Source organism: Ascaphus truei, chromosome 3 (assembly GCF_040206685.1).
Source record: "Ascaphus truei isolate aAscTru1 chromosome 3, aAscTru1.hap1, whole genome shotgun sequence".
Lineage (NCBI taxonomy): Eukaryota > Metazoa > Chordata > Amphibia > Anura > Ascaphidae > Ascaphus > Ascaphus truei.
The window spans coordinates 320636576-320887983 of NC_134485.1; the positions used below are offsets into that span (position 1 = coordinate 320636576).

The following is a 251408-nucleotide window of genomic DNA, read 5'->3' on the forward strand; positions in this document are numbered from 1 at the left end:
CTGCCTTTCTGCCATTTCCACCTGGATGTCCTCCCACTTCCTACAAATTAACCCAGTTAAGACTGAAGTCCTCTACTTTCCTGTTTCCTCCTCCCTTCCATTTTCCCCAATCCCCGCCATCTCCTCCCCCCCCCCTCCCACCTCTCACCATCTCTCCGTCCCCTTCTGCTTGCAACCATGGAGTTACATTTAACCTTTCCCTCCTCTTCACCACATAACACATAACCTCCACCACTACCTGTTGCTAACACCTATACAACATAAGAAAAAGTTGTCCACTCATTTCTCTCTCCTCGGCCAAATGTCTCATCCACTCCCTCATCTTCACCCGTCTCAACTACTGTAACTTCCTTCTACTCAATCTCCCCCTCTACTCCATACACCTCCAGCAAATCCAAAACACTGCAGCCGTACACTTCTCAATCTCCTCACCCTGGTCTACAAATATCTCCATGGTATGGCCCCCCACTCCCTCTTTCCTTTCACCATTCATCTTTTGCTACACCCCTTCCCATTCTCTTCACTCCCTTACTGCCACGACGCTCACTCCTCCACCTCCTCTTGACTCAGATCATTTGCCTTACTCGCCCCCATCCATTGGAACATGCTCCCCCACCACATCCAATCTGCCCCCTCCCTAACTATATTCAGAAGCCAATACAAAACTAATTTCTTCTCCATCACATGTCATTATCCCCAGTTAACCTCCTATCCCATCCTTTCCCTCCCCCACCCTCCCCAATGCTCATGATCTCCCCTACCCTCAACCCTTAAAGTCTCTCCAAAACCCACCCAAGTCACCCACCTTACCGATCCAATTGCCTCCACTGTCACTACTGTGAGACGCATCACCATGCCACTGATGAGACTAAATCCAGAGACCTGAACCCATCCCCTGCCCACCAACTGTAAGGGCTCCAGTCCAGGTTTGGCTGGAACCCGCCCTTACCTGGCTACTGTGGGCATTTTGATTACTGGCAGCCTGCTATATTGGCTGCACCTGGTCAAGTGCTTAAATAGCAGCCAGAGACATTCAGCCCTTGCCTGAGCATTGTATACTTTTCGTTGTGTTCTTTGCCACCCTTGACTAGTTCCTGAGCCTTCCCCGTGGCTTGCCTATCCCTTTGGCTTCCCTGTTCCAGGGGCTAGCCAACCTCTGTGGCTTCCCTGTTCCAGAGACTAGCCTGTTGCTGTGGCTTGTCTATCTCTGTGGCTTCCCTGTTCATTTGGAATTCTTGTTGCTTACCCCAGACCGTGACCCCGACCTCACTGCCTTCCACCTGCCCTGACCTTTTGCCTGTCGCCTGGATTCAGCACCACTGCCGCCTTCCCTGACCCTTTACCTGCTTACTGTCCACGGATACTCTAACTGGACTCTGTCCATGGGCTCTGGTCGGTTAATTGGCATCCCTACCTCAGCCCTGCGTGTCCACTTCCTGATCGGAGACGAGCATCTTTACACCAACCAAGGAAGCTCTCGATGCACCCAACCCATAAGCCGACATAATGTTCCCACCCCTGCCCACCACAAAGACATCTTAATTACTCTATATAATCTAATCTATATGCAATACACATACATTTCTTTCACTTGGTCACAAGGTTGGAGAAACTAAAATGGTTTCTAATCCCATTGGAGATCCCCATTGCACCACCTATTATCACACGTCTTCCAAGCTCTGCTTCTTGCATGTGTATTTGAGATCACTTGCTGCTATATTACAACTTCAACTCTTCCTTGTGCTCTGGCACCTTTAGTATGGCTATTACATTCTGTAATCATGTCTGTAGATGTTGTTGCAAAACTTTACTGGGGATTTTTCCAACGAAGGGGCTGTTGCCTGAAAACATTATTTTGCTTTCTGCCACTAAGATGTATTCATAAAACGTGTAATGCTTCTATTTAAATTGTTTTTCACTGCTAAGTCTGGCGGCACCCGACTTTAACTGTACTTCTAGCATTTGCAACCATGTGATCGCCTTATTACAAACAGATGCCAACCAACAACAGAAGTGGAGGGGGGGGTCACTTCCATTTCGATCGTGCCATTCATTCTGATGGAGTGGTCAGCAAACATGCTTGGTTTCTTAGGTATGATTGGGCTATGACGTGATGTACCATGTACATTTATTGGACAAGGAAATGGTTAATTCTCACTGTATGCTGCCCATATTAACCCTATTCTTCTGGCACATTTGCTTTTTCTTTCAACTACTTGTATTTAAAAATATCACTGATCCTCCTGTTTGTCTTACCAATTATAGTACTACAGTATATCTCCTGCCTTCTGTTCACACAGATGTGGCTAGGCTCTACTCATTTTTGTCTGCTTCACTGTCCACTACCTCTAATACTGTGCCTACAACCACCTTCCATCCCCATATAAAGGTGCCACTTGAAAATTCTGTTTTCAATTACACATTTTAAGAGCTTTTTGGCCATGTACTAAAATTAGAAAATATATATATTATCTGATAATGTAACTCTCCAAACACACCTAGGGGTATCACACCCATAGAATCTGTCACCTACAGAACACCTGTGAGTATGTGACATATATGTGACAAGGGTTAATACATACAGCCATCTAGCTGACCCACATTTCTCCCCGTAGGGTCCCTAAAATTAGTAATATCTCCCCTCAATCCATCACAAATCTAACCATAAATTGCTAGCATCAACAAAAATATTATCAAGTTCTACTTGTAGAGTCTTTGGTCCCTGTTTACTAAAAAAAGATATGTAATTAAAACACAACAACCTATTGCAGAGAAATGTCCGAAATATGCAGTTACTCTTTTCAAAATGTGCAAAGTTCAATTGGAACCCAAAGCAATACTTATTCAATTTTAGATTTAATATACTAAACTAGTACAGTGCGCAGTTACAGAAAAGTAATATTACAAGAAACACTACAATATATCCATTTCATAAAAATTATGGGAAACAAACAGAAAATGTAACATACGTTACCACATAATCAGATTCCTCCAAGAGGTCGTGGAGATTGGAATATGAGAATTCACGTCTTGTTGGCATTAGACACCTCTGAATTCCAAATTCACATCCCAAATGCATGGTTTTTATCCTAAGGACCACTACATTGGGAACGGAATAAACCCACCGTCTAGGACGTGTCCTCTCCATCAATCTCTTGATATTTATGATGGGATGGCAGGTTCTTTAAAACTCAAAAGGCTCAGAGTAAAAATTACATCATAACTTTCATTATGTACCTCATAGAATAATTGGACCCGGTAAAAGAGCCCTGTCCAAAGCAATTCTCCAGAAAGTGGAGATAGGCAGGAAAGCCCCTATTATGTGCACTCAGTTACCCGTAAATATTCACCAAATTGTGATCCTGTGGAGACTTACCCTTTGAGAAAGCTACATGCGAAACGTAAGACAGCATTAGCGACATGCACGCCAATCAGTCTAGCTGCATGGCTAACAGCCGAATGGAGGCTGAACAGAGGTCTCACTGCAGACCCTCAGCTCCTGCTGCAGTCTTCAGCAGTAACTGTGCAGTGTCACAACCTTACTCAGGGTCATCTCAATCCTCATATTGGGTTATGTAGATAGGGCAAAGACTATATTTACAAGTCGTTCAGTGTCATCTGACCAGAAATAATAGTTATACCGGTACCGGTACTCAGAGGATCTATTTGAGTGGACCGCATGCCTTGGCAGGTACTTTCCTACAGGACATTGTACACCACCCACAGACAGCCCACCTAGTGTTGTGGACTTTCTTGGAAGGTGCACCGCTGCAAGTATTACTTTGATACCGCCAGCCACACGTTGCACAAATTCCAGTCACTCTCTTTGTAATTAAGCGACTATCAGACATGCTGCTCCGGCTGTATTGGCACTCTGCTACTAACACTTGTCATTAATTTACTGGGCCAGACGAGTAACGAAGTGGTATTTTTTAGACTGTACCGAGTCCATTTTTTTCTGCCGTTACGTTCTATAGTCTTCCACAGAATACTGGTCCGTCACTCTGCTACTGCATATTGCAGCCATATTTTGCTTAGTAGCAGCTTTGCAGTGACCTATTCCCAGTGACCCTGTTTATGACGGAGTGCACATTCACTCATAAGTAACACTGTAAATGACTATTCATTGTCTGTGTTGTATTTAACCAATTTTACAAATATTTTTAATACATTTCATTATACTCATTAGCCACTAGGAGGGGACCTTATGGTTTTACTTTGCAGTGTTACACTGCTCAAGATACTGTATACTCAGATTGTATGCATGTATGCTGCTCAGCCTGATCGCCACAGAATTACTATTTTGTGACTATTTACTATATTTACGAGTAACGGAGTGCCTGCAATAGGGGCTTTCCTGCCTATCTCTCCACTTTGTGGAGAATTGCTTGGGACATGGGGCCTTTTTCTCGATTCAATATTCTCTTTCCCTAGTGCACCTACCCTATTCTTACTTGTTATTGAGAGGTAGAGTGGGTATCATGCCTCTAATTGATTTAATAATGGGACCCACTTTATTGAGTTCAGGTGAGTTTGCCCCACGTGTGTAGATTAATTTTGGAAGTGCTACTCTTAATTTTGTGGGGCGAACAAATATCTAACCTTTGCAACCTCACAATCATTTGTTTAGCATAATTTAATTTGACTGATTGCAAATGTTACAAAGATCTATTTGTTATTCTCGTGGCTCATACCAGATCCAGGATATCTATTATTTTTAGTAAAGACCCACCTCTCTCTGCTACTCATAGGGGGGAATGACACCCAGGGCCTCGGGTAGATCTGGTTATGGTCACCAGACCTCCATAATATACACATATAATTTTAGTGGGCCATCAGTCATAACCCAGGTTAAGCTCTGGGTATTCTGGGTACTGTTACCTCCAGCCCTCATCTAAACGTCTTTGTTATATGGGCCAATAAATAGCTAGGCTTGTTTGATTTGACATACAAGACGAATAGGTCTTTTAAAAATGCGCGTTAAACCTTAGTGCAGGGGTATGCAAACTATAGGTGCTGCGCCCCTCTCCCCCCCCCCTACCTGCTCTCCCCCAGTGCTCTCGCCCCACTTACCTTTGTGCCGGCGTCAATGATGTCACCCTGCAGCGTCATGACCATGGTGAAGGGCGTCGACGCCGCAGGGTCATGTGACAATGACACCGCTTTGCCATGGTGACGCTAAGCCGGAGACAAGGTAAGTAAGTTATAGAGGCCTCGCGCATTCCCCGGCATGTACTTTAAATCCTTTGGGGAAGAACGTGGGGGCCTCTGAAACCACTGCACTCCCCCCCCCCAAAAAAAATATTGTAAACACGCTGACGTGAGATTTTACCAAGCTTGGCACAGAAATATTATATAAACACAAAACGGCATACAGTATAATCTTTGATGCACATTTATTTATAAAATGCTTTGCCGTGTTCATTGGATTACTTACAGGCCACCCCTGATCACAGGAGCACCCCTATCTGTATTGTTATATTTATTTATGGTGTGCAGCATACATCACTATTTTACCAGGAAGTAATACAATGAGCGTTACCTCCCGTTTCGAAGTATGTCCCGGGCACAGAGTTATGATGACAAATACATGGTTACAAATACATACTTATATTAAATGAACAGGGTCAAACATTACATATAAAGACATTGCATGCACAGTTAAGAGATAATATATGTTATAGGCGTATGTAACAGTTACAGACCAGATTAACCACATGTGGGTTAGTATGAGACCGTGCAAATGATTTGATTCATGCATTCTTGAAGTGGTCCACGAGGCATCCACCAAGGAATCATGACTTTAGCAGTGAACCAAATAACCCTTTAACATTCACTCCAAGCAGCTCCAAACCTGCAGTCTCTGCGCCTTTTAGGTCATTGCCAGTGTATGTGCTGAATCATGGAGTATTATAAACATTATGGACACAGTAATATTGGGAACTCGTGATCCAGTGCCTTTTTTTTTTTTCTCCATGCAGCAGTTCTAAGTCAGGCGTAGTCAATAGTCGGACAGCGAGCCATATCTGGACTGCCAGACGCTTTTGAATGGACCACAACAATCTTTAATATTAGTGGTCGTGGTTTCCCACTCCTGGCACAATCTTTTTAGGCTCGTTGGTACCTTAGCACTCTGGTCTTCCAAAATGGCCGCTGCAAGGAAAGGTTGTGGCTGCTGCTGTAAGCCGTGTAGGTTTGTCATGCAAATCGCCTGCTGCCCTGAGCCCTTCCCTCACCCATTTAACATTCAATGGCCGATGAATACCATAGGGTGAGGGAGGTCAAGTGCCTACTTAGGACTGCAGGCAAAGCGGTAGAAGCCATCTTGAGAAAAGGAATGTGCAAAGGTAACAACAACCTAAAAAGATCTTGTGCCGAGGGTGGCTGCGACTGAACTTCCCACAATACACCTGTTCCAGTGAGCTGCACCTGCCTGCAGCATCGGTGCTCTCTGCTGCTCCAGAGCAGAGTGCCCGGCTAGCAACTTGTTTGAGAAGAAGCATCAATATATAAGCAACACGAGAAATTACTAAGGCACAGTATTGCTTGATGGACAGGGCACTTGCACTGTGAAAAATGGATTCTGAACCTTGATTTAAAAAAATAAATTAAATAACAATGTATTGACTACCCCTATTCTAAGTTATTGCTCTTACACTATCCTGAGTAAACAAAAAAGGACCAATTCGGGCTTCAGTGCGTGTTGTGAGAACATTAGGCATTTTTAAGTTTTTTCTCTCTGAAACCAGAGATTTAGTGAAATGTCACCAACATGTAAAACTGGATTGCATAAATATATAATGTAGTGTGATAAAACATGGTGATACACACTGACCAACTGATTTAGGGCATGAAACATGGTAATGCTGAAACTGGAGAGGCTTGAAAGTCCAAACTTGACTGTCTTACTGGGCAGGTGTAATAAACCACGTGTTGTACTTATATCTTTATTACAACACCCCAGATAAAGGGAATGTTAGCAGAGGAAATAGTAAGTGAAATACAGGCCTTTTCCCTAGTGTTGACAATGACCAAGTAGTCTCAATTTGCTTAATGTAAATTAGTTTAAACGTACCTAAGCTTGGGGAGGAGGGAGTCTGCAGTATAGATCAAGCAGTACCACAGGTAAGGTAATGGAAATGCTTCTTTAACCTCACTGTAAAGGAGTGAATAATTGCAAATCACTGTGCCACTTGTCAAATGTTTTTGTAGTTGAAATCAAAAGAAAGCACTTAACCATGCAGGAGTGATTGTGTGTGTGGGACAGCCACGAGTCCAGGCTATTTGGATGTTTCATTTAAAACTTGCTTCTTTAGGTTGGCCGATATTAAATTAGATGGGTTAACACCATTAGCAGGAACGGCGTGGGTGAGAGCAGGTGTGTATATGGCTGGATCCAGGATTAGGAGAGATGATCACCAGCAGCAAGAATGACTAGTAGAGAGAAAGAAAAGCTGAGAAGAGTTGTGGGGGTGCTTTTTATTGAGGGGTGTAAAGTTATTGGTGTGTAAATAGTCACGTAGTGTATGGGCATAGGTACGGCCCCGGTGTCGGCGCTACACGCGTGCAGCTTTGTTCCCCGGTGTGTTCAGAGCTGCAGGGTAAAAGATGGGGGGGCTGTGACGGGGGCGCGGCCATGATGTCACCCAGCAGGTTCGCCCTCATTGGCTGAACCCCCGCGGGGTGTGGCCAGCGCTCAGTCACCAGTTCAGAAACATCTGGCCGTGCAGCGTGGCAGCCAAGGTAGGTAGCGGGCCCGGCCCTATTTATGGGCAGTTCTTGTCCCTGCAGCGCACACCATGGCGCGCTCTGCACCAGGCAGCGGGGACCTAGCCATAGGTGGAGGGAAGGAGATGAAGAAATGTGTATGAGGAGGAGAGGGGGGGGGGGGAGTTGGAGAGAACAGAAACGTTTACAAAGGAGTGAGGAAACAGCAAACCAGAAAAGCAATAGGGAGGGTATAATGAGATGCAGGGAGAGAGGTAGGAGGAGAGAGTTCCTAGGTATTGGAAGATATGAGGAGGAGTATTTAATCTGGTAGTTCACCGGCCAATCAGATCAATAGGTAACGCACTGGTCCGAAGGACGCAGTGAGAAAAAAATACCAGACTAACAAAAATATAACATAAACTGGTATCAAGTGCAACAGTAAATTAAAATAATGTGCACTAAAATAGGAGAGTTAATGTAAAAAAAAATCCAAATGGGGGGATATCGAGCAGAGAACCCCGCCTGATGCCCACTGGGAGGCAAACTCTGAAACCGTCCCAGTGGACTCAGCGTACGTGTATTCTGCCCGGATACAGGAGCGCACCAGCGCCCGGAACATGGCCACAATGTTTGTTGGGACCTCCCTCTCCAGACACTGCTTGAGGAGGAGGAGGTGAAAGAGCAGGTAATTTGTAGATTAGTAAAGATTCTCAGAACATTTTGAAAGCCACGTGTATATATATATATGTTTATATAGCGTCAATATACATAGAGCTTCACAGCAGTAATAAACGCGATTAAACAACAAGATGTAATACAAACTGGGAAGAAGTGCTGTAAACATTAGGAAGAGTTTACAATGTAAGGGGTATATAATTGATAACTCAGAGGCAGCGCGGGAAGGAGTTATGGTATGTGGGTATGCATGGGGGGGGAGTTACGTTGGAGCTACTGAAATGCTTTGTTCAAGAGGTGAGTTTTGAGGCAGGCCATGAAGGTAGAGAAGGTGCTTGGTCGATATTGAGGGCATTCCGGAGGTGCGGGCAATAAGCGAGTTTTAGGTTTACCCCTTTGTATATAAAAGATTCAACACAAATCAATAGGCGATCAGGGGTATAATGAGAAATTAGGGCTGCTATGAGGGGCAGAGGAGTGTATAGCCTTGAAAGAGAAGATAACTAAGTAATACAGGATGTAATGGGAAGCAGAGAAAGGTATTTGAGCAGGTGAAAATTAGGTAAATCAAGCTGCAATGTTTAGGATAGATTGTAGAGGAGGAAGGGGAGAGATAGGATGATTACAATAATAGCCGGGAGAGAATGAGAGTATGCGTTAGTTTTAGTAGAAAAGCCTGTATTTTAGCAGTTGTGGAGGAAAAGGCCCTATGTTTTAGCGCCAGCATGAATGTGAAGAAAACGAGGGAAAGAAGTCAAATGTGACACCTATGCAGCGTGCTTGTGTTACTGGCTTTATGGTAATGATGGTCCAAGTAATGGTGAAGGCATCAATAGGTCCAGGCTTGGGAGGAATATATAAGGAGCTTTGTTTGCCATGCATGGGCTCTTGGCCAAGAGCCATCCAGAATGATACTGCAGAGAGACTTTCAGAGACTTGGTCTGTACAGCAGGTGTAAGGTCTGGAGTTGAAAAGTAAATCTGCGTGTCAGCATGGAGTTGAGAAGAGGTCCCAGGACAGAACCATGGGTACACCAACAGGTTGCTAGAAGAAGAGGTTCTGTTAGTAAGAGAGACACAAAGTATGATGGGAGCGTTAAGAGGTTTGTCACAGATACCAGCAGTATAGCAAATGTGCAGGAAAAGAACAATCCACAGTATCAAAACACAGCACAGATTATCTTTGACAGCATGAAGGTTATTAGCTACTGTGGTTAGGTTTGTTTCAGTGGAGTGAACAGTGCAGAAACCAATTTATAGAGGGCATAAGAGATAAGAAAATGAAGCAAGGAAGAGAAACAAGGGGGTCGAATGGAAAAGGCAGAAGAGAGACAGGGTGAAGGTTGTTAGATCTGGTGCTTTACAGGAGGTAGGAAGAATGGTTAAAACCTGCTTAATGTAGTTTCCAGCTCCAGTTTAGAACAACGTTTTAAAAGACTGCACCTTATAGATACTGGATGATAAGGATAAAATTAAGGACAGTTATTCCCAGTGAGAATACAAAATACTGTACATACTGTACAATTCAAAGAGACCGTAAACCATTTTTCAATTCGTATCCCACCACATCAACGAGATTATAATCTGCAAAACATGTTGACACTGTATACGAATATATAATGCAACAATATGACATTTAGGTTGATTGATGTATTAACCCTTTAATTGCTAGAATGTCCAGACAGAGTACAAAAGGCTTTCCGGCACCAAGAACACATGATTGTTTATGGATCACTAGCAACAATCTATATACTGTACTATGCATTCCAAGTGGCAAGGCAGCCATGTGAAACAGGTATTTTATAGGAGTGAATAGAAAAACTGCACCAAGAATATTAATTATTTATTGTATCAAATGCAAAATAACCTTTGCCATTAATGACTAGGGCCTGGTTCCCAATTATTCTCAGAGCTGGAGAAAACCTAGAAAATAAAGTCCTTAGTCTGCTATTTTATCATGAAGTTGTTTATTGATTACAAACATAGCACAGTAACCAGTTTGCATTTTAAAACCAGAAAGGTAAAGGCCACAATAGTCCAACTACATTTCTTACAATCCACACCTTCCATGCATTCTCAAGTTAAAAAAAAAAAAATATTCAAAAGCATATTTTTGCTATTTCTCAATTCCAGTTAAAAATGCAATTTATTATAACATCCCCAAATCCCCTGGTTTAAAAAGTGCCATGTAACACTGTGCAGTCATGCACCACGGTTTGCTCTCTCCCCAAATTGTAAAAAAGTGATCAGGTAGCATTCTGACAAACTGTTTAACATATTGTTTTTTTTTGTTTTTAATTACCTTTTACTATCTTTGATTAACATATTACAATGGCTCTTACAACGGTCAAGGAACTTATTATCCTTTTGAAAACAGTCTGTATAGATTAAACACGAGTTCGCTAAAATCTATATTAAATAGTGTAAATAAAATGGAAAAGGTGTATTTACTGTTTATTCGAAGGTAACTATTCTAATAAATCATTTTCTTACCTTTCTAGCACTGTCCAATGAAATTATTTTTATAAAACAAAATCTCCCATTATTATTACAACAATAATTTGTACATTCCTGCGAGTTACAAAAAGTGGTCAACCCCCATGGTTCCCTCTTCCACCCAGAAACTCTACACCCACCTCATGCAAGTCTAATACGCAAGAGAGAAAAAACACGAGTGGAAAAGGCTTTGGGATGAGAGTAGGGAAGAGGGTCATTTTCGTACAGCCCGGACTGCTGCCATGCATAAGGCTAGAATAAGGACCAGGAATTACTTTGAAAACAACCTACATAATTGTGAAAGAATAAAATGATTCGATTTTACATTTCTTTTATAAGCGCAAATCTGTCTACCTTGTTTTTGACCAATGCGTAAATACACCTACAAGTCCTTTATGATTCAAGATTCGGTCTGATGAAGAGGGAAATTTCCCTGGGAAAAGAATGCCCCCATCTCCTTCAGTTCTTAAATGCTCCCGCTCTGCTTGCTTTATTGATAAAGTTCTTCAGAAGATCACAGTCCATCTCAGTGAAGGCGTCTGTCTGTGTAACTAAGGTCATGTGGTTTACACAAAATCTGAAGCAAAACTCTTCTAGATCCTAGAAACAAAAGTCTGGTTACAGATAAATTAATTACTAACTGGAAACCAAGATATCAATAACAATAATGGGGGGATTCAAAGAGGCTCCGATAACTGGTGTCTGAGCTTTATCAGCATGAATAGCCATTGGACTTGAATAGCAGTTAACACCAGCTGAGCGTCAATATCTGTTATTAGAGCTTTGTGAATTACCACCCCCCCCCCCCCACCCCCAAGAGCCTTGTTCATGAAGCAGCCAAATCTGTACCACAAGCACCAACAAAATGTACTAAGTTCTCCAAATACCATTGGGAACCCCCAGTTCAGAAAACATTCAACTCTGATAGCTCAAAATATTCTAAAAAGCAAGTGTAGTCCAGCTACGGCCACCTGATAATGCAGGGACATTGGAGACGTAGACGCATGGGGTGTTGCTGCTTTCAACTGATTGAAAGTGTGTTCATACAGTATTGCTGAACATGCCCAAGTGTAAATACATCAGTCTATGTTTTTGAGGCAACTGTTACGGGATATCTTTTACACACAAACACTGCTCTTCTAGGTTTTCCAAATGGGCCAAATCATGAAAAAAAATGAATGCGGTAGAATGACGAAGAGTATAATAATATAATGAATATGCACACACATAAATTAAAAATGACCAGCATTTTGCAAGCATCAACAACTTCTGTACTATATATATATATATATATATATATATATATATGGATTACCGTTACTTATCTTTATAGGAGTTCCTCCATGATAAGGTTTATGACCCTCCAACTGTGTGTGGTAGGACTGCCTTTGCCAGAGCAATTAAAAAGGTCCCCAGTCATACATTTAGCCACGCTGTATAGGCTTTCCTCAAACTCTATTACATCATAGAGCAAAAATAATATTAATAAATAACTCTTTGGGATGGGCAAAGTCTGTGTACTGTCATGGAGGGACTCAGAGAAAGATAGAGAAAGGTATAACTGTCTTACCATTATTTGAGTCCCTCCATGACAGTACAAACGATTGGGATGTACCAAAGCAATCCCAATTAAGGGTTGGAAGTCTGGAATGATGGCTTGTAAAACCTTTCTTCCAAATCTAGCCTCTTCAGAGGGTGACACATAGAACGTATGCCTAATTAATGTATTTTGCAAAGACCATGTACAGTAGCAGCTTTACATACGTCTTCTGATGACGAAAGGGCCCCTGTTGGCCAATGACGTAGCTATGGCTGCAGTCGAATGAGCCTTAATTACTAATGGACAATCCAGATGTCTACGTTGATATGTCTCATGGATTCATAGTTTAAATCTTCCATCGCAGATGGATCAGAGCCAGAAAAACCTCTCCTGTTTCCTGAAAGCAAATAAATCGGTCTGATTTTCTAGAACGCTGTGACTTAACATAATGAGAAAACGCACTGTTTTTAAGCAATGCAAATGCTCTTCTTTTTTACCCTTGGGTTTTGGACAAAATGAAGGAACAATTATGTCCTGATTCAATTATGTCCAAGATTACTTAAGGAATGAACGGAGGAACTGGCCGCATAATCTTAGCTTGGTGGACCCTAAAATACCGTATGGTGCTTTACAAGATAGTCTGCAACTCACCAATTCTTCTGTCTGAAGTAATAGTTGTAAGGAATACTGATTTAAGAGTAAGCATTAATCTGAAAGTTGAAGCAACTGTCCAAAAAGGGGCATAAGATAATGTTTCTAAAACAATATTTAAATCTCAAGATGGAATAGTGGACAAATTCTAGGCCTAAGCTTCTCCACTGCTTTAAGAAACCGAGATACATCACTTTCGTTAGCTAAAGAGGTTGCAAAGAACATTCCTAAGGCTGTAACTTTGAATTTAAGATAATTAAAAAGTGAAGGTCTTTATTATATCCACTCAGCAAAAATATAAGGAGATCCGGCTTCCATCGGATCCAAGTCTTGTGCAATTCACCACTTGGAAAATACATCCTATACCCTATGGCAGCGGTGCACAAACTGGGGGGGGGGGGGGGGCGCAGACGGTTGCAGAGGCCTGTGATCTTCCCCAAGCCATTTAAATTAAATGCCGGGGGATCGCGTGAGGCCCCTGCAACACTCCACTTACCTTTCTTCAGCCGGCTGTGTGACGGGTTGCCATGGCAACGCAGCATCAAATGACGCTGTGGGGCCATGTGACGTCCCACGCGTCAAATGACGCCGTGGGTCATGTGACATAACCCCGCAGCGTCATTTGACGCGGATGCAAGGTGGGGGGGGGGGGGGGAGGCACGAGGACTGGGGCAAGGGAGACAAACGTTTGCGCTCTTCTGCCCTATAGTATATTTTGGATGTGAACCACTCGGTCCGACAGATCCCTGCTCTTAAAATACTGCCTATCAATCTCCATGCCATTCAGGAAAGCTAGACTTGCATGCCCTATTGGGCCCTCTGTGAGAAGAGGCGGTAGGAGCGCAGCTTCTAGGGAATCTCTATGGATATCTTTAGTAGGTCCTCAAACCATGGCCTTCTTGGCCAGAATGGGGCTAAAATACTCCCTCTTTACTAATTTTTGTCAGCGCTCTGTGAACCATAGGCAGAGAAGGAAATATGTACACTAGCAGGAAGAAGTTCCATCGTACTGACAATGCTTCTGTAAAGGTCGCCTTTGGGTTGAGATTTCGGGAATGAAAAAAAAAATAGAGGTTTGGATTTTTCGTGTAGCCATAAGGTCTATTGCTGGAATTCCCCACCTGGAGGTCACTTGGTCGAAAACCTCTGCATTTAGAGACCATTCTCCTGGGTGGATCCTGTGACAACTTAAGAAGTCCGCAGAGGTATTTTGTTTCCCTGTGATAGGTGGACAGAATTTTCTGCACAAGACAGAATCCTTGAAACCTCTTTTAATGATTGCAAACGTTTGTGCCTCCTGGTTTGTTCAGGTAAGCCACTGTTGTAACGCTGTCTGAAATGACTCAGCTGTTCCTTGAAAATTATGATTATTGCCCTGAAGACTCCTCTGATCTCAAGAACATTTATCGGGGCGAGCTGTCTATGACAGACCATTTCCCTTGAGAGGTTGGGGTGCCCTTCTAGAGAAATCCTTCTGTTAGGCTGGCATCGGTAAAGAGGGTGTGCAAAGTTCCTCGATGTCCATAGCTCGTCTCATACCTTTAATGAGCTTATTCACAATGTCTACGTTGACATTTTCTGGGATATCTGCAGCCTCTTCTTTAGATGAATATTGTTGCCAGTCAGAGCAATAGGTGTCTTGCATATCAGAGTCTGCATGAGGGGATCTTGATCCCTTATGAGATACTGTATGTTCTTAGCTTGCAGTCTGACAGCCTCACAGGTCTCCAAGACAAGATTTTATCCATGAGAAAAACTCATTAATCGGAGCTAGAGATTTCTCATCTGAGGGAGGCTAAATGTAGGTGGCTCAAGCTATCTTAGCATAATTATTAGGTAATTTGGCTTCACATAAGGCACATGGAGCCGATTTGGCTGCAGCCTCCTTAGGCCTAGTAGCCACCTGTTCAGGAGCCCCTGACTACATTATAAGTTCAGGAGAAGCATTAGGAGCTGACATAATACAGCTCATGAAGCAGCAATAATAAGGAATCAAAGGCACGTAAAAGGGCCGCCATTGTACCTTATATACTCCTTCCAGGAATGCAGCTGCAAGATATTACCTCTTGGGACTGTTGACACCCAAATCAGGAGTCAGAGCTTAATTCCGGTTGCACAGAATGGTCGGAGGCCCGACTGGAAACTGGCTGCAGAGGTATATCAGACCTCCCTCCTCTAGTCAGAGATTCAGGATAATTCATCAATGCAGACAAGGGTCTGCATTAGAGGATCAGACATTGATAAGCCGCTCCAGGCGGTTTGTGCGGCATCAGAACCGGCAGGCACCTGGCTGCCAGAGGTAGCTCAGACCTCGATCAGCGGGAAAATGGGGTAGGGGAAGCCCGTAATCAGTACATTATATCAACAGTAGCTTAACAATAATAATAATGTATATTCGGAATCATAGTTTTTGACAGAAATCGTATAGATCAACGAACTGGAGAGGGAGGAAGGGAACAACGATGGGGACTTGAACAGAACCGTTTACAAGGGGGGCAACATAAGAAAAAGAACCTACACACCAAATAATATTACGGTGGGGAGGGTATAGGGAAAAATATTGCATTGTTCAAAAACTTCACGTCTACAAGAAATCGTATTTCTATCCCAGAGATCATCTCTCCTTTGATCTTATTGTTTCACCCTGTACCATTTTTACAAGAGCGCTAACTCTGGGTTCAGGCCAACATCACCTTCCTGTTTCAGCCAGGGTCCCACACCCAAGCAAATTGATATGATTTTTCTCGCAAGTACTGTATGCTGTAATCCTCTCCATTTTCAGGATATGCCATATCCTACGCTGGATAGATAGTCCTGGGAAGTCTGTTCATTCCAACAAGCAGCAATAGAGCATCTTGGGGCTAGTAAAATATGTAGCATTAGTTTATAATGGTGTTTGGGTATGTTGGGCGGAAGTTTGCCCAGCAGGGCCAGCCATGGATCTGGGGTCACCGTCATTTCTCCGAAAGAATTAATATGTTCAAAAGCTTGCCCCCAGAGAGGGGCAACAATTGAACAAGTCCATTATATATGCCAAAGAGATCCTCTTTGTCCACAACCTCAAAAACATAGGGGAGATATATTGCTATTGATAGCATGCAATCGTATTGGTGTAAGATACCAGCGAAACAACATCTTATATTTATTTTCCTTTATGGTCGTACATATCGAGCTGGATGCCGCTGCCTCACATATATCAGACCAAACCTCAATCTCTAGGCTTTCCCCTATCTCCTCTTCCCACTTTCAAATATATATGGTCTTCAGATTAAAATCTACATCTAACAGGGAGTTGATAGAACCTTTGTCCAGATACCTTGAGTTATAGAGCGGTTTAAAATAGATTGTAACCGCCGGAGAAACACTTGTATGCTTCGTCGTAATAAAACATTTTAATTGGAGAGATCTAAACACCTCTCCCGGCCATAGATCAGCCCTCTCTTGAAGCTCAAGAAAACCCTTAATCTCGTTATCGGATGATCCACCCGGTTATGCGCGGCATCAGAGCCGGACCAGGCTTCAGAGGCTGCATCAGACCTCGATCCGGAAATCCAGCTGGTTTGCACGGCCAGGACCTGGTTCCAGGATGATGCATTTCAACCCTCTATCAGAAAATGTGTATATGAGTGGGACCGGCACGCTGGGAGCCCCCCGGTTAACGCCAATCTTTTCTTCTTGTTGGAGCTTCTGAGAGAACATTTACACCCGCAGGTAGGAAAACATGACTGTGGATCGGAGGTGGAGCGTATTTAATCGCTTTGGCAAAGGCGGTCCTACCACACAGAAGGAGGGACATAAACCCCATTGTGTGCACTGTCATGGGAGAAGAGATAGCTCGTTAAATTACTTTAACTCAGAAATGAATTTCAGGAACAAAAATTGCATTCAGTGCTCTGAACAACTGCAAAGAAATTAGCAGGAGCAGACAGAACAAGGGCCCCTAATGCACTTCATGTGGACCAGATTTGACTCGCATGCTGCACATTTTAGTTAGCATACTAAAATAATTACTATCTGTATGGGCACACCAAATATTACTAGTAAAAGCCTCAAGTTGTCATTCAATACCTGCTGCATTAAAGCTTTTTCATGGTGCAGGCCCACTGTGCGTGCATTCACTTTTTTTTTTGTATTATGTTCCCCTGCACCAATCTATTGCACCAATATATAGGTGGTACAATAGACAAGCTCAACAGTTTACTGCTCCACATTACTTGTTTTCCTGTTCTAACCATTAAAGACCAGCAAATTACCACCACTTCATTACATATAATACATGGAGAGGATTAATGTACTGTAAGCAACATTGTTTTCATTTGTATTTTAGTTGTCAAACCCCTCATGAGCGTCAAAGTCCAAAACATGCCTGGCTTTCTCAGCATTATGTATAGAGAAGCAGGGTGGGTGTTCATGACAAGTAAATAGCAGAGGAAAAGATTTCATATTTCACCTGAGCATCATACTTGACGGCGGCTGACAGCAGTGTAACAGCGTTCCCTTCACAGATGCCTTGTTTTATGGTTTGTTGGCAAAGCTGTTTCAATCTATTTTCTCTATATAATGTTGCCAGCTCCAAAAGCCCTGTTAGAAAATAAAATATTACTTTGCAAGGATCTACTTTTTTTTCAATGCAACACACACACTTTTCATTTATCTAAAAAAGCACCCATTGTATCCCCAGAAACAAACCTCTCGAAACTAATAAAGACTATTACTACATAGTCCATGTATGTTAACAAGATCTCAGGGCATAGTACACACGTAAAACATTAAACCTGCAGCAGATGTTCACTTATCCGATACAAATAGGGCTAGACCTAAACTGCTGCTCTGCACACAAAAAAACAAGTTAACATTTATGCTTATCCATGAAAAAGGAACCAAAATAACATGGAACTGATGCTTTTCCAACCTTCACTGGTCCAGCATCTTACGATGGGGAAATGGTCGGCTTTTGCCTGGTTATCTTTTGAGATGATCGGGAGGCTGATTCATACATCATTATCTGCAGTGGCTCAGTCTAAGCTTCTATATATCTAAAGTTCCTGAAATTATATTGCTACAACATTCCTCAACAGAAAGTTGCTAGATGAGAAAATAACCGCATAATAACAGTCTTGCATACTTGTTTATTTCACAGGAAAGCCTCAGTGATTTCAATACAAAAGCAAGTGTTCTACTTGCTGTACTTACTGTCCCTGTAACATGTCTTAATTTAACAGTGCAGTAGGTACTCCTTTAACAATTACACACAGCTCCCGCAACCTCAGAACTAAAACCCACCACATATATACACATACATATATATACACATATATATACACACACACACACACACACACACACACACACACACCAAAAGGCGTGTGACCAGCAAAATACAAAAATCCCCAATGCTACATCCTTCCTGTACTGTTCAATATTGTAAAAAAAAAAAATAACCTCTGCAAATAACTTATCCACGTTCACATAGGTTTTTGTATGTTAACACTTGCCTATTGCATCCTCAGGAGGGATGCTTATGTTATCTGTGTACAGATATTCCAGGAAGGCGTGAAATACCGGATAGGAAAACTGGTTCATTTCGATTGTTTCTTCCTCACTTTCATGCAGTAATGAACAAAGATGCTCACACCTCAAGGAGAAAAAAAAAAGGCAAGAAAACGTGAACATCCAAAAAAGCAGAAAAAAAAACACTTTAAAACAGCAATCCTCTCTGCTTCCGGAAAACAAATACACAGATACGCTCATACATATACACTCAATCGCGAATGGTGAACCTATTGCACACATGCTCAATGCGGCACTCAAGACAAATTTGCTTGGCACGTCATGGTTGCATGACCCAAGTATCTCCAATCTCCTAATGGCAGACGCACAAATTGCATGACCAGGCCACCACGGGCAACATGCTTTACATCAGGGTTTAAGGCCGCTCGAAAGGTCAAGATTTCTGCCTGCACTGCTGCTGTGCGCTCCATATCACGCAAGCAGTTCCCGTGTACGGTATTACAGATTTACTGCCCTGGTTACTGCCATCAGAGGACAACTTACTCGGCACACTTATTGCATTATACTTTTTACTTCGATGGCACTTGAGCTCAAAAAAGGTTCACCTTCCCTGCACTAAATAAATAATCCCTTTTTGTTGCCTTTAATGATACAAACCATTATAAATTTTATAACTGCACACTGGAGATCTATATATTTTTTTTTTTTTATTCCACTTTCAGAAAGTCATCATCATACGCGCAACTGAAAACAGGTGTGTAAACACAGTAAAAGGAAAAACCTCATCACAATAAACACGGTCCTTGTAAATTAGTACAATGTACAGTATGACATGGGAGAATTGCGGCTTTTGGAGTGTGTCTTTGACTACTAGCTGTAAAAAAAACCTCAGATTCTTCCATGTCCAAACGGGCAAAACTATTTTTATCTGCCATAAAATCCTAAAAAAATGACAGAAAAACAAAAGCGCTATTGAGAAACAGTTCAACACAACTGTAAATATTTGACAAGTAGTTACAAAACAATTATCTTGAGAATAGATATACATTAGGTTCCAACGGGGCCGTCTGTGAATTTGGATGTTACTGTTTCTAACAAATATAACATGCTTTTATGACCGCTTTATATAATTTCAGAGACACTATGCACCATCTCCACTAAAAATAAACTAACTTAATATTAATTTGAACTGGTTCCCCACAGCCGATCTGTGGCCCCTGGTTCCTGAGTGACGAGAATACTTGCCTGGTGGACACAAAATTGCCACGGGTTCGGGGCTCACTATTGCAGCGTCATCAGAAGAGGATGTCACAGCTTTCTACTGGTGACCTACTGGCCATGTTTGTAGTTCTCAAACTACTGTACATGGGATTAAAATGCACTTTTATAACACCCAACCAGCTGTTACTCATATAAATATAATCTACAAAATTCCTTCAAATGCAATTCAGCACCTACAAGGATATAGTATTAAATCTGTTCCATTTACCTATGAACAAAATCATTACGGCATGCAATATACTGAAGAGAATCAGATGTTATATTCTATGTATGCTCCAGATCAGCGTTTCCCAAATGGTGGGTTGCGACCCGGCACCGGGCCACGGCACCAAAATTGCCGGGTCGCAGCGAGGCTGGCCGCGCGGTGTCTCCCGTCCCCCCTGCTCAATTTTAAAAAATGGCGGCGATTCCCCCCCGCGGTCCCGCGCGCTTGCGCAGGGCAAACAAGGCCCGCTCCCTTCCTCCCCACGCTCTCTTCCTCCCCCCCGCTCCCCTTCCTCCCCCCCCCCCCTCCCGCTCCCAACGTGGGACGGAGGAGGAAGTACCAGCTCCTCTGCGGCCCGCACGTTATGTGGGGCGGAGGGGGACATTCAAGCTCCTACTGCGGCCTGCTTCCCCCCGCGGCCAGCTTCCCGAGCTCACCTCCCATGGCACCCCCCTCCCGAGCCCACCTACCGTGCCCCCGAGCCCACCTCCCGTCCCGGGGCAGCAGGGGATATCGGGGCGGCAGCAGGGGAAAGCGTCCGGCGGATAGGTAAGTTACCCACCACCCAGTCACTGCCTCCCACACCCAAGTGCCCCGGGCCTCCTCCCTCCCTCCCCACCCAAGTGCCCCCTGGTCCCCTCCCTCCCACCCAAGTGCCCCCTGGTTCCCTCCCTCCCACCCCAAGTGCCCCATGTCCCCCCCTCCCTCTCCCACCCAAGTGCCCCCATGTCCCCCCTCCCCTCTCCCACCCAAGTGCCCCCTGGTCCCCCCTCCCTCCCACCCAAGTGCCCCTGGTCCCCCTCCCTCCCACCCCAAGTGCCCCTGGTCCCCTCCCCTCCCTCCCACCACCCAAGTGCCCCTGGTTCCCCCCTCCCTCCCACCCAAGTGCCCCTGGGTCCCCTCCCTCCCTCCCACCCAAGTGCCTCTGGTCCCCCCCTCCCTCCCAAGTGCTCCTGGTCCCCCTCCCTCCCACCCAAGGTCCCCTGGTCCCCCCTCCCTCCCTCACCACCCAAAGGTCCCCCTGGTCCCCCCTCCCTCCCTCCCACCCCAAGTGCCCCCTGGTCCCCCCTCCCTCCCACCCAAGTGCCCCATGCCCCCTCCCACCACCAAGTGCCCTCCTGGCCCCCCTCCCTCCCATCCAAGTGCCCCTGGCCCCCCTCCCCTCCCATCCAAGTGCCCCTGGCCCCCCTCCCACCCAAGTGCCCCTGGCCCCCTCCCTCCCACCCAAGTGCCCCTGGCCCCCCTCCCTCCCACCCAAGTGCCCCTGGCCCCTCCTCCCTCCCACCCAAGTGCCCCTGGCCCCCTCCCTCCCACCCAAGTGAAGTGCCCCTGGTCTCCTCCCTCCCACCCAAGTGCCCCTGGCCCCCTCCCTCCCTCCCTCCCACCCAAGTGCCCCTGGCCCCCTCCCTCCCTCCCACCCAAGTGCCCCTGGCCCCCTCCCTCCCTCCCACCCAAGTGTCCCTGGCCCCCTCTCCAGTCACTCACATCCGTCATTGCCTGTAATTCACTGTTTGTGTCTGTGTGCGTATAGGGGAGAGCGAGCGTGTGTGTGTGTGTGTATCAGTGTGTGTGTATCTGTATCAGTGTGTGTGTGTGTATCAGTGTGTGTGTGTGTATCAGTGTGTGTGTAGCAGTGTCTCTGTGTGGCTGCGTGTGTGTCAGTGGCTGCGTGTGTGTGTCAATGGCTGCGTGTGTGTATATCAGAGGCTGTGTGTATGTGTCAGTGGCTGTGTGTGTGTGTGTGTGTATCAGTGGCTGTGTGTGTGTGTGTATCAGTGGCTGTGTGTGTGTGTGTGTGTCAGTGGCTGTGTGTGTGTGTATCAGTGGCTGTGTGTGTGTGTGTATCAGTGTGTGTGTGTGTGTGTGTGTGTGTGTGTGTGTGTGTGTATCAGTGGCTGTGTGTGTGTGTGTGTCAGTGGCTGTGTGTGTGTGTATCAGTGGCTGTGTGTGTGTGTGTATCAGTGTGTGTGTGTGTGTGTGTGTGTGTGTGTGTGTGTGTGTGTGTGTGTGTGTGTGTGTGTGTGTGTGTGTGTGTGTGTGTGTGTGTGTGTGTGTGTGTGCATGTGCCTATAGGCGATAACATTTTTAGTGGGTCACGAAGGAGAAGTTCAAAAATAACCGGGTCATGGAAAAAAAAGTTTGGGAAACCCTGCTCCAGATAAAATGGCAAAGAAAGTGTTACTATTCCTGCAAAGTGGCCCTTCTCTAAAACATTACATATTTAAGCTTGTTAAATTGCACTTCGTGTATTATTTTAAAACGATAGATATATGGAACGTCTATTTACAGGTGTATCAAAGTATGTAGAACTATACTTGCATATCATGGGAGAAGGAGTGGCTCAGTGAGTAAAGACACTGAGTGGCACCAAGAGTTTGAAGCAGGGGAACCTGGATCAATTCCCGGTGTCGGCTCCTTGTGACCTTGGGCAAGTCACTTTATCTCCCTGTGCCTCAGGCACCAAAAACACAGGGACCTGTGTCTGCAAAATGTCTCTGTAAAGCGCTGCGTAAAACTAGCAGTGCTATACAAGAACATGCTATTATTATCTTTAGCTATTTTCCCCTCCTAGCCACACCCACGCTACGTGGGACTTCACATACAAGAGGCGTAATATAACCAAAGCTGCTTCTTACCTAATTCGGAGAAGAACTTTGTGCACATAGATATATTTGTCATCCACTAAAAATTTCAAGTCTGCAGTGTCAGGATTATCAAATTCCTTCTTCAGCGACTCTGCCACTGTTAGGTGATCGTCTGGTTCTACAAAAAGAAAAGAAGGGTAGGGTTGTTGAAGGAATTGAGTACATTTATGGTTTTATTCTATGATCTTTGTATACCTCCGTCCCTTCACCCAAAATCCTTTTTTAAAATACAGTTTATTTTTTATAGAAATGCTACTGAATTCCATTTATTACAAACTTTTTGTGTTAAGATTCCTGATGCAGTAGAACACTTGCTCAACCCCAAAAGGAGAAGCAGATAGGTGCACTAAGGAGGGGAAAAAAAATCATATATTTGAACAAAGACAGAAAAGCCCCTATTTACATGCACACTAAATCTCTAACAGAACGCTAGAGTAAAATATGAAACGACTTACTTTTTGTCCAAAAACTACAAAATGAAAAACCACAGCCGACACCAGTCTAAATTCTTTCAAAACTAAAGCCGTCTCTCATTTTAATCTGGTCTGTAACTGTTACATACGCCTATAATATATATATTATCTCTAACTGTGCATGCAATGTCTTGTATATAATGTATATCACTGTTCACTTAATGTAACTATGTATTTGTAACCATGTATTTGTCATCACAACTCTGTGCCCAGGACATACTTGAAAACGAGAGGTAACGCTCAATGTATTACTTCCTGGTAAAACATTGTATAAATAAATAACATAACACCACGCAAATTGGTATCATGAATATTTTAAAAGAGAGAGACAGAGAGAACACCTATTTGTACTGGAAGTATGTCAGAGAGGAGAAGTATTCAATCTACAGGGTAAATTTAATAGATAAACGCTAGTAGCATAAGATAATTCCTCTCAATGGGCTTAGCAATAGTAGATAGTTGGTTACCTTTGGTAAAGGTAAGGATGCCCTAAAACGGAGCTACCAAAATATCAGTTTCTGTGATATTATGAAAGGAAAAATATAACTGAATTAGCCAGATTCAGTCAAAAGAGAAGTTTCAAACACGATCTTGAGGCAATAGAAAGTTGCAGAGTGCTTCCATGTCTGCAGTGTTAGAGCGGAGTGCTATTAATGCACCGTTGTCATTTCTATCAAATCAATCCGAGGTCATCCTACTGCCGCTATGAAGGTGGCCAGGTCTATTGATACATTCTTATGTGTGCCCTCCTCACAGCTGTGCGACCCAACCAGCGTTTCGCTTAGCAACCCTTTCTCAAGGCTGGGACTGCCCACAGCTGCAACAGTGCTTTTATCCCCTGAAGCTCAGAGACTAAAGAATGTGGCTAACCCTTAGTGGTGCCGGTGAAAGGAAGGTACCATCAGTGTGAAAAGATGACATTTGTAAAACTAATCACAGATGATCATGTTCTGAAAAGCATCTGAAATTGAAGATAGGGTCACAAAAGGCAATAACATCTATTGGCCTCACAATTCTTGCTTATTTTGAATGTATCTGGGGGACGATAGTCCTACATTGCATAAAGAGAGGGGGATGTAAGAAACATACCTCTGTTGTGTATTGCCTATTTCACCTTTTGGATATAAATATATGTGGATATTATAGTTTTTATTCATACACCAAAGATATTCTCCAGATATACGATGTCACAAACGTGGCTGAGTACCACAAAAATGACAAGCTTGTCAGTAATCGTATCAGTACACTTAGTCACATTGTTGGTTATTCAAAAAGAAGAGGGGGGGGGGGGGAGAAACAGGACCACCACACTCCCTTACATGCAGAGGGTATAAGTGATACTCCCTCTTGTTAAGGGTGAAGTTAAGCAATAAACACCGGAAGATCTTATGTGGGGGACGAAATGAAGCAGTGCACTGCCTTGCAGCAAAAAAAAAAAAAAAAAAATGATTGGAGCCGGATCGCAATAAAATATTTGTTTGGCTGTCAGCAACATGCTAAAATAGATATGCTGGAACCGCTAACGCATTTCGCGCAGTTGTGCACTCTGATAAAGCGGACAAATGCGCGAAACGCGTTAGGGGTTCCTGCATCTCTATTTTAGCATGCTGCCAACAGCCAAATAAATATTTTATTGCGGTCCGGCTCCCATCATTCTTTTTTTGCACGGCAGTACACTGCTTCATTTCGTCCCCCATGGGAGATCTTCAGGTACTCTACACGCAAGCAGGGAGCACGCCGTACCCGACACTTCTACCAGTAGTATTTTGGCCCAGTCACCTTTAATTAAGCGGTAAAATAAATTGATACCACAGAATTAGGGCTTGGGCATTTCACTCTACTATTTACCACAATCCATGCTTACCTATATCTTATTTTATCCCATCACAAATGTCTATTTACAGGTGTAAAAGTATGAGCAGATACATTGTTGGGGTTCAAAATTCAGTTTCTTTGAAGTTTCCATTTTAGGGTTACTTTTCCATGTTCTGTAAAACTGCTGAGAAAGTTTTCACAGTGAGAGAAGTCTGTGAGCGTACACCAGTGAGAGACGTCTATGTCTGGTGCACAGACAGCAGATAAACAACCTTCGACAATGAATATAAGTTTTTTCTTTGTTCTAGCAGCTGTCTCTTCATACTAACAAGTTATTAAAAGGTGAAATTGTAGTTCGGAAAAAAAATACACGACATCACGCCTGTTATGAGGAATAGAAGCCTCAGAACAGAATAGAAACACCTAACAAAAAGCACGGGTCCCATTTGTAACCTGCATCTTACAGTACCTATAATATCTGAAGCTAGGTATTGTTGTAACGGCCTCTAGAATAAATCAATTGGAACTGCAAGAAACTGGTGTTGGACCAATTCAGTGGAAACTATATGCAAAGAATTGGTATTTTCAGTATGTAGAACTATACTTACAATTTTTCCCTCTTGGCTTTACTTATTTCCTATTCGTATAAATCTAAAAAGGAGTCTTGTACTTGTTTCTGTTATGATGCCTCATTCAGTATAGTCTACATTGTAGAACCATGTGTGCAAACAGTGGTATCTGTGCCGGAGGAGGGGAACGAAAGATTCAAATCTATAGATAATGTGGCTCAATGATGTACCTGGTACGGCATAAGCCCTGGCACGGCAGCGGCTCTTATTACGTAACTGGTACATCATGGGCACTTGCTCATTTTCTTGAGGAAGATTGGGCCGATTCCTCCAATGGAGCAGTCAGCCCAATCAAAACCAAATTGGAGCTCCCTCTAATTCCATCTACGGCATCCGGGCACAAGTTGCATCCTGTAAAAGTTAATATAAAAGTACCTTTAACATTAATATATTACAATAGAACGACATATTTGTACTGTTGTGTGTGTGCATATACACATTTATATATATATATTAAGCTCATCTTGTCTTATACATGGTCTTGACATCTCGACATACAATGTTATTGTCCTCCCTCCCACATTTCACTGCGCTGCGGAATATGTCCGTGCCATACAAATTAAAGATAATGGATAAATGACTACATTGTTTAGTAAAGCCTATTGCAAACATGAGACTTGAGCAACCATTCGTTTTTCCTCTTCCACTTACCTACAGACAGGAGGCGCCACATGCTAGCAGCGGCGGAGAAGCAGGCAAACACATCGTCAGTGGAGATAAAGTGGGTGAGGTGTGGAAGGATGACAGACTGTCCCCGGCACTGGCCCCACATGTACACCTGACCACTCTGGGATTTAGCAGCAGACGTCTGTGACAAGTGGCAGGCTGCAATCTCTACTATTCTGTTCACAAACAAGACATAAACAAAAAAAACATGCATTAAACATTGATAATTACATTTCAGCCTTCGACTACAGGAGGATACAAATAAAAAAGCCAATAGTTTATAGAACGCATCCAATTTGACTTTCTATTATAACAGCATAGAATTAAAATGTGAGTTAAATTAACTTGTATATGGTACAATGTATTTTCATTGTAAACTGCATCTTACAATACAGTCTGCATAGCCATACTGGCTCCAGAGAAAATATTCTTCTACTGGTATTGGTAAACTTGCTAGAGTTGTGAGCTCACCTACAAACTGCGTGTATACAGAACTCTGTTAGCCATCAAAAAACTGTGTCATTATTAATTGCAAAGAATATATATATGTCTTACCTTACATGCCCTACTGTTATGTCTACAATCCATAACATTTCTTAAAAGCCCTTCATTAAAGAGCTCAATAGGGACTGAAATATTAATGGTGAGGCTAAATACTGTAAATATATGCACATTAAATACATCATCTAACTGTAACCTTGCTTGAAAATAGAATTAGTTATGGGTTGTAATGGTGCATAGTGATTCTAAGATATAGTAATCCTAAGCATCAGATTTCCTTTGTGAGCAGAAGTGCTACATTACATGCCACCCATCATAATGACTTGGGTCAGGTGAACTTTTAGTAATCTCTCTGATAAAACTACAAAAATAATGCGATGTTGCTCTTATTTTGTCAATACCTTCTATCTCTCTTGATCGCTTCTGGTTGTAAGTTGCTGTACTATGTCTTGTGTCTCTGTAAAGATATGTAGATTGTTGCAACTACATGCACATAAAATACAATAACAGGTGATCAGTCTCATTTTACATGGCTGGAGGGAAGTAAACAACCAGTGTGCCTGATTTCAGAGAGCCGGGTACATAGGCAACATTTTTTTTTCCCATAAAAAGCCCCCAAAACGAAATTGTAATAATTGACAGGGCTGCCACCAGGGGGCATAGCCAGTACAACTGCCCCCAGTCCAGCAGCTCCAGGGGGCCTGCCCAAGTGATACTATCAGTTGGGACCAATCAGAATCCGGGCACAACTTCCATGATTGTCCGCCCGGCTGGGCACTTCCCCACCGCCTGACTGGGCCCTTCTCTGCCGCGGGGGCGTGCTCCCTAAACAACTCTTCCCTGCACAACAATCCTTCAGCACCCACCTTTCCCTGCACAACAATCCTTCAGCACCCACCTTTCCCTGCACAACAATCCTTCAGCACCCACCTTTACCTGCACAACAATCCTTCAGCACCCACCTTTCCCTGCACAACAATCCTTCAGCACCCACCTTTCCCTGCACAACAATCCTTCAGCACCCACCTTTCCCTGCACAACAATCCTTCAGCACCCACCTTTCCCTGCACAACAATCCTTCAGCACCCACCTTTCCCTGCACAACAATCCTTCAGCACCCACCTTTCCCTGCACAACAATCCTTCAGCACCCACCTTTCCCTGCACAACAATCCTTCAGCACCCACCTTTCCCTGCACAACAATCCTTCAGCACCCACCTTTCCCTGCACAACAATCCTTCAGCACCCACCTTTCCCTGCACAACATCCTTCAGCACCCACCTTTCCGTGCACAACAATCCTTCAGCACCCACCTTTCCCTGCACAATAATCCTTCAGCACCCACCTTTCCCTGCACAACAATCCTTCAGCACCCACCTTTCCCTGCACAACAATCCTTCAGCACCCACCTTTCCCTGCACAACAATCCTTCAGATGTTACGCTTGTTGCTGACAAAATGGTACAAAAATAATGAAAATATAAATTATGCAATTGGCAAGTGATGATGTAGATGGCAATGGTGGTGGACACTAGTGTGAATGGTTGTGGTGGCATACTGGTGATATTTGCCATGGCACTAGTGGCAGCTCAGTCAGTCAACACCGCACACAGCCTGACAATTAGAAATGTGTCATTTAATTTGGAAACAATTGATTAAAGCAGCGGTGCACAAAGTGGGGGGGTGGGGGGCGCGAGACTGGCTGCGGGGGGGCGTGGGGTTTACAGAGGCCCCGCCCGCTTCCCGGGGGCACTTAAATTAAGTGCCTGGTGAGCTGCAGGGCCTCTGAAAACCTGACTTACCTTGGCGCCGGCGGCTTCTTAGACACGTCGCCATGGCAACGCGGCGTCAAATGGTGCCGTGAGGTCATGTGACGTCACGTTGCTATGGCAACGTGATGTCATGATGCTGGAGCCGAGGTAAGGGGGGTGGGGGCGCGGAGAGAGGGGAACCGCCGGCAGGGAGCGCAGGGAAAAAAAGTTTGCGCCCCCCCCCGGATTAAAGAATAAAATAATTGTACATAATCTGTACTCTGCGATTTAAATCGGCTTCCTCCTCAGGAGCTGGTGACACGGAGACCGGCACAACAATCTGAACACTCGTTCAGATAACACGCTGGCTGACAGACAGCTGAGGCATTCGGATGCCACGCGTGCCACCCCATGCCACCTCAGAGTGGGCAGCAAAGTAAGTTATGTCATTGATGTATGCCTCCACCATATTAGCCATGCTTGCTCTACTATCAGGGGCACCTCTATGCCTATTATTCCCCAGTAATGGTTCTGCTTTTTTAGCGGTCACTGATTTATATGAGTGAGTGTCGGTCTCCCCCTGCCTGTGGCAAGTCTGACTATAGCACTTCACTTTTCTCCTCTGCCTTTCCTCCTCAATCAACACTTGCCCGCTAAAACAGGGGTGCGCAAACTTTTCCCCCAGCGCACCCCTGTCTGCTCTACTCACCGGCTCGCGCCCCTCTCCTTCCTTGTCTTCGGCGTCAAATGATGTCTGGGGGTCGCCGAAGACAAGGTAGGAGACATTGCAGACGCCTCACGCGATCCCCCGGCATTTAATTGAAATGCTGTGGGGAAGAGCGCAGAGCCTCTGCAACCGCCACACCCCCCCTGAAAAATCTTGTGCTCCCCCCCCCACTTTGCACACCCCTGCGCTAGACTTTAGTTTATCCCTGCACTGTGACACGGTGTTATTCTCCCTAGGCACAACATAGTTTATTTTCTCCTTAAAAGGAAGATATAGAAGATATCCTTCCTTACTTTTCACAGATACTACACAGGGATCATTTCTCAGACAGTTGAGGGTGGCATCCACCAGCTTCAAAAATTCAGCATTACCATTAATCACACACTCATGCTACATGCAAACAAGGGTCCAATATAGTAGGATTATAAGTGGAATGTCTTGGCTGTCAGCAATGTCACTGCTGACCAGAACTGCAGACTCCTCACATGGGTCAACAGCTTGTAGAGCTGCTCAAGCATGTACAGGGTTGAATTTCATTGAGTGGGTACCTCTGCTTTGAGCTTGTGGTGTGGCAGGTTGCTAGACTGCTACAGGCTAGAAAAGGGAATTATGAGCTCTGTAAAAGCATCTAAAACAGGCACAGATTCTTCGAGATGCTGATAATATTTCCTGCACTTCTTCACACTGGTCTAAGACACCGTTAACGATCAAGTTGAGTACATGAGAAAAGCAGGGAACATTAATCAGGTTGCCCTGATGTAATGCTGCCACCAAGTTGCTTCTATTATCCTTGCCAAACCTCCAGACCTCTATTAGAAGCCACTGCTCAATAACCCCCTCTAAATTTCAAAAGAACAGGTCACTTTATGGGCCATCTGATTAAAACCCTACATACATAGAGTAGTATGCCATCATTAAGTACTACTACTAACTCTCTGAATCTCAGCGTGACTACCATCTCCAACACACCATTCCCTTTCGCAAGAGGGAGGGAAGCTCACCTAGTGCGCGGTAACCACCATGTAGACCCCTCCGTCATGTCCATGTCTGTTGTGAGGTGCACCACCAAGAGCCTGGTCTACTACTCAACAACCTTAGTACATGTGTGGAACAGCCTTGGCTGAAAAATATATTTTTTCAGCCATGCTCAGGGTATTTGAGGAGCTCCCTAAAGTGCTTCCCTTCTACAAAGCTAATGGACAGCATAACAACTACAAGCATTTTGGTAAATGTGCCATTTCAGCAAATGGGCCCGATTGTGTGAGCGATGATAAATTCGCACTATTGAAATCTTTGATAACAGTTGGTTGCAGAGACAAAAAGTGATTCATTACGTTTTTGGCTGCTCATGCCAGAGGTCCCCTGTGCTGCCCACTCCTAGCAGCAGCATGTGCTGGAGCCTCATCACTATTACAAGCGAGTACATCTTTGTGATGGGGACCTTCATCCACTACCACCAAACTCTCTGATCTACCAAATACAATTATTGTCAAAAAAAAGCAAGGTGCATCAGGTAAATAATCGTATAACTACAAATTGTGATCCAGGGGGGAAATCAAAAAGGTCCCCAAATATAGCGCTCTATGCAAATAATGAGAATTAGTAGGACTGTATCAGTCCATGAGATACATGATCTCTCAGGCAGTATTAATAACCTAATGATCAGCTCTACTCAAGAACTCGTCCAATAGGCCGCAAAAATAATAAAATGTTATTACATCCACAAAATATACAAGGTGAATAATATTTACCGTGAATATTTAAAATCCCTGTGGCGGTGCGGTGACTAGGTAGTGTACTAAAACAAACTATGGGTTATAGTTAGGCATTCACTGTCCCATAATTCCACATAGTCAAGTACCTTAAAATAATTCCTAGTTAACATAATAGTTGGCTCCTACCTTAAAATGTTGCTCCTGCTAATGTGTACCAATCCAGAAATGGTTTACACCCCCTGTCCTGCCAGCAGAAAGCAGCTGTATTTTACCACTAAATATACCCTAGTATATTTTCTTCCGATTTCCTTAATCCATAACAATAAATCAAATTAGGGTAGGCCACCCGACTTCTATAAAAGAAATAATCAGCCATAAAAAAAATTACTTAAAAAAGTAGGTTATACTGTACATACTAAGAGCAGAAAACTCTCTCTCTCGCCTGGATCTGAAACCTACACTAAACAAACAGAGGTCTATGTTTTAAGGCTGAATTGGAGCAACTCTCGGGTAAAAAACTGCAAATGTGTAGCAAATAAAAATACCACTTGTGAGCACATTCACATGTCTCAGACAGGTCTGCGACCTGCTTTTCCCCATTACCTCCTAGCCTACAACGCTTCCCCTGCAGCCAGGGATTCTGGGTAATGACATGCAAATGAGCACATTGCGTCACTTTTTGCTTCTTATCAATTTTAACACGGACCTGTATAAGCTTATGCCCGCCACATTGCATCGCCTTTTCAGCACAGCATGGGTTAAAGAAGTACATAGCCAGTAAACCTCCTTACAGACAGCTATTTCGACCTTTTGGGTCTCCGTGTGAGGCTGGTTATATTCGTTATACGTTTTTGTTTTTTTTTTAAGTTACAATTTCTCTTAATAAATCTTTTTTTTTAATTTTTTTTAAGAGACTACATTTTGTAATTCCCACTTTAAAGGGGCTTATTCTACATCAGCCATAGGGGCGATCAGGCTGTCTTTGACTGAAATTCCCCACTGAAGTCTCACAGCAGAACACTACGATCGGCAGCTTAGATAATTGCATTGCCATAAAGGCAAACAACAGCTGCATTTATTTAAAACAAACAAAAAAAAATGCTCCTTTAATTACAGGCCACATGCATTTTCTTGACAGGTGGCATTGGTTTGATATCATGGCGCAGATTACATTTTAATATTTATTTTTGAAACTTCCCGGTGCTCTTGCATTTATGGAATGATTCACACTTCCACTGAAAACGGATTTTATTACTACTTAAAATCGTACTGATCTGATGTATTTTATGATCTTCAATGGCTTTTATTATCCCTACAAAGTAAAAATGCACCTGTCAAATGTAAATCATTAAAAAAAAAAGGAAGGGGAGCCACAAGTCGTTAGTCTTTATTTGCACAAGACTGCCGTAAACCAGAGAGGGAAAGGGAATGGATGTGAATGTATGCTCCTCTTATCATATGCTCTACTTTCATGCATTGGCTGCACAGAGCCCACAGGCTCCCTCCTAGCTTTTCTCTCACTAATAAATTACACAAGACAAAGCTGCCAACAAATACTCAGTTTCTCTTTTATTCTCTCCTGCGCAACCTCAAAATTCAAGATCTCACATGTACTGTACCATGCGTGGTGCTTTCAGTCATCAGCTCTACTGATCTCTCCATGGGGGTTATTCATTAAAGTGCCATCGTACCGATCCACCACTACCACACAGAAACTTCCATTGTAGTCAATGTGAGTTTGTGTGGCAGTGCCGGAGCAGCATTATTGTACTTTGGCATGAAAGGCACCACTGTGAGTGGAATCGGAAATTGGGGTTGCAACCATTTTGCCCCGATCATGTCGGTGCCGGCGTGTGGCCACTGTGCCGTCTCAGCTGAAACCTCAGCCGTGTCGCCAATAAGGCAAGTTAATTTAAGGGGTTTTAGCGGTTATGGGCTTAAGGATAGGGGTTTTAGGGTAAGGGGTTAGGTTTTTAGGGTAGGGTATTAGGGTAAGGGCTATGGGTAAGGGGTTAAGGTTTTTAGCGTAGGGGGTAGCCTTAGTATTGGGTGGTTAAGATTAGGTTTTTTTTAGAGTAAGGGGCTTACCTAGTGGTGAAACGGCCGGCAGAGAGATGTCCCTACAGCAAGGAAAGTTACGGCTAAACGGCCACGACCACCTGTCCTAAGCAGCCTGTGAACATGTGACTTGTATATGTTAAAAAGGTTACATATATAGTAGACTACCTGATATACCCGGCGTTGCCCGGGCGTGGAAGGGCAGGGGGCATGGAGTGGAAGGGCGGTGGGGGGGGGCCAAGGGGCGTCGAAGGGTGGGGAGGGCAAAGGGCAGGGGGGCAAAGGGCAGGGAGGGCAAAGGGCAGGGGGAGGGAGGGCAGGGGGCAAAGGGCAGGGAGGGCAGGGGGCAAAGGGCAGGGGGGCAGGGGGCAGGGAGGGAAGGGGGGGCAGGGAGGGTAGGGGGGGTAGGGGAGGCAGGGAGGGTAGGGGGGACAGGGAGGGGGCAAAGGGCAGGGGGAGTCAGGGACGCGTTTAATAACCCATTCCTCTGCGTTTACTGACCTTGCACACGGCCGCGCTCCTCTTCCTCTGGGTACCGGCCGCCCTCCTCCTCCACCTCGGGCTCCTCCGCGGAGAGACTGAGACGCTCCGGTGAGGAGGTGCTGCGCCTTTCGCGGGGAGAGGCGGAGACAGCCGGAGGAGCGCCCTCTGGGACGGGGAGCGGCCTGTGTGAGGGGAGAGCCGCAGAGAGCGTGCTCTGTGTGTGTGGGGGGGGAATAAGCGGGGCAGGGGGTGAGCGGGGGGTGTGCAGGGGGGAGAGCGGGGGGGGAGAGGGGGGTGAGCGGGCGGGGGGGGGGAGAGGGGGGTGAGCGGGCGGGGGGGGGAGAGCGGGTGGGGGGGTGAGGGAGAGCGCCGGGTGAGGGAGTGGCCTATGGGTGATGAGCCGTGGGGAGCGCTCTCGGGGATGGTCAGCTGGGGGAGCGGCCTATGTGAGGGAAGAGCCGCAGAGAGCATGGGGGAGGGGGGAGGTGGGGGGGTGGTGTGTGTGTCTCTCCGTCTCTGCTTTGGCCTGTCACTCCGCCTCAGGCCAATGAGAGGTGTGCGGGGGCGGGCGGGCCAAGGGAGCAATCTCATTGGCCTGGCCCAAGGTCCAATGGGATTGCCGCTAGGGACACAGGGAGGGACACAGGGAGACACATACAGACACGGAAACATATGACGCTTTCAGAAATATATAGTAAGATTAAGTTGAAAAAAGACATGCATCCATCAAGTTCAACCTATGCTAAATTTATACGACCAATACTTTATCCTATATCTGTACTTACAGTATATTGATCCAGAGGAAGGCAAACAAAAAAACCCCAATTAAATATCATTCAATGATATCTCATAAGGGGAAAAATAAATGAATTCCTGACTCCAAGAATTGGCAATCGGATTATCCCTGGATCAACATCCTTCCCATGTTTACTTATTTGGTATATCCCTGTATACCTTTTCTTTCTAAAAAAGATGTCCAACCTTTTTTAAACAAATCTATTGTATCTGCCATCACAGTCTCCATGGGTAATGAATTCCACATTTTAACTGCCCTTACTGTAAAGCAGGACTGCACAACTCCAGTACTCGAGGGCCGCAAACAGGCCAGGTTTTCAGGGTATCCCTACTTCAGGACAGCTGGAACAATTAGTGGCTCAGTATGACTGAGCAAGTAATTGAGCCAGCTGTGCTGAAGTAGGGATATCCTGAAAACCTGGCTTGTTTGCGGCCCTCGAGGACTGGAGTTGTGCAGGCCTGCTGTACAGAAACCTTTCCTTTGTTGCTGGTGAAATCTCTTTTCCTCCAAACGTAAGGGATGACCCTGTGTCCTTTGTACTGCCCCTGGGATGAATAGTTCTGTTGAAAGCTCCTTGTACTGTCCCCGAATAGATTTGTATATAGTTATCATATCCCCTCTTAGATTTATTTACATTAGAAAAGAGGCATCTAATTTAGCTAGCCTCTCCTCATAAGTTAGATTGTCCATCCTCTTTATTAATTTGGTGGCTCTTCTCTGCATTCTCTCTAGTTCCATAATGTCTTTTCTAAGAAGTGGTACCCAAAATAGTACTCCATATTCAAGGTGTGGTTTTACTAATGATTTATAAAGGGGCATCATTATGTTTACTTCCCTTCCATCCATTGCCCGTTTAATGCAAAATAAGATCTTGTTTGCCTTTGCAGCTACTGCATGACGTTGGGCGCGATTGCTAAGCCTGCTGTCTCCAAGCACTCCTAAATCCTTCTCCATCAAGGATTCCCCTAATTTATCCCCATTTCATTTGTAAGTCGACTGTTTATTCTTGTTTCCCAAATGCATAACCTTACATTTATCTGTATTAAACCACATCTGCCATTTACCTGACCAAGTTTACAGTCTCTCCAAGTCCTTCTGGAAATAAATTACATCCTGCTCCGATTCTGCTACCTTACACAATTTAGTATCACCAGCAAAGATGGAGACTTTGCTCTCTATGCCAACCTCAAGGTCATTAATAAACAAGTTAAAAAGCAGGGGTCTCAGTACCGATCCCTGAGGTACTCCACTCACGACTTTAGCCCAACCTGAAAAAGTTCCATTTATGACAACCCTCTGTTGTCTGTCCTTTAACCAGTTTTCAATCCAGGTGCATATATTATTACTGAGTCCAATTTTCTTTATTTTGTACACCAACCTCTTGTGTGAAACCGTATCAAAAGCCTTTGCAAAATCTAAGTAGACCACATCAACTGCATTACCCTGGTCTAAATTCCTACTTACCTCCTCAAAGAAACAAATAAGGTTAGTTTGGCAAGATCTATCCTTCATAAATCCATTACCATACTATTACTAATAATTTTGTTTTCCATGAGGTATTCATGAATATTATCCTGTATTAAACCTTCAAGTAGATTCCCCACTATTGAAGTCAGGCTTACAGGTCTGTAATTCCCCGGTTGTGATCTAGCTCCCTTTTTAAATATAGGCACCACATCTGCGTTACGCCAATCTTGTGGTACTGAGCCTTTGGAAATGGAGTTTTGAATATTAAATGTAATGGTTTGGCTATTACTGAACTTAACTCCTTGAGAACTCTTAGATGTATGCCATCGGGGCCAGGTGCCTTATTTACTTTAATTTTATCAATACGCCTATGAACTTCTTTCTCTGTTAACCAATTGTTCGTTAATATATAAAGATTGTGGCTTCCTCCTGCGGCACTACTATTGAAATTGATTCTTGGCTGGTAAACACAGAGGCAAATAATTTGTTTAGTACCTCTGCTTTTTCCTGATCTCCAATAATCTGCCTGTCCATCTAGCTGACTCGCTTATCTCCCAGACGGGTGCCTAAAATTAGTAATATCTCCCCTCAATCCGTCACATAATACCTTAATTAGCTGCCACCACCAAAAATAGTTTCAAGCTTTACTTGCAGAGTTTGGGGCCAGTTTACCAATAAAAAATATGTAATTAACACAAAAACCTATTGTTGCAAAATAGGTCTGAAAAGTGTGCAAAGTTCAATTAGGGCCCAAAAAGACAATACTTATTCAATCTAAAATGTAAAATACAAAAATAGTACTGTGCTGTGCTTAGTAACAGAAAATAATGTTACTATAAACAGTATAATATACAGGCAGTTTCATAAAAAATAATGGGATAAAAAACACACACATTTCTAACATACATTACCACATACTGTATTAGGCTTCTCACAGGGTCTCGGGTGGAAATATGAGAATTCACGTGTCATGGCGTTAACACTCCCTTTGTTAAATTATAAATCTATATCCCATATCTGTCACAAAGATGAGCCCCACCTTTTGTGGGTGTGTCCTTAATGCCCCTCATCCATCTCCTTTGACATTTATGACGGCAAACATGGTTTTAGACTTAGAAAGTCATGGATTATTGAAACTCTGAAATATTCTTTCTATAGCCCCTAGAATGATGGGACCTGTATCAATGTGTACATTTACATACTTACCTTGATAGACCTAGTTCCATCTTTGATGTAAAAATGGATGTTTTACATATGCAGTCAACTAGTCCAGCATCTTTGGACTCAATTGAAACAGCTGAGGGTGCTGATATATATATATATATATATTTTTATCTTTGTGTATATCAGATCCAAGATATCTTTTCTTTTTAGTAAAGACCTGGAGACTGAATGGTGATCCTTTTATCACATTTCCCTGCTACCAAAAAGGGGTGGGGGGTGGGGGAAGGTTCAGCAATATATAGTCCCCTTTGAAGATGACACCCAGGGCCTCTGGTAATGTAGATCTGCGTACGGTCACCAGAAATCAGTAATATAAACATATAATGTTAGTGGGCATTCAATGACAAACCTGGGTTAAGCTCTGGTTGACAATTTACTATAAATAGCTGTGTTTGGGTTATGGCTTAATCACCCCACAATCCCAGATCAGAACGCTCAGAGATAACCGTTCCTGGTGGGGGTTATCTGAACACTTGCTTTACTGACCAATAAATATCTAGACCAGGTTGACTTGATTATTAAAATACTGAATATTTTAATGGTATTATCATGAAATACTTGAATGAATAACCCTACCCCACCAATGCCATCAAATATCAGCTAGCTCTAATTACGTATTTGTCTGTAGGTTATAAAAAATAAATACAAAATAAACCTTACACGTGCTAACCTGTCATATTCGACTTTAAGAATGCTAAATATTTTCTTCACAAAAATATATCAAAAAAATAAACTGGTAGAAGGGCCACAGTGTATGAAGCTCATTAGTCCTTGCATAGAAATAAAGTAATTACATCTCCAGTCTGACCACCATTATAAATTCAGAAGAATGTATTGGGAGTATTGTATTACTAAAGGAAGCCTAATTTTCCAAGATCACTTCCCATAATCCAGTGCAAACCCCAACCTTCTTATTTACACGGTAAACTGCGGACAGGAACAGAATATCTCCCTCTCCTGGGACAGAATATCTCCCTCTCCTGGGACAGAATATCTCCCTCTCCTGGGACAGAATATCTCCCTCTCCTGGGACAGAATATCTCCCTCTCCTGGGACAGAATATCTCCCTCTCCTGGGCTGGTCAGAGGATTACTGCAGAATCGAACTATAAAAACTATTGAAAAAAGAGCCACATTTTCATTAAGTTTTGTTCAGTGGAGGCTGAGCCCTACCATACCGTATATTACACTTGGTAGCTCCACATATATATTTTTTATGCATGCAAAAGAAATTGACCATCGCGTACTCCAGAAATAAGTCGGGTAAACTGCATGTAAATATAGATATTCTCCTTTTTTAGGCAACTGCAAAGCATTCTTTTAACAAACATTGGCAGTTGAAAAGGCAACTTAAAAAAGGAGGAAACAATGGGCATAAAACCACTCGGTATAATTACTATTGATCTGACAGGCAGTATTAAATCTGACAGAGGGGCATAACTTCGGAAATGTTATGCCATTGTTCCAAGACATAGTATTATCGGTATCTTCCACATGCTTCAAATCATTCTCCCCAATGCCTCCATCCCCTGCTTCCTTTTTATATGCCTTGGTGTTTTTTGTTCCTGGTGCAGTATACGGTTACTTCCATAAATAAGTTAAACTTCAGTGATTTCCGTTCATTTGAACAACATTTATTCAAGCTATTTGGGCATATCTATTATGCTCTCATTGCCAACTAGCACTAACATGCTGATTTAATTTAGGTTTTAGACAACAATCTTGGTTTAAGATGGTAAGACTGCAACTTAATTGAAGGGCTTCCACAAGTGTTCTTCTGGTTTTCTAAACAAGGAACATCACTTAGGCTAAGTCCCCGTTAGCGCTGAGCGTGCGGCGGGGACTTATATCGATATATGTAAGTCCCCGCTCACGCGGTATGCGCGGCGCTTGTGCACGGGCACACACGCTCACCCGCGCTCAGGTAAACAAAAAAACTATTCTTACCCGCACGCTCAACTACCCGCAATGCACCTACCCCTCCGCGTGTACAAGCAGGACACCCGGCGCTCATACTTGGAGCGCTCTCCAAGCATGAGCGCGCTCAGCGCCAGCAGGGACTCAGCCTTAAGCTATACATTATGCACGCTCTCAATGCTTGTGTCCTTGTCCGTTAGATGTGCTTCACTTGAGCTTCTGTTGACAGAAGGCTTGTAAACAAGTTAAAGAAGAAGGTTTCTGTGGTTCCCTTTTTTTAATTGAAACGTTACACACTTAAAGAATGGATAGGAACCAAGCATGGATGGTGTGTTAAACAGATGTTGGGCAACGGGAGAAAAATTACACCATTTTGGCCACTTAAATAAAAACAAAATGCTGTCAACAGATGTACTGCACTTGTTTTAGGTGTATTTTAAATTCTAGTTCCAGTGCTTCTGACAATTTAATGGATTAACATGTGTCAACAATAAAAATGACACAAATAAAAGTTTAAAACCGAATGATTGTGGTACGATAGTAAATAAAACAAAAAAGTCTATTTAGTGAAAACACCACTTTCAGCCTGATCCATGCGAAACATGTGTGCACTTGTAACAAATACAACGGGTTGAAACCAAACAGATAAATGTACAACAGCATGCTGACTTGTATGAGCAACAATCACTAAGTTAAGGCAAATGAGTCCATGATATTAATTCAAACGGAATGTAAACGTAATAAAAAAAGTTACCTTTCCTTGTCCACACAGACTTGAACAGGATAGGACTGATTACTTTTATTTCCAGTACCCAACTGGCCATAGGAGTTCGCTCCCCAAGCATACATCCCACCTTCATCTGTTAATGCCAATGTATGTGCGTAGCCACACACAACCTGGAAATTATTGGTGTTGGGGAACAAAAAAAAAAATCCCTGAATTGCAGTTTATGTTTTAGTACATCACTCAACTTCATCCTCCTACGACAATTGAATATAGATATAACAACTAAAGAAGCCAACAAGATGCTTTTGCCCTTTGAATAGATTTTTGCGTCATAGGGGCCTATTCTATAAGCCTCGATAACCCACTTATCAAAGCCTTTTCGGCTAAAAAGCCTACTGCTATTCTGTAAGCCCCGATAAGTGAGTGATAAAAGCATAAATTGCCAATTTTTTTAGCTGTCAAAAAAAAAAAAACCCCCGCAGATTGAGCGGCGATAAGCCAATTATCGGCAGGTTCTGAAACTCTTGCAATTCTAATAGCCTTGATTAGCTTATTGAGGCTAATCGCGGCTCTAGAATGGCTGGGGAGAACCTGCTTAGAAGGCGGCGAGAGAGGACTTAGGGGGAAAAAAATGCTTTTTTCCTGCATCGGATTGATGCCGGGAGTCTCCGGAGCTGATACCCATTAATATCAGCACCGGAGACCCCTGGCAGGAATCCCATGCAATAAAAATGCATTTATAGGCAACTTCATTAACTTAGCGGCTAACCGCAAAGGCAATGAAGGGGTTAATCACCAGTGCCATGTTTAATTGTGGGTAGCGGGGGTGGGTGAAGGTGGTATTTGGCCCTTGGTGGGCGTTTAGGCCTTGGAGGGGTTGCGGGTCGAGTTAACCCCTTCATGATCTTAGCTGTTAATACTTAGGTAGGCCTAAACATCCATCCTAGGGGCTACTACCCCCTTCACCCAATTCCTCATCCCACAATAAACAACATACACAGAACAACCCTACTACCCACCTCCTCTACCCCCAACATCCCCCCACAATACATACAGTACATTAATGGTCAAAATTACTATTACCCAGATATGGATAATAGCTAATTTGCCCATTATAAAATCAAACATTAGCCAGCCAGCAAAAAGTAAATTAAAAAAACGTTCTACTTACCCCTGCCATCATGAAGGGTGTCCTCATCAGCATACTGCAGGTCCATGTCCTCCGTAGACAGCAAGAGTACATTAAAAAAACTACAATATACTGGCCCCTAACCCCTTAAATTGCCATAGCGATTAATTAAGGGGTTAACCCGTGCTACCCACCCGGGGCGGACTAACCACCCGTCCCCACTATACCCACCCTGTACCCATTGATTGGCAAAGTGGTATAGCATACCCATATAATATGGGCATGATAAGCCACTATAGCAGTCAATGGTTAACATAATAAAAACCATTAAGATCAAAAATACACAATAATAAAATAAATACACAAGCACCTATACACCCCAACAATAAAAGAATTAAAAAGCCTAACAGTACACATGAATAACATTTATCTATCACCAAAACAGCAAAACAATAAAAATTATGTTATTTCAAAACATAAGAATTAAATTAAATAAACACCTATCCAACCATTTCAATAAATAAAACCACTAGCCAACAAATCAATTCAATAAATAAAAGCACTAGCCAACCAATTAATTCAATAAATAAAAGCACTAGCAAACAAAACAATTCATTATTTTTAAAACGCTTACCAATCCTAAAATGTACTAAAAACAAGTCCGCCAAATTAAAAACAATTTTATCAAAACAATAAACAGAAATCGAAAAAATATCAATTCAAAACAAGCATTTGCCAAAAAATGCATTGGCTGTCACTGTATGTATCTGTACCCAAGGGGCACAGATTAATACATTATCAGTCAATGGGCAATCACAAACATAAAAATAAATAAATACAATGAAAAAACCCTCCGAATCCCGGCATATCTGGAAGCTCTCGACCCGCGAAGTCATCACCGGCAATCCATCTCCATTCTCCTTAAAGATCAGCACCAGGTACCAAAATCTTCTTTCTTTTATCTTCTCTCACTGTCTTCTATCTTCTTCTGTAATTATTTTCTTCTTTTACTCCATCTATCTTCTTTCAATTCAATAGAGCCCAATGGTAAATCCACAACGGAAGTTGTCTTGTCGTCTTCTTGAGCTTAAATGAGACGGAACCGGCCTTATATAGGACCTGTGACGTCACATTTTAGGGTCAGATGGTACAGCTCCAATCCAATTGGGCGCTGTACCATGTGCACGCCTCTTTTAAAAAAAATTTTTTTTAAAGGATGTGACGTACATCACATCCTTAAAACCACATGTCTCATATCACATGGTATTTACATCCAATGGGATTGAAGACAATCCTATTGGTTCATGTACCATGTTAAATTAGTTGAAAGGATGTGACATCATCCCTTAAAGCTCACAAAGACAACGATACAACTTCCTTTGTGGATTTACCATGGGGATCTAATGGATTGAAAGAAAGGAGATGGAGGAAAAGAAGAAAATAATTACAGATGAAGATAGAAGACGGTGAGAGAAGATAAAAGAAATAAGATTTTGGTACCTGATGCTGATCTTCAAGGAGGATGGAGATGGATTGCGGGTGATGATGTCCGGGTCGAGAGCTTCCAGATACGCCGGATTCGGAGGGTGAAGACTTCTAAAGGTAAGATAAATATTGCATCTATGTAATTGTATTTTTTCAGGTTTTTTTTCATTTTATTTATTTATTTTTATGTTTGTGATTGTCCATTGACTGATACAGGCATACCCCGGTTTAAGGACACTCACTTTAAGTACACTCGCGAGTAAGGACATATTTTCAATTGCCCCATACCCCTTTGTCCGTACGCTTGCTTCACGAGTACGGACACTTATTCTGCCCTACAGACCACAGTAGTAGTGACGCGCTGATTCCCCTCGCCCAATAGGCAAACGGCAGCTCTCGTGTGCGCCTATCAGCATATCCTGAACAGCAATACCGGCTCCCTACCTGTACTGATGCATTGATAAGTGGGAAAAAGGTAGTGCTTCACTTTAAGTACATTTCCGCTTTACATACATGCTCCGCTCCCATTGCGTACGTTAATGCGGGGTATGCCTATAATGTATGTGCCCAGGGTACAGATAAATACAGTGACAGCCAATGCATTTTTTAGCAAATTCTTGTTTTGAATTGATTGTTATTTTTTCGATTTCTGTGTATTGTTTAGATAAAATTGTTTTGAATTTGTCTGACTTGTTTTTAGTACATTTTAGGATTGGTTAGGGTTTTTAATTAATTAATTGTTTTGATGAGTGCTTTTATTTATTGAATTGATTGGTTGGCTAGTGGTTTTATTTATTGAAGTGGTTAGATAGGGGTTTATTTAATTTAATTCTTATGCTTTGAAATAATGTCATATTATGTGATAAAATCTATAACGTGTTTTAGTTATACATGCTATTTGACATATGGTCTTCTCTAATATTTAGTTATTCACCCATGGTTGCTCTGATCAGAAGGTGAATGTACCTGTTCCACACGAATACCTTGTAGAGCAGCTATTCTACATGGTGTTGGCTGGTTGCCACTGCTGCCTAATCCCAGTTGTCCATTTCCATTGTAACCCCACGCATACACCTTCACAAATAGAAAAGACAATGCAATAAATATTCACCATGAAGAAGTCCTTACGAATAGCTAGTGCGATTTATAATATTTTAATCAGCATGTAGGCCCGTACTCAAAAGCAACAGTAGTGAAGAAAAAGGGCAGTATTAATGTAAAGTAGCCACCCAAAAATATACACGGGTTTAGTAAAAATAAGTTTAGTAACGCCTCCAATCTTGTTTAACCAGCAGCATACTCCACACACAGCCCTCGTCACCCATGTTTGTGGCACCAGCCAAAGCCCAGTGACAAAGTATAACCAGCAGAAAAGTACACCTTACTTGCGTTGTAATGACAAGAGAATAGCAGTAAGTATTGGGAGCAAACAACTATGGATCCTATTTAACATAAAATGTAGAGGTCTTCCCAGTGCTGGAGAAGAGTTCAGCTTCATTCAAATGAATGAGACTAAAATCTTCTCCAGCACTGGGAAGCGGTTTCACAGCACATGGACTAAAAGGCCTAGAACTGCAAATTTCATGCTTTTTGGTCTAATGGATCTTACCTTTAGCCTTAACCCAGGGCGGCTTTCACAATGAATCCAAAATTAAATCTTTTATTTGCAGTTTGGGGTTAAAATTATTTATATACATAAAACCTACAAATGCATTGAGCAGGTTTAAAAATGCATCTCAAAAACAGAACAATATAATACAAAGCAAATTCTAAATATAGTTAGTCCCCAAACCACTGTAAAAGCCTAATACAGTATTTGCACAGGCGCTGAAAAACTGGCAACCTTATTTTACAGCAGCTAAATATTTATATTCCCCAGCCCCATTTACCCTATATTCATAAAATGAAGGGCGGAAATGAAGAAACCCAAAACGCAAACCCCCAAAAATGCACAACTTACCTCTCCATTGTCCACTACTGCCATGGAGCACATCTGTCCACAAGCAATGCTAACCACGACCTTATTTTGTAAACAACTGGTTACTTTCCTGGGTATTGGTTGATTGGCAGTGGAGCCTGAACCAACCTGTCCGGAATTGTTGTAACCCCAAGCATACAACTGCCAAATAAAAAAACAGATTGATTACACAGAATACAATCCATTGTGCTTCTCTTAAACACCCAAGATGTCATCCTGTAAATGGTTGTTGTGACTGCGTAATATAACAAACCCTTTAATGAAATAACTGCAACTAATCCTTTTGAGAACATACAGTATGCAATCTACTTCATGGGAAATAACAATTTGGGTGCCCCATGACATTGAGGCAATGTCATTTTGAGTGGGACCTTGGTGGCCTTATGATATTGCCCCAGTCTTGGCTCATTTTCTAAAGGGGATTGCGACTTCAGTTCACTTCAGCCGAGATCACAATTGGATTTCCTCTTCCGAAGTCAGGGGGAGACCAGGGCCATCTGATCACTATACTACCTTCTGGCACACAACGAGTTAATAGAACCTGCATATTGATGCAAAGGCAATCTTTCTCAATTCAGTGCGTCCCCCCAAATAGCTTAAATCAGCGAGAAAGTGCTTATAATAATGCTATAATGTTAGGGATGAGAAGGAAATAATATTCTTACCTCTCCATCGGCTGTTGATACCATTGAATGGTGTGAACCACAAGCCACATTAACAACCTTCTTGTTTACCAAGTTAGTGGAGACTTGGCAAGGAGTCAATGCTTGGTTGGTTGACCCATTGCCTAACTGGCTGTAAGCATTGTGGCCCCAGCTATATACTTCCCCTTCTGTAGAAATATAAACGTTGCATCACGATTACCTTTAGCTGTTTATAATAGGACACTTCGCTAAAACGAAAAAACGTTGCTAGATTCACACAATAAATGTAGTTAGGTATTCTCCTAACCAGGATATCCTTGGTACTCTGCTCCTCTTTCTGTTTGCTACGCAACCTTCAGGAATTTATTGGTGTTTTACAAGTTCTGTATGTACCTTTTTCTTTTCCCCGCTCTCCCATGGCCCCGTGAAACTCCATAAATAGTATGCATATGTTGCATGTGTACAGATCAGGCCATCAGGGCTGCGTGATGGGCAGGACTCTAACGTGTGGCCAAACCTAACCCGTGAAGAGCCTTAGACTATCTGCTCCTGCTAATATCATTGCAGGAGCAGTACAGGAAGCAAAGTGCAATTTTTGTACACAAATGCACTTTGAAGTTACCAAATATTTATGTTACGAAATCTTTCAAAATGTTGAGGCCTGTAATAATGTAAGTATTTTTAACCCTTTGTAACCTCCAGTGTCGAAGATCTGCTTGGAGGAGTATTGGACGCTAAAGTGTCCAAGTAATGATAAACAACCCCAACAAATGATATATTTTTATGTCAGAGCCTGCATGTTGCATTAATACTACCTGTGGTTTATTGTTTTCAGGCTACACATTTCATAAATATTTCTCCAAATGTTGAGAAATAATGCAATTGGATGTAAAATTAACTAAAATAAATTAAATATGAACTTCTGTTTCTCTTATTTTATGTATCAACTATACACATATACCAGTATGTTCACCATCCCGTATGCTATACAAAACAGCTTAAAAACATTTGTAAATAAGATTATTTTTTTTTACCAGTATATACAAGTTACAAATAGGCATATATACAACTTGAAAAACCGTAAAATGCTTCCCAGAATTCAATATGTTATATTCAGCCAAAGGGGAATACCTTGGACTGCATTCAGTGAGATCTGGGGATTTTGAGGGTGGTGTAAACCACCAAGATTGCAAATATTTATTAAAGTGTGATAAAACTGGGGTGGGTGTGCGCGCTTTCAAGTGGATTTCTTAAATACATACCAGAAGTAACAATGACAATGTGTGGGCCGGTTCCATAACTTAGACCGACTATCCTCTTCCCACAGAGAGAGTCTAGACGTCTTGGTTCAATAATGCTTTGGGCATCTCCAGTTCCTAAACATCCGCTGCAGTTTGTACCCATCACAAATACCTGAGGGAAAATAATTATTGTAAAATAATATACAGAGTGTGTGTGAACACACACACACACACACACACTTTAAGTTATGGTGGGTGAAAGGCGACAGAAACCTCCACCGTTAGCATATAGCCAATAAAGAATATCACTTGTGAGCTTATTCACATATCTTACACAGGTCTGCACCCCTGCATTTCAACCATTATTGTATTGTATGTCTTTATTTATATAGCGCCATTAATGTACATAGCGCTTCACAGTAGTAATACACGTGATAATCAAATAAATAATAGATAATATAAATAACAGCTCATGTGAATAAGTGCATCAGACATAAAAGTAACATTAAGGAAAAGGAGTCCCTGCTCCGAGGAGCTTACAGTCTAATTGGTAGGTAGGGAGAACGTACAGAGACAGAAGGAGGGACTTCAGGTAAGTGCGTCTGCAGGGGGCCAAGCTATATGTATCATGTGTCCAGTATAATCTACAGTGCTATTCATATGCTTCTTTAAGCAAGTGTGTCTTAAAGGTGTCACCTAGCATACAGTGCTTCCACTGCAGCAAGGGAATCTGGGAAATTACATGCAAATGAGCACACAATGTGTCACCTTTTGCCTGAAATCCATTTACATGGAACCCATATAAGCAAATGCTCTGCTGTTCATAAAGCTTTTAAGTACAGCATGGGATTAGATGCAAAGCCAGTCAAACCACTCACAGACATGTTTCAACCTTAATGGGCATCATCAGTGTGAGGTTGGTTGTAATGGCTTTGCAATTTTCAAGGCTGGGTAGGTTTACCATCACATATTAAGTTATGGTGGGTGTAAAAGGCAACAAAAAACCTCCACCGTTAGCATATAGCCAATAAAGAATATCACTTGAGCACATTTACATGTCCTAGACAGGTCTGCAACCCTGCCTTTCAATCATTATCACCTCGCATACAGTGCTCCCACTGCAGCAAGGGATTCTAGTATTTTTGTCGCCTTTTTCACCCGCCAGAACTTAAAATATGTATGATAACGATGCATGGAACACACGTTAAAATCAACTGCTCTACAAGCAGATCACCAACACTGGGGATATCTTACTGTTTCAGAAACGCACCCTCAGAACAAAATATTAGATTATTACACTTTTCAAGCACATCTTCCTACTGTTACCAAATGGTCCCTGTCAGAGGCAGAGCCATCAATAATAAAACAAGAAGTGACAGTTAAACCCCATAAAGATGCACAGTGCTGAACTTGGAAGCCCACAGTAAAAAACCAGGAAGTCATTACGTTTTTTGATTTTTACATTTATTGCTATATTAAATGCAGAAATTTAGGACATTATATGAAAAGCAAAAAAAAAAAAAAATGTAGATTAACGTTTTTCTTAATTAGGGTGTAGTCTTTCTAGTACAAACTGATGCAGCGCCAGTCAAAATCTTCCTTCAATGCTATCATTTAAGATAATTACATAAATAAGCTTCTTTCAAAACGTTATAGAAAATATATTTATGTAGAAGGTTTTATGGCGACATGCTCCAACAGGATTGCACTAGTGGCATTTACCTCATCATCTTTTGTGATATATAAAACCTCGTTTCCAGAAGCAAACACACAGGCTTGCTGAATGAACTTCAGATCCTCTTGAGGGCAAAGAGCGAAGATTGGCCATTTCCCAACGTCTACCATCGTCAGTGAAGATGAGAAGCGGAGCTGCGCAATCTGAAAACATTGCAAAGATTTGATCTTAAAAAAGGTAAATATACCAAAAAGAGACCTTTACTAAGCAAATTACTTCAAGTTAATAATAAAATAAAAAATGTAAATAAAGTTTGAAACCATTGTATTTAATTATCATTATTTTTTAAGGTATCCAACACAGTCAGAATAGCTGGACTTCCAAGAAAAGACAGAGGTTAATAACATTAACACACTCTAACACACACACACTCACACACTAACACACACACTAACACACACTTCATTCCAGCTTTGGATAAAGATAGAACTTTACGTGTAGCAGATTAAACTACAATAGTCTACAGAGCTGCTTTAGAACCCTCACAGGTTTCCTTCTTCGAGTGCACGTGAACTACACACTATACTTGAACTTTCAACTACATACTTTAAGAAACAAACACTTCCAAAAAAAAAAAAGGAAACACGGCAGCAGAAATATTCGTCTGGATTCATGAAAAAAAGACCCCAGTGGAATGCAAAAGCACCTATAATAGTTAAAACAGGGCAAGGAGTCACGCCGTCTAGGAAGCAGCCCCACCAAAGAATAACAAATAAGATATGAATAACAATAGCTGGAAATATTTATGCAAATTCTTTACTTGTTGAATTGTTAATATTACAAATATAAAATAAGAAAAACTAAAAGCAAACAGTGCCTAGTACCACAATGTTGATGCGGTGATTTACAAATATCAGCTGTACGATTTCAGAAGGTGTTCTCATCGAGTATACCCAAAGGTATATAAATCTGTGCTGATGACACGTGGCAGATGGGAAGGTGTAGGGCTTTATTCTACATCTACCAAAGCAGCCATTAGGGCTGTTTTCAGCTGAAAATCCCCATGGAAGTCTATGAAGATTGTCGGACAAAAAAAAGCAGCACGAAGTCCGCTTAAGAAATAATGGCATTAGTATCAGTGCTCGTGTCTCTGCCTTGTGCTGATAACAGCCCGTATTCAACTTTGCAGCTTGTGTGCTACTGTACAGAAGTGTTCTTTGGTGGTTTGGGGTGTTCTGTAGGAAGGACAAATGCTGTGCAAAGATGAAGAATTTAATACACCCTATGACAGTAGGGGCAATGCGGCTATATAACAAAAAGGTTAAGCCCGGCCATTGCCCCTGTCTAGATGGATACTCAAGGGTTAACCCAGTATGCCTCTTAATAATGTGGTTTGTCATAGGTATTCAACTGCTTAGACTAGGATGATTGTATTTTCGGTCGTCTGTGTGCAGGGCTAATTTACCCCGCCAGCCTGCACACAAAGAGAGAGGGCCCTGATATCCAAAATGTGGGAGGTGAAGTGCTTCAGACATTGTTAGGAATTGTTTGGGGGGGGGGGTTGTTGACTCAGGTCTGGGGAACAAAGCCTCTCCTAGAGGATCCATGGTTCAGCCCAAACTCTGGAGGTGTCTATCTCTATAAGAGGTATCACAGGCTGACTATGGGAACTCTTGCTGGGTATGAACCCTGTAGGCATGATTTCCATTGGCCAGATCGAGTTTCCCACTCCTCTTAAAGCCCATCTGTGGGCTGTGCTAGAGGCATGGTCACCTCCCACATCCCAGATTGGCCCATCACAGGCAAGCCCTCGCTCGGTGATTGGTCCACATGCAGCATCTGTGCACTGATTGGTCAGTATAACGTCCTCCATGCTTTCCTATGGCGACAGGGAACCTATATAAAGTGCTGCCGACTTCAGCTCCAGAGACTATTCTGGTCGTAGCGGAGTAAGGGTCATCAGAGGTTGTGCCAGAGACACTAAAGTGAGGCTCGTAGTGGAAGCCAGCGGGCTATTTGAATGTGCTATAGCTCAAATAGCATCCCTGGACTACTGCGGTACCCAAAGCTGACGGAGAGTGGAAGTTGCCCTGGTAAACCATTGAAGATTTCCCCCCCCCATATTCCGTTCTTGGTGAGTATGTGCCAAACTGTGTGTAGTGTTGTACCCGTCGAGCTAGTTAGAAATAAACTTGTTTTATTTAACCTCTTGCACTGTCTGGTTTATACGATCCCCGGGGTGAAGTGTCCTGGTCTCCCGGGACACACCTCTTTTCAATCCCTTGCTGCAAGAAGAGTCAGCCATGCATTGTTTCCGACACACTATATACGCTTCTTAACTCCTCCCCAACTCCTCTTATTGATCACCCCTAAACAGCACGCTGACGCACACAAAAATAAAAAAAGTGCAAAAGTTATTTCTTGGCAGGATGAAAATGCCTCCTTTTGCGTCGATGTAGCTAAAAAAAAAACTCCCACAATGTAGACCTGTGTCTTCTTTTTAAAGAAGCTATACTATGTACTCCACTCTTAAAGACCTACCTGTGTTTTAAATATTATCCACAGAACTTGCAGGCCAGGATCAGCAAATACTGAAGTTCCAGTTTCCTGAGTCCAATAACCAGAAGAACGTATCCTCAGAGGCATGAATCTGTAAAAAGAAACAATAGTCTCTTGAGTTATACTGTATATGACTGCTTGGGAGCAGGAACATTTGATTCTCCAAGCTGTACCCATGAACTAACCCTATAAGATAAATGATATTTTTCCCCTTTGGAGGACTGTTTCACCTGGCAGAGGACAAAAAGCAAACCTGTTTAAGTAGTTACAGTATTTGTTCTTATGCGAATGTACGAATGTAATCTTGGAAGAGTGTAAATAGTTTACAGTTGCACTTCCTTTTTTGATTAATTAAAGAATATATATACGCCCCCTCCCCCCGAATAACTGTCATGTGCAACAGACTTTGCTTATTTCATTTTAGCCCCCTCCAGTAGAGGAGATAAATATATTAAACTATTCATTTGATAAATCTATATTAACAAATAAGACAGCCCACACCACATAGAATATAGAAAAAAATATTTATGATAAAGAAAAACATTATAAATATATATATATATATAAATATATATATATATATATATATATATATATATATATATAATCAATATACAAGATAAATGTCACAGAAAAAAAAAAGACCATGACAGTCACATCATCATAAACTTCTTGCAAGACAGAATTCTAAAGCAATCTCAATTCTGCTTTTTGCTCAGTAAAAATATAATTGTTAGGCTATTCAACTATTACTCAATTCCCACATATACCAGTCTACAAATGTACAAAAGTACTAGTTCCCGTGAACTAAGCCTATAAGATAAATGATATTTTTCCCCATTGAGGACTAGTTCAATCCTTTTATCTGGAATTATTACTTACATACGTTAATACAGATGGTTGAGCAATGTTGGACATTTTCATTGGGAGAGTTCCTCCAAATGGAATCAAACGTAACAAAACAAAAAAAAAAAAAACTACCCCGGAGAGAAACACTTTAGAATGATTGATAAAGAATTAACCTTTGGTTTTTAAACAAGCGAACAAAGGCCGTGCTGTAGTAGTGATAGAGAACAATACATTGGAGAGGCTATTTAACAATGGACTATGATTGAGCACTATTCTCCCCTTGAAAGAGAAAGTACAGTTCCCTTGCAAGGCGAGCATAGACGCCGTCTTGAGGAGTGCCCTAGACTCTAATCAAAACTGTATTTGATTTTCTTTGTGTACCATTTCCCATTACACCTGTATTTTATCATATGCCTGATGTCCATAAGAACTTCCCTTTTCCTTTTGTTGATAAGTATTTACAACCACTGATGTCCAACATTCCTACATATTTACGTAACACTACTGACTACTTAGGATAAATCTTGTATAATTATACATTTTTCTCCCATGTAAAAAGGACGTGTGTAGTTTATACATGTCCATCCCACACGAGGAAGGCCTTATGGCAGTGGATAGACTATTTGAGTCTATTGACAAGGATATGGCAATGCGATAGTTTGTCCTGGACCTCCTTAGATTTGTTTTAACAAAGAATTTTAAGAATTCTTATTTGTTTTTGTTTTTTACAGGTGCAAGGAACAGCAATGGGGGGCCAATATGGCCCAATGCTATTTGAATCTTTTTATGTTTGTCTTCCCTTTTGCAGAAGTTTTTTTTTTCTTTTCATTACATTGATGAGATTTTCTTTATTTGGCGAGGTTCAGAACAAACTCTTCTTGATTTCTTGACCGAAATAAATGGTTGTCATCAGACCATTAAGTGCACGTTGGAATCGGACAAAGTACATATCCATTTTTGGGGATGTATGGCATCTAAAACTGCACGGCAGCTAGAAACCGATTAATAAATTAAACCCACGGATTGTAATAGTTTGTTACAAGTTGACAGCTTTCATCCAAGACATGCTAAAATGGGATTAGCCTATAGTCCGTTTTCATGCTTAAAACGTATGACCAGGTCAGGAGCAAGTATTCCTTCAGAGAGCTGAACAGTTGATCATTAAGTTTAGAAATAGGAGCTATGATGAATCCATGCTTAGAGCCAACCTCGAAGAAGTAATAAAACAAGAAAATACTCTACAGTTACAAGAGAAAGACGATCAATAAAATACTTTGTGTGTATTTTGTAGGTATAACTGCAGATATGAACTCTTTAATAATTTACCTTTGCTTTCATTTAAAAGAGCCCAAAGTTTTCGTGACAAATGTTTAAATTGTTCTTGTTGCACAATGTCATCAAGAGGGCATCCTCAAGCCACCCAAGGAGTGGGAAGGCAATCCCCGTAAGGCTACGGCCCCGCTGCCTGAGCTGCACGTGCGCCTACGAGGCTGGCAGCGCGTGCAGCCGAGTTCCTCGGTCTGCAGTGAGCTGCAGGGGGAAAGACAGGGGGGCGTGACGGGGGCGCGGCCGTGACATCACCCGGCAGGTTCGCCCTCATTGGCTGAATCGCCGGGGGGCGTGGTCTAGTGCTCCGTCGCGAGTCCTGATCTCAATTCTCTTGAAAGCAGGAGTTTCTGTCGGCGCAGCACGGTGACCCACCCCTCGCAGCGAGGACCTGGCCTTAGAGATTTCTTTTCATGTGATTCCAAGAATGTGGCATATATTCTAGAGTGCCTATGCAGCCTTCTATATGTGGAAGAGACCACACGGAAATTCAAAACTCGCTTTACGGAACATAAAAGTGCCATTAGACGGAAAGACGAGGTCACCGATGGCAAGACATTTTATGACTCTTGGACACTATACATATCAATTAAGATTGCAGATTGTTGAACAGATGGGAAATCTACCCCAAGGAGGTGATAGACCCAGGAGACCGAGACAAAGAGGCATTTTGGATAGATATATTACAAACCGTGTTCCCACAGGGGATGAATGAGGATCTCAAACTTCGTTATTTTCTATAATCCAAGTTACTCTCTAAAAGCGATGGGCAAGAAGAAGGCCTTTTCCTTCGCTGTTTGGTTGAGTGGAGATCTGGGACGGAGGTGGCATGTCCAGTGCTGCACCATACTTTGCCTTCTACTTACTGGGTACTCATTTAATGGGTGGCTACTCAGCAATCTTTTTATTGGGTGCCGTGGAACTATATCACAGCATAGGAGGTTGCAGTGGGTAGACTTGATGTCAACATTGTATTTTGAGCAACAGGTGGGATTTACATTTGAAAACATGCCTACCAATTCAAGTTATTAAAGAGGACTTTGCCTCACATCTGTTCAATAGAATATTTCATTGTGGTTTATTTTCCTATATTAGATAAAGGTTATCCCTTTCCTGGGAGCTTTGGCATGTTTCTCCTGACGTGGGTCCATAGGGATCTGTAATTGTTCTTTATATAAATGTGTCATCTAAATTTCACATTCGAATGCATTACAAATGGATTATTTTTTTTTTTTTTAAACTCACTATTATAATTCCCTTTTTCCCCTTTTGGGTATGTAGATCTTTTACATGTTTCCAGTTATTGCTGGGACACACAGGTGTTGCTTGCAACATCGTTGACAGGCATTTGGGAGTGAGCATCTTAGCGACGTGCAGCATGGTGCTCTGTGAGAATGGGGAGGGCTGGTCTTGTGTCTCCTGGTGCTCATCCGCAAGGTTGAAATTGCCACCATCATGTGGGCAGCGTTGGGGACGCTTGCCAGGGGAAGGGAAAATGGAGGTGTTTGCTTCCGCGCTGGCCCTTATTTAAACAATGATTGTTGCAGGTAAAATTGTGGGTAGCATCGTACAACAGGGATCGGTTCCCTGAAACTTTATGCCTACACCTCCCCCCTTTGGTATGTTGCAACTCATGATATATTTAAAAAAATATATGGATTAATTATTTTGTATTATGATTAATGTTTATTTTGTGCAACAACAAAATCTATTATAATTAGTGAGTACTGTCTTAAAATATTTTAGGTGGTTCAGGATTTTTATACCTGGAGACGTAGCTTGATTATTCATTACTTTTAATTGTCTGGATATTCCTTTTTCCTAAAATATATTACTTGTGGCTGTTTACTGCTAACATTTTCATGGGAAAACTATTTGAGTTTGACAGTTTCCTTTGGGTCCTTTCCAAAAACCAAGGCACTGCTTGTGTTCTATATTTATAGCATCCCCACCTATAATGTTGACTGAAAGAGAACAGGATGAGGTCTGTGACATGAAGGGAAAGGGGCAGGATAAAAAGTCAATATATTTCCCTACCACTGAGAATATTGGGATAAATGTCAAATTCAACCTAACTTCTAAAGATACTGTGTCTTTTTGCACCTCTAGATATTAAAATGCTATTAAGTGAGCAGGAACATCAGCCTTGCAAAACAACTTTTTTATTTAATAATTTCAACCAATGAGTCAAATCAGCTTGAACACACGAAGTCTCAGGTCTCTGATGCCGTGCCGGTTCTCGAGTGGAAGATGGGCCCAGCTTCTAGAGCGCACCAACACGAGAGGCCCAGCGGTGAAGAGGGGCCCACAGCAATGGAGAAGAGCTGGTACCAAGTGGAAATGAGAGGCCCAGAAACCGGACAGAGAAGCCCCAATGTCCACGACAGTTATCCTGGCTCTTTTCTCCTCCCCTCCCACATTTCATTCCTCCATGTAGAGACTGCTGCTTTCTTGCTTGTAAGTCTCTAATTCACTTTATTCACTCATGTACACAAGTTATGAACATGGAAATCTTCATTATGACTTAAGCTCAGCTTAGAAGAATTTAGGTTGCCACTAACTCGAACATGGCATCTGAAAGTGAACACACCATAGCAGAGTTTGTGGGTTTTTTTAAAATTTTATTTTTATTTAAATCATTGCATCTTTGTTGATGACAATGATATATTAATGTCAGTATTTTACATGACAATGCTGGGAAAAGACCTCAATTACAAAAAAATTAAAATACATAAATGTTTAGCAACCAACAGAAGAAAAATATCTATTTTTCATTTTCAACAATACTGTTCAGAAAGTCCTTCCAACTACTCCTTTACATAATATTTGTAATTGTCAGAAATGCTTTGTGCAATAGCATCCTTCACCACAATTATTTTAGCATTGAACCTGAAAGATCTGCTGCGGTTGGTATTTTCTCTAAACAAATAAAAAATATATATATTTATTACAGCACAAGCCAGTGTACAGCATGCATTACAGAACATAATACAGTACATGGTAGTATCATACAAAAATACATAATACAAAAGTAAACATTAGCAGAAAGGAACCCTGCAATCTAACAAAAATGTAATTAAAGCAATGTGGTAATTTCACAAGACAATGGAAAGGCTCAGGGCTAGAAAACGTTTACCAATCCAACATGGAAAGTCACTTGTACACCAAGGAGCAGTCCAAAAAGATGGCGGAGGCTGCAGTACGTCTTTGGGAGGGGAGCAATCAATGACCACTCTGCTTCCCGAAGTCATGCTCCGAACGATGCCATGCATAGCGCCATGACATTTAGCAGCAACCACGGGTGCTTCGGCTCCTTAGAAATCCTCCAATTTTCTATTCATCACAGACAAGATTTTTCAGCCCTGGAAATGTATTTCAGATAGGGCTGAGGAGTAGAGATGCGTGGGACAGAGAAGAAGGCATTAAAGAGGCAATCCTAGGTGTCTCTCTTTCCTCCCCACCCCACAATTATTCTTCTTTTCATTTTTTTAATACATGATTGAATCCTGTACAGGAAGAAACTGCAAAAAACCCATAACAATGTAAATATGAGCAGGGAAGGAGAGGTGGGTGCCAAACATAACACTCATGCGTTGTGTTTGGGGGACAAGATGGATGGTAATGCTATTAACAGTGATAGAGAATATGTGCATAGGACCAGACTTGGGTTGAATGATGAAGAGCTTAGTTTTGGAAATTAAGTTTTAGGCAGCAGTCATTAAAACCAACAGTGTGGCTCGTCCTCGATAACACCAAGTGAGTGGAGAAGGTTGAAGCAGAGAGTGGTTGACAGTATAAAAACGCAGCAGCTCGAGCAGGTAATTGGTGTTGTACCGGGTCGTATATTTTTCTAAAACCGGGTAACAGGTACCCGGGCAAAATGAAACATTTTACCCGGACGGGTACCTGGTTACCTGGTTGGCACTTACCTGCAGGGTGAGTAAGACCGCGGTGACAGTGTCCTTATTCAGCCGGGGAACCATGTGACCGGAGCAGGAGCTTTCCTATTGGACAGCTGGGGAGGAGCCAACTTCCCACATCGCAGCTGTGACGTCACTGCGTCGCGCAGCAGCTCCTCTCCCTACTTCTGCCGTCAGCTTCAGTACTGTACTCAACTGCTTTTCTACGTGTTACATTCATGTTTTAAAATTTACTATGAGGCTATAATTCTGAAGAAAAGCAAAAACAGTGTAATGCACTCAGCGTTCATTCAACTACTACGGAAAGCATGCATTAACAAACAAACAAACGTTAAAGTGCTTCATTTAAAAAAAATTTTTAAAAATTGAGGGTTGACTGCTTCAGTGCATCTCTGCTTCTTTTTAACGATTGCAATCAAGCGTTTTAACTGTAAAACTGAAATGGAATCTACCTTTCCCTTTTCAAGAAATTTAAGTCCAGTTTGCAAACCTGCAAGCACCTCTGATCTTAGGTGGCGGCTCTGGTTCCTCGTCCTCAGTTGCATCCAAATCATGATTTTCGCTAGTAACGTTTTCGATTATTTCTGAGTCAGTCATATGCTCCTGTAGGAAAGCTGTTGTTCCGATCTACCCAAGATTCTATCATGTCCCCACTTTCCCTATCAGCAAACGGTTCCAGTACTCTTTGTGCATTGGCCATGTCATTTTCTGCAAGGCCTTCATTAATGTATCTTTCAAAGAACAGATTGGCAGCGGCGACTTCCTCTGTAAAACCTTCAAAGTAATTCTCTTCATCACGGTCACTGGCTACCTGGAAGTTACCCGGGACAAGACTTGCACCAGTTATATTTCTCCAACGTTTAGAAATGCACGGTTTTGTGATTGCTTCCCATGCTTCACCACCAATGTAATAAAATAAAATAAAAACTTTAGGTTAAGCTTCTTTAAAAATGCAGTAACAGAATCCTCACTCGTGATTATTTGTTGTCTCAGCGTCTTTCGGAAGTTCATCTTTAACGTTGATATAAGTCCTTGATCCGGCGGCTGTATTTCTGATGTGGTGTTTTTTGGCAAGTAGCAGACTTGTATTTTGCCATCTCTGCTTATTAGGCTATCAGCAGACAGATGGGCAGGGCAGTTATCTAGCAACAGCAAAGCTTTGGTATCCGACCTTTGTTGCCGTAAATGTTTACGTACCTCGTGTACGAACTGCTGATGAAACAGTTTTCGAAAATGCTGGAAGTCATCCATGCATTTTTACTAAAGTCGTAAGAAAAAGGCATAGAGGCCATATTCACAGGGTGGAAGCATAGTGGCGATTTAAACTTGTCTATACAAAGAGACTTCAGTTTGTGATTTCCTGTTTGGTTAACACAAAAAAAGTACGGTCACTATCATTTGTTTAAAGCCTTGTGTTCGCCGATAGTCATTCTTACAAGCCAGAGTGGTATTCGGTAACATTTTGTAACACAGTCCGGTCTCATCGCAGTTATACACCTGTTCTGTGGTATAGCCACCATCTTCAAATTATCTTCTGAAGCTGGGCAGTGTACAAGCATGCAGCTTCGTCAGTAGAACGTCTCTCCTGATATAGCGTTGTGGGTATTCCATGTCGCCTTTTAAAATGATTTAGCCACCCACTACTAGCCGTGAATGACATTGACTCATTTCCGTGAAGTTCGTTGTGCAACTTTTTGGCTTGCGTTTGCAGAATGTGTCCAGAGAGGCGTGCCTTTGGATCTTTCTTGGATAAACCACTGAAACACAGCATTATCCAACAGGCTGTTTTGAGGTTGCCGCAAAACTATTCAGTTTCAGTCCATCGTCTGTTTCTATGGACAGATCTGCATCACAAATTTTTTCTCCTTTTTCTATCCATCAACTGTAGACTCATTCACTCCTAGGTCTCTAGACACTTGGGGTTGCTAGACTCCAAGATTTGATTCCATCAAGCACAACAATTTTTTTTTTTTTTCATTAAAAAAACCTGAGGCGGGGGGTAAAAACGGAACTGGAGGGGTTAAAAACCTGAGGCTTTTCCTGGCTCTGACACCAGAGTGGGTGGTAGGATCAGACTGACAGATCCCCCTGAACAGAGCGCGTCAGATCGACGCGTCGCAAGGGTAACCGGAGTCAAATTATGACGCGGGGTCACGTGACATCTCGTTGCCATGGCAACCTGCCGTCACATGACCTGCGACGTCATTTGGAGCCGGGGGGGGGGCGCAGGCAGCCAGCTCCCTGCCACCTGGGGACATGACAAGCCCTGGTCACCCCAGACGTGCACAGTAGAGGCTAGAAAACGGGATGGTAGGAGATCTGCATCATGGTACTGCATATTATTGGGAGCCACGCCCACAGCGCGTTATAAGCAGATTCGCGTTGTAAAGGAAAGTGCTATAACGGGCTTGAGCTGTATTCCTCAACCAGTGCAGTCTAAACCAAAACATCCATCGTCACTTTAGATAAAATCAAGAACTACATTGGTGCCTAGTGACAGAGAAACAACCGCTGGATTAGCATTCCTCACCATGACTTCTACTGCTGGACATCACTTCCGGTAAAACAGCGGTAGCCTAATAACGAAATAAACAGATATAAATACATTCAAATGGTATGCAAAAATTATTTTGTTACCAAAGCTAAACCTAAAACAGAACCAGAGAGTGTAGATTATACGAATTATCAAAATACATGTATCCAGAGAGATAGTACATATAGGTGTATTCCCATAAAACATTGTCATGATCTAGAACAGCACTGCGCAAAGTCGGGGGTGCTCGATTTGTTTGGGGGGGCGCAGGCGGTTGCAGAGGCCCCGCGCTCTTCCCCGAGGCATTTAAATTAAATGCCGGGGGGTGGGAGAAATCATGTGAGTCCTCTGCAACTCACTTACAAGGATGCAGAGCTGGTATATAGCAATGCGGCATGTGGAGCGACGCGGCATGTGGAGCGACGTCACATTGCAGTCTCTATGGCAATGGGTTCATGTGACCACGCGGCCTCATTTGACGTCAACAAACAAGGCGAGGGGGGCGCAGCTCAAAACCACCACTAACGGAATAAACGCTTAAGAAAACACTAGTTCTAGATCATTGTTCAAGCCATGTGGGACCAAAGAATTTAAGGTAAAGATCCAATACAGATGCTGCGGCTGTTATTCGAACATTTCACGCGTTGTATACCTCGGAATACTCATGTCACAGCGCGGGATTTCTTCCAACCTTACCGCTTTAAGACGAGTGTTGACTTGAGTTTTTATCGAGTGCAGAAAATGGCATTTTAATGTTGTCTGCAATACCGTCGAAACTCAAGTGCGCGATCGTGAGTTGTCGTAAAAATCTAATAGCAATTACAGTAAACCTGTCTTTTAATTGTAATATTAACGTTACGAGTTCATACTGTATAGTGTACATGGGAAAGAAGTACTTTCTGAGACCACTGTGGTACTTAGACTTGTTTTAATCTGGTTTTTAAACACCTGCAAATTGACACAGTAGCACAGTACAATTCATTCATTTCTGTCACCTGGCGGATAGGCGAACAATTACACCCAAAGAAATCAGAATCCATGAAATTCAAACAAATCAACCGCGGTAAACACAGGTGTGCCTGGTGTGATTGGTGGCGTGAATGCCAGTGGAATACAGCAGAGCACACGAAAACGGCTCCGTGAAATGTTCAAATAACGGCCGCTGCATCTGCAACTCTCCCTTTGCAATATTTATCACGATCTACACCCGGTTGATTTCATTTAACCACCTCAATGGGAGGGTGAGGGGGGGGGGGGGAGAACCATAAAATAAAAGTCTGACGGAGGGATGAAACGGGGTGTTTGTATATACACAGAATACAATGTGTATAACAAAGGGTAGTGTTCTCTTGGCCAGTTTCTGCTCGTGCTCAATGAAACAGGGTTTAAATTCTAATTTTGTTTTCCCCACAAAGACTCAGGGATAGAGATATAGATATCTATAGCTCACATGGTCCCTACAACATGCAATGTCATTTTAAAATGGTCACCTTGTCCAGGTGGTGTTAAAAAAAAAAAAAAAAAAAAGTGTAAAATTACATATAGAACTACCACATGAATTAACAAAAATCCCCCAAAATACAGTCACATTGTAAAATTGACCAGTACTGGCAAAAATTACGTGCTAGAGAAGGTCTAGTGGTATTATTATAGGTAGTCCAAGAAAAGAAAAAAAAAAAGTCTTGATGCATTTGATTTCTTAGGAGATTTGTCTATCAATACGTACAGTAGTTTAGCCTCCGTTTAATTTCTCACCATAACCTCTAGCTAGAAAACAGATATGTATACAAGAGGTGGCCAGATCATTTAATTCCGCATCTTTATCCTTCCTCTACTCTTGAAAACAGAGAATAGGGTAAACAATCAAGGATGGTGGGTAAAAGGAATCTGCACATAAGGTAGTATGATTGGTGTCTTTATGATAGATATTAGTAAACCTATTTGATCTGATGCTCACCACCACATCCACAGTTTAGATCATTCACAAACGTCACCAATGTCTCCCTAACAAATAAGAAAGGGGTCACCACTATAGCAAAACCACCAAAGCTAAGAGTGGTTAAAAAAAAACAAAAAAAAAAACACACAATTATTCTCATATTTAGAGATATCCTATACATAAAATATATCCATCTTTAGGCATAGGATGGCACCACACTGCTGCCCATAGTGCATTAAAAATAAAAAATTGTCGCTCAAATTTAAAATAGTTTTTGTGAAATATAACATAATAAAAGAGCACCAAATAATCCATTGCGGGGTTGCCTTTATGCTTGTGTCCCAAAGCCTCCCACACCGCCTTCATACGGGGAATATTGGTGTATAAACTCTCCACAGAGGGTACATCATCTGAAACATAACCATTTTATTTCCTCCAAAAAGTTAGTATTGTAAATAAAAAGGATTTGGAAGAATTTTTTTTTTGTTTGTTATATTTTTTTACAGTCCAAAAACAATCGGCAATGGCCGACACAGGGTTGCATTAATAATTGGTCGACTGGAACTGGAGAATTGGAAAATGAATAAGACATTTATGAACCTTAGGGAGTACAGATGGAACAACAACTAGGGAACTCATTAAAAATAAAAAGCAGGCCCCTCTAATCCAACTACACTGTCATGATAATGTCATGAGATATTGGGTATTTTTAATCTCTTTGGTGCTTGAGGGGTTAATGAGCTACACTTGTGTACGAAATACCAAATGCTGGGTTTGAAACTGGGCAGGACTGTTTTCTGTCTGCTCTGAATTTCAAAGTATTCTGTAGAAAGGGGTGGGCTTATGATGGTGCCTTAAGAAAATATTGTATCTAAGTCTGGAGGAGATTGTTACTGGGTAGATCTGACTAGGGGCATGCTTGGATAGCATAGCAGACCTCATCTTCTGAACCAGTGCCTCTCTGGGGAAAATCCATGCATGTGGTAATGTACTGTATAGGATTTTCTGTTTTACCCCTTTTATTTTAAGAAGCTGTTCTGCCTTATATTGTAATTGTATGTTTATTTCTTAATACCTTTTCTGTAATTCAAGCACTGTATTGTTATATATATTAAACCATTTAATAAGTAATGCTTTGGGCTCTGAATTAACTTTGTGCACGCTGGAGAGAATAACTTGCTAAACTCAGGCACATGTTACTACAGCTGACTTTGTGTTAAAGTGCATAGTTTTCCTATAATAAACAGGGACCTGAGGCCCTGGCGGATATTTTAGTCTAAGATCTTTTATCATATCTGCATAACCTCAGGTGGTGGCAGTGGATGGTTATGATGTGCAATTGAGTAGGGGTTAATACTAACTCGCTGGTTCCTTGCAGAGGAGAAAGGGGGGTTGCTAGAGAAGCCTTTGTGTATTAACCCGGGTTGCATATCTAAAGTCACGTGCTCACTGGTGTGCTGTTCGTGGCGGTGGTATATTGGGACGGCTTGGGGGAGAGATACAACTCATTTGACGGACCTTTGCGGAGGTGAAGAGTGGGTGCGCTTGCAAGCGTCGGTATTAACCCTTGTTCCGTATACAGGTCGGGTGCTAGCAGGGGGTCGTACGTTGTCATTCACCAATCTAGATAATGGTTTTCATTTCTCTAGAAATGTCGAAAGCGGAATTATGAAATGGGTAGTAGCGTTCGTCAGAAAGTGGTTTAATCATTTCAGTATTTGCTGTAATCCATTACTAACCACCGAACCACATTTGTCAGTGGTTTGATAATAATGGTATTATTGCCAGCTAAAGATTTAATCGCTTGGTGTTAGGCATATGTAAAATTGGTCTTGCCAAATATCTACATAAATATCAACATAGATCTAAATGTGGCAAGATCATTTCTGACCAGACACATATGCAGTAACAGCTGTATGCTTGGTTGCTGGAATAAGACTATTTTACAACGCATGTCGTCAGTATTTTTACCAACCGTTGCAGTAGAAACCTATGAAGATTGTTTGTTTTGCTACTGCTGTTTTACCAGAAATGATGTCCAACAGCAGAAGTCATAGCGAGGAATGGTAATCTAGCGGTTGTTTCCATCCGTCGCTAGGCACCAATGTGATCCTTGATTTTAATTGCAAGCAACGTTGATGGATGTTTGTTTTGATTTAGACCGTACTGGATGAGGAATACTTAACGATAGTTTGTAGCTGTTGCTGGGCACCATTATGGTCTACTAGAAGTGACGCCCTTTAACGTATTAACAACTCTACGTAAGTACCAGCACTCACTGTCTAATAGCTAAATGATGAAAACAGTTGTAATGCAGAATAAACATTTAATAATAAAACGAACCAGAAATAAATCAAATGTGTTTGCAGAAACCAGTATCACAAATGGGCATGTCACAAAGTGAGGGGTGGGGGGAGGGGGGGGAGAAAGGAAAAGGGGAAAAAACATGAAACACAGGGAATATACACAAAAAAACGGAGAACGGCAAGTATGCAAGGGGGGCGACGTTTCGAGGGACTACCTCTTCATCTGGCCCATTCCCCCTGGTCCAAAAGGTCCCAGAGGTACTTCCCTAAGCCTCCCTTCCCCTATAACTGGTCAAATCAGACACCCCTGAAGATAGATAGCAAACATACAGTGTAGGCTAAATACAGCTAAACAGCTAATAGCAGGGCAGCAAGAATCCACTCAAGTCAATGCCAGTAGTTCAAGTACCACAAGAAACTGTGGGCAATGGTACAGTAAAGGCTGAACACAGCTTGCAAGAAAGCAGCTTGAAAAGAAAAACCAGGAGTCCACAACAGTCAATGAAAGGTTAATGGCAATAGCAAATGAAGACAGTAATCAAACCCTGTATGAAGACAGTAACCAAACCCTGTGGCTCTGCGCCTTATGCTCGTGTGGAGTGCCACACCTCCTCGGCACTGTTTAGCTGTATTTAGCCTACACTGTATGTTTGCTATCTTCAGGGGTGTCTGATTTTTACCAGTTATAGGGGAAGGGAGGCTTAGGGAAGTACCTCTGGGACCTTTTGGACCAGGGGGAATGGGCTAGATGAAGAGGTAGTCCCTCGAAACGTCGCCCCCCTAGCATACTTGCCGTTCTCCGTTTTTTGTGTATATTCCTTGTGTTTCATGTTTTTTCCCCTTTTCCTTTTTTTCCCCCCCACCCCTCACTTTGTGACATGCCCATTTGTGATACTGGTTTCTGCAAACATTTGATTTATTTCTGGTTCGTTTTATTATTAAATGTTTATTCTGCATTACAACTGTTTTCATCATTTAGCTATTAGACAGTGAGTGCTGGTACTTACGTAGATTTGTTAGTACTATACAGGGGAATAAGGGTCCCCTTTGGTTCCGTGCACCCTGCAATTGCATTAATTTAACACTATCAGAGTGCTGTCTATCGTCCCCTTTTGCCCTTTAACGTATGTTCCGGCTTATGCCATACGGATGTGAATTATTGGCGCCAAAATCGGTCCTATAAATATTGGTATGTTTGTGTAATGCTTTATACTGTAGATCCTTTGTCACGTCCTTATGAAGGTCCTTCTAGACCGAAACGTTTATTTTGTGATTTATTTAAAATGCAAGTGCACATATTTCTCATTTTTGGTGTGCTTTTAACCATTTTGCATTTTTGGGCCATCTTGTGTATCAGGCTAAATTCACAGTCTACAGCACCCATTATTTGCCTTTCCTTTTCGGATTTTGAGATATACAGACGAGCCAACGAGTATTCTAAAACTTGCCTTAAACTAACTAGTTTACATGCTGGGTACATTTCAATGACATTTCTGCAGAGGCTAATGGCCCATCGGATTAACACAGCAGGGGTTCCTGGCAGTCCCATTCAGTTTGAATGGGACTGGCAAGGACCCCTGCTGTTAATCCAATGGGCCATTAGTCTGTCTGCAGAAATGTCACTGAAATGTTGCAGCATGTACCCGAGTCTTTTTGGAGATTGCCCCAGGTTTGTTTTAGAATAATCGTCGGCACTACAGTAGATAGTTTAAGCAAGCAAGATTTCTTATTTTCTTTATTGTTCAGCCAGAAAGGGTATGAGCACCATAACAGGTGCCAATGTTTACCAATTTTAAAGGAAGCACCTGTAGTGTTTCAATGGTTAAATGACTGGGCCACCTACTGTATGTCACCGTGGTTACCCATAAAAAGGGAGACCCTTGCATAGATACGAGTGGGTTTTATGTAAAGCACCTCCCTCAATGGACAAACCACTGAAATACTATAGGTGGCCCAAAGTCATTAAAACCTTGGAATACTACAGCTCCCTGTTCAAATTGTTAATAGGGACCTGTGCCCAGTTGGACACATGTTTTGATAAAACCCGTTTTTGGGCCATGCAAAGTGCAACTGGGTGTTACGTAGGGGTTCCCCTTCTGTGGGTAACCATTGTGAAATAGATGGCCCAGTCATTAAACTCTTTAAATACGGCAATTAAATTACAACTAGGTTTAACATGGGGGGGGGGGGGGAGGGGGAGAATCCCCTTCTGCTGAGAACCCCTGTGAAATCGGTGGCCCCAATCATTAACCTTTTTGGGGGAAAGGCTTAATACAAAAATTTTATGTAAGGGACCACACTATGGATAACTTCTGTTAAACAGGTGGCTCAAAGTTGTTTAAACCTTTAACTACTGGATCCACTTCAAATTGCAAAACCTGAGCACCAATGCCCAAATAATTTTTGGGCCGGGCCAAATACAAGTGGGTTTTATGTAAGGGATCCATTCTGTGGATAGTCATTGTGAAATAGGAGGGCCAAAGTCATGAACCCTTGAAACACTAGAGCTACGCTTTTAAATTGTTAAATAGGCATCCATGTCGTGTGTTACCGGTTTTGATACCCACACCTTTTTTGGGACGGGCAAAGTTTCAACTAGATTTTACATAGGGGATTCCCTTCAGTGGATAAACAGGACATTCAAATTGGCAACTATGGGCTCCATGCCCAATTTAGCACCTGTTTTGCTGCATGAAATCCTTTTTGAGCCAGACCAAAACCGTGGTTTTTATGCAAAAGGCCCTCTTTTTAGATAGCCATCATGCAATAAGTAAAGTAGCCCAAAGTCATTTAACCCATAAAACACAAATTACTTATTGAAATGGTTATGATTAGTCACCCGTGCCCAGTCTGGGACCGGTTTTGATGCACGCTACCATTATGGCCAGGTTAAATATAAATGGGTTTTATGTAAGTGACATTTACGTGGTAAACTGAAATAAAGTCATGTAAAGTCATGTAACCCTTGAGATACTGCAGCAGCCTATTCAAAATTGGCAAATAGTGGTGCCTATGCCCAGTTTGACACCCAAATACCCTTTGAGCCAGGGTTAATACCAAAGGGTTTCAAGGAAGGGACTTCCACCCAGAGGCAAAAACACTGCAAAATTAATGGCTCAATGTTATTTAAACCAGTGGGAAAAAACAAACAAACACACTTTCATAAATAAGCTAGAGCCCGAAGAAGCCAACGCCAGCCTTTAACGGGCATCAAAATAAGAGACTTTGTTCAGCTTTGTTCAGCTTAACCCCTACTCTCACCTGAATCCCAATATGTGTAATAATCTGGTAGAAAATAAATTGTTTGCTAAATAAGGGCGAGGGAGGAGGTTATAGAGCCAGCTGACAGCCAAGAAGACACTTCCTTATGCAATGCACACGACTGAACCCTTTCGCTGCCACAAGTCCAAGCAACAGATCCCCCTGGCAGCAAAATGGAAAAGGTATTAAATTACAAAACCATATGAAATAGTGAGGTAAAGTTTTGAAACGTTACGGTCATCGTTATTCTGTTGCGGCATTTAAATTATAACACCAGTCTACACTAAACTTAAAATCGCACACGTCATTACCGTTCTATTTTACAATGCGAAGACTCATCCGCACTGTGCAGGAAGACACTTTTGCTCATGGGGTCTGGAAGTAGTGGTGCAGGGGCTGCCCAAGCCCATCTGGGTTTATACATGTATTACATGATAAACACACAATCCTTTCAAGCTCTATCCCCAGAACCCACCACACAAAAATATATTATAACATACATAAATCAAAAAGGAGTGCTACTGAGCGTGGCGAAATGTATACAACAAAAGACAAACATACCCAATGCGACAAAATACATGGTACAGTAGGGCCTCGCTTTACAGCGTTCCGCTCACACGGCGTTTCCCAATGTATACCCATATTCATTAGCTTTGGCGTTTGTTCCGCTTTTCCGCATGACGTGCACAGCAGCAAAGTATCCGTCTGTCACTAAACAACAATTTTAGCGCGTGCGCAACTCCTTGTCAGATGCCATTTGTCAGCGAAACAGTTAGTTTGCAGCTCTGCATCTCTGTTTTCAAAGGGTACAATCCAGTACAGTAGGGCCCCGCTTTACAGCGATTTCCGCTTTACGGCAGCGGCCTGGAACCCGCCTTACTCACTCACATGAGTACGGGTCATTTAGTTAAACCCTTTAGCCAAAGCATTATAAGACTGCAGCCACTTCAAGGCATGACCAGTATGCAGGTCCTAACACTACCTGTGAACATTCTCATTTACCCCTGCTGGGGGGAGAATGGTCTTAGTGCACCTGTCCTGCACAGGTAAATGGAAAAACCTGCTACTTAAAAAAAAGTGGGGTGGGGTGAGCTTAAACCCCAGGAGGAGGGGCCACTAACCTCCAACCAACTTAAACCAGTAGAAAATTAATTTGTCTTTTGATGTATTACATTATACCGCAGTAATAGATGTTACTGAATTTGTATGGACGGCACCCGCCATCCTAAAACATTGTTCCAGCACTCCTGCTTTAAGCTATATTTAAAAAATTACTACAATGTTAGTTTCCCTACGTGAGTCAATAGAATATGAAGGCACCTTGGTGACCTCACTAAATTGCAATCCCAAACCTTACCTTGTTAACAAGATAACCTCTTGATAGTTAGCTAGTAAACTGTTGTATTTCCCTACTTCCTCCATGGACCCCATGTACGGCAGGCAACTCACTGCCCCCTAGCAGGTTCCTCTCCATTGGACATGTGACTGATGAGCCAGCAGAGAGGGTGGTGAAGGGGGACTAAAAAGGGGAAATAGTTTTTAACAGGGGGGCAGATCTGCGCAAACCTAGGAGATTGAGGATCAATCCAGAGCCCCCTGTGTAACAAGACCTGCATGTGTCCCATGTGGAGACTGGAGGGCTAATCGGATGGATGGAGAGTCCGGTTGGAGAGATCCAGAAGTAAGAGAGAGACGGTCGGTGGAGGAGGTCCCCCCCGACGGGTCATTGGATTTAATGGTACAAAGACAAACCTTTGCAAAGTACAGGCTTGCCACACAGTTACAATACATGAGTTCTAACTGCGTACCGGTAATTCTAATATAGTCCTAGCCACTGAGGATTGAGAGGCCTATCAAGTGACCAACATATACACAGCATTTGTGAATTATACAAGAACCTGTACTGTGAATGCTATGTGGTGATTTTATCCCCAAGGATCACAAGTTTAACGGTATCTGTGGATAGATATACCCCATACTTAAATCAGTTATACCAAATGCTGTGTACCCTTTCTTGCTCCATCCACATGGGGTATCTAACACAGGCATAAGGATTCAGGCCCCCACTTCAGCACAAAGATTATAATCTGAGGTATAGTAAAATAGAGGGGTTACATCCATAATACAACCAGAGTGCTTATGATCTATTTTTTTGCGCCTGGGGCACAAGATAAAGTGACTTGCCCAAGGAGCAGACAAAAGTTCCCTCACCCTCAATGCAAGTGTATGGAGGAAGAGCTCTTCCCAGCACCCCCACCCCTCTAACGGGAGCCTGGAAGAGCCCTCCATAGTTGACATTACAATAAAATGTTGTCCTTTGTGCCACAATTCATTACACAACAAGATGCACATGGCTCCCACCTGGCGGTCGCGTCACCTCCCGACCTACACCAGGCGCATTCCGGAACCCACCCAATCAATAGATTCCACGACCTACCCACCTGGCCTGGAGGAAAGAGTCTGCACCGACTGTGACTATGACAATCACCACAATTCCCAACCGCCGCTCATGATGCACCATCGTTCATGTGGGCAATTCTCCAATGAGGAACGGATTTTGATTACCCCCCTCATTTAGGTTAATTTATATTTACGCTGATCCTATGTTCACATTTATTGACTAAAATTTTCATTTTGTTTTCAACCATATAGAATATTAACACCACCAGGTGCAGAGTGCTATTTTTAACCACCATATGTGCAAGTGTACAAGCCTAGAAGATATAAAAACACATGGGATTACAAAATGTTACAAATACAACAGAAAAAAGTTATAGTAATGAGAAAAAACAGAAAATAAATTATAGTAATTATAGACTTATAAATACCAAGGTCCAAAGAGCTGCCAATATAAAAAAAAGTCCACAGATTTTTCTTCAAAATCAGAAACTATGTCCACAGCAGACTTCTTAGGCACTAGTGGCCACTTGAATTAATATACACATAAATATGACCCAGACATCATGAATCAAATTATAACTAGATAGATATCTCCAGGAGGGGCTCCTACCAGCTGTGTCACGTGTGGAAAAAATGTACAACACAGTACTTCCGACAGCAAAGTGAAAGAATACCCCCTCATTCCTTTAAGAGAATCCGATAACTGACAAGGAATGACACTCTACAAAGTACTGGGTGTACTCTACAAATACTAAAATTGCTCCACAAATCCCCCCTCTGAAACATAAGGCATCTTACAATTTGGCACACAACGTGTTTCATTCTGTTGATCTCTGCTTGGCATGTCAAGGTAACATTGGAATCCTACTCACAAGATTACCCCAGTTGGAAGCGCACAGTGAATGTGCACGTTCTGTTTGCCGATTGGAAGTCCCAGTTAATATGCTGCAGGTGCTGTGTGCAAACAGCTCAGCTTCCCAGTCCTTCCTTGTTCTAGCATCCAGGGCTCTGCCCCTTCAGTGATGTCACTTTTTTTTTTTTGCTAGGCAGCTTGGGACTTCTCCACTCTGTTATTCTGCCTTTACACCTACGTGATTCACGACAGAGGCCTCTATGGTGTGGAGGACCATGGCTCCTCTTTAAATAGTCAACTAAATTAACCCTATATATTTGTGGGATATTTTGTTGTTGTTGCAGGATTGATATTCCTAGGGTGGTCATGTATGGAACTGCAAGTGATCTGATTACAAATAAAATACATACACATAATACTTAAGTAATAATCCCTGAAGAACAGGACATTACTGGCCAATAATGCCCTGGCTGGAATAGCTGAAGGCCCGATGCCCAGGCCAGTAATGCCCTGTTCTGAGGGGATTATTACTATTATAGGCTAAATGTAGTTTTTTCCATAAATAAGACACTTTTGTGAAGTTATTTGTTTTTTTTAATGAAAATAAAATGTTAAATACATTAAACCACCTCTATATACACTTACACTGCAGCTATCTATATCCACACACTGCCGTCCCCTCTGTGTACACCACACACACCCTGGAGCTCCACACACACACACACCCTGCAGCTCTACACACACACACATCAGCTCCACACAAAACACAGCAGCCCTACACACACACACAGACACACACAAATTGCTGCTACACACAAACTCTGCTGCTACTGCACACACACACTAGACAGAAAGACAGAAACTGCAGCCAGAAACAAACTGCAGACAGCCACTCATTAGGGCTGGGAACCGCTGAGCCCGGCGGCGCGGGCGGCCGCGTGAGCGTTCCCCACCAGCAGCGAATCCTTCTGAGCAGGTCCCAGTCCCCCCTCGCTGCATGGCTCACTACGCGCTGTGACGAGTCAGCCGCCAGGGGATGCAAGAAAATTGTGATCCCGAGCAGTGACGCGTCACGTGGTGCACTGATGAGCCTATCAGCGGCGGGAGCGGGATCTGTCAGACAGCTTCCTACACAAGGTAGGGGTGTGTGTGTGTGTGTGTGTCTTACCTTGCAGCAGCTCCCTCCTGCAGCCCGGGAGCCCGAGCCCGTGGAGGGAGGGGGGGGGGGGAGTAGCGGGTCCCTCCGCTCAAACCATGCCCGCCCTCCCGCTCCCGGCTCCCTACAGACCGCATATCGCGGTCTGTGCCTGTCAGCGCGCCGCCTGTCTGCAGTGCGGGCGCGCTGACTGAGGGAGCGGGGCCTCAGCCTAACTTTGCAGCTACAAATACACTCTCTCCCTCCCCAATTCAACTGAATCTGTCAGCTCTGTTCACGGAGGGAGGGGGAGGAGTCACTGCCTGGCTGCTGCTTCCTGACCAATCCCCTGCCCTGTCTCAGAGCTATTCTGGCAAAAGTAAAAGCTGATTGGCTGGAAATAAACACATTGCAAGTTGCAAAAATTCCGGGCATTATTCATTCAGTAATTTTAACCAATCAGAGAGCAGGGATTTCAATAATGCCTGGAATTTTACTGCTTTAGCCTCTAATAATGTTTATCTATAGAAACAGTGAGTGCAAATAGAAACTATTTATCAAAAACATGATCAGTAGGTAAATGAGACAGTGATACTATATATATATATATATATATGTGTGTGTAGCCATGCCATGTCTGGCTACTATTCTGCCATGTCAGTCCTGGTAACAGCAGGCAGTGTTAGGACCAATCATGGTTTTTCCCCATTCGGGCAGTACCCTTGAGTGACAGGGGAGGAGGTGGGATCAGGTCTGTGTTTTACCCAATCCTGGGTTCAGACCGGGTACCTTCCCCCCTACTGTACTTAAGGGGGTTGCATCTCTAAATTGTTAGCTGGGTCTCTACCGTGATAGAGACAAGGTATCACACCGGGCTGCTGTGCCCTGGCAGGCCCTGGTTCTCTTCCCTTCGGGGGAGAGTGAGTGATTACCTATTCCCCTGGTTCTGCTAGAGGATCAGGGAAGAGCAGGGACTGCTGAGGGGGCCCGTGACCCGCAGCACAGTCTGAAGTTTGAGAGATCGGAGCTGTGACTGCATTGGGCAGAATTTTCTAGAGACTGTGTGGAGCAGAAGAATAAACTGGTTCCTGGTGTACATATATGTAACAAATATTGTACCCCCCCGCCCCCCAATCGCAGATGTGGGTGGTGCAAAGAATTAGGTGTTACCAGGTGTGGTGCGTATACCTGCAGGTTCACAGGAGGCCTGAGCCTCCGCTACTGGGAACCTGGGGTGCTTCTCTGGAACGTTCTCTCGTCGGTCAGCGCCTCCACCTATGCAGGATTCTATAGGAATGTAGAATGCCCTAGCATAGGAACCCACCCAGAAACCACATACACCAGGGTTATGGCTAAAATGTTTACTGGACAAGTAACACAACACACAGTATATGATATAACAGTGCAACAACATCAGCATACACAACAATATATAGGCCACCTTCTGCCTTTAGCTGGTGGCTATAACCTAGCTCCTAACTGAGCTATACCCTTACACCCCCTTCCCAACCCCCAGTCCATAGAGTCCAAACCCACCAAAATGTGTGAACAGGCCAGTATGCCTGTCACGTGTGAGGAGCCAGGTAACGTTGGTGCACATGTAGAAGGGTGTAAATATCTGCCCAGGTGCCCCGGCACCTGGGTGTCTTCATAAAGGGTCTACCGGATCTGCTTCGTCCAGCGCTGATCTGTACCTCCACGTGGGATGGGGTCCAGCCCGGGGTACTTCTGGCCTAGGGCAGAAGCTCGCAGCTCTCTGCCCCCCTTCCTTCCCCCACTGTCTCCTCAGTCTGACTGACTCATGTGCTCCACTGTCTGCTTCCTCACTCAGCACACAACAATGTATCCACATGCAGCATGAGAATCTGTAAACCTTAGTGGCTATCTGGCTGCATGTGATCTGGGTGAAAGGGCAGTCCCCAGAGGCTGCTGGGAGATGTAGCCCACTCAGGACCTCTTTATCATTGGGGCCGCGTGTGCAATCTGTACTGCGCATGCGCGATCGTGAAATGGCCGCCGCTACTCTTAACTGCGCAGAGGTGACCTTGGGGAGTCCCTGCGCTAAGGGTAATGGCCGCTGCAACTCTAAATACACACAACGCATGCGCGAACGCACGCAAGATGGCAGCGCCCTGTCACTGATGTCGCCGGGAGCCCCCGGCGACGCGATCGGCCCTGCAACTGCCTGACATACCGCGGGGGTCCCCACTACTCTGCGCAGGTGAGAGGGGCCAGGGGAGACCCTGCTACACTCTCCCCCTGGTGAAATCCCCATGGCCTCACTTGGGACAGTGTCATACAGCAGAGAGTTATATAATAAAAATGCATTGCATAGTATATACAACGGATCACATGCACTTTATCATCAATGGTACATAACTCAATAATAGCTTTGATAAACGAGACCAGCTGAGACTCATAGTGGGGTACCCCTACCTGATCGAGTGAGGGCTCCTCACTTTGGCTTCTGTGAGTCTCTTGGAGATTATGATCGGGCACTACAGTCTCTAGTTCCAAACCACCTCCTCCCCCTGGTGGAAGGAATAGTACGGGGTCTCAGTGCCAGACCCTTACCCGGCCATCCACAGCATGGATACGGTGGGCCAGGAGGTCTTTTCCTCTGTCCACCACATGGTGAATAGAGCGCTCCTTTTTGCGCTTAAGGTAGGCCAATTGCAATGGGGCATTCACAACACAGTCTTTGCCCATAAGCACTTGAGAGGCTTCCACTGGGAAGCGAGCGATTAGAAAAGTCTCTGTTACATCCTGCAGGGGGTAAAGGGTTGATATCTTACCACTGCATTGCTTCACGGTGGCCAGCAGGTCATCGGGGACGCTGTCAGTTCCCACCTCAGCTGTCTTGGGACCTGTCCCCGGCACTTCTGGGGCAATCCACTCACTTTCTGGAAACTCTGGAGCGTTGGATCCCATTCCTGGTACCATTTAGGTTGGAGCGCACGGGCTCACACTCAGTTTGGTTATGACAGCACACGGGCCCACCGTCAGGTCATGAACAGTCTCACCTCGGGCACACAGGCCCACCGCAGAGCACGCGGCAGCGTCTGGATACACCTCATCTAGGGTACACGGACCCACAGCAGGCTCTGTATCAGCGGAGATAGTTGGCTCTTGGTCTTTGCAGGAGTGGTCCCCTGATGGGCGCCCCACCAGTAAGCAGTCTTGCTCCGGTGCCACTAGCGGAAGTGCACCCAACTGTTCCTGGACAGTCACCCCACCCGGCAGTTCTGGCATCTGAGGTTCCTGCTCAGGAACCGGGTCCGGAACCAACATCTGGGGTTCCGACATCTGTGACTCTGCCTTCGGTGGCTCTGGGCCCGAGTCTAGAATGTCCATTTGTGCACACGGGCCCTCTGAAACCTCTGGGATTAGGACAGGCTGATTAGCAGCGTAACGCACTTTAGTAGAGATGTCAGGCTCCTCCTCTTCTGTCGGTTCTGTGGGCTGCGGCAGTCTGGGTTTCAGGAACTGCGCCTCGCAGTCGGTACACTTGGGCCCCCGGGTCAATTCACAGACTGGGCAATCCCAACCGACCAGGCAGCAGTGCAGGCATCCTTCCCCATCTACCACTGTCGTCGTGAGCGCTATTGGTAACGTAGATAAATCGGCTGTCCAGCCACAGGACACCTTCCAGTCTTCCAATACACAGGGGCATACCACCATGGGCGAGCCTAACTTTGGGGCCCATATAATTCTATACAGTCGAGGGTGAAGGTCAGACCAGTTGGTACCCTTCTCTGTATGGACAGAATTGGCAAAGTCAGGCTCATGGTGATCCCTCCCTTGGTGGAGAGGCCAATCACATCTTTCTCAGCGGGTTCCGGAGTCCGCAGCGGCACTGGCTCCAGGAACTGTGCGCCGCAGCAGAAATAGTAATGTCCCCAGATCAATTCGCAACTTGGGAAATCACATTTGGAACATGGATATTTGAGACACTCCTGCCCTTCCACCTGTGCTACCAAAATCCCGGGTGGTAGCCGATAGGGATCACAGTACACACTACTAGACATATTTAAGTCTCTTTGTAAGCATGGACACAAAAGAACGATTACGTTCACTCTTCTTATTCGCCACGCTCTATACAACTGAGGGTGGGTTTCGATGCATACTGCACCTCCTTCATGGCAAACAGCAGTCACTGGTTGAGGCTCACTGTGCTTGCTCCCCCTGGTGGAATTTAAAGGAGGGGTGGTACAATCTTTCAATGAGTGTTTCTGGTTCTGTGCTGAGCCACTCCCATTGCGGGGGGTGGGGCTCTGATTTTCCCGCCAGACCCGGAAAATTTCTGCAACATATTTTGGTGCAGGCTAGCAGTCAGCAGCACGTGTGCCATTTTGACTTGGCGGGAGACTCCATTTTAGGTGTGCATCCCAGTTTACATTCACAAAGGAGGGAGCCTCCTGGCTTGATACATCTGGGGCTAGTGGCCTCCCCATCCCCGATGCACGGAGCGGGGTGGCAGGGAGCCGACGCCTTGGAGATACATTGTGCGCCAAGGTGCAGTCGTGGACCGCCTGCCTTGAGGGCACAAACATGGTGGAAATTTAGATGAACAATTTGACACAAAAAATATATAGGGCACCCCAGGTCTGAGATCTCAGCAGCGCCTCCAAATGTAACACATATTGTAACCCCCCCCAATCGCAGATGTGGGTGGTGCAAAGAATTATGTGTTACCAGGTGTGGTGCGTATACATGCAGGTTCACAGGAGGCCTGAGCCTCCGCTACTGGGAACCTGGGGTGCTTCTCTGGAACGTTCTCTCGTCGGTCAGCGCCTCCACCTATGCAGGATTCTATAGGAATGTAGAATGCCCTAGCATAGGAACCCACCCAGAAACCACATACACCAGGGTTATGGCTAAAAGGTTTACTGGACGAGTAACACATCACACAGATATAACAGTGCAACAACATCAGCATACACAACAATATATAGGCCACCTTCTGCCTTTAGCTGGTGGCTATAACCTTGCCCCTAACTGGGCTATACCCTTACACCCCCTTCCCAACCCCCTGTCCAGAGAGTCCAAACCCACCCAAATGTGTGAACAGGCCAGTATGCCTGTCACATGTGAGGAGCCAGGTAACGTTGGTGCACGTGTAGAAGGGTGTAAACACCTGCCCAGGTGCCCTGGCACCTGGGTGTCTTCGCAAAGGGTCTACCGGATCTGCTTGGTCCAGCGCTGATCTGTACCTCTGTTTGGGATGGGGTGAAGCCGGACGTCCCACCATAAGGACAGTCTCTGGATCAGCAACACAGCATACAGGAACATGCAGCAAACACTATCACTGTGTCCCTGCGCTAAAGAACTGTAGCAGGGCCTCTCTCTCCTTCCCTGCACTAGGGAACTACAGCAGACTAGGTCACTAGGTCCCTGCCTAGCACACAGCTGAAGGGGCACAGGGTTCTTACCTAAGGGCCTGTCCCTATGAACACCCACCCTCACTAGTGGGGAGTCAGGGCCTCAAGTCAAGCCCGGGGTACTTCTGGCTTAGGGCAGAAGCTCGCAGCTCTCTGCCCCCCTTCCTTCCCTCACTGTCTCCTGAGTCTGACTGACTCATGTGCTCCACTGTCTGCTTCCTCACTCAGCACACAACAATGTATCCACATGCAGCATGAGAATCTGTAAGCCTTAGTGGCTGTCTGGCTGCATGTGATCTGGGTGAAAGGGCAGTCCCCAGAGGCTGCTGGGAGATGTAGTCCACTCAGTACCTCTTTATCCTTGGAGCCGCGTGTGCGATCTGTACTGAGCATGCGCGATCGTGAAATGGCGCCGCTACTCTTAACTGCGCAGAGGTGACCTTGGGGTGTCCCTGCGCTAAGGGTAATGGCCTCCGCAACTCTAAATACGCACTGGGCATGCGCGAACGCACGCAAGATGGCAGCGCCCTGTCATTGATGTCGCAGGGAGCCCCCGGCAACACGATCGCCCCTGCAACTGCCTGACATACTGTAGGGGTCTCCGCTACTCCGCGCAGGTGAGGGGGGCCAGGGGAGACCCTGCTACATATACCTCTCGCCTGGTGTTTAATCTTTCTGGTGAGAGAGAAGTTTGTTCTACTGTGGGAGATTACCTTCATACGTCTGAAGCCTATAGTGTACCATGGAGTAAATGTCGTGTATGTACCCCAGAAGCCTTTTCTGCAGTCCCCACAAACATCGGCGGACACCTCAGCCTCTTGTGAACCAACAGGTAGCATGCACCATACACGATGCACCATACACCTGGTGACAGGGGAATCTCCAAAGGCGTGTGGGAAACACTGTTACATATGATATCTATGCCATGATAATTTACACCATAAAATATTAAAACAATAATGTAGCCAACATAGCCTTTCTAAAAAAACTATGGAACATAGGAACATCAGTAAAGTGCTGAAAATATAGTATTACCTAGACATATGTAGCAGGATACCCTCCCTTGCCTCCTCCCTGACAGTGGTCCCGTTGTGTGGTAGGGTTTAGTGAGCTGTGGCAGTCATGTTTTGGCTGGCACAGCCACATACATATGGACTGTGTGTAAGGCAGCGGCCATTCTGAGGTTGACGCTGCAGGAAGAGGAGGTCCTGTCGTTCAGGATTTCCTCCGCAGACTGGACGCGGCGTGTCGCTACCGTCCAGAATGGAGGTCCAGCAAGGGGCCGTGGCAGAGCCGGAACATCCCAGCCGCGTGGTAGCTGTTGGCCATGTGCCAAAACTGACTATCTCTTATGATATACGTATGCCTGGCCTTAATGCAATATCCAGCGTTCTCCTTCTGAGAAATCTGGGAGTGCCAGGAAAACACACTGGCTGACCGATGGAGAGATAGCCCATTTGAGGTGGATTCACAGTGACCTGGGATTCAGGTGTACCGAATAAAGGTCTACAAGTTTGGCACCGGAACCATTTACTGCCTAGTCCTCAAGTTGGTGAGCCTGATCAATCAGATTCTTATCCTAATGAGCGGGAGGTAAATGAAGACAAACCTATCGTTGGTCCTAGATGTCCCCTGTCTACTTCGTCTGGTAGTGCTACTCTGACTCTAAACCCTGAAAGCCCAGCATTCACCCCAAAGGATGACAATAACAATGACATTCACTCTATGTGAGGGCCTAGGTCTCAAGCCGCTGGAAACCTCTCCGACCAAGAAAATGAAGAAGAGCTTTCATGGTTACCAAACGTACCCCGAATACGGCTCCCGAATTGAGGAGTGAAAGAACAATGCGCCCCACCCCCCCCCCCAATTAGATTGGCCTATGATTCAAAAAGGCAACCCCACTATGGGTCTCAGCAGACATCTATGGACAGATTTGCATCTATTATGTCTGTCTTGACGGAAGTATATCATGCCATTTAAGTTATGCTTTATAAAATGTTAATTATATTATTCACGCAAGTGTATTTTTGTTATATAAAAGTGTGTGACTATGGTTTCTCATGCGGGGACAATGAGGTCTTTGCCAGGGGGAGAGTCTAGCAGGGTACACTACATTGCCTCCTCCCTGACAGTGGTCCCATCGTGTGGGAGAATTTAGTGAGCTGTGACGGCCATGTTGTGGTTGGCACGGCCACATACATTTGGACTGTGTGTAGGGCAGCGGCCATGCTGAGGTTGGTGCTGCAGGAAGAGGAGGTCCTGCCATTCAGGATTTCCTTCACGAACTGGAGGTGGCATGCTCAGTCCTGACGGAGCCGGCAAAGGGAGAAGTAGTGTCCGGGGAGCTAGTCAAGCCCCAGGGACTAGGCCAGACCTGTTCCCCCTAGGCTCCAGGTAGTTTCACCTACATGGTAGTGGATGTATTGTAGGGCCGACTCATAGTAAGGGATTTACCCCCACAGTATACGGACGACTCAGCGGAGCAGACAGAACCGCAGCGAAGGATTCCCCAGGCCTGGCGGAATCGACCCCGCGGTACTACCGGACGTAAGGTAGAAGGGGATTGTGTTGGAGGCCACACATCGTGGTATCATGCTTGCAGTCTCTCTACAAATCCCCTGGTGTACTCGAGTAGCCAGGAAGGTACCACCACATGCACCAACACTTCATGGGAGGGTAGCGCTGCCCTCACATATATTTGGGTGGGACTGTTCTGTGGACATGTGGTTCTAGGTGCCCAGGGCACCCTCAGTACTTTGGGGAATACTGTTACTGTATTGTCATAATCTATATTGTGTATGTTGTGTTATCAGGAGACTATGGGACTATAGTAAATCCGTGGTACATACTTCTTGTGACTGTGGTTATTGGAGGCATACCAAATAGGTATACCGGTTCCCGTGAGGGGCTATCCCGCCAATGCAGGGCTCCTCACGGGTGGAGGCACTGCACCAGCCACCCCAGGCTCCCCAAGCGCAGAGGCTTAGGCCCCCTGTGAGCCTAACAGGTAGCACCATAACACCCATAACACTCATATCTCCCTGAGGAGGGAAAGGGTGTTACACATATATGCTATAAAATACAATATATACTGAGAGAAGCAGCTCGCACATTAAGAAATCTGCACACATTACCACCACCAGGTGCTGAGCACTATTCTTAACCTCTTCACTCCCTCACTTATACATGTGGTGGTTAACTCCCTCACTGTTCCAGGCATAGGAGACCACATCCTAGCTTTCAGGTCTGCTAGGATGTTCCAATCAACTCTTGTGTGGAACCAGGGTTGCCACCTTCAATCGAAAGATAACCCAGAGACTTTTTGCAATAAAAAATGTTTCACATTTATTTCTCTTATGTATATATTTATTTCTCTTACCTGCGGCATCACCCGTCATAATCTCCCCCTCCAAGATCCAGTCAATAGGACTCCGGCGCTGTCAAATGGCGCGTTGTCATGACAATGTTATGTCACGGTGTCATGTTGCCATGAAAATGCGACACCATATGGCACCAAGGCGTCACTTGATGCCCCGTTGTCATGGCAATGGGCACCATTTGACGTCACGCAGTCATGGCAACGGGATTTGCAGGGAGAGATGCCGCCACCTGGAGATTTTCCAGGTAAATCCGTAGCCTGGAGATACGAGGCCGAAACCTGTAGTCTCCGGGTCAAACCCGGAGTGGTGGCAACCCTGATGGGAACTAAAGGTCTATAAAACACTGCAGCCTCCATATCTCATTGTTCTCTCAGAAGCCTGCTGGGAAGCAGGCCTCAGAGCCGCCGCTAGGGGGGGATAGCCGGGTTACTGTCCCAGGCCTGCCCAGTCAAGGGGCCTGGCCTCCCTGTTGGCAACACTACCACTCTATGCAGGCAAGCCGTGACCTCACCTTTCCTGGCTTCCGCCACCTCCCCTCCCTCCTGCAGGACTGCAGGGCCCTCCCCTTTCCTGGGCCCCTCCCATCTGTCACTCCCTCCCAGGCCCTGCTGGTCTCTGCCTTGTACTGGTCATGCTGCTTCAGCAGGCCCATCCAAGGGCCAGAGGTAAGCTCACATGCCCCAGGCCCCCTTTATACCACCCTCCCAGGCACCTTACCAACCCTAAGGGGGGGAGAGGGCTTATTTTTATGGGTGTGTTTTGCGGAAGTGGATTTATTGTGTGTGTCTGTAAGTGTGTCACTGTGAGTGTCACCGGCCTGCCCACCCACCCCCCGCAACCACAGGCCTCCCCCCCGCAGCCACCGGCCTCTTCCCATTTGCAGCCACCGGTTTCTCCCACTGGCCTCACCCCTCCCGCAGCAACCGGCCACCCCCCCCCCCCCCCCACACAACCACCGGCCTACCACCCCTTCCCGCAGCCACAGACCTCCCCCCTGCAGCCACTGACCTTCCCGCCCCGCAACCACCGGCCTCCCCCCCGCAGCCGCCGGCCTCTTCCCCTTCGCAGCCACCGGCTTCTCCCACTAGCCTCACCCATCCTTCAGCCACGGCCTTCCCCCCTGCAGCTACCGGCCTCCCCCCGCAGCCCCCAACCTCCCTCCCACTCCCCGCAGCCACCAATTAAGAGATAACGGGGAAAGGCAGGATTGCAGACCTGTCTGAGATGGGAATGGGCTCACAAGTGATATTTGTATTTACTGAACGGTGGAAGGTTTTTGTCACTTTTTTACCCACCACAACTTATATAATGTGTGGTTGAAACCTATCTCAGCTTCACATTGCAAAGCCAGTTTTACCATCCTCCTCACACTGATGAGACCCAAAAGGTTGAAACAGCCGGCTATGAGTAGGTTTACTGGCTATGCAATTCTTTAACCCAGCTGTGCTGAAAAGCTGTGTAATACAACAGGCATGTGTTTTTAGGGGGCCATGTTAAAATGGCCATGAAGCAAAAGGTGTGCTCATTTGATATGTTTATTTACTATGAGTTTAAACCCAGATGTAAATAAGCAAGATAACTATCTAAGGCAGAATATGCGGAGAATTCATGGTCAATAAACAGACAGGGCAATAAATGGTTGAAAGGGGTAGTGAGAAATGTGGAGAGAATGTAGGACCATATATCCATTAGCAGTGTTTAGTGGGGGGAGAGTGCGGGGGGGGGGAGAGAATGGTTTTAAATTAAAATTAACAAAGTGCCAGGGAGAAAAATTAGAAAAAATGATGATAGTCTGTAAAGAGGTTTAAAACCCTCTGCGTCATACAATGGGAAGCTGCAAAAAATGGCATTCCAGCTTCCAACTGGCCCGCGTCACGCAGGAGATTTACATCTCCATGCTGTTTTCCCTCTGGGGAGCACTGTACTGGCGGCTTCTTCCCCAGCACGTATATTGGGAACTGGGTTATTCCCGGAGCTAACATTAATGTGGTTCAGCTCCGGAGACCCCCTGCTTCCCATCTATGAAAATAACAATGGGTACAGAAAACAAAAGGCTAAATGGGACTTATCCTTTAAGATAATTTATTTCATGGAAATACCAATGAATACCCCTCTCTTTCAAAAAAATTCAATCACATTCTGTATCAGGCATTGAGATGCCTGGTGCACTTATAGTTATTACTTCTATAATGTATGTTATTACTTTGTTTCCCATCACATCATAAACTGTGCGCCATTTGGGGCAGGGATTTCTTTTTCTTTATGTTTAGATTCATGTTTAATGTTTCTCTCTGATTTATATACTGTATGTAATTCCCTGTATTTGAAGTGGCCTCTCTGCTTCTACTTCAAAGCACTGCAGAAATGATTGGATCTGTAGAACAATACATTCTACAGTAAATCTAGTTCAGGTCTTCCTTGTGGCTGCAACAATAAAAGCCACCACAAGATGGGGCCCTAGATAAAAACTTGTCTTTCAGTCCCAAAGCCTGACTGTGAAAGCACTGTAGCCAGGACTGGTTCTTGGCTACCAATCTGCCCTCACTGGCAGTAAGCCCTGGTAAGAGCAAGCCTGACAGTACTTATCATGGGTTTTCCCCACTCCCAGCAGAGCCCATGAGTGACAGGGGGGGAGGTGGAACCAGGCCTGGGTTCACCCTGCTGTGACTGCATTGGACTGAACAGAATAAAGCCGTTCCTGTTTCATATACATCCTGCCTGGGGTGTGGTCTTACTGGGGAAGGAGAGGGATTGTTTCTACCGTAGGTGATCGCCTCCATACATCTGGAGCCTGTGGCAGATAGAGGCGCTGCACTGCTAGAGAACCATGTGGGGTATGTGCCCCAGAAACCTGATATATGCCCCCACAACCTATAATGGCAGAATATCCCATCGGGTGGGGGAAACACTGTTACACACCATAAGGACTTTGTTCCAAACGTGTGGAGCTAAAATCTTCCCTGACAAGGACAAGACGGCTTGACAGAATATTGAGTAGGGACCAATGTGTACTGCTTTTTGTTAGGGCCGCGTACCTTATTTTAAAAAAAAGTATGCTGTGACAATTCCACCGTTTCCTGGATTTCTCTACCACAGCCTGTTCCTGATCTCTGATTCTGTATTTGTTCGGTCTTTGCTAATAAAGGTCCTTGCCTTTAATTAGGCTTGTCCCAGTCTGTGCCTTGCCCTGTCCCTGCCATAGCCCCTGTCCCTGTGGATTCCCTGCTGCTGACCTCTGCCTTTGACCCCGAGTACGACTATTGCCACTTGCCCTGGACCCCTGCCTGTGACCCCAACTACGATTATTGCTGCCTGCCCTGGACCCCTGCCTGTGACCCCGTCTAACCCTTGCCTGCTTAGTTGGTAACCTGTCCCAACCACACCTGAAGGTCCAAGCCACACCTGAAGTTCTGACATAACAATTGTTTTAGAAGCTTCCACTAAATTAATGTTTTTTTAGCAATATGTTTCAGATATAGGAAACTGCTGGAGTTTTTTTTTTTTTACAATTGTAATATGTGACCAGGATTAAAATAGGAAAGTAAGAGCAATTTGTATTACAAATATATATATATGTATCCCAATAACACAAGAAGCAGTTGCAATTGGCCTGTTAAACAATATATATATTGTTTAACAGGCCAATTGCAACTGCTTCTTGTGTTATTGGGATACATATATATATTTGTAATATATCACAAATAAAATAAATATATCACAAATATATTTGTGATACAGTGGTGGATTCGGCGCAACTGCGCATGCCTGAGTCAGAAAGGCTCCTGGAAGTTCTTCAATAAACTTTATTGTCACAAACACACAAGGGCTAACACCGCATTCTCCCCCTCTACGCGTTTCACCCTTACAGATAGGGCTTCGTCTCGGAGTGGGGAGAAGCGGAAGCTGCCTGATTAAATACAAAAAAAGCCTGCGAAAACGGTATAAAACATTAAAACATTAACCCCCTCAATGCCTAAGCCTGTTAACATATAGGTTGATCCTATATATAAACTATTACTGGAATACCATGTCTATTATTCTTAGAATTTCCAAGCATTCATAATCAACCTTATATTGAGATAGGCTCAGGCTATTCATTGAGAGTATATAAAGAAAATTAAAAAACTGCTGAAAACACTTCAAGTGTCTAGTTGGGTCCCTTAAATCAATGTTTCAAGTTAATTATTAGCTTCATACTTGTGTAATGTGTATATGCATTTCATTACAACAAAACCATATACTGCACATTTGTTAAGTCATAAACATTGTATTTTGCTGCTACAGCATTGGATAATAAGGGCAATCAGGTAGATGAAGGAAGAAAAGAACAGGAAGGGGAAGGCCCTCATTCTGTAAAGTGTGAATAGAGCTGGTCCAGCGCTATTACTCCCCCTAATTCACTGGCCTCTGGAAGACTCCCTCTGCTCCCTCCACAAACTTCCCCGCTCGCTACAGAGCTGCCACACCTCTCCTCCCTTTCCACGGCCACCCTGGCAGTTCACCACTTGCTCCTCATTCCGCCCACTCCACAAGTCTCACCCTGCTCCACATTCTCCCCACCCACTCTACATGCCTCACGCCTAGGATTTGAGGCATGTGGGGATCTGCCTGTAGAGCTGATCCTATGGCACCCAGGGACCCTGCTCATGTAGACACCTGTGGCATGCCTATCTTCTCTGAACTGCTGGATTCACTTTAGCCATATCTCGGGACTCTCCCTATCTTGAAAATAATAAATGGGACGGGTCTGTCCTATAAACGCAGGAACACACTTTTTAACGACTTCTTAACACTGAGGCTCCTCCACACTTACTCTCCAGGAAACTCCCCTCTATAACCTTCTCCTCACTATATATATCCCCTGTGACGTCCTTGTCTCCAGGCAACAATGGGTGTGGCTTAACATGTGCTGACTCATCCCCCTATCCTGTGTAATGGAGAAAGTATCACTCTCTATGTTGGTCCATGGTAATCCCATAGGGGGTTACAAAGGTTATTATAATAAGGAGTCATGTGCGGACCCTGCGGTGGACAGTTCTGTGTCATCACCTGGCTTCTCCACGGCCTATAAAAGACCCCTGTTCTCAAACATCCATTGCTTCACAACTTTCTGACTATACTGCATGAAGGCTGCGTTGCTTCTTTGCTGCAGTTCTGTTCCTCAATCACTTACTAGGTCTGCTCTCAGCTGTTATCAAAATCTGGTTCCAACTCCAACTCGCTGATTACTGCTCCTGACCCCTGGTTCTGACTCCGGCTTGTTGACTACTGGTCTTGATCCCTGGTTCCGACTCCGGCTCACTAACTTCTGTATTTGTCATCTGCCAAGCTCGACCTTTGCTTGCCCGATGATTCTACCTGCCTGTTGTGTCCTGGGTTCCCAAGCCAGTCTACTCCTCGGCCTTGCTGGATCCTTGGTTCCGGTTCTGACTCTCACCCAGAACTTAGGTACTCACTCAGACTCTCCCTGTGGATTTCCCTGTGGTGGCTGATGAGATTGTGTAGCCATAGAAGAAATATTTTATCCACCTGGAGAGGAAATGGTTTACATGCACAAAATCCGAAATATACTGGAGTTTCTACAAAGTGAAGTTGTCACTTGACAGGAGGAAAATGCCATTCTCAAGGATACCATCTGCACTCTGCAACAAGTGGCTCAAGGGGCGATGGCAGCACATCCCGCTAATCCATTTCTGATGTTACCCCTGCCTGATCCTGAACCTGACAAGTGAGGACCTGCTGAGGGCTGCACTACTGCTCGCCCTGAACAGCCCGCTCTTGGGGGTCTATACAGACTTTAAGGCCGAATTCAAGAAGAAAGGTTTTGGCCTCACAGCATCCAGCCAGACCGCAGAATATTCTCTTCTTGAGATTTGGGAAAATGCTCTAACTATTTATTAACTTTAAAAAAACACTGGGTTTTTAAAATGGCCACCAAGCTGAAGTCAAATACGCACTCTGCAAGAATGGGGAAGAAAATGTGTTCCTGGTGTAAAGAGCCCAGCCACATGGAGCAGTGTCCCTTAAGGCCTTATTTGGATGATGAGGATGAACCCGATGTGGCCCCAGAAAAAGGGCAGCAGCCAGAGGAATATATTTTTCAATGAGCCAAGGAATTGCAGCAGCAAACAATGCGCTGTGGTCACAAGGAAGGTACAGAGGTTTTTCTTAGCAAGTGCACATCCAGTATCGCCTATGAGAAAGAATGTGTGCACAATACTGCTGATGTTTCAGAACCTATCAAAGTAAAGAAGAAAAAGTCTACAGAGACTCCTGTGAGAGCTACAAATTCTGCAAGCAAAGTCTGCTCATCTGTAGGACAACCAGCTGGGGTTCTAGCAAATACAGTGAAAACAGTTGGAATAGCGCCTCCCGAGGTCAGGAAGAAAAATAAACCTGATACCACCAAAATGGATGACAAGATGTGGCATTTCTGTAATGAACTCTACCCCTCGGAAGAGTGGCCCTTCCAGTCCTATGAGGATACGAATAAGGATGAAGATATCTCTTATGTGGAACCCGAACCAAGTCACACCCACAAAACACCCCATGGATGGTGGAGGTGCCTGAACTCGGTACACACCCCAAAGTCCGGTCTCTATAATGACGAGTGTGCTCGGCAAGAGCGGGAGCAGTAGATCACTGAATATTTACGCCAGCTAAAGCAACTGCAAGATAAACCGAATACAGTGAAACCGCTGAAGTTTCAAATAAAGCAGGAGACCCCAGTTTCCCTTATGGGACAGAGTCGTCCAAAACAAAAAGGCGGAAAAAGAAAAGCAGTTCTTCACTTACAATGGAAGAAACAGACACGTCCGCAGATCCCGCGAAGGAAAAGAGGAGCCGAGATGCCCTGCAGCCTAGAGAAAATGGAGGATTCGTCACGCGGATGACAGAATATCCAGAGGGCCCAAGGCAGAAGTCGTGTAACCCAAAGAAGTGTCTGTCCGGTGCTAACAGCGAGGAACCTTCACTGAGGAACCATACCAGGGAAGAGGAGCCGAAACCAGCGAGTGACGATCCCTTGACCAGCCCTGAAGATGCACTGCAAGCTGTCAGGCATAACTGTGATCTGCTCCGTGAAGAATTGAAACTGGAGAGAGAAAATAATGCTGAGCTAAAGAAGACTGTGCTCGCAATTAACTCTGAGGCCAAGACCGAATTGGAGGATCTAAGGACGGATATAAATACTGCGAACATTACTATTAGCGCCATGGATGAAAAGCAAAGCAAGTCTAACCAAATGATTGCTTTTCTGAAACAGAAGTATGAGGAGGCACTGAAAGAGATTACAGTCTCATACCAGGAGGTCAACAGCACCTGGACAGAGTTGGATATATTGCAGAATTAGGTTCATACTCTCCGCATAGAGCTGGATGACTCACACCAAGAGATCAGCAGTTGCCGCACAGAACTGGAAGTCTCTAAAAAGGAACTTCAGTCTCGCTGAGGAGCTGGACATCTCTCAAAAAGCTGTCCTCCATCTTAGTATGGATCTTAAAGTCTCTCAAAAGGAGCTTCACACCTTCAGCCTAGAGATGGAAGTCTCACGCCAGGATACCAGGAGTCTCAACTCAGAAGTGTGTAAATGGAAGGAGGAGGCCCTGAATATGATAGAGACTGTAAAAAGAGAAACTACAAAACTAGAAGATGAAAAGTTAGAAGCATTGGAGCAACGCACACAAGCAGAGCACCTACTGCAGAGCACCTACTGCAGAGCAAACTGCAAGGTCTGCGTACGCACCTCTAGAATGCCGAAGAGAAGCAGCGATCTCTGCAGGAAGAAAATCTGCAGGCTGCTAAAGAAGTACAAGTGCGGCAGGAACAACTAAGAACAAAATATGTCCCTGCAGAGCAGCATGAGGAACTGAAGGCTACCCTGAGCACTACTAGAGCATTGCTGGAGGCCAAGCTTAGGGCCAGGTGACTCAGTATGAGAGGGAGCACAAGCATGTCCAGAAACTGAAGCAAGAGCTAAACTTGTTGACAAAGGAGAGAAGCAGCAGAGTAATTCAGAAGTATTACAAAGCTCTTGTCCAAGCAAGGTTGGAAAGAGAAAGGTATCTGCGCAAACGCTCTGAAGCGCTCACCATAAAGGCTGCCTACAGAAGAATGAAAACTCGTCAGCTAAATCGCCAGAATAAAGAAGCCTGCCTTCTCCAATCCATATGGACAATGAGACGACAAAGAGAGAACTATGAACATTTGAAGCAATCTGTCATTCTTCTCCAGTCAAATGTTAGGAAGTGTCTGCAGCAAAGATGCTACAAAAAAACGAAGGAAGCTGCTGGGGTGATTCAATCCAGATACAGGTCCTACATAACAACCAAGCAATCTGTGCGTTGCTATAAGCACACCTGCAATGCCATCTCAGTACTGCGATCGGCTTTCCACACAATTCCAGAAAGAAGAACCGAATTACCACTGAGAAGCACAATACCAATACAGTCATGCTACTGTGGCCCCATGGCCCAAGCCAGAGTCCTCACAATGGAAATAGCCACTATAAAGATACAATCTTTGGCTAGATTGAGGCAGAACTGTTTCAGTGTTCACACCTCTACAGGTACAACACTAGGTAACTACCAAACTGAGATGCCATGGGAGTCAAGTGATATGGATGAAAACTCTGCCCAGCTTGAACCACCCGTGAATATGGCTATAGAACCCGATGCAGGTGGTCACTCTAAATTCAGGGAAGAAAGGATTGCCTGACGCACGGAAAAATATGTGACCAAGCAGTCAGAAGAAAGACTGTGCTTGGAAAAAGTCGTCCTCGAGCGACTGAGGAGTGCTGATATCAAGCACCTTCTGAAGGAGACACTATTAACCTGGAGACAGGGCTCCAATCCCAGGGGACTCAGGGTTTTCATCCTCCATCCACTCTCATTCGAGCTACAGGGATATCCCGAGTGAGAGTGGAAGGATGGGCTTTAGCCATGGTAAGCCCCAGCTTCCTATAAGCAGGGGAGTTATATAACAGGGACTTATTCCCTAGTCTAGCAGGGAGCTGGTTAATTGGAGCCACTCAATTGGCCAGTCTCCACCTGGTAATCAGACAGGTTTAAAACTCCTGCTCAAACAGACCCAGAGGGATCCTTGAGCATACAGCATTATTGCGTGCTGATTGCAAGACACAGGAGAGCAGAGAAGCCTAAACACAGATACTGTCTTGTGCACAAAGGCTGTACTGAGATGAAGATACCCAGATACCTATATTCCTGGTCACAAGGGACCCAGGAACCTGCCAGTGACTGACATGAAGGACCACCTGCTTTAAGGCACTGTAATGATGCTCGTCTCAAGCAGGAAACGGACCCACAGGGTTGAGTTAGGAATATGAAATAACCGACCTGAGCGAGGGACAGAGTACTGATAGAGTAGTGAGTCGTAAGCCGAAGGTCAGGGCTGGCAGCAGAGTTGCGAAGTTGGTGAGAATGCAGAGATCGAGGCAGGCAGAAGACGGGTGGTCAAGGTACGTAGCCGGGTCTGGTAACGAGGAAGACAAAAGATAAGTGCGTTGCATGAACTGAACCTTTGCTCGGCAACTTCCTGCTTACTGGGCTGTCCTTTTAAAGGATGCTGGCAGGAGCAAAAATGGAGGATCCAGCCAGAGGGCGTGCTAGAGCAAAAATTGGATTTCAGTGGGGACTATAATTTGGTATGTATACGGGCCGGTGACCAATAGAATATTGCTTTCTGAACTTGATTTAGCCACTTCGAATATTGGATCATGCCCTTTGGTCTATGCAATGCTACTGCCACTTTCCAACATTTTGTGAATGATGTATTTCGGGACATTTTAGACCAGTTTCTTGTGGTATATTTAGATAACATACTCATCTTCTCAAGTGACCTTCAGCAACATGAAGGCCATGTCAAGGAGGTATTGGGTCGTCTACAACAAACTGGGGCGCTAGATTTTTGGGGGGTCGGGGTGGGCACGGCAGTTATAGAGGTCCTGTGCTCTCCCCCCAGGCATTTAAACGAAATGTCGTAGGACCGCGCGAGGTGTCGTCCTGGTAACCCAGCGTCAAATTATATTTATCCTGTTTTCGATTCAATGTAACTTACAAACCAGGAAAGAGCAATGGTAAAACTACCTTCTGCCCATGTACGAGCAGCAACTCAAATATGTGACTCATTTCTGCACCCAGTGAGACAGGCTACAGTAAGGGACAGCTTTTCTCTGAAGATATGGCCACATAACTTCAGTATTCTGAGAAAATGTTTATGGTATAAGAATAGACTTTATACTCCAACTAAGACATTATGTCTGTGAGTTCTCCAATGGTACCATAATCTCCCGGCAGCAGTTCATAACTGTCAAGATAGGCTTGCCAGGCGTGTAATAAAGGGGTCAACCCCCAGTTGGCAGCCCCTACAATCGTGCAGGATGCGAGGGGTTAATGGAATCGTATACATGAATTTCTGCAGTCCCCTGCTTCAGCACAAAATGTATTCCCCCTTGTTTTATGTGTTCCCGCCCTGTGACGTGATTGCACCAAACATCTACACTGGGATCAGGCCAGGAGGGAAGGGGTGTTTGAATGCCCTTTGTTCCCCTTCCCGCCTTTTTGGCCACCATTTGCAGTGGCATACAGAATGCCATGTATTCCTATGCAGAGTTTACAGGGCTGTTGCAATTACTGCTGTTTTTGAAATGAGGTTTCAGACCTAAATACATTATCTCTGATATCACAATACCTGGAGGGCTGAAATTTGGCCACAAGGCAGAGACCCCTGAGTCAGGATTGCATGGCAGGTTTCAGCCCTCTCAGATTAACCGCACAGAGTATTTTTGATATATATAAATTGTGATATATTTCTGTATAGTCAGGGCTACCCAATTAGCCCACGAAAGTTGCTGGCCATTTGGAATTGTAATGAGCCATCAGGCGCCGGTGTGTCTACGTGCTTTGTCCAGATCAAAGCTTCACCTCCCAGATAAAGTATGCAGTGGGGAGAGATAGCAGGCTCTGGTTGTTTATGTTCAAGGGCCACAAATCACATCTCCAGTCAGCGTTTCCTCTGTCAAGAAATACAGATGGTTGACTCATAGGCACCAGGCTCAAGAGTGGGGTGCACTAAATGGGACTCTGACTGACAGTGTGCGCATGTCCCACCTACCTGGGGGCATGTACCAGCTTGCTCCCACGTGAGCTGGCAAGAGTTAATTGGGTCCAGATAATTGTTCTCCAATACCTGGGTCCCAATGTTAAGGAGTAGAGGCTAAAATCTATTTAAGTGACTGTAAGCCCTCTACCCAGTTATTTTCGTTTGTATCCTGTGTAACCCTGCTTCCCCCCCTCCCCCAGACTCTACGGTGATGTCTAGGGTGCATGGGGACAGATTACATGCGGTGTGGTGCGTACCTGGGAGGAACAGGAACGCCTGAGCTTCCCGCGATGTTGTGGGGGAGCCAGGACCGGGCTTCTGGGGTGGTAGCCTCCATGGTCTCTTAGTGATGCAGCGCCTCCATCTTCTATACTCCCAGGAATATGGGACAGGACCGGTATACAAGAACCCCTTGGGTCCCAGGGTAGTACTTTCCAAGTCACACACAGTCTTTACGGATGAAGAATAGTCTCTTTATTTGACAGAGCAACAATATCCCAACGATAGTGGCTTCCAACAGCGCAACACAATAGCCAGGACGGGTTATACTTCACTTGCCGTCGCCCAGCTATAATCCTCCTCTCCTCCCCTCCAAGTACTCCTCCGGCAGGATGGTCTGAGTTAGGGCTTTAATACCCCGTGGCCCACCCCCGAGGGTAGCCTCGCGGTGGGTCTTTGATTCTCCCCATCACCCCCGGCAGTGGGGTGAGGGCATTGGTCCACCAAGTCTATAATTCTATCAGCTCTAATACCAGACGCTGACTCTTACTGCTCTTCCCTCTCTTGCACTCTGCGCAGGGGGAACCGTAGTCTCCTCCAAATCCTCGGGCCTATCCGCAGGATTTCGGGACTCATACCCTAGTAGCGGCTCTGCATTCGCCCGGCATAACCAACCGGCAGTTCCAGATGCTTGGTATCACGCTCAACTCTCTCGGACTAAACACTAACGAACAACAACTACTCTCCGGAGTTGGCTGCTAAATATAGAGCTAGCCCCGCCCCTTGTGATGTCAACAGGACCTCCCCTCTTGCTCATGCCTGCAGCAGAGTCCAGGCCTGCGTCTATCATTCAGGATAGGGCTATGAAGGGGGGAAACCCATGATGATTACTGGTGCCTGATCTTAACAGGGCTTACCACAGCAGAAGGAAGATAGGTATAGCCTGTGCTGTTTACAGGGGGCTACACTCTCCCTATGGTGGAATCCAATGGTCCCCACTTGGACCTATCTTTAGCAGAACCATCCTGCGGCGAACCACCTGAGAAACAGCACACATAACATTATCATAATACATGGCATAATGAGGAAGTTTAATACAGTACACCCGGGTACTCCCGACATGGAGAACCCTACAGATAATGCCTTGGATCAGGCTTTCTTACCCGTCGTCCATTATGGTCAGTGACGGTCACAGCGAACGACTGAACCGGCCCATGCTCAGGCCTGTATGTAACACCGTGCATGTAAATACACCTACCGATGCTCCATATGCGTACTAGCTCACTAATCTTATCCTCATTGTGATACCCCGCCCGACCGTACTTGGTCCGAAGGTACTCTTGGACTGCCTCCCTAAGCCAACTGTCTCAGCTCTCTTCAACCTCTCTCATGATGGGCTCCGGCACGTAGGGATATTCATACCTGTGTGACTGCCGGTATCTAGCGACTATGGCCCGGTCAGCTCGACTTAGCTTAGCTTAGCTTGTACGATGCCCTGCTCTGCTCGGCAGTACCCAAAATACAGGCTCCTCTGGAGCTACCTCGTCATACATGTAACGGGTTTCCCCCCCCCCCAATCGCAGATTATACTGTGTGGGTGCAGGAATATATATTGTTACTCAGGTGTGGTGCGTTACCTGTTGGCTCACAGGAGGGCTGAGCTTCCGCCGCAGGGAACCTGGGGCAATTATACTATGGGTATTCTCTTACGATGCAGCGCCTCCACCTGCGATGGCTCCCACCATAAGGGGGAGTGGTTCCTCGCAGGACAAACAATAATGATCACATAGACAGCAAGGTATAATAACTAATGATTTTACTCACATGTATGAATAACCTGTGTCCCTCTCACGAGGAGACACTAACCGTGACGTCTCGCAGGACGATTCCCCAACACCAAGTGATCCCACCCAGTGTCCAAAGAACCCCACCCAATGTCCCGTACTCCTACAGAGAGTCAATGGGTGACTGCGCAGTCACTAATTACGCTAAGGGCCCGGTGGTGCACTTATGTATTAGATACCTGCCGAGCACTCCGGTGCTCGGGTCAGCAATCTTCACAAAGGGTCAGACGTGTGATGAATCCGTCTGATCCTCCAACCGAACTCCGGCACGTGCGGCCCGCCAGGGCGGTCCCACTCTGGAATCGTCTCTGTGGACCCCAACGTGGGTCCAACCGCTTCCACAGGAACAGCAGCAGCCGCTGTGTCCCTATCTATCTAAGTGGTACTAACGTGACAGGAACCCTAACCTAGGGCCTGTCCCTGTAGTACAGCAACCTGTAGTGGCTTGGGCAACTCCTCGGGGCCTACAGGGGTTAATGAACTATCCCACTCCCCTAACTATCCAAGTCCCTTACAGCTTCTCTAAATGCTGCCAGCCAACGTGCTGCGCAACAAGGTGCCTGCCTGTCAGACCTCACAGCACTGACCGCCGTGACTCTGACAAGGCAGCACTCTAACGCTAAGGGCAGCGTCCCTATCTTGGGCCTCCCTCAGCAATTAACCCACTACCCTAGTGGGGGGTTGGGGCCTACCTGGGGTGTGGGTACCTATAGGGCCGCAGGAGCTGCACTCGCTCCCCGCGCCCTTCCTTCCCTCACAGTTCCCCTGCTCCAACTGCAACTCCTGAGTGACAGGGTCCCTCTCTCTAGAGCAGTCCCTGGCAACACTCTCTCTGGGGTGATTAGCTACCTCAGACCCTGGGGGTGCTGGCCTAGTACAGGGAGCCTCTCTCTCCTGTACCCTACCTCCTTCCCTCGGCTGCTCCAGTCTCTCACTACTCTGCGTGCTCCAAGCCCGCCAAATGTATCTCTTTGCCTGCCTGTGGATCTTCAGCCCTATTGGCTCCCTGGTGTCACATGGGGCATACAGAGGCTCATAGGACTCGTAGTCCCTGCTCAGAGCCTTCCCTGGTAGGCTAGGGGTTTGCGGGCTTTCTCCTCCCTCTCCTGTGCCTGCACAAGCTTTATGGGGCTGCCTCAACATCTCCCTGCCTAACCTAGCCCTCGCGCAACTCCGTCCTGACTCTGGCGGCTGTACTGCGCATGCGCGACCCTGCGCATGCGCAACCTAAGGGGCAATGGCGGCGCCCTATCCGCCAGCCGCCGGGACCTTAGAGACGCGATCGCGGCCTTAGCAATGGCCCGATCGCGTCCCCGGCAACCGGCCGCATGTGGGGTAAGCCGCGCTGCTCCCTGCTCCAGCCCCCACCCTTGGAAGCAGCCGTCGGGCCCGACGGCACCCGTGACCGCGCTGCACAAGGGGAGGGGGGTCTCTAGGAGCCACGGGAGCTCCAGGCTACATATAATATACTGGGGCCTTGAGGTACAATACGTTTCTGTTCTATCTCCCTAAACCGGTGATCTAACTCATCCTCCATCTCCTGCGGAGTGAAAGAACCAGCCGCCCACCAATGATCTACCACGTCGTTCTTAATTAACAAGAACCGCGTACGGTCCATCCCTTCGTGGTATCCGGTGAACAATGGCGCCCACCATTTGTCGCGGTGTTCGTACTCTGTGGCCTGACTACTGCGTTCTACATCAGAATCTACCTGTGACGATACACCGGACGTACCCGCATCAGTAGATCGCGAGCAATCCCTCCTTCCCTTGGCATTATAATACCTAGTGGGATTCATTTTGTGCACCACTTTACTAGAGGACCCATCCTCTACTGGAGTGTGAGAACCACGGTCCCTCCCTCTAGCTGCAGGAGAGAACGGCACAGGGTTAGATACAGGTATAACACTTAAATACGGTATTTCCCCCTCCGAGCCTTCTTCGCTCAACTCTCAGTCCCGCAAGTCCTTGGAGTATTTGGGGTTTTTACATAACTTATCCCTGGTAGGTCCCGGTGGCACCACTCGTGACAGGGCAGGGGCAGTGGCCGGGGCAGGGGGGCTAGGGGCCGGGGCTGGGGGAACGTCCAGGGCATTGTCCAGCAAACGGGTGACACCCCGCCCAATGAACTTTTTCTTAGAGGCACTCCCCCCCATACGTTGGGTCTCTCGGGAAGGGCCTCGACTCCGTAGCATAGCCAGGGCAATGGCACCATCTATGCTTTAAGAGGAGAACACTCCTCCCGGGCTTTTCTTTCCCCCAGTGAAACGGGAACTGCGGTCGTCAGGATCGCTTGCAGAATCTCCATCCGCCCCGGGGTCACGCACCGGTGGTGCGCCGTGGACCGGCGGGGGCACCTCCGGTACACAGTCGAACAAGTAGGCCTCAAACCTCTCTTTCTCGTTCACCGTGAGTGCGGTCGGTGCCTGGCAGGAGTAAGGGGTGTGGTGGGGTCTCCTTACCACTCCGCGGCTTTTTGATGACATCGGGCTCCTCTAGGATGGTCTCCGTCTCCGTTGCACTGGTAGTCACCACGGCGGTGGGACTCATACGGGCCTCCGGCCATATCAGCGATCGCCGTCGGATGGTCTCCTGACTTGTCTGTTCTCTTTTGATGCCTTTGGGGTGGTTTGCCGGTAGGCGCATCGCCACCGATGTTACACCAATCTCCTCCTCCGAAGAAATCATGATCGGTTCCTCCGCTGGGGAGTCACCTGGTTCTTCAGCGATACAACCAATGGGTATAGGTACAAAATGTTCTCGCTTGTGCACCTCCACTGCGGTCGCGCTTGTCTTGGTTGCCAGCTTGCTTAGTTCAATAGCTAGCTTAGCCTTGGTTCCTCCCGATATGGTATAACGGGGACCCAGGGCAGTCTTTTCTTTGTCATCACCACCTCCGTCAAAGTTCCTGGAGAGGCACCCCGTGGGGTTCCGAACAAATCCCGCGGCTCGGTTGGCCAAAGGTAAAACGTGCCAGATTTAGGGCATTGGGCCTCGGTGCTTGGTACCGCGCCCGGTATCCCGCAGTGTACACACAAACACCGAACGTATTCGTGCTCCGCCACCTCCACTACCAGTAGGCCTCCTGGTACTTGGTGAATGGAAGTACTCATCTCGGAATGGAAGTACTCATCTGGTTCGCTCAGAGTGAAGACAGCTCAGTGTTCCAGCTCCTTGCTCCTCGAATGCCAGATAAAAGTGACAGGTTTCCGGTCCCTCCCTTCGCGGGGGAGGACTCTCCTGATTGGCTCTCCTTGGGCCCCCTCCCTCTGGTGGACTCCTGAGGCGGGATCTTTTCCTTGTCAGCGTGACGTGGCCGGACTTTTCGACCACTCACTACACAGGTGGGTGGGCTTTCGGCTTTCGCGCCGCTCCGCTCCCCCGGCCAAAAATCCGGGTTTGGCGCCAATTGGTTACACATGTCCCGCCACATTCTCCTGATTGTCTCTGTGCACAACGCACATGCTTGCTCCAGGCTTGGCGGGAACCACCATTTTAGGTCACTGTCCTTACTCCGCTGAGCGCATGTGGGAATGGCCGCCATTTTGGCCGAGTCCCCCAAATGTCCATGTGCCCTATCCTCAATGTCTAACGGGTATCTCGTACCTACAATACACTGACGGACTGTCAACTGTGTGCTCTGCATTCTGTTCTCACTAACTTTAGGTGGCTTGTACCCCAGGCTCAGCGGAACTCCTCTCCTCATTGCACTATACTCGATGTCTCCATGCAAGTGTTCTGTGGTGCGCGTATGTGGGTGATAGCTATGGTACCTCTTTTCTAGGTGCGGGCATCTCCTGCTTTTGGCCACTCATAGCGCGGGCCCTGGGCCATGGTCCCTGGACTGGTTAACAGGCTGACCCCCCCAGTTGCCTCACGCTACCTGCCTCAAGGGACTTGGTCAGCTCTAACTATTCACCCTTTCTACGCCCTCTCCTATGGGCGCCCAAGGCGTACTGTGCGAGAGTCTACGCTCCTCCTGACTACCCTCGGTATATGCAATTGCGCCCATCCTTCTCCAACAAGTGCATGGAAAGTGCATCTCCTCTGCCTGTTCCGCCTTGCTATAAGCCGGTCCTGTTCTGACATATCTCAGCAGCGCCTCCAAATGTAACCCTGCTTTCCCTCCTCCCCCAGACTCTACGGTGATGTCTAGTGTGCATGGGGGCAGATTACATGCGGTGTGGTGCGTACCTGGGAGGAACAGGAGGGCCTGAGCTGCCCGCGATGTTGTGGGGGAGCCAGGACCGGGCTTCTGGGGTGGTAGCCTCCATGGTCTCTTAGTGATGCAGCGCCTCCATCTTCTATACTCCCAGGAATATGGGACAGGACCGGTATACAAGAACCCCTTGGGTCCCAGGGTAGTACTTTCCAAGTCACACACAGTCTTTACGGATGAAGAATAGTCTCTTTATTTGACAGAGCAACAATATCCCAACGATAGGGGCTTCCAACAGCGCAACACAATAGCCAGGACGGGTTATACTTCACTTGCCGTCGCCCAGCTATAATCCTCCTCTCCTCCCCTCCAAATACTCCTCCGGCAGGATGGTCTGAGTTAGGGCTTCAATACCCCGTGGCCCACCCCCGAGGGTAGCCTCGCGGTGGGTCTTTGATTCTCCCCATCACCCCCGGCAGTGGGGTGAGGGCATTGGTCCACCAAGTCTATAATTCTATCAGCTCTAATACCAGACGCTGACTCTTACTGCTCTTCCCTCTCTTGCACTCTGTGCAAGGGGAACCGTAGTCTCCTCCAAATCCTCGGGCCTATCCGCAGGATTTCGGGACTCATAGCCTAGTAGCGGCTCTGCATTCGCCCGGCATAACCAACCGGCAGCTCCAGATGCTTGGTATCACGCTCAACTCTCTCGGACTAAACTCTAACGAACAACAACTACTCTCCGGAGTTGGCTGCTAAATATAGAGCTAGCCCCGCCCCTTGTGATGTCAACAGGACCTCCCCTCTTGCTCATGCCTGCAGCAGAGTCCAGGCCTGCGTCTATCATTCAGGATAGGGCTATGCAGGGGGAAAACCCAGGATGATTACTGGTGCCTGATCTTAACAGGGCTTACCACAGCAGAAGGCAGATAGGTATAGCCTGTGCTGTTTAAAGGGGGCTACACCTGTATTGCTGAATGAATTGCTGGCCTGAATCCTGGCTACTTCATGGTCCCCATCCCAAGTAAGTGTAAATATTCCGTTTGTTATTTGTCCAACATTGTGTTTCCACCTTATTTAAAGGAATAAAATCTCTTTATCATATCACAGTCGTATTCAATTCAACCCAGTAATTTGGTGTATATTATAACCCTGTAAATTATCGTGACAATAACGTGTCACAAAGACAGTGGAATTGCTCTGAAAATGTTTTTTGTGCCGCAACTCCCACAAGACGTGCCTCGTAGCTCATTTTATGTGAAACCTGTGCGTGAATGAAGCAAATGTGACAGTGTCCGGCCTGATTATTACAACCGATCGACAGTCCTGCTCAACCATGGACCAATATCTCAATGGACTTCATTGTTGAATTACCCCCCTCAGAGGGGTCTACTGTAATTTTAACTATCATCGATTCCTTCTCGAAATGTACTCATTTTCTACCACTTCCTCGATTACCTCAAGGATTGGCCACAATTTTCCGGAAAGAGGTTAACCGGTTGCATGGTATTCCCAGTCAGATAATTACGAATAGAGGTTATCAATTTATATCCCATTTTTTGTCCGAAATGTGTCTTCTGGCTACCACCCGCAGTATAATGGACAGACCGAGCTTCTAAACCAGACCTTGGAGCAATATCTGCAATGCTTTACCAATGCACACTAGTCAGATTGGACTATGTTAATACATACCGCCGAATTTGCAACTGACCATACTCCGTTTTTTGCTACGTATGCATTTCACCCTAAAATGCTCCCTTCAGAACATGAGTGGTCTCCAGTCCTGAAAAAGCTAAAAAAAAAAAAAAGCTAGAAACCTGAAGGGGATGATAGCACCAAGTGCAATCAAAATGGTTGAATCAAATATAAATAAAAATGGATGGCTTCAAAAATTAGAAGGATTCTATGGGTGTAGTTCATGCACCGCCTGTAGATATAAAAACCAAGAAAAAAAGAAATTTAAGAGTAATAACAGAAATGAGGAATATAAAATAAAACAATACATGAATTGTAATTCAAACCACATCATTTACCTTCTTGAATGCCCATGTGGGCTACAATATGTGGGTAAAACGACACGAGCAATTAAGACACGTATCATAGAGCATTTGAGTAATATTAGACGAAGTGTTCAGACCCATAATGTATCTAAACATTTCTCCATATTCCACAACTCCAATGTAGCAGGATTAAAATTTACTGCTATAGAACATGTGGCACAACATTGGAGAGGTAGAGACAGAAATTTAGACCTAAGCAAAAGGGAAATGTACTGGGTACATAAACTCAACACTTTGACGCCAAATGGTCTTAATGTGGATTTTGAGATTGCACCTTTCCTCTAATTATTGCACTTTATTTATTGCACTTTATTTATTGCACTATGCACTTTGGCTATTCTGATATAATTCACATATTTAATCTGTATTTTTTATTCTTTTATATTAACTCATGCTGGTCTACTTTATACCTATGTCCCTTTAACTAATCAATGTCCTTTCTCTCTTTTTTCCCCCCTGTGTATGCATATGGATCCTCTCCATTTAATTACTATCAACTTGAGTTTTATTATGATCTTAGTTTTTTAAATCATAGTTTTTAATTATGTTTTTATCTCTAGTACCTCTTAATATAGAGTGATTAAAATTTATTATATGTATTTTATGCGTCGATATTTTTGGCCACAGAATTGTGTACCCTTGTGGGAGAATCTGTGTGTAAATTAATTAAATGTGTTTTCAATTAGTATCTCAATTGATGATGCTACTTAAGTAACACCCATTAGGGGACATGATTATTGCTCCTGAGGAAGCTGCTGATGCAGTGAAACGCGTTGAGCCAAGCTAAGGAAGGAGACAGAGTACAGCTGCATCATACACTGACGGTCTGATAGCCTGCTCCAACCCCAGAGGCACTGCTGCTGCGGCTCGGCGAGTCTTCCATACCCCCTGATCTTCCCGTCCTTACCGGAAAAGGCGTCACTCCGAGGCCAGGAAGTGACGTCAGACGCCATCTATCCGGACGAGGGGGCACCCTCGAGGAGGGGATTTCTGAGTGGAGCGGAGGACATTTCCAACTGCCAAGCCGTGTATGTAGCTGCCTGATATCCAAGAAACCTTTATGTGAATGTGCTCACACGTTGCATTGTGAGTACACATTTCTATGCTTCTTCTAAAAATTTTTTAGTGTTACCTGGTACACACTATGTTTCCCTCTTCTCTCTGTATGAATGCGGTTGCTGGTTTGTGAGAGCGAAAGCCCCGGCGATCACACTATCCAGCTTACAATCATCAGTGACTGCTGTATGCTGCTATCTTAGGCGGAGGAATATATTATCCAACTTTACATATAAAAACGCTGTTTTTTATCCTGCTTCTTGTAAGTAGGCGATCCATAAGAGCCAAGTTTCTTCTTGAATTCTGACCCATAATTGTCCATAAGTACTACACTATGATTTGTTATTGTATGTTTTTTTCTGGGTGTTCCTGATGATCCTGCTCCCTTCCTGTCCTGGATTCATATGGTCTCCAGTCCTGGCATTTTTTCTCCTGGGTGTCTACTCTTCAAAAGATTCACCAAGGATTATTAGGGCGATTGCATCAAGCACAGACCAAGTATAAGGCATTCACGGAGCATCACCATAAGCCCACTCCTAAGTCCCAACTGGGTGATAGGTTATGTTATCCACTCGAGATTTACCTCTGAAAAATATCCCAAAGAAGTTTGCTCCCAAATACTTAGGACCTTTGCATCATCAGGAAGATTAACCCGTTGGTATATCGGCTTCAGTTACCCGCATCCTGGAGGATTCACTCAGTCTTTAATAAAACACTTCTGAAACCTGCTCGGGTGAATCCTTATCCTGGCAGAATTGTGAGAACCCCCAGCCTCTGTTTGTAGTCCATGAACACCAGGAGTTTGAGGTGAAGGCTATTTGCAATTCTAAATGGGTCGGCAGGAGGCTCTTTGACCTGATAGATTGGAAGGGATAAGGTCCCAGGGAGCGATCATGGGAACCAGCAGTTCAGGTCCATGCCCCCTGGTTGATCTAAGAGTTCCATATCCGGTACCCACGAAAACCAGTCGTCTTCTCCCTTAGAGGCGGGTAATATATGGACTCACGTGCGGGCCCTGCGGTGGACAGTTCTGTGATGTCATCACCTGGCTTCTCCACGGCCTATAAAAGGCCCCTGTTCTCAAATATCCATTGCTTCACAACTTTCTGACTATACTGCATGAAGGCTCTGTTGCTTCTTTGTGCAGTTCTTTTCCTCAACCACTTCCGGCTTGTGCTCTCAGCTGTTACCAAAACCTGGTTCCGACTCCAACTCGCTGATTACTCTACTGCTCCTGATACCTGGTTCTGACTTCGACTCGCTGGCTAGGGCTCCTGATTCCGACTCGCTATCTACTCTACTGGCTATCTGTCTGCCTCACCCCTTGCTTGCCCGATGGTCCTACAGTGACAATCAGTGACAATCGCCATTTCTACAATGTTGGATCAGTCATAGCTCTACAAGAACATGCAGTAAGAATGGTTTCCATGTCTGGAGACAACAGCACTGAGATCGGTCTCAGAGGGGCTGCGCTGGTTGCGGTCTGAACATACTCTCCCACAATTTGTATTTCAAAAGTTGTAAAGATCTTTTAAAATTCGAGTGTTCACTTTTTAGTTTTGGATATATATTCTTTATAAAGTCAAAACAATCTACACTATTGTGTGTTATCTTATTTCCTTGGGAGGGTTGGAGTTCCGTCCTATAAATACCTGATCACCTACAGTAAGAGTTGGAAGAGGCAGATAAGAGGGAGCTACGTTTTGGAAAGATCCCTGCCTGATATTCTTTGGGCTAATCTGGGGGTGGGGGAAGGGAAGGGGACAGGGGAAGGGGAAGCTCCCGCGTCAGCAAAATGAGGATAGTATATGAAATCAAATAACACACAAACTGGTGCAATAGAGGATAAACTATAATAACAACATAAACAGACAGACAAGTTCCTCCTTGAATGCACTCAGAAAGGTAAGTCAGAGCGATATGGTTGATAACATTAAAAACCTTTTAATCACCAAATAGTAAGAACATATTGTATAGAGGGAAATGGTAGAAGTAGTCCACGGCCAGTCCCTTAAAACAAACCAAGAAAAGATCTTCCTAAATAGGTGTATGGAAGATAGTGGGGACAATACACCACCTAGGTGTGGGCTACCGAAAACTGCAAAGTCTCGCCACAAAATAACTTCAGACTTGAGAACCTGTCCTGTTGGCAGGAATTCTATTATCAAAAACCAGCACACCTATAGAAAAAAGTATGCTGATACTAGATCTGAAGAAGGTGTGGGCTACAGAAAACTGCAAAGTCTCGCCACAAGGTAACTTCAGACTTGAGAACCTGTCCTGTTGGCAGGAATTCTAATATCAAAAAACCGGCACACCTATAGAAAAAAGTATGCTGATACTAGATCTGAAGAGGCGGTTCATATACAGTTCGTGAGTCATAAAGCCCTTACATCCGTATACATAGACCACAAAGAATGGGGGTGTATGTCAACTCCAAAACACAAATGAAGTCAACAGATGATGTGGAGAGTAATACATATAACATAAATAAAACCACATACAAAGCTACGTAGCTAGTAAGTAGTAACCTCTGCGTAGGGCAAGCACAAAGCGTGCTCTGCTAGTGCCCAGAGGCACGGTTCAGTGACCGTATCCAGTTATGGCCTCAGAATAATATAACACAGTTAATGCAGAGGTCACTGAATAGGGTCTCTGCTAGATGGAAATACAGAGGTTCACTGAGTGGAGTCTCCCAGATAGCAGGCAACAGAGGCACTGTACTTAATCAGAGTGCTCCTGGCAGTATAAATCAGTGCATAAGATGTTGTCCATAATGAGTGTTGCACAGAGTGATGTTGCCCTAAGTGTGTGTGGGTTACCCCTAATAATGCTAACAATATGGACCGCCCAGATAACACTCGGTTTAAGGAGAATGTCTGTCAGAGGAGCGGCTATAGTATATGCTGCTATCAGGTACAGTGACCTCAAAAAATACCTTCTGACTGACCACCCATAGTATAACTTAGCTTTATGGGGACTGGGGTTGTCCGTTGCAGCAGCTCACGATCCTACAGTGTAGGCAGAGGGGGCGGGGTGCCGAGTTGATGGGTTGTAGCCTGCTAAGTCAGCAGCTGCAGCCGCAGCAGTCTCATCCCACTGCTAGGAGGCGTCCGCTCGGTGTGATGACGTCATCACGTTCTGGTCACCTGACGTACGTTTCTCGCATGATCGCGCTTTCTCAAAGGGAAAGCGCGATCATGCGCGAAACGTACGTCAGGTGACCAGAACGTGATGACGTCATCACACCGAGCGGACGCCTCCTAGCAGTGGGATGAGACTGCTGCGGCTGCAGCTGCTGACTTAGCAGGCTACAACCCTTCAACTCGGCACCCCGCCCCCTCTGCCTACACTGTAGGATCGTGAGCTGCTGCAACGGACAACCCCAGTCCCCATAAAGCTAAGTTATACTATGGGTGGTCAGTCAGAAGGTATTTTTTGAGGTCACTGTACCTGATAGCAGCATATACTATAGCCGCTCCTCTGACAGACATTCTCCTTAAACCGAGTGTTATCTGGGCGGTCCATATTGTTAGCATTATTAGGGGTAACCCACACACACTTAGGGCAACATCACTCTGTGCAACACTCATTATGGACAACATCTTATGCACTGATTTATACTGCCAGGAGCACTCTGATTAAGTACAGTGCCTCTGTTGCCTGCTATCTGGGAGACTCCACTCAGTGAACCTCTGTATTTCCATCTAGCAGAGACCCTATTCAGTGACCTCTGCATTAACTGTGTTATATTATTCTGAGGCCATAACTGGATACCTACGCAGAGGTTACTACTCACTAGCCACGTAGTTAATAGCTATGTATGTGGTTTAATTTATGTTATATGTATTACTCTCCACATCATTCGTTGACTTCATTTGTGTTCTGGAGTTGACATACACCCCCATTCCTTGTGGTCTATGTATACGGATGTAAGGGCTTTATTACTCACGAACTGTATATGAACCGCCTCTTCAGATCTAGTATCAGCATACTTTTTTCTATAGGTGTGCCGGTTTTTTGATAATAGAATTCCTGCCAACAGGACAGGTTTTCAAGTCTGAAGTTACTTTGTGGCGAGACTTTGCAGTTTTCTGTAGCCCACACCTTCTTCAGATCTGGTATCAGCATACTTTTTTCTATAGGTGTGCTGGTTTTTGATAATAGAATTCCTGCCAACAGGACAGGTTCTCAAGTCTGAAGTTATTTTGTGGCGAGACTTTGCAGTTTTCGGTAGCCCACACCTAGGTGGTGTATTGTCCCCACTATCTTCCATACACCTATTTAGGAAGATCTTTTCTTGGTTTGTTTTAAGGGACTGGCCGTGGACTACTTCTACCATTTCCCTCTATACAATATGTTCTTACTATTTGGTGATTAAAAGGTTTTTAATGTTATCAACCATATCGCTCTGACTTACCTTTCTGAGTGCATTCAAGGAGGAACTTGTCTGTCTGTTTATGTTGATATTCTTTGTGCCATGTGAGTTTTGGCATCATTAGACTACAGAAAAGCCCATTTTTTAGTTTGGCTGTACTTCGCTATGTTTGCTTTTTCTTTTACATCTTTGCTGTGATTTCTGCTCTCCCCACAATACGAAGAATTCTTTGCATGTATAATGTCATTGTATCATTCTATATGTATAATGGTCACACTAGTAGATAATTAAAACCTTTAGTGAGAAAGGTTTTAATTATGAGCTGAAACCAAAACAGTCTGTGGTCCTAGAGAGTAGTTCCTCCAATCAATAAAATTATAACTAGCCCAGAAAATATATGTGGGTGTATGTCTTGCTAATGGTGCAAGGCTAATGTACATCTCTGTGTCCACAGCAGGGTTGCCACCTTCTGGTGAATGATAACCGGAGATTTATTTATTTAAAAAAAAATATTTATTTATATATTTAACTGTCTTACCTTCTCCGGCGGCGGCATCATCCTCGGTAGCATCTCCCCCTGCATGCTCCTGTCAAAATGGCTCTGCAGCGTCAAATGGCGTCGCGTTGCCATGACAATGGGACGTCACGGTGCCATGAGATCACCCGTTGACATGGCAACGTGACGCTGCAAACACACTCCTGACGAAGCCATTGACAGCTTGCTGAGCTGGGCGAAACGCGTAGAGTGGTGTTTTGGTCTAGTGAGGGATCCGTAGCTGTACCTTCCACTGAGCAGTGACGTCACACGCACCGGAGGAGAAACGGAGCTGAGTGTTCCAGGCTGCAGACGGCTGACATCCAGAGCCAGAGAGGAGGCGGTGAGATCGGAAAAAAAACCCTAGAATCACTGTGATTGTGATAAATGCATTTTTAATTCTGGCACATTGTAAGTGCACATTTTATATGCTTATATTCATTTTATAAAGTTTTTGGAAAGACAGATCGCGCTATGTAGCTTTGTTTCCTCCCCTATGTACACAATGGTAACCCTGACGAGATAAGCCTGGAGGGATATCCACAATACACAGCTACTACCTGGGGTGGCAGCCCAATCTGCCAACTGCATACTTACCACTTACATCTTGTGAGTAGATAGACCGACAGAGCCAAGATATTGTCATTATATTTTCATCATAGTCTCAACGTCTGCACTTAAATTTGCACTGTTTTCTGTTTTTTATTTCCCTATATATTGCTCCTCCTGGATTGTTTGAAATACATCTTTCTACTTGGAACCCTGGAAACAGGTTCTACCAGAGGGTTTGAGCAGGGTTTATTATTTGAGCACCTATATTAATTTATATTACACTTGCACGTATCACTATTGTATGTATTTAAGTTGTTAGCGCCTTATATTCACTTATTCACAATATGGTGCCATAACGTCACATTACTTTCCGTTGTCATGGCAGCACAACGCGGCAAATGCAAATGGGGGCGGACATTTTTGCTGCCCCAAAATGTTGCCACCCTTAGGTTTGGTATGTCCTCTCCATTTGGCCGTTTAGATTGTGGGTGGTAGGATGAGGAAAAATGGAGGTTAATCCACCAATCATCGGCAGAAAGTCTTCCAGAATCTGGAGATGTACTGTGAACCCCTGTCGTAGACAATCTGCGGCAGTAGACCATGAAGGCAAAACACCTCCCTGGTGCAAATGTCCGCCATCTCAGGAGCAGAAGGAAGCTTTTTAAGAGAAATTAAATTTGCCTGAGAAGAAGTCCACCATGATGAGGATTACCGTCATGCCCCGAGAAGGGGTAGCTCCACAATGAAATCTATGGACAGGTGTGTCCATGAATGGGATGGAATGGGAAGAGGATGAAATAGCCGACAAGGCAGAGTTTGTGGCACCTTGATTCATGCACAGACAAAGCAGGCTGAGACAAAGTCCCTGACTTCGTTCCGTGATCTCCGGCAACCAGAAATTCCACTCGAGAAACTTGGTGGGAGACCCACATATCTAGCGTGATGATCCCACTGAAGGACTTGTAGATGAAAAAGGGAGGGGTGAAGAGCCAACAAGGAGGTACAGAGAGGGCAATGATTAGCTGATTGGGGCAATGTGGTCTATGACAGTAGGAGTTACTGTAGCCACAATCCTAAAATCAGGGATCTCTCATTCCACTTAGAGTCCGTAGGAAGAGACCTGAATCGTCCACTGGGTGATTCCCTTGCTCTATCCGTAAAAGGGTGGCTTCAGCAGTGGCCGCTCACTCAGTGTAATGCTTGCGCTGCCCACGAGCAAGGCAGGAGGTGGGGAAGTACTGACATTACTGAGGTGGGGAAGTAGCAAACCACGCACCCACAGCAGCAGAAGCGTGCTTGGCAGGCGGATTGTCAACCGTAGCCGGGTCTGGGTTGGAGAGAGTGGGTTAATTGATACTTGCCAAGGTCTTGGAATGGAGAGTTCAGAATAGTCAAGTCCGTTAGCAGTGGTCTGGGGCTGGAGAGGTCAGAATTGTGGAAGTCCGTATAGCCGTGGTCTGGGGTTGGAGAGGTTAGAATCATGGTGGTCCGTATGGCCGTGGTCTGGGTTGGAGATATCCGCAGAGTCGAGGGTAAGCCGGGGTTAGTATCCAGAGGGGTTTCAAAGTCAAGCCGGTTCGGTACACAAAGAGTTAACTGAAAGAGAACACAGGACAGGGAGCAAGCCACAACGGACGCAGGAGCTCAAGGCTACAACAAGTTATGCTCAGCAATGACTGGGAGTGAGAGCAGGAAATATGGGAAACAGGAACCAGTAGCAAGGGAGGCGGAGCGGAGGCGCGGCCTCCACGGAGGCAAGAATTGGCTGCATTGGGCTAAAAGTACATGCCACGCAGCTGGGGAGCGGTGCACGTCGTCACGTGTGTGCGAGCGGCGGGTCCGAGGGGGCGGACTTAAGCTCCGTGGCACACTATAAGAGCTGTGCGTGCGCACGCGCTGGTGCCAGAGCAGAGGTCTGAGCTAAGACAGGTAAGGAGAAAACACGTCGCAAAGGATGTGTTCCTCGCTTCCTTACACTCAGGAGTGACGAACAACCCCCGGAAAGCCTGAATGAAGGCTGTTGAGTCTTCTAGGAGGGGAAATCTCCTCATATACATGCCAGGGCTTTACTGGCCAGGAAGAACATGATAAATGCCACACGAGAGCGATGGGAAATGAAGGAGGAAGTCTGCAAATTAAAGTGGTTCTAGCACTGGTTAAGGAACCCCCTGCAGCCAAAGGAGGAGCTAGCATAACGTTCAGTGTTGGGGTTAGTCGGTTCCTTGAGATCTACCGGGATTGGTGCAGCCTCCAATGCCAGAGGTGTGGGTGTCAAAGATGAACCAGCAGGGGATGCAGAGGTCAAATGAGCACAGGGGTCTACAAGGTGGATGAGTTGGAGTCCAGTCTTTGATCCAATGTAGCCACGCGGTTGCAAAGTGAGCCCCCAGGAGTTGACCCTGAAAGGACCCGGCCTTCTCTACCTATGCAGGGTCCATTGCATGGCCTGTGCAATGTTTTATGTTTGTGTATGTTGCTACTTGCTGTCCATGAGACAGATGCGCAGGGCTGATGTGGGGAGTATAGACTGACCCGTACTTGGGATCTGTATCCAAGACGAGTATGAATAGTTGAGTCTGGTTCCGGATTCAGGGCAGGTGCGGCAGCGTAGTCGAGGTCACAGTTCTATGCTCTGTGCAGGGTGCGGTTGAAAGATCTCATGGGGTTGGCACAGGTGCAGCAAGTGCTTGTTTTTAAGCCCACTCAGCAGAACAAGATGTTTCCTGGTCCGGCCCGTACACGGTCATTAGGTGGGTGAATGAGACAAATTACATGGTAAGTCTGAACAAAGATCAGACTATGCAGCGGATCTACTAAATAAATATGCTCAAGGCATATATTGCGAGTGAGCCTGTGGCGATGGCTGTGTGTATCTGGGCTTATCCCTACTCTGACTCTGGGGTTAATTTCCCCTGAGGAAGCTAGACGGAGCGAAATGCATAGGGTGAAGCTACATAGACATTTTGAGGACTACCAATTTGCTGGTGGACGTTCTGGAGGCATTTTCAGCCGAAATTTGGTGCCTTTGTCCCTGTTATCACCAACTTCCCCTGTGAACGGCCATCGCAGCTAGAACACTGGTGAGAGAGGGGGTGTTGGACCTCTTCCAGGTTCTGACCCTGGGTGGTCTCAACGCCTGTTAACACAGTTTGCTTGTGTGAGTAATACTTTTTTATCGTTTTTAATCTATAAAGCAATCTGCACTATCAGTGTTTTCTTTATTTTTCTATGTGGGATTCCCCCGCCCCCCCCCCCCTTCACCCCCCCATTTATCCCCTAACTTTCTTCATCTGGCTTTGATGGACTCCACAACGAGAGTGCTTGGAAGCACACACAAGTTGGTTACTCTGAACAACCGCACTGCCTATACCACTCATTGACCATGCGAGTGAGTTATTCATCTATTATTTCACCCATTTCATTCATCACAAAATTGTATTGCACTATATTTACATAGTTACATAGTAGATGAGGTTGAAAAAAGACATGCGTCCATCAACCTGTGCTATATTTGTTCTTTCTTTTTCACATATACCTGGATCTATTTGTGCTCCTGAATCTCTGTTTTTGCCATTCGTTTATGGACTTGGGTTGAGTCAATTTCGGGAGCAGCACTACTGTACCTTCAGGGATTGTATACATTTATTATCAGTTTCATCACACAAGTGTATTCACATTTATCACCTGTAATGATATTTGAGCTCGATTCTTTTCTGTTTATGTAACAAAAGAGCATTTCAATTTCCTTTTTGTTTCATTTTTTAGCAGTTTAAGTTAACACATTTTAATGTATGTTTTCTAATTCCACCACCTGTTTAGTCAGCTCTCCAATTTCGTGTTCCCTTTTCTCGTTATGTAGGAGGCTAGACTAATTAACTTTCCCTGTATTACTGCTTTATGAGCCAACTGTAATGTTAATCTGTCCTTTCCTGGAGAATTATTAAACACAAAATATACTGCCGGAGCTGTCAACGTTTGACTGTCTATACTCAGATTACCCAAAAAACGTTCATTTCATTTCCACTCTTCTGGCGAATGATTCGACCATGTCATAGGGCCTATATTTGCTTTTGATAATAAAAGAATAACGTTTTAGTCTACAAAAATATAAACTAATCTGGAGTACATGATGTGTGGGGGAGAGAAAAAGTGTACCTTCTTTCTGATGAGCGAAACTGTCTCCAAATGTCTGACTGTGTCCAAAAAATCAACTTTCTAAAATCAGTTCTCCTCCCCAGGATCTGATGTACAGTATCTATTAGTGGTTATATCACCAAGTTGAAATCCCTCCCAAGTATAACTGCCCCCTCCCCAGGGGCGTAGCTACAGCCCGGGTGTGCCTTGCTATACGCCATTGCCCCTCCCTAATTGAATTTAATTGATTTATGAGTTTTTTTCAATACAAATTTCTTGGTCCTCATTAGGTGCATAAACCGTGAGTAGTGTGCATAAATTCCCCAAAATAGCACCTTTACGGAAAAGAAAACTTGTGCACTTCAAGATTAAAAGGGGTATCTCTGCTACATATGTATCCAGGTCCCCCTTTCCCTCCCTTACCTCCGATGTGGGAGCGGAGCAGGGGGAGGCTAAAGCTGGCTGCTGTGGGTGCCGGGCTCCGCCGGAGTGATGGGCGGGTCCGGCATGGATGCGGGAGTGCTGCGGTGGGGAGCCGGAGTGGCGACCGGGTCGCCAGAGCTCCGCAGCACACACGGCTAGCAGGTGCCGCCATTTTGGAAGTCGCACATGCGCAGTGTGAGGCTCAGGCTCGCGCATGCGCAATGGCCTAATAATTGCGGCGGCCATTACTCAGGCTTCGCAAGGGGGAACTACAATTCCCTGTAGCCTCAGGGGCTGCACCTCAAGTGATGGGACACAGCCAATAGGGCTTTAGTATCCCCGGCGTGAAGATAGATACAATTGGCGCACTTCAGGGGGAGCACACCAGTCGGGAGCAGGACAGAGAAGGGTGAAGTAGTGTCTCAGGTGACAGTTGCCCTGAGACTAGGCCCAGAGTCCCCCCAGGTCCCAGCTAGGCCCCGACTCACCAAAGATTGTGGTTGCTTCAGGGAAGGCCCCTAGATAGGGACGCTTCCCCCATTACTGTATAGTGTCAGGGACACCGTGAAGATGCCACGCAGTGACTTCTGGCCTGTCGTCTAGGACCAGACCACCATCTATACTGACTCTTAAAGGTGAGACACTCCAACAGGAGTTCACCCCACGCAGAGGCGGACGTCTGCGTTGGATCAGACGGATCCTTTCATCAGATGGCGGTACCCGGATGCTGGAGCGCCCGGGCAGGTATCACCCTCTACAAGTGCACCAACTGCCACACACACCTGTGGGTAGCGCTACTCCACACATTTTGGGGTGGGCTTGGTTCTGTGGACTCCCGGTTGTTAGGTGCCCAAGGCACCTCAGTACTTTGGAAAACCTCACCAAGGTGTGGATAAGGTGGTGGTTGGACAGTGGGGCACTGTGTGGGGTATGGCCGTGCGAGGCCTGTATGGTTTTTGTTATTAGTTATGTGTTACCAGTAAAGATCAGTTGTTATATCACCATGTGTATAATTTTTCTTTACTGGGTGTTCTTGGGAAAGGGGTTATCCAACTGCGCTTGGATACCTCCCATGTGGAGGCCCTGTCATCAGATTGACTCTAATCACCTCAGGCTCCCTGTGGCAGAGGATCAGGTCTCCTGTGAGCCTCTCAGGTAACGCACCATGAACAGTTTCCCTTAGACACGGGGGAAAGGGGGCTACACATATAATATCCACTCTTCTTCTTGTCGCCCTTGCTGCGGATAAATAACATTGATTATAGGCTAAAGCTGTTAAATTCTGGGGATTATTGAAATCTCTGCTCTCTGATTGGATAATGCCCAGAATTTTAACCAATCGGTAATGGCCTGGCATTTTTGGCACCCTGTCAAGTTTTCAGCCAATCAGCTTTCAGTTCTCATTCACAAAGAGTGAGATCAGCACTCAGACAGGCACTGACTCCTCCCCCAGCGTGCCTGCAACCAGGCACTTACTCCTCCCCCTCCCTGCAGAGAGCTCCACAGGAGAGTGAGGGGAAAGGTTTGTGTGTCTGCTGGTATGTGTTGTGGGTTTAAAATGGTGAAGCAGAGTGTTTTATTGGTGTGTGTGTCTTCTGTTGGTGTGTATTTTGTGGGTGTGGGGGGGCAACAGAGTGTTTTGTTGGTGTGTTTCTGCTGTGTGTGTTTTGTTGGTGTAGAGGGGGAGCTGCAGTGTGTGTTTTGTGGCTGGAGTAGGGTTGCAGAGTGTTTTCTTTGTGTGTGTGTGTGTGTGTCTGCAGTGTGTGTGTTTACAGGGGGCTGCAGTGGGTGTAAAGGTGGGCTGCTGGTGTGTGCTTTGTGGATGTAGAAGGGGCAGCAGTCTGTTTTGTTGGTGTATGTGTCTGCGGTGCGTTTTGTGGGTGTAGAATGGGGCTGCAGGGTGTGTGTGTGTGTGTGTGTGTGTGTGTGTGTGTGTGTGTGTGTGTGTGTGTGTGTGTGTGTGTGTGTGTCAGTGGTTGTAGAGGAGGATTGCAGTGTGTTTTGGTGTGTGTGTGTGTCTGCAGTTTTGTGGGTGTAGAGGGGGAGCTGCTGTGTGTGTTTTGTGAGTGTTGAGGGTGGAGGAGGGCTGCAGTGTGTTTTTTGGGTGTAGAGGAAGGGGACTGCAGAGTGTGTTTGTGTATATAGAGGGGGCCCTGCAGTGTGTGTGTGTGTGTGTGTGTGTGTGTGTGTGTGTGTGTGTGTGTGTGTGTGTGTGTGTGTATGTATAGAGGGGGCTGTGTTTATGTACAATTTTTAATAAACACATGGAGTAAAAGAATGTAGACGATCATGCTGATAAAAATCAATAAGAATACAAAAGTGTCTATCTTTTTGATGAAAAATGTAAAAAATAAAAAAACCTACATTTAGCCTATAATAGTAATAATCCCCTCAGAACAGGGCATTACTGGCCAATAATGCCCTGGCTGGGTTAAAGTCCCTTGGCTTTGCCTCGGGCCTTCAACTCTTCCAGCCAGGGCATTATTGGCCAGAAATGCCCTGTTCTGAGGGGATTATTACTTAATTATAAAAGGTATCATATCATTTTGTGTTGCCTTAAAATGCATTTCCTGGAACATATTACCTCCTATTTTTTTAAGAGGTGAATGTGATATTTCCTTTTCTTTTCGTGTATCAAACTTTTTCATTATGTTTTTTGTCATACCATTACAGACATTGTCACAATTACTGCACAAAATTAATGATATGCAAACCTTGCTGATAACCCTTTTTACTTTCTTCTTTCCCACAGACGTTCATCCTACTCAGTGTCCCCGACGTCAGAGTGACGTGACTGGTTACCAGTAACCATAACTAATAATGAGTGTGGACCCTTTTGGGTGGGAAAGCCGCCACCCCTCCCCCCCCCCCCCACCCCCTTCTTGTTCGTTCTAGCACCTCTTTTTCTTTCAAATATATTTTCCACCTGTAGCTTGTTGATCCCGTTGATGTATTTGAAAGTTTCTGTCATACTGCCCCTTTCCCATCACTTGTCTAAGCTGTACAAGTTGAGGTCCTTTATAGAAGCACAGACATTGATGGTAGATAAGAACCACTTTTCCCCCTTTCCTCCTCTGGACCAGAACGTCACAAATATTTCCCACAGTGGAGGGATGAGTTTGCGTGAATTTCTCTAAAGTATTATTGTGAAGAGGTATGAAATGGAACAGAGCCGCAGGCACACAAGATGGCCAAGTTAATCATCGTGTTTATAAATGGCAGCTCCCAGGACCTCTTTGTCACTTTTCATTAATCCATTTACTTTGAGCTTTCACATCAGTGGCTGTATTCTGAAAAGGGAACTGTGTCATGTGTGCATCCTGTATTTAACACAAAAAAAAAAAAGACCAACAGGAAGTGGGATTGGTAGCCAGAAAAAAAAGGCTGTTTTTAGAGAGAGGAAACTAAAGACATTAAATGACGTGACTGTGCACAGCCCTGTTATAATCAAAACCAAGAGCAGAGGGAGTCAAAGAAACATCCAACTGAACGAAGGGGCAGATGTGAAGAGATCAGAGACGAGAGCTTTGGAAGACAACCTGGACGGATGAGTAAGGCTTTTTGATGAATTGTGTCTCAGCAGCAGCTGGCTCTGTCTCACCTGAAGCCCTGTCCAGGTAAAGTTCAAACAAGATATTCTCAGTTCTGCTTGTCAGTTTACAGTATGTCTGGAGTCTGACTCTGATCTTAAATTGTGTGCAGAGCAAAGCAGATCTCTGTGTTTACTCTTACGTTCTTGCTTCCACACTGAGTGGTAACTAATTTGACGGACATGATAATAGAGTACACTGCCAGCATCCGTCTGTCCTTCCACTCTGTATCTAAACATCTGGTTAAAACCTCAAACTATGAGTTATTACTGAAACAAAACACACGTTGGTTTTTTTTTACTAATGCAGCGCAATGTTTGCTTAAATGTGATGTTTTGAATATGATCGTGTTGTTTCTGACCGTAGCTAACTTAGTACTCCTTTTGTGATTTATTCACTAGGCATGAGTACAGCACTCCAATACAATGAAAGGTGAAATAAAGTGGCGTATAATCTGAAAAAATGACTTTCATTCTTCCATTCTGTTGACCATGTACACATCACTTTGCAGCTCAACAGTCCACATTACCAAATTACTGAATACGATAAGAAACATGGAGATAAAGTATATGATCTTTTTATTGATAAAATACAAACCCTGCATACAAAATATTATAAGTATAAGTGTGGACTAAAATAACAACATTGTATCATTGCATAGAGAGATTACTTGCAATAGAGAGATTACTTGCAACCTAGTAGAATAAAAAGAGTAGAACAATTGAGAATCATTTATGTTAAGGAATCATTGATTATAGTAATAATTAATTATTCTGCAAGGAACAGTAAAACATAACCCTCTTTTCTCAGGTCAAATCAGTTTCACTTAGGACCAAGTAACATTCCAATTATCTTGACAAATGTTTACAGCGTTGTATCATGTCACACATATTCAGAAACAAATATTGTAATCAGTAGAGATTAGCTAATACATTTAACTGTGTGACCGCCAGCGGGTCCAATTGCACATTACTAAACCTAATATATTCCTGGAAAGCTCAACCAGGACATGTTTACATAAGCCACCATTATCTTGGAGACAGATGTAGGGAACGGTGGTCCAACTTTAATCTGTAATACCTTAGAAAACATCAAAAGTATTTTATGTCTGTACAGTTGTTCCTGAACGATTCGGGGGAGATGCACAAATCTCTAATAAGGGGGTATTCATTCAGGCAGCAATCCCATTATATTTATATATAGTCGGGGCACACAATAACTGTAATAATCCAAAAGATTGGAGCGGGTGATGCTGCTAACATACAAAACTGTACAGGAGGCAAAAAAGCAGGCACCAAACGGTACAATAAAGTGTCTTTGCTACTGTAGCTCAACATTTCTTCTTCCCAAAGAGCTAGTAAAGACACATTTCTTGTACTATTTGGTGTTCCTGCTTTTTTGACCCATATATATATACATATATATATATATATATATATATATAATTTGTTTTTTAGAGGGTGGAAGCTGCTGAAAAGAATGCAAGTCTTCTAGAGTGATCCCTGGGTTCCCGAGATACATAACTGTGAAGTTACTGGCACTATTTCCTCACAGGGATCTAAATGTCCGTCCAATAGACAGCAGCAACGGATGACGTTGTGGCTTCCTATTGGCTTGCGGAACATGCAAGCTTTGAACGGCCATTTTGTTTCCCCTGGAGATACAACTAAGACATCAGTAACTTCACTGGTATATCAGAAATGGGGACGTTCCCTGAGCTGAAAATAGCACACTTCAGCTCCGGGGAACTCCCTGGTTCCAATCCCGTAACAAGATGGGGAGACTACTGCTTTAACATGGGCTCCAGCTCCGATTACTCCTTTTCAAAGCTTAGTGAATCCTGAACTTTGGGCTTTTTTACAGACCTGTGTAACCCAAGTAGTCTGGTAGCTTTAGGCTGAGTCCCCAGTGGCCACAGCTGCATGTGAGTCAGAGCGCCTGGCGGCGCATGCACAGGTAAAAGCCGTGATCTGCGGTCTAGGGGTAGTGATGGGATGCGCGGGGTGTGTGGCCATGACAGACGAGGCGTGGCCATGACAGACGGGCGTGGCCATGGCGGTTTACACTAGCTGCACTTCCATTGGTTGCCCGCCAACCATGTGATCGCGTCACCGCACGGGAAGACAAACTTCTTGTCTTCCCTTCCAGCGGTCGCGCCATCGCGCTTTGTGCTCAATCGCACACACACCTACTGGGGCCTGCCCCATAGAGGCCTGTGCTTGGTGTGCGGCGCGCACGCAATGGCATGTGCAGCCGCTTACACCGGGGACTCAGCCTTAGACATTGTCACAGAATTCGGTTCATTTTCTTCAACTTGACGTTACTGCTTTGCTTTTTCCTTTTCTTATAATCGTGTGGCAGTAATGACATTTGTCCCGGGCATCCTACGAACTGGGGGCAAATAAAGGCAGATTTTGCGATGAATTGTCGTGGCAAAAAAAGGCTCCCTGAATTACTGGTTCTTCTTCCGTAGAAACTCACTGTTCTGTCTTGTTTAAACATGGGAGACACCAGACTAGCACACAAACAATTGTAGTCATTAACATCAAGATTAGGAACTGTCGTTTGATCTGCCTCCCTTTTAAACTGGAGATAATGGTATTATTTTGCTTCGTTTGTTTGTGTTTAACAGGAAGCTTCCGAGTGCTTTGCAACTTCTAGAAGTAGCAGCTCTGAGATTCTAAACTCATCTAAACTCTTAGCAATAATGATAAGAATTATTAGTGCTACTATGTTACCATCATATTTCATAATGCAGTCCAATTTGGGATACAAAAGGAATCATATACATATTTACTAATAAACATTATTAAAAGTAGATAATCACAAAGACTCTGATAGGTCGCTGCTTAGAGCTTTCAATTTTTACCTTTTGTCTAGGGCATGTAATAATTTGTTGTTATATTTATATTAACGTACTGCACTAATGAATTCACAGCTTTTTAGTCAGTGATAATAAAAATGAGCCTCTTAGAAATAAATGGTATTTTAATAAATAAGGCAATGACTACCAAATAGATTTTTAATATAGGAAAACAAAACCCCTTTAAAAATCTCCAACTCTTTTTTTAATTCTTGTTTCAAAGTAAACTTTTCAGATTCGCCAATAAACGATATATTTATGGGACACTGCTGATTAAGGGGCTAGACTTATCAGTACATGATGTATCAAGTCTCAATTTGATCGAGTCTCAATCACTGACTCCATCATTCAGGGGATCCAGGTCTTGTTGGCTTCAGAAGAGTCTCGCTCTCTATCATAATTATTGGGGTCCTTGCCAGCTAGATCCCTAACAGCCCAAAACACCCATGCACCCTACGTTTTATCATCTGAGATGGCTGTTATAGGGGACATCACTGCCTGAAGCCTCCCTGGTAATAATCATTAAAAGCAACTGCTAATGAAACATTGAGTTAGAACAGGAGTGGGCAACTCCAGTCCTCAAGGGCCACCGACAGGTCAGGTTTTCAGGATATCCCTGCTTCAGCATAGGTGGCTCAGTCTTTGCCTGCCTCTGTGCTGAAGCAGGAATATCCTGAAAACCTGACCTGTTGGTGACCCTTGAGGGCTGGAGTTGCCCACCCCTGAGTTAGAAGGTTAAAACAAGCTTCTCTGCACACACTTAAAAGCAGTTCAGAGTGCGTGACTGTAGTTCTCCATCATTGCCAAAATCTAAACAATCTTGATTCCTGAACTGGCTTCCACAGAGACAGCTGGCTGCCTTAATTCAATGCCAGGAAGCTATGGACATCCATATATATATATATTTCTTTTTTTACGTCTTAAACAACACTGACGGAATTATGAGTGTAAGAATCTCGGGGCTTTGGCATTCTTTTATTCCAGCAATTGTGTTAGATTCAAAACAACAGGGTGTGGCAGTCTGCACTGAGTTTACTTTGGTAAGAAAAGAAGAAGAAAAAAAACGGCACAAATAATGCATATTTCCCTGCCCCCCTGAGACATTTTTGCAGACTGGAACTCTTATAGTTGTTTATAGATAGAAATGATAAGAAACCCCAGCAGACTAAGCATATGAGGCAATAGCCCTGGCAGGCTGGGCCCCCAGCTGTTGACAGTAAATGTGAAACGTTTTTGTTCTGATAACTCCTGCAAGTTTTCTGTGATTTATTTTTTAAAAGGCCATCGCAGCTGATAAAACGAGTTGAAGGAATATTACATCCAGCTGAACCACTGCCTATGTGTAGCTGAGTGTGAACACACAAAAAAAGAATTGTAGCCATTCTGGTCCCTTATTTCATGTTAAAAAAAAAGAATATGTTGATACGATTTAGTGGACCTTTTAGTGGATATGTTGGACGTTTCAGTGAACTTCATACGGTTCCTGCAAAAAAAGCCCCATAAGTTTCTAAAGCCTGTATACTGTAAATCAGTGGTCGCATCGCCAACTCCAGCCCTCAACATGTCAGGTTTTCAGGATGTCCCTGCTTCAGCACAGGTGACTCAATCGGTGGCTCAGATGACTGAGCCACTGATTGAGCCACCTGTGCTGACGTTACTAGTATTCTTTTTTGATTGTAAACCTAGTCTCCTCTGAGGGTCCCTTGGACTATCTACTCCTGCTAATTCCATTGCTGCTCATTGTTCCAGTATCTCTGGGCAATATGTCACTTTTACGCTAAGGTCATGAAAATATATGCTCGGAAAGAGAAATCAGACGAGGAGCAGCAGCCAAAAGGTATCGGGGAACTCGAAATAGGAAAATAGAAAAAAATACTTTATTTAGATCATTAACATAGATACAAAAATCCTCCTACGAGTTTCACACCGCTATGGCGCGTTCTCAAGGGGAAAATACATGGTGCAGATGTTATGAATACGTGTAAACTGTTCACACCGTTATTCTTTTATTGAATTCTAATCATATTTGCCGTTAAAATGTATCTAACATTTCTGCTTCTACTTCTCAATATTTTCTAATCTGGATGCTTCAGAAATCCGGTTGATGAGAACACAGGAGCATGGATCTTTTTTTGCATGCTATATTGTGTAATTGTCTTGTTTCATATCTTCCTTCTCCTAGCAGCAAAACAGATCATTATAAAGCGGCAGTTCACACACATCGCCATTGTATTGTACTACTTACTTTAAGAGATCTTTTCTTGCCATAGCCAACGCTGTTTTTATATTTCAAATCCGACACTGCGTTCAGGAGATTTAAGAGTTTGAAATATTAATGTATGCATGTATGTCTTTATTTATATAGCGCCATAAGTGTACATAGCGCTTCACAGTAGTAATACACGTGACAATCATATAAATAACAAATAATACAAAAAACAGATCATGGGAATAAGTGCTTCAGACATAAAAGTAACATTTCGGAAGAGGAGTCCCTGCTCCGGGGAGCTTACAATCTAATTGGTGGGGAGAACAGTAGGAGGGCGTCATATCGTTTATAATAGCCATACTGTGAAAATTATATTTTTTTGTAACCTATATTATGAGACATCCATGTTGCGTCAAATACATTTTAGGATTAATCCATAGCAACTTCATTCAATCTTTTCTGGGTTTATATCGGGGACGATGTTGACGCACTGTCTACTTCTTTTGTGACAGAAACACTCTAGCATGCTCCATTTCTGTATGGCAATTCTGTTTTTGTCTTTTAAACAACACGTGTGGCGCTGATTGAGACATGTCAGGATAGTAGATAGGTGCACACACGCAGTTTTAAATGAGATTCCTGTGCGACAATTTTGCACCAAAACGTTGCCTGCGACGTTTAGTATATCGGCCTCTTTAAGGCCACGATTATAGTGGCAGCGACGGCGCGGAGAACAGACATCTTCTATATGAGGCCGCCCATAGAGCGCGCGATTCTCGAGAAGACAAAACATTTTGTGTTTACCATGCGACGGTCGGGTCACGTGCACGGTTCAACCAATGAAGACGAACCCCTCACGTGACGTCACGTGCCCCGTTTTTGCCACGCCTCGGAGCGCAGTGCAGGTTTCGTGTGAACGACAAACCCCCGCTCTCCGCCGTGCGCGCCCGGCCTCTATAATCGCGGCCTAAGAGGTTGAGAGGAAGCATACAGATGTAAATACAACTGTACAGATCTGTGAGAGGAAGCGGTGTTACTGCTGCTGTGTGCCACACATGTTTTTGTGCTGGCTCTGTAAAACCCTTGGTAAAGTTCAGGATTTGGGCTGCCCTGAGTAATGTCCATAGCACTATTTACTTGGCCACTTGTCTCGGCGATCACGCAAGTGATAGTGACGCACTAGAAACTAGCGAAATGAGACCTTTCGCCACAGCCGCTCAGCCACCGCCGCTCAGCCACCTAGGACAGTCAGCCGCCGGCCGTTTAACCCCTAAGATAAGGGGTTAGCATTAGGGGTTTTATGGTAAGGGGTTAAGCCTTTTAGGGTATGGTTAGGGTAAGGAGTTAAGGTTAGTGGTTTTAGGGTAAGGGGTTTGAGGGTAAGGGGTTAAGGTTAGTGGTTTTAGGGTAAGGGGTTAATGTTAGTAGTTAGGGGTTTTAAGGTAAGGAGTTATGGTTTTTAGGGTAGAGATTAGCATTAGGGGTTAAGGTTAATGGTTTTGGGAAAGGGTTTAACTGGTAAGGGTAAAGAGTTAAGTTTAGGGTTTTTTAGGGGGTGGTAAGGTTATGGGGTTATGATATACATTACCTTGGGGGCAAAACGTCCGGCGTTTAAATGTCCCGGTGGCTAAATCGCAGTGGTGGGGGATGAATGGTCCTAGACACGAAACTAGTACTGTAGGTGTATTTATCAACCACAAAAAGGCCATTTCCTTTCAGGCCTGTGGAAAGGACAGGGAAGCCTGAAACACTAGTGCTGCTTTGGAGATCCATGTGGTGACTATGTACCTCTTATTATTAACCTTGCTATTAGACTTTCTCTATTTGCCTGATTATATTGATTTTTGTAAATTATTTATTTTTAATAAATCAATTTTTTTTGACTGAGGTAGCAAGTTTAGCAAGTGCTGGTTTGATGTGAATATTTCTATGTATGTGTACTGTACCGGATGGTGACGGGACTGGACCCTAGCACCAGTTACAATTATTAGCACAGGCTCAGTGCAAGTTCTGCTTTTTGTATTTTAGACTCTACAGTAACAGTCGTGAGACACTTTCATCATTGCGGACAGAATTGGCTTAGCATTCATTTATCAACAAAGTTCAAATATAAACACTGAAAGATACAATCCAAGCAGCACTTTAATATATGCAGCCTTTGATTACCTTTATTGAAAACCAATTACCTAAGCTGCCAATCGATTAGTTCTCCCTTAATCGATCAGCAAAGATCCTGCGTCGCAGGGTTCACTAAATGGCTGCCTTTCAGTTTATATAAATCCTTCAGTCAGCAGCTACAATGTATTCTTATATTACTATGGTAACATTATCTATTGTTACAGTTTGCAGCTCAATATATAATACCTAATACTACAGAACTATTTTTTTGTTTAAACATACATGATTTTTCACGTTTTGCTGCTTTAAAGTATATTGAATAGGGGCTATTGAAGGGACAAGGTTAAATCATAAATAAATATGAATAGAAGGCAGGGTTCAGTGGTATAAACCGGATTTCCTTTTGCTCGCCATGCACACGGAGATGGGAGTTAACGCTATAAGGACGTGAAGAAGGCGCGCAGATAGTTCTGGGCTCATCAAGGTAATTGGGATATACTTCCTATTACAACTGGTTTGATGCCAAATATATTGTCCTCCTCACTATGATCACTTCAACAATAAATATTTATATTTATAAGACATTATTGATTGTTAAAAGAAAGCAAAGTGCGGCATGACCAAAAGGCCCAGCCTCTCCCCACCCCCACCTTTTCCTCCTGCCCCCTCCCTCCCCTCTTGGTCACCGGTGACACCACAGAGGGGAGAAAGGGCCGGCTGGAGGAATTAAAGGCAGGCAGTGAGGGGCGGGGAGATCATGCCTCTCTTTTCTCAGTGTCTGTCTGTTACCGGCGGGCTGTTGCTGCGGCGGCGGCAGCGGCAGCTGCCCTGCATTGTGGGGGGAGAGTGGGGTGGAAGCGAGGCTCCGTCGAAGCCCTCCAGGAGAGCAGTGTGCACACTGACTAATCAGGCGATCGATGATCTGCGGGGGTAAGGTTGAGAGCCCAGTCATTAGGCCCCCTTCCCCACCCTTGATATCCCTTGTACCCTGTAAGGCCAAGGGCATGGTCAGCACTTACCCGCTGACCGGTGCTGAGCCACACTCACGCTTGTCAGTGAGCCCCTGCAGCTTCAATGAGAGTAGCTTTAGCAGGGGCTCGCGCACACTTCCACAGGCGACAGTCAGATTTAAATTTGCGCGCTGAGGGGAGCGGAGGGCTGGTCACGTGAGCGGTTCGCCCAATGAGGGCGAACCAGCTCTGTGACGTCACAGGCCCCCACCGACACGCCCCCAGATGGCGCGTGGTCTAAGGCCAGGGAAAGCACCCGCTTTCCCTCAGCCTCAGCACGCCTCCGCCCGGCTCCATTCACCCTGGACGCAGCCTAAAACTGAGAAGAAAAGTCTCTTACCAGCCTATCACCCCAAAGTATCGAGGTACCTCAAAGCGGGTGGCCCTTCCTGTCCGTTTCTGGTTCTGGGTCCAGATCGGTGTTTGTTGAGGGTCCAGCCTCTGGTAGGTTCCTGGGTTAGCTACACCCAGGAAGGGAGGTCTGTTCCTTTGGTGCCTTGTTATCAGCACACAGCCATCCTGTGTGCTCAAGAATCTTTGGGTTGAATCCCAGCAGGAGGTGTTTACCCTGTCTGATTAGCCAGGTGGAGACTGGTTAATTGACTAGCTGCAATTAACCAGCTCCCTGCTGGATTCCTCAGACCACTACATTATATTGCAGCCCTATTCAAACAGGGCTAAGACCTTGTTACATACCCCCTCCTCTGTGTGGCCCGGTCGGATGAGGGGGGAGGGATGAGCTCTATGGGACCACTCCTTTTATAGGCAGGGATGCACATTCCGGTGGGTCTGTTCAGTGGAGGGAGCAGCTGGCGAGCAAGCCATAGCAGGGGGGTGTGGCAGCTAGGCTAGTACCCTGTTTGCCACCATAGGGGAACCAGGTGACGGCACGACATGCATGTTAGGCCCCTAGAGGGGGCTGTCCCCAGCATGCCTGCCTTGACCATGGTAAGAAGACTTCTGCACCAGGGTGTTAGAGAATTGGTGCAGTGGTAACAGTGCATAGGGCCTCTGCATAAGAGCTCAGCAGGTTAAAAGGGCAGAAGCACAGTTTAACCCCTTCAGAGACACCACCTTGGACTGAAAAGCAACAACAAATGCATTGTAATACATCTGGCTGTGAAGAGGTATAATAATCAACAATTATGCCCCTGAATTGGGGGTGAGGGGGAAGGGGGGTGGGGGGTCTATTTGTTCACATATTCTGAACTGGGAGGGGTCTCCGGGCAGTAATGACAGTGCACATCAATTTCCAATTCGGGGTAAATGGGAGAACAAGAAGAAGCTGGTGACCACTTCAGGTTATGATGCTGTCGGTTACGAGACAATACACAAGTTATTACTCTACACCAGACTTTAGTGTTCAGGACATGTTACAAACAAGGGGGGAGGTTAATCAGGGGTGCAACGTTTCAGGGGGATACCCCTTCCTCAGGCCCGTTCCCTCAGGACTAAGGAGACCATAAGGTACTTCCCTTAACCCTGACACCCCAACAACCAGAGCAGCACTCAAAGAGCAACAAAATGCACATAGAAAGCTTAAACAGGCAAGCAAAGTACTGAGTACACCAGAGAAAATGTACTAAGCAGAGTTAATCAAACCATCTTGTTAAATGTCCACAAGTCTCTCTTTCTCTCTCTCTCTCTCCTTTCACTGGCGCGCTGCTGCTTTTTAATTGTGGATACAATTAATGAAAGTGCAGGGTGCTAACGGAACCAGGAGGACCCAAATTCCCCCACAACTAATAGTCAAAATATAGAGTTCCAGCACTCACTGACTCAGAAACAATGCGGTATTGTGGGTTATGCCAAAATGATACGTGGTTTAATATTAGCACAAGATAACATTTGGAGTGATGCGGCGCAAATGCACAAACACATAATACAAATATGGTGATGGGGTGAACAATACAGGGATAGGGAGTGGGACAACACTGGGTAAGGAGAGTGTGCATCCTTTGTGCTCAAGAATCTCTGGGTTAAATAGACAAATGTAACAAAAATACAAATTTAGAAAACAGGACAGTAAAATGTGTCGGAAAATGAGTACAGTCTCTTCCCAAGTAAACGGGTCCAATTATTGCTCAAACACCAGTCATTCCATTTTTGATTATTATAATAATAAACAAAGTCAGTTTAAAATAAAAGGGAATACAACAGAAACCTATACTTCACGAATACTCGGGGGAGGGACTAAGGTGGTGATTAACCCCTTATATGTCATAGCGGTTGTACCTCTATGCCATACAATGGGTATTAAGGTAGTTATAGTGTTTTTATTAACCCCTTGGCTACCTTAGTGACAATGAAGGCATGCATCATGGCCACTGTGGTTTCTAAGGGGATAATACATGAGTCTTAGCTAATTTTTATGGCCTAGTCCCTGTTATTCACTTTGACTTTTTTACTTGCTAAGGCAATATAGGAAACCAAAGTGGGCCACTTCAGTACCCTGGACAAATCCCAAAAATTAGCGGTGAACCAGCATTAGGCCTCGGGCATGGTGCCTCGGGCCGCGCTGATCCGCGCTCCTGCTCTGCCTCGCCTGCTCAAACTGGAGCTTTTTTGTGTCCTGGCAGGTGAGGCAGTGGGCGGGGCGGGGCGGGGGCGGAGGCGGAACGGAGGCGGGGCGGGGGCGGGGCTAGTCCCTCGCTCCCATTGGATGTGAGCGGTCACGTGACCGCTCCTCCACTTCCCTGAGCGTCGAATGTAAAATTTGCCTGTCTGCTCAGAATTTCTCAGCCTTCCTGCATACGGAAGCAGCTGCTAAAGCCGCGCTGATGACAGATGCAGGGGGTAAGTGCATCTGCTCAGCACGGCTCAGCACAGCCCTATCTACTATGTCCCAGGCCTTAGGTGAACAAGGTTTAACTATGACCTAAAGACAATTGCGTTATTTGCCGCGTTAACATTATTGGCCAACTGTGGATATGCATTTTCCACACTCCTTTTGCATATAATTAACTCTAACAGCCGTTACAATTAAGAGAAGGCCGTCTTAGTAATAAAGCAAGCCTTGACAAACATTTGGGGAGCTTTGAAGATCCCTTTTAGCAGTTAATGATGCTTTAACTTCAGTTAGTGCATCGTTAAGTAAATAATGGAGTTCTGTGGATCTGGGACTTCCTTTATGCCCTGTAGGGATGTGTCCTGACAGTCACTTCTCCCCAGCTGCACACGGTTTTATACTGTAGGGGTGTGTCCTGACAGTCACTTCTCCCCAGCTGCACATAGTTTTATACTGTAGGGGTGTGTCCTGACAGACACTTCTCCCCAGCTGCACACAGTTTTATACTGTAGGGGTGTGTCCTGACAGACACTTCTCCCCAGCTGCACACAGTTTTATACTGTAGGGGCGTGTCCTGCCAGTCACTTCTCCCCAGCTGCACACAGTTTTATACTGTAGGGGCGTGTCCTGACAGTCACTTCTCCCCAGCTGCACACAGTTTTATACTGTAGGGGTGTGTCCTGACAGTCACTTCTCCCCAGCTGCACACAGTTTTATACTGTAGGGGTGTGTCCTGACAGTCACTTCTCCCCAGCTGCACACAGTTTTATACTGTAGGGGTGTGTCCTGACAGTCACTTCTCCCCAGCTGCACACAGTTTTATACTGTAGGGGCGTGTCCTGCCAGTCACTTCTCCCCAGCTGCACACAGTTTTATACTGTAGGGGCGTGTCCTGACAGTCACTTCTCCCCAGCTGCACACAGTTTTATACTGTAGGGGTGTGTCCTGACAGTCACTTCTCCCCAGCTGCACACAGTTTTATACTGCAGGGGTGTGTCCTGCCAGTCACTTCTCCCCAGTTACACACTGTTTTATACTGTAGCCCTTGTTCTTGGAAGAAAACTATTTTTATATTTCAATCAGAAAGTATCAACCACACATTACTGTATGCTAAGCGATAATGGGGAAAAGCAGGATGCAGACCCGTCTGAGACATGTGAATGTGCTCCCAAGGGGTATTTTTATTTTCTGGAATCAGAAAGTATAAAACATTCAATAACTGTCCCCCAATTGTTATCAGAGTCATTGTAACAATGTCAACATACTTAGGATAACCTCCTGGACATACACATATGCAATATGTCAAGTTCCTTTTTAACCCTGAGGGTGAAATTAATTATCAGCCAGTTGTCACAGTGGTGGTATATTAATGTCTATCCTATGACATCTGATTCTGCTCAAGTTATACTGTAATGAAAAGGGACGCTGCTGCAGGTTATATCACAATAGGTTATCCACAATATATACCAGCCTCCTAACCATCAACAACCAAGTAATGTCACTAAGGGGGATATTACTCTGACAAACCCCACTGACATTGCAAATGCATTGAATGATTACTTTGTGGGGTGTGGTACTAACTTATTAGCGAAACGCAGCCCAAACCACAAATATGAACCTCATTCTGAGAGTACCCCTACAGCCCCACCATCTGCCCACAATTTTCAATTTGTCCCAGTATCTGAAGAGGAGATTACACAAGCTCTCCTCAAATTAAAACTAAGCAGCCAATGTGGACCTAATTTACTGCAATCTAAGTTCCTAAGACTTGGTGCCCCAGCCATTGCCAAACCAATTGCTTTCATAGTCAACTCTATTCTGTCTGCAGGCCATACCCCTAAGACCTCGAAAACTGCCAGAGTTGTCCCAATCAGGGCCGCTTTATACTTTAGAACGACTAGGCACAGTGCCTAGGGCCTACGAACCTTTTAGGGCCTACAATATTTCACTTGAAAAAATACCTAAACAAAAAAAATCACAAAATAAGAGAAAACAGTACATTTTAATTTAAAATTCCTTCGACGTATCGATACCTTTAAATATCGAAACAAAAGTATCAATGCCAAATATCGCTAGTATCGAAAGAAACAAGCAAACTAATTAGCATATCGGACACACAGGCCTCTAGAAATAAAAGTGCCTAAGGCCTACGAAGGTCTTAAAACGGCCCTGGTCCCAATCTTCAAAATTGGGGACAAAAACACTGTCTCAAACTACAGGCCAATCTCTCTTCTCCCAATTCTATCCAAAGTCATGGAAAAATGTGTTCACTCCCAATTAAGCGATTACTATACCGAGACAAATTTCCCTAGCCAATTCCAATCTGGCTTTCACCCCAAACATTCCATGGTAACTACCCTGCTAAAAGTTTGCAATGAGATCCAGTGGGGAATGGAACTGGGACAACTCACTGGTGCAATATTCCTAGATTTTGCTAAGGCTTTTGATAGTTGATCATGTTATCTTGCTAAACAAACTCCAGTGCTCTGGAATAGGGAAGCATGCTTTAAATTGGTTTCAGTCCTACCTATCAGATAGATCCCAACATGTGTCCATCTCAGGCTCTAACTCCAACCCTTTGGATATCACCTGTGGTGTCACGCAAGGCTCTGTTCTGGGGCCCCTACTCTTCTCAGTGTTCATCAAGAATCTTCCTACAGATTGTAAGGGAGCTTCAATACACATGCATGCAGATGACACAATCTTATACACACAACCCTAGCCTCTCTAACCTTGAACAAATACTTCAATCTGACTTTTTGAGACTTGAAAATTTGATTTCCCAAAACAAACTGTTTTTAAACACTGACAAGACTGTAACAATGGTATTTGGGACCAAGGCAAAATACCACCCTAACTCCTGTTACTAGTTTTAAATACTTGGGCATATGGTTTGACTCCCATTTAACATTTGGGATGCACATTGATACCCTGACATCCAAAACCTATGCCAAACTAGCTGTACTTTATATGAACAAATCCTCCCTAAGTCTGCTGGTCAGAAAGCGTATCGCACAGCAGATGCTAATGCCAATTTTCGACTATGGGGACATAATATATGGCTCAGCACCCCAAACCTACCTTAGCAAACTTGACACCCTCTACAATTCAATATGCCGTTTTGTTCTTCAATGCAACTACAACACACATCACTGTGAAATGCTCAAAAGAACTAGATTGGTCATCACTTGAGTCTATGCGCAAAGTTAATCTCTTCTGTCTTGCCTTCAAATACTTTCTGGGCAAGCTACCCATCTACCTGAAAAAACGCCTCACCTCTACCACATGCAGCACTTATCATCTGAGATCTGACTCCAAAAGACTGTTCATGGTCCCAAGGTTCAGCAAAGTATCCGGCCGCTCCTCCTTTTCTTACCGTGCACCCCAAAACTGGAAAAATCTACCGGAGACTCTCACAGCCGCCACCAGTCTAAGTCCTTTCAAAACTAAAGCTGTCTCACATTTTAATCTGGTCTGTAACTGTTACATACGCCTATAATATATTTTATCTCAAACTGTGCATGCAATGTCTTGTATATAATGTATACCCTGTTCACTTATATAACTACATATTTGTAACAACGCATTATTTGTCATCATAACTCTATGCCTGGGACATACTTGAAAACGAGAGGTAACTCTCAATGTATTACTTCCTGGTAAAACTTTTTTTAAATAAATATAGGACTCAAATTATTTTAATTCACCTTAGCCTGTAATAATAACATATATACAGTACCGTCCTTTATATAATGTTTAGAGTCTAGTATCAGTGAAGATTCTATAACCCTTTGAAGTTACCCAAAACCAGATAAGCATTACTCACATTAACACATTTGGGTACCTGGAATAACTCACCCCGTCCCAGTTGTTATCTAATTATGGTTGTAAAACGGTTGTCTTGCGTCCTCTTGGGAAGACAGACTGTCTCCTAATCGTTTCATTACTAGTAACTTAAAAGGACATACCAAACCAGAAAACGTTTACCCCTTCTCTGCTGGAGCAGGGCAGCTTGGTTATTGTTGGTTAACCCCATTGTTGCCATACTGCATACAAAAAGTAATATTTACATGGCTATATCGTCACAGGTGGTCATTTTACGCAGGGCCAGCCTTAGGCTTTGCGCGGCCCAAGGCAGCACGCTGGCAGCCCACCCCTCCCCCACCCCTCACCCGTAAAACAGAGTTAAGGGGACTTACCTTGAAGAGCTGCCCTCCTGGAGTGGAGGGAGCACAAGGCCCACGAAGGCGCGGGGCCCAAGGCAGCACGCTGGCAGCGCACTCCCCCCCCGCCCCCGCGTAAAAAAGAGTTAGCGGGACTTACCTTGAGTGGAGGGAGCACAAGGCCCCCGAAGGCGCGGGCCCAAGGCGGCCATCTTGCTCACCTTGTCCTAATTATTGTCTGTTCTGTATTAATATCTACAAGGTGCAAAACATTTCCAACATGCTACTGTCGTCAATGATCACAAGAAATCAGAATAATATATTTAAATGGTGTGGTTTTTTTTTAGATATACAGGAGTAAACCAGTTTCCTCTCTGAAACGAATTACTGTCCAAGCAACTCAAGCAAATTCTCTCCAGAGAAAATGTCACAAAAAGACATCTGGCTATTTTCACTGGCAGTACTCACTTCTCCATTCAGCTCTGCAACTGGTAAGTCATGTAAACACGTGTGTGTGTGTGTGTGTGTGTGTGTGTGTGTGTGTGTGTGTGTGTGTGTGTGTGTGTGTGTGTGTGTGTGTGTGTGTGGCTTATTGTATAGGTGTGTATATATGTATATGTGTGTGTGCAGGTTATTGTATAGGTATATATAATGTGTGTGTGTATATGTATATGTGTGTGTATGTATGTGTGTATATATAATGTAGAGGTATCTGTACCGTGTTAGCCGAGCTTAATAATCAAACACGAACAGACGATACCGTTCTGTGACTAACGAAATGCTTTTATTTGTGCGAGCTTTCGAGATACACTGATCTCTTCTTCCGGCGGTGTTACAATGGATAAACATAAAATGGTGTTTTACCCTTTGTAACACCACCAGAGGAAGAGATCAGTGTATCTGGAAAGCTCACACAAATAAAAACATTTTGTTAGCCACAGAACGGTATCGTCTATTCGTGTTTGATATATATATAATATATATATATATATATTATTATTATTATATAAGTTTATTGTGTGTGCACGCTACTTTATATACATTATATATATTCAAAAACATTGCCATCTCTTCAGTTGCAGTGCCTTTTTTTAAGGATCAACTAGAAAGGCCATATAATTATAATTATTATGATTGTCCCTTTCTTAGGGTTCTGGCCCTTTTTTTTTTTTTTTTGCTATAAAAATATCACTGCCTGTACTCTAAGGGTCCATAAACTGACAGTTTTGCCATGAAAAATTGCCCGAAACCCCATACAAATCAGGAGTTTTTGCCTCCACCTCTCATTATTTACCAGAAAATTACTTATCCTGTTAAACTCGGGGTGAGATGTTTTCAAAGAACAATTACAGATACAAAAATCTGCACGGTATACGCAGAAATGTGTATTAGATGTGCAAAATTATACAACTATTTCAAGCTCATGCTCAGTATAAATTGGACACGGTAGGAAAGGACAGAGAGAGATTACTCTCTATCCCTTTCTCCCTCTAAGACCCTTAATAAGAAGTGCGAACGAATCACTTGTGGTATAGCACATCAATATCTCATTTTATCAAATATCTTCATTTGCATAAACAATATGCACACAGCACTGATTTGCACAGCTTGAACAAACTCGCAACCAAAAGGCGAAAACGGTTTAATGAATACGGCGAGATGTGTTTCTGTGGTGTAAATGTGCACGGAAACGCCACTCTCGCAGTTTAATAAATAGACCCCCGAAAACCCACAGCGAAGTAAATTAGAGCAGATAATACCTATCCTAGGCTATTTTCTTTTTTTTACATATTGTGCTTTTTCAAATTGAATTTACATTCCATGTTACACATTAATCAAATACTTCAATGTCAAACCGCACAGCTGTTTTCAATAATAAGTTGTAAAGATTGCAATAATGTCAAATAGCGCAGTAACCCTAACTGAAGCAAAGGGTATATTTAGTAACAATCACTTTACTGTTTTTTTTTTTTAAAGGGGCAATCTAAGCGGAACTAAAAAAAATAAATATATATATATATATATATATATATATTGTTTTAATATATGCAGCCTTTGATTACCTTTATTGAAAAAGTATTATGTATGCTGCCGATCGATACGTTCTCCCGCAATCGATCAGCAAAGATCCCACTTCCCAGGGTTCACTAAATGGCTGCCTTGCAGTTTCAATCAGTCCTTCAGTCAGTGTAACTCAGCAACTACAAAGTATCCTTATATTGCTAAGTTAACATTATATATTGTTACAGTTTGCAGCTGAAAATGCTGGGAATATTGGCAACAAATTATCACAGACAGGAAAGTTTTGCAAAAATCTTGCACTGCTGGGGAAGTGTGTTAAAACCTGCTACAGAAATTAAAGGAAGCTCATTGTATTAAGTATTATATTATAACTCATTAAAAATGGCATTGGGTTGAATAAAAAAATTAATAAAAATGTAGTATTATTTAATACTACAACTGATGTCTTTAAAAAATACACACATTTTTAAATAACAATGGTTTCAAATACGTTCTACTACACATGTTTATAATTATAGATAACAGTATGTCAATCTGAAATGTGAATCATTCCAAGCGAGAGAAAGACAAATAATACATGTAAAATATTACATTCAAAGGAGTAGATTGAAAGGTTAGAAGTAAGAGGAGAAGAGAAAAGAAACATGAAAATAAAAACATAATTGAAATACAAACACAAACTGGTAATAACTTCTGTTACATGCAGCATAGAAGAGAATGGTCTATAAATCTTACATGACTATCTCCTAAATACTAATAACTGCAATTTTTAATGGACAACCTTTTTAACGATGGCTGGTCCAGAACCTCTGAAGGGATCTGTTCAATTTGGGGTTCTTATGCATGGGGGCGAGTGGGTGTGGATTTAAGAACAGAAAAGGGCACCAGGGATTTTTAAAATACAAAAATAAAGTTATTTATTGTGAGAAATAACTATGCTCAAGCAGGACTCAAATGTTATAAGAACATTCCAACAATACAATAGCAATTCTCCAATAAGTAAAATCTCGGTAAACAAGAATATATTTCACCCGTTCAGGGGCATCTGATCCCGACCTGGGATAGGAGATACGGGCCTAGGAGGGGGAAGGAGGTATAGGCATAGTGGGGAGGGGGGGGAGGTACGGGCATAGTGGGGAGGGGGGGAGAAGGCGGTACAGGCCTAGTGGGGAGGGGGGAAAAGGAGGTATGGGTCTAGTGGGGAGGGGGAAGGAGGTATGGGCCTAGTGGGGAAAAGTAGAAGGGGAAGGAGGTATGGGCCTTGTGGGGAGGGGTGGAATGGATGTGCTGATCTCAGAGAGAGGTGGGGGAGAAGACGGTATGGGCCTAGTGGGGAGGGGGGAAAAGGAGGTATGGGTCTAGTGGGGAGGGGGAAGGAGGTACGGGCCTAGTGGGGAAAAGTAGAAGGGGTGGGAAGGAGGTATGGGCCTTGTGGGGAGGGGTGGAATGGATGTGCGGATCTCAGGGAGAGGTGGGGGAGAAGACGGTATGGGCCTCGTGGGGAGGGGGGGGGTGAATTAGGTACAGCCTGGTGGGGGTAGAAGGGCTTGGTGGGGAGAAGGGGGAGGGAGAGGTAAGGGCCAGGTGAGGAGGTACGGGCCTGATGGGGAGGGAGGAGGAAGGAGGTATGAGCCTGGTGTGAGGTGGGAGGAGGTACGGGCCTCGTGGGGGGAGGAGGTACGGGAATAGTGGGTGGGAGAGGAGTTATGGGCCTGGTAGGGAAAGGGGGAAAAGGAGGTACGAGCTTGGGAAGGGGGTTGCAAGGGGTGGGAAGGAGGTATGGGCCAGGTGGGGAGGGAAGGAGGTACGGGCCTGGGGGAGAGGGAGAAAGTAGTACGGGCTTGGGAGGGGGAGGAGGGATGGGTCTGGCAGGGGAGGAGTTACGGGCTTGGGAAGAGGAGGATGTACGGGCCTGGTGGGGAGGGAGGTGGATGAAGGTATAGACCTGGTGGGGACAGCGGGGAGAAGGAGGTACATGCTTGGTGGGGAGGGGTGGGGGAGAAGGAGGTACAGACCTGGTGGGGAGGACTGTGACGGAGGTACAGGCCTGGGTGGGGCAGAAGGCGGTATGAGCCTGGTGGGGAGGAGGGGAGAAACAGATATGGGCCTGGTAGGAGAGATGGGGGAGGGGAGGTTGATGGGGATAAGGGAGAGAGAACGGGGAAGGGGGGGTAGAGAGAATGCGGGAAGGGGGAGACAGAATGGGGAGAAATGGGAGGAGAGAGAATGGTGGAAGGAGGGAGAAATAATGGGGGGTGGGGGGGAGAGAATGGGGGCAAGGGGGGAGACAGAATGGTGGGAGAAGAGAGAGAGAGAATGGTGGGGGGAGAGAATGGCAGGTAGAGAGAGAAAGAATGACGCGCAGAAGGGAGAGAAAGAATAGTGGGGGAGAGAGAAAATGGCAGGGAGAAGGGACAGAGAGAATGGTGGGGAGAAGTGTGAGAGAATGGTGGGAAGAAGGAAGAGAGAGAATGGCAGGGGAGTGAGAGAGAATGGCGGGGAAAAGGGAGAGTGAGAATGGCGGGGAAAAGGGAGAGTGAGAATGGCGGGGAAAAGGGGGAGTGAGAATGGCGGGTAAAAGGGAGAGTGAGAATGGCGGGGAAAAGGGAGAGTGAGAATGGCGGGGAAAAGGGAGAGTGAGAATGGCGGGGAAAAGGGAGAGTGAGAATGGCGGGGAAAAGGGGGAGTGAGAATGTCCGGGTGGGAGACAGTGAGAATGGGAGAGAATGGGGGGAAGGGAAGGGAGAGAATGGGGAGGGAGAATTAATAATACAGCATACATGGGTATGCTACCAGACAAATACCATTATAATATTTATTTTTTAATTATGCTATTTGTTGTATATTAATATTATGTGTCCCAGTTTTTCCATTTTTAAAATCTGGTCACCCTAAGTAGAAAGCCACAACGGCTTCCTATTGGCTCACGTGACGGGGGCATTTAGACAACCAGGAAGTAACTGGCGACAGCTTCCCGCGTTTGTACCCCGGGAGACTTGGGGTCCCCAGGGGTAAAATAAACCCAGTTCAGCTCCAGAGACCCCCGGGTTCCCACAATCTGCGGGGTTAAAAGGGAGTTCTCTACGGAGCCCAATGCAGTATAAAAGCTCTCATAGTAACCACAGAATCTAGAGATTAATCAGGATTTTTTTTTTAAATTCTTTATTTATTATCCACATTTTTATAACAGTGAACATACAACACAATATAATACACTACAAAACTGTGCATTATAGTACAATACAATATAAAAATTATATTATACATATATAGATTATATAGATTATTCAATGATAAATACAAACAAACACGAGACAAAAAAGCCAAAATTCGATTAAAATGAAATCTGAAAACAAGTCAACCCCGTGTTTAATAAACCCATTTATCCCTATTATTCCCATTTTGGCAGATGATTCCTCTCTCACATCTTTTCATAATATTCTATTACCAGTGAACTCTTACCATAGCCGCCAGAGAAGCTCAAATTTTAACCTTCTATCAGTGGTTATATATGAGAGTTGCTCCATCCTCATAACCTCCCATACTCTGGATTCCCATTGTCCCATAGTGGGTGCATCCAGTTTTTTCCAGTTGGCAGGGATAGTACATCTTGCTGCATTCAGCATATGTATTAATAGAGATTTCCTAATTCTGTGCCCCTTGACCCCTTCTCTATTTAGCAATAAAATACTCAGATCTTTTGGGATTCTAATCTCGGTAATGTTAAAAATCTGCTCCACTATCCCATGCCCAAAACACTTTATTTCTTTACACTTCCACCTGACATTGAACCCACCTCCCCACACCCTCTCCAGCACTTATCAGACGTTCCTGGAAAGCATTCGTTCAATTTTTGTGGTGTATAATACCACCTGTACATTATCTTATATGCATTTTCCAATATATTCGTCGACATCCAGGAAGAGCTGGCATTACACCACATTTGTGTCCATTCGAGTGCAGAGTATTCCCTACCCAATTAATCATGATTGTTTTTTTTTTTTACATTAAAAAAATATATATTTTTTAATTTATTTTTTTAAAGAGCAGGACAAACTCAGGGGGAGGATACTAATGTTATATCAGTTCAAATAACACTGACTTCTGGAGACGAATACTTGAAAACAAGAAGTAACTTTCAATGTATTATTTCCTGGTGAAACATTTAAAGAAAATAATAAAGAAATGATGGGCTAAGCAACACAATTGTTACACCTAACTTTTCTGAAATGCGGAACCCCAAAGTCTCGCTATATGTCAGTTTCCTATTTTGTTCAAATTCTTAATTTCAATCCCATGCAGTACAAAGGAACTTTCTACAGAGGAAATGCTACACAAAAAACATCTGTGTGTTACGGTTTTTGTTGTTGTTGTCAACACTGACTTTTCGAATAACTTACTGTATCTCCAAACACAAATATTCAGATATGACATAAGTAGACATAACAAATATATATATTTGGGAGTTGACAGAGAGGGGTCTACAACAGGATGTTTCTGAGACATCTCCAGCAGCAAAGGGAAACATCACTGAAAACATGTCTGCCGTGCCTTCTGTTTCTCCGCAGTGGCTACTGAATGGACTTGTGTCTGCGATGTGCCTTCCTGCAAGGAAGAGACCTGTGTTGGAAAGAAATGCTTTGTGACTGAGATTGTAGAGTCTGATGGCCACAGGAGAAGAACAAGGGGCTGTTTTAATACCAATGTGATGGAGCATTGCTCTTCCAGGGTGAACGGAAACATGAACGTGGTTGTGGAGTGCTGTGCCTCCGACTTTTGTAACAAGAACCTCACCACCCATCTGTCTGGTACAGTTTCTCTGGTAGTATTTAAAGTGTTGATATTCCCCGCTGTACATACAGATGTTTCTGATTCATGTTTGATTCGGTTATTGGGAGTTGGGGGGGGCTGAGATTGTCAAAAAAAATCTTTACATTGGTGAAATATGCCTTTACAATAAAGGGAATCTGTTTAACGCCCCTAATGCTATACATTTTCTAATATCTGTTGATAAAGGTTCCCACAATCTAATCTACGACGTCAATGGCATATTAAGTCATCTCGTGTGCCTCAACAATCTCCTTTATAGGAGGGGACTCTAATCTATGTACCTCTTCAAACACATGAATATAAGAACCAGCACTGAAACAGAATATTAAAGCTGAAAACAAAAGGGGTTTTTTTTACCTTTAACTTCTTTTTAGATATTTTGGACACCATAATAAAAGAGGCTTTTTGTTATTACACCCAGATTTTTTTTCTGGTTTGCAGCTAAAGGAATGATCTGTTTTCATCCCATCAGGATCAGCATACTATAATGGGGTTGTATGTTTGGGGTACTTTATTCTATAGAAGGGGTTGCAATCCATTTTACATTTACTGGATATTAAATATCTATATGTTGTTCTTTATTTTTTATTATAACTATTATTTTAGTCCTATGTTGTCATTTAGCGTGGTACACAAAAAGAGCCTTAGAATAACTGTCATGTTGGTCCATTACAACCTATAACAGCCTACAACAAACCAACAGTTCTCCAGGTCCAATACAACTACTAGACCTACACATACTATAGTGAAAAGAGAGCCACAAGCTTGGTACCTGCATCAAAGCTATGAATTAATATGGAAACACACATCCACTATTATTCTGTATCCAGCACTAGTCCAAAAATTTCGATTTCTGGTGCAGAAGGCGTGGGGTCGTTGGTTCAGGGCTTTTCCGCGCTCCCTCCAGTCAACTTGTTGTTGACAGTGCATTCATGAATACTGTCCCGCTCCTGTGCTCAAGTCAATATTACTTCCGTGGGTTCCGAGGAGCGAGGCTGTAATATTCATGAGCATGTCGGCATAAAGTAGTTGAGCAGTTGGAGGCGGTAGCAATGTTGTGAGAGCCCAGGTTCTGCCCCCCCACCACCAAGTCACTCTCTCTTCGTCATCTCCCACTCTCTCCCTCTGTATCACTGTATTATTCCAAAGTTACCAAAAGACCAGCAGATGGAAATACAAAACCATGACTGGATCATATGTTGACCAGTTCGCAGGCTGCATATAAAAAATATACTATCATATTTATTATTAGCAGATAAAAGTTCAGTTGTCCCAGTACATGTAAATGGTAGTTTTTTAATTTCTCTCGATAGTAGAGGAGAAAGGTCCTGATGCCTCAGTGACGAGCCTCGTTCTGATGACGGTCCTCCCCTCACTGCTCATCCTGCTCCTTCTATTTACAATCTTGTTCTGGAAAGTGAGGCAGTGCAACAGGAAAAGGTCCTTGGCCAGAGTCAATGACTTTGGTGATACAGAATTTCTAAAGGCATCAATTGTTGGCGACAGCACATTGGGGGTGAGTACTTTGAAAGTTGGGGCAGGCTATATCCCAGGGGAATAATAAATATTATGTACAGGTGTAGCCCAACTCACCTTCCTCAGAGCGGCAGAAGAAAAAGCAGCAGAAGCCTCATGTTTGTAAACGGGCTACTTTTCCCACAGCCGGGATTGTGCCGTCTGTTTCCTCCCGGGCAATTATTTTAGCGCACACAATATGTTTAGTTATTGCCCTGCTCTCCAGTGATAAAGTCATTTGTTTTCTGAACAGCACTTCCATGTCTGACTGAGAGCCAATTATCAAAGGGCACATTGATAAGATGGAAACAAGGCGGCACCAACCACGATAAATCCCACCCTAAACTTCAAGATGTAACCTCCGATAAACTTCCCAAACATGAAGTCCTTAATCGGCAAGCATTAACTTGTTCAACATATCAGTGCCATGAAATAAATTCAGCCTTACTATATGTGGAACGCCAGTTAAGAAAGTGAAGCGCAAATTACTTCATGCCCTCATATCTCTCAAAAATCATGAACATCATCAAATATATACTTTCCAGCTACTCGATTAGACGCAGCTCCAAAAGATCGGACGGTCCAAAAAGTCCAAGTAGAAATTATTTGGGCACGAAAATCTCTCTGGGATGTAATTACAGGTGGATCAAAGCCTTCTCTGTGGGGGATGACGTTCTTAATTCACAGTAGATTAGAAGATGGGTCCTCGGCATACTGTATATTGGAAGAAAAGAGAAGAAGAAAAATACATTGTGTAAAACCATTTACTGTATATAAAAAGGATAAAACTCATACATCCAACTCACAAACGAAGGTGAGTAAACCGCCTTTAGGACGTATAAAGGTCGCCCGAGCCCCCGTTGGTTGAGGTGTCGGTGTTCTCCCAGTGCTCCGCTCTGCGCTTCTATAACAACCTCTTACAGCTCCCCGGTCGTCACTCAAACGGTCTCCCGACGATGTTGCAAGGATTCCTCAGTGCTTCATGTATATCTGTCTCTCCAATCACCCTACGCGTTTCACTGCTTACTTGCAGCTTCCTCAGGCACTCCTAAATTGTTCTGTCTCCTGTCCTCACTTTTAAAGAGACATGCAGTGAAACGCTCTTGCACTGACTTTTTGGACAGTCCGATCTTTTGGAGCTGCGTCTAATCGAGTAGCTGGAAAGTATATATTTAATGATGTTTCATGATTTTTGTGAGATGGACATGAAGTCATTTGTGCTTCATTTTCTTCACTGCCGTTCCACATATATTAAGACTGAATTTATTTCATGGCAATGATATGTTGAACAAGTTAAAGCTTGCCGATTAAGGACTTCATGTTGGGGAAGTTTATCGGAGGTTACATCTTGAAGTTTAGGGTGGGATTTATCGTGGTTGGCGCTGCCTTGTTTCCATCTTATCAATGTGTCCTTTGATAATTGGCTCTCAGTCAGACATGGAAGTGCTGTTCAGAAAACAAATTACTTTATCACTGGAGAGTAGCGCAATAAATATTGATCATTTGCCTCCCCCCAATTAATAATGTTAATTGCAACTAAAAGTAAAGTAACATTTTGACTTTCAAAAGTTAATTTAAAATATGTGTTACAGTATCTGATATAAAAAAAATTAACAGGTGTCAATCACCTAGTATTAAAGGGTCAGACCCACATAAAGTGGCAGGCAAGCATGTTTTGTAACAACTTATCCATGTAAGATGCAATGAAACGTAAAGTAAAGTTGTCACTTGCTTCCTAAGTAAAAATGGCTACATTTCTATTCTCTTCGGGTCCATGTAATTCAAAACTACATATGGTAATTGTTTTTCCACATTCTCTCTTCGGCTAGTGATGTCTGGAAGGCGTTAAGGTGTATTATGGCATAGCACTGATTTTACAAAAACTGGAAATAATTATAAAAAGTTTTACAAATATTAAACAATATATAAACATTTGACTGCTATTAGTTCACTTTGGTGACGCCCTACACAGATAAATTAAAGATATAAAATCAATATCGGTCAGACAACTCCAGTCCTGTTTTTTAAACTCCTTTCCCTTAGCTTTCTTGCCCTTTAATCTAACTCTTCATATTTATTGAAGGACGACTGGAAAAATCTGAGTTAGATGACAGGTCTGACAATTTTAATTTCACATTACAGAAAAATACCCCTTGTGAGCACAAAATCTGCAACCTGCTTTTCCCCATTATCTCTTAGCATACAATGCTTCCACTGCACAGCCAAGGATTCTGGGAAATGACATGCAAATGAGCACACATTGTCACCCTTTACTTCATGTACATTTCACATTACAAATGGTTTCATTTTTTGAGATGGTACAATACATATTGGTCTATTTAAAATAAAATAAAACATATTTGTCTCTATGTGTCTGACTCTATCCTCTCTTTTAATGATGTATCACTCAGAAATATCTGCTTGTAATTGTAAAATTGTGGGGGTCAGGTGAATATTTCCTCCATTTGAAATAATAGGTCTGAATCAATTAGTGTAATAGGAATTGTAAGAACAAAGTGGATATTTTGCTTTCTGTCAGCGTAACCCCCCACCATCATTTGTTATGTGTGACAGGACCTGCTGGATGAATACTGCACCACGGGCAGCGGCTCTGGGCTCCCTTTCCTGGTACAGAGAACGGTGGCGCGGCAGATTACACTGGTTGAATGCGTAGGTAAGAACGAAAGAGATACCTCTCATTCTAAATCAATGTATTACAAGGGTTTAAATAAGTATCACGGAACTACAAGGCATCACTGAACTGCAAAAGGAGTAAAATAATAGAGTGGAGCTGAGTGTTACCCTGGTGGGCTAATTTTGTTTTTATTTAAATGTTTTAGCTGTTACTGGTTCGAATTGCTGTGCATTTTTAGGCCATTAAAGATGAAGACCAAGCAATATCCTACACGTGAGGTTTTTTTTTTAATTTAAATAAATCAGTTCTGTGCTATGAGAAAATAATTGTAGCATTTAAAAAAAAAAAACAACAACCCTGAATTATATTTTTTATGTATTATAACATGCATTTTTTGTTTCCATAGCAACCATTCACAAAGTCACACCCCCTTCCTCTTCTGAAACAGGCTCTGGCACACCCCTTTTTGAGCCCTGCTTTCTCTCTAGCAGTGCACCAATTGTATCTAGTGACGGCCTGGTCACATGATCTTCCCCACAGAACTTTGCATCTTTGGTCCCCTTCTGCTGCACTGACAGCCATTTAGTGAACCCCCGAGCCGAATCTTTGCCAATCGATCACAGGAGAATAGATCGATCGACAACTTGGCTAATTACTTATCATTCTGTGGATTGTATTGATGCACATATTAAAGGGGGAAATAATTTAGATACAAAAAAACAATAGGTTGGGCTATAGATGTTCTAAAATGTTCACCACAATACATAGTAACTGTCTGTTACTCCGTTTTTTTACCATAGTATAATAACAAAAACTCCCACACCGATAATTTCAGTTTTATATGACAATAAGAAAGTTATTTAGAACGTATCTCTTTTTCAGTTTACCAGGGTCAATATGGAGCAATAGAAAGCAATGAGGCAGGAGCCTCTTAGTGTTTCTAACACAATGTCATGTACTCATTTTATACCACATCTTCTCATGAGAAAAGGCACAGACTGAAGATAATGGCACTGACATTAGGGGGGGGGTCTTTAGATTTATGTGGGTGAACACATTTTGACACTGACCTTTTTTGAAGAACACATTATTTTCACATTTTACACAAGATATTTGTGTGGGGTATTGAGGGGGTTTTGTTTTGAAGAAGGGGAACCTCGTTGAAATCCTGGTGTCAGCTTTGTGTGACCTTGGGCAAGTCACTTTATCCCCCTGTGCCTCCGGCATTAGATCATTTGTACGTTCTTTGTTCTAATCTTTTTTTCGGCATAATTGTTCTTTTTCCCTTGATCTCTTTGGTGAATGATGGCAACAATATTAGTTTAAACAAAGCAACAAAAAGGAAAAAATCTGGATCAACAATTTGCTTGTACCGTGCAACAGTTTACAAAACACCTTACCACCAAAGATGTTAAGCAAAGCCTGTAAAAACATTGTAACGTATCTGATTACTACTGTATATAGATATTCCAAGTTTTTTTTAAATGATTTATAAATACTTATAACCATCTGATTTTATTTGCGTAGATTGAGTTAGTCAACTTTTATTTAACCCATTAAACATGCCACTGCCATTAGTTCACTTTGGTGCTGGGAGAGACTGCACCTTCAACAGTTTCCTTAAGGATAATAATGTATCATTCATTCTCTCCAGGGCACCTATTTTTATTTTATTTCTAGCTGCCCACACCGTCTGCTCTCACTGGGTCCACTTCAACAGGCAGCACAGAGCTGTTCTCTTCACAGCCTTCAAAGAGACTGATCAGAGAAACTGTCTTCTCCTGAACTTCTCTGATTAGGTTCTTAGAAGTCTAGTGATGTCAAAAAGTGGAAGGGGATTAGCTGCCTTGTTCACTTTGGTTTTGAGCTAATTATTCAGGCATAAAACACAGTGTACACATCGCGGAGCAGGGAACATCTATGAAAATACAAACATTCAGCCCGCTGTACAGTATAGTGAAGATATCTGTCAATAATAAACGTGATGTAAATGCAGCTCACAAAGTGTGATGGTCCGTGGAAATACAAAACTTCCACTTGAAATATTTTAATAGAGTACAGCTCTTTAAAATAAAGTCCTACTGTTTAACAGGATCAGGGTCAGACTGGCCCACTAGGGACTTGGACTAATCCCAGAAGGACCTGGGGCAGAGCGCAGTGGCCCATTCTCTGCAGAGCTGAGCAGGGGGGCCTTGCAGCCGCAGATCGGAGAGTCTTGCCGGTCACTGCAGTCAGCTGTTTAATGATCGATTCACTTCTATTGATCCAACTGCATGAAATAATTAGGTTACATCCATTTAAACAAAGGGTGCTACCAGAGGATTAAACAGGGTAAGCAAGAAGCAGCAAATGCAATTCCTCTTACTTAGGTGCAATCCCTGGTTTGATTAGAAAGATTATACATATATAGAGAGTGATCCCAGATCATTATAATTGGTAATCATTATAATCAGTATAATTGGTATATGATTATGTATAACAGTTAGAACATATTAACACATACCTTTTTAATTGATTTAATTTAAAAAAAAATATGTTGAGGTTTAGAAGGAGGATAGCAACACATCTCAAATATATATGGTGACGAGGATCCCAGCTGTGTTCAAACAGGCGCTCCAAGTGGTACTTAAAACAAAACAAAAACACATTTTTTTATTTCCTTTATTGAAAACTAATTACCTAAGCTGCTGATCAATTAATTCTCCCATTATTGATCAGCAAAGATCCTGCTTCCCAGGGTTCACTAAATGGCTGCCTTTCAGTTTCACATCAATCTTTCAGTCAGTGTAACGCTGCAGCTACAATATATCCTTATATTACTACGGGAACAGTATCTATTGTTACAGTTTGCAGCTTAAACTGCTGGGAATATTGGCAACAAATTGTCACAAACAGGAAAGTGTAGCAAATATCTTGCTATAGAAATCATAATATGCTCAGTATATTAAAAGTCGTTAAAAATGGCATTGAGTAGAATTTAGAGGAAAAAAATGTAGTAAGTATTATTTAATACTACCGAACTGATTTGTGGAAAACACACACACACACACACACACACACACACACACACACACACACACACACACACACACACACACACACACACACACACACACACACACACACACACACACACACACACACACACACACACACGTACTGTAGGATATTGCATGGATTGCTCATTTAAATTGTGGTAATCAGCTTGCTACAACCTGTGATGTTGCATGTGTTGGAATCACAATAAAATTCAAACCACATTGGTAACAAGCTTATGTAATAATATAATGTTGTTACTTAGTATAATGTGCTCTAGTGTGTGACAATTCACACTAAAAAAATACCTAAAGTGAACTAAGAATAACATGCTGCAGTGTGACTAAATGTGAGTTAAAATGCTACAAGGCTGAGATATTTTGATGATACTTGTACTGAATTAGTAATAGTGCATCTGGATTACTTAATAGTATAAATATAGCTTGCCCTTATGGTTACTGATATAACACTATTTGGAGGCTAAATCTGTTGCAATCTGTAAATTGTGATTCTGCGCTCCCCACAACACGAAGAAATTATATCTGTAAAGCCTGATAACAAGTGGATTATAGATACAGTGTCTATTAGTATCCGATGCTGTATGTAACCTTATTCTACGTATGTCAGGAATAAGAGGGTAAATGGTAGTAGGGATAGGGGGGGGGGGCAATGTAAGGAGAATAGGTGATGCATGATTTCTTTCAATTCGTTCCTGGAACTAAATCGCTAAATCAGGGAAACTTAGGAGCTCTGGAAGGAGATCAACACCTGAAGTGGCTCCTACTCTCAGACCCCGGGTCTACGTGGCATCAATGATGACATCTAACGTGTCAGAACCCCGGCACGCGTTTCGCCACCTATTGCCTTCCTCTGGGTTTCTTGCTATCCTCCTTAAAAGGCTGAATGTTTTTTTTTTTAATTAAATCAATTAAAAGGTATGTATAATTTTTCTAATCAAACCAGGGAGTGCACTTAAGAGGATGCAAGAACACAGAAATCAGCAGGCGCTCCCGCGTGTGTTCCAGATGGGAGGAAATAATACAGTATAGTAAATGCAGAATATGAAATAGATAATAAAGATAAAATAATATACGACCAGTGTCAGATTGCAGCTCGACCTTCAGTGGATCTTCCTTATAAATCCTTATATAGTTGCAGTGTCCAGGAGTCAGGGAGCGGAGACACCAGGATGAACATATGAGGAGAAAAAAACAATAACACAAATGATAGTGCAATCCTGGATGATAGGGAAATGATGCAACTGGGAATGGGAACATACACAGTGGATAAAACAGATGTATACAGATAGCCACTGCTATAATCCTATGGGATGGGAGGATGGAGCAAAATAAGATGTACACATGACACAGTGGTTGAAATTAAGAATAGCCACACAGGTGTAGAAAATGGCAAAAAAAAAGGTTTAGTTGATGAACATCAGGAGGCACACGGATGCAGTGGGAACTTACAATCAAGCCCCAGAAATCAGGCAATGGAAATAGAGCTTAGTCTGTGTCCGTTGTGGGAGATGTAACCTGTATGTGTAGTGGCTGCTGCAGGGGGGTCAGGCTGCGCCAGCGCTTCCTCCACTGTCAGCCTCCGCAGGACTTCCGGGTTTGGTTCTCTCCACCAGTCTTCCGCACCACTAAGTTCTAAGTGTTCTAAGAGTTTCATCAGTTCCATCTTGTGTGATTCACCTGAGATTCAGTCCCATTGGAGAAGTGGCCTGGAATATTTTGCTGTGTGTTTGCAATTAGGAAAGATTAGTTTTGTTATCCCAGTTTTCCAAAAAGCTTGCTGTGCCCGCAGTGTGACGCAGTCACGTGGTGCGGAAGACTGGTGGAGAGAACCAAACCCGGAAGTCCTGCGGTGGCTGACAGTGGAGGAACCGCCGGCGCAGCCTGACCCCCCTGCAACAGTCACTACGCATACAGGTTATCTCTCCCACAACGGACACAGACTAAGCTCTTTTTCCATTGCCTGATTTCTGGGGCTTGATTGTAAGTTCCCACTGCATCCGTGTGTCTCCTGATGTTCATCAACTAAACCTTTTTTTGCCATTTTCTACACCTGTGTGGCTATTCTTAATTTCAACCACTGTGTCATGTGTACATCTTATTTTGCTCCATCCTCCCATCCGATGGGATTATAGCAGTGGCTATCTGTATACATCTGTTTTATCCACTGTGTATGTTCCCGTTCCCAGTTGCATCATTTCCCTATCATACAGGATTGCACTATCATTTGTGTTATTGTTTTTTCTCCTCATATGTTCATCCTGGTGTCTGCGCTCCCTGACTCCTGGACACTGCAACTTAAGAGGATGGTCATGGAAGCTGGCAGGTAACGGGCCAAAGTGTCCTGTTATATATCCTGTTAACAGCTTAAAATGTTTCTATATATTGCCTGTATATGACTGGGTGTTTATGGGTGTGTCTCAATATGTGGTTGTCAGGTGGACACCACTAGGCACATATCCCTTTCAGGCCAACACTAATTATTATATATACTGGACATTTTGATAGCATCTGGACATTTATATATTATATCAACAAGTTGCCTATAGAGCCACATGTGATTTTTTTTGAGCACCACTCTTCACATTATGCATCAGTGCACTTAAGAGGAATTGCTTATTTTCAGCTGCTTCTTGTTTAATAACATTGCGCTGATGAATACTGTCCCACTCCTCTCCTGTGCTAATCACTGGTTTCCAGTGTAGGGAGAGCAATGGGATAGTATTTATCATCACTCCAGCATTAAGCAGCTAACCAGAAGAGGTGGTGGGAAGCTGCACATTCCTGCTGCCCGTGCACCGGGAAGTAGAGAAGTACAGCCACTCCATGTCACCCACTCTCTCCCCCCATGTTACCGACTCTGCGATGTCACCCACTCTCTCCCCCCCATGTTACCGACTCTGCGATGTCACCCACTCTCTCCCCCCCATGTTACCGACTCTCTGCGATGTCACTGACTCTCTCCCCCCCATGTTACCGACTCTGCGATGTCACCCACTCTCTCCCCCCCATGTTACCGACTCTGTGATGTCACCCACTCTCTCCCCCCCATGTTACCGACTCTGCGATGTCACCCACTTTCTCCCCCCCATGTTACCGACTCTCTGCGATGTCACCCACTCTCTCCCCCCATGTTACCGACTCTCTGCGATGTCACCCACTCTCCCCCCCCCATGTTACCGACTCTGCGATGTCACCCACTCTCTCCCCCCCATGTTACCGACTCTCTGCGATGTCACCCACTCTCCCCCCCCCATGTTACCGACTCTGCGATGTCACCCACTCTCTGCCCCCCATGTTACCGACTCTCTGCGATGTCACCCACTCTCTCCCCCCCATGTTACCGACTCTGCGATGTCACCCACTCTCTCCCCCCCATGTTACCGACTCTCTGCGATGTCACCCACTCTCTCCCACCCATGTTACTGACTCTGCGATGTCACCCACTCTCTCCCCCCCATGTTACCCACTCTCTCCCCCATGTTACTGACTCCCGCCTGCAGCCTCTCCATGTTACTACCTCCACCAATGTCTTCTCACCCCCATATCACCCACTCTCTTGCCCCATGTTACCAACTCTCTGCGCGAGGTCACTCCCTCCCCATATCATCCACTTTCTTGACCCATATCGCTCACTCTCTCCCCCCATGTCACGCACTCTCCCCCCATGTCAGGCACTCTCCCCTCCATGTCACTCTCCCCCCCATGTCACGCTCTCTCCCCTCCATGATACTCTCTCCCCCCCATGTCACTCACTCTCCCCCCCATGTCACTCACTCTCTGCCCCCATATTACCCACTCTCTCCCCCATGTTACTGACTCCCCCCTGCAGCCACTCCATGTTACTTCCTCCACCAATGTCTTCTCACCCCCACATCACCCACTCTCTTGGCCCATGTTACCGACTCTCTCCGCGATGTCACTCACTCCCTCCCCATATCACCCACTCTCTCCTCCCATATCACCCACTTTCACCCCCCCCATATCAACCACTCTCTCCCCCATGTCACCCACACTTTCCCCCCATGTCACCCATTTTACCCCCATGTCACCCACTCCCCCCCTTATGTTACTGACTCAATTTAATGTGAACCACACTCTCCCCTCCCCAAATCACCCATTCTCTCCACCCATGTTACCCACTCTCTCCCCCTGTGTCACTCACTCTCCCCTGATGTTACACACTCTCTCCCCATATCACCCACTCTCTCTCCCCGGTGCCACCCCCCGTGTCATCCCCTCTCTCCCCCATGTTACCAACTGTCTCCCCCCCATGTCACCCAATCTCTCTCCCCATAGTGTCACACCCTCTCTCCCCCCTGTTTCACCCCTCGCATCATATACATATATATTAAGATACAAATATGAAATTAGAAAAAGCGTTGTATCAACATGGAAGAGTGGCTTGCAACCGCAGTGCCTGGAAGATAACTGCGGAGGACCTAGTCCAGCAGTGCCTGGAAGATAACTGCGGAGGACCTAGTCCAGCAGTGCCTGGAAGATAACTGCGGAGGACCTAGTCCAGCAGTGCCTGGAAGATAACTGCGGAGGACCTAGTCCAGCAGTGCCTGGAAGATAACTGCGGAGGACCTAGTCCAGCAGTGCCTGGAAGATAACTGCGGAGGACCTAGTCCAGCAGTGCCTGGAAGATAACTGCGGAGGACCTAGTCCAGCAGTGCCTGGAAGATAACTGCGGAGGACCTAGTCCAGCAGTGCCTGGAAGATAACTGCGGAGGACCTAGTCCAGCAGTGCCTGGAAGATAACTGCGGAGGACCTAGTCCAGCAGTGCCTGGAAGATAACTGCGGAGGGCCTAGTCCAGCAGTGCCTGGAAGATAACTGCGGAGGGCCTAGTCCAGCAGTGCCTGGAAGATAACTGCGGAGGACCTAGTCCAGCAGTGCCTGGAAGATAACTGCGGAGAGCCTAGTCCAGCAGTGCCTGGAAGATAACTGCGGAGGGCCTAGTCCAGCAGTGCCTGGAAGATAACTGCGGAGGACCTAGTCCAGCAGTGCCTGGAAGATAACTGTGGAGGGCCTAGTCCAGCAGTGCCTGGAAGATAACTGCGGAGGACCTAGTACAGCAGTGCCTGGAAGATAACTGCGGAGGACCTAGTCCAGCAGTGCATCCACAACAGTTGAAGATGAGGATTTGGATGCTGCACTGCTTTTTTTTTTTTTTAATGGCATTGAACTAGTATGGGAATTTGGCGCTTGCTTTTAAGGCTCGTTGGCTGGATCTAACAAAGTCTTATTTGGCAGGTAAAGGGCGATTTGGGGAAGTGTGGAGAGGCATGTGGCAGGGGGAAAATGTGGCAGTGAAGATCTTTTCTTCTCGAGATGAACAATCATGGTTTCGAGAAACGGAAATTTACAACACCGTGCTGCTGCGACACGAGAACATTTTGGGTAAGTGACATGGACGTCAAATTTCTACTGTAGTACAATGTTAGATATCCCGACCCAAAACACTGTATTCAAATTGAAAAAAGCAAAAAATAACACAGATACAGTAAGTAAAAGTAAAAAAAAGGAGGTGTACTCTTAATGTAGTTAAGGGGTTCCCAAAAAGAGCTTGCTGGGGTTTTGTGTTTTGGTACTCTTAATGTACCAGTGTCGTTTATTCAGCCTGAGGAAGATCTACTTTAGGATGGCTATGTTGAATAATTAAACTGTACTTTTATAAAAGCCGGGATTCTACGTTTGGTTAGTGGACGCAAGAAACTAGTTTTTGCATTTGAATAGTGGAAGGCGTGGTGTGGAGGCATCCATTATTTGCGATTCGGTACATAATGACTAGAAAGAAGAGTGTGTAACAGCAGAAGTGCTTCTCCTCCTCCTGACAGCTAATTTTTTTTTAACTTGAAAACCTCCCAGAGCACAACTGCCCCAATATTGAGCCATGTTTACGAAGCACTCTTCTGCCAAGAGACCGCTTCCTGGTGCTGGCAGGCGCCTTATGGCCCTTTAAATGAACCCTGCAGTAGTTTACGAAAAATCTAGCCCTGCTAATCCAGATACTGCTGTGAAAAAAGAACTTGCCCATGATAAGGGAGATGCTCAGTAAATGCATCATAAAAATGCAGGGGACTAAAAGTGCTAATTTTTTAACCAGGCGCCTCCAAGTAATGAGAACTGTGAGCTTACAACACAAAACATACAGCAGGAAAAAGGTTGAGAACAAAATAATGAAATGGCTAAGGGGGGCATATAAATCTTATATGCAGTCAGTTTCAAACAGTGGTAGAACTACCATAGGTGCAGCTGAGCCCTGAGGCCCAGCCTCCCATAGGTGCAGCTGAGCTGTAAAGCCCAGCCTCCCATAGGTGCAGCTGAGCTGTAAAGCCCAGCCTCCCATAGGTGCAGCTGAGCTGTAAAGCCCAGCCTCCCATAGGTGCAGCTGAGGCCCAGCCTCCCATAGATGCAGCTGAGCTGTAAGGCCCAGCCTCCCATAGGTACAGCTGGGGCCCAGCCTCCCATAGGTGCAGCTGAGGCCCAGCCTCCCACACGCTGGAACAGCAATCCGGCACTTATGTTAGCAGCCGGAACAGTGTTCTGTCATTTTTAAAGGCCCTTATCTCTCCAGTCTCCACACCCCTTCCCCAGGCCCTTCCTGTGTCACGGCACCTTACCCGGCGGCAGAGGGAGCCCACCCAGGTGATCCGAAAATGGAAGTTAGCCCAACCGAAAGTTGGGCCCAATTTCCGCAATCGTGGGCTCCCTCCATCGTGGTCACGTAAGGCCCTGCTTCATAGGTAGGATCCTGCAGGGAGAGGGGTGTAGAGGAAAAGGGGGGATTTTTTTTCACTTGCACTTGACTAGTTCCGCCCCGGCATCAAAGCATTTTTTATTAGCAACAACTTTTCCCTTTCTTAATGTAAAATTGAGAATAGACATATAGAACAAAGTTCTGTAACTTACAGTGCTCCAATGTGTCAGGTCACTGGTCAGATACACGATTCATTGGATAACTTGATTGAAGAGAATTCATAATGCAGGTAACCCAGGTATCAGTGAGTGCTGTGCAACACACAGGCATGCACTTGTGTAATGAGAAGCATATTTAAATCCTGGTAAGTGACATAGATGTGGGGTATCGAGCAGCTCCCACTAATTTCACCTCCTATTAGGACTGCGTCTCAAAGGCAGAAATCAGCCCTGTGTGTAATATCCCAGCAGCAGCCAAACATCAGTCAATGATAAGGGGCTACTCACATACGGTGTCCTGTAGTGTATTCGTGGGCGTGCATCACGCGGTGTAAACAGATACGCGGGTAGATGATCCCAGCTGGGACAGGAAAGTGGAGCACAGCCCTCATGTGCGCGGCTGGGATCATCTGCCCGCTTCATGTAAAAATGGCATTTTACATGTTTACTAACGTTTACCTGAATACCTATTTCCAACACTTCGGTTACCACCTATATATAACAAGGGCTTATTCATTACACATTGTTCCCCTGTGCTAATTCCTTGTAGAAATACATGGCCATTGTACCTATGTCCTGAAACAACACGAGTTCTTTATAATTAAACCGTTCTAATCTAGATCTGCTGATAGTTAATTCTATATTTATTCAGGGTACACCTGTAATACAACTACAGCTATTCTCCAGGCCAATAACTAATTGTAATTGCTAGTCCAGATTAAAACTACGTTCTTTGTAGGTTGTGCTAATTTATAATAGACCAACATACGTAACATATACAGATTTGGCATGTGAACTCAAATTGCAATACATCCGCTTCTAAGACCACATTGGTATGCATCAGATGGCCATGTGCAGTTAGATATAGAAGCTGTATTGTGCTGATACATTGTTTCCTTTTACCTGTTTAGGGTTTATTGCATCGGACATGACTTCTAGGAACTCCAGCACCCAGTTATGGCTAATCACTCATTATCATAACAGTGGATCACTATATGACTATCTCCAAAGCACTACCATGGATTCTGAAGGTTGCTTGCAACTGGCAGTGTCCATCATTTGTGGTTTGGTGCATCTCCACGTGGAGATTTATGGCACCCAGGGGAAACCTGCAATAGCGCACAGAGACCTTAAAAGTAGAAACATCTTGGTGAAAGAAAATAAGCAATGCTGCATCGCTGATCTAGGTGAGTACTGTATACTCAAGCATGATCTCGTATTCTTTTGTAATGTGAAGTAGAATTCACAACGTTTTGTGTGATAGCTCTGTATCTTAAACATAAACAGTTATCTCCTGACACATCTACTTTGACACCTTTTCCGTTGCTTTGAAGCATGGTCTGGTAACACCCAAAGTAACATTTGATTTCATTTCCTTTACCAGGAAATGTTCCCCTTTGTATTAGGCTCCCAAACAACTTGTGTGTTCTTACATGCTGACTATTCTCAATGCTGCCTTCCTTACTGTGTTATATCTGTCTTCTGTGCTCTCTACCTTTTTGTACAGTATGTACCTACTACACCAAAGTACGTACTGCTGCATTTCATACGGTCATTACTCTGTCCTCTAATTTCTCTGTCCTTCTTTTCCTTCGGAAACGGTTGACCACCATCTTCTTCTAAACATTCTGACCCAAAGTTCTATTTTGGCTCTCGCACTATTCCTTCACTGGCACTTGTATTAACTCATACTAATTTCTATCTACACTGTCTGGTTTGGCACTTATCCAGTCCTCTCCTCCTCAACTTGCCATAACTCTATGTGGCTGCTATATTCCATCGAAGGTCAATGCATAGCACAAAATAATACTAGTTTCCTTGGTATGATGTGTGAGTTAGACCTGAGACACCTGCTTGACCCTTTGCTAAGCTCTCATGACATTCCTATTTCTCATGGCAGCCCTCATACAAAGTGTAGTGTTTGCATAATATAGAGCAGTTTGCGCACCCATGATATAGAGGCAGCAGCAGCGTTGCTTCTTCTGTATCTGTATGCCCCCCTTGTCCCTTGAATTTGCAACGTGTCCGTATGTTTATACTGGGAAGCCCCGTGCAAAGTTTAAGTTGGTTGGTACCATATTAAAATAAAGAAGATATTGTCCTCTTATTTTCAGGCCTGGCTGTGATACATTCCCAAAGTGGTGATTACCTGGATATCGGTAACAACCCTCGAGTTGGCACCAAACGCTATATGGCACCAGAAGTCCTTGATGAAACTATACGCACGGATTCATTTGAATCTTACAAACAGACGGATATCTGGGCTTACGGCTTGGTGTTATGGGAAATCTCCAGGAGAACAATCATAAATGGTGAGCTGCCATTCAAAACATCAGTATACCTCCTAATTGATATTTAATATGGTTGTGTGAAATCAGAAATGAATATAAGCTCCATTGTCTTTCCGCCATCACATTGTTATCACTCTGTATAATGTTTGTAATATGGGAATAACTGTTTGATATTCACAGGTGCACAAGGAAATAAATGTCCCCTTGCATATTCATTTCAAAGTGTATGTTGTATTGCAAATCCTAAACAGTGGATAGATTAGCTGGTCCACCCTTTTCTGTATAGACATTTAAAATCTTCAAAGTCATACTCGGGGCCTATTCAGGTAGCTCCGATAAGGGACTTGGCGAAGGTTTTGAGCACTTTCCGAGAGAGTTTGCATGTGTAAGCTATTCAGAGAGCTCCGAGAGAATGCCAAACTCGCTTGGAAACGGCATCTTCCCGATCGGCAGCACTCCCGCACAGAGAAACCGAGCGGTAGCTCCAAAAATGCTCAAACTTGCATTTTTTGACAAATCAAACTTTTCAGGTAGCTCCGAGATGCACATCGCGGCTGCAACTCGCAGATTCTGATCTCGCACCCTTAGATCCGAGATGTGCATATGAAGCAGAAAATGTATTGTTGCTACATGGGAATGAACATGGGGGTCTCTGGAGCTGACCCGCATTATTATTAGATATGGAGACCCCCTACTTCAATCCTATGTAATCAAAATACATTTACAGCCAGCTTCATTACCTGTGGCTAACCGCTAAGGTGATGAAGGGGTTAAATATCAGTGCCAGGTTTGTTGGTGGTAGAGGGTGGGTGAAGCCTATACTTGCCCCAGGGTGGGTGGTTAGGCCTACAGGGAGGGTTGCGGGAGGAGTTAAACCCTTCATTACCTTAGCGGTTCCTACCGCTATGGTAATGAAGGAGTTAACCCCTCCTGCAACCCACCCAGTAGGTCTAAACACTCACCATGGGCCAAATAACACCTTCATAGTTGCCCTGGGGTGGGTGTTTAGGCTTCATGGTATCGATTAACCCCTCCCTTACCTTAGTGGTTACAACCGCTAAGGTAATGAAAGGGTTAAACCCATCCCGCGAGGCCTAAACCTCCATCCTGGGGTAAATACCCCCTCCACTCACCCCCTCGACCACCAACACTGCATAGGAATGGGTAAAAGTGCTATTAGCAAAAGATGGCTAATAGCGCTTTTGCCCATTCAAATAATCAATACAGTGCAATACACTGAAAATACATTACACCATTTAACCCATTGATTACCACAGTGATAATCTATCACTTCAGTGGGTCACAGATAGCCACATTGGCAAGCAATGGCCACCCAACAACCACCCCCTCCTTTACCCTCCCCCCACAACACACACTGTAATGGGCAAAATACCTATTCTCCAGATCAGGATAATACTGCATGTTCCCATTAAATAAAACATTAGCCAGCATATAGTAAATTAAAGTTGTACTTATCCCTGCCAGGATGAAGGCCGCCCAAGTCCTCATCTTCGTCCTCCCGGTCTTCCTTGTTCTCTGCATCTTCAGTGGGCAACAATAGTAAAATAAAATAACTAACTACTGGCCACTAACCCCTTAATTACCTTAGCGGTTATTAACTGCTATGGTAATTAAGGGGTTAAACAACTCCCGCTACCTACCAACGTGGCCTAACCACCCTCCTCTGGGCTACTACCCCCACCCCCTCTTCTTTCATCACTACGTACAAATGGGCAAAAGCAAATATGACCCTGCAGCGTCATTTGATGCCGCGTTGCCATGGAGACGCGTCACAGCGTCTGAATCCCGGTATTTTTGAATATTCTGAATCCCGGTTATTGTTGCAGATTTAATTTAAATGCCTGGGGAAGAGCGCGGGACCTCTGCAACGGCCCGCGCGACCCCTCCCCCCCCCCCCAGACAAATCTCCCGCACCCCCTGAGGGGCGCGCCCCAGTTTGCGCACCCCTAGCATAGATAAACCCATTGCCAATCAATGGGCATCCGGGGAAAAAAATACACAATTAAATAGAATACAATATGTGTTTTTTACCTTTGTCGGGATGAATATTGATCTTTCTCATCCAACTGCGGCACCAACTCTTGACCCACAAAGCAATGATTCTCATCCTGAAGAACACCATGATGTGTAGAAGCCCACGATCATCATTTGTTTGCAGAGGAGGCCCCGGCGAGTAGATCTTCTTTCTTTTCTTTAACAGCTCCAGGAGATGTTGATCCATCGTCATCTTGGGGTCAAATGAGACGTGACAGGCCTTATATAAGGCCGTGACTTCACATTTGACTGACAAATGGTACATCCACCAATCCGATTGGTGCATGTACCATGTGATGGCTTTCATTTTTGGGGGGTGAAATTATGTCATCTTAAAGGGAGGGAAGCATATGCTACCCGATTGGCTGGCTTCCCTCCCTTTAAGCTGTCACATCCCTCCCCAAAAAATGGAAGCCATCACATGGTACATCTGTCAATCAGATTGCTAGATGTACCATTGGGCAGTCAAATGTGATATCACAGGCCTTATTTATGGCCTGTCGCATCTCATTTGACCCCAAGAAGATGACGGATCAACATCTCCTGGACTTGTTAAAGAGAAGAAAGAAGAAAAGAAAGAAGACTCACCGGGGCCTCATCTGCAAGCAACAAAAGATTGTGAGCTTCTGCGCATCATGGTGTTCTTCAAGATGAGGATCATTGCTTTGTGGGTCAAGAGTCGGTGCTGCACTTGGATAAGGAGGATGAATCTTCACCCTGGCAAAGGTAAGAAACACTTGTATTGAAATTTTATTTAATTGTGTATTTTGTTTAGGATGCCCATTGATTGGCAATGTGTTTATCTATGTCCCGCTTAAGCGTATAGACAACCACATTGACAATCAATATATATATTTGGCAAATGTTTATTTTTATTTAATTGTAATGTATTAAAAAAATTGATGTATTTTTTTTTTTAGGTTGCCCATTCATTGCCAATGTGGTAATCTGTGCCCCCATTGTGGGCATAGGCTACCACAGTGACAATAAATGTGTTTTATTGCCTACTGTGTCATGTATGGTACTATAATGTCAATGTTATTTTATTGTGCATTTATGGGGGGGATTTCAAACAAATGGGCAAAAGCACTATTAGCCATATTTAGCTATTAGTGCGTTTGCCCATTTGTATGTGTGGTGATGGGGGTAGAGGGAGTTGGGGATGGGGGTAGTTGCCCCAGGGAGGGTGGTTAGGTCTCCAGGGTGGCTAGTGGTGGTGGAGGGGCGTAAACCTCATAATTATCATAGTGGATAATAACCACTAAGGTAATTAAGGGATTATTTGCCAGTAATTCGTTTTTTATTGTACTGTTGCTGCCCACTGAAGACGTGGAGGATGAGAAGGACGAGGAGGCTGAAGATGAGGACGAGCTTCATCCTGGCAGAGGTATGTACAACTTTTATTTACTATATGCTGGCTAATATTTTATTTTTAATGGGCAAATGCGCTATTATCCAGATCTGGATAATAGGCCTTTTGTTCATTACTTTGTATTGGGGGTAGAGGAAGCGGGGTGTTGTTGGGTGGCATATGGGTATCTGTGACCTGCTGAGGGCATAGATTACCACAGTGATAATCAATGGAATAAAAGGTGTAGAGTTTGGTTTTATAGTAATGTATGTTTTATAGTAATGTATTTGAGTGTATTGCACTGTATTAATAATTGTATTTTTGGTTCTTGTTTTTATTTAATTGTTTTGTATTTTCGGTTCTTGGTTTTATTTAATTGTTTTGTATTTTTGGTTCTTGGTTTTATTTAATTTTTTTTGTATTCAGGAGGTCAGAAGCAGATGAAAGTCTACAAGAGCAGGATATGATTCTAGCAGCAGCAATTTAAATGTATTGTAAGGGAGAGAAGTGTGACACATAAACGCCAGGTTTTAGCATTTTATTTCTATTAAAGGCTTCTAGAGTCACTCTTGCCAGTAAATGCAACTTTTTGTGATTCTTCTTATATATAAAACTTAATATTTTTGGCTGACCCAGCAAATGTACCCATTTGGCCAGTATACTATTGTTTTAGAGGGCACTGTACCAGTCCCCAACAGTGTACCTGCTTGTACCGGTTTCCCACGCTGCTGCATGCACACTCGTTACCTTGCTAGAACCAAAGGCCAATCAGAATTGTCGGTGCCCCTAATAGGCTGTCTGCATATACAGCCAGCCTATCATCATAGCCGAAGATTCGAATTGGATCATTATCGCAGCGTATGTGCGACCAGCAGGGCAAAGCACATATGGGAACCCCCAGAGGCTGGTGCCTGTGCGGCAGTAACGGCTCTGCGCCCGCGGCCCGGTCCCTCTCCCACTGCTTTCTCTCAGCAGCTGACTCAGAATGGGAGTAAGTGGTAAGAAGGCTCTTATGAGGGATGTTGAGGGTTCTTATGAGAGGTGTTGGGGGTCTTACAAGGGATTTTGGTGGTCTTATCAGCGGTGTTTTGGGTTAGTGTACTTGTATGCATGTGTCTTTGTATGCTTGTTTATCTTTTTTCCCCATTTGTATGTGTGGTGATGGGGGTATACTCAGAAGAATATATAATCAACCCCAATATCTTTTACAAGCACCAATCCTAGATTTTGTTAACACTTTGTTAATATTGTTCAGTGGGGCTTCCAAAGCATGTCATGCTGCACTGTATAATACTAGAGTATCATTATGCACTTTTAGCACAGAAAAGGTTCTTCTTAAAATATCCCCGACATGTAGACCATTTCTAGCTCCGCTGTATAAATATATTTTAGGATAACAAGCAACTACCCTTCACCATACTTGACCAACCAACCAAAAGGTCCTATTTTAGGGTCCTATCTTGCCATTTGAAAGGGAGAGGTGGACATTAGCACATTGTAGTGGAGATAAGAAGCTGCAATTTTTGGAGGGCCACAGATCTTAATACTGGGTCAATAGGTACAATACAGTTTAACATGTTGGAAGTACTGTATATGTGGTCATAAAATTGAAATAAACTCTAGAGCACTCCATATGATGAAAGATACTTCACAGTAATAATAGCTGTGTGGTTTCTTTCATCATATGGATTGTTCTGGAGTATCTTTCAATTTATGACCACACGTGATGAAAAGCTGCATTAAACAATTGTTTTTTTATTTTTTAATTTAAATAAAGGTAATTTATGTTATTGCCTTCTGTGCATCATGAAATTAAGTAAATATTTAAATGGGATATCTCTTACTTCTCCATGACACACAAAACAAGAGTCCTCCTGTAACAACCAGCTAATATTCCTTAGTATTGAAAGCTTGTTCAAAAGACTACAGTTGGGCATGGTGTCAGCAACTTTACTATAGGAAGACTATATTCATCAAAATACCTATTCATTTTTAAACTGTGTCATATTATCCATGGATAAGTAATCTACCGGCTTTAACATTGGCTTGGATCAGCGACTTGCAATTTGTCTCTGTGAACCTCGGTTATCAAAAGATTAGATGGCAAACCATCCTGGACAAGGTTTGATTGGGTATTTCAATATTATGTAGAGTGCTACATAAACTGTTGGCTATAGAAGAATAAGTTGTTATTCCTATTATCATGGTTTAAGACCACCCTGCAGAGCCACATTCAACATTAGTTCTCAATTTATTTACACTGAACCACCCAAAGACCTTTGGGGCCCCTACTCTCCAGATATTTGAGGGATGTCCTTCCCCCCCCCCCCCCCCTCTACCCTGCAAATTCCAATTGAAAGACTAAGGATTTTTTTAAATTAGTTAAAAATATAATAATTGGTTATTGATGTAATGAAACAGTCTTCTCTTGTGTGTCATTATCTCTGTCACTTTCTTTGACATCTCATCTTCTCTCGGTCTTTTTGTCACTCTATATCCTCCTCATCCTTCGTCACTTCCTGAATCTCACTCTGAGCCCCCCTTCCAAGGTCATTGGGCCCCCATTTGGGTACCAGCCCCCCAATTTTTAAAACATTGATATACAACAGGTGTTTGTTCTGTATATTTAGAGATCTCACAATGTAAAATGGTTTCATATGCTTTACCTGTCACACATACAGTTAACACAGTCTGACCTCAACTCCTTATCTATAGAGCAGAACTAAAGACAGAGCTTTTTTTTTAATTATTTCTCTGGCACTTCTCTCCCAGTGTAAAAGGCGAGGACCTGGGAAAATATCTCTCAGCCCTTTAACCCTTTTCACTCCAGTCCATGGACATTGTTGGGAAATGATTTCATTGTGGGAGGATCAGATTCTGTCCTGTTTCTGGTGCATCCCATAATGAATTCATTACAGGAAGCGTGAGACTCAGCAGGGCTGGCTCTCTGCCTCTGAGCTGCCAAACTCTACTCCTACACAAATCCTAATAGAAAACATGCTGCATCTTTGTGACTCCAAGAAATAATATCAGTCAAAAAATGACAGTCTAAATTAAATCAAGAGCCTGTGAATATTTTTGATACAGAAGGGCACAAGGCAAAGACCTTTTCTCAAGTACAGCCTTGTTTGCTTATGCCCTAGCGCCACCTATGCCTCTGTGCAGTAATTCTTTTCAATTTTGTCCACAAAAGATGCTGATTCAATAAACTCTGAAGTAGCCAAGAACACCGTAATAGGACAACAAATCCTATAGAGTCATTGTCTTGGGTGGGAGTTACTGCTCGCTTCAGACGTTATACAACCAGACCCAAAATCTGCCAGGTCTGAGCTGGTTTTCATATAGTCTATGATTGGTATTAAATATATATTTGAATGTTTACACAATCTAATTTAAAATAGAAAAATATCTACTTTTTCTAAATGTACTTTCTCTACTTTACTTTAGTTTCTTTTGTATATCTTAAACGTGTCTTGTCCTACGATGCTTTTTATTTTTAGATGGGTATGAAGCAGGGGGTCTCCAGAGCGGAATCCCCGGTAATTTCAGGTCCTGCGATACTTAGCTCCCTAGCTCATGCAGGTAGCATCATCCATCACAGCTTCCTAATGGCCTGCATGTCGTGGAAGATTTAACAACCACCTAAAGAACATAGTCAGGATAGCCAGGATTAAGCACTTCATCTTTCCAGAGTATTTTACTACGCTTGTACATGCCTTTGTGCCCTCACGCCTGGACTACGGCAATGCACTTTACCTGGGTCTTCCGGATAAAGAGCTGCACTGCCTGCAGCTAGTGCAGAATACTGCGGCCAGGCTGTTAACTAATCAAAGCCTTTCTTGTGAAAGGGCCTTAACCCCTGTCTAAATAGGACTCCAAATAGGAAGCCTGTATCTGGCTGAGGAGTCCAGCAAGGAGCTGATTAATTGCAGCTAGATACAAATAGCTAGTCTCCACCTGGCTCATCAGTCAGGTAGAAAAGCCTCCTGCGTAAACTGCAGGAGATCTCTTGAGCACAGGGGCACTGTGTTGTCAGAAGAGATTCCCAGGAACAGTTATCTTCAGCACAGAAGGACTGTGTTGCCAGCAAGATACCCAGAAACCAGAACCTCTGCATCCAGGGTACAGTGGATCCTGGAACCCGCTCGAGGGTGGTCTCCCAACGGACACTACCCAGAGACTGACATAAAGGGCCCCCTGCTTACAGGTAACTCTTTGGACTTTGGGGTCATAGGTTGGCAAGAGGCCTATCCTCCCAGCCCTGCAGATAGAGACTGGGAGAGTGAGTTAGCCCATACAAACGTATAAGCTATTTGTTGATTTGGTTGCTTTCTTAAATATTTATTGGTTGAGGAACATAAACTATGGTTTTATTCAGCCCATAGCTTCATGTCTCCCAGGTTGTACCTCTGTACATGTTTCCTACAACGTTTTGCCGCAGGAAAAGAGAAAATCCCTATGTCTTCAGTTTGAAATTTCTCAGATCAGAGCAGAATAAAAGAAAGACGATAAGCATTGTAACATTTCAGAAATACTATGGAGCTCTTATCTAAGGTGGGATGGAGAAAGAAAGGTATCGGCGCAAACGCTCCGCAACTGTCATACAGGCCGCCTACAGAGGGATGAAAGCTTGTCTGCTTTATCACCAGAATAAAGCAGCCTGCATTTTTCATTCAGGTCAGGGAATGCAACGACAAAGGAAGAAGTATGAACATTTGAAGGAAGCTGCTGGTGGGAGTCAGTCCAGATATAGGTCCTACTTCATAAACAAGCAAGATGTGTGCTGCTATAAGCGCATCCGCAATACTGTCTCAGTTCTACAATCGGTTTTCCAGAAAGTCCAGGAAAGAAGGACCGAAATACGACTGAGAAGTGCAATAGAAATCTAGTCAGGCTACAATGGCCCAAACCAGAATCATCACTATGAAAGCAGCCGCTATAAGCATTCAGTCTTTGGCCAGAATGAGACAGAACTGTATCTGTGATCATGCCCATAAAGATGCAACACTGGTTGTCCAGTCGTTTTTGCAAAGGGAAATGGCACAAAGCTACAGGTTTGCCAATGGAAAAAAAAGAGGCTGTGTGGAGAACTACAACACGATTGACGTACTGGAAATTAAAGATCCTGAACCAAACGCAAATTACCTTTTTTCTGATACAGTAAGTGGGTTGGGCCTTTTGCAGATAAGCCTGTGATGGAGGAGGAAGCTGTATGCCCAGGGTCCCCTGGTACTGAAGGAGATAACCCGCCAGACATCACTTGGAACTTGAAAAGGAAAGATTCCGGCGCAACTGCGCATGACAAAAGTCCAAACTGCTTCCGGATGAATACGAAAAACTTTATTTGCACATAACACACAAGGCTACACCACGATCTCCCCCTCAACGCGTTTCACGCTCTAGTACAGCTCTTCGTCCAAGATGAAGCGCTGTACTAGAGCGTGAAATGCGTTTAGGGGGAGATCGTGGTGTAGCCTTGTGTGTTATGTGCAAATAAAGTTTTTCGTATTCATCCAGAAGCAGTTTGGACTTTTGTCATGCGCAGTTGCGCCGGAATCTTTCCTTTCCATGTATCTTCTATGAAGGTTGCACGCGGGATCAGAGGAGCAGAGGAGAGCAGGACCCAGACCGGAGTTTCATCTTAGGTAAGGGTTTAATTTCCCTCCCACTCCGGTCAAAGTAGTGGCCACAGATTGCACCCTCATTCCATATCCCTACATGATGATGTTGACACCTTTGGTGCACTTACTGACTACCGAAGCGCAAGACAGTTTTTCAAAATTGATCACTCTGAACTTCCCCACGCGTTGGAGAAGTGGACAGGCTGAATAAATTAATGCATTGAGGAAAGAGGGGCCCAAGACAATAAGTCTGCCGACTGCCAAAAATAGATGCCATGGGTTACAATTAAAGTTGATGAGAACTCTGCCAAGGTTGACCTGCCCACGATCAATGATGCTGAGCCAGGTGCAGGTGGTCACCCTAGAAACAGGGAAGAAGAGATCACACAACGTGTGACAGAACTCGTTGTCAAGCGAGTAAAAGAAGAGTTGGTAAAATGAAAAAAATTAGCTTGAGTGAGATGTCCTCCGTAGGGTTGTGGAAGCTAAGCACATCATGGAAAAGCTATGCTTTGAAGAAGTCCTCTGAGAGTGACTAGAGCATGCTACTAGAGCGCACAATTGAAGAGACACTGGTTATGTGCACAAGGACTTTGTCACCGGTGTCCTCTTCAACCTTGACCATATATCGTGGCCATGAACTGATAAAGAGGTAGCAAGCCTCTGTATTTTATCTCCTGAGTACCAGATAATTGCCCAAAGGCGAAAAACAAAATTACTGGTAGGAGTGAAAATTTCCTTGAGAGAAGACTTTACTCTAAGGAAAACCATGAAGGCTCAGAGACAAATTACTCAAAGCTTGAAAAGGAGAGGCAATGAACTGCAGTGCCGGCCTTTAACAGGCTCAATTCTCACCGTTCTTTGCCTCAGGATAAAAGCAGAGACCCAGATTCTCGGGTATCACCTAAGGAACTCCCCGACAGTATGGAAGACACCGAAGAGAATAAAGGTAAACTTAAGGATGATTGACTGGAAGTCAAAGAGGAAGACTCCAGTCCCAGGTTAACCAGGGGCTGTGTGCCCCTCCACTGTTCTGTCTCAACCTACGTTTAGGACTCGAGAGGATGTGGAGTCGCTGGCTTCGGCCGCGAGTAGCCTGGCTACCCGCAAACAGGGGAGGGTTCCACAGGGTGGATCCCCTGTCAGATAATGATGCAGGAGAAACCTGTATTCAGACCTTGAGCCAGCACTGAGCAGGTTAATTTCAGAGCAGGCTGGCTTAATTAACCTCCTCAGCTGGCTCATTATAGGCATAAAAAAATATATAACTCTCAGTGCTCTTCACTCTCTGAGGCAGGGACACACCCTGTGCCACTGTGGAGAGCACACTGCACTTAACTCTGATCCAGGAAGCTACCACCCTGGACCGCTGAAGAGAGACAACCCTGTATATGGACTTTCCTATCACTGACGTGTGTTATCGTTGGTAAGGGGCTTAGCCCTCCAACTTATAGATAGGGTAAACACTGTTCTAGCCAGTACTTCAGAGAGGAGCTAGGCCTGTTTATTTTTGTCTAATTATAGCCTATATTATTTTCCCCTAAAATATGTCTCCTTTTTTAATCCTCTGCACGCATCTCCTACACACCTGTTCTATGTTCTCTACACTAGCTGCCTTTAAAATGGCGAATATATTTCAAGATTGGCTTGATGACATTCAAAGCACTACATGTCCAGGGTCCCAGATATCTGAAAGAGCTTCTAGTTCCCTACACTCCCATTCGCTCACTTTGATCTGCAGATGAAGGACTCCTAAGAGTTCCCAGAATCTCCTTAACTTCCTTTTGGGGCCCGAGCTTTTACCCACGCTGCTCCCATTCTTTGGAACAATGTGAAGTTCGAGAGGCCCCCTCACTGCAAATCTATAAAAACAGGCTCAAGACCTACCTGTTTCCCCACGCATTTAATTAATGAACCACAACCTGTTCGGCATTTAATAGCTACAGTGCCATCCAATCATGTATTGAATCTTTCCTTGTGTTTGGTCTTGTTTATAACCTTAAATGTTTTCTTATTTTTCCTTTTTGTAACTGTTAAGTGCTTTGTGTCCCATTGGGAGAAAAGCGCTATATAAATAAAGTTGTTATTATTATTATTATTAACCAGGAAGTAACTGGCATGAGATTCTACAGCAGTGATTCCCAACCAGGGTTTTGTGGAGCAGTCCCAGGGGTTCTGCCTACGGACTGGCCGCCCGCACTCACTGTGACGGCTTTCCTGGTTTACCCCTCAACCTTTCCTGAGCCCGCTCTCATGGCTCCACCCCCCACCCCGGAGCTCACTCTCAGGTCAGGACTGCAGGAGCGCGCTCTAGCAGTGCAGCACTTCCAGTGTGTGCTAGAGCACGTGCGTGTCTGCAGCCCTGACTGCTCTGGTGCTCTAGCCTCCGCCTCCTGCCCTGCCGTCACCTCCTCCTGCCCCCCACCACCTCCTCCGCCAGCACCCGCAGGGCAAGATACCAGCCTCTCCTCCGTTCTGAGGTGGCAAACCCTCCAGCATGGGTCCATGTTTCCCAGCTGACAGGCAAAAGCGACCGGGGAGAAAAAGACTTCCGCGTCATGTGAGGGCCGAGATCTGTAATCCCCGCCCCCTGCGCTTGCTGTACTCCCCTCCCCCTGCGCTTGCCGGACTCCAGTGACTGTCTCTGTGCACCCTGGGAGATAAGATGTGCGGCCGTGATCACACTGAGTGTCTGAGGGGCACCTCACCCTCTCCTCAATCAACCCACCCCTCTCCTACCCACCCCTCTCCTCACTCATTGGCCCCTTTGTATTCAGGCAGAAATGGGGTAACCATTTGCAGTATGGATAGCAAAGAAAAATACCCTGTTTTTGTATGGGATTTGTTTCTCTATAGAGCATATTTTGACCCCAGTATTGTATACCATAATTTGCAATAAACATGGATATTCAGCATCAAGGACACAAATCAGTCACAGGGCTACAATAGTGACCAAAAATTAGGATGATGAGAGGTGCTGGGGGAGATATGAGGATGATGAGGGGTTCTGGGGGAGATATGTATGGGGGTCTTTTTAATATGTATTGGGGCGGTGGGGGTCTTTTTAAAATGTATTCAGGCGGTTGGGATCTTTTTAAAATGTATTGACCGGGGCATTTTTACCATGTATTGGTGGGGGCGGGGTAATTTTATTATGTATTGTGGGGTGGGGTTTAGGGCCGCCAACAGCGGGAGAGAAAGGGCACTGGTGTCCCGGGCACTGGCGTCCGGGCACCCTGTGCGGCCGGGCGCCAGTTGATTAAATAAATTTAAAAAAAAAGTTTTAAAAAAATGGCAGCGATTCCCTCAGTCCCGGCACGCATGCAAGCAGGGCCCGCTCCCCCCACGCTCCCCCCCCACGCTCCCAACGTGGGATGGAGGGGGAAGTACCAGCTCCTCCTGCAGCCCGCATCTCCAACCCTGCCCCCCCCCCCGCTCCCAACATGGGATGGAGGGGGAAGTACCAGCTCCTCCTGCAGCCCGCATCTCCAACCCTGCCCCCCCCCCCCGCTCCCAACATGGGATGGAGGGGGAAGGACCAGCTCCTCCTGCGGCCCGCATCTCCCCCGCCCCCCGCTCCCAACGTGGGACGGAGGGGGAAGTACTAGCTCCTCCTGCGGCCTGCTTCCCCCCGCTTCCCCCCACGCCAGCTTCCCGCGCTCCCCCTGAGCCCACCTCCCGTGGCCCCCCCCCGAGCCCACCTCCCGCACCCCCAAGCCCACCTCCCGTCCCGGGCAGCTGCCGCGGGGATATCGGGGGCAGGAGAGGAAAGCGTCCGGCAGCAAGCTGCACCCAACCGGTCAAGATAAGTCACCCCACCCAGTCACTGTCACCCACTGTCACTGTCACCCACCCATTCACTGTCTCACTGTCACCCTGTCACTGTCTCCCACCCAGTCACTGTCTCCCACCCAGTCACTGTCTCCCACCCAGTCACTGTCTCCCACCCAGTCACTGTCTCCCACCCAGTCACTGTCTCCCACCCAGTCACTGTCTCCCACCCAGTCACTGTCTCCCACCCAGTCACTGTCACCCACCCAGTCACTCTCACCCAGTCACTCTCACCCAGTCACTGTCTCTCACCCAGTCACTGTCACCCACCCAGTCACTCTCACCCAGTCACTCTCTCCCACCCAGTCACTGTCAGCCACCCACCCACCCAGTCACTGTCACCCACCCAGTCACTGTCACCCACCCAGTCACTGTCACCCACCCACCCAGTCACTGTCACCCACCCACTGTCGCCAGCTACATCTGTACGCACAGTTCACCTTTCTTATGTGGTATAATTGCATTTGGGAAACTGTGTACATATTACTGTGAATTACTTCATAATAAATAATGTATATAATATCTTAATGTATCAAGGTCCCAAAAAGTGACCAGGGGAAAAAATGTGCAGGAAACTTGAGGTTAATCTAAGGTTTTACATTTCATGCAGATCATTAGTCAGGGGAGTTTATGCTACCACACATGACAGTGAATTATTTTTTTTTAAAAGTGAGGATTTGATACATACCAGAGAATGTGTGGGCACCTCACTCAGAACCCCTGTAGAGGTAATTGCGTGCCGCCTGGGAGGAGATACAGTATTAACTAGAGAGGTGTACTAAGAGCAAAGTACACTAACGATCCCAAATAATGGCGCTCTGCAGACCTATTTATGTAATAATATGGTCAGAAGCAGCTGAAAATCCAAAGTTAAAATCATTTTATTAATGTGATACACTTATGGTTAAAAATAGATATATATCCAAAAGGAAGGACATACAGCTATAAACAAGGTCCCTTGGGGTAATAATCCATATAGGTAAAGTCCTACAGAGTGGAGTGATAACACTAGGATATATATATCAGAATAGTAGCCTACTAGAATACAGTGGAAGCTCTCATATCAATAAATAGAATGTCCCTGGTGATACAACATAATCTAAAAGGTGTAAGAGGTTCTGAATGATACAGTACCTCAATGTGTAAATATAGAGTTACGTGATAGTGCCTGGCAGCATAAAACAAAGATACATACAGTGTGCTCAAACGTATTTTATTCAGACAGACGAAAGTGCAGTGTAGCGGACTGCGCATGCGCCACAGTCCACGTGAACAGTATCCACAGTGGCAGTTTCCAGTGTAAAGGTAAGTGTAAATGGAGTCAGGGACTTCTCAAAATCATATACAACGGGTTATGAAGTAACCGTAGTGATGGCTAGTAAGTAATGGGAGCCTTCATTCAGAGTCTAATAGAACCAACTGCGCATGCTTGTGGCATTTGGTATGCAGTGCCTGATGTCGTAATCCTATAATGACTTTGATTATCAAGGTAAGTATACATGCACAAAATGGATTAGGATTTAAACTAGGTGGATAACGCATATACATGTAAAAACACCCACATAGCAGAATATTCTCATCCCTGAAAAATTATATACCTCTAATGGGATGTTAGATCTCTAACTATAAATATTAGTTGAGATGGAGAATAAATGCAATAAAATAGCAGGGCTAGCGTGATCCAAAGTCAAGAGAGTGTTTTTGCCCTGTTCTTATAGTTTTAGAGAATAGGTTAAACATATATAACCAATAGTGTAGTCTATGACTTCCCTGTATAAGGGGAGTTGAAAGGCTGGAAAGTTCACTCAATCGCACAGTCCTCCATATAATATCCCGTACACGAAGCAGCACAGCTTATTCAAATGTATAATGCGCGTTCGCAGCTGTACTGATAGAATAATATATATATTTAATGGCGAGGTGAACTGTTGCAAAGTTGCACAGTCATGTCTGTTAAGACCCGATTCCAGATATATAATGCGCGTTCGCAGCTACACTAATACAGTGATAGAGTTATATATATTTATTAACGAGGTGAACTGTAACAAAGTAACACAGTCATGTCGGCATAGACCCGACGTACGTTTCGTCGCCCTGTGCGACTTCTTCCGGGGTGGATTTTCAGCTGCTTCTGACCATATTATTACATAAATAGGTCTGCAGTGCGCCATTATTTGGGATCTTTAGTGTACTTTGCTCTTAGTACACCTCTCTAGTTTGATACATACCACTCACAAAATAAGTTGTGGTGAGTACAAAAGTGACAAAAACCCTCCACCGTACAGTGTACAGAAAATAAAGATACAACCACTTATTTAGTGGCTGGTTGTAGCCACTATCAGCTTCACATTACAAAGCCAGTAACCATCCTCCCACTGATGAGACCAAAAAGGTGGTTGAAAGAGCTGTCTGTGAGTAGGGTTACTGGCTCTGCACTTTCTTAACCCAGGCTGTGCTGAAAAGCTGTGTAATTCAGCAGGCATAAGATCTGTCACAATATGCTCACCACAAACAAGGCGTGACTGCGGGGCCGAGGTGGGGATCAATATAAACACCACCCATGGTCGCATGGGCGCGTCCGGAGTGTAGGTTGGTCAAGGTAGCCGGGTCTGGTTGGAGAGGTACGGATCGTTGCAGGTACTATTAGCCGGGTTCTGGTTGGAGAGGTAAGGATAGTCGATATACTTGCTGGGGTCTGGGTTGGAGAGGTACGGATCGTTGCAGGTACTATTAGCCGAGGACCGGGTTGGAGAGAGGAGATGGAGAGGTGCGGATTGTCGTAGATAGCCGGGGTCAGGAGTACAGATGACCGGAGTCCAAAACAAGCCGGGTCAATAACAGAGAGCTATGAACAAGAGGAGAAGACAAATCTGCGAGGCTAGGAAGCAATGAACATAACTGAACATAGGATTATGCTCAGCCAATTTGCCAGTGGGGCAGCTGAGCATATGTAGGAGAGAGCAACCAATGAGTAACCTGCAGCATGGACGTGCGTCAGCAGCGAGGGCTGTGATTGTTGAATCTGGAGCAGAGAACAGGTGGGATGAGGATTCCTGACGAGGTCTGAGGAGGCGGACCCTGTGCATCCTCGACGCCAGTGCGAGGACGCAAGCCGGAGGTGGGGCCGGAGGACGCTGCCCTTATCCCCGCGCGGGATGCGCGCACCTAATGGGACAGCTGGAGATGGCTGGTGCGGAAGACGTGCTGCCGGGAGTGGAGCACCCGGTCGCGGGTCTAGGTAAGGAGAAAGCGCGCAGAGGAGGGGGCGAGTCATGACTCCTTACAAGATCATAGGTGATCCGTGTTAAAATGGACAAAAAGCAAAAGGTGACACACAGTAAGTGCTCATTTGCATGTTATTACCCAGAAACCCTGGTTGCAGTGGAACCACTGTATGCTAAGAGATAAGGGGGAACGGAACCGTTATACATTGATTATGAAATTGTTAGAAATATAGCACACTAATTAGCTAAATGCTTTTACTTGATTACTCATTTAAAGCTGAAGTACTTATTGCCAAAGACACATATTTTTTACTTACAATTCCACGTTCTATAAAAAAAGGAAAAAATGATTTCTTTTATAAATAATCTTTTCCTTTCTTGTATTCTAAATATTTTTTTTAAAAACCTCTACAACAACTTCCAAATAGCGTTGCCCCAACGTTTAATAGGATTTCTTCCATCGGGAACAGAACCGCTACTTCTTAAGCATTTCTACCACTGTCTGCCTCTAACTACCTACTTCTGCAGTGTATTGGTCATGTAACAGCCCAATATTGACTGAGCATGGACCTGCGTCTTTATACAGATGCAGATGAAATTGTTTCTCATTGCATATGACAATGAATTGTTTAATCAAAATGATCCGACAAGACAGAGGCCGTCTTTTAACATTTGTACGAAATGGACACTCCACGCCTGCTAATCAGCGCTTTTAATGTTACTGATTTCAACTGGTTTTGTTTTCTACAAAAAGATTAGCTGCAAATTATAAACACTGTAATCTGGTGTCAGCACCCAGGTCCGTGATTAAAGCAGCCATTACATTCAATCAGCACTCTGTTTATTCAACACTGATTACAAAACTAGCAGCATCACAGAAGAGCTTGGAAAGCTGCCATGCTTCCTGCAGCTTGTTGCCATAAATCTCAAATGCAGGATAAATTCCACCATTAAAGAGTTCTGCCTAAGCGCAGAATGTACGTTGTGGAGTGGAAAATAGGACGTTCCAGGGGCTCACATTTGACAATGAGTTTGTTCCAGTTTTGCAATGTAGTTACAATGCTAATATGGAATCTGGCTTCCACCCACGGAATTCCCCAAGCACTAAAGAATCTAGAATATATGGTGGGCGTTTATATCAGAAGGAAGAAAGAAACGCAGAATACTAAAATCAAAGGGGGCCCCTGTGTATAGAATGCAGTATAAGCTCAGATATTAACCTGAAATAAACTTCTACGGTCACAGAGTGTCAGTAGAATGGCTTTTAAAATGGTAACTAAATGTAATCCACTTACAAAATACTAACAGTTTAGGGTGCTTGGCTGCAAATATTTACTCCACTAGAAGGCAATGCAGAATGAACATTATGAGGTCTATATATAAAAGTATCGCAGGTGCAGAACAGGGGATAACACCGGTGCCTCCAAAAAAACGTATTTGCTGTAAACTGAGGGCTATATATAAAAGTATCGCAGGTGCAGAACAGGGGATAACACCGGTGCCTCAAAAAAACGTATTTGCTGTAAACTGAATTCAGAATTCCAATCATTCATGGCTAGAAATCATCCTATAGAGTGAGTACTGGGGAGTGTGGCAGGACGGCCTGTAGGCGAGGTCAGACAATGGTTCACATGCGTAGTTTCAGGTTAAAGCAAATGTTGAATGGTTTTATCTCGTCATAGCACAACCAAACATTTGGGCACGCTGTCCCTTTAAGGCAAAACAAAACTTACAAAAAAGAACACCTACTCCTCAGGGAGACCTTGCTAACACTCCAATCCCTATCTATTGGGCTGGCTGGCTATGTCCAGTTCCCAACCCCTAAACATACACCACTATAGTCATGGAACAATATCAAAGTTCTTACTGTGTCTTAGAGAGAGGGTTGGAAATCCATCTGGATAGCAGCTTGCACATGACCGCTCTGTAGTATGACACAGCCACCTGCTACAAGCATTAGTCTCCTTATCAAGCTGGTTGTCAGGTGTGTCAGCTTACTTCCAGATTGCCCAACTATTCCTACAGGGTTAACTTTCTGAGTGCTGGATGAAGGACTCAGATTTATGTTTCCCAGGCATAATTATCAGTACCTGACTTCACCCTGTCACAGTGAGTGCTAGTGCAGCTTTAAGAACATTGTTTAATATACAATACTAATAATTCTCTCTCTGTGGTTGTGAATATCCCATACATGGACATTAACTGCACTGATTTGAGGCTATTATTAGCTATTTTTCCGCAACCACATTTATACCTAAAAGAAAACATTTTACAGGGTGATGTATATTGACGTGTTTCTCCTTCTCTGTACCTTACTGGCTCCTTTAGGTATGGTGGAAGATTACAGGACTCCCTTTTTTGATGTTGTACCACATGACCCAAGCTTTGAGGACATGAAGAAAGTTGTCTGCATCGACCAACAGCGACCGAACATTCCTAACACTTGGTGTTCAGACAATGTAAGTACTGTTGTTATATGGGCTATACGTTGTGTGTAGAGTATGTGATAATGAGGCTGGAGATCTGATTGGGTCTCACGAATACTGTTTATTGTTGACGCACTGTACAAATATATCAATTAAGTACTATGGTAGGAGGTCTAAGCATTTCAGCCAACCTGCATGACATTTGCCTTCATATTGGAAAGCGTTTAACACCAGTTGTACTTAGCCACTTGTGTAAGCATTACTATATGGACTACATGGGCCCATGGTAAACAGATGCACTGTACTTGGAATTGGTCAGAGTTAGCTGCAGAATGGAAGTTTGCTGATATACTGTCTTCCTTGGTACGATTACCTGTTGGAGACTTTCTAAGCATACCATTTTGGTAGCTGTGAGAGGAGAGCTGTGTTGCTTAACACTGAGACAATGGGGTTATTCATTAAACTGTGATAGCGCTAATCATAGCACTATCATTCGGAAACTCCCATTAACTTAAATGGGAATTTCCTTGTGATAGTGCTCCAGTCCACATTGTTGCAGTTTAATTAATATGATGTTGGATAGGCTTGATTCAGATGGCCCCACACGGTGCTGCTTATTATGCCAGGGATGTAATCACACACTGCAGCACCAATATCCCCACATGCCACTTTTTTTTTCTTAAGTGCCCTACTAGTTGTCACGAGGGAGACTCCAGGAGCGGGTAGGACCTCATGGCCAGAACAGCAGTGGAGGCAAGAATGGTCTGGGTCACGGGCTGAGGTCGGTGGCATGCGGCAGGCAAGGATGGTCGGGTCACAGGCAGGGTTCGGTGGCAGGCAGTAGGCAAGGATCGTCGGGGTCCAGGCAGGGGTGAGCAGCAGGAAGGTATGAACAGGGCAGGGGAACAGGAACTGAGACTAGGGAGCAGGAACTGAGACCAGGGACTCACAAGCAGGGGACAAACCAGTACATATACAAGGACCTTTAATAAGTAATCAGGACTCCACCCGGAACAGAAGCAGAAGCATGGGCATAAGCATAAGGAGTCAGGACACAAAACAAAGGCAAGGGAGGGACAGAAAACTATAAGGACAGAGGACAGGAGCACCAAGAAGAGACAGAAAGAGGAACCCAAGAGCAGACAGAAAACAGCAGCACACCCGGTGGACAGACAAGGAAACTGTTTTGGCAAGAACCCGCCCTTACCTGGCTGCTGTGGACATTTTGGTTACTGGCAGTCTGCTTTATTGGCTGCACCTGTTCCAGGGCTTAAATAGCAGCCAGTGACTCCAATCCCTGCCCGAGCATTGTATGCGTTTAGCTGTGTTCCTGGCCACCCTGGGCTCTAGTTCCTGAGCCTTCTAGTTCCTGTGCCTTCCCCATTCCTGAACCTTCCGTGTGGCTTGCCTATTGCTGTGGTGTGCCTATCCCTGTGGCTTCCCCGTTCCTAAGCCTTCTGTGTGGCTTGCCTATTGCTGTGGCGTGCCAATCCCTGAGGCTCCCCTGTTCATCAGATTTCCCTGTTGCTGACTCTGGACCGTGACCCCGACCTTGCTGCCTGTTGCCAGCCCTGACCCCTACCTGCTTACCGGCTACAGCTATTCTTACAGGACTCTGTCCCTGGGCTCTGGTCGGTTTAGTTGCATCCCTACCTCAGCCCTGCGGGTCCGCTTCCTGATCGGAGACGAGCATCATCACAGGAAGACCCTGACACTAGTTGACCACCACCAAGAGAGAAGAGAATTAGAGGACCTTTTGCTATGGTTTTTCTGAAACGTTTGGGCAAGGAGATACATTTTTCCTTGTAAGCCTATTTACAATAACGTCTCAAGGCTTTTTTCCCTGTGTGTACCAGTTTGTAATTTCGGCACTGTCTATAGAGGAGTTTCCCACACAAAGCATAAGATGTATCATGTTTTGCACCCATCTTGCTCCATTTATCCCCTGCACCAACAATTCTGCTAGATGTGTGGTCTAAGAAACCTCTCTGTACAACGGTCTGTACTAGATGCACTAAGCTTTGTAATACAGAACACAAATGGAGCAGTTCTGCATTATACACTTTTTTCTTTTGATGATGCATCGCCCCCTATATGTTTTAACAATAGTGCATTTGGCTTTTTCAAGGAAGAGAGATGTCATTGATCACCCCTAATAATTGGCATGCTAAAAAGTTGTTGTTGGTGAACATTTTTTTCCATCCCAAAATGGACAAACTTAATGGGACTATAGGTCCTAATTTGTACAGAAAGGTCAGATGGAAAAATATTGCTGTTTAAGGAGTGGTCTAGTGTTACAGCCCTCGACTTGGAGTGGGAATATAAAGTATCAGCTCGATTTGACCTTGAACATGTGCTTACCACAGCAAAGTAAGCAGACATTTCGCTCTGATCGAGGTGCCTGTGAGACTGAACCATTGTCCTTCTGTGCCATAGTGAGGCCAAGATCTTATTTCTACAAGTGGAGTCGACATCAGTTTGTTTGTAACCTCCTGCGTATCAATGTGTTTGAGATGTCTCTGGCACAGTATGGGTTAGTTCAATGTGCTAGGGCCTAAAAGGACAACCATTAGCAACAAAAGCACCCTAGATTGGCAACAGGCAAGAGGTTTGTCATGCCTTCACACTGAGTGGGCTCTTGGTTGAAGCACTGTACAAATCTATAATCAATTACAAAAGTTGAAGTGTGATGATACAGTTACCATCTTATTTACAGACCAAAACATCAAAATGTTTAGAAAAAAATGTTTTTTTTGTTTATTTTTTTTTAAAGAATGGCTATTTGTATTTTATTAAAAACCCCTAAACTGGAAAATAGCACCAAATGTATGGGTGAAAAACCAAACCAATTAAAACTAACGGGAGTATTTTATTTAGTGAATCTTGTGCTGCTTTTGCCCTAGCTTTACAATCAGAAGAATTTCCATTTTCATCCTAATAGCGTGAACAGGCATTTTAGCTTTAGAACAAGACTCCAAAGGCTAAGGCTGCGGCCATTTTGAACGCTGGAGAGGGCGCATACGTTCACTCTGCTTCCCAGCCGCCTGCAGCAGGAGAGATCTGTGTCCTAGGGAGGCGTGTTAGGGGGGGGGGGCGTGGCTGTGACGTCACGGAGCTGGTTCACCCTCATTGGGCGACCCGCTCACGTGACCCCGGCCGCCGCGCGTGAAAACAGATTTTTCTGTTCCCTCCTGCATTGCGAGCGCCGGTGCCTCTGCTCCCGCGCGCTCTATAGACAGCCTCATTGAGGCACATCTATGTGATCACGCCGCGCGCGCCCTCCTTACCGCCGTCACGATCACCATGACCGAAGCCTAAAGGTCAATGCTACAGTATACTGCAGGGGTTATCTATCTGTGTTCTGTGGAACCCTGGGGTTCTGTTGAATGTTACCAGGGGATCCCTGATAAAAATGTGTATTGATGGACATTTTACTCAAGATACAAAAATGTTGTCATGATTTATTTTTTTTGTAACAATCATTTTTATTCGTTTTCATGGAAGGTTACAGGCAACATTCCAAAACGTTTACAGGAGGTATGTTTATAACACATTGTACATACAGTAAGGCAGTCAATCTTTCAAGACCTAGACAGGGAAGCTTGCATAAAACATGCCGGGGCAGTAACTCCTCCTTATTTTAAAAATGAGGATAGTGAAGGACACGTAGAGAAAGAGAAAAGGGGGAAGAGGGGGGGGGGAGGAAGGGAGAGGGAGGGGGGGGGGGGGAGGAAGGCGCAGCGATCTGGTGATTCGGGTGTTTTAATCTTAATTGTAGGGCCATAAGTCCCAGACCTTGTTGAACCGGTCCAGGCTCTGGTTCAGGAGGGCCGACAGGTACTCCATCGATGTAACTTCATTTGTTCTACGGAGAACCAACTGTTTGGACGGGGGTTGTCATGATTTTTTATGTAATTCAAAACAGCTATTAAATGTTAAACTATACTGTCAAACAGTATACTCTGTATATTGTACGTATAAGCAGTTAATTTATTGAAAAATATATAAAGGCCCAACCTCATCAATAGTATTTGTATATACATAGGATACATGGGTTTGGCTTCCACAAAGCCACAATATAGTTTGCATGGGTTCCTCAGTCATAATACATTTTTGAATGTTTCTGCTCTAGTTCTTAAGTTTAAAACCTTTGCTCTACTGTAATCACCCTTACACTTTGACCTCAGCATTTTCTGAAAAATTGCTATAATTTTTTTAATATTCATACTGAATTAATGTAAAATCAATATTATAAATGAATTTTTTCCTTGTGTTATAGTCGAAAGTGGTAGTAACCACATTACCCTGGAGAATTGTAGATACACTGCATGTTGTGAATTGAAGATTTACTGTAGGTTCACTGTGCACACTGTCCAAAAAATTATATATATATTATACATACAGTGCTTGACAAATCAACCAAAAATCTACTCGCCAAACCAAAAAATCTACTCGCCCCCTAGCCCCGCTTTTTAAAAAAGAAATTGAATAAATTCCTAGTAAGAACTAATAACATTTGTTTTTGACATAACAGTTTATTGTATTACATTTATACTTTACTACAATTAGTGTGTGTGTGTGTGTGTCGGATGACCTCACTCATCTAGAAAACCCCTTAACCAGTGTCGGATGCCCCCGCTTTACAATATCTAAAGCAGCAATCCTGTCTGGGATCTTACCTGATCCGCAGTCCCTCAATGTCCAGCTACTACCCTCATTCCCGCAATGTTATACATTGGAGGGGAGGTGTTCCATACCTGTCTTCTGGGTTAGGGGGGATTCCGATGTCTCCCGTGTGAAGCTTGAGTCAGATCTGGAAGAAAGCAGTATAAGTTATTTTGGTGTAGTATAGGGCAGTTAAGAATATATAGGGTAAATAAGATATCCAGATCCAGAGTGTGAGACAGAGAGAGTGTGTGAGACAGAGAGAGTGTGTGAGACAGAGAGAGTGTGTGTGAGACAGAGAGAGTGTGTGTGAGACAGAGAGAGTGTGTGTGAGACAGAGAGAGTGTGTGTGAGACAGAGAGAGTGTGTGTGAGACAGAGAGAGTGTGTGTGAGACAGAGATAGACAGAGAGACAGGCAGAGAGACAAAGAGAGAGACAGACAGACAGAGAGACAGGCAGAGAGACAGACAGAGAGATAGACACACCGACAGAGAGACAGACACACCGACAGACATACAGACAGAGAGAGACAGACACACACACAGACAGAGAGACAGACACACACACAGACAGAGAGACAGACACACACAGACAGAGAGACAGACAGAGAGACAGACAGAGAGACAGACAGAGAGACAGACAGACGGGGTGGGTGAGAGACAGGGTGGGTGACTGTACTTCTGGTGTCCTGCACACTCTCACACACACACACTCTCACACACACACACTGTCACACACACACTCACTCTCACACAACGGGGACAAGGGGGGGGGACAAAACACAACAAGAAACGGTGCCACTCGTGGGAGAAAGAGCAGGTGAGGAATCGCTCCAAATTCCGCAAGACTAACCGGCACCGGTGCCGGAAGTCCCAATCTGACACCGTGTCCCGCAGGGAGCGGGAGAGGCCCGTAACCAAAAGTGGAGTACGAGAGGCAGCGAAGGATGTAAGTGACGGGACCGGGGGGTGGGGGGCCACACACACACTCACACACCGGAGACAAGGGGAGGGCCATGGGAGACAGGGGGGGGAGACATGAGAGGGCATGAGACACTACTTACCTCAGTGCAGAAAAGGAAGGGCGGGCTTGACAGCCCAGCTCATGTAGAGCCTGGCTGCGCACCAAAAAAAAAGTCCTGGCAGCGCGCCACACGTGTCAGGCCACTCAGGTAGGGGGAATTATTTATTTTTTCGAGGTTACAAAAGCTCTGTTCTCTGTAAGACCCTATTACATCTGTGCTCATTTGTCTGTTAAGAGGTGTGTGTGTGTGTGTGTGTGTGTGTGTGTGTGTGTGTGTGTGTGTGTGTGTGTGTGTGTGTGTGTGTGTGTGTGTGTGTGTGTTTCGTCTCTCTCTGTTTTCCTTTTGTGTGAGACTCCCCCATGTACATGCACATATTAGAAAACAATGTAGTACAGCGCACAACTTTCCAAAACGTCACCTTAGAGAACAGAGGCTCAAAAAAGGGTCTTTGATAGAGCTAACACCTCTCTGGGAGGCGCATGTCAACCTGAACGTGTTGTGTTTTTTTTTTATGAGCCTGGAAAATACTGGAGATAGAGTTATGGGCCTGCTCTAAAATGTAATCCGTTTTATTCCAAAGAAAATATTAGGATTTTAACAAACCTTTTTTTATGCGGTTTTGGACAAAACTATTTTTGGCCTATTTTTTATTTTCATTGTTACTGGCCTCTAAAAAACAGGACTGCCTTAGGTAATCTGGGATATTTGGTAGTTCCAGCCTTGGTGGGTAATTCAATATGTTCAGCAGCAGCTGATCACCCCTATTTAAGTCACAGGGGAGTTTCGGGTGAATGCAGTGTGATCAGTTTGTCGTGGAGTATATTGCATTACCTCCTTTGTGGTACAGACATAGAGACCTGCTGACTGTGGTGTATATCTACCACTATTCATTATTAATGTCTGTCACAGGGCAGCGGGGCAAGCAGCCCACAAAACAGACCTAGCAAGATAGGAGAAAGGAAGAGGCACACAAATTGTAGTGGAATCAAATGATTTCAAATGTATTGATGCATCAGAGCTAACAATAGTAACGTTTCAGGACAAGCAGTCCCTTCCTCAGACCAAACACCTCACAAAACAGACCTGGCAGACCAGGCAAGACAGTGACATTCAAGAGTACAATGAGTTACAATTTCTCGAAGAAAAACATTGGTTTGGAAACAGTAGAGATATGCACCATAAGCATACACTATTGGTTTTTTTTAGGGGTATTTCCATCTCCAATAAGATGTATTATTATTATTATTATTATTATATTTCGAAGAAGAAATAAAATGTGTTCTCTTTTTCTCTCTGCTTCCCTCCCCCCTTGCTAGATTTTGTCGGCTTTAGCAAAGATCATGAGAGAATGCTGGTACCCTAGTCCATCAGCCAGACTTACCGCTCTGAGGATTAAAAAAACTCTAAACAAGCTGAAAAGTTCAATGGATCAAACAAAGCAAGAATGCTGAAAAAAAAAAAAAAGAACTCATTCAATCCATTGTATGCACTTCAAATCCGGTTTTGTAAAAACAAAGGGGAAAAATTCCAAACGTTGGACCATGTTTTCAACACCAGAAGAAATCTCTTCCATAAGCTTGTGCGAGAGAGTGTAAACTGCAGAAATGTGCTGCTTGGGACGGAGCGACATCACTTTTCCAAATATTGCAGCGAGAGCTTTGAAGTGTGAAAGCCTTGTGCCGCTCCGCAGTGTCCCAAAGCATGTACAGAAGGACGCCAGGGACAGGCGTGAGAGGCGAGTAGTAAATATGGACGTGTGGAGAAGAGTAGAAACCAGGATAAATGCGATATGGAAGTAGTCATTTTTCAAAGTCTTTCGGCTGAAGACGTGAAACAAAACCTGGAGCGACGACAAGGGGGGAAAAAAACGCACCATATTTATAAAGCCAAAAAAGTGTTGTTTTTTTTGATCCCTGTGAAAACAACTATTTCCTAGTACAGTGTGTCATTCTATGATTTAGAACAAAAATTGGAAAGGGGGGGGGGGTTGTATTTCTTTCTTTAAATTATTTTGATTTTCTGATTTTAAAATAAAAGGGAGAAATTGCACTTAAAAGCTCACAAGTCCACAAGACAATACTTTTTAATAGATGTATTTATTTATCATCTTAAGTGCTAGAGGGGACAGCAGAGCAAAGCCCCCTGTCACTGAAGGGGTCAATATGTGTTTGTCTACATTATCAGAGCCTCTTCCTTACCCATAAGGATGTTGATTTCCACATGACAGGTCAGTATCATTTAATTTGGGGGTTATTCACTAGGGCTCTTATTCAATATGCTGTGAAACCCTTCCCCTGTATCAGAGAAGAGATCCGCTCTGTTCAAATGAATGGGTCAAAAAGCTTCCCCAGCGCTGGCGCCTCAATCTCGGGAGCCGTTTCTTCCCCTGTGCTGCCTAGTATTACGTTAAATCATGTAGCTAGCACATAACTAACACACCATAGAGCAGGGGTTTCCAACTCCGGTACTCAAGAGCGACCAACAGGTCAGGTATTAGGGATACCCCTGCTTCAGCACAGGTGGCTCAATCAGTGGCCCAGTCAACGGAGCCACTGATTGAGCCACCTATGCTGAAGCAGGGATATCCCTAAAACCTGACCTGTTGGTGGCCCTTGAGAATTGGTGTTGGCCATAAAGCAAAGACATTTCTGCAGGGCTTTACATGAGCCAGCAATATACTGCAGCTAGGCTAATGAAACCCATGAAACTTTATATAAAAGAAAACATTGTTTTTGGTGATTGCACCGAGCCTTTTTATGCGGTCTCCAGTTATTCTTGGTGTATTTGTCCTTTTTCGTCAGATCTGTGCAAATAATGACTGTCCTGGGCAAACCGGGACACTTGGTCAAAGCAGCGAGGGCTGTGTGGCGCATGGGATGCCGGTTTGCTTTATTTAGCAGGCCGCATATATAGTATGGTAATCATCACCAGCCAGGGGGTGAATGACCGCTAACTATTTATAATGCCAACTGCAGATACTATCCTACAAAACTATTGCAAAGTCTCCGAGTGCAAAAAAAAAAAAAAAGCAGCAAGCAAAAGCAGTGGGATTTGGGGCCATGTTTACTAAGGAGTGCTGCTCCGTAAGACACCTTCTACCGCGGCTTTGTAAATATAGGTCCATTCAAGTGGTTGACCCTGTTATTAAATACTAATGGGACCGTAAGGAGTTTTCAGCACGGACGGCGTCTTATAGAGTAGCATTTCTTTGCAAATATAGTCAGACACTAGGATAGTTATGGTGGGTAAAAAGTGTCAAAAACCCTCCACCGTACAGCAAATAAAAATACCCCTTGTGAGCACCTTCAGACAGGTCTGCAACCCTGTCTTTCCCCATTATCTCTTAGCATACAATGCTTCCACTGCAGCTAGGGATTCTGGGTAAATATAACCACAGATGTCTTTGATACACCTGGAAATCATTTGACACATTACCCTGGTTAAGCAGCCACAAGAACGATGTCCGGTAGTAAGGCAGAGAGACTCCAATGTACTAAAAGCTGCCGGTCAGAAAAGCACCTTACGGCCCAGAAATGAATGGCTTAGCATCCCCGAGTAAATATGTTAATCTTCACGGAGTCCATTCTGTACCGGCTCCCCCTGGTGGCTGCATCACGCCACAAGCAAACGTGATGGTAATCATCTTGTTATGTAATTAAGCTGTCTGCGGACGGTAGCTCGTGCCGTACCCGTCTCAACAATAAAGGAGCAGTGGATCCCTCTTCCAATTCAATTTTTGGCACTTGAAACCCAGACAGATAAAGACACTTGCCTCAGGCCACAAGAAGTAAAATGGATAGATAAGTCAATTACAAGTCAAGATTTTGACATTTAGATTTTGTCCGAGCCGTAGTCCATGCTAATTCTGTTTTCATTTATATATTTTTTTACGCCAATTTCCTTGACTGCCAGATAGGTTGGAAACGACAGGGATTGAAGTGTGATGGTAGCAGGAGATAATCATGCCGTGCCCCTCACTTTCTACTTACTAAAACATGTTATCACCCATTTCTATTATTAAGCTGTCTCGTTTGGGGGTAAAGAGGGAAATACAAAATGTTTTAATTAGGACTGCTCCTTTCGGTTTTTGCAGCAAAAATATTGTTTGAGCTTTTGTCTAAAACTGGTGTTGCTGCAGTGTTGAAAAAAAATGGTAGTATTTATTTAACTCGCGCACAGTACCACTACTTTTTTAAAGTCTCTTAAGCCCTTGTTCAAGTCAACGGAAGCTTCGAAACGTATTGAATAAGAGCCCAAGACCCCTTGAAACTTCTGCAAAGTTTACAATGACAGACTAGATAGCAGGTAGCTGCAAAATTGTCACCTGACTGAAATACATTTTTTCCCCCTCATAGTTGGGTTTTATTGAAAGTCATTAAAAAAAAAAAAAAAAAAGATGGTTTCTCAAAAAAGAGTTCTAGAAGTTGAATCCAAGCAGTGCAGCTTTATACAGTATTTTCTATTTATGTTCAATCTTCCACCTGCATATTCAGTAATAAAGTGTTCTAAGGATAACTGTTTAAAAAAAACAAAAACTTTGTACTAATGTATTGTTTTTGAGTAATCAGTCCTGGAGTGTGTCCTGATACAAGACAAATAAAGATGTCTCCAGGATGGTTCTTTGCCTGCAAGGAATACAGGAGGTTGAATCGTTTGTTTTTCTTGAGGCTAAGGGGGTATGGGGTGCCGGTGTCTCCTGCAATTTTAATTCTCCTGCGTTACGTGACTGGGTCACTTAAACTTGCAGGAGATGCCAGCACCCCATACAGAGGCCTGTAACTCTGGAAGCAGGGAATAACCGGACCTGAAAGTAATGCGGTTCAGCTCCAGGGACCCCCTTCAATAACATGTTCATAAAATTAAAATCAAAACAGGACGACCGCCCGTAAGAGCTGTGCAGGGAGATGCAGCTCTGTCTGCGCAGCTCTTACTGACTGGAAGGATATGGCATGGTAAGTCAAGCGGTATTGCATTTTTGTACCAAACGGTATCTAACACACAAAAATCTTACTGAATACCGTTTTTACACAAATTTATTAATACCGTGAGGTAACAACATGTCAAACCGATTGATATGGCAGTGATCTTATCGAAGCTACCTGAATAAGCACAAAAATTGGGGGTGTGATCAGTGTTTTACTATTCCAGCATGTTTCTATTTGACCTCTGTTTCCAGAAGTCCATGCAATGCATTGCTCTGCAAAACATAGAAGGCCCTTCCTGCAGCAATATACATGCATTCAAAGACACTATGGACTCCAAATATCATGAATTCGAGGTTTCACTTACTGGGACTTATGCTTTATTCTCTACATATGAACCGACATTCAATCGCTACAAAATAATGTTTTTTGCAACACATCTATTTCTCTGCCCATTGCTATGTATGGTTTTTTTTTGATGCACTGTTCCGTTTGGGATACGCTCAAACAATTTTTGCTTAGTGGCAAAATGATTCACTTGGCCACTTTGACGTCAGTGGGTAATTATTGTTGCTTTTGGCCATCTGAACCTACAAAATTAGAATGCACCAAGATACTTAAGTAAAGCCCAATAACTAAGTTTTGGACACATCTTACTAATGTCTCAGTTCCCTCTGACCAGACCCCTGCAGAAGTCGTCTAGTTGCCCCCTATTGGTAGTTAAACCAAAGTCAGAAGGATTGTTAAAGATTAAAACATCCCCAAATAATTGTTCAGGCTACTTACAGTATCTTACCGTACAGTATTTGAGCTGCGCAGTTCACATGGCCAAAAGAATATACAAAATACGAACGGCTAGTTTTAAAGCCTGCTTTATTCTCATAGTCCGAGTAACTAAGAGTGGACTGGGGTAAAAAAAAAATATTTATGGCTATATTTTGTAAATAAACATACTATAACTGACGTATATATTGTAATAATATTGCTTAAATTATTTAATATATACCCTAATGGGATTATAACAAAAAAGGTTTTGTACCAATTGTATCTGCAGATTTGATGTCACGTGTCATTTTCTAAAACACACGTTTGTGATCAAATTGATATATTAAATGGATTCCTATTTAAATGCGCTGTCTCTATCATTTTCATTGCATGATTTTGTATATACACTGTATGCAACACCTATTATTTTGCCTCAGACTAACACCTGCCGCTGAGGTGGGGGCCTGCGCCCTCCTTCTGTATGTGATGTTCCACTAGTAGCGTTAGGACAGACAACCGGAGACAGACCTCAGTAAGGTTTATAGTATAACCGTATTTATAAAGTGAGTAGCAATGGACACTCTGGCACCTCGATCCTTAACAGAAGGATCACTACATACATTCACATAACACATTAACATAACATGCCCCACTAAACGCTACGTGGGTGTATATCAGTGTCTGTGGCTGAGGCCATCCAATCCTGAGTATCAAGGCCTGTGTGATGGTGCCGTACACCGAAGGAGCTCTTAACTAAGTATTAATGTAGCCGGCCTGTACTTCACAAATGCTTCGGTGCCACTTTATATGACCGCCATGGAGGGTCCCCTCAGACGGTGCACGTTCCTTCGTGCTGCTCTCACATGATTCACTGGACCTCCTCACAAGGTTGGCTGCTGTCCCTCCAGCCCGCGTGTGCAAACACCAGCGGAACGTAGATTGGCCCTGGGTCACTCGCAGTCAGTCCTCAGATCTTTCAGGCTCACACGTCTCCCTTCACGTGCTCGGCCAGCCCCTCTTAAAGGCTCCTCTCTCACAGTCTTTGTTATTAGCTGCTCCCATGTCCATCATGAGTCACAGGTTCAGTGCACACTGGAGAGGAATCTGACAGAGGGCTGTGTGAGTGTGTTGCATTTCTCTTACATGGGGGTATATACAGTGGTGTGAAAAAGAACGTACACCCTCTTTGAATTCTATGGTTTTACATATCAGGACATAACAACAATCATCTGTTCCTTAGCAGGTCTTACAATTAGGTAAATACAACCTTAGATGAACAACAACACATGACATATTACACTGTGTCATGATTTATTTCACAAAAATAAATCCAAAATGGAGAAACCATTTCTGTATGACATTTTTAATGTATTATAAAGTAACAAGTATGTTTTTGTTTCTATAACAACCATTTACAAAGTCACTTTTCCACTTCTGAAACAGGCTCTGGCACACCCTTTTTTCCGCCCTCCCCTCTCTCTGGCAGTGCACCAATTGTATCTAGTGGCTGTCTGGTCACATGATCTTCCATACAGAACTTTGCATCTTTGGTCCTCTTCTGCTGCACTACAGCCATTTAGTGAACCCACGAGACAAATCTTCACCGATAGATCATAGGAGAACAGATCAATCGGCAACTTCACCTGTGAAGCGCTATGTACATTAATGGCGCTATATAAATAAAGACATACATACATACAACTTTGCTAATTACTTATTGTGTGGATTGTATTGATGCACATATTAAAAGGGAAAAATAAAATAAACGGCAGCTTGGACCCCCGCTTTAAGGGGTAAGCCCTCAGATCCCTGGGGGAGAGAAGCTGAGGGGTCTCACCGTGTATATAGATCTGTATATACTTAAGGTAAGGGTAGGAGACCATTATTGTTTTGGAAGATAGGGAAGTGCCCTTTTAGTCCTGTTCCTTAGAGATGAAGGATCCCAAGTACAAGCTCTCCAATGGGAGGCCTGTGCCCCCTAGGGCTTGCCCAACCTGTAGCCCTGGGACTTGTCGGAAAGGGCAGTTCCTAGAAGCCCTTGGGTATATCCCTGTGGTGAGCATCCCCAAGGGAATAATGTGGGCCAGTTCAATGTGGGAGATTATCTCTGTCACCCCCAGCCAGGAAGCACTATTGAGGGGATGGAGCAAAACAAAGTACAAAGTACCAGTTACCTTCAGAAGGACGATGAAGGGTAGACCAAGAGCAAGTACCACAGGGTTATCAGTAATGTATACTCATAAGGTTGGACATCTTTTTAGATGGGAAAGGTATACAGGGATATACCAAATAAGTATACATGGGAAGGATGTTGATCCAGGGATTAATCCGATTGCCAATTCTTGGAGTCAGGAAGTAATTAATTTTTCCCCTTAATGGGGTTTTTGTGTTTGCCTTCCTCTGGATCAATAATTAAGTATAGATATAGGATAAAGTATCTGTTGTCTAAATTTAGCATAGGTTGAACTTGATGGACGGAAGTCTTTTTTCAACCTCATCTACTATGTAACTATATGTAACTCAATCAACTATTCATCTGTCCAAAGGATGTGCCTCTGCAGGGATGCTGTAATGCACCTGGAGAGGAAGCTGTAAATAATGAACTTTAAATAAAACCTGTCCTGTTCGTAACTATAAAGTTCCTGGTGCCCATCATTACCACCTGCATACACACCCAGCCTGCGCGGCTCTGCATACACACCCAGCCTGCGCGGCTCTGCATACACACCCAGCCTGCGCGGCTCTGCATACGCACCCAGCCTGCGCGGCTCTGCATACGCACCCAGCCTGCGCGGCTCTGCATACGCACCCAGCCTGCGCGGCTCTGCATACGCACCCAGCCTGCGCGGCTCCGCATACCCACCCAGCCTGCGCGGCTCCGCATACGCACCCAGCCGGCGCGGCTCCGCATACGCACCCAGCCGGCGCGGCTCCGCATACGCACCCAGCCTGCGCGGCTCCGCATACGCACCCAGCCTGCGCGGCTCCGCATACGCACCCAGCCTGCGCGGCTCTGCATACGCACCCAGCCTGCGCGGCTCTGCATACGCACCCAGCCTGCGCGGCTCTGCATACGCACCCAGCCTGCGCGGCTCTGCATACGCACCCAGCCTGCGCGGCTCTGCATACGCACCCAGCCTGCGCGGCTCTGCATACGCACCCAGCCTGCGCGGCTCCGCATACGCACCCAGCCTGCGCGGCTCCGCATACGCACCCAGCCTGCGCGGCTCCGCATACGCACCCAGCCTGCGCGGCTCCGCATACGCACCCAGCCTGCGCGGCTCCGCATACGCACCCAGCCTGCGCGGCTCCGCATACGCACCCAGCCTGCGCGGCTCCGCATACGCACCCAGCCTGCGCGGCTCTGCATACGCACCCAGCCTGCGCGGCTCCGCATACACACCCAGCCTGCGCGGATCCACACCCCTGATAAAGGTAACCCATACTGAGAAGCCAATTATACTGACATCTGTGTAACCTCCCTAGGAGCCGGGCTGGGAGGGATGCAACTGTAACATGGTTGATTATGATTAAAAAAAACACAAAGCATATCTATATTGAGTTCAACCTTTATTAAATTTCAAGTGTGTGATAAAGCGGTCCCATAATTTATAGTCATATTGATGCATAGGAAGGCAAACACAAAAACTCAGTGAAACATTTGCCAATAAAGTCTCATTAAAAGCAATCAATTCCTTGCTGAGTCCATTAATGGCAATCAGATTTCTCCCAGGGTCAATCCTCGTCCTATTCTTTATTGGCACATCCCTATATACAGTACCTTTCTTTAAAATAAAATAAAAAGATGTCTACATTTCTTCACGATATCTATTCTCTCTGCAATCCCTTCTCTAAAGGTAGCAAATTCCACTTCGTTACAAAATGTGATTGTGTACTTCTGCGGTCAGGAGACATATCAATAAACCTTTTGAACATTAGACTGAAGAAAGGAGTAGGAATTGATCTGTGTGGATATGAACATGAAAGTGCTTTTTTGTGTATGTTAATGAATACACTCATTTATTTTTTTCCATCACCGGTATATATGTTTTCCTGGGAAGACATTGATGTGTCAGTGGCCAGAAAAGATGGTATAAGGTAAATGCAGCCACTTTTTGTAAATCACGGATTTCATAATCGTCTTGAAAGTTCGCTATGCAGAATATTTTCGATTTCGGCCGGGAGTTATCAAAGCACATTGTGCGCTACCGCAATATCTGCCGATTGGTCTGCGATATGCGGATTGCACTTTGATGACTCACAGCCTTTGTTTCTTAAGTATATTGGTGATTTGGCGACCACACAAAATTTCACAGGGGTACGCCTATATTTAAAGAAAGCTTTATTTCATTTTTTTTTTAAACAACTTCAAAATATATAAATAACTGCAGACTCTGCAGAGTATTGACCAATATTTATTAAACGCTTTCACCTTCATGTGATTACACTTGATTTTATTTTTCTCCAATTGAAGACAAATCTAAATTAGTAGCTGAAAACCTATTGACCCACATGTTCATTTTACCTAATTACTGAGGCACCTTACACCGTATGTTACTTTTTGTCAAGGTACGAAGAACATACAGTACAGTAAATGTTATGTTTAATAAAATCAGCCACACTAGCGAATATGGTGCAGGCCTAATTTGACTCATCGCAAGGACACCCGTCATTAGATGGGCTATCAAAAGCCCAGTCGTAACCAAGTCTTCAAGAATGGTCGATAGACTCCCCAAATCTTGGGCAGACACAGGAGACTGGTTACATTTCATATGGCAATCAATCCAGGAGTGTAGCTGCAGGGAGAGTTAGTTTGTTCTTTGTCTATCATGTACTTATAGAAGGGCTCTTCAACTTTTTCTCCAAAGACCAGATCAGAAAAGATTAAGGTGTGGAAGGGCCAGAAGCTTATTGTAAGGTCATTTTAGTTCCATTGAAATACTTATATTTCAACATTACAAATGAGTTTCAATGAGTTTAGCTGCCCAAGCAACTTTAAATTAGCAGCAGCAGCAGAAAGTCCAAGGGCCACATCAAGGCCCTTTGTTGGCCGCATTTAGCCTGCGGGCTGCTAGTTGAAGAATCCTGAGGTACTGTATGTGTCTGAGACAGTTTTCTCTCGTCTAACAGCATATGTATGAGTGTATACTGTATAAATATGCATGGTGAGTGATTGCATGTATGAGTGTATACTGTATAAATATGCACGGTGAGTGATTGCATGCATGAGCCTATGTACGTACACATAAGTGCAAGCCCTAATAACTATTTTGTCCACTATGGCCCTATAGTGGGCCCATATAATCTGTTCTCCTTAATACTCCAGTCTGACACTGCCTGTAATGCATTTTCTAGCATTGTGTGGTTGTCCTTATCACGGGAGACCTGGACTATCACACCAGGGATCAATTCGGCTGCCAGAAACACAAGAGTTTATAAAATTCATTTATTGGACAAAAAGTTATCCACAACTGACATAAACAGACACACACTTTTACAACTGGGAAAAACTGGGGTTATCCTATAGTCCTAGGCACAGGGACTTCCCTAGAGAGATTTTCCCTGATCTTCCCCCACAGAATGTCTTCTGGACTGGACTCCAGGCCTGGAACCAGCACTGGAATCTCCTCAGTCAAAGCACTCTTGACCTGAAACTGAGTCTGGAGCTCCTTCACCCAATTACAACTCACAGCTTCTTAAGGCCTCGTTCAGGGTGCCAGCTGCAGGACTCGGAGGGAGGGCGGGAGGGAGGCAGTGCTGCAGTTTGCTGGGCGATCTGTGTTTATCCCCCAGCAGACTTTTCAGCGTTGGGGAGGGGGCAGGGAGGGGGCGGGGTTACACACAGCAGGGTAAGTATCCAAGTTGCAGTCATGAAATCATTCTGAAGAATGATTGCATTGGCTGCCTAGGTCCCTGTGACGCTGCTGCAGCTCCAAAAAACGAAATTTTCGTTTATTGAAACTGTAGTCAGCTTCAACTCCTGGCTTCGGAGACAGGGCGGTTGCTACCCTGAAAACCAGTATTCAAATTGAATACTTTGTTTCTCACGGCAGCACGCCCTCCCTCCGAAGCCAGCACCCTGAACGAGGCCTAAGACTCTTTAGGGGTCTCCCTCCCCACCTTTTTATCAACCCTGGCACAACACGGTTACATGCAAAAAGAGTTGAGGCCAGGTCTTTCCAATATGTCACAGCCCCTGATTGGTAGGTTGAAATGCAACACAACTCTGGTTACATGAAAACTGTTACAGGGAAAGGTCACAGACAACGTTTGCAACATTTCTCCCGAAAACAAAATTAACCCCTGGTCCCTGAAGTGCTGGATCCAGGCTAAGACATAGATATACATAATTATAATACAACTGTATTATTGACAGGTAGGGTAATGAAGGGGTTGACCTTTACTAAAAGCAGTCATATTTACCCCTACCGTCACAGTCCTCTCTGTCCACAGATACTGAAGTGCTGTCGTGTCGATCCCTTGGATATGTTTCCGCTTGATCTACTCACAGCTTCAGGACCCCCAGTTTACACGGGTCCCCTTTACTTGACAATGCACTCTCAGCTCACTCGTACCCGCTACCTCTCGTACTTGCTGATATGACAGCCTGGGAAGGCTCTACCACCGCGCTGTATCTTTTCTCAGGCTCCTTGAGACAGTTACTCTCTTCTCTGCCTCTCTGCAGGTCTCCTCCTACTCACGTGCTCCTCTCTTTCTACTTCCCTCTCTTAGCCCCTCCTTCCATGATGTCATCCTTCTTTGCTATCCTATCATCTCAGTCCTTTCCTTGGTTCATAGTCATTGGCCGGGGGGCATGTCCATCATTGTACTTGTGTGATCATAGTGGTGTTACAAACAGAAGACAGATACTGTACCAAGGAACAATATTAGATCCTTTAAAAGAGGTCTTGAAGTTGAAGATATGAGAAGTAACATGTTATTGATATAACACACCTCCTAGATTAATTCTGATTTAGGTATTCAAAATGAATATTTTTATAAACTCAAACCTTTGCCTCTGTGACACAGGACAGACCATCCTTTTGTGGGTGGGTCTTCTCTCCCATTCATCAATTTTTCGTGATATTTATTGCTGATTTTACAAGGAAAGGGAATTATTTAATAAAATACCTTATAATTCTCTCATTTAACCACTAGAATAACGCTACCCACATAATTGCGTTCGGATGATTTTACTGCTGGCGTAGATACTGTTAAGGTAAGGAAGGGGTTAACCCCTCCAGGGAGGCCTAAGCACCCACCACAAGGCAACTATGAAGGTGGTATTTGGCCCGGGGTGGGAGTTTAGATCTCCCTGGTGGGGGAGCACTAACCGCCCACCCCTGGCAACTACAAGCTTCACCCACCCCCTCTACTACAAACAAACCGGGCACTGCTATTTAACCATTTAACCCCTTAATTACCTTAGCTATTAGTCACTAAGGTAATGAAGTTAGGCTGAAATTTTATTTTTATTACATACGATTGAAGCCGGGGGTCTCTGGAGCTGAAATGAATGCGGATCAGCTTTGAAGACCCCCAGCTTCAATCCTATGTAGTAAAAATAAAATGTTCTCCTTCTTATGCATGTCGTGATTCTGTGGCAAGATCTGAATATGCAAGTTTAAGCCGCGATGTGCCTATCAAAGCTACCTGAATAGCAGTTACTTGCAATAACTGCGAGTTTTGGCATGTTTTAATTTTAAAGGGCAGTTTCCAAGCGATATTGCCATGTTATCGAAGCTTTCTGAATAGCTACACATGCACTTAACAAGCGTTAAGTTACTTATTGAAATTACCTTAAGAGGCCCCTTAGCTTTTATTATTTACAGGTAAAAAATGTATCCACATAATTGAGATAATTGTTCATAGAGTCGAGTGAATAAATTAAAAGTTAAGTGGAGAGAGAGAGCTGGTCCCACACACTTCTTATCCACCCCAAAATTATTGTAATTGTTCAGACCTGAAGGGTAAATCCCTTGGCAATCTGTCCTGGTAATTGGGATGAAAGGAGAAATAAAGTAATCCTCTTTTATTGCTGAGTGCAATGTGGGGCCACAAGTATATTACTGTATATACATATACAGCTCATACCATAAAGCAGATCAATAATTCATTAATAAGATTCAATAAGATCAGTGCCTGTAGCTGAAAAAGTATCTAATTGTTAAGTGTCACAAAGTATGCATGTACACACATTAATTAAAGCAAAATAGCACTGTGCAGTCAATTGTATCCAGGAACCTGCTAGAGATGAGTCATTTTTCGACAGTAGACACTTCAGTCTCAATGTTAGTTGGTATCTAATAGCCAACTAGCATTAGTATAAGAATCTGCTGTCACGGAGTAACCTTATTGAGGAGCAGTGGTTGATAGTATTCCTGCCTAGCTCACTACTCAAACGGATAATTAAAATATCGCTGGGAAGCTATTAACCTAATAACTAGATAGATGAGTCTAGCTTCTCTGCTGGTGACTGCATGTGATTACACCCCAATTGTACTCAATCTGAGCTATCATCTTGGTAACACTCTACTCTCTCCTTCCACTGCTAGGTCAGCCTGTGGGTCTGGCGTGTGACGTCATCAGGTGTGCCCGACGTACGTTTTGCTCCCCGGGTGGAGCTTCGTCAGGGAGTAAAGGATGAATTATTATTCATTTTGTAAATCTGTAAGGCTATGAATGGCAGCCTTACATATACAATATACACACCCCTCTCCTCCTCCCCCCCCTCCTCCCCTCCCCCCCTCTCCTCTCCTCCCCCCCTCTCCTCTCCTCCTCCTCCCCCCCTCTCCTCTCCTCCTCCTCCCCACCCCTCCTCTCCTCCTCCTCCCCACCCCTCCCCTCCTCCTCCCCACCCCTCCTCCTCCCCACCCCTCCTCCTCCCTCCCTCCCCACCACTCTCCTCCTCACCCCTCTCTTCTCCTCCTTCCTCCCCCTACACCTAAAGAACGGCTCTGGGGAACAGAATGGATTGTAGTGTTACTGACTGTCATGGAAAATGGTACACTGGGACTTGATTTAGTTGGGATTATGAACAGCTGAGCCTTTGACATATTGAGTTTAAGGTCTCTAGCTGCCATCCAGAGGAAGAAGAGTTAGAAGTAGATAAACTAAAGGAAAGATTATAGAGATAGGAAGAAAGCCAGGAGAGGTTGGTCCTTAGCAGTAAGGTAGTGGAGACTGGAAAGAAGTGGCTGGTCAATGTATTGGACAGGCCCTGTTTCTCCTGTCTCACACTTACACTGCACATGACTTTTCATATTGTGAGTGCAAACTACTTCTCTTAACCACACTCTGAAGAACCTCCATAGGTAAAGAAGGGCTCTGTTCTCTGATCTACTTGTCTCCAACATGGTTATCAAAGGTCTGTAGTTGAGTGTATCCAATGATGGTCACTATGTGGGCGAATGAATGACTGATGCTGAATGACGACAAGATGGGCTGTTACCTGCATTCAATTTATTTGTCCATATTATAGTAACCCCCCTTCAGGGAGTTATTATATTCAACTAAGGGGTTAAAGATGATTTAAAGAGTTAACTGAGTAATGCCTCATTTGACAATATGATGCGAAGTAACCAAGCAGGGGAATGATTATTCCGTTTCTAGAACATATTGTGTTGGTCACATGGTTCAGTACGACTCAGCAAAGGTTAAGCTCCACCCCTTTTCTGCCTAGAGATAGGGAGTGGGAGAGAGGACATAAATAGGAGGGGAGAAGAACTTTACTCTCATATTCCAGGAGTAGAGCCAGAGGAGGGGTCTCACCTGTAAATAGCCCTTTGTTGTTTTGATAGATAGGGAAGTGCCCTTGAAGATATGTGGGACGTGCTCCCTAGAAATGTAGGAGTCATACAAGTACAGGCTCCCCACTGTGAGGCCTGTGTCCCCTAGGGGTTACCCCAACTGGTAGCCCTGGGGCTCAAAGAAGCATAGTCACTGGTACTCTTGCATACCCTCCCACTGTGAGCATCCAAGGGGAGTATAATATGGAGCCCAAGAGAAAGGGATCACCTCTGCAATCCCAGCATTGAATAGCTACTTAAAGGATGGTCAGAACCAGATAGAGAACTAAGGCCTCTATGTACCAAAGATATAAAAGGGCATACCAAGCAGGGACCCTGAAGGTATAAGAAGAGTATGTAATATGATGACTAAGCTACCTTGTATGACTAATCAACTACACCAACTGTTCTAAGCATGTACCTCTCCAGGAATGCAGTAATCCACTTGCGGAAGTTGTTCTGCCTCAAACTCTCTAAATAAAGCCTGTCCTGTTTGTAACTATAAAGATCCCTGCGCCCATCTTTTCTATCTCAACACCCAGCTGCACAGACCCAGCACCCTGGCAAGGTAATACATTGTTCAAGCCAAATCTAGAGACTATCTGATGTAAACTCCCTAGTAGCCAGGCAAGGAGTGTTACATTATTATACTGGTTTTCTACTCCCCAGACAGCAGGGTTTCTTATTATCCAAGCCAGTAGAAAATGTTTGTCTTGTACTTGTACCCTAAAAGACGATTGTATTGTATGTCTTTATTTATATAGCGCCATTAATGTACATAGCGCTTCATAGTAGTAATACATGTGGTATTCAAATAAATAACATATAATATAAATAACAGGTCATGGGAATAAGTGCTTTAGACATAAAAGTAACATTAAGGAAGAGGAGTCCCTGCCCCGAGGAGCTTACAGTCTAATTGGTAGGTAGGGAGAACGTACAGAGACGATAACCTGTCTGAAGGACAGGAATAGGTTAAAAGCAATGTGCTTGGAGGACTGGATACATATTAAGTAATACAGCTGTTGTTGATAGAAAGGGGCAATGAAGCTTGGTTTACATAAAAGCATGAACCTCCAAGTTGGACATAGAACATATGGAATGATGGAGGACCACCTGGGACAACATAGCGATTAGGCATTCAAAGACTTGGCGAGAAACTGTAGGTGTACGTTTTAGGCTGGGTTGTAAGTCATCTGCATGGAGCCAATATTTGAAGCCTTAACAGTTAAAACTATTCACTTAGAGAGAGTATATATTAGAAGCTAAATGGTTTGGTTCCAGAACAGAGCCCAGGGCTCACTGACAGGAAGTGGCGATAGCATCTGCTATTGCTGCTCTATAATGTAGTTTAACTCATCTCATAGTGTCTGTTTCTTTTGTCTCCGTGTTATTATACCTGCTTCTCAATCTCCCAATTACACTGCACCAGGCATTCACAGTGTGTAAGTTTCATTCACTGTCACTTCTCTTGGACTCCTATTATTTTCTGTAGCATATTTGTAACCTTTAAAGCCCCGAGTTCAATTCCCTCACCAGGAGTTTGGTTACCTCAGACCACATGTGATTATCTTAGAGCAGTGATCATAGTTACATAGTTATATAGATGAGGTTGCAAAAAGACATACGTCCATCAAGTTCAACCTATGCTAAATTTAGACGACAAATACTTTATCCTATATTTGTACTTGCAGTATATTTAGCCAAAGGCCACACTTATAGTGCAGGCGACGGCGACGCGACCTATTATGTCACCCGTCGCCACCCGTGATAGTTGTAATTTGTTTTTTAGCGACGGTCGCCAATGACGTCACCAAAGGGGGCGCGCCGCGATCTCTGATTGGTTTAGAGACAGTCACATGTGGCGACTGTCTCTAAAAAATCAAATAGACCTGGCTACCAAATTTTTTGCCGCTCCGTTGCTGTTGCGCTTACTATAAGCGCTGACGACGGAGTCAATGTATTTGTTTTCGAGTGGCGTCGCGTCGCGTCGAAATTCCTTCCTGTCTCCAAATATTGGCAATCAGATTACTCCCTGGATCAACATCCTTCCCATGTTTAATTATTTGGTACTGTATATCCCTGAATACCTTTCCTTTCTAAAAAGATAGAGAAAGAAGAACAAAGTTCTAGATATCAGTGTTCAAGATCCATGAAACAGTGATGGCAATGAGTATATACTGTAATTGCTCAAAGTTTTCAACTTGCTTGGAGATGGACATAAGAGCCTCTGTGAGTAGCTATGATCTAGTGTGTTAATATGCTCAGATGAAGGGGTTAATATGCTCAGATGAAGGGGGTAATATTGTAAATGAAGTCCTGTGGTGTATATATAGGACAAACTGTATATGAACAGTCTAGCCCCGTCTGTCACCTATATGGACAGCCACCCTAGAGCCACACACATACATGCAATCTTGTCTCCATATACATAAGCGAAGAGAAAGCTGTACTCACAGTCTGGGGCAGTCCGGTACCAGTGCGTGCATCGCACTAGCAGCATGCTTGAAGAAATCCAACAGGTAAAAAAGCGGAGCACAGCAATGGCAAAAATATGGGGCTACAAACCAAAAACGAAATTAAAAACACCTTTATTTATCTTGGTGACAACATGGAAGACAGGTCAGTCACTCTAACGCGTCCTAAAAGAAACTAATAATCATGAGGTAGCTCCAAGGGGTTCCCCCTCAAAATATGCCATATTAGATACCTGGCAGTATAGTGGGTTCCTGAACCAGTGTGAGGACTGCGCACTTAGTAAGGCTCCAAACTGCACCTTAGCGTAGGTGGTATAGCTGTAAATTACCACAGGAGTTTCTAAAGTCACTCTCCACAATGTTTTTCATCCACAGCGGCAAGGCATTGTGGGGCGTGACTTTGGAAGCTCCTGCAGTAATTGACAATTATACCACCCATGCAATCTGTACTCACTGAGGTGCAGTTTGGAGCCCTATTAAGTGTGTGTTCTCCCCACAAGCTAAGGACACTATACATCTTGGGATCAGTCACACAGTTTTGTTAGCAGCCGTCTGATGAGTAGGCAATAAGATTTATTAATTAGGCATTCGCGGAACAAATATTTTCTAGCAAGGGGTGCAAACAGTAAAAAAGGTTGAGAACCCCTGACCTACTGTAACCAATTCCTATTTGACTTATCACTGTCATAACCTCCCCCCTTCCCCATAAAGTCATAAAATGGCAGAGGCTACGTACCCAGCGAGCCTGGTAAGGGACTTGTTCAACATTGTTTTAACAGGCAGTAGGGTAAATAAGGGATGTGCTCAGCCTAACCCTTAACCTAACATGCCACCTACAGTATGTTATCCTAACCAGCACTGTCTGAGCCCTGATAAACTGGGGGAAACCATTGCTGGTTAAATAAGGGCAAAAGGAGGTTATAGAGCCTGCTGCCGGGTAAATATACACGTTGTAACTATAAATACTTTGCAATAAATAGATGGTGCCTTGGTGCATATTATGTCATGGTGTATGGTGTATGGGACAAGGCAAAGTGTGTGTTACTGCTTTGCATCAGATGTCTGCAGAGCATGAAACACCATTGTTACAGATGGAGTGTTATTTTGCACGCAGAGCTGGCCTCTTGCACATTGTTAATGTGCACAGCTATAGGTCCCACCTCTTTGAAAGGACGGCCTCAGACGCCCCCTGTGCAAACACGGCTATGTGTCTATTTGCAGGCTCGGCCCAGACAGCCAGGCGCACTATTAAAAGCTGGCAGACAAGCAGCGCAGACGCTCTGTCCCTTTAAGGCGCGCGCCGCAAAACAACCAGACTCGCGCGGCCCACCGAGCCGAAACAAAAGATTTCTCCGCTGACGTCTCCAACTCACCAGCCGCGAGAGCTGGGAAGCGGCGTGGGGTGTGTTCTGGCCAATCAACAGCCTCATTTTTGTATTCACGTCGTGCCTAGAGCCTAGCGATAGCGAGGCGTGGAACGCAGAGTGTGCGTGCCACGGCTCCAGGAGGCAGCGCCGTGCGGACGCGCTCCCGTAGTGCGTCTGTCTGGATCGGTCGGTGTCGCGCAGGTGGTGGGCGCTGTGCGGCTGCTACTATGGCGGAGCTACCGGCCTTCCTCATCATCAACCTCTTCCTGGCCGGGGCTGGCCCGTGCTTAGCGGACGGTGAGTGGAGTTGAAAGGGCCCAAAATGTGGGAGAGAGAAGAATAGAGGGGGGTGCACATGCCAGTGGAGGAGGCACGTTCACACTGTATGGAGGGGTATAACCTGCTCGGAGGAGAGCTGTACAAACAGACTGGGATAGAAGAGAGAGGGGGTCTGGGAGAGGATAGAGAGCTGGGTGTGCACTGAGAGATTGCATGGGGTATGTAGAGAGATAGTAGGTGGAGGTGAGAGTCTTTGGAAAGGGTACTAAATGCTACTCGGGTGTGGGTTAGTGGCAAAAGAGAGCTTTTGGTAGAGGAGATACACTGAGTGAAACCATAGACAGTGGGTGGTAATGGGGGAACGGGGCCCTGGGGCAAAACAAAAACTTCCGAGAGGAGTGATGAGCAGTGTGTTGGGGATAGAGGTTGGGACTTGCAGAGAGAGGAGGGAGTGGGGGTTTGTTTTTGTTTTGTAGAGCAGGCTGTGGGCACACTCGATGATCACATACAGTGATGATAACTACGTATGGGCTCTGTCACCTGCTATGTACGTGAGAAAACATTCTGCAACCAGCATGCACCACATTTATATATACTATCCGTTTTTTTTTTGTTTTTTTTTAGGAGGGATTGATTAATGTAGCCTCAAATATACAATATCTTCCTGGGTCTTCAGTGAAACGTACAATATTAGTGCCCAATTCTCTGATAGCGATGAACTGGAGAGTCTTTAAGGCAGCAGCTTATCTTGTAATTTTTAGTATGTGAAGAGTCTGTTCCAACTATTTAATTTTGAGTTTCATAAGGAAGAGAAACGTAACTTTTTTTTTTACATACGCTATGTGTTTATGTAACCTCATTTACTTGTAATTCAATGTGGCTTACCTCTTAGAATGGCACATATGCTGAGTGTCCTTATCGCTGTTTTGACATTGTGACACTAGTGCCCGCAGAAAAGACAGTAGTAAGCGTAAACTGATGTACAGTATTACAGGGCTGTCTGTGTGACTGCATGTGGCCCCTTGAGGGAAATACATTAGGAGCGGAAGGAACAATGCGCTAAAAAGTGTCTTTAGTGGCGTTATAACCTCCTCCCTCTCATTTAGCCGGTAATCGTTTTCTCTCTGATTTATAGGACTCAAACAGTGCTGCTGGTTTAGGGTTAGGCTGGCATGTTGGGATTTTCTAGGATGAACAAGTCTCTTATTTATCCTGCTGCTGGTAAAATAAGGCTGAACTAGTGTCTTCCTTATCTGACTCATCATGTCAATGAACTGTACCACTAAATAGTTGTACCAAAAGGTGCAACAAAGAGTATGTAAGGTGAAATAGGTCAATATTTCGTGACATGAGTTTGCTTGTGACATGGTAATAAAAAAAAAAAGCAGAAGTTGCTTTAGCCGTGTGCATATTGTGTAAAACGGAATAACTTTTTAAACGAGTAGTATCTCTCCTCCCCTGCCCCCAGGACCGAAGGGAAAACTGTGACATGGTTTAATAGGGTAAATGGAGCTGATTGACATCTTTATAATTAAAAAAAAAATGAACAAGTATACATTTTTAAATAATTTTATTAACGCTTTTAACATTTTCATTGCAAATGCTTTAGAGGGGTTTTTACAATCTTAATCAAATTTCCTCTGGCGATTTTAAGATTTTGTTCGTTCTCAAATCTACTTTTGAAACTAAGAGAAAAACATGTACCTGTGATTACAATACCATCATTAGTCAAACAGATAAACATAAGTAGCTGATATGCACAATTTCACAGGACACGTAGGACATGTGAACATTCATATATTTTTTTCACGGCATACACATAAGGAATATTATTGCTTAAATCAAATTTTACGAAGGTAGCCAGTTCTTCTGAAGCGTTTTTTGTTTTTTTTGTTTTTTCATTTTTTTTGGGGGGGGGGGGGGGGACCTGCGACAGCTTCAAAAACACAATGTAACTATGTAATCTCATTACTCTTTGGAAAGAAGTGTTTCTGACATTGGTGTCCCACACATGGTGTAGGCATGCACACAGGGAGGCTACGTTTGCATGTTGGGGGACTTTTGATATTGTGCTATAGGCTCTTGAGGCCAGATACCCTCTTCTAACTATATTTTAAGAGCTGCTATTATTTCCTCTTGTATTCTAAGCAAAATGCCCATGACCCATTAAAACCTTTTTTTGTACCTATGTATTCGTCACCCCCCATCCGCCCTAAGTCAAGTTGCCTTAGTGGTTTGGCTGTATCTAGAAAATACTGGGGAGTCCTTGAATCTAAGACCTAGAGTGCTTAAAGTTCACTCTTCAGCAGTTACCAACAGATTAAAGTTTAAAGAGTTCTCTCGCATGTATAACCCACTAGCCAGGCCTTGATTATCGCCAAGGCAATGTGCTACAATGATATATATTGCCCCGAAAACTTGGCCTTTTGGTAACTCTGAAGTATTTCAGCAACATTTGCCTCTCCTTACCTCCTCTTTGTCAAATAGATGAAGAATTTGTGACTAATACTGTACTTTCTTTGGTACTGTAATGTTTTATCTCAACACTTTCTCGGTTAGATGCATGCAAAGCATTGCACAGCTACAGGGTTACTTTTAAAGTCGTAGGTGGGTTTGTCTTTTTTTCTTAATGGTGGTCTGATTTGAGGCTGCTACATGGGCTTACAGGGACAATCGGGGTATTTGAGGGCAGCACCTGTGGCCTTCTGATACAATTAGCTTGCTTTCCTCTGGTGCAGCAGCACCTGCATTTCTTCCCCACTCTCAGTTGCTGGGGGCGATATTCCCTTTGCAATAAATACAGCACAACTGTATAGAACAAAGCTCCCATTCTGTCTGAAACCTGACGTTTGAACGTGTCAGAACAGGTCCCCGAGGGTTGGGTTTCGTGCGCAGAGCAGACACACAGCCCTGATCTGTTCACTCAAAGTTGGCTCGTTTCTAACAGACAGATGTTTACTTTTACGTGTGGTGATTTTTTTTTGTCCTTGCTTAGAAATGACTTTGGTAGAGCAGCAGACTTTTTAACTCTGCTGATGGGAGTGTGTATTGGACTCAGTGGGACATCACAAACTCCTATTCTGAGAAACGAGTTGTTTTGGTGTGCCTGGGAAAAGCCACAGGATACATAACATAATATTACCCTCCCACACCAACCTCATTTCTACATCTTCTAATTATTATCATCACACTTTTGTTTCGCACACAAGTCTGTCCACGTGATGGACGTGTATCCGGGAAAGGTGGAAGGCAAGGGTGGGGGGTGGATGCGTTGGCACTGTAGCATCTGAATTAATTGTTGGCCGATGCTGTGTATTGATTTTTCTAGTGCTGATATCAGCTGTTATGCTGAAGAGCTAGGGGAAAAAAACAAGTTTCTGTGAAGCAACCATACAACATAATGCTGCCTCGTTTCCTATAGATCTTGCAGTGTAACTAATTGATTTGAGAACCTATTTGCTGCCATGAGTCCAGCAGGGATGCAAAGGTTGACAGTGCAATGCTGCATAGCAGTATATGTATAGGCGAGTCAAAGTGAAAGCACTCGGTAAAGGAACAGCTTCTACACAGGTTTTACATAGTGTTTTCATGGTTTTTCAGTATTAAGATTGCAAACAGCCGAACAAAAAAACAGGGTTCTACAATACATAGTTATCATAGTTTTATACCAAACTGATTAAATGATTCTGCAGCCTCCCCAGAGTTTAGAAGCCATTCTGAGAATATTTAAAGTGGGGGCTTCTTTGGGAAGTCCAGTGAATATAATTTTAGTGCAACAATTTCTCCAAAATAAAACGCGTGTGCAGGGTAAATATGGAAGAATTTGTGGAACAAACATATTTTTGAACAAAATTAAGTGGGACTGAACCTTTATCAACAATAAGTGAGGGGCACTTGGGTATGTATATATGGATTGGGTTACCCGTCGTGTAGACAACAAAGCAGCTGGTTTACAAAGACCTGCCACTCGCACTTTTTTTTTTCTTTCTAGTTGTGTGAGCCACAGAACCTTTCTCTCGGGTCCTAACTTCTGCACCTGCATTAGATGCATGTCGATCCTTGAAAACAAAGTTTACAAACAATTAGGTTTGAGGAATAACTGGTGAACTAGAGAACACACTTGAAAACACTTGGTTTAAATGAAACCTTGGTTGCTTACGCTCAACCCTTGGTCTGTTTCTGACTGCATTGAAAGCCACATCCCATGACCGTGTAAATGTTAGACACCGTAGCGTAAGGAAGTATCACAACTGCAGTTAGTGTCGCTCAACTCGGCCATTTTATGCATTCTGCGGACCCTGTACCTGGGGCAAAGCATCTCCAAAATGGCAAATGCCATTACGAGATCAAAATAAGGCATACAAATGAAACAAAATGTTTGTCAGGGCCTCATTAACAACATTTTATAACCATAGGGATTTTTAAAAGGAAACATCAAAGGACTGAATGACTCCTTTTTACCATGGTGAATACCTAAATGCCCTGATTACATTTAAAGAGGTGCTATAAAAGCGTGAGTAAAGCAAGCTGTACATATCTGTACAATAAAAACATGACTTGAGCCATGATATGAAACATGGGTGCCCACAGTGACACTGTTACTTAACATTCTAGCTCCTTGGATGTGGCATAAGCCCGGCCCTAAAATGTCACCAATATGGGAGGGATATTAGCATAAATTGCTGTCATCTGAGGGTTAAACGGCAGAAAAAGCCACTCACATCCTTGACATTTGTATGTGATACTCCACATCAGTAACTGAAAGAGACTGACATCGTGCCACAGAGAGGAGACCTAGCCACGGGGAGCGCGGTTTAATAACATTTTTCCATGTAATAAAGTGAAAAGCAAATAAAAGATGACTTGAAAGGGGAAATTCAGATATACTTTAACTCAAGGTATAAAAACTCCCTTCAAACTTCAAATGCCAGGAAGGAATTGCAGTTTTAGTGACTGGGGTATTGTGATGAAAGCATTGGGGATGGCGATACGTGATAGTGGCTGAAGGTGCCTTTTTATCCCAGTTTACATGTTGCTAAATGTTCCTTTTTTTTATTTTATTTTTTAAAGCGGTAGTCTTGCCTAGCGCTAAAGTATTTTAATGACCCGGTTAATGGGCCAGATGTGGGTTCTTCAAAAAATAATTAATTTTTTATGAAAATCAGATGCCTACATTTTTTTCCGTTTGTGAACATGGTAAGCAGAGATTTGGGAGGGGTTTGATAGCCTGAGTGCTCCCGTTTTGTGTGATATCACGGAGTTCAATAAGTTTGCTCAGGCAAAACCTTCCTCCCTTTCCTTTATTTGCCCTCTGATAAGCATATGTGTAGTGGAAACATTCAGACCGCAAAGAAAAGGGTTTTGTGCTGTATTTCCAAAGAGAAAAGTAACAAAGTCTTTGGTTAAAGAAAAATAACACGTGTTTAAAGAAACCGAATGAAACCGTAGATAAAAGCCACTTAGCATGCCTTTTTTTTGTCTGTTTCAAAACATTTAACCGTATTGGCTCGTTGGCTTTCTTTTTATATTTCGGATCTTTGAATCCCTCTGCTGTATTTGCCTCTCCCACCTCTGTTGGGAGACTATATCACAAATCCACCATGCTTTCTGGTCCTACCTCACTGTTCCCCTGAGCCTCCCACCCTCCTGGGGTCAGAGCATGGCCTCTTCTGGGGGCTTCTTTCTCTGAAACCAGTTAGATGGTTCAATTCTTCACAGAATGTTTTATTTGGTCTGTTACCAGGAGTGGAACCTTTTTACTGAGGTCATAGGTAACATCCACCCCCCCTGCCCCCCCACCTTAATAGATTCAGCTGGACTATACTCGGTCTCACTATGAGCTGCCACTTTACCTTTTGTTGCAGTGTTGCCCTTATTACCTCTAGACTGTAAGCTCCCCAGAGCAAGGCCCCCGTTATCTTTTGTATCCGATTTGCGTTTGCATGTCATTCTGTTTGTGGTTGTCACTCTATACTGAGCTGTGATATATGTTGGCGCCTTACAAATAAACGATCGTGCAAAAGAAATGTAAAACCATGTCATTGATTGCCTGTGGGATCCAAAATGGGGTCCATTACATTTGTATGTTTTGATCATTGTCCTGCTTTTAGCAGCTTGTCTAATGGTGGCCACATACGCAGCTTCTTTTTAAACAGTACACCGGAAAGAATGGGCTTTTTTGATGACTTGCCTGTAAATCAGGCCTGCACAAGTCCAGTCCCTGAGGGCCGCAAACAGGCCAGGTTTTCAGGATATACCTACTTCAGCACAGCTGGCTCAGTTAGTGGCTTGGTATCACTGAGGACTGGAGTTGTGCAGGCCTGCTGTAGATGGACTCGCAGATGGACTCACAGACATTCCTACCATATAAATAAAACCTCCGAGCATTTGGTCATGCATAAACATTACAAGTTTAGGAAATCATTGGTGGCTTTGTTTTTGCTGCAGTTTCTATTTAACCCTTCAATTCGCTCACTGGTCCTAAATGGGTTTACTCACTTAAAGAAACCAACGTGAGGGCTCCTCTTCAATATGCCGTGGAGCTGCTTCCCAGTGCCGGAGAAGAGTTCAACTCCATTCAAATGAATGTGTCCAAAACCATATCCAGGTCAGGTAAAGAGGAATCAAAGCAGGCTGATTAGGGAGCCAAGGACCTCTAGCTTTCGTCAGTGTGTTTTTAGGTTTTCATTTGCCGGAGTCACTCTCAAACCGTGCTTTCTGTGCTCCTAATTTTTGGAGACTGCTGCTGTACAAAAGGTGCGGCAGGTTTCCCATTTGATGGGACAGTCCCTCATAGGACCAAAGTCCTACTAATGGCAATGATTTCTCAAAGTGGCTCACGGTGGCGCCTTTTTTTTTTTTTTTAAACCAGCATCCAACACCAAGTAGTATTTTTTTGATGTTAGTTCATTTTGTAAACGTTAGTGGGGACTTGTGAGGGACGGGATTTCCTCTACTCCCTTGTGTACGATGTCTCTGCTCCACAAGAGTTTGCTCAGGCAAAGCCTCCTCACCTCTTCTCTTTACTGGCTAACTGATAAGGAGGGAGGGAATACTCCATTGACCTTCCAAGGCTAAGGCCCGTAATATAGGGGCGCTTGCTGCGGTTAGCCAGCCATTGTATGCTATGGCCGCGCGTGCACGACAGTGAGCGTGGAGCCGGGCGATCGGGGGGAAGTGTGTGTGTGTGTGTGTGTGTGTGTGTGTGTGTGTGTGTGTGTGTGTGTGTATATTTATTTTACAGAATTAATTCGTATTGAAGACCTTTGCATGAGCTGCAAGCAATGTATTAGAGAGTAGTGTAAATTTGCGAGACTTTAGCTGCTGAAAGGCTAAAATAAAGCTAATATCAAAATAAAGACAATTTATCAAGGGTCAAGTTTAATGGCACCAGCTAGATCAAAACAGTGTCGGCAAAAACATTGAATACATCCAATAAAGGCAAGACATAGCCTAAATGTCAGTAATAACTACACTGACCATCAATGGGAATGTATAGATGTAAAGTACTATTATCTAACACTATACTGTATCTATTTATCTAAACAAACACAGGCGCACGCAGACGCGGACAGTACCCTTCCAAGCCTGTCGCTCACAGCAGCACGGACCGTACACACAAGTGTGCGTCACATGCACGAGCGTTCGCACAGGCACGCGCGCCCACTATATTACGGGCCTAAGAAGGAAAGATTGTGCATGTGTGTAGAAATTAAACGCCATTTGCTTTAATAATGTTTACATTTGTTTAAAGAAGATAAGATTTGTTACATTGTCTGCAAAAAAAAGTGTTTATAGGTGAGGTCAATCAGTATTGCACCAAAAAAAAAGGCGCCAAAGCACATGGACGTAAGTCCCTAGAAAGAGCAAATCTTAAAGGTATGCACACTAATTAAAAAAAATGAATAAAAAAATAATAATATATATATATATTAGTGTGTAGGGAGTTGCCATCTTGCCACTGTGGTGCAGGAATTAGTAGACATGAAACATGCAGCATGTCACAACAGTGAGCTCTGTAATGAAGGATAACATGTTACGAAAATAGCTAGCAGCGTAGGTACATCTAACACGGGATACATCACTGCTAAAGAAACGCGTCTCAAATTAACTTCATTTTAAAATGACACTCTTCCAAACACCACCTCCATGTCACCAAAAGGTCCCTGTCACAGGCACAGCTATAAATGACATACAGGAGGTGACCGAACAGATGCAGCACACAGGAAGTTACTTGCTGGTGTCGAGCTGGTCTGGGATATTAAACACACAATGTTACCTTACATGAAAACATGCAAGTGCTACCTGCCTTGAAGCAATGTTTCATTCTTCTCTTAAGCAAAAAAACAAAATGGCTCTTTTTTCTAACCTTTAGAGCTGGGGGGTGCGTGGTTCACTGCGGGGGGGGGGGGGGTGCAGGATTAAGACTGCGTCCATGCTGCTGCTGAGCGCGCTTGGCGCTTTTGACTTTTTATAGCACGTTTACTCCTGTGAATCTCAATCTGTACGGCCACGCTCACACAGCGCACGGGAATTTACGCTTTCCGAAGCTAGGCGCTTGGGGAGACAGAGGCATTTTATTTTCGAGCGCGCTGATGGGTCACATGACCCTTCAGCAACCAATCAGCACCAGTCAAAACACACACACACTACACTGAAATAGCCCCGATCCAACCAATGGATACATAGTGGTACCCCACCACTCGCGCTTTCAAAATTCTGCAGGACAGCCTACGCTCATGCTTGGACAGTTAGTGACGTCACCGCTCTCAAGCATGAGTGCGCTCAGCGGCTGCATGGCCGCAGCCTTACAGAGGCCCCGCGCGCTTCCCAAAGGCATTTAAATTAAATGCCGGGGACGCTGCGAAGGCCCCTGTAAACTTTGCTTACCATGGCTGACGGCTTCTGGAGATGTGACGCCAGAACGCCGGAGCCGAGGTACGGAGGGGGAGGCGTGAGGAGCGGCCGGCAGGGGAGCGCAGGAGAAAAAGGTTGCGCTCCCCTGCTTTACAGTGCCAGGCTCCCATTCTGTTTCGATCAGGCTGGCTACTCTGTCAGTGGCCAGCTGTATTCCCCCAAAGAAAAGAGCAAATGCTTATGACGTCCCTGTTACATGGCATGCCAGTACGTCAGGGCACTGTGAAGGCTAAATTCAACTTTTTTTTCCTTTCACTGCCCTCTAAAAATAAAATACATGTTGGTCAAATGTTTCCTTCATCCTACACCTTTCCCTCAATATCCGAGGACTGACCAAGTGCGCCTTTTTGAGGGATCTGTCTGACAACACCGTGCCATCAGACGAGCAGTGACATGAAGTGAAATGGCACCTTTTTTCAAATAAAGTGTTGCTCAAGTTAAAAGAACACAAATGTTTCAAAGAGCTCTCCGATGTCGCACAAAATGCAGTAATTTCACCACCATTTTAGCCATGTTTCTGGCAGAGAAGAGGTTAACAGTTGTTTCATAATTGCCAGCTAGTTTTCAATCCTTTTCCAATATTAGCCTGAAAGCGGTGCGTATTGTGTATTGTGTATTGTGCATTCTGCGACGTTTACGGTGCTTTTTCGCAGAATACACAATTTTCTATTGTTTTGGTTCATGCCTTACTGAGGAAGGAATGCAGCAGCAGTTCCACAGCAGAGCAGGACTGTGCAGCCCCCAGTGAAGTAAGGGGGTGGGTGAACAGGGAAAAGCACAGACCGTTGGTAGAAAGAAGAGGTCTGTGGACCAGCCAAATGGGGCTGAAACGGCTATTTTGTAAGTCTATTTTGCATTCAGGAGCAGACGTCTGAAATCAGGGGAGCCAGACAGGGCAGTTATTTTGTGAGGTCTACTTTCATCCACTTTGCCCTACAATTCCGCTTTGACAGCGATGTATTGCTGGTCCCGCTGGCAGCAAAAGGGGTTAAGGTGCACTCATTCAACCCCACAGCATACATTCACTAGCACACAATGACACAGACACACACACACACACACACACACACACACACACACACACACACACACACACACACACACACACACACACACACACACACACACACACACACACACACACACACACACACTCCCAGACACTGATCTACATTTTCTAAACACTGAACACACATTTTGCACATTCCCTCATATACAGTACAGATCCACTCGTGTGGTGTATTGCGGAAGCTTTAAGCCTGTGATTTTGTCCCCCTGTATGGATGCTATGCCTATGTAAATACTGTTGGGTCAGTGTTTTTGTTTAAACTTTGATGTATTTTGATGTGTCCTTTTTTTTATCTGACATTCTTTTTTGCCTTAGGACAATAGACATGTGCGATCTCAGCAGAACAATATGTAGCAGCGTCCCAATGTAATTGGCTTCTGTAAAAAGATTTAAAAACCCACAAGAGTGGAAAAAATATAGTGCAGTGTCCTGTGAAAAGATTGCATGCTCTTTTCAACCAGAAAACTGTATTTAGTAGCTTTTTTTTTTGTTTTGTTTTGTTGTTGTTGGTCCGCTTCTGATAACATTGTGACCACTGTCCAAGTAGAAGAAAGTAGGAACATTTGATGTTTAGAATAGATTGCAGAAAAGTGTTATCATTGATAGATTAGATTATGTAACCCGTCCAATAACCAATACCAAGTAAACGGCAAAAGTTGAGCATAAAAGTTTTGTTTGGGGGGTTGACGAAAGTGAATTAAGGACAATGGTAACTTTAGTAGGTTACATGTAGCTGATTGAAACGTTGCGAATGGGGGGAATCCAAAGTTATTTAAAAATCAGTATATTTTCTAAACATTTTGATTTTCAATGCTAAGCAAAAAGCCTTTGGGATTTTTTATGATCTTTATCCAATATCATTAAACCTAGCCATGATGTTTTTGGTTGCTTTTTTTTTTTTTTTTTTTTAAATCCATGGTTTGGCTACTGATGGCTTCATGATTACTGTACAAACCCAAGTTGCTGATATGCTTAAATTAACCTTGGAGAAAAGGGAAACATTTGTTTTTAACCAGATGCAAATAAATTAAACTGCTAAATGAGGATTAAAAAATACTTTATAGGAAAATCAATAACATGGGACAAGTTTAACAAAAAAATAACAAAATATCTATTTATATCTCTCCTATATGGAACTGACTTTTTTTTAATTTTTTTTTTAAGACCACGGACCCTTTCTCTTCCAGAGAAACTGCAACAATGCTTTAACATATATCCTTGTCACTCGTTTTCTTTTGTCATGGTAAAGGGGAGTGCACCTTTGTTGGTCAAAGCCGAGGACTCATTTGTGTTTTAAAGTCTGATTGTGTTCCTTTTTCTCTCAATCAATAGCTGATTTATAGATCTCCAGGACACGATTAGAGAGAACTGCTCCCAGCTGTTTTTTGTGTTCTGCATATACTTGAGCTGAGCAAGGGTGTGAGTCAAGGTATCGTTTATGGGGTTCGGCTTTTAACAGGTGTCCTTACTCCATATGTAAATGTAAACTGCTTAAAGCAGACAATACTCTCAAATATATAGCTGTATTTATTATTGTTACCTGTCAGGGGTTCATAAATAGATTATCCCCACATTTCTGGAGATTTGCATTCAGTGAAGTGGAGGATTGCCCGTCATCCCCACCATTGATTTGCCTGGCGGACTTGTGATTCCCCAGTTTTCTGGCTGAGCAATTCCCAGTTCATGCTCTGATTTCCCCTGATGTAATGTAAGATTAGATGAAACTATATAGATGTAACTCTTCTGCTGTGTGTGTGTGTGTGTGTGTGTGTGTGTCTCTTCCAAACCACTACTATTTGTCTAGGTCAGTATTGCATAACAATAGATAGCAGCCTCTTGGGCCTTCGCTGTTCATTTGTTATACTGGCGTGACATCATTCACCCTGTTATATTGTCTAATTTCCTCTCCATATCCACTGTAACTAGATAACATCTCTACACTATGGTGTATAATATCCGATTTGTGTTTCTCCCATACCTGATGAAGGCTACAAGCTTTACAAGCAGTCAAATGTGTTAAACAATCTGTGGATCCAATAAAAAGCATCATGCTACCAACTCTCACCCTCCTTTCTTATTTTACCACGTGGAACATAGAACCAACATGGCCACCCAATTTTCACTGCAGCTACTATAAGTGCAGTTTGTCACACAGACTCCATTTTTTACTTGGTAACATAATCCCCTATTAAATATGTTGTGAAGATTTGACCTCCATTAATTTTGAGTGAAGCTGCGATGTTTGAAGATTGCTTCGCAGCAGATAGAATGGGTGCTATTAGCTGTACATTATTGCTGTCAATCTTCAATCTGCGGGGATGATTCCGTGACTTGCACTTGGGCTCGGCTACTTTTCTTACTGTCCATCATACGTGGAAGCTTTATAATCGCATTTTTAATTGAGGGGAGGAGTGATCGTGGTTACAGCGGTGAGCAACACACAAGCCAGAGTTGTCAAACCATAATTAACTGCTGTTGTGAGCCCATAACTGTACCTCTTTCTGTTTTATTTGCGTACAACAAAGAGAAGCACGTAATCCTGGATGAGGTTATGGAAATGTGTTGGCTTTGCAGTTTGTGATGGAATTGTGAAAATGACAAGGTAATGGAGTCTCTCTCAACTGGCTCACGGGAGCAATTTAACTTGCCATACATAATTCACTATAACACAAAAAAAAGTGCTCATCTACAGTTGAATAAACCTAGTCTTTAGTGGATCTTTTCCCTTCTGACGTTCTTCAGCACTCCACAGACTGTTACAGAAGTTGAGGTGCCATACGTTTTCCCACGTTCAAATCTGTATGAAATAATTTTTTCACTGGTAAAATGGGCATCATGCGTGAACTTGTCAGTGCCAGGGACATATTGGTGGTCTTGGCAATGCAGGCCCCTCTGCCGGCAAATAATTTAATGCATCCTCTCTAATGGCCGGTGTATAAAGCTGCGCTTTATAGTCCTTGCGACGACGGCGTGACGTCATCCGTCACCGTTATAGCAGCAATTTCTGCTTATTGTGTTAGACCAGAGATGGCTGCCGGGGGGCGTGACGGGACGTGGCCGTGAGTTTCGCCCTCATTGGCTGAACCGCTAACGTGGCCGCTGACGTCATGCTGCGGTCGCTGAAAAATCAATTTCCATTGACTTCCAGCTCCTACTATAGGCGCGCGCGATGGATTCAATTCATTTGTTTTGACACAACGTCGCCGGGACTGTAAGCGCGGCCTTAGACTGGCATGTGATTTTTCTAAATTGTCTACATTGTTTCCAGAGAAAAATGTTAGAGTGGGGTGTTATGCTTTTAAAGTGTAAAGGGGGTAGCTTCAGGGTCAGTGTAACACATTCTAACATTTGAGTGAGGAAAAACATATTGACAAATGATGAACTTAAGACAGTGGTCAGGTAGGGTGACAGGCTTTTCCAAGGAGTTGGAGAAAACCGTCTGGGGGGGAGGGGGGGTTATTCATTGAACTTCAATAGTGCGAATTGACGTCAATGAAGGTAAGGGAAGTTTCAGTGGGTTAATGGCACTATCGCAATGTAATGAATAACCCCTTATATTTGCTAGCAATATCTGTTTCCTTAAATGTAATTCACGACCGTGTTTTGATGTCAGTTTACTGTGTTGCTGCTATTATTAAATGTCCATTTTGTGTATAATGGTGCTCCCATTCATTCTCTCGTGCGGTGAATGAACGAGGTCTGCATTTGTTGATTCAGTGAAATGGATAAGCGCCTGTAATGACACCCGCAGTGAATTAATGAGCATGCCTGCACACATGCTGATGTTGCAAACGTCTTATTGCAATACTGCAAGTGGAGATTGTGTGTGTGTGTGTTTTTTTTTTTCTTTTCTTTTACAAAACTGGCACGGGGCCGATTTTTAATGGTTTATTACTGAAGCTCTTATTCTTTGAAGTCATTTTGGCTACACTCCTATGGTCCTTTTTTATTATTTGATAGAAACCAACAAACCTAAAAAAGTGGTAGCTTATCACTTTGCAAATTGCCAAGTTTGTAAAGGAAACAGGATTTTGTTTACCCCAAAAAGTCTGTTATTTGTAGGGAACAAACGTGTGGGATTTCAATATATCCGTATAATAGTGTGTGTGTGTGTGTGTGATACTTTTCTTAACTAGAATAGTATCTTGTAAGCTAGCTTTTATTCAGTGAAAGAGCCTTATAACTTTACTACCAATAAAGTATATTTGGGTTCGCAACAGACATGGCTTAGATGAATGTAAAAGCCAAAAGAATAGTAACGATACACACAGTGTGTTTCTCTGAGACCACTATTTTTTGTTTGTCCTAATAAAGCATTTGACATATTCACCTACCTTGGTTCCCGTGCTACTTTCGGTGCCATTGTACCGACACATCATTGCTCTGGATTTTCTTCCCTTCTTGTATACGGATATTGTGCCCGCACTCTCACTGGAAGATTGCATAGTAGGTGTCTTGAGGCACAAGCTTCTATATCAAAGATCTCGGCCTACCATGTCTATAACTTTTTCCCATCTCTTGTACGTGGATTCATAAAGCCTTCATTCGTATGGTGCTTTTAAACTTGACCATGATCCATGCGTCTTTGGAATTGCTGCTCCATCCTTTCCTCGCATATCGCAAGTATGATCTCTTAACGAAAGCAACATGTATTGTATATTCCATGGTATTTGCTATTAAAGTTCTCGCAACTCAAGCTTTTGGTCTTAACTTTGCAAAACATCTTAAAACGGCAGGCCAAACGGATTGGCATTTTTTGCTTTTGTGCATTCCTTTTTACCTTTTAAGAGATCTTCTTGCCCTTTAAATGCTGTTTTTTATTTGTCAAATAAGATGGTCCCTTCAGGAGATGTTTGAATATTAAGTGTCTGAGAGGTTAAAATGGAGCTCTCCCTAGAACCCAGTGCAGTCTGTAACATCAGAAGCTATTAATTAAGAAAATGTATGATTTGAGAGAAATTAATATAGACTTGTGGGGTTGAGGGGGACTGCTGCTTTAAGTTGTGGACAAATGGTCAAGTAAGTTTACATGACTGACTTCTTTCATTTTAATGCAACAAGAATATATTTTTCCAAGCGGGACTAAATGTTTAAAGTTTTACACAAACAGAAATGAGGTTCATTATTGCATTATGCATGCAGGAGGCATAGACTGTAATGTAATTAATGAGTTCTATGCACTGGATATAAAAGGTAATACTCCTGAAACGCTTTTCAATCCAATTTGTTTCCTGAAAGAATTCCTCGTTACTTTTCACTTCTTTGTACTTTGATTTAACATAAGCTCTCAGGCCCTCGTTCTTTTCCAGTCCTGTTAGGACAGCTGAGACGGGTTACAAGACGTTACGTTTGTGCCGCCTTGACATACGGAATTGTATGGGAAACTGCTTTGACACTTTTACTGCCACATATCAATACAGTGATAGAACGATTCTGGCTCCTGGGTTTGCCCGGGCGCCTAAAAATGTAATCCTGCCCCCTATGTTGTGGTGCAGTGCTGACTGACCTGACAACGGCGAACCCTGCTATGCAAGCGCTGTGCTGTGACAGACCTCCCCACTGTAATAGGCTAAATCTATGTCTAATAGGCGATAATGATGCACCTGATCAATTTTATATAAATATAGTATTTTAATACTTTTTTTTTTTTTTTTTTTTTTTAAGTGTCCTAGCATGTTTGTAAGCTAAAGTTTCCCTTACTGTCCCTATTTCTAACTGACCACCTACGTATCAAGGAAAAGGGGTTCAGTTCTGGGACAAACTCTGCACCAGATGCATCAAAGAATAAAAACCTATTGAGATCAATAGGGTATTTTCTTTGAAACTGTACATCTGGTGCTGTTTGTTTTGCCATATGAATGCGTTAATTGTCCTTTGATGCATATACTCCATGGGTGTCCATGAATCTGACTCGATTAGCTGCTGTGGAGAAGAGCAGGCTGGCAATATTGGCTTTCCTCCTAGTTCAGTCTCCATGTTAACTGACCATGAATATTTTTTGACTTTCCAACATGATTGTCTTTGTTTGCGTGTCATCCACTAAAACGTATTAAAGCTATGACTGCCATTCATTGACTTTGCGCCTCAGTGGGACTGCACTTCAAAAGGCATTGGTTTCACTCTTTGCATGAAATAAATCTACACCTAGGCATCAGCAGGACCTGTGACTAACGTACCAAGTGGTTTTAGCAACTTTCATAGAGAAGAGAAAACTCAAAGCTTAAATATTGGCAGCTTGTCACGTTGCTTTCTTGACCCATTGAGTAAGAGGCCTTACTCACTTGTTTTCCAAGCAGCCTAACTTTAATTTATGGGAAAGTTTAAGGGAGTTTGAATTCCCTAGGTGGTAAAAGTACTTTTGTTCATACAGGGTTTTCCCGTTAAACTATTAAATGACTAATTTGTTTGGCATATTTCTTATAATTGTAAAGGGATAGCAGAAGTGATTAAACTTGATCAAATGTAGCATGCGTCCTATTACACAGGAAGCGTTGCAGCAGTAAGGAAGCAGACTGGACCAGGGGTTCATGAACCAGTTCTCCAGTTATTGTGCCTTGTCAGGAAGTTCTTTGGCCCTCATTTAATGTTGTGAAGCTGCTTCCCTGTGTTGGACAAGATTTTATTCCCGTTAATTTGAATGGAGCTTGCCTTTTAAGAGGATGTTGTGGTGTTTTTTTCTTTTTTTTTTTCTTTTTTTCTTGGTTGGGGTGGTTTTTAGAGCGTTCTGATTCTTGAAATATCAATATGGCTCACACAGCGCGCTACACGATGTGCGTGCGCGTTCGTGACAGACTCCTGGCGGCCAATGGTAGTGTTCAGTATTGAAACTACCATTGGCTGCAAAGTACGGCTTCGACGCTGCTGCAGTAGCTGGAGTCTTTTGAAACTGTGTTCTCCGGCTGCAGCAGTGTGGCGTCAGTTTCAGCAGCCAATCAATGTCCAGACGTTTACATTGATTTGTCTTCCAGGTAGGCGGAGCGCTGTGGTTCTCAAAGTATTATGTGAAAAATAGTATAATAGTGCAGATGGTATTAATAAGTGAAATCCCAAATAATCTTTGTGTTGGTGTCACTCACAAATTGGTTCAGATATAACAGATGTATCGGAGATCCATCTCTCTCTGATGGGAGCCCTTTATTGGAAGCCCTCTGGTGATGGAAGCCTTATAGTTGATAATCTGGTAATCTTGATGTGTGATGGAATCGTAAAGTACTCAGTGTACCTCCCAAGGGATGTGGAGAAAGAAAGGAGAGAGCGCACAATAGTGTAGTATATTAAGGGTATATATTGCACATAAATAGCGTATAAGTAATGCACTCACATTTTGGCATTAAAGACAATTCGTTTGAGTGACTCGTGGAGTGCGCCGGTGTGTTCTGTCACTGGAAAGCTTCCGCATGCGTCACATCCGCCTACGTCCTGTGACTGCTCTAGTCGGGGCGGAAGAAGCTGCCTGGTAATCCGGCCTCCGTGACTTGCCAGCACCTTCCCGCACTGATTCCCCGATTCTCAGTATCCTCCAACAGCTGATCAGCTGCATGCGGAAGCTCTCCAGTGACACACCGGCGTACTCCACGAGTCACAAGCAGTTCTCTCCAACTAATTGTCTTTAATGCCAAAATGTGAGTGCATTACTTATATGCTATTTATGTGCAATATATACCCTTATTATACTACACTATTGTGCGCTCTCTCCTTTCTTTCTCCACATCCCTTGGGAGGTACACTGAGTACTTTACGATTCCATCACACATCAAGCTTACCAGATCATCAACTATAAGGCTTCCATCACCAGAGGGCTTCCAATAAAGGGCTCCCATCAGAGAGAGATGGATCTCTGATACATCTGTTATATCTGAACCAATTTGTGAGTGACACCAACACAAAGATTATTTGGGATTTCACTTATTAATACCATCTGCACTATTATACTATTTTTCCTATTTTGCACATATTACTTCGAGAACCACAGCGCTCCTCCTACCTGGAAGACAACGCAAGACTACATTGGACCCGGACAGTCCTTAAAGGGTGTAGAGCTGCTGTATTTATTTATATTTCACATATAATATTTCACTGATCACGTTTGGTGCAGGTTATTTATTCACTATATTTGTGTATATATACTTATTTGGTTTTTAGGTTCGCTACTATTGGTTATCTTTCACCATTAATTTACTTCAGTTATTTCATAGTTAGAAGCGCCCGGTTCCATCTTTTTGTTACATTGATTGGCTGCTGAAATTGACCAGAGACTCGGCAGTGGGGACGGGGGAGTATTACTTGCAACATTAGGCTGCGTCCAGGAGCGCTGAGGCGCGCTCACGCTCGGCACTGAGCCCCTGCAGCCGCAATGAGAGCGGCTTTAGCAGGGGCTTGCGTGCGGAAGCGTAGGTCTTATTCAATTTTTAGTTTCAAGCGCTCAAGGGAGCGCAGGGCCGGTCAAGTGAGCGGTTCGCACAATGAGGGCGAACCAGCTCCGTGACGTGTGTGTGTGTGTACAGAAACTCTCAATTTGATACAAAGTCATATCCAATCAATCTGCTGCAGTGTGTGATACTGCCTTGCCACTAGCACGCTGCGCCCCCGCAAGCCCGTCTGCGAATCATTGTGTCTGCTGGGGATGATCATAGGTCGCTGGGCTGCAGGAGCGCACGGCGGAGGCGCGCATGGAAGCAGGTAGCAGGCAATGTGAGCTCGGCCTAAACTTGGTCTGTAGAGATTCTCAACAACGTATAGTGATTTCCAGGGCCTACATAAGAACTGATTGGGAACCAGTTGTTTGTGGGGAGACACAAAAAAAAAAACCAGCGTGGGGAGCTTCTCCTTTTTTATTTTCCCACTGAGACTGATCCCTCAAACTTCCCATATGAGTGAAGGGGGGGGTGGGGGGGGCTTACTGTGCGGATAAAGTCGCGTATATTGGGTACAGAAGCCTGAGAGTCTCTGCCTCAACCATGTGCAGTCACACTGCATAACATTGGTCAGCATAGAGCAGGTTACTAAGAATGGACCTGAATTCCACCCTAGAGGTGTCTGCATGAATGATTGTCCCGTGTAATTTTAATGTGCTTTGAATTTAAAAGTAAATGTTTTATTCCATTATTACATGACCTTCCATGGTTCACCAAACAAATGAGTTATCTTATCTTGCCTTTTCAGCGATAAGATGTGTGTGTTCGAACTGCATCCATTCAAACTACACATGTGTGACAGACGGGGCCTGCATGGTCTCCATTGCTAACCTAAATGGGATGGAGCATCATGTGCGAGCTTGTATTCCTTCTGCGGAGCTGATACCTGCCGGCAAACCGTTTTACTGTCTTAGTTCAGAGGACATACTCAACACCCATTGCTGTTACACGGACTACTGCAATAACGTTGACCTTTTGGTGCCAAGCGGTAAGTGAGAAGGGCGGTTCTTGTTTTTTGTTGTTTGAGATAAAGTGACTTCCCAAGGTCACAAGGAATTGAACCAGGTTCCCCCTCTGCAAACCCGGTGCCAGTCAGTGTCTTTACTCCTCCTCCTCTTGAAGCGATGCATCTTCCTACCCAATATATACACATATAATCATGTTTCAATATACATTTAATATAAAATCTACTTGTTCACTCACTGGAGGTGACCGGTGCATAGTGCTTTGCAAGGCATGACTTTTTGTTTAAACTGAATATATGTATATACACATTTGCATAAATCTAAGACGACCATATAGTGCAAGGGTGGTCAACTCCATTTCTCAAGGGCCACCAACAGGCTAGGTTTTCAGTATGTCCCTGCTTCAGCACCAGTGGTGCAGTCATAATGACTGAGCCACTGATTAAGCCACCAGTGCTGAAGCAGAGATATCCTGAAAACTTGACCTGCTGGTGGCCCTTGAGGACTGGAGGTAGCCACCCCTAGTCTAGGCAAGGGGTGCGCAAACCTTTATTGCTGCGCACTCTCCCGGTGCTGGCGACCTCTTCACCTCAATGCGGTGTCATGTGACATCACGTCACATGACCCTGTGGCGTCATTTGATGCTGCTTTGCCATGGAGACGCGTCCTGAAGCCGGCTGAATCTCTGTAAGTTCAGGTTGCAGAGGCCTCGCACGGTCCCCCAGCATTTTATTTGAATGCCTTGGGGAAGAGCGCGGGGCCTCTGCAACCGCCCCCGCCCCCTAGTTTGCGTACCCCTAGTCTAGGCTATTCTCATGAGACTGCTTTTGTTGGCCATTAATATGCTGGATGACGACTCAAATCTATTATTATTTTATCATTTTTTTATTTTTAACGTTTCGGTGCGGACGCACCTTTGTCAAACTACAAAATGACTCCACACACCTATTTATAGTCAGAAACCATCAAGAACACCTATTAAATAGAACGAAAGTGAAGCGTTAACTCCTCCCCCAATGTGGAAAGAGTTCATAAGTCGTGAAGTAATGAATACACCATAAAAATGCAAAATAACAAATCCATCTCTCCCAGTATAATAATGAACAATATAAATAGAACTGTCAAAAAATATGTCCGCCGTGACTCTAAAAATGTTTTTTTAATGTGTATATGTATAATGGGAACAGAAGTGAAAAATGTTCAAAAAAAAATAATCTAATAGTAAATGATAACAAGGTGAGGGGGAGTTTAAACGCAAAGATAGCGGCTATAATCTGTGAAGTTCTAAAATAACACTTAAAATGTGATGACGCATAATTTCCATTAAGTATGATAACCATGAACATAACCTACAATTGCTGCTTCTAAACAATTTATTAGAGAAAGCTACACACACCGCTATACAGCAACATAGTGCATTGGCATAATAGAAATGATTTACCCAAAGGAATTATCTTCCACTCGCTAATAAACGTGGTTCCCCATCTTCACTAAAACCTATAGGAGAACAGAAACACAAATTAAAATACATTATATATACACTTTGCCATAAGAACATATACTACAAAATGTAATAAGAAATGCTGTCTAACAATGAATAAATATCAAAGTTATGAAGGTATCTCATGAAGAGAGAGGTGGGAGGTTCCGCACATCCATTTCTCGCATTCTCCTTTCTGCTACCTCCCCCCCCCCCCAAAAAAAATCAGTTTTGCGGTGTAAAATCCGCGGCTGAATTTGGTCGGTTTTAATCTGTGCGGATTCATCAAAATCCGCCATTGGATACACTCCGTTGACGGATTTGTACAATCCAATCCGCGGATTCAGCAAGAATCCGCCAACAGATTGCTGAATCTGCGGATTGGATGCTACAAATCCGTCCACCGGTTGTGGGATCAGCACAGTGTATTGGTAATAATAATTTTTAAAAATCCGCAAAATGCGACTCGCCCTTTTTTGAGATTGATACGCTGAAATTCGCGGACCAAAGGAACCGGCGGATCCAAATCGCCCGGAAAAAAATTCGCCCATTACTACTCTTGAACGTAACAATGTAGTGCAGTAAACACAACCCATACCACGGGATTGCAGCACCATGGGTCCCGAAATGTACTGCTGTAAAGGGGGTCTAACCCTAGAGGCTATGGGAAGACCGGCATAAGAGATCTCTGAAATCTCCTAAATTAACCCCACGTGATAATGGGACAGACCTATAGGCCAATACAAAAACAATATGGACTGTATGGAAAAGGTCATAAATAGTCAAAATGACAAACCATACCAAAACAAATGAAGGGGGTATTGTAAGAGGCCTATCTATTGGGTGGCACTTTACCACGAGATCTTCCTACAGATAAATCCCACTGGACTAATCTCAAGTCTTGCCAATAAAACATACGTCCTGATGGACGTGCAAAAAAAGGGGGTATCAATCAAGAAATAATATCCGAATCTGCGCTGCCACCAGGGATTCAATCGTAATAGCCATACAGATCGCAAAAAGATTGTACGAGTCCACAGTGGGGATAAAGCATACGCCAATGGGCTGTCCCCCGTTCACGGGATCCTATCAAATGTGGAAGTGATCAGGGCTAGAACATGGTCTATCTCTCCCCCAAGGATGCAAGATTCCTCCAATATTACCTCTCATCCAAAAAACAGGTGTCATTTTGCCAGTTGTTTGTGCCATGAGCAGACCTTCGTATCAAGGAAACTGAAAATCCAGAAGGTTTCCCTCTGCACCAGTCTCGGTTGTCTCCCCTCTAGTATATACCCAAATTTGCAATAAAATGCTGGGCAAATGGTTTTTGAGCAAGTACCATGGCTAAATTACTGGCAGAAGGGCAGTATGCATATGAGAGCAATGCTCTGTTGTCCTGTCTAGAAGCCAGTGTTGGGGTATCTGAGAACAATATTTCATCTTTACGAAAGCAAAAGTTCATGTTCAGTTTTCATAAAGAAAGCACAGGGAAGCCCAAATGCATTTGTTTTGATTGCAGTGCTTAAGGAAGCTTCTCTATCCATGTTCCCTTTCTAGGGCACACAAAGGAGGAGGAGACATCGCCTGGCTGGGGTCCGGTGGAGCTGGTAGCCGTAATTGCGATCCCCGTGTTCCTCCTCTGTGTTATCCTGATCGTGGTGGTCTTGTTCCACTGTCACCAGCGCGTTTATCACAACCGCCAGAGGCTCGACTTGGAGGATCCGTCGTGCGAAATGTATCTGGCGAAAGATAAAACTCTTCCAGATTTGGTCTATGATCTCTCCACGTCTGGCTCTGGCTCAGGTAATCACTTCCGGCTAATTGTTAAACCCCGTTGCTGCCAGGGCAACAAAGGTTTGAAAATATATTACCTTTCCTCTTTGACTCTTAAATTGTGTTGGAAAAACAAACTTGTATTTAAAAAAAAAAAAAAAAGCCTGAGTTTCAGATTGTAAACTTGTAATATAGAGTAATAAGAATGTCATATAACAAATCTGGGTGTGGTCCCTCCGAAGACCTAAATTAACCGCTGATATGATAAAGGTGTTAAATCTAGGTATGGGGTGCGCAAACTTTTCAGTCTGTGCCCCCCTGCCTGCTCTTCCCCCTGCTCGCACCACCCCCCTTACCTTGTGTCCGGCGTCTTACAGCAACGCGTCTTCAGGTGACTCCGGCGGCGTCATTTGACGCCACGTTACCAAGGTGCCGTGTCGCTGGAAGCCGACAGAGACCAGATAAGGGAAATTACAGAAGCCTCGTGCTTTGGGGAAGAGCGCGGGACCCCTGTAACCGCTGCACTCCCCCAACCCCCAGAAAATCTTGCGCTCCCCAGTTTGCGCATCCCTGATCTAGGTCAGGGGTGTGCCAAGTTTCTTACGTGCGCCCCCTGTCTCCTCTCCCCTCCCGAGTGCGCCCCCCCCTCCCTGCAAGGCTCCGGCGTCAAATTATGTCGTGGTGTCATGTGACGTCACGTGACCCGCACCAGGTTGCCATGGAGGCGTGTCGCTGGAAGGGAAGGTAAGTAAAAGTTTGAGGGCTCATACGATCCCCGGCATTTATTTTAAATGCTTTCGGGGAAGCGCGGGGCCTCTAACAGCCACGCCGCCCCCCCCCCCCCCAAAAAAAATATCTTGCACCCCCCACTTTGCGCACCCCTGATCTAGGTAACCGCTTATTTAAAAAAAAAATCTTATAAGTATATTTAAGTAGTTTTTTTAGTTTGAGTATCCTGTGCCGTTGGGGCAATTTCGTATTGAGGCCTGCGGGGGCTTCAGGCATTGCCGTTTTGCTTGTTTCTAGGCGAGATCGCGACCGGCTCTCATTGAACTGAGATTGCGATCGGAAGAGGAGTCTGTTCTCCGCTCCCATTCCTGGCGGCAGATTGCAGTTCTGCAATAACCAGGCTAATGATCGCGTTGTCCGGAAGGTCTGCGGGATCGGGTGCCGCAAACGTTTACGTTTATTTGTAAACGTTGGGAGGTTTTCCTCTGGCTATTTTTGTTTGTATGACATCTGTTCTGAACAGGAGTTTGCACGGGAATAGCTCCCCCTATAGATCTCTATTGTCCCTAAAGCAGGAGCGGGCTGTGCGGGAGGTTTACTAAACACCATTTTGAAGGCACAGGTGAAAATAACTTGCGTTTCCCCAAAGAACAAAATGCGTTTGTATAATAACATTTTGTTCAAGAAAAACAACTACAGTACATTGTTAGGTTGGTTTCTGAAAACTAATAGGGATTGCACTTCGAAATAATTGTTAGGTGCAATAAAAAAAACAATCATATGTTCTATTTGTTTTTAACTATCTACAATTAGGTGTTCTTGCAAGCTGCCTGTTCTTTTGTGCCCCTTTCAAAATGAGGCAATTTATCTTGTCAATTTGACTGAACAGGTTTTTTTTTGTTTAATTTTTTTTTTTTTTAAATATCTTGCATCAAACTGTGGCATTCAATATTCTGCGTTTGAAAAGCTGGCGTTTAGTTTGAAATTAGCTTCCATGCTCACAACCACATTGAGAAGGAACATGCGGCAATATAAAAGAGAACTGCCTGATCAGGCACTTCTTTTAGCTGTCTAAATCCTCTACTCCACTGAGAACAATGACTCGCATACATTATTGGCACATACTCAATCATCAATGCGTGTGACCTTATTACCTACTATAATGCCTTCTAGTGCCCTCCAAACATCAGCAGAGAAAGCCCTAGGTCAGGGGAGGGCAACTACAGTCCTCAAGAGCCACCAACAGGTCAGGTTTTAAAGATAGCCCTGCTTCAGTACAGGTGGCAAATCAGTGGCTCAGTCAAAGAGCCACCTGTGCTGAAGCAGGAATGTCCTTACACCCTGACCTGTTGGTGGCCTTTGATATCTGGAGTTTCCCAACCCTGTCCTATTGTGTAGAAGTTCTCTCTGGTTGGCCTTTGTGTGCTTGGAGGCCAGAGCGGCATTGTAAATTTGATTTATTTATAAAATGTTTTACCAGGAAGAAATGCATTGAGAGTTACCTCTCGTTTTCAAGTATGTCCTGGGCACAGAGTTAAGGCAAATAATACATGGTTACAAATACAGTTACATAAATGAACAGGGTATACATTATATACAAGACATTGCATGCACAGTTAGAGATAATATATATTATGGGCGTATGAAACAGTTACAGACCAGATTAAATTGTGAAACAGCCTAGGTTTTGAAAGAACTTAAACTGATGGTGGATGTGAGTCTCTGGTAGGTTGTTCCAGTTTTGGGGTGTACGGTAAGAGGAGGAGCGGCCGGATACTTTTGTTGAGCCTTGGGACCATGAACAGTCTTTTGGAGTCAGATCTCGGATGATAAGTGCTGCATGTGGTAGGGGTGAGGAGCTTGTTCAGGTAGCTGGGTAGCTTGCCCAGAAAGTATTTGAAGGCAAGACAGGAAAGGAGAACTTGTGCCTAGACTCCATTGATGACCAGTCTAGTTCTTTGAGCATTTCACAGTGATGTGTGTTGTAGTTGCATTGGAGAACAAAACGGCATATTGAATTGTAGAGGGTGTCAAGTTTTCTAAGGTGGGTTTGGGGTGCCGAGCCATATACTATGTCTCCATAGTCGATAATTGGCATTAGCATCTGCTGTGCAATGCGCTTTCTGACCAGCAGATTTAGGGAGGATTTGTTCCTATAAAGTACACCTAGTTTGGCAAAGGTTTTGGATTTCAGGGTGTCAATGTGCATTCCGAATGTTAAGTGGGAGTCAAACCATATGCCCAGGTATTAAAACTAGTAACAGGAATTAGGGTGGTGTTAGCATTGGTTCTGATCTGGAGCTCAGTCACTGGAAGCTTTAAAAATGTATTCTTGGTCCCAAATACCATTGTTACATTCTTGTCTGTGTTTAAAAACAGTTTGTTTTGGGAAATCCAGTTTTCGAGTCTCAAAACGTCAGACTGACGTATGTGTTCAAGGTCGGAGAGGCTATGGCTGTGTGCATATAGGATTGTGTCATCTGCATACATGTGTATTGAAATGGGATGTTGTTCAGATATTGCCATTTTCAATGCTGGCGAACTAGTTGAGGGGCGGCTGGGAGACTGGAAATGCTGGGCATTGGTCTATCTGTGGTTATTGCGAGTCTGTGAAAATCATTCTGCATGCTTTAGTTTTATATTCTAAATATATTTAAATGAAAGCATATTAAGTGTAGTGTCATTGTAGGCAGCTTGAGACTTTATTTTTTAGGTTGTACCTTTTTTTTTTTTTTTTTTCAGATGGTGAATTGATGCATATTTGACATAATGGCCAGTCCATGATGTAGCAATTAAAAATATTACATGTATTAAAGTATTTTGCTACTTTATATTCATTAAATACATGATAAGCAACAATTGCTCATGTATACAATGTGGGGAAAAATCTATTTAATTTTCCTGCGCAACCTGTGAAATGCATTCTCCCATTACATAGGTAATGTCCTTCCATTTCAGCAGGTTGGCACTTGACATTCAAATTACTTCACAAAAAGTAAGCAAAAGGACCCCCACAACAGATAATGTTAAGATTATGCATTTAGTTACCATGGAAATATTAAAACTTTACATATTCTGTTAATAAATGGATTACTATCTTTTTAGTTCAATTCTGAATAGGTGACATGACCCCTTTGGTGTTGGCTGTAATACAGTATGTTTTTGCTTCATATACTGCTTTATGTAGCATGCTCGAGGTACTGGTTAAAGTGTGACTTTTCCAATAATACTATAGCACTTTTTTTTAAAGGATGTGCGTGTCTGATTTCCCTAAAGCCATTGCACATTTGTACCACCGAACTCCAGAAAGAACTTATGAAGCCGAATCGCATTGATGTCATGCAAAAGTGTGGCACACAAAATGTAGCGCGCTCCATGCAGTAGCATTCTTTGTTTTTGGGCATGGTGGGGGGAAAAAATGGCTGCCTTTTTCTCGTCCGCTTCCCATCCAAAGTATAACTCCTTCTTATATTAGCGAAGTAGAAATGAAAGTATTTCATATCGGAGCACTGAATGTTTGAAAGATTAATCGCATTTAGAAGTCCGCATTTTCTGGCCTTTCACTAGCTTGTCTGCTTTCCATTGAAATATGCTCTTACACCCACATCCTCCTTTTTGCCGCCAGGGTTGCCACTTTTTGTCCAGCGAACCGTGGCGAGAACAATTGTCCTGCAGGAGATCATCGGGAAAGGGCGCTTTGGCGAAGTGTGGCGCGGGAAGTGGCGTGGGGGGGATGTAGCGGTCAAGATATTTTCCTCCCGGGAAGAGCGGTCGTGGTTCAGAGAGGCTGAAATCTACCAGACTGTGATGCTGCGTCACGAGAACATCTTGGGATTTATTGCTGCGGACAACAAAGGTAAAAATAATAAAAAATGGCCCTGTCAATAAAAGCGCATGGAGATTTTCACTTGAAAAAGCTGCCTTATAAATGTAGTGGGTCTCCTCTATTCATAGCAAAAGTTAGGGGATGCTCCGCTATGGGATCTGACGAACTCTTAGCCCTGAATAGTATGGATTTAACTTTACGAGATCAGGGGATTTCGGATACTCTCGTGGGCCACATGTCTCCACCAGTCTCGCAAACTAAAAATGTAAATTGAACAGACTAGTTATAAACTATGGATTCCAGCACAAAAAGGGAGCGGGGGACTGGAATCCCTGTATCTGAAGAAACATGGGAACATTTTCTTCCATCTAAGGTTGAGTGGAGGTCCTCAATTATTTGGTCACCATTTGCACCATCACTTTGATACAGGTATTGTCTGTATACTCACAATTTTGCACATTTAAGGTCACGTGTTTATTATTCATCACTTTTAACATTCACTGTCATTTTGCCACAAGACAGCGCCATCGTAGATACCTTTTCTCTCGTAGTTATAAACTATGTAGTGTTGTACTTTTAAAACGGTTTAGTTTGTAATAAACCTGTGCACAGACCTGTTCACATTTAAAGGGGCCACAAACGAATCCAACCACTGTCCTAAATAAGAATTGAGTCACATAACTGAAACTTCTCTAGTACAACACAGACAAATGGTATTCAAGGAATTAAGGTATTAACCCTACTTAACGTACTGGTTTACCCGGGACAATCAAGTTTTAACCGGTCTGTAGAAAAGCACAAATCGGACCAGAATAACCTCAAACAGCATAAAATGACCGAAGCTATGCTTTCTTTTAAATAAAGTCACCGGTTACATATGTATATGTAGGTCTTCAGTATATTACTGACTGATTATAGACCTGCCAGGTTGAGCAGGTAGCTTGCATTAGTTCATGATTTATATATGAAACGGCAACCAGAGACTATAAAATAGAGGAAGAAAAACAAGTTAGACTGATATTGTTGTGGGGCAGTTTACCTTTTAATCCAGGTTGTACTATTCAGAGCATCAATCTTCAACAACTAAGGATTTAAGACAGAAAATGCTACAAAAGCCGACTTTCTGTAGTCTTGGGTGATGCATGTTTTGAAAGACTAGACTAGTTATACTCTAAATTCTGCCAAAATCAAAACTTTGCGTATCCTGTTAAACTAATGTGATGGGTTACTTTTGATCTAGAGAGAAATGCATGGACCAGTGTGTCCTACGGTTGTCAGTCGGGAAACGTTATTGGATTACTGCTCAATGCTCCGCCAGAACTATTGGATACAGAATTAAAATGAATATTTCCCCTTTCACTCAGTGACTTTAGGTCTCTTGTGCTAAAAAAAAAATAATAGTAATGGCTAAACTTCATTTCTTATTACTGGAAGCTCCCTGTTTTAGGAGAAATTTTAACTACGGTGCAATTATACATTTAAAAGGTCGATGGCAATGATGAACCAACGGATGAAGACTATGGCTATGACGATTGACTGCTGTCAGTGGTCCAACGTTTGCACCGTAATTTTTCGTCTCATTGATCACTGTAAACTGTTCAGTTACACACCCCAAAAAAGTTTCAATGCAGGATTGTTGTTTCAACAGTCTTTGTATCTTGTGTTTCTGCAGACAATGGGACGTGGACTCAGCTGTGGCTTGTTTCAGACTATCATGAGCATGGCTCACTGTTTGACTATCTCAATCGATACACGGTTACCATTGAAGGCATGATCAAACTTTCTCTGTCGGCAGCTAGTGGTCTTGCCCATCTGCATATGGAGATTGTTGGAACTCAGGGTAAGGCAACAATAATACTCTTATCAGAGCATTTCAGATATGTGAAAAAATAAACCTAGTAAGAATAACCCTAACATTTGCAATGCACAAGCAAACTGAAATCAATCTAGAGCATGGCTTGGCACACACAAACATGGAATTACAAAGTAATAACGTCACAGAAAAATGAAGCATGTTTGTCTCAACTTCTCACCATCTATCATTTTGCTTACAAACTGCTCATCAAGGACTACCATTATTTATTTGGCTGGTACAGTGATTTGAAAAATAATTGACACCATTGTTTAAAGGTCTAAAAATTGTTTGCATGTCCGATATTCTGAAGTGTCATTACTGTTTTTGTTTTTTCATCGATCTTTAGTGCGTTCCAAACTATGTGCCAAATTACACAGATATAGCGACTTAAAGCTGCAGTTAAAGCAATATCATCATACATGTGTTTTTTTATCAGTTCTGTACCATGAGAAAATACTTGTAGCATAATTTTTTTTTTAAAATGTATTCTAATGTAACAATCATGTTTGTTTCTATAGCAACCATTTAAAAGTCACATCCCCTTCCTCTTCTGAGAGAGGCTCTGGCACACCCCTTTTCCCCTCTCTAGCAGTGCACCAATTGTAACTTGTTCCTGCCTGGTCACATGATCTTCCGCACAGACCTTTGCATCTTGAACTCTGCAGCACTGACAGTGATTTAGTGAACCCCGGGCTAAATCTTTGGCGTTCGATTACAGGAGAACGGATCGATTGGCAACTTAGCTAATCACTTGTCAGTGCGCAGATTGTATTGTGCACATATTGAATAGAAGAAAAATAAAAATAAAAATAAAACTGCAGCTTGAACTGCTGCTTTAAAACATTTACATAGTTGATACATGCACATCAGTTTATTCATAAGTTTATGCTTTCTTTTTACAGGAAAGCCTGGAATTGCTCATCGAGACCTAAAGTCCAAGAACATTCTGGTGAAGAAGAATGGCATGTGCGCCATCGCCGACTTGGGACTTGCTGTGCGTCATGACTCTGTCACCGACACGATTGATATTGCTCCAAACCAGAGAGTCGGAACCAAGCGGTAAGCTCAGAGACGTCATCAAGTCTTCAAATACTTAACTCTACCCTCTGAGTAACTATGAAATTGTTCATATTGATGTTTTTCCTTTCTTTCCATGATGCAGGTACATGGCTCCTGAAGTCTTGGATGAGACCATAAACATGAAACATTTCGACTCCTTTAAATGTGCCGATATTTATGCTCTGGGATTAGTTTACTGGGAAATTGCTCGTAGGGGAAGTGCAGGAGGTAATCTTCATCTTTATACACATATAACAACATATATGTATGTATAGATTTATGTACATAGCGCTTTAAAGCAGTAATACATGTAACATAATCATATAACAAATTATACAAAACACACAATTGGAAGAAGTGCTTCAGACAAAGTAACATATAGGAAAAGGAGTCCCTGCCCCGAAGAGCTTACAATCTAATTGGTAGAAAGTACGTCAAGAGACAGCAGGTGGGCGTTCTGGTAAGTGCGTCTGCAAGGGACCACGGTTTATGTATGAGGTGTATAGTATCAGCTTGGAGCTACTCGTATGCTTCGTTAAGGAGATTGGATTTAAGATGTGTCTTGAAGATGAATAGAGAGTATGCTAATCGGATATTGAGGGGAAGGGCATTCAAGAGGTGTGGGGCAGTCCGTGAGAGGTTAAAGGCGGGAGAGGGCTTTAGACACACAAGGGGTAGAGAGAAGACATCCTTGAGCAGAACACAAGAGTCAGGATGGTGTATAGCGAGAAATTAGAGCTGAGATGTAAGTAGTAGCAGAATAGTGTAAAGCTTTAAAAGTGAGGCGGAGAATGGAGTGTGAGATGCGGGATTTGATCGGAAGCCAGGAGAGGGATTTCAGCAGGGAAGACGCGGAGACAGATCTAGGAAAGAGTAGAATGATTCTGGCAGCAGCGTTTAGGATAGATTGTAAGGGAGACAGGTGAGAGGCCGGACAGGAGGAGGCTACCGTAGTTTAGACGGGAGAGAATGAGGGCCTTTGTCAGTTTTAGTAGTAGAGCAACATCAGAAAGGGCGCATCTTTGTGATATTGCGGAGGAAAAACGACTGGTTATGGCACCTTTTTGAATGTGGGAGGAGCAGTGTGTGACCCCTAGGCAACGTGCTTGTGATACTGGGTGTATAATAGTTCTTCCAACAACAGTAATGTGGAAGGAGGTAGTGGGGCCACATTTGGGAGGAAATATGAGGAGCTCTGTTTTTGTCGTGTTCATTTTAAGTCGGTGGAGGGCCATCCAGGATGATCTAGCAGAGACACATTCAGAAACTTTAGTCTGTGCAGCAGGTGTACAGTCAGGGGTTGTAAAGTGTGTGTGTGTGTGTGTGTGTGTGTGTGTGTGTGTGTGTTTTGCCAACACAATTGTGGGGGAAACCTAGAGAGAAAATAATGGCTGTAATGTCAATAGAGACTAAAATTGTTTCCAGCCATCTGTTTTTTAGTTTAAATTCCCTCTATTACAGTGGTTTGGTTCAGTGTGTTATGATCTAAAGCTGTGGAGGTTGACACCATGTTTAGGCTTAATTGCCCAGCAATTCCACCTACCTGGTCAGTTATATGTTGGCAGCCATGTACATGGCACTGTATTATGGTACATAATATAATTACACGCTGGAAACCCTACGTCCTTGCGTTCTGAGACCAGGACCTTCAACATTTTGTTTGTGTCCCCACTGGAAGCCTTGCTTGTTGCATGCATCCTAACTGCACTTTGTCCACTTGGGAGCAGTACACTTGCAACGTTCATATATGTGTTGGCTGTATTTCTGATCGCACCTGTAAGTACTAAAATAAAACAGCTGTTCAAGTCCCATCTCATAGCACTACCTCTGCTGAGTTTCTTCCATGCATCCATATTTCAGAATAGTGTTTACATTTTTTTTTTTTTTTTTTCAAACGTCTCCTGCTTTACCAATTTGATTCTGTTTTTTTAGGTTTCCATGAGGAATATCAGCTTCCCTATTACGACCTTGTACCTTCAGATCCTTCTATTGAGGAAATGAGAAAAGTAGTGTGTGACCAGAAGTTGCGGCCGAACATACCGAATTGGTGGCAAAGTTATGAGGTACATTTTTGGGGGAGAAAAAAAAAAAGTACACTTTCAAAAAAAAAATTTATATAGATATATCCACTAAAATAGGTACAGTACCATTGAGATTGTCTGATAACGGGTTTACAGCTCTGCCTTTTCTGCTGCAACTTTATTCTAATTGTTGCAGTTCAGCTTCCAGAACTATTAAACATATCTCATGTTGTAATGCAACCAATAAAATTGGTTCAACAGGTGTTACATTGGCTTGATATAGATATTTAGACACAATTAAATATACAATAAGCGCTCTACCATCACTTGTGGTTTGTAAACCATGATTGCTGGAAATGAATATTAAATTGCTAAGTGCAAATAAAAATCTAATAAGTGAATAAGAATTCAGAGTGAAATCCGTCTCCATGTGAGAAATCCTAGGAAGCCTAGAGATCTTAACAAGTTCTTCTCAAAACCTTGAGTTATATGGTACACAGAAAAATAGTTCTCCTAGGCGCAATGTTCAGAGGTTATCTAAATGCAATGGTTTGCCAAAAGAGAAACCGTCCCAGAAATGCATCAATGGTAAGGTATTCTTCAAATCGTTTCTCCAGAGTGCTCTCCCCATTCTGTAGGATAAACAGAAAGTGAGAAGACCATAGCGCAATATGTTGCCCACAGGGTCACTGATGAGACCACAGTATCCTACTTACACTTAGTAAGATGATAATGGACAGTAAATGTCTCGAACCAGCACTTAGAGATTCCTTGGTAGTTCCTTGGCTGGGTATCTTTGGCCAATATGTCCCTGGCTTATGTGGTGACGTCACCCACAAATAAAGGAAAGATATATAGTGTAATACAATTAACATTTAATACACACGCAAGACCTAGAGTAACACTCACAAAATCCACGGTCTTTTGCGCTTTTAAATTTGCAGTACGGTGTAGGGTCCTGGCGTCCTGCAGCTGGGGTTGGCGCCCTTCTCCCCGATGATATCACTGTATCACCTCCGCCTCAGTCTCCATGCTGCTGCGTCTTTATGCTCTACCCTAAAGACCCAGTAGCACGGAGACGGAGCAGGCGGAGCTACCGTGACGTCATCGGAGAAAGGGGCGTGAGACGCAGCTGTAAGGAGAGAGCCACACAGCAAATTTTTAAAGCGCAAAAGACCGTGGATCTTGTGCGTGTTACTCTAGGTCTTGCGTGTGTATTAAATGTTAATTGTATTTAAGTAATAATCCCCTCAGAACAGGGCATTACTGGCCAATAATGCCCTGGCTGGAAGAGTTGAAGGCCCGAGGCGAAGCCGAGGGACTTTAACACAGGGAATTATTACTATTATAGGCTAAATGTAGACTTTTTTCATAAATATTAGACACTTTTGTATAGTTAAATAGATTTTTTTTAAATTAAAATAAAATGGTAAATACATGAAACCACCTCTATATACGCTTACACTGCAGATATCTATATCCACACACTGCCGTCCCCTCTGTGTGCACACACACACACACGCACACACACACACACACACACACACACACACACACACACACACACACACACACACACACACACACACACACACCAGCTCTACACACAAATTGCTGCTACACACACACACAAACAGCACACCACACACAGCAGCTCTACACACACACACACACACATACACATACACACACACACACACACACACACCAGCTCTACACACACACACCACAGCAGCTCCACACACACACACCACAGCAGCTCCACACACACCCCCCACAGCAGCTCTATACACACACACACAACAACTCTACACAAACACACACAACACAGCAGCTCTACACACACACACACACACACACAACAGCTCTACACAAACACACACACACAACAGCTCTACACACACCACACACACACACACACACACACACACACACAACACAGCAGCTCTACACACACACACACACAACACAGCAGCTCTACACACACACACACACAACACAGCAGCTCTACACACACACACACACAACACAGCAGCTCTACACACACACACACACAACACAGCAGCTCTACACACACACACACACACACCAGCTCTACACACACAACAGCTCTACACAAACACACACAACACAGCAGCTCTACACACACAAACTCTGCTGCTACACACATGCTACACCCATAAACACTGCTGCTGACACACACACTGGAGCTCTATACACACACACACACACACACAGCAGCTCTACACACACACACAACACAACAACGCACGCTGCTGCTATACCCATAAACACCACTACTGACACCACACACAATAAAAAATGCAGCCATTTACTAAACTTTGCAGACTCTTTCCCCCCCGCTCCCCCCCCCCCCAAATTCAACTGAATCTGCTCAGAAAATCTGTCAGCTCGGGAGGGGGAGGAGTCAACCCGTGGCTGATACGTCCTGACCAATCCCCTGTCCTGTCTCTGAGCTGTTACTTCATTCAGACGAATCCCCTGCCCTGTTTCAGCTGTTCTGAAAGCTGATTGGCTGGAAATAAACACATTGAAAACTAGACATTGCAAGCTGCTTAAATTCCGGACATTACTGATTGGATAATGCCCGGAATTTTAACCAATCAGAGCAGGGTTTTCAATAATGCCTGGAATTTTACTGCTTTAGCCTATAATACGTAATATATATATCTTTCCTTTATTTGTGGTTAACGTCACCACAAAGCTGGGGGCAAGTGGTGGTTCGAGACATTTTACTGGAGAGACCATTTGAGAGAATACCTTACCATTAATGAATTTCTGTAACTTTTTTTTCTTTTTTTTTTTTTGCAAATTATTGCATTTTGATCTCTGAACATTGCTCAATGGAGAACTATTTTTCTGTGTATCATTGGGAGGGTATGTCCCAGGACATACTTGAAAACGAGAGGTAACTCAATGTATTACTTCCTGGTAATAGTTGAAGGAACACAGGGCACAAACGGATTTGGAATAACCAACTCATTTATTGAGCCAAACACAGCACCGTATTGGTCTTTATCAAGTGACATAGTGGCCACTATGTCACTTGATAAAGACCAATAAGGTCGAAACGTTTGGCTCAATAAATGAGTTGGTTATTCCAAATCCGTTTGTGCCCTGTGTTCCTTCAGCTACTACTTACATTGGATTGATTACAGGCTATCGTTTAAACACAGGAGCACCGGTAATTGTATCATCTTTTATTATACTTTTTTTTAGGTGTGCAGCATTTATTTCATATACTTGGACTCCAATTACTTCCTGGTAAAACATTTTATAAATAAATAGACACAATTGTGACCACAATATGTCACGAAGTAAAATGTGTGGTCCAAAACCGATAAAACATTGTTAAAAAGAAGTCATGAAATAGATTGTTTGTTCTTTCCGTATCTTCCACCTTTTGGTAAAGGCTCGTATTAGAAATGCGTATGCAACATTTAATAGATAATTGAAAAAAGCTATTCTTATTGTATAAAGCAAACCTCTTCCACGTCCACCTGCCACTGCAGATTGTAGGAAAACTTGATACATTTGCAAACACAAGTAAATGCACCTGATTTGGTATAGGAATAGAATATTAATGGGTTGCTCTGAAATAACGGGTCTGGATTGGAGAACAACCCAATGGCACACAGCATATCATTTTACTAGAGACATAAAGGTTACATTTCACTCTTTCCCCTGGACTCCTTTTCAATGTTTGTCCCCAGGTGACCTTTCACGTATACAGTGCATAGCCACCCTGTGTTTAAATGTAAGGTTGCAACTATTAAACTGTATAAATATCAGGGGGGGGGGGGGGATTTAAACATGTAAAATCAGGGATGGAAAAGTTCCCTCCTCACCAATGTATGGAGCATTTATCAGCCTGGCTAGTGAGCGGTCAACTCTTCTCCCGCTCTTCCTAGCCAGACGTGTCGGGTGCTTGCTGTCTTTGAATACAAACTTCTGGCCACTTTATTACCAATGAGAGAGACTCAACGTAGTAGTGTGTCCTGCATCTCGGTAACGGCCTTCTCCAGGCACCACCTATTCAAAAGCATGGAAAGGTTGATAAAGGACGGTCAGAACGTTACTCAGAGGGAAGAGTAGGGTGCGTTGCAGGGGAGGATAGAGAGGGTGTGGTGAAGTAGTGTGCGCAGGGGCAGGAAGTGATGATGGGGGAGGAGGAAAATAGCATGCAAGTGCAATGATGGAGATACAGACTCTAAAAGACCAGTCTGGAGCAATAAATGAATGCATTAATGTTCTAAAAGTACCAGCACATCTTTACACAATCAGACTGTTCTTTTATAGGTTTTTTTTTCTTTTTCTGTTCCCCTTCATCTTTCTTCTTGTATCTCCCTCACCATTCCTCCCCTAAATACACCTTTTATCTCTTTCTCCTTCAATAATACATAGTTGAGCAAAGACTAAACATCAATTGATAGTGAAGATGGCCATTGAATGAGGGACTATTGATGAGCAAGATCATATTCCACTTCCACTTTTGAAATTTGAATGAATGTAATGTAGCCTTGTTTTCTTGGGAAGATAACAATTTATTCAGGGCAGTAGGTGCTGGTCCTCCACATGTGAATACCACCAAACTGATGACGGGTGGAAAAATTCATTCGTAACTTCTTGCCGCCCCCCGCAACCCCTCCCCCCCCCCCCCCCCCCCAACTGTGTGCAAGCCTAAACATACACAAATTATGAGCCTGAAGAATACAGCGTATTCTGAATCTGACCTCGAAGAGTAAAGAATGTCTGATTTGTTACTTTTAGATGTCAAGCGTATTCCCTTCAATTCCTCATGGAATGTTAGATCTTCTCTTGGCCACTTCATCTTTGTTTAATTGTGTGGGTCAAGGCAATTTAAAGCACAACAAACTACAAATTGGAATTATGTAGGAAGAACAGTGTAAATGCAATCCCCAGAAGCATTATGTAACTACCCACTTTGTGATGTTCGCTCAATGCCAACAATGGTTTACTGCTGTTTAAAGCCCTGTGTAGTATATCCAGGTTTGAAAGCCACAGAGCTCCATCTGCAAAGCTTTATACTGTTACAAGTCAGACTATCTCTAGGAAAGGGGGCAGCTGATAAGTTGTAATTGAAAGGAATTTGCTTGTAGAGATGTTCCTTTTACCACAAACTCATGATCTGATATGTTTGTATTGACCAGGCTCTTCGAGTGATGGGGAAGATGATGCAGGAGTGCTGGTATGCTAATGGGGCAGCCCGGTTGACAGCTCTGCGCATTAAAAAAACACTGTCACAGCTCAGCATACAGGAGGATGTGAAGATCTGAAAATACCAACCCCTTCCCACCCCCGAGAAAATGTGGAAAAGTCATACAAGCTGCCATGACGTAGTACATAAACATGAGGCCTACCTCAACGTTTCTTCCCAGACGACTGCCAGTTGGACAGCGGGGCTTTTTTTTTTTGGCCAAAACGGAAGAGAACAGCACACTACAAATTAATTCTAGGTTTGGGTATGAAATAGAGAATTTTGTTTTCTATATTTTTTTTCTTTTCTTACGAGCATGACCATATGGAATTAACTTCAGGTGATTGCCGCATTGCCTGACTTTCGAGTTCTCACAGTGGCGCCCCCCCGTTCATCATTGTGAGGTAAAATCTTCTTCGTCTAACTTGTTCAGGGTACTGCCCAGTGCAACAGACCCATGCTCCCCCTCCTCCTTTCTTTTTCTTTTTTTTCTCAACTGGTTCAGGTTCTGAGAGACTTGTGAGCAAGCTGAGGTTTTTCAGCGACTTACCCTAATCCGACAAGGCAAAGGAACATGAATTCTCTCTTCAGGCTTTGCAAAAATGAACACTGGAGCTTGAAAGAAAACACGACACAGTCCACGTAGACCCGCGTCCATGCATGTGCAGGTTGTGTGTAGCTCTCTTTGACCTGTGTTTTGTAGGTGTACATGTGAGCTTGTCTGCATGCGCAAATATACAGCTCCACTTTTTGAAGTGTCCATGTGTAGGTCACCTTAGTGACACTTCATGTAAAGTTTGCGTATAGGGCCTCCTAGTTGCTTTTTTTTTGTTTTTGTGAAACCCAACTCTGAGCTTATTTGGTCATAACACGTAACATCCGCTTTCCAAGAAGAGGAGATTTGTGCTGGTGAAATTTATTGGCAATAGAAATGTATCAATTAAAAGACCCTCAGCTTGCGCTGTCCAAGAGGATAAGAAGCGAGGAGGACAACCTGCAAAAATCCATTTGATAATGAATCTCAGGTGTCAAGCATTTGCCAACAGCAGGGATTTTAGATGTGTGTGCTCATTCAATAGATAGGATTGTGGAAGGCATGGTTCCTTGCAGCCAGCGCCCTGGAAGACCTCCGTACACTTTAGAAAGGAAGAAGTGTGGTTCTCATTTGGTGCGGATCAGCAACTCGCACGTGAACCGTGTTTCGACCACCCAGGGCCCGGCAAAGCGGTTTCTATTTGAGCGACACATCACATTTTAATACAGGATGTTAGTTGGATGGGAGAATTTTTGGTTCAGCATCTACAATAACTCTGAAGCCATAACTTTTAACTGGAGTGTTTGTTTTTGTTTTGTTTTTAAGTTTTGGGGAGAGTAGGGATTTTAACTTTTTTTATTAAATATTTTAAGTCTTTGTATAAAAGAAAAACAAAAAACAGCTCTCTATAAATATATATAAAAAGTACACACGTACACACACACGTACACACACACGTACACACACACGTACACACACACGTACACACACACGTACACACACACGTACACACACACACGTACACACACACACGTACACACACACACGTACACACACACGTACACGTACACACGTACACACGTACACACGTACACGTACACACGTACACACGTACACACGTACACACGTACACGTACACGTACACACACACACACGTACACACACGTACACACACGTACACACACACGTACACACACACACGTACACACACGTACACACACACACGTACACACACGTACACACACGTACACGTACACACACGTACACGTACACACACGTACACACACACACACGTACACACACGTACACACACGTACACACACGTACACACACACACACACACACACACACACACACACACACACACGTATAAATATTACCTCTCAGACTATTGTTTGTATAAAAATCACTACAAAAAACCAAATGCGCCAAGCTATATTTACACTGGAACTATTTGTACATGTACCTGGAATTTTCTTCTACAAGCTGGAACGGATCTGTACTCACGGCTACATGTCGCATTTTTATAATGTCATATTCTCATTGTCTGTTTTTTCAGGTGTACACCATTTTTCTGTGTGTATCCTTCAGGGGTTTTAGTGACGTGTCCGAAGTGATTATATAAATAAATATATATTTTTTTTTTTTCTGCTTTCTGTGCAGAACTGTTAAATAAACTCTCCCATTCATCTTGTCTGAGGTGCGTCTTGCAACCTCGCACAGCTTGCTGTCATACTGCAGTGGAGCTGGCTTGTGCGTTAATGGGGTGTACATAAAGATTTGTATTTTGGGGGGGTGTGATCTGTGTAAGTTGAGCTGTTGTGTTACATATACAGCATTCATCATTACGCTAACTGCAAATGCTAGTGAACATGTTACACACATGCGAATACAACATATCAGGATTCTAAATTTTAGTTTGGCAAAATTGAATCAGAACATATGAGTGGTGTGATTGATTTAATGACATATTGCCATATATTGTGGAAGCATTAAGATTAGGCCATCAGAATGGTGATGGTACCCAGCAGGATAGTGGCCATTTTTTCTGCTGCCTACCTGGTTTTAAAAATGCAGACGTGAGCACATTCCTGAAGAAGGTGTCTGAGGGGTACTTAGACATTTTATCAATAATGAAATAATTTCTACTGAACACTATTGTGTTTTTTTATTTTTTTACAACAAACTTTCACACTTAAATACTATTGGGAAAAGGTGACGTGTTGCGATCCGGTCTTGACCAATAGCACACGAGGCATCTCTGATTCAACTCTGGTAAAAGTCAACCAAAATCTATTCTGTATGACATGCTTGCATGTTCTATCATTGATGTTAAAAACACCATGTATGTGTTCTGTAATGAAAGTCGGGACACAGTATTCTAGCTGTCCTGCCTGAAGTATAGAGGCCTTCTTAACTACTGACCTCTTTCAGTAAGAGGGATGGTGTTCTCCAGAAGCAGACAGTTTGCCAGAAACACATGGTTGAACTGAACACCTGACTGGCTAAATTGTTCATAAATGGAAGCAGCCTGCCAATGAGGCACTCGATGTATAAAAATGATTGCACACGTTTGCCTCAACGAGGCCTATTCTCTGTGAGCAAGACCTTTAACCACCTAGATCTAGATGTGCATGCTGGCTTACGCCCGTGGCTATGTCTTTGCCATCTTCAGTTCATTGGTTTCTTATTTTGACTGTACAATTTGCATACTCCTTGTGCTTTTTGTATTGTATAATTTAAGTTATGCAGTGAACAAATGCAATCCATGAACCTGTTTGGGGCCTGCCTGCAAATACATTGTTGGGTGTTGCAGGCCCCTTTGACACCTAAAGGGTTGAAGGCCGCATGAATTTCCATTTTCTTCCACTCTTGGGTCCCCTTCATTCAATGCCTGAAAAGGGACCTAGGTTATCCTGGACATCTGCTTGGCACAAGTTATTTCCACTCGCCCGTTTGTCTTGTTGAAAAAGTATTTATTGTTCCTAGTGAGTGTAGAAAGCACTTTCTTTCCTGGACAGTATTCCAGGTATATTCCATGTAACATCCGATTTGACATGTCTCTTGTTGACCTGATACTCTGCATCATCGGATCTACATTCATGCATATGAGCTTTCATTTTGTCATGAAATGCATACATTTGTATAACCACTACATTAACTTATGGGAGGTGTTCTCTACACTTCTTTCTTTGCAGAATTACCATGTAAATGTTGAAATCTCAAAAGAAACTGCTGTTTTTTTTTTTTTCTTGTCTTCTGAACTAGAATGTTTTTTGCTAAAGCATCATTCAATGAAATAATGAAAACAAACTCTTGGCCCGCTTATTTTTTTATGTACAGAAGGTGACTATTTTCTAGCTTTCAGCTGTAGTTTTTAGGCCATAAGCACATAATGTAGTGATGGTAGAATCAAACTTTTAAGTTGAATTGTAGCATGAATTCTAATCATTTTTCTCAGGATGTCTGAATGTTTTACAGTAATCAAGATAGGTACATAATCAACAGGGACAGTGAATTTCTCAGTTTGTATTGTCTGCTCAAGACTGCTAGTTAAAGGGATCTAAACCCATACATATTTCCCTTAACAGAGCAGTTCTATGCAAGCTGCATTTTCTGTTTGACGTGGAGATGCTCATCCAATGAAAGTGAACACGCTGCACTGTATAATAAGCCTTTTTATATCCTTCCACTCTTCCAAGTCTCTCTCCATTGAAACGTCGCTAGCCACAATATTAAAAAGAGAAAAAAAAACATCGGCAAATTTGCAATGTTGATTTTGCGGTCTATCCCTAGTGTCGCCCAATTCATATCAAACAAGTGCTTTCTCCCCCCCATGTGACATTTGCCACATAGCAAGTGGCATTTACAAACTTCGACCATTAAGGGCAGAGATTGGGGGATCGGCTGCTTTTTTAAAAAAATTCCCGGTTGTGCCTGCTACCCAAGCAGAAGCAACTTCAGGAATTTTGAAGGTTCTAGTTTTGTTTTATAATGCAGCGTGCTCCTTTTCCACAGGGAGGTGGCAAACATGTTGAGTATGAAATGCAGCTTTCGAAGAAAAGTTTTAGTCGATTCATTTTTCAGGTAACCCTTCCGGAGCCGGACAGTACCACAAAGTGTTGCTTTGCAATAGGTGTCTGGTCCATCTGGCGCTGATTTGTGGTTAAGATGAATTTTTGGTACTTTTCTCTTACCATCCAGGTTTTCATTGTATTGGAAAGGACTGTAAAAGAACCACTTAGACACTTTACCTCCTCAGTATGCAAATGTAAATAAATTGTATGATAGACAAATCTTTTGTTAATATAAAAAAATGCTGTCCAATTTCTGCTGTACATTAAAAGTTTGTTTTATTCATGTTACTTGTGTGTTTATTAGGTTTGTGTTTTATTCTTTTTAAATGGCACTGCCTATGAACCCAGCATTATAGATGGTAATCCAAGAACAATGACTCCCTGTTTTAATCCTCATCCTCATGCTTTTATCTTTTGGTACTTACTGGTTTTTGAGGCTTGGTAATGCTTAATTGTATATTATCTATGGCAGCACATTCATTTAATGCTTCACTGATGCCTCCTGTGAGAATTTAGTGAAGGGTACTTTTTTTCCTATTTATATATAATACAATTAAACGATTACAATCAAATGTTGCCTTACTTGGTATATGGGCATAGAGACTGGTGCTAGAGTGGTTACAACCAGATGCTCTTAACCAAGCTTACACTTCAGCCCTTGACATATGTTTTTTACGGGCAGGCAGCCGGGCTTCACCTTTTATTAATGAAGACCCGCTCCCTCCTACCATCACAGTGGAGACACAAGACCACCTTAAATATGTCGGTAGTTATAGCTAATACTAAGGGGCTTATACAAGAGGCCCCCCAAAGCGGCCAATCGCACCCCCGGCCTCCCAAAAACTCCCATTAACTTGAATGGGCCAATTTCACTGCAATCAGTTGCTTCGGAGCATATAGAAAAGCGCCCTGAGGAGTAGGCAGAGACCGTACCTTAGGGGAGGCTACAAAAAGTATGTTTTCACTTTTGCAGAGTGTAATCTTAGAGCGAGCCCCCAGCTTGAGATCTTCACGTTTCAAAGCTTCCCTAAAAATGTTCATCTTCATGAGGCACAAAGCTAAGCAGTGATTTGTCCAAGGCCAGAAGGGCAGTCACTTCGCAGCACTATACAATGCTGCCTAACAAATGGTTGGCCGACTGAAAAACAATTCATATCAAATTAATTAAAAGGCTTGAGGTGGACCCTGTGCCATCTGGTCGCTTTACCTGCCCAACAAGATCTGATTGCCTGCACCAGTGACAAATACAGATTTTTTTAGAACAATCTTCAAAATGTCATGGACATGTGTGCGATTTTCACGAAATTATAAATCTGTTAATGATTGGGGGGGGGGGGGGGGGAAGCTATGTTAACCAAATTTTAGAGCAACCAAAGGCGAGGGAAAGTCTTATTGGACTGAATTTCCGTACAGGTGAACTGTAGGTGTGTAAATAAAGCAATGGTGCGCCTGGTTTGTGTAGTAGGTGTGTCACTCCCTTGTACTATTAGTCTTCAACCACATCAGGGGCTGCTAGACAAGCAGCTATTTTTAAGTTCTTTGTTTTATTCTTAAATGATAGCAGCCACAGGCAATATACTCAGACCTAGAGCTGAAATGCTGCTACAATAGAGTATAGTGAATGAGTAACATTCTTGCTAAGTTAGGCCTGGGACATGGTGCAGCAGGCCGTGCTGAGCAGATGCACTTACCCCCTGCATCTGTGATCAGCGCGGCTTTAGCAGCAGGCCGAGGCTCAGAAATTTTCAGCAGACAGCCAGGTTTGAATTTCGGCGCTGAGGGGAGCGGAGGAGCGGTCACCATCCAATGGGAATGAGGGACTAGCCCCGCCCCCAAGGCGTCCACTGCCTCGCCTGCCAGGACGCAAAAAAGCCCCAGCTTGAGCAGGCGAGGCAGAGCAGGAGCGCTGCTCAGCGTGGCCCGAGGCCTTAGTGGCGATTCCGAGCACCTTTCTGGCGTGCTGGGTTCAACTTGGCTCCTATCCTAGAATCTAATGTGTGATTCGGGCACTGCTCACCTACAATTTCAGTGTACAAACAGCATTCGAATATCCTCCAACTGTACCTATTTAGCAGGTACAATACATGTTTTGGGGTCCTGTAAGACCAGCTGTACCAATTACACAGCAGGTTTTTTATGTGTGGTAAAAGGTTGCATACATTATGCACTTCCATAGGAACGGCTCGGAAGTAACTGCATCCAGCACCAGTGATATCTAGATGTTTCAAACGATGCAGGATGTATGCATTAGAACTGGTATTACCCTCCTATTATTATTATTATTATTTATTTTAACCTTTATTGCTACAGGGACCAACAGAAACACAAATAAGTGACTCTTGGCGTTTTTTTCTTTTTTTCTTTTCCTGAAGTGGGTAAATACAAATGCCTCAAACCAAAGCTCCTGTAGGCCAGTGTTTCTCAATCAGGGAGACCCTCGGGGGGTGGGGGGGGGGGAATTGCAGTCTGCTCAGCTGCGCATTCTGTGCTATCTAGAGACACGCTATGATCCGCCTCTACTTGCTCTTCTCGCATCTCGGCTGAGTGGCAGATTGCAGCCCCCCCCCCCCCCCCCGCCCCTTCTGTTGAAAATGGGGCGGGTGATGGAGAAAGGTGATGTGTGCTTTGTGAGAAGGGTGGGAGCAGTTTGAGGGAAAGAGTGTGTGTTGACCAGGATTGAATGTGGAGTGCGTTGAGAATGGACGTGCACATGAAGTGTACAAGGGCAGGTGTACGTGGAGTGTTGAGAATAAAGGTAAGCGAGTGTGGTGCGTGTGAGCGGGTTGTGTGAGGTCTGATGAGCGGGGATGCCCAGAGATATTAAAACAAAAACAAAAAAATCCTTCCGGAGTGGCCCTTCTCCAAAAAGGATGAGCACAGCTGTGGCAGACCATGGCAAAATTATTCCATTTTTTTTTTTTTTTAGTTTCAGCTGGCTAAGTAAATATTTTGTAATTATGACTTCTTTGAAAACCTTTTTTTGGAAGCGTAAAAACGCCTTTCGCACACGTTTTTATGCATCAAAACTTCCCCCCCCCCCCCCCAGGCGAACACAAAATAATTAATTTGTTGCGGAACTTGAAAAAATAAAAATATTTTGAAAATAAACATATGGTTCCGGCCTGTTTGAAAAGTGTTGTGCATTCAGTGCCTGTGACGTGTAAGGTTTTTTTGTTTTTTAGGCCATGTATGCAAGTATTTGGTCAGAACAATACGGCGTTCTTTCCCTCTGCAGAAATGAAAAGCAGATGCTGGAACTCCCAGCTCCACGTCAAAGAACCCTTGTCTGAAATGCAGATATACTGGATCCGTGCATTCCGACCTGAAAGACAACACTCGGCTCTCGAAATCTTGTTTAAAAAAAAAACCCAACGCTAATCTAATAAGAGAACTGTCATCTCCAACGCAGAAATGCATGTCCTCTTAATGCCTTGAACATACCTGTCACCTCATTGTAGTAGTGGAATTTCTGCAAATTTTTTTAAAGATGAAACTGCTAGGAAGAAAAAAAAAAAAGATTACAAAGTAAAAGATCACAGAAAAGCAGCTGCTCGATTCAGATATGTCAACTTTCACTTATTTTCTCAGTCTCACTGTTTTGTGGTGGGTCTTGGAGCCCCATTAATTAAATCAAGACTTTTCCATTAAAATGCCGTTTTGTGATCCAGAATCCATAAATTACACTCATTTGGTGCTCTGTAGGTAAGGTATCGGTGAATGAGTAATACTTTGAAGAATCCCTAAGGCTGTGCTTATAGTTCCCGCGACGGCGCTTGAAAACATAACAATTGACTCCGTCGCCAGCGCTTATAGTAAGTGCGACGTCGCTCCGTCGCGTCTGGAAAATTGGTAGCCGGGTCTGTTTGATTATTTTAGAGACAGGCAGTCGCCACAATCAAATTGCGCGGCCCGCCCCTTTGGTGACGTCACTGGCGACCATCGCTAAAAAACAAATTACAACTATCGCGGGTGGCGACAGGTGACATCATCGGTCGCGTTGCCGTCGCCTGCACTATAAGCGCTGACTTAGGCACAAATATTTTTCTACCACCTTAAATGCTCACCTTTAATAACCAACGTTTCTAGTTCGTGCAAGCAGTTTAGACCATGCTTACCGCGAATAATGTCCCTAGTCAAAGCGCAGCCATCTTGGGAACCCTATGGTTTCAAACGTTAAATCCTTTTAAGTATTTTTTTTATTTTTTGCAAATTTCACCTGAAACGTTTCATTAAATTTAATTAACTACCCAAACCAAAACCTACGGGGAAAAAAAAAAATCACAAATGTTCATGCCCCATTACTTACAAGTTTTGTAAAAAAAAAATTGTGTTTATGTTTAAGAGGACAAGGCGATTAGTATATGCAGATATAGTGTATAAGGGCTAATATGTATGGGAATATTCACTTAACCCTTTGAGTGCCAGAGTGCCTCGGCCCATTCGACACTTGAGATCAAGTAAAACTCTCTTTTCATGGCACCCAAAGGGTGAGCTGTTCACCAGAAATGTACAAAATATTTGCTAAAGCTCTTGAACAAGGCAAAATTGGTGTTTTCACAAAAAAATAGCGAAAATTGGTAAGTATTAAAAGTCGATGTGCAAGGTCACTTTGCCTTCTGTATACTGCCATTGTCACTAAATTATTGCGTACGTTGGCAAAACTGACAAACTTCGAAGCGGTATGAATTGTCACAACAGGTCAGGTTTTCATGATATCCCCGCTTCCTGCAGTCAAAGACTGAGCCACTGGTTGACCTACCTGGGCTGAAGCGGGGATATTCTGCAAACCTGACCTGTTGGTGGCCCTGAGGACCGGTGTTGGCTATCCCTGGCTTATAGTATAAAAGCAACTAATGTGTCTAAGAGGAACATTGTTCTGTAAATGAAAGGGTCACTCAAGGTGAGGATGAGTTCTAAGGTTCAACTTTGCTGTATATTTTAGCCTCCTCAGGATCTGGGTGGGTTAAAGCAGCAATATGTATTAACTTAAAAATATATATTTTTACAGGTTTGAAGCAAGGGGTCTCCATGGGTGAACTGTGTTAATTTCAGCTCTGATGACCCCTTACGTCCATAGATACTTACCTCCATAGTGGTGCCGGTATCCCCGCAGGCAAATGGTGTCTAATCTAGAGGTGGCTTAGATGTCCTGCATCCCACGGGCCAATAGGAAGCCGTGACATCATCTGGTGTGACTTCCTATTGGCCAGCGTGACCTGGACCTTTAAACTCCGCAGAGATACCAGCATCCCCTTCAGAGGTAAGTATCTCTGGAAGCAGCGGATCCCAGGAGCTGAAATTAACACAGTTCAGCACCATAGACTTAGTGCTTCAAACCTGTAAAAAAGAAAAAATATAAATATTTATACACTGTATATATTTCTGCTGCTGGATGCACGCCCTGGAGCCAAGAATCTCAACTATTCAATCCAGTTTGGAACGCCGGAACGCTTTCACAGATACACGCCAGCGCGATGCTGTGACCCGCACAACGCACGCCACAGCCTGTCCAAGTGTATCCTGAAGCCATAGGGGCAGGTGAGGAAGACCGTAAGGAACAACTACATGCGGAGGCTGGAGTGGAAGAGCCACGAAGACCAAAATACCACAGGTAGCAGCCACACGCTGAGGCTGGTGTGGAAGTGCCACCCAGGGACAGCCTATTATCTTTTCCAGGTCAAACTGGACGTCTGTTAAAAAGTGACCTGTGAAGACAGCTGCGGAGGCTGCCGTAAGATGTACAGGAGGAGTAGTTAATTATATCCTTATTTAAGAGGGAGTGATACACACCTGTATATATATATGCTGCATATATGAAGCACTGAATTGAGCACTATTCAAAATAAACTATAGAAATGTGGGATTTAAGGTGCACCTTTTCACATTTTTTGAAAACATACAAATCTCTAAGGAGAGAAATTTGTAAATCAAAATATAGAAATACATATACCCGGAAGAAGTCATTCTATGTGACAGTCCAGCCTTTTAGGTGTTCAAATAAGTTCTTGTTTCCTTTGAGGATTGCCAACCATCCTAGGAGAACATTCTTATACCTATAGGTTTCACGTTGTGTATTAGTCACCTGGGATCTCCTATTCACAATATTTTATATTTTTTATGTTTGTATTTGATCTATTTTTACTGAAATAAGGCTTACACTGAATTTTCCAATTCAGTGACAAAGGTCATGTGTTTTATTAAATTTTCGTATATTTGTGTCTACTGTTTATATTTCCCTAGTTCCACCATCGCTATTTTCATTAGGAATTCTAATTCTACTCTCCATGCAGCAGAGTTTTATATATTTATCCCCACCCTCTGTGAGATATGTGTCTACAGTGTAAGTGTGGTGCAATACCTGTGGCTCACAGGAGGTCTGAGCCTCCGCTACAGGGAGCCTGGGATGTATTCTGGAATGATCTTCGTCAGCACCTCCACCTGTAACGGATCCTACTATGTGGATTTGCCCGTTACAGGACCCATATACATATAGGCATATACTGTACGATCACACAGTAACCACACTTGGTGTAACATAAAAGAACCGTTTACTATAGCAACATGCGTTATTACTACTGGTTACAGCTACCCTCATGCCTCACACGGCCGTAACCGCCCTCCAACGTTCCCCCACTCTTGTCCACAGTCCCCTCAGAACGGTATGAGGACCTTGGGCACTCTACCACCTAAGTGTCCACAATTTATAGTCCCCACCCTCTATATGTGGCCAGCGCTGCCACCGTACTGTGAGTGTGTTGGTGCACTTGATGAAGGTACCTGCCAAGTACTCCTGTACTTTGTGCGTCCGACTTAGCAACTAGGATCCGTCTGATCCAACGAAGTGTGCATCAGCAATGAGTCCACCTCTGCGTGGGGTGGTATCCCGCTGGAGTGTCCACCTTTGGAATGTCTCTTGCCTTGGCAGGGTGATCTGGTCCCAGACCCCCGTTCCTCAGTGCAGCCCAGTGTTTCAGCAGTGTCCCTAAAATAAACAGCTATGGGGCAGTGTCCCTACTTAAGGGCCTGTCCCTGTAGCTGCCACAACCTTATCAGGGGAGTCGGGGCCTAGCTGGGGGAGAGTGGGGAAGCTGGCCTAGTGCAGAGGGTCACGGACCCCTGCACACATATGTAACGGGTATTCCCCCACCCAATCGCAGATTATAGTGTGGGTGCGGAGAATATACAGTGTTACCTGCGTGTGGTGCTTAACCTGTTGGCTCACAGGAGGGCTGAGCTTCCGCTAATGGGAAACCTGGGGCATTTATGATACTATGAGTAACCACTTACTCGGTGCAGCGCCTCCACCTGCGATGGTTCCTAGCAGAGCAGGAATTGTTCCTCGCAGGACATCATACAATAACCATATACACGTATGTGAGATAACCAAATACCTTTTACTTTGGAGCATAAGAAACACATATATCATCACACTGAATATAACAGGTGTCCCTCTCTAGAGAAGACACTAACCACTGCGTCTCACACAACGCTAACGCTATCTTGCGCCACGGCGGACGCCAACACTTTAGGCGCCACGGCGGACGCTAACACTTTACGCGCTACGGTGGACGCTAACACTTTATGCGCCATGGCGGACTCTAACACTTCCACAGCATGATCCCACCCCGTGTCCAGTAACCCCAACCCAATGTCTCGCACTCCCAAGTCATATACAAGTGTGTGTGTGTGACTGCGCAGCCACTATGTCTGGTGATAGGCCTTGTTGGTGCACATGAGGTTATGGGTTACCTGCCGAGCACTCCAGTGCTCGGACCTGCAGCGAACTTCACAAAGGATCAAGGCGAACTCCCGCACGATATCCGTGATCCACCGCAGGATGATCCATCAGAGGCGATCTCTCTCTGATAATAGTCCAGCTCTCTCCCAGCAAGACGCACAATGTTCGTTGCACTCTATAAAAAATAGCTAATGGGGCAGAGTCCCTAACCTAGGGCCTGTCCCTACAACACTCCACTAGGGTGACTCAGGGCTATCTGGGGCCTAGGGGAATTGCTGGTCTAGTAAAGGGAGTCACTGACTCCTGCACCCTACCTCCTTCCCCTAGCTGCTCCGGTCACCAACTGCCAACGTGCTCTATGCCCGCGAAATGTATCAATCTCCTTGCAGGGAGATGCTGCAGCCCTATTGGCTCCCTGGGGTCACGTGTCTCTGCCCCTGTGCACCCTGGGGTGGACTGCCCCTTCCTGCGCATGCGCGACCTCTCAGTGTCCTCCCGCGCTGTCAGAGCTCCTGCGCATGCGCAACAGTGCTATCCCTGGCAGTGCCCTGCTCCGCGAGCCGCCGGGACCCATACGACGCGAACGCGGCCCTAGAAATGGCCCGCTCGCGTCCCCGGCAACCGGCTCGCTCGTATCCCCGGCAACTGGCCCGCTCGCATCCCCAGCAACCGGCCCGCTCGCGTCCCCGGCAACCGCCCCGCTCACGTCCCTGGCAACCCAGCCGCATCAATGGAGAGGCGCGCTATGCTTGTGCCCGCACCGACAGGGGACCTGGCTACACATACATCCTACCCCTATCCTGTCCCAGCACCGACTGAAGCACGAGGTCTGAGCACGCAAAATGTAACAATCTCTCTGAGCAGGGGAATCCTGGAGCCCTATCGGCTCTGCTGCAGCATGTGATACCTTGCCCCTGTGCATTGTGTGGGCAGTAGTCCCCGCGGAACCCTCTGTGTCCTGGCCACTGCTCCTAGCACTCTACTGTGCATGTGCCGAGTGTTGCGCATGCGCAATGGGAACAAGATGGCGGCGTCCTAGCGTTCGGGCCGCCGCGGAGCCTCCGAAGCACCGGAGTGCTCCCTGCTTACTGCCTGACCGCCATTTGCTCTAACGGCGCTCGCACACATGGCGGCCCCTCCGACCGCAATGGAGATAAGGGAGAGCCAAGGGGAAGCCCAGAGGGGGACCTGAGATATATATATATATATATATATATATATATATATATATACACACACATATATAGGGTTTTTGTCACTTTTTTTACTCACCATAACTTAACTCAGTATTATGGTATACCCCATCCTTTAGCTTCTTTGCATACCCAGTCAATCAACCCCACACTGATGAGACCCATTAAGGTCGAAACAGCTGTCTGTGGGTGGTTTTCTGGGTATGCACCTTAACCCTGGCTGTGCTCAAAGCAGTGACCATGCAGCAAGCTTAAGCCTATAGGGAACCATGTTAAAAATGGTTTTTGAAGCAAAAAGTGGCACTGCGTGCTCATTTGCATGTCATTTCCCAGAATCCCTTGCTGCAGTGGAAGTGCTGTATGCTGGGTGATAATGGGGAAAGGCGGGGTTGCAGACCTGCCTTAGACATGCAGATGAGCATACAGTTATATTTACATATATATATATGTGGAGGGTTTTTGTCACTTTTTTTACTCACCATAACTTAACTCAGTACAGTATTATATATATATATATATATATATATATATATATATATATATATATATATATATATATATATATATATATATATATATATATATATATATATATATATATATATATATATATATATATATATATATATATATATATATATATATATATATATATATATATATATATATATCAGACAACAGTGAATTCCAGAAGAGGGCGCCACGTCACCATGCAAATTGTGTTTCCTTTTTTAGCCCCACACAAAACCTCTACCCTGGCTAACATTTCCTAGTGCAAGTGATTTTACTATGGAAGGTTCTGTAACAGGGCTCTGTGCATTGTAACTTGTCCTGCACTCCTGTTATATATGAGGAGCAGTTAATAAATAATAATGCAAATGCACCACAAGTAGTATTTTTATAAACTGTACACGGTGCAGGGATTCTGGAGGGGGGACTTTTTTAATGTCTGGTTATACCCACTTATCAGCTTCACGTTGCAGAGCTAGTCACCAACCTCAAATCGTTCGGACCCAAAAGTGTGAAACAGCTGTCTGTGAGCAGGTTTACTTTCTATACACTTTTTAACCTGTGCGGAACAGCTGTGTAATACGCAGGCATAAGCATTTAGGCGTCCATGTTAAAGTGGATAAGAAGTAAAGGAGTGACTCTTTGAGTACTCATTTGCATGTCATTACCCAGAATCCCTTTCTGCAGTGGAAGCAAAGTTTGCTAAGTGATAATGGGGAAAACAGGGTTGCAGACTTGTCTAAGTCATACAAATGTACGCACAAAAAATATTTTTATTTACTGTATTTTTTTTTTGTAGCTCAAATTTCATGGAAAATTAATACATTGAACATATATATATATATCAATACATTATACTTTTAGGGTAAAATAACATCAGGGGGGGGGGGGCATAGTTACCTTCCTGCATTCACTTGGTCCTACACTTAAAACCTCTGTACAGTCCTGGCCCAGTATTTCACAAAAGGATTATTAGTCAGAGCTATCTAGTAGCCAACTTCAATCCCTTGTCAAAGGAGAATCCATCTGCAACTATCATAGCAGGATTGTGGCAAGGCTCACCCCTGGTATATCTGACTGAGCTATCCAGGGCTGCCAAACCTTTTGGAATTTAGTGCCAGTATCATTGACCAGGCCCGTTCATTTCTCCAAACCAAAATTCTGTTTCGGATTTTAGACCCTAGTGGGGTGTCCTTTCTGTTTCCATAATGCTGCAATCTTGCATCTCGTTGCAGCTGTGAAGTGGGCAACTAGTTTACTTTCAGCTCTGGATAAACCTTTCATTGGTCTACTTAGGCAAACTGCATTTTTTTTTAATGAAATATTGCACTTTACGTAGCAGGAATGTTTATTGTTGAACGTTTTTTTTCCCTTCTATTTAGTATATTGAAGCATACAATGAGGGAATTGTATGTTAACCCCTTCAGTGCTTGAGGGGCCTGGACACCGCGCTGAACACAGGTTGACATCTCTGCATTCCCAGTATTTCAGTTTTCCAGCTGAAGTTCGGCGAAGGAGTTCTCCCCTTCCAGCACCTACAGTATTGGTAGGAAAAAATATACAGTGGGTGCAGCTGTTCTTGATGGGAACAGGACTAAAAAAAAAACAATAATTGCTAAAAAGGAACCGTTGGAGGATACGAAATGGCTTTTGTGAATTTCGAAAGCATAAGGCCGAGTCCCCGCTGGCGCTGAGCCCGCTTATGTTTGGAGAGCGCTCCAAGTATGAGTGCCGGGTGTCCTGCATTTACGCGGGCGCGGGGGGTGGGGGGCATTGCGTGTAGTTGAGCGCGCGGGGAAGTATAATTTTTTTGTTTATCTAAGCGCGGGTGAGCGTGTGTGCCCGTGCACGAGCGCGCGGGCACAGCGTGAGCGGGGACTTACATACATTTATATATGTAACTAAGCGCACCCGCTCAGCGCTAGTGGGGACGCAGACATAGGGTTATCTCAGCCCTCAAATAGGTCAGAGCTCTTAACTGACCCTCAATTAAATCGGTGCCTTTTGTGAACTCCATGATATTTCCAATTGCACGTTATTAAAATGTCAGTATATTTTGCTTGGTGGAACCGCGTCTTTTAGTAACAATTTGCCTAATGAACAGACACTCTGCATCATTACGCAGCACAGCATTTTCATTTTCAGCAGAGAGAAAACTGGCCCCAATAACAGGATAGTCTGAACAATTGGAAGATAGTGGATCACTGGTGGGGACCAGGGGAAGAACATGTAGAGACAGGGCCCACTCTGACAATTAGAAGACAGAAGGTATTCTTTGTTGGGGATTTTAATGTAATGCATCTTTAATGGTTTTCCAGGGGGGGGGGGGCTTCAGGGTGTGAAAGGGGCAGCCTAGGGGGGGGTAGAGACCAAACAATAGTCAGGAGAAGTAATGAATGACGACAGAGCACAAAGAATGAATGGAGATGAAAAGGGCAGCAGGAATATTCAGAGTGCAACGAGACATTCAAAAACAAGGGCTCCCATCAAAACATTTTACATTTAAAGGCTAAGGATTTAAAAAATCGTCCTGGTAAAGCTTAGCACCCTTTTGTGGATCTGGGCCTAAGAAGGTAATTCAATATGCTCCAAAGCGACTGCTATTGCTGAAAACCTCTATTCTAGTGAAGTGAGGATCCGGCTGATTGCAGCTTTGGATTGGATTGAATTTCCCCCTAAATCAGAGTGGATAAATGCAATGTCTAACACATTTTTGTATTTGAAGTGGACGTCTTTTTTTTAATTTTTATTGTAGTTTAGGTATCAATTATTTTTATTCTTCACGTTCCGGCACCTTTTTTCCCTTCAAAAACTGGAATTTCACATGGTTGAACTTTAAACTCACCTTTTTTTTTTAAAATGTATATATTATTAGTGGTATTGTTGAAAATGTTATTTTTTTTTATTGATAGATTTGGATGGACATATGTTTCTGTGTTGAAATCCTGCACTGGGGGTCTTATTATAATGCATAATGATTCATAAGGGAAGAGAAGTTACTCACAGCTAAAGCTACTGTAAAACTCGACACACTACATTTAACCTTGGGCAAATCAGTTTGCCACCTCCTGCTTTGGCTAACAAACTAGTTAGCAAGATCTTCTGGGCAGGATGAGCCTACAGCAATGAAACAAGCGAGAGTGGCCAATAGGATTACAAAATAAAAACAGCATTCGACGTTTGGGTGGGTCCTCACACAGCATTGTACCATGATACTGGGGGCCTCCATCCTCCCTAGGGCTGTTATATAGTGGCCGCGTGCGCTTCGCCGTGCACGCGTGCGGCACTTATAATTGGCTAAGGTTAGTCAGCCCTTCTATACAAGGGCCGCGCGCGCGCGGCAGTGAGCGTGCATCCGGCCGACAGCGGGGAAGACGGGGAAAATAATCTTTTTGCGCCGCTGCCGGCGCTGAAATGTGTGTGTGTGTGTGTGTGTGTGTGTGTGTGTGTGTGTGTGTGTGTGTGTGTGTGTGTGTGTGTGTGTGTGTGTGTGTGTGTGTGTGTGTGTGTGTGTGTGTGCGCGTGTCTGCACAATGTTAATAAATATTTTATTTTTACGAAAGTGTTTTTTGTTTAATAAATAATAAATTACACATACACACACACATAAACACACAAACCTTCTCACAGCTCAGCATACGCACAACCGCACACTCTATAGAACAGCCCTTAGAGAACACATTACTTACAATGGACTGGACACGTGTCCTTACCAAGTCTGATGTGTTGTTTTTGACTGGTGCTGTGCTCCCTGTGGTAGTGGAAAGAAGACACCTCTCTCAGGCTGGGGTGGTTCATTCGGATATTAGGATAAAAGGAGGAGGAGGGGGGGGGGTCAGCATCTGCAATTACTGAGTTTGTCGTGAATCTCTGGTCTACCATTATTTGTTCCATTGGGACAACCAGCTTTAGAGCGTTGCAAGTGATGAATCATACTCATTAATAGTTGACATTGAAACGTGAAACACATTTGTTTTTTTACTTTTAAACTACTTCCTGTGGGTTGAGCCGTACAAGACCTAAATAGGCACATTGTACAGCAACCGACTGTGGCGCCCACGTAAATGATTACT

At 44.1% G+C, this 251408-nt stretch overlaps 3 protein-coding genes and 1 long non-coding RNA gene across 13 annotated transcripts; 2 read left to right on the forward strand and 2 right to left on the reverse strand.

The window, feature by feature from the left end:
* Window positions 1–10316: 10316 nt before the first annotated feature.
* On the reverse strand, window positions 10317–69914 carry LOC142489783 (RCC1 and BTB domain-containing protein 2-like). Of its 7 annotated transcripts, none has more exons than XM_075591167.1 (14): window positions 69778–69914; window positions 58997–59042; window positions 50354–50462; window positions 47860–48015; window positions 46159–46309; window positions 44918–45084; window positions 44235–44393; window positions 43241–43348; window positions 39688–39830; window positions 26282–26472; window positions 22705–22831; window positions 18567–18706; window positions 17522–17652; window positions 10321–11480 (listed from the first exon to the last, which is right to left on the reverse strand). In XM_075591167.1, exons 3-14 carry the CDS (start codon window positions 50456–50458, stop codon window positions 11340–11342), a joined length of 1719 nt encoding a protein of 572 aa, XP_075447282.1. In that variant the 5' UTR covers window positions 50459–50462; window positions 58997–59042; window positions 69778–69914; the 3' UTR covers window positions 10321–11339. The 7 variants fall into 7 exon arrangements, 6 of the variants coding, with proteins under 6 accessions (XP_075447286.1, XP_075447282.1, XP_075447281.1 ...); XM_075591166.1 differs by having other exon boundaries at window positions 58997–59039; window positions 69776–69914; XM_075591172.1 differs by having other exon boundaries at window positions 11344–11494; window positions 58997–59039; window positions 69776–69914.
* A 43029-nt stretch (window positions 69915–112943) lies between these two features.
* On the forward strand, window positions 112944–178403 carry ACVRL1 (activin A receptor like type 1). 4 transcript variants are annotated; one of them, XM_075591174.1, is made up of 10 exons: window positions 112944–113748; window positions 129220–129363; window positions 135463–135702; window positions 137041–137240; window positions 139814–139913; window positions 148186–148332; window positions 150762–151037; window positions 151965–152162; window positions 170552–170682; window positions 177656–178403. In XM_075591174.1, the coding sequence occupies exons 2-10, from the start codon at window positions 129297–129299 to the stop codon at window positions 177788–177790; spliced, it is 1494 nt and encodes a 497-aa protein (XP_075447289.1). In that variant the 5' UTR covers window positions 112944–113748; window positions 129220–129296; the 3' UTR covers window positions 177791–178403. The 4 variants fall into 4 exon arrangements, with proteins under 4 accessions (XP_075447289.1, XP_075447288.1, XP_075447291.1 ...); XM_075591173.1 differs by having other exon boundaries at window positions 112950–113748; window positions 137038–137240; XM_075591176.1 differs by lacking the exons at window positions 112944–113748; window positions 129220–129363 and having other exon boundaries at window positions 135583–135716.
* On the reverse strand, window positions 177356–195733 carry LOC142489786 (uncharacterized). The gene is made up of 3 exons (XR_012799941.1): window positions 195452–195733; window positions 194272–194374; window positions 177356–178179 (listed from the first exon to the last, which is right to left on the reverse strand). It is a non-coding gene; the product is annotated as an uncharacterized LOC142489786 (long non-coding RNA).
* A 47-nt stretch (window positions 195734–195780) lies between these two features.
* ACVR1B (activin A receptor type 1B) lies at window positions 195781–238177 on the forward strand. Its single transcript, XM_075591177.1, has 9 exons — window positions 195781–195955; window positions 215085–215324; window positions 218339–218584; window positions 222909–223139; window positions 224782–224949; window positions 225867–226023; window positions 226127–226251; window positions 227956–228086; window positions 233237–238177. Exons 1-9 carry the CDS (start codon window positions 195886–195888, stop codon window positions 233360–233362), a joined length of 1494 nt encoding a protein of 497 aa, XP_075447292.1. The 5' UTR covers window positions 195781–195885; the 3' UTR covers window positions 233363–238177.
* Window positions 238178–251408: the final 13231 nt, after the last annotated feature.

Excerpts from the sequence above, each read along its gene's own strand:
- ACVR1B (XM_075591177.1), top strand. The coding sequence starts at position 195,886 with ATGGCGGAGCTACCGGCCTTCCTCATCATCAACCTCTTCCTGGCCGGG. Across the intron at positions 218,585-222,908 it reads CACGTCTGGCTCTGGCTCAG|GGTTGCCACTTTTTGTCCAG; the intron begins GTAATCACTTCC and ends TTTTGCCGCCAG. Across the intron at positions 226,252-227,955 it reads TCGTAGGGGAAGTGCAGGAG|GTTTCCATGAGGAATATCAG; the intron begins GTAATCTTCATC and ends CTGTTTTTTTAG.
- LOC142489783 (XM_075591168.1), bottom strand. The coding sequence starts at position 50,458 with ATGCCTCTGAGGATACGTTCTTCTGGTTATTGGACTCAGGAAACTGGA. Across the intron at positions 44,394-44,917 it reads TATCAACAGCCGATGGAGAG|TTGTATGCTTGGGGTTACAA; the intron begins GTAAGAATATTA and ends TTTATTTGGCAG. Across the intron at positions 26,473-39,687 it reads GTCTGTGTGGACAAGGAAAG|AATAGTAGAGATTGCAGCCT; the intron begins GTAACTTTTTTT and ends GTTTGTGAACAG.
- ACVRL1 (XM_075591173.1), top strand. The coding sequence starts at position 129,297 with ATGTCACAAAAAGACATCTGGCTATTTTCACTGGCAGTACTCACTTCT. Across the intron at positions 135,703-137,037 it reads CCTCACCACCCATCTGTCTG|TAGAGGAGAAAGGTCCTGAT; the intron begins GTACAGTTTCTC and ends TTCTCTCGATAG. Across the intron at positions 152,163-170,551 it reads CAGGAGAACAATCATAAATG|GTATGGTGGAAGATTACAGG; the intron begins GTGAGCTGCCAT and ends TGGCTCCTTTAG.